The following is a 231,230-nucleotide window of genomic DNA, read 5'->3' as shown; positions in this document are numbered from 1 at the left end:
CGAAGGTGGTGTTTCTGGGAGGAGGTGGAGCAGGAGCCGTTGGCAGAGGGGGTTGTGGAATGCTCAGAGGAGGTGTGGCTGGAAAACATGGGGATGGTGTTTCGGGGAGGATTCCGGTCGGCACATGAGTGTCTTGTGGTGGAGCTGAATGGGAGCTGCACGATTTCGCGGGGAGTGTTTTCATCAGAGGGAGAGGGATTGTGGTGGAGCACACGCTGGTGAGGGTGGTGTCGGGGAGGTTTGAGATGAGGGAGTCGCGGGTGGAGGGGATATGTGGGAGAAAGGCACTGATGCGGTTTGAGGAGAGCAGTGTTGTGGGAGTTGTTGGGTTTGAGGCGAGGGAGCTGGATGTGGGAGAGTCGGTGATGTGGATCGGCACAGGGGCAAAGGTCACAGTGAAAGAAATGGAGTGTTGGGATGTTGTGTGTGGAGGCTGCTCTGTTGTGAGTGTTGGAGATGGCGATGATGGTGAAGATGATGAGGGAAGGGGAAGGGGAGTGAAGGAAGGAGGATCTGTGAAGGTGGCACACTCTTTGTGAGGAACATCAGGCGAAGCACAGAGGGGGCATGTGCTGTTGAGGCGAGATTGGAGGATGTGGAGATGGTGGTTGCAAACTGTTCGTTTGGCAACAACACAACGCCTGGAAGGAAGGGGCAGATCATGAGTGTTGAGGGGAGTGGGGAGCTGGTGGTGGAGGGATCGTTGTTTGAGGGGAAAGTGGGAAAGGACAAAGAGAGTCTGGGAAATGCACAGGGGGATGAGATGTGCAGATGGAATGGATCGCTGGTGGAGCTGGTGGAGAGCAAGGGGGTGGTGAGAGACACGACAGTGAGGGATGGGGCAGAGGGAGGGATGGGAGTGGTTGGGGGAGTGTTGTTGTGGAGAAGGGGGTGTTTGAGGGGAACAGGCCAAGGGATGGAGAAGTATCCGTCGTATCGGAGGAACATTTTGTGCAGCGGGATGGGAGAAGTGGACGTGGTGAGTGTGAAGGGCGGAGACGGGATGGGGGCGAGGAGCTCGATGTGGATGCTGAACGAAGGGTGCAATGTGAAGGGGATCACAGAAGACAGAGGCTCTTCGTTCTTCATCCCCACGCTGAGAGAGGTGAGAGTGGAAGAATCATCAGAAGCAGAAAATGTGTCAGAGGCGAGAGTGAGATTTGTGGGGTCACTCCTTATTCCGTGCAACCTGTCGTTCAGGGTTGTGGTTGTTGTTGAAGATGTTGAGCAGATTGAGTGTTTCGAATTTGAGGAGGCGGGGCATGTGAGCGAGGATGAAGCTGTGGGGAAGATTCCGTTGTCTGTTGTTTCGGGAGCATCAGCGCAGACAGAAGTGAAAGTGTGCATCCTCTTTGGAAATGCAGAGTCTCCTTCATCGACAGAGTCGTTCATCATCAAAAATAAAAGTGAGCCCAAGGTTGATGGAGAAGATAGAATTGCTGAAGGTGGGAAAGGAGGAAAATTTTCATGGGTGTTGATTGTGTGTGTTGTAATTGTAGTAATACTTTTGATTGCATTGATCATATCTATTATTCGATGGAGAAAAGCTAAAAATGAGAATAAAGATCTGAGAGAGATTGTTGATGATAACATCAGAAAAGATCCGAAGGCTTTTGAGATGGTGACGATGGAGATGTCGCCTGAAGAGCAGTGGAGGAGAGCAGAGAGAGAGGCAGAGAAGAAGAATGAAGAGAGGATCAAGAAGAGAATGAATGGAAAGGAGATGGTGCATTCGGAGTCTGAAGAGTATCTTTTGAGCGAGAGTGGTTCAACTGAATACATCTTGGGAAAGGACTCAGACAAGATCCCAGATTGGGCATTGGAAAAGGTTGAAGAAGAGGAAATTAGAAAACAGACTCCATCACCATCCACCTCAACCACTTCAACAACTGATTCAGATTCCACATTTGTTCGAGGGGAGGATCTGTGCCCAACCACTTCATCTATGTCTAATCTGGTGGATGCAATGGCCTGTTCGTCTCCTCATGAGAAATTGATTGTGGATCTGAGGGATTCGCTGTTCATGCTGCTTCATGGGAGGAATGAGAAGAAAGAGATGGCGATTGGAAGTCTTCAACAAAGAGAGCAGACAGCTGCCCAGATCCTGTTCTGGGTGGCCAATCTTGCACTTCACTCCTTTGATGAGATGGAAAACGGATTATCTTCACTGGCCAATCTGAGTCCTCACATTGTTCTTTTCTCAGAACACATGGTGATCTGCATTGCCCTCCACTCCGACTGCTCATCAGACTCAGACACTTCATCATCGATCTCATCAACAACAGTTGTGACATCTGCAAGTGATGATGATGATGACTCTCTGCCTTCATCAGCTTTTGAGGATGAGGATGATTCCAGGAAGGAGTGCTTGAGGTGGAAGGCGCCAGAGTTGTTGATCAACAAAAACATGGGAGCAACGAAGGAGTCGGTGGCATTCTCGATTGGGATGATGCTGTGGGAGTGCTTGACGCTGGAGATCCCGTTTGGGGAGTATGAGGCAGAGGTGGCGGGGCAGAAGATTGTGAATGGGGAGAGACCGAGGAAGGATGTGAAGAGCACGGGAAGTCTGAGCACAGTGGTTGGCCAGTGCCTTTCAGCAGTTCCGGAACAACGGCCCACGCTGGCTGGGCTGAAGCGAGAGTTTATCCAGCGGTTTCCGGCAGGAGGTTTAGTCATGACTGTGTCGGATGCTGTGGATGTTGAGGAAGACACAAACGGAACAAACAATGGGAGTGGGAATGGGAGTTGGAGCTTGATGAGCGAGAGATGAAAAGTGTTTGAGGGGTTGGTGTTTGTGTTTGTGGAGCTTGTGAAGATACCATTTGGGATTGGATGGGAAGAGAAGAAAACAGAAGCATTTGAGCTTTGAATGTTTTTTGTTTGTTTTTGTGGGGTATTGGCTCTTTCATTGAGAGAGTCAGATGCCTTTCACCTGTTTTTGGTTGTTGGGTGTGTTGCAATGGGTAAAGATGGAAAGCTTCTGTTTTCCCTTCTGTTTTCTTTTTATCTTTTATTTCACTTTTTGTTTTTTGTTTTGAAAGGAGTTGTCATTTCAAACAGTTTCAACAATTTGGAGATGTGGGGAGTAAGGCATTGAATTTGTTCGTTTGGGCCACAGCTAGTACACAACAACATTCCGATAAAAGCATTGGCATCTTTTCACAATTCTGAACAATCAAAACAAAAACGAAAGAGTTTTGATGAAACAATGATTTCAAAGAACTTTATTTTTCCCATGCCTTCTTGTCTGCTTTTTGTGCTCATGGTTATTCTCCACATTTGACGTGAGAATGAAAATTGAAGCGACAGGAGAGGTTGAACAGACAAAGGTTAAGAAAAGAGAGGAGGTCTGTTCCCATCTGCAAATAATTTTTGGTGAACCTTTTGGTCATTTTCTCAATAAATGCACAGAGAAGTGGGCCAATCATCTACCACCACCAATAATAAGAGAATGAGAAAGAAAAGAAAGTGAATGTTTGCTAAATAGAGTGTACAGCGTGTTGTGGGTGCAGCCAATGCCCATTCAGTAGAGCATCGCAGAGCAGAAGTGAAAGCAAAGGCAAAGGCAAACATAAAAAACAAAACGAGAAAAGGAAGACAAAGATAAAGAAGATAATAATTATTATGATTACGTTAATGACTATGATTGATAATTGATGAATAAAAAAAAATTAAATAAATAAATAAAGAAATAAAAGTACTGAGAGAAACAACAGAGCAACGAATGAATGCAGAAACATGAATATTCGAAGCAATTATGGCCAGTCATGCCCCTTCGTCAGCCAACAACTCTCAAACTCTCAAAAGGACATCTGCTGCCTTTCCTCCTTCATTTTTCCCCTCTTTTGTGCTGCAATCACAGATCCAGCTGCACAAACCCATGCTTCTCGAAGTACCCCACCACCGGCTGCCACGATCGCAGCAACACACACTTCAGCTGCACTGTCCAGTTCGGCAGCGGCTTCCCTTCCCTCCTGCTTCACCCCTGCCTTCCCTTTCCCCACCTCCACCACCAAAGGCGCTGCCTTGTCCTTCTTCTTTGCTCCACCTGCCGCTCCTGCTGGTGCTGGAGAAGTTGATGAGGATGACGAGGATGACGAGGATGAGGGTGATGACGAAGCAGCTGGCTCAGTTGCTGCATTGGCTGCATCCACAACTGCCTTCAGCCCTTCCATCGTGATCTCCTCTGATTCCAATTCCGATGATGATGAGGGAGGAGGATGAGGATGTTGCGGGAGGCACCCAGCCGAGGATCCCATACACATATGTCGGCCCCACAAACACAACCCCCCACTTCCCATTCGGACTTCCAATGAATGCCTCGCTGCTCTCTGCCCCTTTCTCCCCTTTTTCTTTCTCTGCCTTCTCTGCCTGCTCCTGCGCTGCCCGGATCGCTCGCTTCGCTGCCACTGGCGCACGCGCAATGCACCACGTCAGGTTCGAGAAGTCTGCCGTCGCCACCAGCGTCAGCGCCGCATTCGACCGAGTAAACGCCCGCTTCACAATCTCGTTCTGGTACTTCGGCAGCAGCGTCAGCGACAGCTTGTACGCATCAAAGAACTTCACCGCACACGAGTAGAACTCCGCCGGCGTCGTCGCCCACGCCTTGCAGATCTGGCTGTCCCGCTCGTCCAGCTCCTCGTAGCTCTCCCGCGCCCGCGGCCCCGCCACAAACTCCAGCCGCACCGCCCCGTCTCCTTCCCGCGTCGCCCCCACAACCCGGATCAGCAGCACCTCCTGCGTGTTGTTCAGGTGCGACCCGCAGCACGCCTCCACGTCTGCATCCCCCATGCTCACCACTCGCACATTCAGCCCCGGCACCACCCCGCCCTGGTACAGCGAGAACCCGTGCTCCCGCTCTGCATCCTCCTTCTTCATGTGCCGCTTCGTGATCGGCAGCCGCGCCATCACCAGCGCGTTCGCCCGGTCCTGGATCGCCCGCACCTCCTCCCGCGTCAGCGCTGCAAAGTGCGTGATGTCCAGGTGCGCCCCGCTCACCGTCTTCTTCGCCGACGCCTGCCACACATGCGGCCCCAGCACATGCTGCGCTGCTGCATGCACCAGATGCGTCGCGGTGTGGTGGCACGCCAGCTGGTACCGCCGCGCCCGGTCAACCTCTCCATACGCCTTCACCGCCCCTGCTCCAGCCCCACTCTCCCACCCCTTCGCAATCGCCGACGCCTCTGCCTCTGTCAGCGCTGGCACCACCCGGTGCGCCACACAGTGCCCACACTTCACCACATCCACCACTGCAAACTCTTTCCCCTTCCTCTTCCCGCACTTGCACTTGCACTTGCATTTCTCATCGCTCGATGAACTCGATGAACTCGACGAGCATTCTTCCTCCCCTTCTCCTCCCCCAAACTCGATCCACAGCTTCCCTGTGTCGTTCTCCTGCCCGCCCGACGTCGGATAGAACAGCGTCTCGTCCAGCACCACCAGGTCCCTCTCCCGCGTCTCGTTGTTCACAAACACCCGGATGCACCTCCCCTCAAACCCCAGGTCCTCCAGATCCATCGGCTTCTCCACCGCCGGATCCGACTCCTCCCGCCGCGCATACAGCAGCTCCTTCGTCTCCGGCACCCCTTTCATCTGCTCCGCATACGCGTTCACCCCCGTCGACAGCTGCCGCGTCGTCTTCTCCTTCATCTCCGCCAGCTCCGAGTAGTAGTTCTGCGGGATCTGCTGCCCCGTCACTTTCGCTATCTGGTCTGGCATCACCCCGTATGTCGTCGACAGCTTGATCCAGTCCTCCACCGTCAGCTCCACATCCTTCACCGCCTTCCCGTCTTTTCCTCCTTTCCCCCCGCCTTTCTTCCCCTTCCCTCCAGCCGGAGCTGAAGAAGATGATGATGAAGCAGATGAAGAGGCAGAAGACGAGCTGCTGCCCTTCGCTGCCCCTTCCCTCCGCTCAATCTCCTTCGCTCGCTCGTTCTGCACTGCAATAATCCGCCCCACTGCATCGTTGTCTGTGTCCCGCCACTTCTCATACTCCTTCCGCACAATTTTCTCCAGCGACGGGTTCTCTGTGAATGTCCCGTACAGCCCCCGCAGCGTCTCCCGGTGGATCGCCATCAGCTCGCAAAGCCCTTCCACCCCGCCGATCTTCTCCCACCACCCCCGATTCCCCAGCACCGCAAACACCCGCCGCAGCAGGCTCCGCAGATTCGACCCTCCTCCCGTCGACGACGGCAGCGACCCGTCCTCAATCGCCACCAGAAACGTCCGCGTGTGGTCCGCAACCACAATCAGATCCCGTCCCAGCTCCACTCCCTCCCGCAGCGTCTTCACTTCCATCCCCAGCCGCTCCGCAATCTCTGCCCACGTCTTGTCGATGTCCTCGCACTCGTCAATGTTCAGCAGGCAGCTGTACGGCCCAAACTTCCGCCACACACTCGCATCCACCTCCGCCCCCGTCTTCTCCTTCAGAAACGCCAGCGCCTCCGGAAACACATCCGTGTACGACGTGTTCGACCCGTTCACCAGAAACGGGATACGCTCCAGCCCAATCCCCACATCCATCACCCGCAGCGGTAGCGGCGCCCACGTCTTCTTCACCATGTCCGCCTTGAACTCCATAAACACCATGTTCCCCACCTCAATCCCTTTCACAAAGAACTCCACACACGGCCCCAGATTCCCGCCCCCAGCCCACACATCCTCGATAAACGTGATGTCCCCTTCGGGATCCCCAGCGTCTCCGTCAGCCATCGCAGGTTGTTTTCAATCAGCCGCGTCCGCGGGTACTCCGTGTCTTCCTGCGGATAGAACGACTGGATTCCAATCATCACAAACCCGCTGTAGTGCCGCCCCGAAATCCCGATCGAGTCCAGGTCGTTGAACCGCAGGCAGAACTGCGGGCAGATCAGCGGGTTTGCCGGCGGCTTCAGCTCCCCGCTCACGCAGTACGGCTGGAACGCATAGATCCCTGCTGCCACATAGTCCACATCATCTCGCCACCGCGCCACCACCGGATACCGCTTGATCGCTGTATGCGGCGGCGTCGTCGTCTCAAACGAGCTGCATCACCCACACCCCGCCAAAGCAGAAACACACAAGTCGCAAGTTGCAAGTCAAAAGTCAAAAGCCACAGCCAAATCAAAATGAAATGAAATGAGATGAGATGAAATTAATTAAAAAAAAATAAAACGCTGCCCAGCTGCAGCCCTGCACACCTCTTAAACCCTTCCCACGCTTCCTTATACGTGATCTTGTGGCCCTGCGCCCCGATCCCGCACCCCACCCCGATGTGCCCGTACTTCCCTTCGCAGTTGCTGTCGCCGCATGTCTGCACACATTCACAAAACACACAAACACAAAAATCACACAAATCACACGGCCCCCGCAAAAACACCCCAAAAACAGTCTTCAACACAAAAACACTAACAGCAGCAACGCATAACTGTTCGCTCCGGCGACGCGCGCCAATAGTTGTGCCCGCACTTGCACGTCACCCGCTCGAACCCGTAGTCCTTCAGCACCACGGTGGGGTAGTACTTCTCCCACTCCCGCGCAAATATCGGTCTTGCATACGCTTTCAGCTCTTTCGATGAGCACGGATGCGCTTCTTCTTCTGCTGCCATCACAAACAATGGAATCCTTCCCAAAACAAAAATATTCTATTTTCTATTTTAAAATTATTTTGATTTATGGATCTTTAAGAGCTATTTATGAAATTATTTTGTGATGATATTTATTGTATTTGGAGAAATATTGCATATATTTTTGTAAATATTTGCATTTTATGCAAATGTTTTGTTGAAAATGGTACAACTGATAATGATTTTATATCCGAAAATGCTTTATGCAAAGGAGCAATATCTGCTATGAATATGATTGGCAATAATTATCAAATGGAAAGAAACGAAAAAATTACAGATAATAATTCAAAATTTTGCAATATTGATTTCCCGTCACCTTCATTTAAAGAAGCATTCTCTTATGGTGATAGAAATGTTCGTAATAACGCATCACAACCACTGGAAAGTGTTTATGTTGAAAATAATTCTTTAGATACAGATGAGTGTGGAAGCAAAGATAATCCGTGCAAAACTTTGACGTATGCAGTTGAACGTCTTAGTGGAAATGATCACAAAAGAATGATATACATAATGTCAGATATAGAAAACAATAAAATCGTAGATGTATGGAATACATACATAGCATCTATGAAAGAAAATAAGAAGGAATTGCACGATGTAGTTTTAAATTTTGAGCATGATTCAAATGAAGGCCCATTGCTTTATAATTCCAAAGTATTAGAAATTTGTTGTCTTAGGTTTTTGGACCCTGGCAACATGGAGACTGTTCATCAGGAAATAATACGAACGAGATGTGATCCATCAGACAACTGTGACTATGACACTCGTCTTGATTTGTTAGAATGTTCCTTCATAGGAAACAAATCAGTAAGAATGCATCGCTACTATTTGGTTACAGTGGAATCTGGTAGATTGCTTGTTAGACAATGCCTATTTTCGAATTGGACAGACTTATTTGGAACAATTCGTTCAAATCCTTCATGTTATTTGCAAATTTGGGACAGCATTTTTCAAATGTATGAGACATTACGTGACTTTTCCAGTGATCATGGAGTGTTGATTAACATTGAAGAATTGCATGATGCGAATGAAAATGCAAGTGTTAAGCTCATATTTTCAGTTCAGAACGAAATTGCTCTTGTATCAAATTATTCTCTGCTTGAAATGAAAGCAAATACTTTTAGTTCAATTCACAATCTAAATAATTATCCGACAATTCTGGAAATGCATTCGTGCAATGAACAGCAAATCATTATAACTGAATGCTCATTCAAAAACATTTCATTTAACTCTAAAAAAGGTGGTGCCTTTTTATTGGACATGCAACAAAACTCTGCACTATCATTCACTTTCAACACATTTATTGGAGAAAATGTTGTCGAAAATGCTCATAATGGAACTTTGCTGTATATTTATTGCGCAGATAATACTATTCAGTTGGAATTCACTGGAATCAATGTTATCAAGTGGAATATAACAGTTTCAGACCAATCGTTGAATGGAAAAACTCCTTGGTTCTATCTAATCTGTCCAGATCTCGAAAATAAAATAAAACCTTCATATTTTTGTTTTGATAGAACAGGAAATGAAGCTGTGTATGGAAGAGCTCAAATGAAAGGAGCAAACGATGAAATTGAAGAACCAGTAGATCTGATTAATAAATTCTTGAATATTTCACAAGATTACGTTGTAACTGTTTCTGAAAGAGGAATCGATGAGGAAAGATGTGGAACGAGCAATGATAATAATGCATGCTATTCGATTGAAGGAGGATTTGATCATCTGCTTCCTGAATTAAACTTTTCAAAGCGTACAATTATTGTAAAGGAAAAATCATTTATTCAGCAAGAACTCATAATATTTGATGTGTGCATCACTTCTCCGAATCAAAGCTTTTCCTCGTTTGATGCTGACAATGAAGTGAACGAACGGAGTCAAATTGTTGTACAGGAGCAGAATCCATCCACCATGTTTGATTTTATTAATTGTCATGGTACAATGGTCTTTTCACAGCTGAATCTTGTCATTCAAGAAACGAGCAAAAATCTCAATTCGATTATTTCCTCAACAGGATTCAATTTCAATATCTCTTATTGTACATTTAGTGTGAAGATCGAAAACTTTCCAACTGCACTCATTCACATTTATGAAGGTAGATTTTCTTGCAACGCTGTTACAGGAAAAGTTATCGTTTTCGGCCTCTGTCTTCTTTTTTGAAAACTCAGCAAATGTGAAAATAGAATCAACTAATGTTTCGTCAGTTTCTTTATCATCGGGATCACTGTTTGAATTCGCATCTTTATCAAATGATTTATCTTCATCCCATTCGCTGACATCAAGCTCATTGTTATCAGCATTTGACAATGAAGAAACCCTTCCTCATGTACTTTTTTCTGATTGCATGTTTGATGAAATTGATGTTACTGAGAGTGAATCTTCTAATGTCATAAAAGCAACTGATTGGTCATTAACACTTAACAGCATTTCAATAACAAATGAGTTTAATGAAGCAATGATCCAATCTCCAAATAAGATGTTCCTTAAGCCTTCAAATTCAATTTCATGTGATTGGACAGATGGATGCATATATCTTAAACGTTGCGAAGCAACTTTTAGTAATGATACCTTTTCTTCCTTAATATCTGGTGCATTATATGCAATTGACACAGTAAGCTCATTCGATAATTGCTTATTTGAAAACAATGGAATTGGAACAGAATTTCCGTCTTTAAGAAGAAACATCTATTACAAAAATGGAAATATTGATGTGAAGAATGTGCGAGGAGGCGATGGAACAGAAGAATCTCGATCGTTCTTTTTGCTATGCGATGGATGTACAGTCGAGGGGGATATTGCCAAATTCGAATCTCCATTTTTCATTCCTGTTCTGAAAAGTGTTAAGCTTAATAAAAGTTCAGATTCACAAACAGCAACATTGCTTTTTGAAGGGACATTGTTCATTCCTTGTTCACTTTCATTTGAAATTGTCTTTTTAAAGATGGGCAAGATTAATAAATGTAATCGTTTTAATTTCTCCTCAATTGACAGTGAGACTTCTGCTTCGGCAGAAATATCTTCTCGTGAGCTGACAAGCGAAAGGGGTGACGATTCTGATGAAATTTACACTCGCTTGGTTTATCTTCGCTCTTCAAATGATTTCGCCAATGGTGATTTATTGTATTTGTCAAAAGTTGTTAACTCAAACTCAAAGGGGGGAAATAAAATTGCGATGGTTGTGGGAGTTGCTGTAGGTGCTGCCGTTGTGATTGGAGCTTCGACATTTGTTGTGATATTTTGTATCGTCAGGAAAAAAAAGAAAAATACTCATCCTCTTAAATCAGGTGAATTCGAAGAACAATCAACTAATTTGCTAAACGTTGATATGCATCAAATGTCAATCCAGTATGGCAATGACTCAAAAATTTATGCAAAAAATATTGTTTTTGACGATAAAGCAAAATCGGAAAGTGCATCAAAAAATACCCCTCTTTTCCAATCATATCAAAATATTGGCTATTACCAAAATCCTAATTTCTTCAACATAAATTCCAACCAACTGTCCCCTTTTCCATCAGTTCCTTCAGACTATTGCGGAGTATTTCTTGAATAACTTTAAGAATATTGCATACAAATTTTCTTCTTCCTATTAAAATTATACATGTATAATTTACAAATATTGTTTAAATGAAAAGATTTTTTTTTCTTTTTCTTTTTCTTTTTTTTTTTAAAGCAAATTTTAATTCTTTTTTAAAATGATTAATCGTTTTTTTAATAATAATAAAACTTACTTTTATATTTTCACAAACAAAAATGCATCAAACAAAAAAGTTAAAAAAATAAAAATCAAGATGGACAAAAAAATTTTGTTTTGGGAAGGATTCCATTGTTTGTGATGGCAGCAGAAGAAGAAGCGCATCCGTGCTCATCGAAAGAGCTGAAAGCGTATGCAAGACCGATATTTGCGCGGGAGTGGGAGAAGTACTACCCCACCGTGGTGCTGAAGGACTACGGGTTCGAGCGGGTGACGTGCAAGTGCGGGCACAACTATTGGCGCGCGTCGCCGGAGCGAACAGTTATGCGTTGCTGCTGTTAGTGTTTTTGTGTTGAAGACTGTTTTTGGGGTGTTTTTGCGGGGGCCGTGTGATTTGTGTGATTTTTGTGTTTGTGTGTTTTGTGAATGTGTGCAGACATGCGGCGACAGCAACTGCGAAGGGAAGTACGGGCACATCGGGGTGGGGTGCGGGATCGGGGCGCAGGGCCACAAGATCACGTATAAGGAAGCGTGGGAAGGGTTTAAGAGGTGTGCAGGGCTGCAGCTGGGCAGCGTTTTATTTTTTTTTTAATTAATTTCATCTCATCTCATTTCATTTCATTTTGATTTGGCTGTGGCTTTTGACTTTTGACTTGCAACTTGCGACTTGTGTGTTTCTGCTTTGGCGGGGTGTGGGTGATGCAGCTCGTTTGAGACGACGACGCCGCCGCATACAGCGATCAAGCGGTATCCGGTGGTGGCGCGGTGGCGAGATGATGTGGACTATGTGGCAGCAGGGATCTATGCGTTCCAGCCGTACTGCGTGAGCGGGGAGCTGAAGCCGCCGGCAAACCCGCTGATCTGCCCGCAGTTCTGCCTGCGGTTCAACGACCTGGACTCGATCGGGATTTCGGGGCGGCACTACAGCGGGTTTGTGATGATTGGAATCCAGTCGTTCTATCCGCAGGAAGACACGGAGTACCCGCGGACGCGGCTGATTGAAAACAACCTGCGATGGCTGACGGAGACGCTGGGGATCCCGAAGGGGGACATCACGTTTATCGAGGATGTGTGGGCTGGGGGCGGGAATCTGGGGCCGTGTGTGGAGTTCTTTGTGAAAGGGATTGAGGTGGGGAACATGGTGTTTATGGAGTTCAAGGCGGACATGGTGAAGAAGACGTGGGCGCCGCTACCGCTGCGGGTGATGGATGTGGGGATTGGGCTGGAGCGTATCCCGTTTCTGGTGAACGGGTCGAACACGTCGTACACGGATGTGTTTCCGGAGGCGCTGGCGTTTCTGAAGGAGAAGACGGGGGCGGAGGTGGATGCGAGTGTGTGGCGGAAGTTTGGGCCGTACAGCTGCCTGCTGAACATTGACGAGTGCGAGGACATCGACAAGACGTGGGCAGAGATTGCGGAGCGGCTGGGGATGGAAGTGAAGACGCTGCGGGAGGGAGTGGAGCTGGGACGGGATCTGATTGTGGTTGCGGACCACACGCGGACGTTTCTGGTGGCGATTGAGGACGGGTCGCTGCCGTCGTCGACGGGAGGAGGGTCGAATCTGCGGAGCCTGCTGCGGCGGGTGTTTGCGGTGCTGGGGAATCGGGGGTGGTGGGAGAAGATCGGCGGGGTGGAAGGGCTTTGCGAGCTGATGGCGATCCACCGGGAGACGCTGCGGGGGCTGTACGGGACATTCACAGAGAACCCGTCGCTGGAGAAAATTGTGCGGAAGGAGTATGAGAAGTGGCGGGACACAGACAACGATGCAGTGGGGCGGATTATTGCAGTGCAGAACGAGCGAGCGAAGGAGATTGAGCGGAGGGAAGGGGCAGCGAAGGGCAGCAGCTCGTCTTCTGCCTCTTCATCTGCTTCATCATCATCTTCTTCAGCTCCGGCTGGAGGGAAGGGGAAGAAAGGCGGGGGAAAGGAGGAAAAGACGGGAAGGCGGTGAAGGATGTGGAGCTGACGGTGGAGGACTGGATCAAGCTGTCGACGACATACGGGGTGATGCCAGACCAGATAGCGAAAGTGACGGGGCAGCAGATCCCGCAGAACTACTACTCGGAGCTGGCGGAGATGAAGGAGAAGACGACGCGGCAGCTGTCGACGGGGGTGAACGCGTATGCGGAGCAGATGAAAGGGGTGCCGGAGACGAAGGAGCTGCTGTATGCGCGGCGGGAGGAGTCGGATCCGGCGGTGGAGAAGCCGATGGATCTGGAGGACCTGGGGTTTGAGGGGAGGTGCATCCGGGTGTTTGTGAACAACGAGACGCGGGAGAGGGACCTGGTGGTGCTGGACGAGACGCTGTTCTATCCGACGTCGGGCGGGCAGGAGAACGACACAGGGAAGCTGTGGATCGAGTTTGGGGGAGGAGAAGGGGAGGAAGAATGCTCGTCGAGTTCATCGAGTTCATCGAGCGATGAGAAATGCAAGTGCAAGTGCAAGTGCGGGAAGAGGAAGGGGAAAGAGTTTGCAGTGGTGGATGTGGTGAAGTGTGGGCACTGTGTGGCGCACCGGGTGGTGCCAGCGCTGACAGAGGCAGAGGCGTCGGCGATTGCGAAGGGGTGGGAGAGTGGGGCTGGAGCAGGGGCGGTGAAGGCGTATGGAGAGGTTGACCGGGCGCGGCGGTACCAGCTGGCGTGCCACCACACCGCGACGCATCTGGTGCATGCAGCAGCGCAGCATGTGCTGGGGCCGCATGTGTGGCAGGCGTCGGCGAAGAAGACGGTGAGCGGGGCGCACCTGGACATCACGCACTTTGCAGCGCTGACGCGGGAGGAGGTGCGGGCGATCCAGGACCGGGCGAACGCGCTGGTGATGGCGCGGCTGCCGATCACGAAGCGGCACATGAAGAAGGAGGATGCAGAGCGGGAGCACGGGTTCTCGCTGTACCAGGGCGGGGTGGTGCCGGGGCTGAATGTGCGAGTGGTGAGCATGGGGGATGCAGACGTGGAGGCGTGCTGCGGGTCGCACCTGAACAACACGCAGGAGGTGCTGCTGATCCGGGTTGTGGGGGCGACGCGGGAAGGAGACGGGGCGGTGCGGCTGGAGTTTGTGGCGGGGCCGCGGGCGCGGGAGAGCTACGAGGAGCTGGACGAGCGGGACAGCCAGATCTGCAAGGCGTGGGCGACGACGCCGGCGGAGTTCTACTCGTGTGCGGTGAAGTTCTTTGATGCGTACAAGCTGTCGCTGACGCTGCTGCCGAAGTACCAGAACGAGATTGTGAAGCGGGCGTTTACTCGGTCGAATGCGGCGCTGACGCTGGTGGCGACGGCAGACTTCTCGAACCTGACGTGGTGCATTGCGCGTGCGCCAGTGGCAGCGAAGCGAGCGATCCGGGCAGCGCAGGAGCAGGCAGAGAAGGCAGAGAAAGAAAAAAGGGGAGAAAGGGGCAGAGAGCAGCGAGGCATTCATTGGAAGTCCGAATGGGAAGTGGGGGGTTGTGTTTGTGGGGCCGACATATGTGTATGGGATCCTCGGCTGGGTGCCTCCCGCAACATCCTCATCCTCCTCCTCATCATCATCGGAATTGGAATCAGAGGAGATCACGATGGAAGGGCTGAAGGCAGTTGTGGATGCAGCCAATGCAGCAACTGAGCCAGCTGCTTCGTCATCACCCTCATCCTCGTCATCCTCGTCATCCTCATCAACTTCTCCAGCACCAGCAGGAGCGGCAGGTGGAGCAAAGAAGAAGGACAAGGCAGCGCCTTTGGTGGTGGAGGTGGGGAAAGGGAAGGCAGGGGTGAAGCAGGAGGAAGGGAAGCCGCTGCCGAACTGGACAGTGCAGCTGAAGTGTGTGTCGCTGCGATCGTGGCAGCCGGTGGTGGGGTACTTCGAGAAGCATGGGTTTGTGCAGCTGGATCTGTGATTGCAGCACAAAAGAGGGGAAAAATGAAGGAGGAAAGGCAGCAGATGTCCTTTTGAGAGTTTGAGAGTTGTTGGCTGACGAAGGGGCATGACTGGCCATAATTGCTTCGAATATTCATGTTTCTGCATTCATTCGTTGCTCTGTTGTTTCTCTCAGTACTTTTATTTCTTTATTTATTTATTTAATTTTTTTTTTTATTCATCAATTATCAATCATAGTCATTAACGTAATCATAATAATTATTATCTTCTTTATCTTTGTCTTCCTTTTCTCGTTTTGTTTTTTATGTTTGCCTTTGCCTTTGCTTTCACTTCTGCTCTGCGATGCTCTACTGAATGGGCATTGGCTGCACCCACAACACGCTGTACACTCTATTTAGCAAACATTCACTTTCTTTTCTTTCTCATTCTCTTATTATTGGTGGTGGTAGATGATTGGCCCACTTCTCTGTGCATTTATTGAGAAAATGACCAAAAGGTTCACCAAAAATTATTTGCAGATGGGAACAGACCTCCTCTCTTTTCTTAACCTTTGTCTGTTCAACCTCTCCTGTCGCTTCAATTTTCATTCTCACGTCAAATGTGGAGAATAACCATGAGCACAAAAAGCAGACAAGAAGGCATGGGAAAAAATAAAGTTCTTTGAAATCATTGTTTCATCAAAACTCTTTCGTTTTTTGTTTTGATTGTTCAGAATTGTGAAAAGATGCCAATGCTTTTATCGGAATGTTGTTGTGTACTAGCTGTGGCCCAAACGAACAAATTCAATGCCTTACTCCCCACATCTCCAAATTGTTGAAACTGTTTGAAATGACAACTCCTTTCAAAACAAAAAACAAAAAGTGAAATAAAAAGATAAAAAGAAAACAGAAGGGAAAACAGAAGCTTTCCATCTTTACCCATTGCAACACACCCAACAACCAAAAACAGGTGAAAGGCATCTGACTCTCTCAATGAAAGAGCCAATACCCCACAAAAACAAACAAAAAACATTCAAAGCTCAAATGCTTCTGTTTTCTTCTCTTCCCATCCAATCCCAAATGGTATCTTCACAAGCTCCACAAACACAAACACCAACCCCTCAAACACTTTTCATCTCTCGCTCATCAAGCTCCAACTCCCATTCCCACTCCCATTGTTTGTTCCGTTTGTGTCTTCCTCAACATCCACAGCATCCGACACAGTCATGACTAAACCTCCTGCCGGAAACCGCTGGATAAACTCTCGCTTCAGCCCAGCCAGCGTGGGCCGTTGTTCCGGAACTGCTGAAAGGCACTGGCCAACCACTGTGCTCAGACTTCCCGTGCTCTTCACATCCTTCCTCGGTCTCTCCCCATTCACAATCTTCTGCCCCGCCACCTCTGCCTCATACTCCCCAAACGGGATCTCCAGCGTCAAGCACTCCCACAGCATCATCCCAATCGAGAATGCCACCGACTCCTTCGTTGCTCCCATGTTTTTGTTGATCAACAACTCTGGCGCCTTCCACCTCAAGCACTCCTTCCTGGAATCATCCTCATCCTCAAAAGCTGATGAAGGCAGAGAGTCATCATCATCATCACTTGCAGATGTCACAACTGTTGTTGATGAGATCGATGATGAAGTGTCTGAGTCTGATGAGCAGTCGGAGTGGAGGGCAATGCAGATCACCATGTGTTCTGAGAAAAGAACAATGTGAGGACTCAGATTGGCCAGTGAAGATAATCCGTTTTCCATCTCATCAAAGGAGTGAAGTGCAAGATTGGCCACCCAGAACAGGATCTGGGCAGCTGTCTGCTCTCTTTGTTGAAGACTTCCAATCGCCATCTCTTTCTTCTCATTCCTCCCATGAAGCAGCATGAACAGCGAATCCCTCAGATCCACAATCAATTTCTCATGAGGAGACGAACAGGCCATTGCATCCACCAGATTAGACATAGATGAAGTGGTTGGGCACAGATCCTCCCCTCGAACAAATGTGGAATCTGAATCAGTTGTTGAAGTGGTTGAGGTGGATGGTGATGGAGTCTGTTTTCTAATTTCCTCTTCTTCAACCTTTTCCAATGCCCAATCTGGGATCTTGTCTGAGTCCTTTCCCAAGATGTATTCAGTTGAACCACTCTCGCTCAAAAGATACTCTTCAGACTCCGAATGCACCATCTCCTTTCCATTCATTCTCTTCTTGATCCTCTCTTCATTCTTCTTCTCTGCCTCTCTCTCTGCTCTCCTCCACTGCTCTTCAGGCGACATCTCCATCGTCACCATCTCAAAAGCCTTCGGATCTTTTCTGATGTTATCATCAACAATCTCTCTCAGATCTTTATTCTCATTTTTAGCTTTTCTCCATCGAATAATAGATATGATCAATGCAATCAAAAGTATTACTACAATTACAACACACACAATCAACACCCATGAAAATTTTCCTCCTTTCCCACCTTCAGCAATTCTATCTTCTCCATCAACCTTGGGCTCACTTTTATTTTTGATGATGAACGACTCTGTCGATGAAGGAGACTCTGCATTTCCAAAGAGGATGCACACTTTCACTTCTGTCTGCGCTGATGCTCCCGAAACAACAGACAACGGAATCTTCCCCACAGCTTCATCCTCGCTCACATGCCCCGCCTCCTCAAATTCGAAACACTCAATCTGCTCAACATCTTCAACAACAACCACAACCCTGAACGACAGGTTGCACGGAATAAGGAGTGACCCCACAAATCTCACTCTCGCCTCTGACACATTTTCTGCTTCTGATGATTCTTCCACTCTCACCTCTCTCAGCGTGGGGATGAAGAACGAAGAGCCTCTGTCTTCTGTGATCCCCTTCACATTGCACCCTTCGTTCAGCATCCACATCGAGCTCCTCGCCCCCATCCCGTCTCCGCCCTTCACACTCACCACGTCCACTTCTCCCATCCCGCTGCACAAAATGTTCCTCCGATACGACGGATACTTCTCCATCCCTGCCAATGGCCTGTTCCCCTCAAACACCCCCTTCTCCACAACAACACTCCCCCAACCACTCCCATCCCTCCCTCTGCCCCATCCCTCACTGTCGTGTCTCTCACCACCCCTTGCTCTCCACCAGCTCCACCAGCGATCCATTCCATCTGCACATCTCATCCCCCTGTGCATTTCCCAGACTCTCTTTGTCCTTTCCCACTTTCCCCTCAAACAACGATCCCTCCACCACCAGCTCCCCACTCCCCTCAACACTCATGATCTGCCCCTTCCTTCCAGGCGTTGTGTTGTTGCCAAACGAACAGTTTGCAACCACCATCTCCACATCCTCCAATCTCGCCTCAACAGCACATGCCCCCTCTGTGCTTCGCCTGATGTTCCTCACAAAAGAGTGTGCCACCTTCACAGATCCTCCTTCCTTCACTCCCCTTCCCCTTCCCTCATCATCTTCACCATCATCGCCATCTCCAACACTCACAACAGAGCAGCCTCCACACACAACATCCCAACACTCCATTTCTTTCACTGTGACCTTTGCCCCTGTGCCGATCCACATCACCGACTCTCCCACATCCAGCTCCCTCGCCTCAAACCCAACAACTCCCACAACACTGCTCTCCTCAAACCGCATCAGTGCCTTTCTCCCACATATCCCCTCCACCCGCGACTCCCTCATCTCAAACCTCCCCGACACCACCCTCACCAGCGTGTGCTCCACCACAATCCCCTCTCCCTCTGATGAAAACACTCCCCGCGAAATCGTGCAGCTCCCATTCAGCTCCACCACAAGACACTCATGTGCCGACCGGAATCCTCCCCGAAACACCATCCCCATGTTTTCCAGCCACACCTCCTCTGAGCATTCCACAACCCCCTCTGCCAACGGCTCCTGCTCCACCTCCTCCCGAAACACCACCTTCGCTCCTTCTGACCCATGCAGACTCTTCACTGCCACCGAGCATATCTGGCAGTCCTTCCTCAGCCCTGATTCTCTGTCGATCAGCACCTGGCTGTACGACGATGCCAGCACATGCGACAGCCCATAGTCCAGCGATCGGCATGGCAGTGTCGAGTTCCCACACGGCTTCGAGTCACTCCCTTCCCCATCTGCCCCGCACACGAAGATCAGCTCGCTCCGATACACAACAATCAGCGGAATCAGATCCTCCTCTTTTTCCCCCTCTCCTCCCCAGATCGCATTCTCCCTGTCATATCGCGGCTCTCGCAGATCCAGCACAAACTGCCTCTCGCTGATCTGAGACTCAATTTCCCAGCACCGCACATACACATCTCTCCCCACAAGCGCCTTGTTCTTCCCAAACTCCACATTCCCCAGCACAAACCCCAGCGCTTCCCTCTCTTCCACCGTGCTCCTCAGATACACCCCTCCTCCTTTCCCCTCCACTGCCTCGCACCCCTCCACCACTGTGTCGTTCATCTCAAACCTCCCATCCACCGCAACTGCCACACACACCCCTCCCCCACAGCTCTTGCTCCCTCCCGAGCACAGCTCAATCGTCGAGTTCCCAATCCCCACAAACACCCCCTCCGATACTGACGATGACGCCACACTCGCCTCATCCTTCCTGTTCCTCACATTCCTCACTCTGCATCCCTCCAGCTCCATCCTCCTCCCATTCCTCTCCTTCTCGCTCTCCTCAAACACAAACAACGCACTTTCAGTCACAACATCACACACCTCGCACTTCACAATCCCCACATCTCCATCTTCCCCAGCCACCAAGTGGAATCCCACCACACAATCCTTCTTCCCGCTGAACACACACTCCCTCACCTCCACCCACGCCCCTTCACCACACACACCTATCAGCGCCCTCTGCCCATTCGCAAGCCTTCCAGGAAGTGAGAAATTCACTCTCAAAAACGATGCTCCCTCTGCCGCAAACACCATCCCCTTCTCCTTCTCCACCACTTCCTCCACTTCCATCACACTCATCTTATCCTCCCGATCCGACTCCACCCCAACCATCTTCAGAGTCGTTTCCCTCTCTGTCCAGCACATCTCTCCAACCACAATCCTCCTCATCCCCTCTCCCCTCACTCGCTCCACCCCATACTCAAACGTCGAGCACCGAAATATCTCCTTCCCACACCCAATGTTGTTCACCCCCTCCTTCCCATCCACATATACCACCTCCCCATAATACCCAGTGATGAACACAAACAGATCTTCCCCATCTCCAAAGTGCACCCCATCCACCCCAACAAGCGAATTCTTCCGCTCATCTTCTCCAATCTCCTTCGCAAACCCAAACGATGTCTCATTCACCACCTCTGTCAGATCCGCACACTTCACAAACATGTCTCGCCCAACCCAGGCATCATTCCCTTCAAACTCCATCTCTTCAAACAACACTCCACTCCCTTCCCCTTGCAACTCAACACACACAAACCCTCCTTTACCTCTCTCCACTGCTTCGCACGCACATCCCTTCGCTTTTGTCTCCACTCCCACCACTTCAAGCATCCCTCCCTCCCCCAGCACCATCCCAATCGCGCCTCCCTCTGAGCTCAACTCCGACCTCACCCCTTCAAACAGACATCCATCAGCAACAACCACAACATTCAATCCCACCCTCGAAGACACAATGCATGCCTCATTTGTGTCTTCAAGCACAACCCCCCTGAATTGGGTGCCATTCATCTTCACAACAGTCCCAGCCGAATTTCCTCTCCCATTCTCATCACCTCCCTCTTCTGCTTCCAATCCAAACAGAGCATGCCCTTTCAGCTCCGCATTCACAAACTCGTCTTCCAAAAGCCTTATTTCACTGCTCCCACAAAACTCAAATGGCTGCCTCTCAAATCGCATGTCAGTGATCATGCACTCTTCCATCTCCATCATTCCTCCCCCAACCACAACCAGGGCATATGTCAGTCCACCTCCACCAACACACCCAAAGCTGCAATCTGCCAGCGTCAACATCCCACCCTCTGATCCAGAGGATTCAATCGCACACCTCACAGGAACAGAAAAGGATGGTGGCATCCGAAACTCCATCCTCGAAAACCCTGCCTCTCCATTGTTCCACACAATGCTCTTGATTCCTTCTCCAATTGTCATTTCCCTGCTCAGTGTGATCTCCGATCTTCCTTCCTCCTTCACTCCCTCAACTGTGAATCCTGACATATCATACCAATCGCATATCCTTGCCTTGTCTCGGATCTTCAGCCCTTTCCTCTCTCCCCCTCTCTTCACATTCTCATATCCTCTCCAGAACGATTCGCACGGATACACTCCATCCCCACACCCAACAACATCCACCCCATCCTCCGATATCTCAATCACCTCCGAATACCGCTGCTCAAGGAAATACCCCAGATCCACAGCATTCTCAGAAAACAGCCCACTGTCAGTCCCTGCCAGGTCAACACCCAAACCCTCAGCATTCTCAATCTCAAATACCCGCTCACTCGAAACAGACACATTCAGGTCTCCGCACAGAACAAACACATCTCTTCCCCATCTCGCCTGGTTTCCTCCGACTGTCACATTCCCCACACTGAAGTTGTTCGTGCTGCTTTCATCCACCCCAATAAACACCCCTCCTCCCCTCCCGCCTGTCTCCTCCACCAAGCATCCCTTCACCTCTGAACTCTTGATCTGAAATGACCCTCTTCCTGCAATCTCAGCAAGCACTCCACCTCCTCTCCCCTCTGCACTCCCGCAACTGCATCCCTCCACTGTGCAGTTCTCAAACACAACACTCCTCCCTTCACCCACCCTGCTCCCAACAACTGTCCCATGCCCCACTGCTCGGGTCACAGATGAGTATGTTGTGTTCACTGATTCAAATGTGCTCCCTGCCTCCACAAACGAGGCATCCCCCATCCCAAACCCGCTGACATCACACATCTGAAGTGTGATCCCTCCTCCAATGGCACACAGACGCGTCTTCGAGAATGGCTCCAGCCCCTGACTGTCTTTTTCCAGCAAGGATGCACCCGCTCAGCTCAAGCGAGCTCCCCCCATCACTCACAAGAAACAGGCATCCTACCCGGTTGCGCTCCCTCAGCCCATCATCCACAATCTTCATATCCATCAGCTTCGCCTCACCCCCACTGATCACAACAAGCGCACTTTCTGCCTCTCCAAGCTCTGCTCGTATCACTGTCGCCTCTTTCCCTTCTCCTCTCCCTGTGACATTTCCTCCTCTGACTTCAACCTCCCCTGACACAAACTCCCCTTCCTTGATCCTCATTTCCATCGACTCCTCTGCTGCTCGTTTCACCCCTTGCTTCACGGTCAGGCAGTTGAACGAGTCTTGCTCGCTCTTCCCACACCCATCCCAATCAAACCCATTCACTGCCACAACTATCACAGAAAGTGTGCTCAGAGGGTCTTTCAGATATTCCTTTGTTTCATCTGGATTCGCCCATTCAAACACTGTTCGTGGCTGTTCGCTCAAAGAATAACACTCACTCATCGTCAATGTTAGCTTTCCATTCCAGCTACCATTCACATATATGTCGTTTCCTTGTGTTCCTGCACTGTTATTAAAAAACACGCAATAAAGTATCGTTGATGTTAATGTTTCTTCTTGAGACCGATCAAAACGAATTGCTCCACCATTTGTCTTTGCTCTATTCGATAAAAAGTGGCATGACAAAAGTGAAAAATCATTTGTCATACGATAAATATTTAAAGCTCCTGAGTAATGATTTGTTGCCTGATTGTTTAAAAAATCACATTCAGATATTTCACATCTAATGTGATTATATAACTCTCCAGCTCCATGCCCTCTTGATTCGCATTCAACGAATTTGCACTTTTCCATTATTAGGCTATTTGTCCCTCTCGAATCGAATGCTCCTGATGCCTCGTATGCGCTGCATAAATGGAATGTCGTGTTTTCGGATGTCCAAGTACCGGTTCCCTCATTTCGCACTGCAGCTGCTCTTGAAGAAGATCCCGTTAATCGACAACTCTCAAACAGGCAGTTCTTCAATGTTAGCGTTGCGTTTCCTGAAAGTAATATTGCTCCCCCTGAAATTTCGCTCGAGCTTTGATATGAGAATGTTGTATCCTCAAACAGCTTTTCTTCTGTATCGAATGTGTGCCTCTCTGATTCCGCAGAGCACTCCATGAATGAGGAGTTGAAACAGAACAGCGGACAGGAAGCACCGTCAACAACACATCCCATGAAAGGATTCTGCACCTGTCTGCAGTTTATCGAATCCATTATGCAGTTCTTGTCTGGTGCACCAGCTGTTCCACTCTCCACTAGTCTGAAAGGTTCGTGCATCTGAGTCATGTTGACGAATTCGCATTGGCGCACAGCAACTGAAGTGGAAGGCGACGAAGGCAAAAACGAACCGTGACATTGCACCAAGTCCCTGAAATCGCTTGAAGAAACACTCACTCTGCCTGGTTTTGACAGAATGTGTTTCGACTCTGACAGGCTCACAAGGTTCGCCATCCTTCCACTTCCCAAAGGCAATTGGAGCGAAATGTTGAAAAGCACACTCTCTCCGCTTTCCATCCTAAACGGACTCTCTGCCCCCTCCTGTGCAATCTCCACTCTGCAGCTCCACAACTTCAGGGCTGAGCTGCTCTGGATGTCAATCAAGCTCTTTCCACGTGTTTGTTGAAGAACAGCTTTTTGAATCGTCATCGATGTGTTGGATATCGAAGCCCAAGTGGAAATCCAGCTCTCTTCGTTGGACCTTTGCTTTTCACTGTTCTCGCTTTTTGCTCTGCTTCTGCGGCCTTCCAAGCTGTTTCTTGAGACTGCAATTCCTGATGTTTCTTCTCTGCCATTTCTTTTTTCACTGCCAATGTCTGTCTCAGCAAAGCTCTTCCAGGGTTGGCTTGTTGCACCTGATCCCAAACAAACGAACACCAGCAGCAAAACTCTCATGAGATGCTGAACGTTGCAACGGGAAATGGCAGAACTCATCAGAATGCAACCATTATTTACTCTTTCAGATCAACAAAATTATCTCAACTTTTTCGTTTGAAATGTTGCTTTGATCTCGATTTTCTTTTTCTTTCTTTTTTTTTTTCAATTTTGCATTTCGTCAGTTATATTTTTATTTTTGGAATTTGTGATGCTCTTCTTGCTCGGTTTGTTCTTTTTGCCTGGAAATACCATTCTCACTTTTTCATTCATTCTTTCTTTCTTTGGCGTTAAATTCAAAGATAAAATTTCAATTCAATCATCCAACAAGATAATTGTCAGCATATTGCATAGAAACCTGTTCACCACTCATGGAAGCCTCATGCTTGAAAGCAGCCCTGATTTTGAGAAATTTAACAAATATTGTATTTTGGCCAAGCTTATTCCTCGTTCTCATCTTCCTGTGCTGTCAAAAGTTGTTCATACGATGAATCAATGTGGTAATGATTATTCCAAAAAGTTGTGGAAATTTTCAAGGAGAAGCGAATCATTCTGTTGGTTTCAGTGGGTATTTTGAGTTCAAATCACAAAATCATCTTTTCTCGGCCAACCAGCCCTGCAAGCAGCAAAATCACCTCGACAACTCTCATGCACGGTGATGCAAAACAAAAAGCGGATGTGTTGTGCGCTTTGTTAGAAACATCAAAACCGAGCGAAGAAATGAAAAAAGCGATGATCGGACCTGCCATATTTATCAGCTCGAAAACGTGTATTTTTGTTTTTCTGATGCGTTGAGCAGAGACAGCATGGAGGGCAATCGCACACATGATGAGGTATGGCAGGCACTCTGTTGTTGTGGATTTCTTGTTTTCTGCTGTGCGGTGGACATTGCTATATTTTTATTTGCAGATCTTATTGGCGCAGCGTTTCGACGAGCGGGATGAGTTGCAGGGCAGGAACAGTTTGAGCATCAGCACCGCAAATCCGAAAAAAAGCGATGTGTCTGAGGCTGTTCATGGCTCGTTGCTTGGAGGAGCGTCTTCGCAGTTTGCTTTGTCTTTGCCAATCTTTGCAGCGGAATCGGGGGCTTCATCGTCGCTTGCAATGAGTGCAGCGCAAATGCTGCATCTGAGGAGCGGGCAGATGAAAAGTGTGCTGGAGCAGCCGACTTCATCTTTTCGTTCGTCCAACTGGTTTTCGTTTGTGGAAAGTGCCCCGAGCTCTTCAGAGCCACATTTTGTTTCATCGTCTGTGGGCACTCAGCTGCCTGTGTGTCTCGATCTGGGACATTCTTCAAAGGCGCAGAAGGAGGAACCCCCGTCTGACAATTCGGAGCCCAAAGAAGAGCAAGAGAGAGATTCGTGGATGCCTGCAGATGGGCTGGGGCCAGAGGGGCTGGCAAGACCCCTGGCAAAGATACTCGGGTGGGGCGACAGCTTCGTGAAGAACAAGAGGGAGGTACTGGTGAGCCTTTGGCGGAGCTACGACAGCGAGGTGCAGCGGAGGGCAGGGAGCATTTCAGAGGTTGCGCTGTTGGCAGGGGTGAAAGGGGGCGCTGGCTCAGGCACAGAAGAGGCAGGGGTGGATGAGGCGCTGAGGGAGGAGGCAGAAAAGGCGCGGAGGCTGCGGGAGAAGACGATCCGGGTGGAGATCAAAGAGGCAAGGATCTTCCACAAGATGTTTGGGGTGTGGGTGGGGAAAGACTGGGTTGTGGACGAGGCAGAGCGGGTGATGTGGGAGGCGGCAGAAGAGGCAGCAGCGGGCAGGGCAGGCGATGGAGCTGTGAATGAGCCGGGATTGAGTGAGGGAATTGGTGCAGCAGCACAGGAATGCTGGGGAGGAGGCGAAGGCGGAGAAGGCTGGGGAAGGCAGGGGGAGCTGCAGGAGAAGGCGAACTTCTATGAGCTGTATCCGAAGGTGAAGAAGCAGATGAAGAAAATCAAGATGGAGATGCTGGACCAGCTGATGGAGCAGGTGGAGCTGTACCCTCGGCGCGGATGCCCAGCGCTGGCAGAATTGCATGTTCGCTCGAGACCGCATGGCGCAGGCAAGACAGCTGGCTGTGCTTCTGCAGGGGTTTGGAGGGAGCTTGAAGGGAAGTCTCGTGAAGGTGGAAGTGAGTGGTCAGGCTGTCTGTCTGGTGCAGAGGCAGACAAGGGAAAATTCAGCTTTGCAGACTTTGCTTGCACTGCGCAGGCTCAGCTGGGCTGCTGGGAAACGGAAGACAAACTGTGCACAGCCAGCCATCTCCAGCCGGCTCTTGCTGGGGAGGCACTTTTTGATGCAGCGTTTGCAGCACCACCAGAATGGGAGGGATGCTGGCGAGTTGTTCGAGAAAGTACCAATGCAGAAGTTGAGCTCAACGATTCTGCGATTCCCTGTAACGTTGTGCTGGATGAAAATAGAGCGAGCTTGCTGGTGCAGCAGGTCGTGCAGGTTGTTGTGCCTCTTGTTCCTGCAGGTCTGTTTGCAGGAGGGAAGCTGCCTTCTTCGCTGTCTGGCTCTGACACAGCAGCGCTTGTGCGCGAAAAGGGCAGAAGAGCCAAGCGTGAAACGCTGCGAGCACAGATGGGGAAGCGGAGGTGCTGGGTGTTCCGGCCGACACCGCTGCAGCAGAGGTACCTGTGGGTGTTCGACAGGATGCCGATCAACTTCAAGAAAAGGGTGAAGAACTGGATCCACGGGAAGGGGAACAGAGATGCAGACATCTCCCAGATGCCCCGCTATCTGAGGGTTGCGTGTGCTGAGGCGCTTCCTGCTCTGAAGCCCTGAGCAAAGCGCACATGCGTAATTTTCGACAAAAGAAAAAATGTTTTGAATGTTCTTTCTCTATTTCCCTTTTTTGAACAATTTGTTTTTTTATTTTATTTTATTTTATTTATTTTATTTGAAAGAAAATTTTAGTTTTAAAAAACTAAATTAAAAAATAAAAACAAATCTCTTTTTGAGAAAAAATACAAAAAAAATTAATCAATAAAATAAAACGTCTATCAAATTATAAATTTGTTTTGTGTTATTCTTCAGCAATATGAACCCAGAATGGATCCTTACCAAATATTCACACATAAATATCCAGCACCTGGATTATTATTATCTCCCAAATAAAGAGAATAATCAGCAAATGGGCACGGTGTTGAAGCCTGTTTGTATTTTATTGTGAATCCCACTGGTCCAACAGGAATTGAGGTTGAAACATTTGATTATTTATTTCACTGAAAACAATGGACTCTTTAAGTGCTTTTGTGACAAAACCAATTCATGATTGCACAAAAAGCTAGAAAATTCGTATGAAAAATGAAAAATCTTTTTTCTTTCTTCGGAAAAAGGTTGCTTGAGGAGTTCCCGCTTTTTTCTTAATGTTCATGGGTCATTCTTATTGAATCCAAATTATTTCTGTAAAATTTACTAATTTGTAAATTTGTTTCGAATGTTAATGAATGTGTGCTGAAAAGTGATAACCCAATTTTCAGATGAACAGTTTGTGCAAAAAATACCGGACATCGCAAAAAATACAGGACAAGATCGATATCTCAACAACCGCAAGAGGAAAAATTCTGAAAATTTTCCTCAATACACATCTCGTCGACACAAACTCATGTGTCATACCAGACTTTTAAAATCGCCTCATTCGTACTCAGAGAAAATTATTTTTAATATTTCGGAGAAACTTGAAATCCTATTTCTCCGAAATATTAAAAATAATTTTCTCTGAGTACGAATGAGGCGATTTTAAAAGTCTGGTATGACACATGAGTTTGTGTCGACGAGATGTGTATTGAGGAAAATTTTCAGAATTTTTCCTCTTGCGGTTGTTGAGATATCGATCTTGTCCTGTATTTTTTGCGATGTCCGGTATTTTTTGCACAAACTGTATTTGTCAGACATTCATATCAACCATTTTCTTAATGACAATTATAATCAAATTCAACATTTGTTTGGGGAAGAATAAAATTTTTATGTCATTTTTTTTACAAATTATCAATACCACCCAAAATTATTTCATTGAATGTGCATTAATCAGCACTTGTTCAAAACATAACACGCTTGACATTTTCTTTCGAAATTCTCATCCAGATTTATAAATGTGAAATCTTTTTGCATTTAAAGACAACCAACTGCTTTTGTTTTTTTGATATTTTGTTTTTTGATTGAAAAATTAAAAACAAAGTATTCCTGTAAAAAAAGATCAAAAAGAAAATCACTTTTTATTTTTGATATTTCAATCGTAATACCAAATATTGAACAAACATAGGCTACGATGGTGTCAAAAAAAAGGCTCTCACATTAATGAACGCAGATGAGTATTAAGTATTATAATGCCAAGACAAAGGGGTCTTCACAATTCAGTGTATTTCGGATATAATCACATCGGGTTTTTGCACGACTATTTGTGACTATATTCGATAGTGATTATATACGATGTGACATTTCACAGAAAAAAATTGAAAATTAATTTTGGAAATAATAAATTTTGGGTCATTTTTTTTATTTTTAAAAATTCGTCATCAAAACGCATTTTTCACTTGCGAAATGAATTTTTTTCATTAATACACATTATTTAAACTTTTTTGAGCACATATTTGAAAAATCAAAAAATAGAAATTTTTGATCAAAAAATCAATTTTTCGATGAAAAAAGCGCTCATTACAATACAAAATGTGATTAGGGTCATATTTTTATAAGTTCCCATTTTTTTATTAGTACCCAAATTTTTCGAAATGAAAAATTCTGAAAAAAATTAAAAAAAATACAAAACTCGAATCTAATTTGCGTTTGACTTTTCTTTTGCCCTTTCCTCTTTCAATTTCATCAGATGATTCTTTCTCAATGTCGTTCTCATCTTGAAGTATTTTGAATTTTCTTTTCAGCTTTTTTATGAAATTCATTGATTCATCATTTTCTTCATCCGAAATGTATTCTTTTTCATTTTCCATTTCGCTTTTCTTTTTCAAATAATCATCCCACTCACTTAAAAGCTATTCTTCTGTTATTTCTTTACCGTAGTAGTCAAATCGATTTTTATGAGAAGGAAGAGGACAAATTGATGATAGAGGAAGCATCATTAGAACTGGACCGGACGAGTCTTTCAGCACACCGCTGCATTTGAATGCTCAATTGATGACAGAAGGTGATAGCGCCGAATGAATTGATTGTTGTAGAGCTTCAGCAAGAGCTGTTCTTTTCGCTGCTGAAGACGACGATAAAATGTTTTGAACTGTGAACTCATCTTAGACTTCAGAACAGCAAATACGCCTCTGTCCAGTGGTTGGCAGATCTGTGCGCTGTGAGTTACGAATGTCACAACATCAACATTTTCTTTTTCGAACTCTCACAAGATTGTTGGATCTGTTTGAGAAATGTGGGAGTCGATTCGAAGCAAGCAGTGCAATTCGTCGAGTGACATGAGTTGTCTTCTTTCTTTGATCGAAGGAAGAAGAATTGCTAGTGCATATTTTCTGAACTTTGAAGATTCCATCCATCCGCATCTATACTGCAAAATCTCAAGATTTATAGACTGAAGAGGCTTCAAGTCATCAGAGAGTTTGAGACTCGTCCACAGAATCGCTGAAGGAAGTGATTGACCGTCAGCTGCGAACGCAGCAATCAGTGTAGAATTCGCCATCTGTTCCGCAGATTTAGCGAAAACGGGTTTTGCATTTGTCGGATGAACAACATTCCGATTGGAGCTGTCGGGAACCCTGAGCGAAGAATCGTCCACGTTGAAAATCGGTGCGTTGTTGCAATTATTTTTACGATGCAATCCATTGAGCATATCATACCAGAGCTTTAGAACTTGTTGGCATGATACCGCAAGCCTGTTTGCATCAACAATTTTCGGCTTTGATGTCTTCAGCTCTGCATGTCGTTTGATGAAATCGTAGGCAACTGACGTAGAGACTTTAACGTCTGGCGTGTTTTCTGGTTTCAAATCATTAACAACATTTTCAATCTAATTAATATTAATTAATTCATTTCAAAGAATATAAATACAAACCATTTCACGAATTTTCTTGATGGCTAAGCTTGTAACAGTTGGCGATTCTATTTTTATTTCGTTCAGCCCATTATGCTCTTTTTCGCCAATGACCACAGCAGGTCTTCCAATTTAAGAAACAAATCTGCCTTGCCAAACAGCCTTCACCACACGCTTGATTCGAAAAATAAAAATTATTTGTCAGTTGTTTGCATCCACCATACGCACAGCTCCATCGTTTTCTATGTACGCCATTCGCTCCAGCGGATTCCGAAATTGTCTGTATTTGAATGATAACATCGCCTCTCGCAGCTTCAGCTGACCTGCAGAAGATTTCTTTGCAACTTCGTTTTTCATTTTTAATTTTTTTAAATAATAATCATTAAGCTAATTTATTTAATTTATTATTATATATTTCAATTTTCATCGAAATTTAAATTTTTTTTCATTAAAAGTTTTTTATTTTGTATTTTATTCCTAAGAACCAACACGTGGCTGATTGAATTTCAAAGGGAACCTTTTTTCCTCCCATTTTCTCCCCCATTTGAAACAGGTTGAACATTAAAATGTATTTATTCAGTTGCTAATATTTTTCATATTTGTGTAATTATTTTGGAAAAGTTGCAAATGTTTAATTTTCAAGTAATGTTTAATTTTCTTATTTTGTTCAAATTTTTGTTGACATATACCAAACTTCACTCATATGGAATATATCTCTTGACAATGCTATTTCAAACATTTTTGAAAAGATTCGTGAGTTGAAACAGAAATTTGAGTAAAATATGAAATTTTTGATTTATTCAAAAAATAAACAATTGTGACTTTTAAAAAAAAGAAAAAAACCAATATTTTCATGTACGATTGCAGGCATATTATATATAATTATAAAAAAACTTTAATATCCCACAAGTGCAAAAAATAAACACATTCATTTGCTTTTTTGATCATAAATAATAAATCATAAGTACATTATTTTTCAAAAAAAAAAAATCTGAAGTTCGAGAATTTTCACCTTATTTTCTTGACAAGAAAATTTGTTTCTGATTTTCTTCATTTCAATTTTTTCCCCTTTTCTTTTGGAAATTTAATTCATTTTCTAAAGATTAAATGTGCATGTTACTGTTATTTGTTGACACTGAATTTGATTTTGGTTGTGGGAGTTTTTTTTTATTTCTGACAAATGTTTTTTGTTGCAACTAGTTATTACTATTATTACTATTATTATTATTCATTATTATTATTCATTATTCATTATTATTATTATTGCACCAAAAATTATTCTAAATGAGAATTTTAGCAATCGAATTAATAAAAATTTCATTCATAATAATAATTTTTTATTCAAATTAATAATTTTTGCGTTCGAAATGAAAAAATTTCGAACGAAATAAATAATTTTGCATTCGAAAAGAAAATATTTTCTGTTTTCATAGGAATTAAACTAATTTCAAATTCTAAAAATTTTCTTTTTAAAATAAAAAATTTCAAAAAAATTTTCTTTCGTGCGAAATAATAATGACAACACAAAATTATTTATGATTCAAAAGTGGCAAACTGATTTTCACAAAATTTGGTGAGAGTGCGAATTAATTTTAGTTAGGTTTACAACAATAATTAATTCGAATGCAAAAATAATTATTTCGTTTGTAAATATTATTAATTCGTTTACAAAATTTCCATTTTGAACTCAAAAGTTCTCATTTTGTTTGCAATATTATTATTTTGAATGCAATTTTTATTTTTTTGAATACAAAAATTCTCATTTTAAATAATTTTTGGTGTATTATTTAAAAAGGAAAAACACATTTTAAAATAAATATTCTCAAATTTCGGTTTAGAGACTTAAAAATCAATAAGTGAAGGAATTAATCATATTTTCAAAATTCATTTCAATTGAAGTATTTGGACTAATTTATTTTGAATTATTAAATATTATTGAAAAAGAAAAAATATGTGCTTTTGATGTGTTGTGAGCGAGGATCCATAATAAAAAACGAACAATTCGATCAAATAAATGCCCCAACAACAAAGATACGATATTCATAATTATATATTAGACATATTTGTACCACTTCCAGGCACGCAATTATACACATATGAGTGCCGGAGATATAAAAAATTCATATGACCACATTAGGAAAGAATCTCCCCAACGATTTTCTTTAGCTTCTATAAACTCTATGTCACAGCCGTTACAAACAGGGTCATTTACTAATACATTAACTTCTAGAGAAAATTTAACTCCTGAAATTGATTCGACTAATGCACGTATTTTTCCGTTGAAATTATCCGAGAATTCAACTTCCCCAAAAAATGATAATGATATATTTTCTGAAACCACCTCAACGAAATTATCAAGTGAAGTTGGAAGTGTAAAAATAAAGCAACACATATCACTCTCCGAAGAGACGAGAGCTAATCAATTGGATACTAATTCTAATAGAATGCTGAAAACTGCCGATCCATTTGCTTCTAGCACCAATCAAGAATCAATAAATAAAATTCAGGGGAAGCGCATACATGATCCTCTTTCCTTTCCAGATGAATATTTTGGACCACTCCCAGATTTACCGGATAAAAGTAATGAAAAACCAAAAAATGAAAAACCTACAAAAATAAAAATAATAAAACGAAATTCTTCACGAGGACTTTCAAATAAGTCACGCAAAACTCATGAAGAAGTTTTTGATTCCGCACTCCAGCAAATTCAAACTAATCCTTCTTTGAATGCTGCTAATATGAAAGAATCTCAGTTCGCTTCAATGGAAAATTCTCAAATGCAAAAAAATTTACAGTCAGCATCACAAACCGCTCAGCAAAACTCTTTAAAAGACAGAGATAATATTCATCGACGCAGCAGCGATCAGGATAGTCTTTTTTCGTTGTCATCATTTTCTTCATTGACATCTACTTCCCCAGCACTTAGTAATTCATCGTCACTTGATGAACTTGTGAATGAATTTTTGAAGATGGAGAATGACAAAAAGAAGAAGAGAAAGAAGAAAGGAGCAGGAAAGAATAGCGGAACTGAAACGACACCTTCATCCAAACTTATTTCAGAATATGAACAAGAAATAGATACATTGGTTAATCTTGTTTTATCCTTGTTGAAAGAAAGAACTGAAATGAAAGAAAAAGAAAATAAAAGGCGACAGCGTAAAGAATTAAAAATGAAAATGCTTGCAGAATTAGCAATGGATTTAGGCGATACAGATGTAATTGAAAAGAAGAAGAAGAAAAAGAAAAAGAAAAAGAAGATAACTAATTCTAATGAAACTGGAACTAAAGAAGGGGAATTTCAAAACACTTGCGAGGTTCAACAAAAACCTGCTTCGAAATTAAAAGGAGCAGAACAAGAAAGTGACAATGAAAAGGAAAAAGAAAAAGAAAAGAAGAAGGATAAAGGAAAAGAAAAAAGTCATAAAAAATCTGAAAAAGAAGACAAATCAGAAGATGCGGAGAAAGAAGATCAAAATTTAAAGGAAAATATTGTTCACAAGCAAAATTCAAAGGAGTCAAAGCGAACTTCAGTGGAGAGGAAGCTATCGAATGAAAACACAGCAGGAGATAAATCTTCACCTTCAAATTTATCAAATCTTCGCCTTCCTCCGCTGCCTTTACCACCAACTGGACAGGCAGAGGCTTCAAATCAAATTGGCGAATTTTTGCAGATATCCCAACAGGCGAAAAATGAGAAAAATGGATCGTTGACAAACCCTCCACCGATTTCTCCTTCATTTTATATGACTGGCTCATCGTCGTATGAAAAAGAAACGGCACAAGACGATCAATCAGACTTGTCCGCAAAAAAAGGAAGAAATACAAGAGTGGCTGATTATTCGGACTCTGCTGATGGAAAAGCAATGGAGGATAGTGAAAACGCAACGCCTAAAACTGTTAATCCAAAATCATTTTCTATTCAGCCTCAATCAACACTGGATGGGGCACAAATGCCTGGGACATACAAATATCCCTTTATGTATCCACCAAGTCAGGTGCCATACTTTCAAGTTGCTGGAGTGAATTCATTTCAGACGTATTTCCCTTCTAACCCAGCTCCAATGTTTGTTCCTGGTCGGTTGGCTCAGCCGCAACTTCAGACAGTATCCAACAGCGGAATAAACGAATATGCACTCACCCAGCAACCTTCGTCAATGAAACAATTAGCCGGTCAAAAAGCAGATAATGAAAGAGTTTTTCAACCGTTGGTTTCAAAGCAAAGTAGTTCTAAAGGCAAGCTTGTTGTATCTTCCGATGCAAATGCACCGTTGCTTGCTCAACGTCCAGCATTGAAAGTTTCGATGCTGCCTTCAAATGACTCAGACACAGAAAGCGACAGCAGTCAAAGTTCTTTGGCTGATGAAACAAGGCAATTACAAAAAGCCAGCACGGCAGAATCGACTGTTGCAACGAGTTCTGGAAACATGGATGGATCACGAGAAGATTCTAGACATATTTCAGAAAGTACCACAAATGACAGCAACAAACGAAGTGTCAACACGACCAATAAAGATAGTTCATCAAAGAAGAATAAAGGAAGTGCTGCCAAGGCGAGGATGCTGTCGGAGAAATTGCGGAAGGTGAGTGAATTAATGACGAGCGAAAAAGCCAACGATGAAAAAAATGGTAGGAGTAGCATCCATTCTACGCCTTATGCAAGTGCATCTCCTGACACAATACATCCATCTAACACTTCTGCTTTCATGGAAGTTAAGTCTGATGAGCTTAGTGTGACTCAGAAGAATGTTCAACAAGAACTGCAGAAGAAGATGCAGGAGAAGATGCAAGAAAAGATGTTAAAGCAGATCACTAGCAAAGTTGCTGAGATCATTCTGGACACACAAAGGAAGCCTCAGTTTTCACCTGTTTCTGTCAGTCAAAAGCTTCGTGAGGAAACCAGAAGTGGCGCTGGTAGAAAGAGCAGGAGAGGAGAGTATAATAGTAAATCAAGCACGGGAAGTAACAGCAGAATCAAAAATGAATTCAAGGGGGCCAAGGGGATGCTGATGTATCGGCAGGATCTGTTTGAAGCTGATACAGACAGCATGTCACGAAGAGGGCAATTGACTGGGCATTTTCCATTTGGAAAGGAAAACGAGACTTCCACTTTTTTCCCTGTGTTTGATGCTGATTCTGATGATTTACCAGATCGGTATGGAAAGTTTGGGATGTCATCGCCTCCTCTTTTCTCGTTTCAGGCGCCTGATTCTAATAAGTTTAGCATAAATGGATTACCACGTGGATTTCAGAAGTCTCTGTCGATTTTGTCTGAAGAGGATAGCGATAAAGAGACGAAAACATCACCATCAAAGGTTTCAATTGGATCAATGAATTTATCGTCTAATGCGAGTGTGTTTGTTCCTCGCTATAAACTTCCGCTGATAAGCAATGCTTTGCCACAGAACGATGGCGCAGGGAAAGCTATCAACCTTTCCAATGCGCCCAGATTGGATGAATTAGCTGACACTGGGCGATATTTTGATAATGAAGATATTTCATCTTCCAACCCAACAACTCAGCCAAATAAGGATTCAAACGACAGTTCGTTTTCTTCGTCTCCGCTCTCTCCAGTTGACCAGAAAGGAGTGCAATCAGCATTTTCTTTCACAAATACAAAGGCTTCTTTACCTCATTCCTCATCTGAGAAATCTTTGTTCCAATCACCTCCACATATTAACCCTTCAAGTTTATCATCTTCTATTTTCACCAAAAATTCCGTTTTGGATCAAAACGCTATTGAAGAAAAAGAACATTCAACGAATGTCTCATTGTTTTCATTAAGCTTGCCTAAAGTGACATCGCCAAAAGCATCTGCGTCAACAACAACAACAACAACGAATGAACTATCTCCTTCATTAATGCCTAATTCTTTTGACACATCTGGTCTTTCGCCAACAACTGAGTCTCCGTCGCTGTTTTCTTCTGCCTCGTCTGATCCGTCTGAGCATGAAACCTCATCTCTATTTGACAACACTCCACAGAATAAGTCCACACTTCACCAGCAGCAGACGATGGCGGCAGATAGAATAGCAAATTCAGGTTCATTTCAGATGCAGCAGGCATCTCCGCACTATCCATCAGACGACTTTCTGAGGTCGATACTTGACAGAGAGAATGCGTTGAGCTGCAGCAGCGAGGAGAACAGTGTTGGCTTTGGGTCTTATTCGAGTTTCCTATTTGATGATATTGAAAACGGGGAAATTTCTGGATTGGGCAAAATTCTTAATTCTTTTCCATTTACAGAAGATGAAGCGCTGCTGGGTTCTTCAACAGAGGGGCTATCTTCTTCTTTGGCTGCTGTGCCATTTACAAGTCTTTCACACACCCAACTTGCATCTAATGATTTGTGCTTTACTGAAAATAGCATTAACTCTGAAGCAAATGAATCTTCTTTGAAACAGCAGGATTCGCACGAGGTGTCTGAGCAGTTTTCTCTTCCTGATGTTTTTGTTGTCTGTGAGCATTGTGATGCGACTGACCATCCTTCATACCTTTGCGAAAAGGCTGATAACTTACCGCATTCATTGCTGTCTGATGAGACGAAGGACAAAGGAAGTGATGCCCCACTCCAGAAGGAAGAGGGAGAGGCTCAAAAATTGTTGAATAATGAAATTGGCATCGTTGTTGACGAAAGCAGTTGTGAAACTGAGAGTACTGAGAATACTGATAATATTGAGAGTACTGGGAATGATGGTAAAATTGGAAATGCTGGAAGGAATGAGACAACTGGAAATACTGGACTCGATAAAAGCGATAAAAGCGATGAAAGCAATGGAAATGATGGAATTGATGGAAACAGCGAAAGTGTTGATGTTTCATTTGGCGACATTGATGATCACTTCACCGAGCTGAATGGAAGCATCTCTGAAGAGAAGAATCCTGCAGAATCCGATGATATATAACAAGCAAAGCAGGAAATTTCTTTCTTTATTTCTTTCACAAAAAATGTATACAGTACGAACATTTATTGAGTTCATGATGCACTATAGAGTGTAGATGAACGAAATAAAATAAATGATGTTAATGTGAATGAAATAACGAATGAATCATGCCATCAAAAGAGAATGAAAAGATGGATTGATTAATCACTCTTTTTCACCAAATATTCAATCCAGCTTTCATTGATGAAAGCATGATGCAAAAGTCTTCTGTGATGATGATTAATTGCTGTTGATGAATTGAAGTCATGACATTATGGCGTGGAGGGGTTAGTGATACCCTTCCGTCATGTTTTTGCTTTTATTTAAATTTAGAGGTTTTTTGTATATCCTTTCATTATTAGATTTTTAATATTTACGCTGTTCATTCTGCTTTAACAACAAATTGTTGAGAATGGCGACAAATCAATTTGCGTGGTGTTAGAAATTTTTGACTTTAATTTTCTTTAAGCCACAACAGAATAAATTTAAATTCACTTCTGTTTTTTTCTTTTTTAAAATGGTACATTTTTAATCAAAGTTTTAATTATCTAGGGCGGTTTTTTTATCCGGACAAAAATTTAAAATTAAAATATCTCAATAAATATTCAATATTAAATTTCAGAAATTTGCATAGTTGTATATTAGTATATATGACATCTATTCATATCCAAATTTTTATTTGTTGTGCTGTATTTATGAAGAAATAAATTAATTTTATTTCAGAAAATCTGCCTTTTGATGAATTTTTCTATTTCAATAACACGATTCAATTCATCTTTTAAACACACAACTTATTTTTTCATGATATAAACAATTTTGGCTATTTTTTATTTTCGGCAATTTGCTCGTTTGGACTGAATAAAAATTTGTCATTTCAAAAAAGCATTGTCAATGGGACAACTTAAAAAATATTTTTCATAAAATGCAGGAGCATCTAACTGAAATCAACACTTGCATTAATTAATATATTAGTTATATAAACTTACCACAATGTAATAATAATAATGGTTCAGTGAAGATTTCATAAAATCAATATTATTCTAATTTTAATAAAATGTATTCGAAAATCATCAATTAAAAAAACAAATTGCATTTACAAAATCTTCACTGAATCATTTTAAATTTCATCAATAAAGAAATTTTATATAACTAATATATTAATTAATGCAAGTGTTGATTTCAGTTAGATGCTCCTGCATTTTATGAAAAATATTTTTTAAGTTGTCCCATTGACAATGCTTTTTTGAAATGACAAATTTTTATTCAGTCCAAACGAGCAAATTGCCGAAAATAAAAAATAGCCAAAATTGTTTATATCATGAAAAAATAAGTTGTGTGTTTAAAAGATGAATTGAATCGTGTTATTGAAATAGAAAAATTCATCAAAAGGCAGATTTTCTGAAATAAAATTAATTTATTTCTTCATAAATACAGCACAACAAATAAAAATTTGGATATGAATAGATGTCATATATACTAATATACAACTATGCAAATTTCTGAAATTTAATATTGAATATTTATTGAGATATTTTAATTTTAAATTTTTGTCCGGATAAAAAAACCGCCCTAGATAATTAAAAAACAAAATAAAGCTCTATTCGTACTTTGACGAAGTGATAAAACAACAAAAGGAATGCTAGAATATAATGTATATCAAATTTGATTTCTTGCGATAGTAAGAACTACATTTATGAAACCATTTTTATTGTCAAATCTTTTATTTTGGTTATTCAGATCAGAGTTATGCGTGCAACTTGCTCTTATGTGTCTTCAGGAATATTATTCCTGTTATTTCTAGCTTCATTAGCGTTTTCCATTTATCAAGAGTATTGGCCAGCTTCGCAAACAGCAACTTTTGTGGGAATGTTCGCGGCTTTTCCAAGAAATCTCAGCTTTGTTGCGAGCTCAATATTCCTCGCTGCAAGTGCTTTGCTTTTCACGTGCACGTATGCATTTGAAAAATTTTAGAAAATGTTGATGTTTATATTTTTGCTATTATTTTACTTCATAGACAAATCAAAGAAGATAAATAACTGTTATCAATAATTCATATCATTCCTTTTACGTTTTCACCATCTTAGGTGACACAAAATTTGTATCATTTGTAGCTCATAAGTTATTAATTCTTATGCTACAAATTTAATTTTTATTTGTGTATTATTTCTTTAAGTTTTTGTATTTTCCACAAAAAATGTCAATAAATATTAACTTGAACGCCATTGTTTAATCTACTCGAATATATCTATTTTCAGGGATAGATTATTTGTATTGATGGAGATGATTTTTAAAACTCAACGTTTTCAATTATCTGAAAATTATTATATCGATAGATTAAAAATTGCAAGCGTTAACAACAAATAGCAGCCGCATTCTTACATATAATGAATCACTTCAAAAAAGATACCAGAAAAGCATCAAAAAAATTTTAATTATTACGTTCAAAGTCGATAATAAGGAATAGAAAGGAGGATTGATTATTGAAACAATTATTTAGAAATGTGAATGGATGATGTGCAGCTTTGGTGGAATGGGTCAAATGATGTAGTGACATTGATATGAATGAGTTCGTGATTGATGGTGTGGGTGTATGAATGATGATCCCACAAGCAAAGAATATTTTTTACGTAAGAGCAGAATCTTTTCCAATCTTGTCAGTAAAAAATACTCTTGTGCTTATATTTCCGGAAGAGTGAGATTTTTTACGCAGACTTCGAAGGAAGGTCAGGACGTGTGAAATCATATGTCATGTCTGTGTTGTAGCGCACATTTAAGGTTGTACTTTGAGTTGAGTAAACAACCTTTAATAGGCAACAATTCGAGTAAATTTCTCTTCCATCAAGTGCATCTTTTGCTGTGCGTGCTTCTTCTGGTGTGGCAAATTCCGCAAGAAATTGAATTCCGTGAGTGTGGAAAATAACAATTCGAAGAACATTAAATGGCTTCAAAATAGCTGTCACAATATCCATTGTAATCGGGTAAAGAGGATTATGCACTGTTGCAAGAAGGATCTTTTCTCCATGGTGTTCAACAAGTGCTGATGAAATATTTTTTCAAATTTTGATATTCAATAAAAAAACTTTAAAAATAGCAAACTTCTCCTGTATGAAGGCTCTCTGTTTATACTTTGACTTTTAGAAAAGTGCAAGAAATAAAGTTGTCCTTGAACTTCGATTTGAGAAGATGTGGCATATGAAACAGCCTTCTGTGCTGATTCCAGTGTATCCATTTCAACGAGCGCTTGTTGAAGTTTCGGCATGGTAACAACATAAATCACCGTTCCAAAATTAGAAAGAAACGGAAGGATAACTGTCAGATCAACTTCATTGGGCTCTGGTGAGCCATTTCGAATATGAAGAACTTTTGATGGTGGTATTGTTGGTTGTCGTGTAGCCATCTAAATTTTAAAAAATGAAAATGTGTAAATAAAAAATAACTCTCAACGGAAACAAACTTTTCAAAATATTATAAATTCAGTTTATGAATTCTAAAGTTATGGAAAAAAACCCTTAAACAATTTAACAGAATGAAGAAAATTAAGGATTTGAATGTTGTTGGAATATTTTTATATATAAAATTACAACCTTTCAGAATTAAACTACAAACCTGTTGCAAAAAATTTCATGAATGAATGCACGTAACGATGGGCAGGATCAATCATTCAAAAATTAAAAAACATTTTTGTTGCATGAGGGCGGATAGAGAGGAGGAGCAAATAAGACTGTTACATGAAAAATATCCTAGCTCTCTTGCTTATACAGATTGGAACAATAAGGCATTGTCTCTGAGCCAGCGAGAGCTCGAATTTAAACTGGAAACTTTGGCAAACAATTGCAAGACGTTGCTTAAAGATCGAGATGATCAACGTGGAAAATTGAAAAACGCATCCGCCAGACCTCCAATAGTACTTCCAGAGTTGAAGCGTTTTCGTAGTGACCGTGAATATTGTTTAAGAGCTCTTTCTCAAGTCAAATTTCCAGAACCTCCTATAATCGAATCAGATTTATACGCAGAAGAAGTATGTCCTACAATTTTATAATTTATTTGTTTCATTCTATGATATTTCTCTTGAAATGGAAAAATATGTATTTTTCTTAGATTGAATCAGCGATTAAGCCACAAATATCTCTGAATACGATCTTTGAAATTTTGCTGCAGTATTACCAAAGCAGAAAGTTTGAAATTATTCAACAGAAATGCAATTATTTGGCGCGATGGACACGATTTTGCACGGCAAACTCAATGCATCAGCGTTCATTCCCTGCATTTGTTGCACGATTGGAAAGATTTGATATGGAATATGAAGATGCATTGATGAGATTGCGGAGATTAGAAGGATCCCTTTCAGCAAGATTTTATAGACCAATATCTTTGGCTGAGGGATCTGCCTCAAGTGATACAAGCAACCCAAAAGGATCAACACCAAAACTAACTCTCAAAACATCGTCTCGTCGAATGGGTCGTCAGATTGGAGGTGGTGGAGGATCTCAATCATCAGGCTCTTCTGGATCCTCGTCAGGGTCATCCAGCGGAAATACCACTTCATTCGGTAACTTGGATGATAACCTTCTTCAATACATTCATCCAGATGATCTTCGAATCATGCTTCGAGAAACTGTTTTTTCTGCGCGAACATCGAAGCGTTTAAATGCATTTCTGGCTGTTTTGCATTGGCTACCGTATACGCACAGATATGAGGTGGTTTCAAGGGCTCAACAGATTTTCAATCAGCCAAAAGGAACACGTCAGACAAGTCAAAACGAGACGACAGAACAAAGAAGCCAAAGTGGCATGCTTGATTATTTGTCTATTGTAGTGTTAATTTCTTTTTTCTGATCTTTTTATTTGAATGTTTTCAGATAGTGTTATCCGTCCGTATCGTTCAGAATCCGACTTCTACAACGCCCAAAAGAGAGCAAGTGAGAAGATGAAAGAAGAAACTGAGACTCCCATCCCAGTTCTCATCAGCGACACACTTTCACTCGATGCTGTGTTGTATCAACTGGGCCGTGCATTTGGCATCGCAGACACCCCACGCGATGTTTTGAGCGAAGGATTTTCATTTCGAGCAGCCAGATTATTTGCTGATCTTGTTACTGAGCAGAAGAGGTCTTCAACTTATCCATTGTATTCTCAATGTGAGTTGTTTGTGCCATTGTCACAGAGTGTTGAAAGCGCTACAGCTGACGCAGATGGCAGCTATGGAAGTGGCTGGAATGGAGGCAAGAGAAAGGGGAAGAGAACAGGCAAAGGACGAGGCAGAGAAGACGGAGATGAGAACGGTGAAGATGAAGGAGAAGTAGATGGAGATGGAAAAGTTAGAGGAGATGGATCGAAGGGAAATAGCTCGAATGTTCATGTGCGTTCAGACTCGTTTATGACGCGAAAAGGCAGAGCTCCAACTTCGTCAATGATTCCGCCAAGTGAGCAGCATGTGCAGTGCTATGGATTGCAGCACACTTTCATTAAGACTTCGCCATGGGTGCCATATGCCCCGCTGCCTCATATCTCGCAGAGGCAGGACTATCAACAGGGTATTTTGGCACGAGTCTCTATTGATGGACTTCTGCGTGTGGAAATGGAGTCGTTGAAGATCAATGATTTGGATGTGCTGCTTTCACGAGCCAAGTCTCTTGCAAACACACATGGTCAACGCATCACCACTGCCATCATGGCGCGACAGACCGCACTAGCTTCATTTCAGGCTTCTCTGTCACCCTCTCCACTTTCATCACCTTCACTGTCTACTTCAGTTTCCAACTCTCCACTGGTATCAGCACCTGGGTCGACAACAGCAAGCACTCGAGGTAGAAGCGCTCGAATGGCAGGAAGCGGAGCAACAACACCTGGTTCGTCCATGGCTGGATCGTCCATCTCGTTTGTGGGGAGAAATTTGGAAGAGAATTTAGCAATTGCAGAGAAGCAACGACTGTTCACTGACACTGCATCACAGGCAATTTCTCATTCAGTGATTGGAGGAGACTCTGGCATCAAAGGTGCTGAATCTGCTTCCGGAGAGGATGAAGAAGGAGAAGATGAAGAAGACGTTATCATCCAATTTGGTGTTGATGGAGGTGGAGGAAGGAGGAGTGGGAGATCCAGCGCCATAAGCTCAGTAGGTGGTTCTCGTCTAAGCGGAGGAGCTTTCAGAGCAGGTGCAACTGAAACAGCGACCGGTTCAGTGAAGAGGCTCAAAAAGAGGAAGTTGATTGCAATGTATCTTCTGCGCCATGCGCGGTGTGTGGAGATGAGAGAACGTCTGCTGAGTTTGATGAACTACTTCTCATCTATCCAAAGAAAGATCACACTGGATGCACTAGGATTTCCGTGGGAATGTGAAACAAAGCTGCCAGGTGAGTTTGATCCAAGCACCCATGGACAAAGAAAAGGAGGCGATGGCTCAGGGGATAGTGGAGATGAAGATGAGTTGTTGGATGAGAATAATAACAGTCGATTTATCGGTGGAAGAGGAGGAAACGCTAGTGGCTCGTCATCATCCAAAAAAATCTCCAATGATAGTGTTGATTTTCTGCTGCATGCGCCGCTTGATGTCAATATTGTTGAAGATCCAAACCTCAATCCAATGATTCAAACACCACAGCTTATGGCACGCGAGAACACAAAAGCTCTTCCTATTTCTTCCGCATTCACCTTATTTACAACACCAGAAACGACAACATTTGGATTCAATGAAGCAAAAAGCACAGGATGTGGTAGCGGTATGAGAACAAGAAGTGGAACACGTCGAAGCAACAGCAGCAGATCTTCTGCATCTGAAGGAACAACAATTCAGACAGTTCTCCCAGCAACATTTGAGACGTGTCCACAGTTGACTACTCTGCAGATGAGAGGATTGAAAGGGTTGATCCACAGAGACGACATATGCGAGCTGGGTGAGAAAGAGCGGATGATAGTGAGAGATTGCCATGGAGTGACTATTCTGTATGAGGAAGCAATAACAATGATGACACATTTGGAATCAGAACTTCTTCGCATTGTGTCACATTTCTTATCAGCGAAGATCTCAAAAGAAATGAATGATCTGTTTGACTCACTTCACATGACAACCACAAAAAGTGGGCCAGTTCTTCCTCAACGTTTGAAGGAGCAGCTGTTTGGAGAGACGTCATCGCTGTTCGATCGACAGGCTATGCTGTCTGATATTCTCGAATGTGAGGCGCTCTTCCAGCGTTCCAAGCGGAAGGTTGTTGATTTGTATGTCGAAGCGTACGAGTGCTGCTGCGATCCGAACGAGAGGAAGGCACTGGCTCGACTGATAATTGATCTGCTTGCACTCCGCCCACGAATTGACTTGTCAGCACAATCGTTTGTGGATTCATATGCGACAGAGATCATCTGTCTGGAGATGCAGTTCAACTTGCTTCATGCAGTGATGTCACGTATGATCAACGACGAGCGGCGCTTTTCTCGCGAAGTGTCTTCGACATTCTCACAGCTTTCAACAGATGCCACAATTGGCCTTCCACTTCCACCGCTGGATGTATATAAACTCACAGATATTACACTTATTCCTCGTGGCCATCCGTTTGCTCCCTTCGAGTTTCCACAGTCCATCGCACAGGTGAGACACATTCCGGCAGTGTTGGAAGAAGCATTTAACCAACTCGTGCAATTGCATCATCCAGCAACAATGTTAGCAACACTGTCACTCCATGCAGCACTTTTACAGCAGGCGATTGTCAGCTGGGTGCGGTTTGAAAAGGATGAAAGTGCTGTTACTGAGGCATCTCCATCAACGACTCTTGCGACTGCAGAGATGACAAGAAGGCCCAGCATTTCACAAGCAGCTGGAAGCGGTGTATCTCCTGCTACTACACCTTCACTGACTCCGGAAGGAATGGAGCCAAACGGAGGAGTTACTGAATATGTTGAGCTGGACCGTTCTGCTTTCGTTCACCCTTCTGTTCAAGCTGCTTCAAACGAAGATGTGATTGAAAATCCTGTTGGAATATGTGCTGCAGTTGATACTTTTGTTGCTTCATTGGATTCTGAGTTCACTCCTTTTGGATCAAAGGCAAATACTGCTCGGGACAGAATTATGTCTGTAGGAGAAGGAGGAAGTGTGAGTGGATTAAAAATAGAAGCTAACTCTGCGACACAGGATAATGGCATTGCGCAATCGGATTCAACGCACAAATTAAAAGAGGAAAGAGTTGATGAAACAGAAGCTGGAGGAGATGCAGCTGCAAACGCCGAACGGATTGCCTCTGGTTTTGTGCAAACTCCATCATCGTTATCTCTTGTTCAGAATGCTGACTCACCATCTGCTGCCCTTCATTCATTTAGTAGCACAAGCAGTTACGATGCAAACCGAATGCAATACACATTGAAGATTCTGAAGCTTAAGCTTTCTTCATTCTTTGATACAGCATCAGGGCAGTCCACGGCGAATGCATCGCTTGCATCGCTAACACAAATCAGCATGATTTCTGTTGTTGCACTGACACATGCTTTGGAAGCAGTGAGATTGAGACACGAATTGTTGTATGCACACAAAGTGACAGAGCTGCTCTTTGGAGTGTACAAACAGCAGGCAGAGTGCGTCGGGTTGCGTGTTCGACGATTCGAATTGGATCCAATCAACTTTGAAGAATGCAATGCATCCATCGCTGCTTCAGTTAACACTCAGGCAATGACGCCATCTCAATCAAGATCTAATTTGTCCAGAGAAAACAGTGCTGCAGCATTTATGCATCGAGAGCATGGAGATCCTGCAAAGGTTATTGTAAGTCTAGCATCAGTTGATGATGGTATTGAGAAGATTGAAGGTTTTGGCACATCTCCTCCAATATCTCCTGGCGAATCACCTCAACTTTTATCTTCAAATGCACCACAGCCACTGGGAACAGATGCATACTCTCCTCAAAGTAGTCCATCACCACAGTCACTTTCAACAAAAAGTCCTGTCGCTTCTCTGGTTCAGGGATTCACATCAACTGTGCATGTGAACTTTGCTATTTCAGAGTTCGATCCAGATTTGGCTGATTTCGATTTCTCCTCGTTTGTTGGATGTGCAAAGGTGTTTGGAGAGCAAGGACTGACCGATCTTCGCCATGCAGTTCAAGTGCAAGTGCTTCAGCGATGCATGTTGGAGATTGTTGTTCAATACAATCAGATTCCGTTGGATCAATTTTTCGTGTTTCTGAAAGAGAAAGAAGAGGAAGTTGGGTTGATACCAAAAGATGAGACATTCTTGACTTCTGTTGCAGCAACACAATCAGGTGTGGAAGATAATATTGCCAATGGAATTGAAGATGGGTCAGAAATGTTCTTAGCTTCGTCTGCATCTGCTGTGCAGCTGTCAACAGCCGAACAAATGAAAAAGCTAAATCGTTGGGAACGATTAGCTCTGCGAGAAGCATCATCCTTTTTCGTTCCGTTGAATTCGCGAAAATTGTCCGTACGAGAATTGAGACTGAAAGGATACAGTGAACGAGTCGCATCGATTATGAGAAGGGAACGAAGAGGTGAACTTTCAAAAAGGCTGAGACAGCTGAAGTTTGACATGATTCAAGGATATTGTTCAGACATGTGGAAGGATATGGCAATGTTTGCCCTTCGCGTACAGCATTCACAGATGCTGCGGGAGTTCCGAATGGAGTTAGCTCAATCTCCGAACATCTCTCCATTTGTGTGCGGCTCAATGACAGCTGACGATCTGATTGGAAGGACTGTAGATAATCATCGAGCAAATGTTTCAACGCCATTTGAGAACTTGCTTGTTGGAGACAACCTCACCAATGTATGGTACGTTCCACATGAGCGCGAAATTTTCCGGATTGGAGAAGATGCGATGACGCTGCACAATATGCGCGCTGCAGTCTTTCTCCTGTTTGCGTTAAGAGAGCTGCATATCTACTCAACAGCGCTGTATCTTGTTGCGAATCCAAGTGTAATTGATAAAATGAATTTGGATGATTTGGACAAGCAGGCAGCTGCTGCGAAGCTAAACCCCCTCAAAGCAGCAAACGGAATACAAACTTCGAAAAGCAGTCTTTCGTTGGGAGCACTTTCACTTGCTAATACTCGAAATATGAATAACTTTTCTTCTTCATCTTCGCTTTCAAGTTCATCATCATCAATATCTTCATCATCCACATCCACAACAGCAACAGGAATGAATGGAAATGTCCTATCATCAAGCAAGCTGCCTACAGAATTAGACTCCCTGAAAATTCAACTAGATCAGCTTCCGTTTGCCAGCGATCCATTTCTTGTTTGCGCTTTTCTGTTGGATGAGAGGACAAGATATGACCTGTTATTCGGACTCTTCTTTAGTCAACTAGAGGAGGCCTTTTTGTCAAGACAAAATAATTCATTGGCGTCTTTTCTTCGCCAGGAAAAGATGCGCATCCATCAGATTTTCTCTCCTCCATCAGTTTTTCAGTCAACCAACAACACAAACTTCTCTTCGATGGAAGGTACAGAACACTTTCTGTCGGCAGCCCAAGCGGTGATTGAAAGCGAAAGAGGGAAGATGGGTGCGGATGCATATCGTTCGGCTTCAGCAATGCAATCTCCGTTTGATGTGCCTCCGTTTCCGTTTGCCGGAACTGAAATATCTGGAATGGACATTCTTTCAGGGCCATTTGGCAGAGAGCTCATGGTGAGGCATCCTGAGTTGTTTCCAGCAGCTTCTTTTGTATCAGAAGGGCAGCAAGGAATGTCATCTGCAACAGGTTTGAAGAGAGTTGAATTTAACCTTTATGTTTTTATTTTAGTATTGAAATGTTTGATGATGTTACTGTTTTTGCATCAAAAAGCAAATTTTTGTTTGCTTCGAATGATCACTTTGAATTCTGTTTCAACTCGATTGATAATTACTGATTTTTCAATATTTCTGTTTTTGCAATCTTTGAATTGAAATAAATTGTTTGAAAATCAGAACTAACTGCAATACCTTCTCCATTAGGAATGCGCACAAACAGATCATTTGCACACCTTTCGCTTCTGACTCCAACGGGCTCCTCTTCCAGTCAGATGGCATCCACTCCATCAACACCATCAGGTTTTGCTTCGACCCGTCTTGCCGCACAGCGAATGGGGCGCAGCAACGCTGAGGCAGCATCAGCACAACTGGCACAGATATTGCGGAGAAGGGAGATCAACCAGCCAACAGATTTAGCTGTTTTGGGGGATGCTCCGTTTGCCCCTTCGCCATATCAGGATTCCCTATTGCGCATCAGAGCAGCTCGAAGAGCGGCTGGCGTGTCGTTCACTTCGATGAGTTCTGCTCAATCTTCTTCTGGAATATGTTTGCTTGTCATTTGTTTTTCTGTGAATTGATTATTTGTGATTCGATATCGTTGTTCTTTTCGTTGTTTGGTTTTTCTTTTTATATACAGCTGCTTCTTCACTTCCATATGGCGGAATGGGAAGCAATGCATCCTCCACATCCTCTATTGGTATGTTTCTTTCACTTAATTCATCCATTTTTCATTGTTGTTGTGAATTGCATACATCTTAAATTCAATATTTTGTTATTCTATTTCCGCACCATTGAATCTCGTATGCGAAAACATTTTTCATCCAAACATCTTCAACAGACATGGCAGATCCAGAAGCAGATTCTTCAGCACTCGGAATGACATTGAAAGACCTGATTGCTTCGCAGCAGAAGCAAATCCAGCATCTTCTACGCTCAGGTGCTGCATCCAATCCAAATGCCTCGCTGGCAATTTCTGCTGTCGGAAGTTCCACTGGAAGTGCATCTGCAGCAAGCAACAATGGTGTGCAAGAGACAAAGAAGAAAATAATCAGAATTTCCCTCTTAATTTTCATTGAATTTCTATATTTTTCGTTCTTATTAATAATTGTCTTTCTCTTTCTTTTTTATTTAGAGCATCAAGCTATTATTCAGAACTTATATCTCATGCGAAAATACCTTCCAGCTGCGATGTGTCCGCCTTCGCTCAGCTATGAATCTGCAGCACATTCGATGCAATGCCCTGGCTGGGGAGCACTGTGTGCAGAAGGCGGATGGATCAGCCACAGTAGCGGAAGTGGGACAAGCGGAGAGGGTCATGGAACTTACGGTGGTGGAAACACACTGACAGGTACTGAAGGAGGAAGCAGATGCAGTGGGAGCAGCGGAGCAGAGATGAACCCTCCTTGGCCAGGAAATGATGGGCCAGTGTCAGTTGGGAAAGGGTTGCTTGGAGGGAAAGGTGTTGGGCATGCAGGTTTGTCTGTGTGGGGATGGAATCCGTCTGTTGCTGAGATGGTGGGAGAAGGAGGAGGCGGTGTGTTTATTGATGATGAAGGCTCTGTCTGCATTGCCACTGGAACTAATTCGTTTGCTGTTTTGTCGGCAATTCGGACAGCAGCTGAGAATGGAGGAGGGGAATGGGAACATGCTGGAGTCAAGTTCACAGTTCAGCCAGTCGCACAAAAATCAAAGAATTTGAAATTAACTCGATCTTCATCTGCTTCAGGAAGTGGTGTCGCCCAAGCTTCGCTTTCGTATTATAACCCACCTTCAGCAGCATATAGCTCGCTTATCAATGACGTTGAAACACTTATATGGTATGGGCCATACGGACGATACAATGGTGGGCCGTTTTCTCTTCTCACATCCACACTACTCACAAATGTTAACAGTCCTATTTGCATTTCATCTCCTCATTGCCTGACTTCCCCACTTTATTCTCCAATTCATCCAAAATTATCTCCAGATTACACATTTCCACCTACACTTACTTTGCTTCCTTCATTTGTATCAGCATCGTCTTTGCCCAAGCGCAACGCAATCAGCGTTCCAGATGTTTTGGAGGCTCCTGCAGCACGAATGTTTGAAGACAACCGATTTCTTGAGAAGGTAAGACAGAGGATAAGTGCAATTAAAAGAGATGCAGAAGGACAAGGGAAAATGGATTATGAAATCGGAAAGACAGCGAAAAAAAGTGGCGAGGGCAGTTCTGCAGATAAAACGAAGCAAATATCAAACTTTGGAAGCAAAGATGGAGCTGATAAAACAGAAGAAGATAAAGATGAAGATGAGAAGTCGCCTGAAGAGCAAGCTGCTGCAAAGGCAGAAATGATCAAACAGCAGATAGCAGCAGGAGGAGCATTGGGACCAGCATACTACCGATTACTGATGTTGGTGAAACGGAAAGCGGCAGAAGGAAAAGGAGAGAAAGGGAAGCAGAACAGCACAAAGGGTAAAGGAAAAGCAAGCCAAGAAATCGACGATGACGACGAAACAGCATTTCTTGATGGGCTTCTGTGGACAGAAGAGGAAGAGATCATTCAAGGAGAGCTTGTGCATGCTTCTCCAGTTGCACATCCAGGTCAGATGCGCTCTGTTGCACAGATGACAGAGATGCAATTCCATCCGATGATGAGCGAAGCGCTGATTGATATCTCCCCAACTTCTGCTTCTTCTTCGCGTTCTTCTTACGATGCCTCTTCAAATCCTCAGTCACTCTCTTCATCAAATTCTGTAATGCTTCCATCTCAACTGTTGAATTCATCGCTGCCTTCAAACCCATTCTGGAACGTCTCCACTCCTTCGACTCTTTTACCGTCGCCTTCTCTTCCTCCATCTTCTGCAATCCCTTCATTCCTCGGAGCATCAACACACAATCCTTCACGTATTGAGGCTTTACGCTCACTGTTCACACACATTCCAGCGAATGAGCGTAGTGCAGTGTTGCAAGAGATGATGATTGTTGACATGGCTGTGAATAGCTGTCTGGATCAAGCTGCAGTTCATCGACATGGCAGTGCTGCTGGATTGGAGCAACTTCATGTGATTATTCAGTCCCTAGTTGATTCAATTGCACTCCAGCAAATGAAAAAGACTTATCTGACGCGTGTTCTTGGAGTAAGAGAGATTGCAACGAATGAGGATTATGCGCGTGCTTCAAAGATTTATATTGAAACAATACTTACTCCACTCGCATTGAAATGGCTCGATGAGCATAGAGAACGAAAGGAAGAAGAAAGCAATCAAAAAGACGCTCCGATGAGCCAAACGCAAACAGAATCGACTTCATCAAGAGGGGAAACAGCATCAAAGTCTGTGACAAATGCTGCATCGATGAAAACGAATTTTGCAGGAGAAATTGCTGAAACTTCCTCTGATAGTCCTCTTCGTGGAATGAATGGGAAACTTTTGAAAATTTCATCATCTGAAGATTTAAGGCCAGAAGGTGTTACAGAAAGAGAATGGACTTTACTACAGTTGGATGCGGTTAAAAGAGAACTGGACAAAATGCTAATTTTTGATGCAATGGTTCTTGTGGAGATGAATTGTGAGATTCTCTTTGCTCAGATTGTGGAAGAGCAAGCCAGGAAGGATGTTGAGCTTGGATCGGAGCTTACAGTAGCTGCAGCAGCTATAGTTCCAACAGCGACATTACCATCTGGCGCTTCATCTTCAATAGCATCTGCTTCTGGTGGATCAGGCATCGATGGTGAGAGAAACACTCTTTCAAATATCGCTTCGCTTATTCCTCGTCGCAAACGAGGAGCATCATCATTAGTTGCATCATATCTTCCCCTTGCAGTTCATTCGCCATCATCTTCAGCGAGTGGAAACTCAACGATTGTTCCGTTCTTTCCTTCGGGAACAGCTGTTATGCTACCTTCCGCAGCAGAGGATGCAGCATGGGAAGAGAAAGTGGGCATTGTGAGTGAAGCCGTGTCTTTGCTTCTGAGAAGAGGAATATCTGTAACTACAGATAACGATGACAGTGCAATACTATTCACTCGCTCTTTGTTTATGTCATCAATGGAAGATATACTTCAGGGACTATGCGTTTGGGGTGACGAACGGCAGAAGCAAGGGCAAATGTCAACCCAGCTGTTAGGCGAGGCGTTCTTGCAGCGTCTAAGCGATGCTGAACGCGAACTGACGGTGATGAAGAAAGAGGAAGCTGTAAGGGAGCAAATGATGAGAAGGAGAGTGCAAAGCGAGATAGCTGAGAGAGCAGTGAATTTTGTGTTTGAAATAGAAAGACTGAGAAATATGGTAACTAAACTTGAGAAAACATTGAGCTTACAAGATGAGGCAATACGGAAAGAGGTGAAAATGGAATATGATGATCTTATCTCTAAGTTGCAGGCAGAGCTGCTCGCTGCTGAAGGTAACTTCAGAAAGTACAAAGGAGAAATGCAAAACAGTGCCATTTTGACTCTGCATCAACTCACAATGGACTCTCTGAATAAGATAAGTGTCGCATCTACTGGAACTGGAGCAGCAGGAAGTGGAGTTGGCGGAAGTATGGCTGGATCTTCTAGTGCTGCAGGTACTGTTCCTTATGCTCCTGGCAGCGGATTCAGAGACGTTGCAAAAGGATTGAGAACAACATCGCCTGCTCCAGGAGCTGCACCTTCTATAACATCTGCGAATGCATCTGGCCACGGTCAGCAGCGATATGTAAATTCTGGCACCGGTGCTCTTAGTGGAACTTCGAGCGTGTTTGGGAATCGTGACGTTACACGTGAGTTGGTACAACTTAGGCAAAGTAATGCAGAACTCGAAAAACAAGTTGCCACATTGGAGAACGAATCGCGTGTTTCGCAGTTTGAGCTGAAGAAGCAAATGTCGCAGAAAACAGAAGAATTGGAAAAGGCAATAGAGTTCGAAAGAGAACAGAACTTTGAATCGATACAAGAACGAGATGCAAAGATTCGGATGCTTGAGCTGCAGTTGGAACAGAGCAATACTAAACTGAATGATGCTGTTTCAAAGCTGGAAACGGTGCAGTATGATTTGGATGTGCAGAGTCGAAACAAAACACAGTTGATGGAATGGAAAGCAACAAAGTCTCGTGTGCTGAAACAGCTTGAAGAACAGCTTGCAAAGTATCGTCGATGGAGCAATGTGGATATTGACAAGCTGTATTTGGAGTTGGAACGAAAAGAAAACGAACTGAAAATTGCAGAAGGATCAGAAGTGAAAGCGCAAAAGACAGCTTCACAAATTGAAGAGCATTTCGGGAAAGAAATACAACGCCTTCGGAAAATTATCACGCAAGAAAAAAGAGTGAAAGAAGATGCAATGAACAAGCTGGACGAGATTCGGGGTTGGCTTGAGTCAACAGGACTTAGTGGGATTGGTGGAGGAGCTGGAGGTGATGAAAGAGCTGAGGTAAGCATTGGAACTGGAAGGGGTGGAGGAGTGTTAGATGAGCTTTCTTCTCCTTTCCTCGATACACTCTCAGATCTTCCTGATCGTTCAGCAACTTCAAATGATGAGCAAAAGGGAAGTTCAATGCTTTTGGGTTCCTCCTCGCAATCAAGTTCACCAGCACGCACTCGAGCTTCTACTCCACATACAACACGATCTGCGACTTCAATGAGCGTGTACAGGACAAGAGGCACTGGAGGAGTAACTGATGCAAAAGATAGACCTTCTTCGTCGCTATCAATGCGTCTGGCAAGCAGTGGAAGTATGAGTCGAGAGAGTCAGATGGATGATTTGGTTATATGGAAGAGAAGGCATGATGGCTTGGCTGATAGACTACAGGCAGCACGGAGGGAAAATGATGACTTGCGGAAAAAATTAAGCGAAATGGAAGCAAGATTGACTCAGCAGCCAAGTGCAACAAAGTCAGGGTTGGAATATTTATCTGCAATTGGAGATGGAAGTGGTGCAGCATCTACTTTGCAAAGTGGAACAGTTTCTGGTGGAGCATCTAGTTCACCTCCAAAACGTGTAACACCAACTGTGATTGTTGGTGGGTTATTTAAGGAAAGTGGAAATTCTAGATTACCTCTACATTTGCGTGAGATGACTGAGCAGGAACAAAAGCAAGTCGCACAGGCAGAATCTTCTTCTTCTAATGATGATGGAAAATTGGATACAAAGTCCATGAATACAAAAGTCGCTGCATCATCATATCAACCTTCTCCAGCTTTGTCAGTCAATCGACTGCAGAGCAAAGCTGGGACTCATACGTTGTCTTCTCCATCAACATTAGATTCACAGCAAACAGGGGGATATCCTTGTTCACGTTCAACAACACCTTCGTCTTCATCTTCATTAACATCAACTATCACAACTAGACCAGGAGTTTTTGCGTCGATAGTTACCCAGCAAAAACAATCAACAGGGCAAAAAAGGGCAACAACCCCAACAGGTCGCTCTTCTTTGTTTGGAACACTCACTTCAAAAAAATAAAACTCAATCATTTCATCTATTTTTAATAAGATTGTCATTTCATTTTCCCCTTTTTGTTTTGTAAAATGTTTTGTATGCTTGTTTCTTTTGAATTAATAAATTATATTTTTGCCAAATATAGTTGTTCGAAAAATATTCAAAAAAACTGTTGGAAGACGATGGAATAATTTGTTTTATCTTTTCTTATAAAGCACAACTTGTTTTGAAAAATGGAGATATTTTCAAGAAAAAGCGATAAAGTTAAAATTTTTTCTTAAACACAAATACAGTCGGTGCCAAAGCCGATCCTTAGTGCGAAACCCGATCCTTGCATTCACATTGATCTTGTTCATTTCAGTAAAATTATCTCTATATTGAATTTTTTGTAAAATATTTCCAAGGCAGTTGCATGTGGAATAATCATAAATTAATAAAAAGAAACAACAAGTACACAATTCATTATTTTCGTTGATGTTTTTTGAAACCAATACATCTTTTATTTTTAGTGCTCGCAACAAAAAGAAATAAATCCAAATATTTTAATATGTTTTATTTTAAAATTAAAATATATTATTTACATATTACAATTAACAAATACATCTCTAATCAAAAGTTTAATTGATTATTCATCTGATCATACACCATATGTCATGAGTAACTCTACATATCTTTCTCCTCTTCAACTTCATCGCGAACTCGCATCCAACAAATAACGTTCCATTCCTTCAACAACAAAAAAGATATTTGATATACGCCGTGATTATTCACTGAAATGGCAAACCGTTGTTGGAGAAAATATTATTTCCAAAGGTGCTTGGTTCAGAGGTGTAAAAGCGGAGAAGGAAGGAAGAGATGTTGGAGTGGATGGGGATCCTCTAATAATTAACGCGCGCCAGCTCGAAATAATTGAAAATCAAGTCCTTGTAAAATTATCAGAAAAAGAAACAATTAAAGTGCACGATGTCCAGAACATGGTTTGATTTATTTTTGGTTTTTTTTTTCTTTTAAAAAATTATTTTCTTTGTGTGCGGATATTCTTGAAAAAGTGTGTGGAGAAAATAAAGAACCAAAAAAACTCAACGAAAAGAACGCATACAAGCTATTAAAAAGAAGCGAAATTATAAATGAAGCAGTCTTGAGACCTATTGAGTTATCAAAAAAGCAGCTCAATCGCCAGAGAATGTGAGACAATGGTTTGGAGAATTGTCTGAGGTTAGCAGCAGGAATAACATAAATTCAATGATAATATTTAATATTTATAAACCTTCGTTTTGTTAAAGTGAAAGAACAAACAAACTGGTTGTTTGTCCAAAAAAAAAAAACAAATTCCACCTGCTTCAACAGCTCATCCAAAAGTACCTAATTCAACTTTGTGTCTGTGTGTCTGTGCAGATGGTTCTTCACTTCAGCGATTTCTCCTTTGGCCCATGAAAAGTTTACCACAAGAATTTTCTTCACTTTCATCTTTCGATATTGAAGTTCTTCCTTCCTCATCGGGATGGATGACTTGAGAGATTTTTAGAAGTGTCATGATCAATTTCTGGATACCTGCGATTGTTTCTAAAGAAAAGCCAACGACGACACATAAAGCCCTGTTCCTTATGGATAATCATGTTACTTATTCAGACGATTCTGTTGCAAACGCAGCAGAGGAACACAATATTATTATGAAGTGTTTTCCACTAAAGTTGACCCATCTCTTGCAACTGTACGACTTGTGCATCTTTTCTCGTTTGAAACAACTCTACACAATAAATTTCACGTTCCTCTTCCGTTTTCGATGCATTCATACAGATCTTCCCTTGCCGACAAATTCCCTGAAGCAATTGCTGCTGCGACAATGCCTTCGACTATAAAAGCTGCGTTCATAAAAACAGGCGTATGGCCTGTTGCATCTGCCCCAGTTTTGGATCGCATATCTGGATCCCCCATCCAAAATCATAAATGCAATTCTAAAACTTCTGTTTCATCGCGAGATTGAAGAGAAGAGTTGTTTTGGAATTATTCTCCTCAAAGCGACAATCAATTACCTTCTTCACAACCTTCAAAATATTCATCTCTAAAAGATTCTGAAATATCAAAAGAACCTACAAAGTTGATCGTTAATCACAGAAGATTTTCAACCGACGAAAATTCTACTGAAGAAAAAACATCAAAAGAAGCAAATGAGATGGATAAATCTGAGCTATTGAAACAAATTGAATCAACAAAAGAGCATTTACATTTTTTTCAAAAATAGCTGATGGAAATTAGAAAACCAACATCATCTTCTTCTGAAAAGAAACGAAAGAAGAAACACAGTCGACAAGAACTAATTGATTTGATGAATAAAGAACCAGCAAAGGAAAAAAAGTTATCGAGAAAAAAAGTAAAGAGAGTAATCGAAATACTTAAAGACGATGAAAAAGAAGTGAAATCAACTTCAAAAAATGAAAACAGAGATTTCGATCACCCTCCCAGAGAAATTTCTCCTTTATTTAATTAGAAAGAGAAACGCATTAGAGAAACATACTACTCTAAATACAACTGCAGAATTTAACTTCAGTCTTCAGACCATTTTGACGAATATATTTCAAATTTTCTTTTAGAAAAATTGCTTCATATCAATTATTTTTTATATTATCAATAATAAAACAAACAAAATACATTTTCTTTGTTTATTATTTCATTGGTTAATTACTAAATATGTTGCCAAATACCTGGTTTCAACGAATAGTTGAATATATTCAGTTTTTCATTGAAGAAATATTAAACAACTTCGAAAAGATAATGAACGCATTCTCTCTCTCTCTCATTTGGTTCGGGTTTCGCACCAAGGATCGGCTTTGGCACCGACTGTATTAGAAATTTTCTTTATAATCATCAAGTTTTTATCAAATTAAAAATTTTATTGTTTTTTTTTCAAAATTTTTTGAATTTTTTTCGAATTTTTATAATTAATTGGGTGATTATTTTAAAAATCAAATAAAATCTCAGAGAGTTAATAATCTAATAGTTTTCCATCATTCACGGAAATTTTTTTGTTTAAATGAAAAAATCATTACACATTTGTGACAAAAAAATTAATATGAGACGAATAGGTGAAAAGTTATCCATTCATGACGTCAAAACTATTCACAGTTCAGACACAAACACTTAAATCAAAATTTCATACATGTGTGATTATTTTTGAAATCATGTTTGTTCTTTCAAAAATTTCGGTTCGAAAATTCTTATGGAATATGAACAAAAAACAATGAGAAGTGAATAAACATATTTAAAACCTCTTGATTTTTATTTCAGATCATGCACATGCTTTTGAAATAGTTCTGATTGTTTTTGCACTTGAATGAAAATTTTCTTCCCAAAGGAAAACAATCTTTGAAAAATCAATTCCCCGAAAAAAGATATGATTTTAGAAATAATGACCAACATATCATTTTGTTTTTAAAAATTTGATTTCAAAAATAATCAACCATTCACTTTGGCAACATACGATGAAAATACTTGATTATCAAACGATTTTCATTCATTGTTCCAATTCTGTGTTTCTGGAATTTTATCTGATGGTGAGGGAAAAAACCCACACAAGGGAAAAAACCTACACATATGACAAAATTTTCATATTTTTGAATAAATCATTTTTCGCAACTGCTTCAAAACATATTAATTTTGTGATAATAGAAAAGGACAACATTAAAGTTTAAAAGTTTATTAACAATAAAATACAAATACTTTTAGAACCAATATATTGCCAATGGTGCTTGTTTTCCTCATTAAAAAAAAAATCTTTAATGTGATTTTTATTTCCTTTTTTCGTTGATGATATCTCTCTTTTAATTCCACTGCAAATCATACTAAATGTCGAAAAACATGGGTGATATTATTTGAATTCATAACTTTTTTCGTGGTGTTCATTTTTCAAATGTTGTTTGTCATTTGGAAGAGATTTTGTGTTCAAATTATAGAATTATCACAACTTCTTCAAAAACGAATATTTTTGCACAAATGAAGATGAAGAGGTTACTAAAAGACCATTCCACTTTTCAATGTTCCTTAGTTGATATTCAAGGGAAATTTTTGGTTCGAAAATTTTGATTGTATAAATATATTTTCAAAAATTATCACCAACATTTTGGTTCATGAATTTTCATTGAAAAATATGCACTTTTCATTGACTTTCAAAGATCAAAAAACGCAATGAAAATGGGTCGATTTTGTGAAATTCGTGAAATGTTGAAAAACTTTATGTTTTGATTTGAACGATGCCTGTTTCAGGATATGAAAATCAAATTTATTTTGAAATCTGAGAAAGTGAAACCAATTTATAAGTGAAGCAATTTTTTGTGCTTTGTGCAAAAAAAGCTTGAAAGATCGTATTTTCCCTCAAATGATGTTTCTCATGAGAACCCTTGTCAAAAAAAATATGGCAAAAATTTTTTTGTAAACTTCCTTTTGTTTAATTTTCTAATAAACAAAAAATTTCTTATTTTCATCAAATTTCTGTTCACACTAATTAAACTTCATAAAAATAGAACTAGAACCTTAAGGATGTTATGATTTTCAATTCAGAAAAGTTTCGTAAGTGTGAACAGAAATTTGATGAAAATAAGAAATTTTTTGTTTATTAGAAAATTAAACAAAAGGAAGTTTACAAAAAAATTTTTGCCATATTTTTTTTGACAAGGGTTCTCATGAGAAACATCATTTGAGGGAAAATACGATCTTTCAAGCTTTTTTTGCACAAAGCACAAAAAATTGCTTCACTTATAAATTGGTTTCACTTTCTCAGATTTCAAAATAAATTTGATTTTCATATCCTGAAACAGGCATCGTTCAAATCAAAACATAAAGTTTTTCAACATTTCACGAATTTCACAAAATCGACCCATTTTCATTGCGTTTTTTGATCTTTGAAAGTCAATGAAAAGTGCATATTTTTCAATGAAAATTCATGAAGTGAAATATTTCACCCCATTTTTATTGTGAAAAATAGAAATTGCATTTTTCCAAAAATTTTTGATATTGTCGAATAATATAAAAGGCATCAAAAAGTGTTTGAAAAAGAAGAAAAATGAAACATTTCAACTGAAAAATATTTGTGAATTTTAAATTTATTTTTTCATTAAAATTGAAATTCTTTGTTGAGATAAACATAAATACTCATTATAAATTTTTTGATTCAAAAGAACAATAGTGAAATCACATATGATCGATTGGAAGATAATTATTGTGATCAAAATTTATGTTTTTTTTTCATAAAATGAAACTCTTTCTTATGTGAAAAACTCATAAAATCATTGTTGGAAAAATTAAATATATGAACTTGAATTCAATAACAGTAAAATAATATCAATAAAAAGAAAAAATATATAAAAAGCAAATTGAATGCCGTATTATAAAATTTTCTGACTAAAAATGTGAACAATCGTATACAATCATCGAAACAGAACATATTTATCACATCTTTTTTCTCCAAACAATCTATCTTCCTTTTTAACATTCTTTTTTGGAAAGGCTCCAACAAATTTATTTGATAATTGCTTGCTTGCTTTTTTTTTCATGCAAAATATGCAAATTTACATCGGAAGAGATAATTATATTTTGAAGAATTTTTTATTTAATGTAATGGGATAATTAATTCGATTTATATTTATTTTTGTAATTTAAAAGAATTAAATGGTAATAAAGCGAAATATATGAAACGCAACAAGTTTAATAAAATTTTATTAAAGATTAATGATAATGTTTTTAAATTTTATTTAGGCCTCTTCAAAACTGGGCAAAAAAGCGAATTTTGAAAGATTTGTCTGAATTTGAACAAGATAGAGTTGAAGATACTTCTAATCCAAGTTCAAACGAGCTCCAATCTCTTTTGCAATCGGAAAAGTCTTTTGATTTTGGGTTAAAATTGTCTGTTCCACAAAATCAATCTAACAAATCGACTTTTGGACTTTCCGAAGTTAATTCAAATAAAGATAATCATGATGGGGTTGCTGAAGCGCATGCCAACAAAAAAGATAGATTTCAATCTTCATTAGCTCACGAACTACCATTGTTTGAAGAATTTAAAACTCCTGAAATACCTCGTCTTGGATTAGCACTAATTAACCAAGATGGCCACTTTGAAAAGAAAGAACAAAATTTAAGCAAACCTTCAATTTTAAAGAAAGAATCCCTTCAATTTTTAAGTTCATTTTCAATTGAAAAGTCGAATAAACTTGTTAACTCTTCAATTTATGCTTCTCCAAAGAATTCGATCCAACAATTGAATAACCCTTTAAGTTTGACTCCAACACCATCTTTCGATTCATCATCGGAATTGAAGCAAAATGTTCAAGCAAGGAATTACTCATTAAACTCAACTTCTCAACAGTTATCGAAAGTTCAGCAATCATCTGTTTCATCAAAAATTTCAGAAGGAGTTAATTTTCCATACTTGTCTCAAAAACTACCAAAGGCAATACAACCATCTGCCAAACCACTTTCTTTTTTGAAATCTTCTTCTGAAGGACAACAACAACCTTATTCTACAAGTGATCCTGCACAAGATGCTTCAAAACGTTCTGATGCAATGTTATCTTTGCAAAGTCTAAATTCAACTGCAAACAGTCTCTCAACGTCTTCCATTCCTTCTTTTTCTAACCCTCAATTAGCGTCTGCTCTACCTTCGCCTCATATTTCTTCCTCTTATCCGGCACATCAATTGAAAACAAGCGCAAACATGGAATCTCAATTTCATGCAAAGCGTGACCTGCCATTTCAACCACTTCAAAGCACACTCCCTGAACCATCTCGCATTTCACTCAAACAAACACAGCCTGCTTCTTCCACTTCAAAAGCAGATGCAGCCTCTTCTATTCCATTTCCTGCTCGAAGCATTTCACATGATTCTTCTTCATCATCTTTACCTTCTCGCTCCTCTTATCCTTCTCTTTCTCACGCACCTTCATCATCATCATCATCATCATCATCATCATCATCTTCTTCTTCTTCTTCTTCTTCTTCTTCTTCTTCTTCTTCTTCTTCTTCTTCTTCTTCTTCTTCTTCTTCTTCTTCTTCTTCTTCTTCTTCTTCTTCTTCTTCTTCTTCGTCCTCTGCATCATCATCCTCGTCCTTGTCTCCATCGCTGTCTTCTTCTTCTTCCTCTTCATTAGATTTTCATTCCGGCTATCAAAAGCTCTCTTCTATGTCAAACATTTCATCTCGCAATGCTCCTTCCAACTCCTCTCCATCCACAGGACAACCAAACATTTCATCATTTCAGCACCCCACTTCAGATATTCCGCCATTTCCCCCGTCATCCTCTTCCCGCTCATCATTTGCTCCTTTGCCGCCGTCTGCTTCATCTTCATCGTCAGCTCCTTTCTTTCCCCCAATCTCGATGATGCTTCAACGGCAGGTTGCACAGAAACAACCAGAGGCACAAAGCAAAGAAAACAGAATTCTTGGCTCTTCTCCTTCACCTCCATCATCATCATCATATTCTTCTTCATCTTCACCTTCGTCTGCATTTGCTTCTTCTATTCCTGCGCCCTCACATTCCATATCACCATATTCCACTCCTTCATACTCAAAAATCGCAAAGCCGTCCATTCAGCCAATTCCGAAGCTTGTCCATTCGCACGATGAATCTCAATCAGCACAACCGTCTTTCTTTCACCAGCAGCTCCCACATAATCTCCCAGTACCTGTTCGTTCAAATGCTTTGCCTCCAACTCCTACGCCTCGTCCTTCACATTCATTGCACGGAGATTCTGGTTCTATCTTGCAGCCTCAATCAGCACAGCACCAGCAAAAACCGCAAGCTGCTCATCTTTCTGGGATACCTCTGAATCCTTTGCCTCCCTCATCCTCCTCCTCCTCCTCCTCTTCTTCTTACTCGCAATCGTCTTCCACACCGTCTTTGCCTTTACCTCCATCTTCATCTTCGTCTTCCTCTTCGTCATCATCATCTCCATCAACATCCTCTTCCTCATCTTCATCTTCACACCACACCTCCTCCAATATTTCAAACGCTGACTTGTTCACTTTGTTCGAAACATTCGTCCCAGAAGACTTTCAAATCATCGAAGAAATCGGAAAAGGCGGATCAGGCACAGTTAAAAGCGCCACACACATCAAAACAGGGAAAATTGTTGCGCTTAAAGAGCTTCATTTAGAAAAAGAGGTTTGTGTAAAGAATGACAATTTATTTGAAGAGACATTGGAATCCTCATTCATTTATATAAATTTTTTTATTTTTATATTTTTATACTTGCACTGTCATTTAACATTAATCTCTTTTTATTTCTAACATATGATCATATCACACAATTCCAGTCACTTGTCCGAATGGCTGAAGAAGAAGTGTCTCTTCTCCTTCGCCTGCGCAACCGGCAAGGAATCATCCAGCTGTTCAATACGCCCACGCTCCCATTCACAGTCAACAAGCCAGTCACGCTTGTCTTTGAGCGCGGCTCGCACGACCTGGCGAGAGAGCTGCGCTCGTACAAGCTGAACTTCCTGGCGAAGGTGAAGTCGAAAGGGCTGTCTGTGCCTGACTCCTGGATCGAAGGCTGCTCGCCAGAGCTTTCAGCGCTGCTGCCGGCGCTGCCCATCCGCCTTGTGAAGAAGATGTGGATAGGCATGCTGACAGCCGTCAAGAGCATACACTCCTTCGAACGGGGCATCGTTCATTCTGATCTGAAGCCTGCGAACTTTGTGTTTGTCGAAGGGCAGCTCAAGCTCATCGACTTCGGGATTGCTCAGGTGTGTAGGTAGAATGAGAGTTCACAATCGAATGATTCCTCTTTTTTTTTTTTTTTTTTTTTAATTTTGAGATTGAAAAAAGAAAATGTATATTTTTCATTGAACAACATTAACTTTTAATTCCAATAATTCACACTTTGAAATCATTATTATTTTGTACAATATTTTAACACTCATTTTTTCCCTGAATGTCCTCAGTCAATCAACCGCGAAGATGGGACTGTGAGCCACGGAACTGGTATTGGCACACCAAATTACATCTCTCCCGAAGCACTCGGAGCGAAAGGACATCACAGAGGTGATATTTGTTAATTTATTGATTTGTTATTTTTATTTATTTTCATAAATGAAAATTTGTTTCCCTTCTTTTTTGATGTAATGAACAGGTCATGTTTCTTTGACTCTTGCTTCAGATATTTGGTCTCTTGGAATGATTCTGTTTGAGTTGCTGTTCGGCTCAACTTATCTCAATCGAATGAACCCTGAAGAGAAAAATCTGTATGTACAATAAACCTTTCTGTAATGTACAGTTTATTTCTTTGAATGATTCTTTATTTATGTATTTTTCAGAGCGTTGCAAAGTGAGATTCGCTTTAAAATACCAAAAATGCCACCAGAATTAGAATATTTTCGAAGAGTGTTAAAAAAGTGCCTCAACAAAGACCCTTCAAAGTATTATCACTTTCATTTTTTTCTTATCAAGTATTTTTTTCAAATAAATTCTTTTTCTTTTTTGATTTGTGGGAATTTTAATGAAAAATTAACATTTATTTAATTTTTCTTAAGGCGTCCAACAATTGATTCTCTTCTGACAACTGATATGCCAATGATTCTAATTAACGAATCGTGTCTCAACGGACCACTTGCCCTGGCGGCAAACGCAGGTACACAACAGAACAGATGAAAAATTTAGCGGAATAATGTAGAGCTAGTTTTATATTGATTTTTATTCCCATCTATTTTTGTCAATCCTTTTCATTATATTTTTTGTTTGTACCAAAAAGGAAGTTCAAAAATAGAATTTCTAACATGATTATTTTAATTATTCAAAAAGAAAAAAAATTCAAAATTAAGAACTTTATAAGCAGATCTTTCATTTTTTATTTATTGACGAACAAAATCATTCTTTTGTTTTGATCCATCAGAACGATTTGAGATCTAATTGATCAAGAGAAGGAAAAATTAACATTTCTTATTTCCGAGCGTTCAACAAATTTTAATCGTTTGAATTTTTTGTCTTTATACTTGCAATTGTGAAATAAAAGGATGTACTCACAAACTTTAGAACCAATAGCTTCTGGAAAATGGCTTGAATTTCTCCGAGCTCATTATGTTGATAAAAGTGGTCATGAATACGGATGGGAGATGATAAGAAGAATTGGATGCAATGACTCAGTGCAATGTGTGGATGTTATTCCAATGTTGATGAAAAAAGACCAAAAACCTTCATTAATTCTTGTCAAACAATATCGAGCGCCTTGTTTGAATTTTTAACTTTCGTCTATGTGAATAAAATTTTTTTCTTGTCAAAGGCAATTGCATGACAATTGAATTTCCAGCAGGTTTCTTCTTCTTCTTTTCGTTTTGTTCATTTCCCTTCAGGATTGGTTGGCAAGAATGAAGAACCAGAAGAATGTGCAATTAGAGAGTTGTGGGTAAGTTTTTTCTTGAAAGATTTTTGAATATTTTCTTCCTTTTGAACTCATTTTTCATTTTTATTCAATTCATTAAAATAGGAAGAGACAGGATATGTTGCCTATTTTCCAAAGAAAAATGAAACAGACAAAGAACATTCTTTGCAACAGACATCTTGCAAAGATGAAACACACCAATTATCGTCTTCATCAACTCCATCATCTGACACTCATGAAGCACCATTTTTGAAGTTGTGTTCATTATCTCCTGCAATTGCTGCTAATCCAGCTGTTGCTCCAACACTAATCATGGATGTGAAGTTATTCATTGATGGTTTGATGATAATCCTTGAAAATCTTCACTGATTCATTGAGAAATTCCCCATTTTACCTTTATGATTCTTATTTTGAATAACCAGGAGATTCAACAGAAAATGCGCATCCAAAGACTCATTGCATGGTTGAAGAAGGAGAATCAACCGAAGTGATTTTGCTGCCATTGGATAGTTGCGCCATTCAAGATCTCAACAAAATTGCTGAAACTCAAAATTGCAAAGTCGAAGGAAAAGTTTATTCTTTTGTAGAAGGATACTGCGCAGCAATGCAAATGCAACAACTTCTGAAAGCTTCTGAAGAGATTGCTTGAGCCGAAATATTGTTTTATTAATAAATCTGCTTTTCATTGAATATTTCTTTTCAATTTGATAAGGTCATGTGAACCAACCTTTTTTTAAACAGCAATTTGTAAATGACAACAGTATGAATTACAAAATTATTTTTGAGCAAACATTCTTCTCAATTAAATACTTTCATAAACCCAACAACTTTTCATGGTGATAGCATTCTTGCTACACACGAAAAGACTTGAATGTAAAAATCAATAGATCAGAATAAATAAAACAAGTTTCATACATATCACAATGGATCCAAAAAGACCGAGAAATAAAGAAAAAAACAAAGAAAAGAAGATATACAAACAGAAAAACACTCAACTAAAAAGGGACAATTATAAAAAACTGAAAAGATACTCCAAATGAACAATTCCCTCTTATCATTTTATTCAGTTCATTACTGCACTTTCAACAAACACAAAACACAACACATTTTCACACAGCATCAGTTTCATCTGTCAATCAATTGTATCTCGCAAAACATGTTTCGATTATGAATTATCTTTTATTCATCCGCCTTCTTGTTTCCACAATAAGTCCTATATCATTAATTATCTCAAAACAACACACTTCTCAAATACCCTCCTTCACACATCAATTTCTTCAATCACCTCTCTTCACGTCATTTCGCTATCAGATAAATTCTTATCAGAAGCTCAAATGTCCGACGACAGGGACGATATTCCACTTCCTGAAGCAGCAGTTGTCGAAAAGAGTTTGTCTATTTGCTTTGCAAATTCTGCTGAAAGATCTGAAATGTTGTCTATTCTGTCTTTTCTATCGAAATATGATGAAGCCAAAGAAGAAGAAGAAGCTTGCGCCAAATTAATTGGGCTGCCAATTCTGATCGAAGAAGGAAGAGCATCTTCATCTTCATCATTATCATCATCCATCGAAACATCTGAAGGCTCGTCTGGACTTCTGCTTTCATCAGTCGAGGAAGTTTTCTCTGCTCTTCTCCAATTGAACAGCTTTGACCAAAACGAAAAGAGTCCAGATTTTGGCGACGAGGAAGGCTTTTGCTGATCGCTTGTCTGCTTCACAGCTGGTTGTGTCAGAATTCTCATTTCTTCGACTGATTTCTCTGCGATTGAAGTTGATTTGGCGTCTTTCGAGCTATTTGTTTGTTCATCTGCTGATGTATCAGATTTTTTCTCATTCAATTCTTTTAATTCCTTGTTTTTTCTTTTTTCCTCTTCTCTCTGTCGTTTTTCTTCATCTTTCTTTTGTTTGCGTTCTTCAAGTTTCTTTGCTTTTTCGGCCTGCTTCTTCTCTTTCTCTTTCAACTTTTCAATCTTCTTTTGAAGTTGCAAAGCTTTCTTGTCTTCTTTTGTTTCCTTTATCTTTGCTTTTGTTTCGAATGTTCTCTCATTAAACAAATCTTCGATAGAGAGAAATACATAACCTTTCTCTTCTTCTTCTTTTGTATCTGGTTCTTTGTCATGTGTCTCGTTTTCACTTTGCGAGTCATTCTGCAATTGATCGTTGTGTAGATGATATCCGCAATTCGGGCAATGGACAGTGTGTGAAAGAGAAGCTTGAATTGTATTTGAAGTGGGACAGATAGCAGAAGAAGAGGCAGAAGAATCTGCACCCAAACTTTCATTTGATTCATCTGCGGAAGACGAAGAAGCAGAAGCAGAAGAAGTTGAAATTTCTGATTCTTCATTTTGCTTCTTGGAACGTCGAATATCTCCCATCATATAAGGTGGTGGAATAGATGAAAATGACCACCCTGAGTTAAATGAAGCCAAATTTCTTTTCTCATTATTTGCTTCTTTCGATAAATGCTCAGATCCTGATTCAGAGAATTGTGAAGTTGATGACACCAATAACTTCTCACTCGTTTGATCGTTTTGTGCAATATTTAATTGTTGCTTCATTTCATCTTTTTGCATTCTTTTCTTTGAAAGTTGCTTTGGCTGTTTCTAAAATTATATAATTATCAAATAAGCAAAATAATTATGATTTGAAAAGTTTAAAATTGTCATTACGATCAAACCAAATCCTTTCCAGAAATAGGTCCTGTTCTATGTCCTCCAGGCATGCATCCAGGTGGTAATATTGCTGGATGAGATTTCTTCTTCAACAGCCAATCTTGAAGAGCTTTGTCTTTCGAAGAATCAAAGCGTCGAACATTTGTTTCAAATGCTTTTCTCTTTAGGGAAAGAGATATGCTTTGATGATATTTGAGATGGCGCACAGCTTCATCTTGCTCCAGAAGCCTTGAAAAACCAAGATCATCGCATAAAGGACATACGAATGGTTCCACCGACGAATTACTGGACTTTAATTGAAAAAGACAAAAATTAACACAATGATTTATAAGATCTTTTGCTTGAAAAACTTCATGGCACAGTGGACAACGAATCTTGAAACATAAAAGAAAACAAGTATGAAATAAACACTTTTAAAAAATGAAGAATACATGTGATGAGTGACCAATCCTATTCATTTTTTGAAACCTAAATTGTTTCACTGCGTGGGTTTACGAAACTTTTCGCAGGAAACTAAATTTTCATTGAGTTCAATTCGCAATTCTGAAAATCATTTGTGTTGGGTATAAACCTTTATTAAAATAAATTAGGATAATAATTTATGGAGATTGAAATACTCTATGCAGACGCAGAATCTCTTGCAAATGAAGTGAAATATTTTATTAAAAAAATGAGCGATTGCGAATGCACAACCATCCAACAAGTTATTCAGATCGACAATGCAAATATACGCCGAATGGATTTATTGTCGAATGCCGCTGAACAGATCGAAATAAAAGCGTTAGAAATTGTTTCTGCAAAAGAAACAGAGATTTGGAAGCAGAAGTCACAGAATCTTAATAAGTTAATTCAAGAGTTTGGAAAAAAATATTGTGAATTTATTTAAACTTCAAATTTGTTTTATTTACAGGCTAAGATTAAATAACGAAAAGGCGAAAGCATTGCAAATCAAATTTATTGATCAAAAAGCTATTGAAGAGAGAGAACTTCTATTTGGAGGAGACGAAGAAGCGATTAAAAGAAGAAGAAACCAGTGTGAAATCAAAGTGTTGAATGGAAAAAAAATTTTTTTTTCAATTATATATATATTTGAAAATGCACAGGCTTCGCCAAAGAGATGTTCAAAAAGAGACAACAGAAACTCTTCGCGTTATCAAAAATGTTTGATGATATAAATTCAAATCAAATTTTTATTATTCTTTATCCGTTTAGACAATGGGAATGTCATTAGAAACAACTCGTCAAGCTCAAACTGTTTTGAAAGAATCTTCAGATACAATAAAAACATCAATGAAAAAATCTTCTCAATTCTCCGAATTCGTTGGAAAAGCTCGTGAAGCAATGTCAGGATGGTGGAAGTCATTGAGTCGAGAGGATCAATGGTACTATGGTTCATTGATTTTGTTTTTTGTTGTTGTCGGATTCATATGGATTCGTCGCATCCCTGTTCGTTCAATTTTTCATGTCATTTCATATCTTATCCAATTTTGCTACAATGGCATTATGAGGGGTTTTGGCTTCAAAGATAAAGAACAAAACATTACAGAAGACATCTCATCTGATCTGAAACGAATTATAAATGCGGACGAGAATATTGAACAAACGCCAAATTTGAATATCTTACCACACGAACAAGAAAACGTTATTGGGTGAAATACCTAAGAGCTAACCTTTCATTTCACAATTTTTTTCGATTTTCGTTCCAATTAATTGCGTTGTAAAAGTATTTTTTTTTTTTTTTTTTATTTGTTCAAGTAATTCACTCATCTTTATCCATGTTTTGCTTTATTTCCCCTTCGAAACTGCCATTTTTCATCGCAATTTCATTTCAACTCAAGATCGATAATTTGGCTTATATTTGTTGAGAAAGACTTTAACATTCTTATGATGAACAGTTGAGATTGCATTTACTCTCATTTGAAGAAAATTTGAAAATTCACACAAAATATTTGAAGATTGACAAATATTTCTTTACTGGAATTCATTCATAGAATCAATTTAACGATGAAAAAGATGTGATGGCTTATAACTTCAAATTTGAAAACAGGATTCAACATAACTCCTGTTGTAAAAAATAAAAATTTGATTGGGATCCCTAGGACATTATTTATCTCGGGATTAGTCGCAAAACAAAAATGCACAAATTAATAAGAATAAGAAGCATTGTGAAAAGGAGAATAAAAAAATGAACAAGAACAATCTAGACAGAATTAAACAGTGCTGATGAATTTTCATCAAGAAAAGCAAAACATCGTTGAATATTGGCACAGCAATACTGTTAAAAACATTGAAATAATATGCTCAGCGCTCATGACATCATGCAGAACGCGGATTTCATGAATCACAAGAGCAACCGCTTGATTGAAGTAATTAACAGTATGCCTTTGAGGTCATCAGCGATTGAACCTGCATGATCATCTCATTCCAACAACAACTTCTCATCCCTTTAAAGAAAATTGATAATACAGAGATCTCCAAAATATTCAAAATTAATAACAAAATGAAAATTAAAAAAAAAAAAAAAACAAAAGAAAAGTTAAATAAAACATAGAGTTTGAATGGCACATGAGTCAGTGAGATTCATTTCCCAGCACACAGCCTTTTGCATTTACATATTACGAGGATTATACGATGCTTCATGGAGAACCTCAGTTTTTCCTGGTTTTGAGTGAGACCAGAATGTGTGGGTGTGCTTTGTTCCCCACTTAAGTGACCATCCCTTGATTACTCTCGTCTGATACCATCCAACAAGGGAAGATTGATATGGTTCTTGTTCATGGACAAGACGTGCATTGAATGTGCAAGTCTGAATATCTGAATCAAACTGTGGCTTCCAATTGTCAACAATAGTTCCTTTCAACTCAATACCTGCACGAGCCAGACCAACTGAGGCTTCATGTGCTGCTTTTGCAGTATATGTGAATTTGGGATAATATGCGAACTTGGTTTTAACATTTGCCAAGCACAAATCATACTCCACGGTTGCAGAAGTCTTGACTGTGTAAACTTTTTGATATTTCAGCTGGAGAACAAAGATCCAAATCCAGCGATAGAAGCCAATTCCTTTTGTATACTCTTTAAGAGTAACAACATCCGTAGTCCCGCAGTTCTCTGGCATCAATCCATTGTACAACATTTCTCCGAAGAGGCTAATTTCCAAAGTTTGCTTGTATGGTCCTTTTCTATGCTGTCCATATTCAAAGTACATTTCGCTTGCATAAGTCTTTTCACCTTCTGACATAACATTCACTTCAATTCCCATTGATGTTCCAAATGGATATTTACGTTGAAGAACAGAGCATCCTTTCAACACTGCAATGAAAACACCATAGTCAACAACAAAACCGCAATCCTCGTCTCCAACAACCCATTTAACATTGAATGTCTTGCAGCAAGTTGTATCAGTTGGGCAATCTTCTGAATCATCCGGGCGCTTAACGTTTCTTTGAGTTCTTCCAGCGTAATCCCTTTTAATTTCACGTGAAGCATACTCTTCTGGAGATACAATGGTCATTGGCTTCAATGATGGATTGGCTGCCAAAAACGCTTCAACAGTTTCAAATGGAAAATCAACGTTTTCATCATTTCCTTGTTGGAATCCCGAAAGTGTTTGCTCTCCATTGGCTGAAATAATAGTATATCCTGCTCCTTCACCATTATCATTCTTTTTCATTGGGTTGAAAACAATTTTCATAACGCTTGTCGATTTGCTTAAATGTGTTCCATCCAGCTCACGAACATTTGATCCATCAACAACGATTTCTCGGCTTTGCATATTTTCATCAGCAAAGTGAAGAAAATCGTCTTCTGAGTAATATGACGAAACAATTGTGCGACCTCCATTAAATTCAGTTTTTGTGTATTCTGCATGTTGCCCAACTGTGTCGATAACAGTGTTCATCACATAATCTCCGTTTGATTGACTGTTGATGCTTGTACGAAGTCCAAACAAAATACCAACTTTCATTTTTGATGATTCTTCCGGATCATCCTCATTTGTTGTAACATCTGTAATTGAACCATCGACACAATGGGTAAAATAGACAGGATAAGAGAAATACTAAAAATAATAATTCAAAAACAAAATTTAACAACATTTATCCACATGAAATTACCAGAATCCAAAATAAAATTGAGATAACAAACTTCATCTGCTTCATTTCCTGTTGCGGCTTCGCTCGAGGAATCATCGGATCCAGTAACGGTTTTCACATTTTTAATGTTCATTTGCATATAAGCTCCTTTTGAAGTAACCAAAAGAACCTTGAACTGAACATTGCAAGATGTATCAAAGAAGATGTTGTTTTCACCATTTGAATTGCGAGAAGCAATAGTCTGAATGTTGGAATTATAAGAATAGCTAAAGGTTTCACCTTTTCTGTACGATAAAGATGATGTTAATGCGATTACAAGAATTGAGATAAAATATAACATCGCGAATTGATCAAACCATATCATGAATTTGATGTCAAAGAAAAAATTCCAGTTGAATAAAGGTTAAATGCGCTTTTCTTTGGAAAAGCCTTGACATACGAAGGTCAACTTGATTTCAGTATCAATACATTAAAGAAAAAGAAATTTTTATGAACTGTAATGAAAGTGTATAAAACAAAGTTTTAAAATATCAACATTAATTTTTCTTTTTCCATTTGAAAACATTCTAATTGACTGAGTTAAACATATATTTTATTACCGTCCACGCAAGATCCTGAAGAAGTGACTAAAAGCGAGGTGTAGCGAAAAAAGAAAGTATAAAAATATTGAAGATTGCCTTAACTTTGACAAATTTTTTGTTTCAAGAACCGAGCTGTGCATTATTGTTAATAGTGAAGTCAAATTTACTCATCCTTCTTCTTAATATCTCTTGCCTTTATTTTAGAGTCATCAGGAAGAGGACGTTGGATGTTTCCTTTCTTGAACCAATTTATGAAGCCACGAATGAGTGTGAGAGCAAGCACAACTGACATAACAATAAGGATGAAGATAATTGGCTTGTGAATGGAATAGATAAATGGAAGATTGAATTCAACAACAACGTTGCCAAAAGCAGGTGAATTCAAAACATTGCGACGATGAAGAACGAGTGTACGTCTTCCGAGATAGTCAAGATTGTGGTATGTAACCTCATCAGGTCGCATCTCCAGCTTGCACGCGTCTGCTCTGACAACAACAGACTTCGCACCTTCTGGCAATGCAATCTTTAACACAACATCTTCGCTGGCTCCATTTTCCAACGACGGGGCTAGTGGAACAGCAAACGAGTGCTCTCTTTTTGTAAGCATTTGTCCTTCTTTCATTTCATCAGAATCGTCAGAGTAGAAGAATCCTCCCTTGTGTGCACGACTTTCCTTCTGTGAAGCTGGCAGTTCACCTTTCTTCACTCCAAGCACAGCATTCTCGTCGCTGAGTGTTGACCATGGAAGATAATACTCGACATAGAAAGTGGTGTGCCATCCACCATAAATCGGGAAACGTGGCTGCAGGTCCAAGCGAGTAACAACTGGAGATGTATAAACAGAGGATGACGAAATGTTTCCAATATCATCACGATATGAGAACTCTTGTGCTGTCGGTGGAACATCTAAAATAAGATGGTTGACGGTTCCTGCTTGGTCGTTTTTCCGAACCTTATTTAAAAAAATCATAGAAAATGCATCAAATGAAAGAAAAATAGAAATATTAATGATTTTTAATAATAATACATGAATAAGTGCTGAATGAAATAATTGTTCAAACCATGTTTTTGAATGCATTCAATTCTCCTTTGAAGCTAGCTCCAGTATTCTTCACATCATAATGTTCCTGAATACGAGAAGGTGCAAGTTGGTTCACAATTATTTGTCTTGTGTATCCAATAGCTGTGAGATAGGATGTTGGGCATGTATAATGCACAAAGAACTGTTCCTCTTTATCGCTTGGCGCACTGTTGAAATGAGCCGAAAACAGTTCAGCTTCTTGATCAAAAGTCAAAGCTTGAGTGGCTGCAATATATCTATCAGTATGAACACGGATGTAAAAGTCTTCAGAGTTTGTCTGATACTGTGAAGGGAAATGAAGATTGCCATTCAATCGAGAGCATTGAATCTCATCTTGTGTTATTTCACGTGGCAAGGGATCAGCAATCTGGAACAACAAAATTTTTGCTGTAAGAGTTGCTTTATCGCCTGGTTCAATTGACTTTGGTAACGAAATAATCCATTCATGGTTTCTGATTGTGAAAATAGCAGATTATCAATTAAAACTCATAAAATTTGAATATGAGAAAAAATAAATCATACTCTTTGCTATATTCAAATTCAGCTTCTTTTGAGTTGATTGCAAAGGAAATAGTCGACAATTTTCTCATTTCAAACTCAAATGGGAAGCGATATTCGTTGTTGTTTTTGTCCGACGATTCGACAAAGAAAGAGACAGTATATCGAGCAAAAAATATATTGCCCTTCACATCAAAATCACGAACAACATTCTCATTCACAATGGAAAATGTCTGTCCCACTGCAAACAGAATTGCAACCACAGAAGCGATCATTTATTTCGAATCACAAATAAAGGTTTGTGATTGATCGGTGATAAATAATTATTCAAACTTCATCTTGGACATTGCAATGGAATTTTTCATTGATAACATTCATGACATAAATTCGGATTATGCATCGTTGCTGAAATATATCATTCCATTCTTGCCATGTCGATAAATAATAACGAAAGAATCTCCTATTTTGAGAAAATTTTTTAAAAGTGATCAGAAAACTAAAATATTGATAAGCATTTGTTCTAAAATGTGTAAGAAAAATTGTACAGCTGCTGAACGCGACCAAAAAAAAAAAAAAAAAAAAAACAAAAAGAAAGAAAAATAGATACAGATACAGAAATGACCAATAAAGATGGCTGCTTTTGGCTGGCGAGCAGATAAAGATGTGCCTGCTCAGCCAGCACAGATACAACATTTATGCATCAAAAAGACACGAAGAAGAAATGAACGTCTTTATGATCAACAAATAAAAGCAGCATGAAGGAGTTAAATAAATAATAACAATAATTAGAAAAAGATTATTTAAAAGAAAACATAATGAAAAATAATTAATATTTTAACATGTCGACGAAGAGGATTTGGGGGTAAAACTTATCAATGAAGAAAATGTGATGGAAATAATAAAAAAAGAAAAAGAAATTAAAATTATAAAAAAAGTTTTTTCCAATGCAAAATAATTAGTAAATGATAATAATCTTCAGAGAAAGCATTATCTTGCAACGGAATTTCATTATTCATCTGTCCAAATCCAACATTCATAAAACATAATAATTTTAATTTTAATTTTAATTTTATTTTATTTTTAATTACTCTCTTCTCTCCACTCTCCAATTCGCTGCCTTTGCCGACTTCAACAAGAACCTCGGAACCAAACCCTCAAAGTTCGCTGTGCCCATCCACTTCATATCCTCATACAGCTTCTCCAGGAAGATCAACCTCTTTTCGAGCGTCGGCCACTTCGCATCGTCGTCCCAGTCGCTCTGCAGCACCACCCGTGTGCACACATCCATCGTCTCCCACAGCAGCGCCTGGGCAGACCCAGGGATGTTGGTCAGCTGCTTCACAATGCTCTCATGTAATGTCCCTTCTTTCAGCCCTGCCTGTCTCACTGACGCTGGCACATGCTTCGCCTCGCTCAGGGCGTGTGCTGCATACACCATTCCCCGTGCTGCGCAGTGCATGTTGTTGTCGAATCCTCCAACCTGAGGCAGATAGATGCTCATCTGCCACACCGCCCCACTCGACAGACTCGACAGACATGCATACGGAAACAGTGGCCCGACATTCGACTGGTGGAACCCTTTCCCCTGTGGATTGTGCACATACGCAAAGAACGCACTCTCCCACGTCTCTGCCCCGCCTGTTCCGGCTGAAGGGAGAGCAGACAGTGCAGGTGCCTCGCCATCGCTGCTGGGGCGGGTGAGCGAGTAAATGCGACACACTTCGCTCAGGGTGCATCGAGGGTCGTACAGCTGCATGGCATTGGCGATGGTTCGCAGCGTTTCTGCAGTCAACGGCAGGCGCGTTGTGAAGATGGTGTGGACTGCCTCCTTCAGCACCTGGATCAGATGGCACGAGTTTCCAATGCCAATCAGCGGGAACAGGAATTCGCTCATTTCTTTCCCTCTGATCTGCTTCGTTATCTGCTCTGTGTTATCACCAAATGAGTCCACGTTCATTCGCTTCAGCAGCTCCAACGTCTGCTGGTTGCTGCGCAGGTAGATTGTGATCTGCAGCAGATGGCGCGGAAGGGCATAGCCTTCAATCATCTCACAAATTGCCTCCACTCCCAGTGGACCCACCAGCTCTGCCAGGCATCTAAGCTCAAATCCCGACACACGCTGCATAATCTGATCGTGGAATGTGGTGATGGTGCTTGCAGCTGATGCATCGCTGCTGGACGACGACGAAGCTGTTGATGAGGGAGGACGAATGAATCCGTTCTCCTGGAAGGAAAACACAGTCTGCACTGGTTCTTGGCTCGCCAGTATCGAGCAGAACATGTCGGCGTACCATCGCCCATAGAGCATCGCAATGTATCCTGTTGTCGGACCATCATTCTCCATTGTGATGTTTAGTGTTGAGGATGCAGTTGCAGTTGAGCTGAGCGGATCAGCTTCTGTGCCATCACACATCCAGCCAGTCTTTTCGCGGCCAAACAGCCGATAGAACCAGGCACCGACAGGCATGGTGCGGTCGAGGCACATTCCAGACGTGGTCATCGAAGGCACCACACACATGTTCAGCATCACTCTCTGTGCTATCTCATCCACCTGCAGCGAAGGGAAGGGCAGGTGAAGAGCGACTTTCGCAGCAGACACGATGCTCTTGATGGCAGCGATGGCAACAGACGGTGCAACAGGCCACTCATTCTCCTTCAACGCAACAGGAGCAGGGCAGTCTCCTTTGAGTGCAGCATTTGCTGTGATGGCTGGGCGGAGGGTGTCCAAAGAGAGAGCTGCTGGAGGATTCCACCAGACAGACGGAGGATCTGCCTCGTAGTCGAGGAAGGACAGAATAGACTTGTCCCGCAGATGTGCCGTGGCTGCTACGCCCGCTGAGATCAGCGAGGTTGACGAGGATGAGCTGGCCAAAGAGCTTCCGGTGCCTTCCTTACCTGATGACACCACAGCTGCTGGCCTGGCGATGTTAGACAGACCTACGCGGAGTCTGTTGCCGACTGCCAAAGCGAGGCGGAAGTCATACTCAGCACCAGCAGGCACAAACGGGAACACAGGTGGGTCAGACACGAAGTCTGCGATGAGCTGTGTGGTGGCGCTGACTGAAAATTGGGTGATGGGCAGCGAGCAGACGTGGGCGAACATGCTGCCGAGGAGGCGGCTGAGCATCACAGAGAGGATTCCTCCGAGGCAGATGTGGTCAGAGTTGAGATGGATGATCCCATCAGACTCTTCCAGTCCAGTCAGGGCATATGTGAACAGAGGAGGGAAGGTCGAGGCTACAGGGGCAGCTGATGAGGGCTGAGAAGGTGTAGACGAGGAGGAAGGAGCAGTAGCAGCAGCAGAGGAGGAGGAGGACAAACCAGAAGTCGAAGGTTTCCCAGTCATCGAATATAGTGCAGTCAGCATACAGACGAGCTTTGTCTGTGCAGCTGAAATGCGCGCAAGGTTGTCCCTCGTCGAAAAATGGGATTCTTTACCGGCAACCTCAGCGCTCTGATACGAGGCGCTGGAGGAGGCTGTTTCTGGTGTTCCGATGATGGCATCAGCCAGTTTTGTGATGGACGATGCGTTCTGCTGCATCCGCACATTCGTCACGATGATGCTCGTCAGACACTCTTCAATCTTCCGCACGACGAGATACACAAACGTCTTCGTCCACAGAAACGCTGCCTCTTCCTTCAGATAGCGCGAGGTGGCTGGGAACAGCGGGTTCGAGAGCTGCTTCAGCAGATACGGCGCGCGGATGAGTGTGGAGGTGATGTTGCACTTGGCGGAGCCAGAGTCCAAGTAGCCGTTGAGCACGTGCACCAGGCGCGTCATGTTCCCGACGAGGACGTGGGTGGCGCCGAGTGAGTCGACCGTCTCTGCAAACAGCTGCGGGTCAGCCAGCGTGATCATCCGCCCGATCTTCTGCAGGATCGGCCACAGCGTCTGGTGCGCCGACGACTGCCGCGACGTGTTGGTGGTCATGTCACACATCATCCGCAGGCACTCCAGCCGGCACAGCTGCAGCGCTGTCCACCCGAGATGCTCCTTCTCCAGCGGCACAATCGACTTCTCGCTCTGCCCCGCCGTCTTCAGCACCTCCAGCACCTTCCGCAGCACAGACGTCGCAGACGAGTCAAACCCCTTTCCGATGTCATCAAGTGCAAACTTCAGCGCCTTTGTTGACTTTCGCATGAGCACATTGCGGCACAGCACAGACACGTCTGCTGCCATCATCGACAGCGCATCCCTCATCCGCACCATCAGGTCAAACAGACGCGCTATCCCAATCCAGTCTTCGAAGTCGGTGTCCTTCACACCCAGCTTCTTCTTCGTCTGCGGCAGCGGGTGCTTCACATGTGCAAAGTACGAGCTGATCTCTGCTGCACACAACGCCACCACAGTCATCCCGTTCTCGCAGCAGACAGTCGCGTGCAGCTGCGGATCTTCCAACATGAACTGCAACAAACGCTGCCCCGTTGTCAACAGCAGCGTCCTTCTCACCGATGCCTTGTACGGAGCTGACTGCCACGCAGTTTCAAGCGCCTTTGATGGCATTGACTTGTCGATCTTCAGTGTCTTGCTCTTAAAGTTGTTGAACAGCGCCTCATAAGCAGCGTGCGGGTAGAACACCTCGTCTCCGTAGAGTGGCACAGACAGACAGTCTGACAGAATTCCTTCGATCTCTTCGAGCTGCTGCGTCTGACGGATAATCTCAGGACACATGAGAAATGCAAATATGTTGAAAAAGTGGGCTTCTCCAGTGATTTGCATGGAAATCTGCTGCTGCTCGTAAATTGGCTCTAGATCATTTCCGTTTTCTTCTTCTTTCTTTTCTGACTCCTCTTCCTCTTCTTCATCTTCTGAAGGTTGAAGATATGAAATAAGTTTATCACCTTCATACACTCCAAGTGGACCAAGCCATCCAAGAGTTTGAGGGTCCTTAGACCAACGTACAATGTCGCTTGTTGTAGGAACAGTTGCTTCAACTATCCGTGTCAGTCCTTCCAATTCCTGATGTAAAAATGTTATTGGTTCGTTGAAGTTGAATGCTTTGAGAAAAGAAGTAATTCTAGAAGCAAAATAACATTTATTTTCAATAAAAACGCAATCCTTTTAAATTCAACATACATTTGATGATCAGTGTAGTTTGTGTGCTTCACAGATTGATGAATAAACAAATATGAGCCCACAATTGACTTAAAAGATTTAAACGATGACAAAAGCATGTGCATCTTGATGTGACGGTTAAATGAAATGATAAATTGGTTTCGTAATTCATAATTCTGTTATTCACAAAAAAGATTCATTATCAAAAACAAAAAATTCATTTAATCCAAACTTTAAATTGATTGTAACTTGATCCAATTTCCGTCAAAATCTCAAAAGAAGCATTTCTTATTTCGACAAAATTTGAAGCAAGATGAGCAAATGGCTCCAACTCATTAAGAATCTGTTCTTTTTTGATGTTTGCTTTTTCACAATTATCCATCTAAATAAAACAAATAAGGTTTTTTAAATTGCAAATTTTAAAGCATATAACAATTGACATGTCAAATAATCTATCAGCAAACCTTACTTTGATCAGGATCAACTTCGTTGAATGATGTCAAAGGCCAACATTTTGCTTGTTGTAATTGTTGGATAACCGGAGGCTGGTACTGCGGGCAATCACAATACGCTTTAAAGTCAGATAGTCTGAGCAGCAAAGCGCTTGAATGCTCGTTCAGAACAACCAGACGATCAATTATGTTGACTTTATCCATTGCTTATGGTTAATGTTTGATCTTCGTCATAAAAATATTATTTGTTTAGTAATTAATTTATTTCGTGATATTTTCATTATAGTATTTTTGAACATTTCAATATAAAAATTTGAAAAAAAATATTATTATCTGTCATTTTTTTTGTGATTTTTTAATTTAATATTATTTATTTGCTTAGAAAGAAGGCGCTGTTGAATTCAGTTCCCATTTAATATAAGGATTCGATTTACAAATTCTTGTAAAGGAATATATTTTTCAAACTTATATTTTTGGATTTTCGATCACCTACGATAAGTTAAAAATGTGCATTTAGGATTATTGGCCACTAAAAGGAAAACAGATTCCGAGATTCAATTGTGCTGTTCTTCGAGCGGAGATAACAAAAAAAAGATTAAACAGAAATATGAAAAAGGCGAAAATATTTTTTTATAAATCTTTTTCAAATACATTTTATTAATTGAATGCTTTCATTTCCAATTTAAGGAAGATAACAAGATCATTGTCTGATTTTTGCTTTTTTGAGGAAGAGTTTCAATTTTATTTTTTTGAATTTGTGTAAATTTTTAGGTAATAAAGGATATTTAGCAAAAAAATAAATAAATACAAGGAGCCAAAACTTCATTCACAATAGTTTTTGCAGTTGTCTAAACAGAATTCGCACAAGAATTCCCGCTGTGGGTAATTATTTCTTATTCGTCTTGTTGGGAGATTCAAAGAAGCATTGGAGTGATACGATAAATCTGCATGCTGTACAATGACCAAGTTTATGACTCATCTTGTGAACCAACTTGATGCTTCTCCATTTCTTGAATTTGAAGTAATTCCACTCCTTATCCAAATCCAATTGATACCTTCATCAAAATAGGAACGGATTTTATGAAAGAACTTGGATTCTTCTCACTAAACTTGAGATAACTTCTGGAAATTAAAAATTTGATAATTTCAGAGAATTATTGTTCAAAGAAGAGATACAAAGAATTAAATATTGTGAATACTGGGTTCTAGTTTTTGATGATTACAATCTTTTGCAAACTGTAGACCGAATATACATTCAGAATTCGACTTCTTTCAACATTTTGAAATTATTTTTTTGATGGAATCAATAATTGAGATTTATTAATAGATATTAATTCACGCAGAAAATGCAACTACACAAAGACAGATACATTTCACTTGAACAGAAATTACTTCTTAACATGCAAAACACGAGCAAATAAAGCAACAGATTCTTGGTAATGATGAAACAGAATCCGTAAATGAGATAGACAAATACGATTAATGCAACAAAAAGATGAAGAAACAGAAGCAAATGAAGAAGAAGAAGAGAGAGAGAAGGAGGAAGCGAAGGAGATCAAAAAATCTTAACACATAAAAACTACCGGACTTGGTGATTTCAAGATGGTCACAGAAGTCAAAAATGTTGAAGAAGTAGAACAAAAGAAATGGAAATTCCACAAACAACTTCATCTTCGTCTCACGTTATCTATCAATGCAAACGAATGCACAAGAAACATAACCACGTTTGCTGTGGACGAAGGAATGGAGATAAAAGTGTTGCTGAACTCATTGAATGCTGCGCACAAGAAAGGTCGAACAACCCCCCTTTCCATCATATTGCACAAACACTTCACCTGCAAGTTGCAATGAACGAAGAAGTCTTTGACGAATGTTTTGTTATGAAGTTTTGGAACGCAGAGACAGATCAGCAAGGATAGATAGCATGGACAGGCACAAAGAAGATCCAGAAGATTGTAACGTTCTTTGGAAGTCGGTTTGCAAAGAATGCTTAACTACGGTCTGTGCTCTGATGTGGGTAACTGGGTGAGACAGACACTATACCATCCACAAGCGTATTCTCGAAAGAACAAGAACCACACAACGCTATTTGAAATGAGGTTGAACGTTCTGAGGAAGTAGTTTGACTGTAAAGATATGACATAGTTTTTCTTAGACATGCTTCCAATATACGATTCACTGTACGGGATGCTTTGTCATGTACTTCTTCGAGTCTGTTGTGATACAACAGCTGAATCGTAGACAGGAACACATCTTCGGGATGAAGCGCATTAATTGTTCGGAGAAAATACAAAAAGAGAAAAGGAAGTTAATAGCTGAGACAAGCATAGGGATAGAAGCAGCAATTGATGAAATAAAAGCATCAATTAAAAACACAAATTTCAAAAAAATGATTAAATCATACATATTTTTCCAATATTATATCATCCTCTTCAGGACTGTAAAATCCTTGTTCAATCATCTCGCTCAAAGATTCAATAAGCGAGCGTCCAATTGTTGATTGACGATATAAATAATCTGTGCTCATTTAATGTGGGTGGATCATTTTTCATTTTTTAATTCAATTCAAAAAACAATATTCCAAAGTGAGATATTATATGTTCATGACTATTTTTTTTTCATTCATCCTCATTTTCTTGTCCAATAAGATTTGAAAAATTATGCAGATCCCAAACCTTTATAAGTAAGTTAATGTGTTGATCAAAATGTTTTGTGCACAAAGTGATCTTTTCATACTCACCGTTATATATATAATCCAAATGATTTAATCAACATTCAATTTATTTGATATATCTTTATCAAACTAATAATAATTCAAAATGGTTAGAACAAAGCAAGTTTCTCGTAAACAAATTGGTGTTAAAGCTCCACGCAAACAACTCGCTTCAAAAGCAGCAAGAAAAACAGCAGCTGCAGCTGGTGGTGTGAAGAAGCCCCATCGTTTCCGTCCAGGTACCGTGGCACTTCGTGAAATCAGAAAGTATCAGAAGAGCACTGAACTTTTGATTAGAAAGCTTCCATTCCAACGTCTTGTTCGTGAAATTGCACAAGAATACAAAACTGATTTGAGATTCCAAAGCTCAGCAGTTGCAGCTCTTCAGGAAGCATGCGAAGCTTACCTCGTTGGATTGTTTGAAGATACCAACTTGTGCGCAATTCATGCAAAACGTGTTACAATCATGCCAAAAGATATGCAACTTGCAAGAAGAATCAGAGCTGAACGCGCGTAAATTGTATCAATGATTTTTAATGAAAAAATTTTCCGTTTTTCCATTTCATTTTATTTATTTGTGTTATTGAACACAAATGATAAAATAACTAAGAAATTTCAAGAACTTTATAATATTTTGTAATCTCAAAAATTTAACAGAGAATAAGAAATAAATTAACAAATATAAAAAAAAAAGTTAATTCAATAATAATAATTGAAGATAAATTGAAACTAATCTAAAAATTTAGCTAAAAAGTAATCAAAATGTTGAATTACAATTTTTACCAAAGCATTTCACAACATATTGTTGAGTCGGTAACTGAAACCATGAGATATCAATTGAACAATTTATGCGATTATTTGTTTGATGAAATCGTAGGGAATCTCCAAAATTTGAATAAAGAACTAGCTCCAAAGAATATTAAATAATGTATTTTGATCAATTTTTAAGTATTTTCACCAAAAGTCTTTGTAAAATTTACGAGATCTTAAGGGAAAAAAATTAGTTATTTTCAATTAACGGAGAAGAATGACAAAGAGGTGAATGAGCGTTGCTCCAAATTTCTCAAAGATAAAAATTTGGGCGACTTTTTAATTCTCTCGCTTTCCACTTCGGAGCGAGAAGTGAAGATTGGATGAAACATAATTTTATATGAAACAGATTGTGAAGAACAATGAGGGAGCATATGATGGAGGATTTTATGATTTTGCCTCAAATGAACCATTTTGGAAGAAGATCGGAGAAAATGTTATTTTATTGTGTTCACAATGAAATCGGAAAGAGAGAAAGAAAATGCAATTTACAAGCAGTGCATGAAGAATATTGAAAGGAAAATATAAAGAATAATGTTTTAATTTTTGAAAAATAGTGTTTTTCGTTATTCTTCATTCGTAACGAATGAATTCATTTCCAATTATTCATTCAAACATGTTTTACGCACAAAACCGAAATCCATTTTGAGTTTTCCGTTGAAAGATTCACAGAAATTTGAATTTTTTGAACAGATGAAGAGAATATTTGAAGATATATAGCAGATAATTGAAGAGAAAACGATATGCAATGAGAAAAAGAAACTTTTTTCTTTTTCTGATAAATTTTTTTCGCTTCTGAATTTTGAACGTTGGTGGAATCTTTACATTTTGACTACCATGCCTAATTGCTAAAAATTATTGAGACAAACGAACATGAATCTGCGGATGATGAATAAGTCAAAAAATGAGCTCGACAATTCAAATAATTTCTTCATCCGCTTAAAATAAATACAAAATATCCTTATTGCTCTATCGAATGCGTAAGATGTCTTTTGGCAAATGAAGAGAATAAAAAAGAAAGTTGTTCAGCATTAAACAAAATATTCAGGCAAATAATTTATCACAAAAAAATTTCCAGATACTTCTTTGACTTTGCAATGAAGTAATCCGACTAAAAAGTCTTTATATCCTTCATCCTCAAACTTGTCACATAACTTTCTTTTCATCTCTTTTCGCTTTGCATCCTTGCTTTCATTTTCCGTCTTTTTCTTCAATCTTTCATAAAGATCTTCAAAAAAAAAAAAAACAAATATCTCAAAATATATGGATTTATCAAATCCATCCGAACTATATCCTTCAATACAACATCAACTGCTCCACTTTTCAACAAACAACCAATTTTAACTGCTTTATTTTCCATTGCACTGTGAAATGATCTTATGATTTGGTCAGTTATCTCTCCGTGGCAACCCTTTGCTTTTCGAAATAACTGAGCAATGAAACAAACAAGGAAAGAAGAATCCTCTCTCATCTGCTTAAACGAGTAAAAGAAAGAATCAAGCGTTTCGAGCCATCTAATTAAAATTGTTTCTTCTTTTGTTACTTCGCTTTTCTTCTTTTTTTCTTCATTTTCCTTAGAATTCACATTCTTTGACGCAAGTTCCATTTCTCTTGTAACTTCGTCAACAAAATGCAGCTTGCTAATAATCGTTCGTTTTAATCTTCCTTCGTCATCAAATCTGGTAATCAATAACTCCCAAGCTGATTGATATGCCAATGGAGTAAGATTGTGGTGCTTTTGATGATATTCGATGATTTCTTGAATATCATACAAACTTAGATTTTCTTCAAGAATCTATAAATTTTAAGTTCGTAAATCATCAAAAAACATAAAAACTAATGCAAATTAAGAAAATGAATCAAGCCTCAAATTGTGCAATATTGCTCAAAGCAAGCAATACCATCTCTACATCTTTTTGCGCTTCCTCTTTTTCCTCTTTTCTCAAAGCATATTTTACAAGACAGCGAGTTCAAATCGAAAGAAATTCAGATGAGAAATGATGTCTAAGAAAAACATAACATTCACAAAGATCAACAAGAAACTTTTCGTTTTTTTCTTCGTTTTTCATATTTTCTTCAATAATCATCTTCTCAAATCTTTTATTCAATAAAGATTCTTCAAAGATATCAATCCATATATTTTTATTCTCTATCCAATATCCAAAGTGTTTCAGTAAAAAAATTGCATTTTCCAGCGAAATTTTCTCTTCTTCAATCATTTTTTCGATTGTATCGAACAGTTCTTTTGCTAAAATTGATCTAAATTCTTCATCATACATTTTGTCAATTATTTCATTCATTTCTTCAATTTTTTGTTTTCTTTCAATTTCGGTGCAGCTTTCGAGCTCAGAAAACAATTCTTCAAAAAAGAAATGGAAAAATCGTAATCATCATAAATTCGAATAAAATAAAACATGCATACCTGAAAACTTTTCTGTAATTGTCATCTTCTGAATATTACAATATTTTTGCATGAAGATTAAAATGGCAAATTGTCATATACACAAAAACAATCACAGAATAAAAAAAAATTAAATAAAAGAATAACACACAATACACACTTGAAAGCTAACTTCCATGCCAAAATTAATATGAAAGTATTTTTTGAAAGCTAAAAAAGATTAAAATAATGATTTATTCTTTTAAGGATTAGTTTATGGCAATTCTGATCATCTGAAAATTATTTACAGTTAATTTCGATATTTCTTTTCAAAATTTTATGAATAATATTTTATTGAGTGGCAAAACAATGAAAACAACACATTGAATACTGAATAATTACACTTTGTTTTATGATGAAAGTTTTGAGAAATCTCTTAAAATACATAAATTGTCATCGTCCTTTATGCCGACAATTCTCACTTTAATTGTTTTAAAGCATTTTAATTTTTATCAAATTAACACTATTTTGATATAGAGAATTAAAAGTTTTAAGATTATCTAACCTTAATATTTTCTTTTTGATATTTATGTTTTATGTCGATAGAAATAATTTCGGCTTTGCTTATTGTCTTTTTGTTTTTTCTGTTGATCGTGCTCATCTTTGGGGGGCTTCCAGTGTTCAGAGGAACTTTTGTTAACAAGCTCTATGCTCTCTGCCATCCTCAAAAGAAACAAGAACAAACATCAGATGGACGCTCTTATCGCCCACCAAACTGTTTTGAGGCTTGCTTCAATAAAATAATGTTTGAGAAGAATCCTTGCATGCAAGTGTGTTCTATCTTCTTTTGTTTCACCTCAATAATATTGCATCATATTCTTTTCATGAGATTTTTTACATGAGTCTTGCTATTGGGATGTATATTGCATGGTTCTTCGGAATTTTTTTGTATCTTGATGGCAAGCATATGTCCTCTCTTCACAAGTTTGCTTTTATTTGAATAAAGTCATTTTTTTAAAACAAAATCCTTTTTATTTAACCACGTTCCAAGCATTTTTATTTTTGCTGGAATAACGCTGTCAATTGTATCGTTTATTGTTGCATGCAAAGCAGATCCTGGTGTTGTTACAAAATTGAATTATCCAATTTTTGAAAAGGCATATCCATACGATGGGTATCTGCATTCAGAAGTTCGCTTCTGCAAACATTGCGGGATTATAAAGCTTGTGAAATAATTTGTTAGAAATATCTTTCGTTAATTATTTATGCATTCATTTGGTTCTATGATTACTATTAGACCACCTCGAACTCGTCATTGCTCAACTTGTGGATGTTGCATAGCTAGAAACGATCATCATTGCCCATGGTGTGTTAAAGTTGTTCATTTAAATGCTATCTTTAATGAGCTTTTTCGAAATATTATTTACAAATAGGATTAATAACTGGTTTGCGCTCTTTTGCAACATTTGACATAACAAATATTACATGAATCGCCAATATGTTATTTGAAAATATACTTCACATTTAACCAATAACTGTGCTGAAAAAAATTAAAAAATTAGTGTTGGTGCTGGAAATTATCGTTATTTTTTGCTATTTTTGCTGACGAACGGAGTGACGTGCGGGTACATTGGTCTGTTTTTTTCTCTTGTTTCATTTCCACTTTCTTAACCTATTGCTTCTGCTTATGTAGCATACGTGGCAATCAAGCTTCTGTATTATTTTGTGAATGCTGATGGCATGTTTGGAAAGCAAGTCAGATTGCGTAACGGGCAAGTCATTACAATTGGATGGAAAATTGCTCTGACTGTGTGATGTTCAAGTGATAATAAAGCATTTAATGAATTCTTTAACATTCCTTTTTTTTTTCAATGAATGCTTCTACAGGTGATACTGAACCATCGCATGTGGACTTCGATAGCTGTGATGTTCTCTGTCTGCTTGTGCATTGCATTGCTGAGCTTCTTTTTCTATCATGTTTATCTTTTCCTCACAAACACTTCGACACTTGAAACTTTAAAGGTGTGCTAAATGCAAGTGATTTGCTTATATGTGAAATGAGACTTAATATTTTAGCCTTCTTTAAAGTTTCATGTAATCTAAGTGAGTTGCATTTGTGTTTTTGCTTCAAATACATTCTTATTCACAACTGATCATGTTATCCAATAATTCTATATTTTCCCACCTTCTCTTGCAACATATTAAATTATTTAACATTTAATTCAACCATCTCATTTGCATTTTAGTGGAAGCGACTGAAGCAGAACAGGAAAGATGCGATGCAGATTGTGCAAGGAAAGTCCTTTATTCGCGATCTTCCGCCAACTTATGTGGATGATCTGAAGGACGATCTCAAAGAAAAGCATGTGAACAGATACAGCAAAGGTATCAGACTAAATAAATGAGTGGGAATGGTTAAGAGCTTTGAAATTAATAATTTGGAGATTGTATTTATGAATTTTCTGTCCTTTTTTTTACAAAATTATTTTTATTGCCTTTCTATTTACAATGTTTTATTTCCAATGCAGGGCTGATAAGCAATCTGATGGAAGTGATTATCCCACCACACACACGACAATGCAACATCAATCCGCTCACAACAGATTCATCATCAGCTCCAACTCAAACTCCACCTTCTTCTTCTTCTTCTTCACTCCAACAAGAGCAGCTATCCACATTTGCCCCAACCACCACATTTTCTTCTATTATTCCACACACTTTCCCAAACCGCCCTCGATTTCATTGGATGAATGAGCCAACAGGCGGAGAAATTGAGCGCCATCGCAAAGAAAGAAAAGCAAAAGACGAGAGGAGGAAGATGCTTCTGATGAAACAGATTTCAGAAGCTGAACAAAAGAAGGAAGAGGATGATGAAGATACAAGCAATCAAAGTAGTAAAGCCAAACATCACACAAATAGACATACTTTTACAAAGGAAGAGCTTGAGAATGTCGATGAGAAGTTGAATGCTGAAGAATGGAAAGAGCTTTTCCTCGGGTGCAAAGAAGAAATACTAAAGAGATATAATACATTCCCAGTGCAAAGAGTACAACAACAGAAAATGAGTCAGGCTTCGGAAAAGACAAAAGCGAAAGTTGGGAAAGAACCGAAAAAGAAACTTGAGAAAAAGGAAGCAGTGAAAGAAGGAAGTCATAACAAAGAAAAAATTAAAAAGAAATAATTATAAATTTTTATGTAGGATAATTTTTTTGAGAACTTTTTCGTTTTTAAAATTGTTATTCCGTTATTAGTAAAGTTATTAAACCGCATTCAAATGCTGTAAAATGTGCATAATTGAAATTACATATGATAACTTTGATTATTTATTATACGTTAAAAATTATTCAAGAGACGACAAATTTCGCTATTCGGAAAAATCATTTGTTTTTTTTGAAAAGAAAAATTACTTGATTATGGATATTGTCGATCAAGTGTTTTTATTCATCGAAATCTGCCAAATTCTCTGGTAATTCGGCATGACAACCATTGAAAGCAATGAAATCACTTTAAATAGACAAAATGAAACCATGCCAGAAGTTAAGCAGGAAACAGTTTTGTTTTCTTTTTCTTTGAGTTGATTGTTTTTTTTCACAGATCATTCAACAGACTTCACCTCACAAAGTTTCTTCTGATGCTTCTGCGGCTACAGAAAAGCCGTTGTCTCCACCACCTGTGGATTCGAATCAACATGCCTTTCAAGTTTCACCTCATACTCATGACCCAACAGCAACTCCTCTTCCTCCAGAAGGCCATTCTCATGAGCGTTCAGCTCAACCTGCGAATCAAGCAAAAGAACTAAATTCACATCCATCAACCACATTACAATCTCGCCAAACAATCAGGCGTCCAATTTCTGGCTCTGTTTCCGCCCGTCCGACTTCAAGCGCTAAATCTACATGTTTGATTTCAACTCATTCAATTAGACCGCAAACAGCATCAAAAGCTAGGTCCACATTCGGTTCTAGTAGCCGATTTGGATTTTCCTCTTCAACGCAAAGAGCGAATTCTTCTTCGACTCAAAGGATGGGAGTTCGAAGCTCATCATCTTCAGTAAGACCTCCAACTGCATCTAAAGCGGTTGCATCAACCACTACAACTAGGAGAGGTTTTGGTTCTTCCAGCACACGACCTACAAACGGAACTCACACAACGGGGATTCCAACAATCAAAGCCAGTGCCAAAACAGCATCAACAGTGACTCGTCCAATTTCTTCGGGACATCCGATACGTGATACAAAATCAACACCAACGACAAAAACACACACCCCATCCAGCTCTTCAAGCTCTCTTCCGCGTCCGTCACGATTTGGAACGGGAAATCGACCTGCAAGCGCGTCGCAGCAAAAGGAGCCTAGAACCAGCGCAATTTCATCGTCTTCATCATCACTTCGTTCTCTTGGCGGTACAACAAGAACAGTAAAATCTGTTTTATGGACGGAAAATACTGTTCGCCAAGAAGTCACCAAACATTTAGGATTTTTGAGTGAAGAAGAAAAAGCTGTTGTCACTGCGTCTGTTCTTTCTCAACTTGCAAAAGTTCAATCAACAAAGAACGACGAACATAAGGACCAACATGCACCTGGATCTGGTCTGTTATTATTTGTGTCAGCGCTATTTTTTTATCTTTTTAACTTTTCAATTCAAATTCAAAATTAATTTTGCTTTTTCACAGAATTACCTCCAAAACCCACAAGTACATCTTCTCTTCCGCGACATTCTGTTATGAACCGTCCATCGACTGCTTCTTCTTCTTCTTCTTCTTCAACGCCTTCTTCATCGCGTGCCTCATCGAGCTCATTGAGAGGACCACACTCACTGTCTCAGGCAGCTGTCACGTCACACGAATACGAGGAGCAGATGGACAGAATGTGGAAAGTCATTGCACAGCTCACTCTTCCTCCAAAACAGCCAGAGCAAACAAAAACAGACGAAGCAGCTGCAGAACAAAAGGAGACGACATCTGATAACGAAAAGGCAGTCACTGCAGATGAATCTTCAAGTTCTCCTGCTTCAGCTTCATCATCATCATCTTCTTCTTCTTCTTCCTCGTCTTCCTCGTCTCTGCTGTCAACATCTCTTGACACAACAGGACTGATGCAGGTGACTCAGCTGGAGCAGTCAGATCTTCTGACTGACATCTTCATCGGAAAAGACGGACAAAGCGACATTCACGTTGTTCCTACTGCTGCTTCTGCTTCTTCTGACAGTCAATTGGCATATCCAGCAGAAGCACCCTCCGAAGCAGCAAAGCAGCAATCATCGTCTTTGGCTATTTCCTCCACACAGCAAGACAGTGAACAATTGTCTGTGCCAGCAGAGATTGCTGTTGCAGTTGCTGTTGCTGCTGATGATAATAATAAACAAAAGACAGTTCAATCTTCGAGGTTAGCTCAAAAGCAGAAGGCTCTTCCGCGCAACTGGAGTGGAGTGGTGACTCTGCAGTCTTCCATTGGGAGTGCAGTGGACAGGAACAAGAAGTCGATGGAGGACGATGTGAATGGCTTCTCTTTCACAGGCACGTTTCCTGTGCGGAGCGGCATTTGTGTGTTTGACGGGCACTCGTTCGACGGCAAGCGGGGGAGAGAAGCAGCACACTTCGCCAAAATGCGCTTCTGCCCAATTTTTCTGGAGGAGTATGAGAAGCTGGCAGCAGCAGCGATGCTCGGCAGCCCGTCGTTGGAGGAGGTGCTGCGCAACACAATCAAGGCGATTGATGCAGAGATGGGAGAAGGAAAAGGAGGAATTGGGACAAACGGGATGGGAGGAGAAGAGGTGAACGGGAAGGAGTATTATACAATGGCAGGGGCAACTGCCACGGGTGTGGTGCTGAACACAGGGAATGAGCACTTTGATGGGAATGGGAAGTCGATTGTGGCACCGCTGAGCGAAAAAACGATGGCAAGGCAGTTGGAAGGGAAGCTGCGAAAAGTGACAGAGAAGGACATGAAGAAATGGATGAATGAAACATCTTCTGAGGATAATCAGAATGAGGAAAAAACAGAGAGCGAAGAAGGAGAGAAAGCAGAAGAGGCAGAACTGTGTCGTTTTGATTCATACACAGTTGGTGGGTCATATGAACTTGTGAGTGGGAATGTGGGAGATTCAGAGTGTTGGCTCTTTTCTTCATATCCTCCATCAACAAAGGAGAATTCTTCTTCTTATTCTTCTTCCTCCTCTTCTTCTTCTTCTCTTTCTTTCCCTGTTGAGATGACAGAGCGGCACGTCTCCACAAATCCTGCTGAAGTGGAGCGCTGCCGCAAAGAAGGGGCAGACGTGGTGGAGATGCCGAACCGCAAAAAGGGCGGCGAAGGCGAAGGAGAAGGGGAAGAAGGAGGCGATGCTGGCACCACTGTTCGTGTGAATGGCATGATGGTCACACGATCAATAGGAGATTTCCAGTCGCCCCAGACAATCGCATTGGCTGCTACGAAACTGGTGAAGTTGGAGCCTGCTGAAAAGCATGTGCGGTTCTGTGTGGATGAAGAAGCAGAAAGAGAAAATGAAAGGAAAGAAGGTGAAAGCTCTGTGAGTGTGGATGCTCCTCTGCCGCTGTGGTGTGTGGCAGCAAGTGACGGCTTCTGGGATGTGATCAAGCCATATGCATGTGCCAATCTTATTCCTCGGCTCATTCAGAACGAGGCAAAGAGATTAAAAGACGAAGCAAGTCAACAGTCGTCTGCTTCTTCTTCTTCTTCTTCTTCTCAATCTCCAGATGAATCATCTCCTTCTTCACACTCAGTCTTCTACAGCGATGCTGCCATCTCCTCTCTGTCTGCACAGAACATGGCGTCGCTGCTGGTGAAGGCAGCAGGCGACGTGTATGAAGCAAAAGGAGCTGTTCCTCTTGTGCCTGACGCGACTGCCCCAACACACAGAGACAACATCGGCCTCTGTGTGATGAAGCTGACATGGGTGCCTGTCAATTTGAAGGCAGACAACGAAAATGCTTCATCATCTTCTTCTTCTTCTTCTGCTGCTGCTTCTGCTGCTTCTTCATTGTTTTCGAGATTTATGACAAGTGAAAGCAAACAGAATGAAAGCAATTCATTGGATGCTTCTGTGCTGTCAGTAGAAGGTTCCTCTCAGAATGACAGCGGGGCTCTTCTGTTCGGAAAGAGAGGCGGAGGAAGAAGGAGAAACAAGCTGCTGGAAGAGTTTTTGGCATCGAAGCCGAGCGGAGAAGAGAATAAGGAAGGAGAAGGAGAAAGCAACGAAGAACCGAAAAAGAAGGTTAGTCTTCTGAGTCAGATGGAAGAGGCTGACAAGGCATTTGAAGCATCCCAAAAGAATGACAGTTTGAAAGAAGAAGAACAAAAAACAGAAGTTGAATCTGAAACTCAACAAACAACAGATGAAAAGAAAGAAAACGAAAATGTGGAAGAAAAGACTCCTGTGACTGAAAAAGCAAATGAAGAGATAAAAGATGAATCTAAGTGATTTTGTGAAAATAAAACATGAAAATTGCATTTGTTGTTTCACATTTACATGTTTATAACTTTGTTGTTGGTGATTGTTGTTTATTTTATAAAAAGGTCTAAACTTCATTACTTTATTTTTTGATTTGTATATCATTTTTGAGTCCATTTTAATTGTTGTTAAGTTAAATTGCATGTGAAAATTTCTTTCAATTAATTCATTAATTTGTAGCTATGTTATTTCAAATTGAAAAACATGCTTGCTTCAATAAGGGACGAAAATATTTTCTTTATGGAATTTGTTCCACCAATCATTTTTGAATCCATTTCGAAATTCAATTTTATTTCAATTTTATTTTTGATGAAAACGAAAATGGTTATCAAATCATTGTCTTTCAAAAAATAAACGTCCAAGTCGATTTATTGGACAAAGACAAAGGATTACAATTAGAAAATCACAAGTCATCCAATAATCTTAGAAATTTCGAGAGAAATGTGAACAATTGTTGAAATAGCCATATAATTTAATTTCACTTTTTTCTTATGAAATGCTTGACATGAATTTAATGTATTATGTTTTTGAATCATTCATTTTTGGATCAAATGTAACCCTTAATAATAATAAATCAAAAATCTAAAAAGAAAGTCAATTTTTCTCATCAAAATGAATCTATTGAAAGTTATTGTTGCAATTTTGTGGAAAATCATTCATGGGTATTGCTTGTGCGAGGATTCCACAAACGACAAAATTGGAATAATTCCTAATTCGAATATTTTGAAAATTATTCCTGCAAGTGGTTGGATGACTTCAATGGAGACTGAAAATAGTTCCAATGCAAAGAAAACTCACATTCAAGTACAATTCAACGAGAATAATTCTGAATACGATGGACTTGAGGGATGGAGTGGAAAATGGAAAATGAAACAAAACAACACCATTGAATCTTCAAACACAAACGCTAACAGGAATATCATCACAACTGATGGGGAAGCATCATATATTAGCATCCACAACGAAAAGAAGGCTTATAAAGGAATTGAAGAAAGCAAGATGAGAAGCCACATTATTCTGGATAGTTCATCTCTGTTGTGCATGAATATGGGGATAAAGGCAAATGGAAATACAAGTTCAATAACCTTAAGGACTGAAAGTATTGTGATGATTTCTGGATGCCGTTTTGAGGTCAGAAGTGAGATAAGTCCATTTGATTTGTGTGGGAGTCGAATATCTCTGTCAAACTTGACACTTCGATTTTGGAATGCACAACAAACTCAAATGCCTCCTCTTTTCTCCACGCAAATGAGTGGATCAAAAAGCCAGTCTTCCAGTTATGTCTCAATTTTCTCATCGGGCTTCTCTTCATTCCAGACTTCTTCACCTCCATTTCTGTCATCTTCCTTTGTTGGGAGCGTTTTACTCACAGATTTGATTTTCTCCAACATTTCAACGGTTCCTACACACAAAGGGATTCGTTTTGATTTGGGATGTGGGTGCTGCACTCTGATGAATGACTGTTCATTCTCATCAGTTTGCAATGCGTATGATGGCGGAATTGTTCCCTCCCTCAACAACCACTTGGCTTCCTTGACAGCCTCAAACACCTCGTTTGTTGGATGTTGCAGAACAAGAAACGCTGAATGCATCGGAACTGAAGAGAATAAGTTGACACCAGAAAGACAAAACGAAACAGAAAATGGAGCAAATTCATTCACTTGGTGTGAATGGAATGGATCGAGAACAACAGGAAAAAGTGACTCGTATACTGATGGAATATCAAGTGGAGGGGCGATTTTCATGTCCAATCAAACAAATGCCTCTGTATCTGTTTCTCATTGCTCTTTCAAAGATTGCAATTCTTTTTGGTGTGGAGGGGCAATCATGTGCTTTCACATAAAATCGGTTGAGATTGTGAACAACAACTTTGATTCTTGTACTGCATTAAATCGATATGGAGGAGGAGTGTTTGTTTTTCAGATTTTATCATGTGTTCGGATCAGCAGTTGCAAATTCCAGGGTTGCACTGCAAAAAGTAGCGCAGGAGGGCTTTATCTAGAAAGTTTTGATGTTTCAGGAACAGGGTGCATTGGAGATAAAAATGAAGGAGGGGAAAGTGCGTGTGTGTTCGACTGCAGTTTCACTTCATGTTCACTTACAAGCACAGGCGGTGGAGGTATGTATTGTTACAATATTCCAATCACGCAATTCAAAATGAGGAGCGTTCAATTTATTTCATGCTCAGCAGCGGCGTATGGAGGAGGGTTGGAGCTGTATCCATACAGACAAGCATCACAAAATGATGTGATTTATTGTTGTTTTTTGTTCTTTCATGAATGCAAATGCTCTGCAGATACTCCATATGGTCATGATATGGTATATTATGATCGATATAATGTTTTTAAGTCTTCAAACAATCCTTTCTATGAATGCGACACAACAAATACAGATGACAAGAGAGTGTGTTATGGATATGATTATACGGGAAGTAGTTGGTCTGTTCAACACACGGAAAAGAAGGATTGGCTGAAGAGGGGAATTCTCAATCGATTTGTGGCAGTGAGTGGTGGTGGTGAAGAAGAGTTATGTGGGGCTAATGAAGCAAATGCATGTGAATCCATTGGCATTGCAGTTTGTCATAGTTTAATGCAAGTGATCTTGTCAGTTATGCTGATGGAAGGAAATCATCAAAGCGAGACAATGACAATTGAGATTGAAGCAAAGATTTCTATTTTGGGAAAAGGAAGAGAGGAAAGTGTGATTGGAACAAAATCGCTTTCTTTATCTTCTACAACGCTGTTCAGTGTGAAGAGTGGGCAGCTGAATGTTCAACATTTGGGTTTCGATCACAATGCAACAAGAGATTCTTCCCCAAATGTGTTTGCAGTATCCGATGGGGGGGATTACTTTCATTGGAAGATGTGTTGATTTCATCCAGTATTGTTGAAACGAATGCTATATCGTCATTTGTATTTGTGGTTGCGCTGAATCAGCTGCAGATGATTGATGTGAAGATAGAAAATATGAAAATGAGTCAACTTCTGTTCGTGGAGCCATCAACAGAAGAATCTGTACAAGGAGAGAGCATGTTAGCGAATGTGACAATTCGGAATGTGAATCAGACAACAGAAGGAGATGGAGTGGTGATGGCAAAGAGCGTGAAGGAAGGAGAGATATTTGTGATGAGCAACACAACAATTGAGAATTGTGAGTGTGAGGAAGGAAATGGGGGAAGAATTTGTGTTTACTTGACAGGTGATGGGGAAGTTGTGGTGAATGGAAGGAGTGCGATTGATGGATGCAAGGCAGAGAATAATGGAGGGAGAGGAGGAAATGGAGGGAGAGGTGAAAGGATGTTTGTGGAGATGGAGAGAGGGGAATGTGGATTGACAATTGGGCAGAATGTTGAGTTTTCGAAAGTGAATGAGGATATGGCCTCATATGGGAAGGATGTGTTTGTTCATTGTGGGAATGGTGTGTTTTTGGAATCAAAAGTGAATACAGACACATTTGCCTTTTTTGACACAAGCACCATTCCATCAGATGTGTTGAAACTGAGTGGGAGTGAAAATGGGGAAGAAAGTGGAGTGATTCCACTGTTTGTGTATTTTCATTCGTTGGAAACGAAAATAATTGTTGATGGGAGTGGGGGAAATGGGATGGATCACAATCATTGTGGATTTGAAGGGTTTGGCTGTTTGACAGTTGATTATTGTGCAAACTCGAGAATAAGCAGCACTGAGAATGAAATGGAGATTATCTCAGCTTCTTCCATCAAGGATGAAATTGAATTTTCTTCATTTGATGTGAGTATTTCAGGCAGAACAACATCATCATCATCAGAGGAGATGATGCAAGTGAATGTGAGTGATGGAGCATCACACACACAAGATTATCTTGTTGGATGTTCGAGTTCACTGACAATGAGGAGACTTTCATTTGTTGTGAAAGGTCAGATGAAATCAAGGAGAAGTGCATTCATTCACTCAACATCAACACTCAACATATCGAACTGTTCAGTCTCATTTGAAAGTGGGGCATTGACCGATGGAAAGATAGGATGCAATGTGATAAATATTGAGGGAGGAGTGTTGATTGTTGATGGATTTGTGATGGAAAGTGGAGTAACACTGATAATGAATGGAAAATCACCAATATCAATGACAAATGGAGCTCAGTTGGAGATTTTGAACAGCAGAGTGAGTGGAGTGGAAGTGAATGTGGCAGGTGGAAGTGATAGGAGAAGATGGGGGATGTTTGAATGTTGGGATGAAGGAAGGAGGAAGTGTGAAAATTGATTTGAGCAATTTGTCCTCGATCCGCTCAGGTGGAAGTGAGATGAAAGGAGGAGGGATGATGATATCAGTTGGAAGTGGAGGAAGTTTGGAAATGAAAAATGTGAATTTGTCTGAATGTGAAGTGCCATCAGAGGATGTTGAGGATGGAGGAAAGGGAATTGGAGGAGGGGTATTCGCTGAACTGCCTGATCAAATGGGATCATTTGTGCTCGAAGGAATGATATTCAGTCAATGCAATGCTTGGAAAGGGAAGAACATGTTTGTTTCAGGATGGGTTCTGAGAGAGTGTGTGAACAAGGAGCACTTCAAATGGGAGATGAGTGAAGGGGAGTTGGGATCATTGAATGAGCTGTGTGGATGGGAGAGGAAGACGACAGGAGAAGAGGGATAGTGATTCCATTGGTTGCGTATTTGTGGAGTAATTGGAGTGGAGATGGGTTTGTTTCGAGAGAGAAAGGAAGAGACTTCCGTGGGTGTGGATATTCAGAAGCACCATGCTCATCAATTGATAAATTGATATCGCTGAGATATGAACCACTTGGAGAAGGCGAATCGCACATCAAGATTGTTGGATTAGGGTCTCTTCGAAAATCTATTTCATTTTTATCATCAACATTGTTATCAATAACTCCAGTTGTGTCAATTGATGGAGAGAGAGAAGGAACAGATATGAAAGTGAGTGAGGGTGGAAGAAACGAAGGCAAAGAAGAAGGAGGAGGAATGATTACGTCGAATGTTGTTGCTTCATTCACGAACCTATCATTTTCTCTGCCAAATGAATTGGGGAGTCATTCATCACTCATTCAATTGTTGTCATCCTCACCAACATCACTTTCAATCCTGAGGTGCTCATTTGTTTGTGAGGAATCAACAAAGGAAACGAAATATTGTCTGATAAAAGCAGATGGAGGGAGTGTGGTGATAGCGGATAGCACCCTTTCTCAATTCAATCTAGCAAAAGGGGTTTTAGAGTTTACACCAGACGTGGAAGTGATTGATGTGATGAACATATCGATATCGAACATAACGATATCTGAAAGCAGTCTGATGTCACTGAGTCAGTCATCCGCAACAAATATGCTGATCAACAATGCAATGGAGAACACAAAACAAACAGTGAAAGTGAACAGCTCCTCGTTCACGTACATCACATGTTTTGATAACAGGGCATGCGTGATGAGTGCAGGATCGTTCTCATGTGGAATGGAGTGTGTGATTGAAGGGTGTGTGCTGACGAAGTGCATGAGTGAAAGGAGCTTGGAAGGAGGAGGGATGAAGATGATGATGAAGAGAGGAGAGTCGGAGGTGAAGGTGAGTGGGTGTTTATTTGGGATGTGTGTGTGTTCAACAGGGAATGGAAGGGGAGGAGGGATGATGATTGATGCATTTGATCCGAATGTGAAACACGCTAATACAAAAATACCATCACTTGGGCTGAGATTGGAGAACATCCGATTCATGATGAATGATGCATTTGTAGGGAAGGATGTGTTTATACGATGTGATTCGATTGACTCGCAGCTGAATGAAAGACTGTTTGAACTGGACTTCAGCCAGGAAGCGTTGAAGGGGGAAAACTCGATGTGTGGGAGCGATGGAGAAGGGAAAGTTGATCTTGATCTGATTCCGTTGATCACATTCTATTATTCTGCACAGGTGTTTGTGTGTGTAAGTGGGAGTGACAACAGACAGTGTGGAGCACAGAATAATCCGTGTGAAACCATTGGAAATGCTGTGCAACATATTCAACGAACCATAGGGAATACAATATGGATTGATGAAGAAGGGATGATGGGAGAGGAATGCGTAATCGGAGATGTGAGGATGGTATCGATGAGAAGGGAAAAGGCAACAGTGCATTTTGAGAAGAAGATGGAGGAAAGAGGTGAGGAGCGGAGCATTATGGTGTTTGTGAATGAAAATGTGGTGGAGAGATGTTTGTTAGTGTTTGGAGAGATGTTTGAGAGCACACACAAATATGTTGTGAAAGTGAAGGAGTGGCGGATGGTGATGAATGAATGTTCATTTGAGAGTTTAGCCAGTGGGATGGGAAAGAGGTTGAAGAACACAGTTGTTGGGGTGGAGGGAGGAGAGATGGAGATGGTGAGATGCACAATCAGACGCATCCATCATTGTGGCAGATTAGTGGTGTTCTGTGGAGAATCACTTGTTGTGATGGATGAGACGAAGATTTGGGATGTGGAATCAGAGGGAGATGTGGTTATTGTGGAAAGGGATGCGAGAGTGGGTGTGAAAGAAGTGAGGATGGAGAATGTCACAATTATGGGGGAGTGGAGTGTGATGGCGATGAGAGAGTGCGGAGATGGGAATCTTTCAAACTACACGTTCAGTGGGTGTGAGAGTAGAAGAGAGAAGGGAGGAGTTGTTTTATTGAGCAGTTGTGAGGATGTGAGGATTGAAATGTGTGATGTGTGTGGAGGAGTGGACAGGACAGATGAAGAAAGAAAATTAATGGAGATGAATGAAATGAATGAGAAGGAGGAAAGAGAGGAAAGAGAAAGGACATGCAAGTGGAATGGATCGATGGTTAGGATTGAGAGGAGCAAGGTTGTGATGAAGGATACGAGGATTCGGGAAAGTGGGAAAGGGGGATTGTCAGTGAATGGAGGGAGTGTGACAATAATTGAAGGAAAGTTTGAGAACAACAACCCATTCATTGAAAAATATCCTTCTCTTCGGCAGAATATTATTTGTTCAGATTCTGCTTCACTGACCATTTCGAGCTTGAAAGGAGGAGATGGAGTGAAGGATGACTCATCAATGTGGGTTTTGAATGATGGATGCACACTCGGTGGAATTGCAGGTGAAAGATCATCGCCTTTGTTCATTCCCAGACTGGAAGAAGTTTCTGTGAATGAAAGTGGAAGCAACATTGAATTGAATTTCAAGAGATCACTTCTTCTTCCTTGTGACTTGTCATTCAGATTGATATTCAAAACAGGGGATGTGGAGTTGGTTGAGACATATCCTTTTGAGGAAGACAGTTTTGTATCAGAGACCGAAGTGATTTGAAGAGTTCCATCAGAAAATATTTCAACGATTGCAGACGAAACGGAGGTGTCAGTGATGATTTTGTTTGAAAAGCAATTGGCTGCAACTTCTCAGCAGATTCTGAAGAACAAAACAGAATCAAAGACTGGAAATGATAAAGTGGCGGAAAGAGGAAAAGAAGGAAAATCTTATTGGATGTTGATTGCGATTGTGCTTGTTGTGATTTTGTTGTTTGTTCTTGTTATTTCAATAATATTCATTGTTCAATGGAGAAAAGCTAAAAATGAGAATAAAGATCTGAGAGAGATTGTGAATGATAACATCAGAAAAGATCCAAAGGCATTTGAGATGGTGACGATGGAGATGTCGCCTGAGGAGCAGTGGAGGAGAGGAGAGGAGGTAGAGAAGAAGAATGAAGAGAGGATCAAGAAGAGAATGAATGGAAAGGAGATGGTGCATTCGGAGTCTGAAGAGTATCTTTTGAGCGAGAGTGGCTCCACAGAATACATCTTGGGAAAGGACTCAGACAAGATTCCTGATTGGGCATTAGAAAAGGTTGACGAAGAAGAGATAAGGAAGAGAACACCATCACCTTCCATCTCATCCACCTCAACCACTTCAACAACTGATTCAGATTCCACATTTGTTCGAGGGGAGGATCTGTGCCCAACCACTTCATCTATGTCTAATCTGGTGGATGCAATGGCCTGTTCGTCTCCTCATGAGAAGCTGATTGTGGATCTGAGGGATTCGCTGTTCATGCTGCTTCATGGGAGGAATGAGAAGAAAGAGATGGCGATTGGAAGTCTTCAACAAAGAGAGCAGACAGCTGCCCAAATCCTGTTCTGGGTGGCCAATCTTGCACTTCACTCCTTTGATGAGATGGAAAACGGATTATCTTCACTGGCCAATCTGAGTCCTCACATTGTTCTTTTCTCAGAACACATGGTGATCTGCATTGCCCTCCACTCCGACTGCTCATCAGACTCAGACACTTCATCATCGATCTCATCAACAACAGTTGTGACATCTGCAAGTGATGATGATGATGACTCCCTTCCCTCATCAGCTTTTGAGGATGAGGATGATTTCAGGAAGGAGTGCTTGAGGTGGAAGGCGCCAGAATTGTTGATCAACAAAAACATGGGAACAACGAAGGAGTCGGTGGCATTCTCGATTGGGATGATGCTGTGGGAGTGCTTGACGCTGGAGATCCCGTTTGGGGAGTATGAGGCAGAGGTGGCGGGGCAGAAGATTGTGAATGGGGAGAGACCGAGGAAGGATGTGAAGAGCACGGGAAGTCTGAGCACAGTGGTTGGCCAGTGCCTTTCAGCAGTTCCGGAACAACGGCCCACGCTGGCTGGGCTGAAGCGAGAGTTTATCCAGCGGTTTCCAGCGAATGCAGCAGTGGTGACAGCCTCAGATGCGATTGCATATGCTGAGAGCTCAGAAAGTGAAACAAATGATGAAAAGGAAGGGACAATCATCCAACAAGCAATAACAACAACAAACACAACCACCACGACTTCTTCAGCAACAGCTGCTTCAATGGCAACACCAAACACAGGAGAAAACAGAAAGAGTGGATGAATTGGTTGATTGATTGAATTTGGAAGAGAATAAAAAAATATTGTATTGTTTCGAATTGAGTATTCATTAAATTTTTTAAGTCTATTTTGTGTTTTTTTTTGTTTTTTGTTTTTATTAGTTTTGTTTATTCTCAGTTTCTTTCCTTCTTATTGTAATTCCAATCTATTTTGTGTGTCAGCACCTCTGTCTTGTTTTGTGCAAGAAAATATTTTTTTTTTCATTTGTATATAGTCAAGTTTTTATCAATATATGTGTGATAAAATATCTTTATTTGCAATAATTTTTGCAGCTGAATGTTATTTGTTGTATATGTATGTATTCAAGATCGTTTATTTGTTTTTATGTTTGCATTTATAAATGGTTTTTATTTCAAAAAATACAACACCAATACTTTATTATTTCAACTTCAATTTACCATTTGATAATTAATTTTGCTTGTTTGTTGGCTTCTGAATATCACGCAAACATTTTTTTAATGTTCTTTTAGGGGGGAGCCAAACTGAAGAAAGCATTACAAATAATGGATTGTTTCGATCAATATTGATTCGATTATTTTCTTATTTGTCAATGATATTGTTTTTGAAATTTTTTCTTTTTGTTGGAAAAGAAAAAATGATTATTCAGAAACTCTTTTTCATCCGAGTAGTTTCAATGTTTCCAAGTTAGAGATGATAATTGAAGAAGTGTGAAGAGATGCTTTTCAAGATGAATGTGCAAGAACATTTAAGTATCATCTGTGAAAATGTTTTCAATGAACTCTGCAAAACGATGAGAGAAAAGAACACATCAACAGAAAATGATGTTATGCTTCTGGGGCACATTTGTCATTACAAATCCCATTTAGAAACTTGGACCGAATGACTCAATAAACACCAGCAAGCAAATTCATCAAAAGAATGATTGCAGAAGAAGAGGAGGGAACAAAAGAAAGGAAGGAAAAATTGGCTACTGGCATTTGTGAGCGCTTTCTATTTCCATTATTATGGAGATGTTGCATACCAATGAAAGTTCTCTTCAAGCGCATAGCTCGCCTTCTGAAAGTTGCACAAAACAAAAAAGAAAGAACAAAAGGTCAGAAAGATGTTGAAATTTAAAATTCAATGTTTTAAAACTTTGCCTTTGATGAAATGTGGAAGAGTTCAATTATTTAAACAATATATATATTTACATATATGCATATTGAAATAATATCAAAAGAAATATGCGCTTATTTATATGTTCCTGAATGAGACAACAGAAGCTTTCAAACATCATCAGAAACACAAGTTCCTGACTAGCCTTGAGTATCAATCTGTTTGAAGGTCTTTTATTTGTTGATTGTTCAAAAATTTGCATAAAGTTAATGTTGGTGTAAGTGATCTCCATTTCTTTGAGGAATCAGCAGGAGTACAGGAAGAACAGAAAAAGAGAAAAGTGAAAAGTCAAGTGATAAACTGAATGATGAAGAATGATTAAAAGAAAAGATTGAAAAGAAGAAGTGCACGAGACTTGAGACATGTCATTGGCTTTTCCAGATGAACAGCAAAGAACGCACAAAGTCCGTTTCGTGCATTGTGAAGCTTTGCATAACAACGAGGAAGTGTGGAAGCAAAATATTCTTTGAATATGCTTATGCCATTTTGAGGGCGATTTGAATGAGAGTGTAGAAAGCAGAGGAATTTTTTTTGAAAAGAGTGTAATTGAATATGTTTTGGAGGAACAAATACAATTGCAACAGAAATAAGATATGGCCTCTCATTTTGTCAGAGAAGCAAAGAAGCTTTCTGCAAGTTTATCCTCATCAACGAGTACTCAAGACAATGAATGAATTAAAAAAAAGATTGAAGATTAACTGCAGAAAATCAAAAAGAGGAAGAGGAAGAAGACATGATTGTTTTTTTCCTTTAAAAAAACTTTCGTTCTTGCATATGAGTTTTTCCTTGAGTTTTCCTTCAATTGACGATGAAATATTGACAATTTTTGTTTTCATTTTTCCTAATTTCACAAAAACGTTTCTTTTCATTGACTTGTTTTATTTCTTTTTTCGATTTTGAAATTTGTTGTTAACAAGTGTGGGATTTGAAGTGAAATCTTTCAAATAATTTGTAAACTTTCCTGTGAATAATTTGGAAATGCAGGAAATATTTTTTAATTTGTAAATAATTGTTAGACGGTTTTTTTTTCTAAACCTCTGTAACATGACAAGTTATAAAATTATTTGTCTGTCACAGAAAAAAAAAATATTTTTTTCACAGAATTTTCAATTAAAAATAATATTAAAATAAACAACAACAAAATCTTCTCAACACTTTTTAAAAAGCTTTGGAAAATATTTGTTGACAAAATTTGAAATATCTGTCTTTTTCTCATTTGTCAGAGACAGTCAGTGATGATCAATGACAAATTGTGACAAAAATATTCCTCAACTGACATTTCCTGTCAAAAAAAAAAAAAAAAAAAAAAAAAAAAAAAAAAAAAAAAAAAAAAAAAACATGTTAGGAACATGATTATATGTCAAAATTTTTTTGAAAAGTTCCTTTAGTTTAATTTTCAAATAAAGAAAAAATTTTATATTTCGATCAAATTTCTGTTCCCACTTATGAAACTTCACTTAAAATAAAATTATAACATCGTCAAGATTTTGTTTTCATGACAGCAAAATTTGATGAGTGGGAACAGAAATTTGATCGAAATATAAAATTTTCATTTTATTTGAAAATTAAACAAAAGGAACTTTTCAAAAAAATTTTGACATATATTGATTCATTCGATAATGAGCAATCAAAATACTTGCAATTAAACATCAACATCAATTGTCAAAAAAGGAAAATGATATTTGTTTATATCCTTGAAATCGAAGTGAAAACTGAGAAAAATTCAACTTCATTAATATTCAATCTTTAAAAACATGGGTGATTATTTTTGAAATTATAACTTTTTCCGGGGTAATGCAATTTCAACAATTGTATGTCTTCATGAAGAATTTTTGTATTCAAATTGAAATTTTATCAATACTGTTTAAAAAACAAATGGTTTAGCTCATTTTAAAATGAAGATGTCTTTTTCAAGCTTTTTCATTTTTCGGTGTTTTTATATTGAAATTCAAGTGTATTTCTCCGTTCGAAATTTTTGATTGAAAATGTATGATTTCAAAAATAATTACCCGCACATAGAAATAATTATTGAAAAAAGAAGGAGTTGAAAACATACAATAAAAAGAAATGTTTAATCAGACAAATAACACTTTACATGAGAATTTTGATGGAAGGCAAGTAACGAGGCAATTTCTTATGAAACAACAAACCTATATATTTATTCCAATTTCAAAAATAAAAATCTTTATTTTTGATTATAAATTCATGGAAAAGTTCAAACATACGAAAAAGAAAAAGTGCAAAAAATTGAAGACGAATAAAACGGAAGAATTTAAAAATATGTTTAACAACGAAAAAAGTACAAAGGAAAAATCACTAGTAATTCTCATAAATTGATTCTGGAAAAAATACCATTTTTTCACAAAAGAATGCAGTGTTTTAATACATGTGAGATAAAGAAATTTGCTTCGTGAATTTTTTTCCATTCAAAAATTTCTGTAATTTTTCTAATTTATTTTTTTAAACATAAAAATGTCAACTTTTTTTACATAATTGCGGGAAAAGTTTGTGATAAATTGTGGTTTTATTATTTAAAGCATTCATTTTGCAACATTAAGAATAAAAAATTTACATAGTTAAGGGTCAGATCAGCTCACTCATTTTGACGCACTTTTTCGGGGCAATCAAGGTATTTCTGCGTTATTTCCAATATGATTTTAATAAAACGTTTCGCATTTACATATTTTAGAAAGTGGCAAGTGATGTCGAAGCGCACACAGTATCTTTTTAAAGTGCTTGTTGTTGGAGATTATGCTGTTGGGAAGACTTCTTTGATCAAAAGATATGGTTTGGATTCAGATTTTTAGTAGTGTTCTAACTATTTCGTAAGTGAGTAATGTGTTTAATACAAACTATAAGCTCACAAGTTTGATTCTTTAATATTTATTTCGTTGCAAAGTCCTTGATTATTATTGTTTATAACTGAATAGTTGGTGTTGACTATTGTGAAAAATCTATTGATTGGGGTGATGGTGTTACAATTTCATTGCAGGTTTGCTTATTTATTGTGATAAATGTTTCATTCTGAAATTTCCTTTTTTATTTTCTAAAAGTTGGTTTGTTCTTTTTATTGATAATACTAAATAGCATTTGTGATGCTTTTTATTTTCAAGTGGGATATTGCAGGACATGAACGGTTTTTTGCCTTTTTTTAAAAAGTATTTTAATTATCGGAACGATAATTTTAGATTTGGACATATGACCTCTGTCTATTATAAGCATGCAATAGCATCGCTGATAGTATTTGATTTAGCTCGACCAGAAACACTAGAAACTTCTTTGAAATGGAAAGAAGATATAAATTCAAGAATATCTCTTGCTGATGGCCGTTCTATCCCGTTCATGCTTCTTGCAAATAAGGTTTGGGATTGTGATAAATGTTTATTTTTTATTATTGCGATCGCAAAAATGTTGTTCGAATTTTGAAATATGCTGTTGTTTTGATTACAGTGTGATCTTCCAGAAGTATCAATAGATCGAGAATATTTAAATAGATTTGTTGAAGAAAATGGCTTTGTTGGGTGGATGGAGACATCAGCACGTACAAATAAAAATATTGGTTTGAAATATTATTGTTAAAAATTTAAAGTATTTATTAATGTTATTGTTAATTGTTGCTGTTTTTCGGAATTTTTTTTACATTGGAAAAATGTTCTTGTTTTGGCACAAATAGACGAAGCTGTCAGAACATTGGTGCGATCGATTTTATCATTAACAGGAATTGATGCAAAGGGAGCAGGAAGTGGAGGAACCGAAGAAGGAGACGCATTACGAGGAGATGATGAAGATGAAGAGGAGCATGTTCATCCCGCATACACTACACTTGAGGATGAAGAGAGGTCACGACCGAAAATAAAGAAAGTCGACACGTCAAAAAGGTTTCCGCAATTTCATTTCTTTTGTTTTATTACATAAACATTCTTTATATAACTTTGAATTATTTTTAAATATAAATGTGATAAATAATATTTTTTGTCTTATGTTTATTAGCACTGAAGAAGATGGAAAGTCCAAATGTCCTTGTTAGTTGAGTTAATTTCGGCAAACCTTCCTCTTTCAATCTGTTTCTCTAAATGATATTTTCACACCTCAGTATTCTTTTTTTTTAACTTTTTTTGGTATTTTTCGTTAAAAGAGAGATTATTTTTCCAAGAGATAAATGCCATGAGTGTCTTATTTATGCATGTTTTTTACGTGGATAAATAATCGCTAAGTTATTTTAATTCTTCTTTCGCGAAAAAAAAAAAAAAAAAAAAAAAAAAAAAAAAAAAAAAAAAAAAAAAAAAAAAAAAAAAAATAGATCATTTTTGACATATAATTTATCATTCGTCCATTTTGAAAACGGTTGAAGAGCCTAGATCTCCTCAGCATGGATCAAGAAGCTGTTTGCTTCTTAATTTTTTTCCTATTTTTTAGCTTTTTTGCATAATTGATGATGTTTATTTGAATGGTGAAATGTTGTTTATGATACTTTTTTATTGATTAAAAAAGAAAATTCATGCACTTATAACTGAGGCGATTCGAGAAAATTCTGTTGAAGGATGGACAATTTTAAGAGATGTATTATCAAAAATACCGGCTGGTTATTTTTCAGAAGGAATATCGATAGATGTTTGATTTTAGATGATTTATTTCGTATATTTCAATTTATTCATAATTTCGTTTTTTATTACAATATTTTAGATGCGTGAAACAGTGCAAAGAGCACATAATTTACTTTCAAAGAATCAAGCTACAAGGCATTTGAATCTTTCGTCAATTCTACAACGACTTTTCCCTGAAGTGGGCCCAGCTTCATCGTCAAATGGTCTTCCACCAATTAGACGTTCATCGCCTTCTTTTGGTCAGCAACGAGTTTCTTCGAACATTTCGCATGTTGGTCGTGCTCCTTCTCCTTCCAATCAGATGAGTTCATATCCTCAAAAAGGCTTGAGAGAAACGCGTCAACCACAAGTTCCATTCAGTAGAATGCCAATGGTACCACCTCCAGCTGCAGGAGCATCAAAGCCCAAAATTTTGAGTCCACTTCAAATAGCCAACTCAAAACCAGGTACTGCGATGAGTGATCGCATGAAAGCTACCTCATCTCCCTCTGCGCTTGTCGAATCTGTGACACCTTCATCTCCTTCCTCAAGTGCATCTTCACATCCCGCAACTTCATCTACCATTTCGCGTTCATTTCACCAGTCATCATCTCCTTCTTCGGGTGGAGGTTTTAATTTGAGCAAATTAGACAATAGTGTGCCTCAGCCAAGTGTTCCTAAGAGGTTGGGATCTGCTGGCTCAATGGGAATAGCATTTGGTGGGCGAGTAACCGTTCCATCAAGGCCTGGCGTAGGAGGTGTGAATGTGCATCTTTTGTAATTATTACTCATTTTATTGGAACTTTTATTTTGTTTGTCAATTTTTGATTGTGCGCTTTTACAGCTGACGGACGAACCCAAAGCACAGGAGCAGGAGCACCTTCAACGTGTGTTAAGTCGGAAGAGATCAAATCACTCATCTCATTTGACGAGACACAGCTCGATCCGTATGCGCTTCCAGTGAAGGCTGGAATGATAAAAGGTTCTGCAGGTGGAAAGTGGCAGAAGTCGCATCCAGAAGGATTGATGCACTTCTCACAGACGAGGCATCAGCAGCGTTCGGGAATGACTATTCTTGTCGACGACGATGAAGATGAGGAAAACGAGGGAGGAGAGTTCGGAGTGGGAGGCATTATCGAAGGAGAGGTTGTGGAGGGAGGAAGCCCAAGTGCATTAGGACTTGATGGCACAGTCGGACGTGCAGGATTGCAGCCGATTGTAGAGTTCGATCAAGGAGGAGAGAATTATGAGTCGAATAATGTCTCTGGGAGAACAGTGAGCAGAGGATTCGAAGGAGGCACATTGAACGAGCGCGGACGCTCGGCTGCTCAGCGAAAGAGACTTACACTTCCATCGCATCTCAACGTTCGACCTTCTGGATCTCGGCAGTCTGTTGTCAGACCAGGTGTCTTCACTCCCTCTCGCCCTTCAATGACAGCTGCTTCTTCTCAGCGCACTCACCGCTCATTGTCTCCTTCGTATACATCTGCGACATCTCAGCCAGCTGCAGCTGCAGCGCAAGGAGTGAAGCAATCTGGTGCTTCTCGTCTCCACTTGGAGCCCTTCACTACAACTGGTCTTGCTGAAAGGACAATTGCATCACTTCCTTCATTTCCACCTCCCGTCACCGTTCCTCCTTCCACTGCATCGTCTTCTCATCGGCGCATCAGAAGTTATAACAGCACTGGCGGAATGTCCAGTTTCTCACCAAACAGCGCCCGCTCCATTGGCACACCTAGCAGCACGATGAACAGGCCTCTTCAGTCTGCTTCTTCTGAGGCATCGCAGACTATGAACAGATCTAACTATGACTCGAAAAGAGGGAACGGAACAGCTGTGTCTGTCCGTGGAATGCCCAAAGATCAGTTCAGCCAGTCGTCGCAGCCACAGTATTCTCGCATAAATACAGCTGCCGCAGCTGGCAGGACTGCAACAGCAGGCAGCAGCTTTGCTGTTTCGTCTGTTGCTGCTTCGCTGGCACCTCGCACGGCATCAGTGCATCTTCAGCCTACTCCGGATGCCCAGGCAGCAAGCACACTTCGCACCGTTCAAGATGTGCTGACGTACTTTGCTGGGTCTGGAAAAGCGGATCCGCTGAAGTTTGTGTATATGAACATCAACAAGAGAGGAAAAAGCAGAGATGAAGACATCAACCCATATGATTTGATTGTGGTGCCACGAGAAGAAGTTGACCCTGAATACTACATCTTCTCTGTGTCGGGTGTTGTACATGTGATGCCGTCGAGGAAAGTTCGAATGCAGGTTGCGCAGCAAGAGGAGCAGCGAAGGCAGAGAGAAGAGGCGATGGCTGCTGCATCAGCAACAGTGGCAGCTGGAGGTGTGCTTGGCACAGTGCGTGACAAATCAGCCACCACAAGAGACGCAACTGTCAGACCAGGCACGGTGCGTGTGGCTCCAAACGGAGTGATTATTCGTGCTCCTGTGAGTGTTGGTGCAAACGGAGAAAAAACAACTTCTTCAAAGAGCGAAAAGGGAAGCTCAACTGATAGTTTGAATACAGATGATGGAGAAACGTGTGAAGCGATGACTATATCTCGCTTTGTGCAAGAATCCACTTTCTATTCAGCCATTCGAAAGCTCACTTTCTTCCGCAACTTCCGTCTGGTCAAGTCGTTCTTCACGTGGCGTCGCGAAGTACGCTACCAGATTTATTGTAATCATCGCGCAACAATTGAGTCTCAGCTGTTCTTTGCACACAACTGCTTCTGCTCTGCTCTGATGTCTCTTGGCGCGCTGTATCGCAAAGTTGTTGACACTCCGCCATTCAAACTCGACATTGAGAGAAAGCAGGCGTTTGACCCAGCAGAGTTCATATCCTACCAAGGACAGTGCAGAGCAGCCACAAAAGAGGCAACAACAGCAGCATCTGCAGGGATGGCACAGACAGTTGCGCATCTGGTGACTGACATCCTCCAACGAGCTTATGCGCCTGATCAAGGGCAGATGACTGAGGATGACATGGCAGACGCTGCGTTGGCAGGGATCATCCGCTCACAGGCGCTGGCGAAGTCAATGGCTGCAGAAAAGAGAGAAAAGATCGCAAAGCAGCAGGCCATACGACTAGCAAAGCAACAAGAACAGATGCTGGGACGGTTTATTGGGCTGCTGGACTATTTGTGTGTGGAAATGATGTTCAGAACGATGATTCAAAGCGGAAAGCTGATGCTGTCGGTTTGCCAAGCATTTCAAAAGTCAAAAGGATCAGTCTTTGTGATCACATTCCAGTTTGTGGAGAAAGAGAGAGATCCAGATGAAGAGGATGAGGAAGAAGAAGATGATGAAGACATGTATGATGGTGAGCTGGAATTAGATCCATTCGACATAGAAAATGACGAAGATGACGAGGATGGTGATGAAGACAGCAATGAAAGTGGATCTGCCGATGAAGGAGATGATGGTGATGAAGGTGATGAAGGCAACGAAGACAATGAAGATGACGAAGACAGCGAAGGTAGTGTCCAGGAGGCAATGTCATATTTTAACAACAAGACAGCTCCTATGAACAGCAATGAAGACGACGAAGGATTGAGTTCTGGTGATGCGACACGCCGCACTGCCAGCAGCGACAGAGAAACAAATGGAGATGATACCGATGACAGACAAGGGGACTCTGATGCTGCTCGTGGAAATGATACTTCAAGTGATCCCAGAGAAAGGAGGCTTTCTGTCACATCTTTGAATTCGCTGTCATCCAGAAGAGACCAAAGGAAGAAAAAGAGAGGGAAGGATAAAGGAAAGAAAGGAAAAGGCGGAAAGGGAAGAAAAGGGAAGAGGGGAAGAAAAGGGACAGCTGCTGGGCTTGGCGCAAATTCTTCAGCCAGTGCATCTTCATCGAGCAGCTCACTTGCAAACGCAACAACACATCAAATAAAACTAACCAGATGCGAAATGAAACTGTCTCCCACAAAAGAAGAAGTGCTCGAGTTGATCGACACAACCATCGACGAAGCCATCAATTTGATGTGTTCAGTCGATCGGCCACTGCACATCACACCACATCGCCCGCTGCTTCCGAAAAATGCTCCGTCTGGTTTGGATTTGCGCTCGATCATCAACTCGGACAAGCAGTTCAACGAAATCAGTCAGGAGCTGAAGCGGATTGTGGAGACCTCGTTTGCCCAGGCAGAGAAGTACTTGGAACGATTCATGCCTCTTGGAAGGATATTCGAGTATTCACTGAAGTGGGACTTCGACAACTATCAGAAGCGTGTGCGGGCTGTGAATGTTCTGCGCAATGATCTGAGAAGGATGTCGCAGTGGATGTCGGATGTGATGAGGATTAATATTTCAAGTGTCACTGGCATCCTCACATTGGATGCTCGGCCTCTGAAACAGCTCCTTGCTCCCATCCCTGCAAAATGCAGCGAGCAGATCAAGTCTCATCTGCATGCGCTGTTTGAAGAGATATCATCAAACACAACACGAGAATTCAAGGAATTGACAAGCAAAATGGCGAATCTACCACACAATCTGAGTGATTACACTGAATTTGTGGTGCTTTTGAGCACAATGGGCGACCATCATTCGCGCCTTCAGACAGAAGTCAATGCGCTTGATGAGATGAAAGTGCTTGCAGAAGAACAAGGAATCAAGCTTTCTCTCGAAGAGATCATGGCATTGTCTCAGACACACGATTCTCAGACTGAATTCCAGCAGACACTTGGAAAATCACAGGAATACAAAGAAGCACAGCACAACAGAATGGTTGGTGCATTGCATAAAGAAGCAGCGAAACTCGAATCAGACACAGTGCAGACATTCACTGATCTTGGGTCTGGTATCCTTGTGGATGAGACAGGAGATCCACAGGCAGCACTGCAGAGATTGGATGTTGTATCGAACATTGTGAATGGTTACAAAGAACGCCAGGAGACGTTGGAAAGCTATCGACTTATCATCAAACTTGATGAAATTCCCTATCCGAATGTGCAGCGGTGTGTGTCCCGCTTTGAGCACAGGCATGGCGTGTGGAGCCTGCTGCAGAACTTTTTGACTGAAAGTGCCAAATGGAGAGGAACCACGCTGACTGAGCTGGATGCAGAGAATGTGGAGCTGACTGTGCAGAGCGCAACAAGAGAGGTTGGGCTGATGGAGAAAACTGATCCAGAAGACAAAGTGGTGAAGCATCTCAGAGAGCTTATTGACGAGTTCAAACCATTTGTACCTATTCTGACTGCATTGTGTATTGAGGCAATGAAGCCAAGGCATTGGAAAAAGCTGTTCTCATTGATGGGCAAGCAATGGTCTCAAGGAATGACCTTGTCTCAGTTCCTTTCACTCAATGTGCTTCAATACAAGAATCAGATATTTGATATTTCTGCTACTGCCAATGGAGAGTATGCATTAGAATCGCAGCTTAAGAAGATTGTGACCATCTGGGATACAATGGCATTTGAGATCAAGAACCACAAATCAGGTTCAACTTACATATTGGGTCCAATAGACGAGATTACAGAGCAATTGGAAGATCATCAGGCGTTGTTGCAGACGATGCTCGCGTCTCGTTTTGTTGTTGGAATTCGAACAGAAATCGAAGGATGGGACAAGAAACTCCAGTCACTTCAAGAGTTGATGGATGAGTGGGTCAAGTGCCAAAGAGGGTGGATGTATTTAAGCGCTATCTTTTCACAGCCTGATATTGTACGCCAACTTCCTGCTGAAGCAGAAAAATTCGATGAAATTGACAAATCATGGAAAGATGTGATGAATCAGGCGCATGCCAATCCAAAGTGCACAGATTGCTTGGAAATTCCGAGTATCATTGAGATAATGCAAAAGAATAACAAGATGCTGGATGAAGTACAAAAGCGTCTGGAAGACTATCTCGAAACAAAGCGTGTCAAATTCCCGCGTTTCTATTTCTTGTCAAATGACGAGTTGCTGCAGATTCTTGCACAAACAGCAGATGCTCGTGCTGTTCAGCCATTTATGAGCAAATGCTTCGACTCTATCAACAGTCTGATGTTCATTTCAGAACAAGCTTTGAAAGAAGCAGCAGAAGGCAAAGAAAGTGAAAGCATATCGCCTTCTCCTTCCAGCACACCTGTTCCTGGGCAAAGTCAGTCTCCTCAAGGAGAACGCAACCGCCCTGATTTCGTAACAACGATGGTGTCTATTGAGAATGAAATGGTTGAGCTCACAGATCCTGTTTCTACGCGAATGCCTGTCGAAACATGGCTTCTCAACTTCGAGGCAGTGATGAGGACGACTGTCAAGGATCAGATCCGCCTTGCTCTCCAAGGATTCCACGAAATGGAGCGTACTGAGTGGGTCTTCAGATTCCCAGCGCAAGCTATTCTTGCTGTGGATCAAATTATGTGGACAGCAGGCGCAATGGAGGCGCTGGATCAGATAGCAACAGGAGCAAATCCGAATGCAATGGAAGAGTTTTTGGAGAAAAACAAGAAGGATTTATCGGACTCTGTGAATCTTGTGAGAGGAAATCTGGAGCCTCTTCAAAGAGCAACAGTTAACACTTTGATTGTGGTGGATGTACATGCACGTGATATTGTTGCTGAAATGGTGAAACAAAAGACAAGCTCTCCAGAAGAATTTGACTGGATCAAGAATCTTCGATATGAATGGGATACAGAACAGAATGAGTGCATTGTGAAGCAGACATCAACGTCATTCATTTATGGCTACGAGTATTTGGGCAACTCACCTCGTCTTGTAATCACACCTTTGACTGATCGATGCTACATAACTCTCACCCTTTCGCTGCATCTTCATCTTGGAGGCAATCCTGCTGGCCCTGCTGGAACAGGAAAGACGGAAACAACAAAAGATTTGGCAAAGGCATTGGCCAGACAATGTGTTGTATTCAATTGCTCAGATCAGCTTGATGTGGGGACAATGGGCAGATTCTTCTCGGGTCTTGTTCAAGCTGGTGCATGGGCTTGCTTTGATGAATTCAATCGAATTGATATTGAGGTGTTGTCTGTCATTGCACAGCAGCTGTTAACTATCTTGGATGCTGTGAGATCGCGTGTTTCATTCTTCGAGTTTGAAGGGAACAACATCAAACTCAATCCAAACTGTGGCTTCTTCATCACAATGAATCCTGGATATGCAGGAAGAACAGAGCTTCCTGATAACCTCAAAGCACTGTTCCGCCCTGTGGCTATGATGATCCCTGATTATGCGCTTATTGCTGAAATTATGCTTTTCTCTGAAGGATTCCAGACTGCCAAAGACTTGGCATCTAAAATGACACAACTGTACAAACTTTCTTCAGAGCAGCTGTCACAACAAGATCATTACGATTTTGGTATGAGAGCTGTGAAATCTGTTCTTGTGATGGCTGGTTCATTGAAGAGAAAGTACGACACATTGAGCGAAGATATTGTGCTTATTCGTGCGCTTCGAGACACGAACACACCAAAATTCCTTTCAGAGGATGTTCCTCTGTTTATGAATATCATTAAGGATCTGTTTCCGGGTGTTACAATTCCACCTATTGAGCATGCATCACTTCAGCAATCACTGAAAAATTCTCTTGTTGTTCAAGGATTGCAGCCAGCTCCTCAATTTATGCTGAAATCTATTCAACTCTACGAAACCATGGAGGTTCGGCATGGCGTGATGCTTGTTGGAGAAACAGGTGTTGGAAAGACGACATGCTTGCGAGCTTTGTGCAATGCTATGAGCGATCTTTACGACATGGCACAGAACGGGCAAATTCCTGTTGGCTTCGGACTGATAAAAACCACAACCTTGAATCCAAAGGCAGTTACAATGGGTGAGTTGTACGGGCAATTCAATGAAGTTACCAGAGAATGGTTCGATGGGTTGGTTCCGTATTATGTCAAAGAAATGATTGAGCGTTCAAAGAGCAGCATTGCCGAGCAGGCACAGGCACTTGCTGCGACTGGCCAGCCTCAGCCGCCTATTCCTCGTGAAATTCTGATATTTGATGGACCAGTCGATGCCATCTGGATTGAATCAATGAACTCTGTGCTTGATGATAACAAAATCCTGTGCTTGTCAAATGGAGATCGTATCAAGCTTACCAACAACATGACAATGCTGTTTGAAGTGGCTGATCTGCGTGTGGCATCACCTGCCACAGTTTCCAGATGTGGTATGATTTACTTGGAAAGACAGCAAATGGGCTGGAGGCAGATGGCAGAGTCGTGGGCACAGCAATTCACGCGGGCGTTTCCTCATCTTGAACAGTTCACTCAGAGTGCCATCACGTTCCTTATCGAGCCAACTTTGAAGTTCCTCAGAAAATCAGAATTCACAGCAGGCTCTTCATCTACTGCTGCTTCAGCCAGCGGAACTGGAGGACCAAGTCTGAGCGAGTTCATTCCAAACACTTCAGCCACACTTGTCTCATCTCTCCTCAATCTTTTCACTTCACTTGCTGAAATGTATGCAAATGCCCATCCTTCAAAGCAGGCTCCTGTTGGCTCGCAGGCTAACTTGGCCAGTGGAAGTGCTGGAGGAGGCGGAAGAAAACGCAAGAAAGTATCAAAGCAATCTCAGAGTGGTTCTGCGACTCCATCTGGAGCTGCACAGAACGCACAACATGACTTGAGAGATTCTATTCAAGGGCAAAATCAAGATGCATCAGGAAGTGGAGCGGGTCAACCGCAAGAACAACTTGTTGTCGGGAAGCCTCCACCAACTCACATGCTTTATCCGCCTGCACCTGGCTCAACGTTGTTTGATAAGAAGTTTTATGACGATCAATATCCATTCAACATGGCATGCAAGCAATTCGTATTTTGTTTAATTTGGACATTCGGATCTTCTCTTGATGACCAAAGCAAACCAAAGTTCAATGACTTTCTATTAGGATTAATCACATTGAACTTTGGAGGAAGTGATTCAGATGAAGAAGATGAAGGAAGAAGCTATGATGGGCTTGCTTATGAAAGTGGAGATTATTCTGAAGCTCCTGGATCTGCATCGTCAGCATCGACAGAACGTCGATCCAAGAGCAGGCAGAAGCAACGTGCAGCAGCTGAGTTCATGACGTCTGAACAGTTTATGGCGATTCTTGTTGGGATCACCTTCCCAAGAGGTGTCGGCGTATTTGATGTTGCAGTAAATGATTCAACGGGAACATGGGAAAAGTGGTCGCAGAGAGTTCCACAGTTTGTGTACAATCCAAATCAACCTTATGAAGAGATTGTTGTTCAGACAACAGATACAGTTGCAACAACAACACTGTTGGATCTGCTGGTTAAAGCAAAGATGAATGTTCTTGTAACAGGAGGAACAGGAACAGGAAAAACAATTGTTGTTAATGACTTTCTCCATTTGCCTGATATTCAAGAGAGATCATTGTCGTTCCAGGTTAACTTCAGCGCTCAAACAAAAGCCAAAGGAACACAAGAAGTGTTGGAAGGAAGACTGACCCATCGGCGTTCAAATCTCATTGGCCCCCCAGTCGGAAAGCAAGGTATCGTGTTTGTGGATGACTTGAACACTCCAACTCCCGAAGTGTACTTTGCCCAACCACCTATTGAACTTCTAAGACAGTGTATTGACCAAAACGGAATGTATGATCGAAAGAAGCTTACGTTCATTCATCTTGCAGATACGATGTTTATTGCTGCTTGTGGCCCACCAGGTGGAGGAAGGAATGAAATGACACAACGTCTCACTCGCAGGTTCCACACGATCGGAATGCCTCATGTCGGAAAGATTGCAATGACTTCCATCTTTTCAGCAATCACAAGTGGATTTCTGTCAAACCAGAAGCCAGCACTTTCACAAATTGTGCAGCAGCTTGCTTTACCACTTGTTGAAGCTACTGTTGCTCTTTATTCAAAGGTATCCTCAACATTCTTGCCTACCCCATCCAGAAGTCACTATACATTCAACCTTCGTGATGCTTCTTCTCTTGTGTCTGGTGTGTTGCATGCCTCTCCTGTGTGTTTTGCTTCCTCTGAGAGTCTTGTCAGATTGTGGGTGCATGAAGGCTGCAGAGTGTTCCGCGACCGTCTGATAGACAATACGGACAGAACTGCATTTGATGAAGTGATGAATGAAGTCGTGCTGAATCACTTCACAGAACCAGAACAGCCACTGGAGGAATGTGTGAGTGTTAGCAATCCATCTTCCATTGTGTTTACTGATTTCCCAGAACGGCCTGGCCAGCCGCGTATTTATCACGAGACAGAGCTCAATACAAAACTGTCTGGCATTCTCAATGATCATTTGGAAGATTACAACCTTTCAAATCTTCGCAGAATGAATTTGGTATTGTTCGATGATGCTGTGCGTCATCTTGCACGTATTTCTCGTATTATCAGAATGCCAAGAGGAAATGCACTTGTTGTTGGACTTGGAGGTTCAGGGCGTCAGTCTTTGATTCGCTTGGCAACGCACATTGCTGGCTGTAAGTTTGAGACTGTGGAGGTCAGTAAGAATTACGGGCAGGCTGAGTTTAGAGAGGATTTGAAGCGCTCATTGAGAATTTCAGGAGAAAAGGCTCAGCAATGTGTGCTTTATCTGTCAGATAATCAACTTGTTAAAGAGTCGTTTTTGGAGGACATCAACAACTTGCTGAATGTGGGAGATATACCAAATATCTGGGCACCAGATGAAATTGACCAGATAGTTGATAACCTTCGTCAATCTGCCAAAGAAGCAGGAAAAGGACAGGGAAGAGATGATGTTATGCAACATTTTACTTCGTTAATAAGATCAAACTTGCATGTTGTGCTGTGCATGTCTCCGTCTTCTCGTGAGTTTAGGTCTCGTCTGAGGCAGTTCCCATCACTTGTCAACTGTTGCACAATGGATTGGTACGACCCGTGGCCTGCACATGCACTTCTGCAGGTTGCACGTCGTCGCACAGTTAACTGGACTGTTGATTCTAAATATACAGAAGCAATGGCGCAAGCTTGTGTGTATATTCATGTTTCAGTGGAAAAGGCTTCAGATCGATATCTTAGAGAACTTAAACGACACAACTACACAACTCCAACAAGCTATCTTGAATTGCTGGAATCATATGAGGGTATTTTGAGAGAAATGGACCAATCAATTGCACAGCGTCATTCAAAATTGTCGAATGGTCTGAAGACTCTTGTTTCTACAAACGAAGAAGTCGCAGAAATGCAGCAGAAGCTTACCGCCATTCAACCGCAATTGGAGCAGAGCCAAAAGGATACTGTTGCATTGATGGGAGAGCTGACAGAACAGCAAAAAGAAGTGGAAGCTAAAAAGACTGTTGTTGAGGCTGAAGAGGCTGTCGTGTCGCAATCTGCAGCCGAAGCTGAGGCACTGGCACAAGATGCACAGAATGATCTTGATCGTGCTCTGCCCAAATATCGTGCAGCAATCAAAGCAGTGGAGTCTTTGGACAAAGCAGATATCACAGAAGTCAAGTCCTTTGTTCGTCCTCCAGACTTGGTTATGTTTGTGCTTCAGGCCGTGTGCCTTCTTTTCCACCAACCACAAACATGGGAAGCTGCGAAGAAGATGATGAATGCTGAATTCTTATCAAAGTTATCTGATTATGACAAAGATGGTTTGGACGATAAGCTCAAAGCCCAGTTGAAAAAGACGTACATCAGCTCACCAAAGTTTCAGCCTGAGGTTGTTGGTTCTGTATCAAAAGCAGCAAAGTCCTTGTGTGCATGGGTCTGTGCGCTTTATGACTACAGCGAAGTGGCTCGGGAAGTGGAACCAAAGAAAGTCAAAGTCAAGGAGTCGAAAGAAAAGCTGGCGATTATGCAGCAGAAGCTTGCAGAAAAGAAGGCGGAGCTGCAAGAAGTTGAAGATAAGATGGCAATGCTTAAGAACAGGTACGATGCATCTGTCAGAAAGAAGGCGACAATTGAAGAAGAAATTGAAGCAACGAAACTGAAACTGAATCGAGCAGAGAAGTTGGTTGGTGGGTTGAGCAATGAATACAAGCGATGGACAGAAACGGTGGCTGAACTGGAAGCTTCACGTGCAACTCTGTTTGGAGATGCTCTGATAGCCACTGGGTATGTTACATATTTGGGACCTTTCACTTCGGAGTATCGGAAGAGCTTAACAAAGCAATGGATTGCACACATTGCCAAACTGGGAATTCCTGTTCAGGAAGAGAAAGAATTCTCTCTGTCAGACGCACTTGGCAATCCAATACAGATCCGTTCGTGGAGATTGGCAGGACTTCCATCAGACTCGTTGTCTATTGCAAATGCCATCATTGCAACAAGATCTCGTCGATGGTGTTTGATGATCGATCCACAGAACCAAGCAAATAGGTGGATTAAGAACATTTGGAAGGAGAAAAAAATAAAAATTGTAAAGCCACATGATGCCACGCTTATGCGAACGATGGAAAACAGCGTCAGAGTTGGTGTGCCTGTGCTGCTGGAAAATGCAGGTGAGACATTCGATCCTGCATTAACACCTATCCTTGGCAAGAACATCACACGTGTGGGAACAAGAATAACTATTCGAATTGGAGATCAGGATGTGGATTATTCTGAAGACTTTTCGCTTCACGTAACAACTACACTGCCAAATCCACATTATTCGCCTGAGATTTCCATTGCAATGACTATCATTAACTTCACAGTGACTCCATCAGGTTTGGCAGAACAATTGCTGGGTGAGACTGTTCGAATTGAGCGACCTGATTTGGAATCTCAAAGAGATACACTCATATTGCAGGCAGCGAAAGATGCAGATGATATGAACAAAGTTGAAGACAACATTTTGACGTTGCTTTCTTCTGTAAGTGGATCTATTTTGGATAGCGAAGATGTTATTGAAGCACTCGACAAGTCGCGAGACATATCAGCTGAGATCAAAGTGCGTGCGCAGAAGACTTCAGAAACGACAGAACTTATCAACAGGGCCCGTGATGAATACAGAGCTGTTTCTCAGCGTGGCTCGCTTATCTACTTCGTTGTGGCCAGCATGGCAAATGCTGATCCTATGTATCAATTCTCTTTGTCATTCTTTACAAACCTCTTTTCGCGCTGTATTAAAGATGCTCAGTCTCAAAAGCCAGTATTGCCCGAAGGTCAACAGCCCACATCTGCAATGACACAGAAGCATGTAGCGCTTCTTGTGGATGTGATAACAAAAACCGTGTTCGCGAATGTGTGTCGTGGTCTGTTTGAAAGAGATAAGCAAATATTCTCTTTCTTGATTGCCTCTGAAATATGCCGTGAACGCGGTGTAATATCAATGTCAGAATGGCGTTTATTCTTATTAGGTAAAGCAGCAATTGTATCGACTCAGCCAAGTTCTACTGCAGGAAACACAAAAAGGAAGCACAAGCATAGTGACGGCGATAACAGCGATGACGAAAACGACAGTGCCACTGGTAGTGAAGATGAAGGTGAATATAACAATTTCGATTCAGACATGCACTTCTCAGAGTTCAGGCTTGAAAGACCCTCTTATTTGAAGGAGTCGCAATGGGAACTGATTCTGGCTCTTGAAAAAATCAAGGTTATGAAGCCAAAGTTGGTGTTTAACCAAACAGAACGCTCGCAAACAAGTTCATCTGCCTCGCCTTCTCCTGCCATAGAAATGGAGGAGACCAAACCTTTCGAAGGGATTTCGTACTCACTCTCAGATTCAGCTCGGGCAGAGTGGGAGCAGTGGATTGCCGAAGAGAAACCTGAGGAAGCGCGGATGCCTGAGCCCTGGTGCTCTTGTTTGAACATCTTCCAACGGCTTCTAATTGTCCGGTGTTTGAGAGAAGAAAGAGTCATCTTCGGAACTCAGATGATTGTGGAGGAATATCTCGGCTCGTTCTTCAGCGACCCACCACCGTTCGACATGAAGTCTGTCTTCGATGCCTCTTCACCTTCAACTCCAATTGTATTTATTCTCTCTCCTGGAACAGATCCTGCATCGATGCTGCGTCAGTTTGCAATGGACTCTGGGTGTGTTGAGCGCCTTGTTCTGAAATCATTGGGGCAAGGACAAGGTCCCTCAACCGAGGCACTTATCAGAAAAGGTACAGCAGAAGGGCTGTGGGTGTGTCTGCAGAACTGCCATCTGTGCACATCGTGGATGCCGTCTATGGAAGCAATTGTTGAAAAGTTCTCGACTCCTGATGCTGAACTTCACCCAGACTTCCGTCTCTTCCTGACTTCAATGCCATCAAAGGCTTTCCCAGTTCCTGTGCTGCAGACCTCAATCAAGATCACCAACGAACCACCTCGAGGACTTCGTGTAAATCTTCTCCGTTCTCTCTCTTCCTTTGAGGAGCACTTCGACTCGCATTGGCGCAAAGAAGAGTGGCACAGACTTCTCTTTGGGTTGGGCTTCTTCCACGCAGTGATACAAGAGAGAAGAAAGTTCGGTCCGCTTGGCTGGAATATTTTGTATGACTGGACAATGGCTGATCTGGATGTGAGTCGCGAGTTGCTGTATGAGTATCTGGGGAGTGGCGGTGAAGCTGACTCTGATGCAAATGAAATGGGCAATGAAGAGGACGAGGAAGACAATGAATTTGTTGATGAAGATGAGGAAGCTGTCAGCGGTGAAGAAACAAATAGAAGTGGAGATGGTGATGAATCACACAGACAACATAGACGCTCACGCGGAAGAAAAGGAAAGAATCTCAGACAATCCACAGCTGCCAGTTTGGTTCCGTTCAAAGCACTGGAATATATTGTTGGTGAGATATCTTATGGTGGGCGTGTTACTGATGTGTGGGATATGCGAACGCTCCAAGCCATATTCAAATTGTTCTTCTGCAAATCATTTTTGAATGAAGAAGTTAACATCACCCCAGATGGAATGTATAGTGCTCCTCCATTGGATATCACGTTTGCTGAAATGGAGCATTTTGTGAAGCAGCTTCCGCTGAGTGATAAACCTGAGGTGTTTGGTCTCCATCCAAATGCAAATATTACTTATCAGCAGAGAGAAACAGGATTCCTTCTTTCGACGATCATCAAGCTTCAGCCGAATGTGAGCGCACCAGAAACTACGCAAGAAGAAGATGAGGAAGAGGAAGAGGATGAAGATTTGGAGGAAGAAGAAGAAGAAGAAAGTGAAGAGAAAGAGGAAAACGAAACAAATGGAGAAAAAGAAAAGGATAATGAAGAGAAAGACGCTTCTGGAACAGAAGAAAAGAAAGAAGAGAAAGAAGGTGAAGAGAAATCGGATGAGAAAAATGAATCAGAAGAAAAAAAAGATGATCAAAATGGAGAGGCAGAAGAAGAAAAGAAAGAAAGTGGTGAAACTGAAGAAGAGAAAAAAGAAGAAACAGAAAAGCAAGGAAGCGTTAAAAGCGCGAAAGTTCATAAAGAAAAAGCCAAAAAGAAGAGCAAAGCAAAGCACCCATCAGTTCCGTCTTCAGATGACATTGTCACCGGAATGTGCAAGCGATATGCTTCACAGATTCCGAAGTCTTTGGACTATTCGCATGCTCATCCGTCTGTGATTGTGCGGATGGCGCCTGCCACTCCTGGGTCTGGCACTAACACACCTTCTTACATGCGGAGATCAGGCTCGACCAGCGGATACAACACGCCTTCTGGTGCTGTTAGTCGCAGAGAAAGCTTTGCAAACTTCGGAGGGTTATCGCAGACCCCGTCTGGCTTTGGGAGAAAAGAATTTCGCGAAGCTTTTGGAGGAGATGATACCTCGTCTGAAGTTATACTGGGAGAGATTGACAGGGGCGAGAGACTTACCAAAGATCTTGATACGCAAGGCGAGATTACTGCCAACCCGTTAAACATTGTGCTACAGCAAGAGGTCGAGCGGTTCAACAAACTGCTTCGAACAATCCATGCATCTCTTCGCGACTTACAAGCAGCGGTGAGTGGTCTTGTTGTTATGAGTGCATCTTTGGAAGGGATGTATTCTGCTTTTCTGATTGGCCAGGTACCAACTCTCTGGTCAGATGCTGCTTATCCTTCCTTAAAACCGCTAGCTTCGTGGGTGGTGGATCTCTGTGAACGTGTGGCTTTCGTGAACTCATGGATTGAAAATGGAGCGCCAACATCATTTTTGCTGCCGGGGTTCTTCTTCCCCCAGGGATTCTTGACAGGTGTTCTTCAGATGCATTCCAGACAAACCAAGATTCCTATTGACACACTCGTGTTCCGTTGCCACGTAGCCGACACTGTTCTCACTAAAAGAGAAGCACGTGAAGCAGAAGAGCAGAATTCTTCTTCTAATACTTCATCATCCTCATTCCTGAGTCGCTCAAAGCAACATTTCAGTCGTCTCGCACTCGATTCGGCAGGTGGAGCTTCGTCTTCTACTTCAAGCCGCATGAATGAAGACAACCACCCAGCCACTCCTGCTCCAAAAGGTGTATTTATTCATGGACTGTTCCTTGAAGGCGCCAGATGGGATTTACAGAGCCACAATCTTGTTGAGTCTCAGAGAGGTGTCTTATTTGACATGATGCCAACGCTGTGGTTGGAGCCTGTTGTTCGCGGCACTCCACCAGTCACTGAGACCGAAGAATCAGAAGCCATGACTGAGCAGGAAGCAATAGATAATATGCATCCTGCAACAGGATCAGGTAGACAAAGTCTTGCATCGTTTGAAGCTAGAGATATGGATGGTGAGCAAATTGGAGAAGTTCCCATGAGAAAAGATCAAGAACTGTCCGAAGAGATGAGTGAATCTAATGATCCTACAGCCAAAAATGCTCCAGTTAAAAAAGGCATATATGAATGTCCCGTTTACAAAACACAGGCAAGATACGGAGTATTAAGCACAACAGGACATTCTACAAACTTTATTTTCGCACTTGATCTTCCAACGATTGAGCCTCCTGAAAAATGGATACGAAGTGGTGTTGCTATGTTATGCACACTAAGTGAGTAATAAAATGAATTTAATAGTTGCAATACGAAATATGTACATCACTCTCTCCTTCTTTAAATATTTCTGCACATTTCACTTTTTCTCTTCTTCCATGCTTTTTTGCACTTCACACTTCCTTTTTTTGTTTTTGTCCAATTTGTTTCAATATCTCATTTCAATGAATTCTCATAAAAATTCAAACCCTTCCAAACGTTCGTTAATGTTTTTGACATTACAATTTTTCTAATAAAGTATTTCGTAGTTTTGTTTTCCAAAAATAAAAATTTTCTTCACCACTCAGAATCAGCTATGTTTTAAAAATAAGTTCTGAGCTCTGAAATGTAATAAAATAATAAGAAGAAGAAAAAGATTTTCTAATTTTTTCTAAAAATAAAAATATTCCTCTCGTTGTATCAACAGATTTAGCAGACAGCATCGGTATCAGCTAAAAAATATTTAATAAAAAATTATACATATATTGTATTCAAATAGAAATTAAATTTTGCAAACCAAATGCATTAAGAAGGCAAAATTCGTTGAAGCGATAGTATGTTATTTCACCAACTCCAGCTTCTTTTTCGCAGTTCAATCCAACGCTCGCCTAAAATATAATCATTGTTTAAATTTTGAGTAAATATGCAATTTTTTCGTAAATAATATAAAACATACAGAGCTCACTCTTCCGAGATCGCATTTGTCTCCATTGGCAAAGCTCACATAAGGATCGCTCTAAATAAAAACAAAAGATATATATTATAAAATATTTTATAAAACACACTCCGCCCATGATTTGTTGGCTTTTTCCAAGACTCAAGCATCTTCCATCGTCATACTTGTAAATTGCAAATGAGTTTTTCAATCTAAAACGAAAAAAATAAATGAAAAAATAAAAATATTCTTCAAACTTGTCGCATCCAATTTTTGATCCATTGATCGGCTTGCAAAATGAAACATATGCACTATTCAAACAAATTTTAAATTTTTATTTCTTCAAAAAAAGCAAATTATCACACTGTGTTCCATAGAGTTCCTTGTGGAATGCATATCCATCTTCAATTGTTTTTTGCATTGCTTTGGTAAAATCATAGGATTTTCCAGCGGAGCGGTCAGTTAAAATGCATTTTTCTTGTGCATAAACAGAGGCTAAAGCAATCAAAACAAAGTTGAACATCTCAACAATTATATTCTAACTATGGTAAGTTTACTGTGGACCATAATATATATTTTTGTAATAAATCAATAATATAATGGGTTACTGAAATTTTTTATGGATAATAAAACCGCAAATGAATATTAATAACTATTTAAAATCTTTTTATGATGGAACTGTTTATTTAACCGAATAATTATCTTTCTCAACATAATTATTTTTACAATTTTTTATATGTAACTTTCATTTTTGAATTAGATTCAAACCTAAAAAACCCTCAACAACTTTCCTTGTCGCAAAGGCCTAATAATAGAAAAAAAAGAAAAGGTTTTTAAAATGAAATTATTTGCTTAATTTTTCATTCATAATTTTTTTTTATTAAATGTATCAATAAAATGCAACACATGAACAAATGAAAATTTGATTTTTATTGCAATTTATTACAAAACAATGAAGAAATTCAGGTACTCTTATTTTCTGCATTTACCAAAAATTTTTAATAAACGAACAAATAAGAATATAATTGCATTTGCTCTACATATGTTGTTTCAAACCAAAAGACTTATCAAAAAGGGAAAATACTACATTGAACAATTCATGAAACATCATTTGAAACATTAATTTATTGCAGATGACAACTTGAAATTTTGGTTCAAAATAAATGATGATCATTAAGAAACCGAATTATTAAAATTTCATTTTAAATACAAAAAACTAATCTACTCAATCATCCCAATCACTTGGCTCCTTTGGTGTCGATTCAAAATCAACACGAGAATCATAAACAAATCCTGGATCACCAGGCTTTAATTGATTAGAATAAAATAATCCATCCATTTTTTGTTTTATTTGCTCAACTTTATCTGTTGGAAGTTTGTTAAGATCAATTGTTTTAAGTTCCTCATCTAGTTAAAATCAAAATATATTCATAAGAGAGACGAACATTTAACAAACCTAAGCTATTGCTTCCTTTTTTAGAATGTTCAAAATGCTCTTTGAGCTTTTGAACAAGAGAAACAATCTGAAAATTCAAATGAATTGTTGAAAATAACAATTCAAAACAAAAAATTCGAACCTGTTTTCGAGAATATTTTCCAGGCTGAAGTATATCTGAATTCTTTGCAATGATATCATCAGCTATAGACTCGCAATCTGTAATTTCATCAAAATGACGTGGACGAATCATTCTCCTTTTTAATTTTTGGTCTTTCACAGAGACAAAATCAATAACGAAAATTGCAGGATCAAAAACTAATGAAAAACGTTTTGGAATATTTTGTACATCTCCTGAATCGCTCATGCAAACAAATAAATAAATAAAGAATACAAAATTTGATCTTCAATTCAACTTTGAAAAAAAAACTACCAATTAATAAAAACTTAACTCTTTGTAAAGCAATCAAGTTAATAAAGTACAAAAATCCAATTGCAACTTTGACTTTATAAACAAAAATCAGAGTAGAACTTTGACGACTGATGATCCAAATTTGATTAAAATACAGCTACATATCAAACCAGAATTTTGGCATCCATCAAACTTAATAAAAAACTTACTAATGACAACATCAAATGAAAAATAATAGGCACACGTACGTGAATGCCTCAAATGAAACAAAAAGATGAAATAAATAAATTGAAAAAAAAAGAAGGTGGATATTCCACAGCAGATGAAACAACAAAAACTAATTTCTAAAAGAAACACATTATCTATAAAAGCATAAAAAATACATGAAAATGAATAAATATATTCTTCACTTACGATTTTTGAAGTACGTGCGAATTATATTGACCAGAAAGACGGGCAAGGGACGAGGAAAGCCGTCTGCCGTTTTTTGATACAGAAGCACTTGAAGCAAAAGAAGAAGGATGAAATGGGGCAGCCCTGACAGTTGTGTGGTGTGACGCAAGGCTGATCAAAGGGACCGATGCAGAAGTAGCAGGGTGGAGGGTCTGTGGAGAAACAGCAGAGAACAAAGAGGTTGGAGACGTGGACGACAGAGACGGCGAAGCAATCGAGCGCAAAAGCGAATGGCGGAGTGAATTCACCGGTAGCTGGTGTGGTTTGGGCAGCGATGCGACAGAACGGCTCAGAAAGTATTTACACGCAGCGTCTGTCTGCTGTGTGGATGGCCTGTCTGCACGTTTGGCATTGCTTTGCGTGGTGTGTGTGAGTGTTTGGTGTGTTTGGTGTGTCTGAGGCGAATGATGTGAATGACTGAGCAATGCTGCCGAAGCAAAAGAAGAGCAAAGAGAGGAACGAGATGTGGAAGCAGCTGTTTGCAGGGCAGAAGAGCGAAACGAGCCTTTTTTGGAGGCGAAGGGCTGAAATGTGACAGACGATGACTGATGAAGAGTGTGAGTCTCGACCGAAGTGATGTCTGTGGAAAATGAAGACAGGGAAGCAGTTCTGGATGAGCTGCCGTCAAATGAATGGGATGGAGCGATGTCTGAAGAGAAAGGAGGCGCAGGAGGAGGAGAAGACGACTGCTGAAGAGAAGCAGAAAATGCGAGAGACGAATTGGCAGAATTGAAGGAAACAGAAGGAGGAGACGCCGAATCAAGTGCCTGTGAAGTTTCTGAGCTCCTTCGTGAATGAGGCACAGATGAAAATGGTGAAGCAGTGCTATCTGTATCAAGATGAGTTTGCAGTGGTGTGGAATTCGAACACAAAGAGTCCAAAATGAGTGAAGGCGCGGAAGTGTCTGGCGGGGTGTATGTGTTGTGCTTTTGCAATGAGTGTGATGAAACGGTTGGTGTTTGAACTGAGCGGTGGGAGGAAGAGTGAGAAAGAGAAAGAGAACGGGAACTTGTTTGAAGGCTCCGTCTTGGAAAAGAGGTGGATGCGGATGTCATTGGGCGGTAGAAGGAAGTGGAAGGCGACAAAGCAAAATCAAACGATTTACTATCAGAAGATGCAGAAGAAGCAGCGGAAGAAGAAATGTCTTCCTTTTCATTCGAATCTCTTTCATCATTTTTGTGTTTTTGAATGTCAACAAAGTCTTTCTCCTTCTTTTTGTTTTGCGATTTTCTTTCAAAAGCTAAACTCGAATGAAGTTTCTCAAAACGCAGAGAAGGGCTTCTTTTGCCAAGAGCCACATATCCATTTGTTTTCATTCCTTCTGTCTGTTTATTATCTGCTGCTGCAGACACAACTGGAGGTGACATTGAAGAAGCACTTTTTTCGAGCTGATGTGTCGATGCAGACAAAGAAAGAGGCACAAACGAGATTGACGGAGTGGCTGGCTTTGAGAGAGAAGATCGATTCTTTGAGGCAGCAGACAATTGAGCAGATGCAGAAAGACGATCGTGTGATGAGCGAAGCGACTGATTGGCAGAAAAAGGAGGAGATGCCAAGTGTTGGAGAAGAAGCTGGGATATTTCTGTGGGTTTGTCCAAATATGAAACATTTGCATTGCTCTTAGAAGAATTCTTGCTTATTACGCTTATTGGTTCATGGTCCATTCCAGAAGTCTTCACATCCTTCTCGTCAATGATTTCTTCCATCACATATGATTCTTCTTTGCTCTTTGCCATTGTATTTTCATCGCTTCGAACTTGAACAGCACGTGGAATCATCACTTTTCCTGCGTCTCTGCTTGTGCTTGCACTGAAAGACGTCTTTATTGGCGCAGTTGAGCGGTCTGGCTGATTCTTCTCGTGGAACTTCTTCAGTGCAGACGACGAAGACAGCGACGAGACTGATTTCCTGATTGGACTCTTCGAAGGCGCCAGAAAATCAGCTGCGGAGCTGTTCTTTCCTTCAGCATCGATCATATCTGATTGCTGCTCAGCTGCAGCGAGGCAGGACACAGACTTCGATGAGCCAAGATGCGGAATCGAGTCATTTTGCTGCTGCTGCAGCAAATACGATGCCAGCGACTTCTCCTTCCACTTCAGCCATCTGCTCTGTGCTGCCTGTGGAATGTCTGCATGGGCACTAGATGTGAACGTGGTTGTCGTCGCCACAATGTTCGACTGGGAGCTTCTGCCCCAGCTGGCTCTGTGAGAAGAAGAAGAAGAAGAAGAAGAAGCTTTCAATGTTGGATATTGCGGATGAGATTGGGGTGTATCTGGAAGTGGAAACATGATGTCTGAAAAGGAAGGCTCAGCACCTTTAAGAGTTGAAACGTGCGTTGGAGACAGCGATGGAATTACGAAGATTGACTGGTCGCTGGCTGAATAAGCCTTTTGCTGCTGTTGCACAGACAGATCCGTCTGCTCCATAACATCATCGTTTGAGTATGCCTTCATCAGAGGAGAAGAGTTCGAGCCATTCGACGTGTCAGTCGACGCCGAGCGCAGCAGACTCCGCGTCGATGATGAGGCACTCAGCATTCCTGCAACTGGAGGATCGACCGGAGGCGGCTCGTACTTCGCATCAGCACTCCACAACTTCTGCGTGTCGTTCGAAGAAGACGGCGACGTCTCAGCCGAAGAGATCGGCTGAAGCCCACTTTCAGACTCGTCTGCGTGCAGCGTTGTCGTCGAGCCCTTTCCGCGCCCGCCTTTCCGCCAGTTGTTCGCAGAGCTGTCGTACTCTGCATCCAAATCAGCGTCCCAGTCGATCCCGTCGTCAAACCAGCCTTTTCCGTCGCTTGCAAATCCCGCAGGCGACACGGTGAGGTCAGAATACATTGGAGACTCAACCACGCCCTGTGCAGTCTGAGATGCTGATGTGTACAGGTTGTCTGTGCTGTCCTTCGCAATTTCTGATGAGAAGACTCCGAGCTGAGGCAGAGACGCAACCGCCTTCATGCGGAGGGGCGACTGGTTCGACGGAGACAGCGGCGTCTGGCTCTTCGGAAAGCGAGAGGAGTACGAAAGTGAGCGAGGCGGCTCGTAGCTCGGTGACGAAAGAGGAGAAGAGCCTTCGAAGCCGCCGTAGCCAACACGATCAGAGTCGAACGAGGTGGCCACAGAGATGCCAGACACCATTGTGGAGAGCGGGTTCTGGAAGAAAGCGTTGGAGGTGGGGGTGGAAGGCGCCATGATGGACTCTTCAGAAAGATCACTTGAGATGGTGGACATCGTCGAACACTGCGACAGCGGTGTTTGTGGCAGCTGGGAGAAGCTTGTCTTGTTCTTCAGAGAAGATGATGATGTCTTCTGAGAGAGCAAAGGGAGCTCCGGATACGAAGTGGAGTGGGAGTGCGTTCTGGCTTTTGTGGTGCTCCGGAGGTAGAACGTGGGGTCCTTCGCTGTCCCGTCGCAGAAGCCTCCGACTTCGCCTACGTCGCGCTGGCTGATCGGCAGCGGGTCGTCAATGGTCAGATTCTGCATGTGCTTCCGCTTCTGCTCCAAGCTCTCGCTCTGCTTCGGCTCTTCAGTGTTCCCCAGCTTCGAAAAGGGCTGTCTGCCTACGCTTGCAGAGCGCTTCTTCAACGCGGCATTTGTGTCGGGGCTGGCAGAGTTCCGCCGCTCGAGCAGTCGCTCTCTCAGCCCGCGGAGGTGGTGCTTCATCTTCATCTGGATGGAGACTATCTGCTTGAACGACAGCAGCGGAGTGACTGACGCATTGATCTCGTCTTCAGTGACAGTCACGCTGCACTGCGGGCCTGTTGGCTGTTCGAGTGGGAACTGGCCATTCTGTGTGATCCACTTGTGTGTCTGGTGAATGCGATTGAGAGGAATAAAACATTCAACAATGAGAAGAGTGATATTTGTGGATGAGAAAAAAATGAAGAAAGAATAAAAATGTAAAGAGATTGAAGAGGATTAAAAAAGAGATACATAACAAGTAATTCCACAATGGCAACAATGAAACACATTCACTTTTGAAAAGGCAACAAAAATAGTATTGTTTCAACACACCATAATGCCCTTGATAGTGATCCGTTTGTCTGGGTCCTTTTCAAGCAGCTTTCTCATCAAGTCTTTAACATCTGGGCTGAGTTCTTTGCCGCGCAGTCTTTCTTGCTGATGCAATTCACCATTCGAATCAGGGCTTCCACTTTCATTGGGATTTGGCGTGCTTCTTTTTCCTAATGCTTCCAGTTGTGACGAGTCAGTGCTATTTGCGTTGCTATCTCCTGACAAGTTGTTTGGTACCACTCCATTTTCATTCGAGTTATTGGCGGCCGATTCTGCAGCTTCCTTTTCTGCTGCATCTTCTGCATCTCCCTCATCGTCATATATTCCCACAGCATCTTCAGTTCGTATTGCCTGATAAGTCGAGCAAATAGTTTCCCTCAGAAACGGCGGATGACCAAAGAGAAGATGGTACAAAAGAACACCTAATGACCATATATCATGCTTAGATGCTACATATCCTTCAGGTGGAAGAGGAACTGGAAGCATCCACGTTAAACAATCACCAGAAACAGAAGAAACAGGAAATATGAAACGGAGGATAACATCAAAAATAATCGATGTCATCAGACGAATTAGCACGTGAACAAGTGTAAATGATGCAGAAAAATCGAATAAAATGAATGATACAAGCAATAGTTTTTCGAAAGAACTCAATATTAAATATAAACAATTCATCAATACCTTGAAGTGCTTCAGGTGGAATATACGCAGGAGTTCCACGGATTTCCCTGATTCGAGTATTTATTTCTGGATACAAAAGTGAGACTCCAAGATCACTATTTGAATTTCACACAAATGAATCAATAAAATTCCATTGAACAAAAAGCAATAAAGAAAAAACAAATTTCATACCAAATCTTACAATTATCATCTTTATCGAGCAATATATTTGCAACCTTAATATCGTGATGAACAATGTTATAGGTATGCACTTAAAAAAAAAAAATTAAATTTGTTATAATTGCTTAAATAAATCATCAAACAATAATCAATTCCAAGAATGATCTGCCGCATATATTTCCGTGCTAAATCTTCTGAGAGTGGAGGTTGTCCATCAACGTAGCAAGGCCCTCTAGGAAGATATTCAATAACTAAAAAACAAATTAATATTGTACATATTGCACATTCATCTTAATTTCAAACCCATGTACAACTTTCTCTGCTTCGCATCATCAATCACTTCTTTAAGTTTCATAATGTTTGGATGGTTTGTTTTTTTCATAATAGCTATTTCCTTGCTTGCGTCTGTAACTTTTCATAAAGAACGAAAATTTCATAAAAATGACAAACTTGTTTCATTTCCTCCTCGACGGGGAGGTCCAAGCATTTTCTTAGCGGCTTTCTTTACTACTTTTAAAGCATAAACAATTTCAGGTGCATTTTTTTCGTAGCAAAGCTTCACTTTTGCAAAAGAGCCAGATCCAATATTTTGTAAAATTACGTACTGATTTATGATCTTTCTTCCAGTTTGTTCGTCCCTATATGTGGACACAGAATCTGTTTCTTTGATGTCATTATCACCAAAAGAAATTAACGATTCTTGGCTTGGAGATGAATGTAGCATCTTTTGCTCTCCTTTATCAAGAATGCTTGTGGGCATGATCAATATTTTATTAAAAGAAAAATTATTTTTATTATTTCATTGAAATCATTATTCAAATGAAAGTGTTTTGATTAAAAAATCAAAAAAGTATAAAACTACATATCAAATTTGATAGAAATAATACACCACTCATTTGTAACAACAAAAAAATATTTTCTTTAAAAATTGAAAGTTCACAAAAAAATTCAGTAATATAAAACCCAAAAGTGTTTGAATTGAAGCTATTCTCTACGTCCAAGTTAATGAAGAGCATTAAAAAAACCCTTTACGCAACAAAACTATTATGTAAACAATTGTAAAAAATAGGAAAAAGTTATCTCTCATTCTTCAATATTTGGAGATTGTTCATCCTTTGGAATGACCAGCAACCCAGAAACAGAAGTGTTCGCATCCAAAGCAAAAACAGAAATATAATTTTGTGAAAACGAATCATATGTGTTACTGTTGATGGATAGTGGGACTTGTTCGTCAGGCAAAATCTGTTTCTTCTTCTTGCGTATGCGTTTGGTAATGATGGTAATCACAACTGAAGCAAAAACAATCACAAAAACAGCACTACAAACACCTCCAATAATGATCCACTTTTCATTGTTTGGTTCGTTTTCAGGCTTTGGCGCGATGTTTTCGTGTATAACATCGATCAGCTGAGTTGTTGGGGGAGTTGGAAGGCTTGGTCTTCCTGGATATTCAATTCGTATGGTAAAACTTGGATAATATAACATAGATGGAGTTGCAGGCACTGCCTTAACCTCTGGCCGTTTGACAAAATAAGACAAACAATGACACAATGAAGTGAAGAATGGCATGGTTACAGTGCTTGCAACTGTACATAAGCGATTCAAGAAGTGTTTAGTACATAAAGTGGAATGATTGTCTGAATTGAAGTGTGAAGATGGAACATATAATGATGACGAAGATGATTGAGAAAGTGATTGAGAGGAGAATAATGAACTGCCTGCAGAAGTTGACGTCTCATTCATTGTTTCTGAGATAAGGCTGGAAATAGATTGATCTCGCAGCAAATCGTCAATATCTTCTTTGGGCACAATAGCAACTGCAGCCTTCGTAGAATTGAAATACGTAAAACTGAATTTTTTTGTATTATTATTTTCCAATAACTTCAGTGACAAGAAGAAAAACAGCTGGCAAGGGCACAGATCTGTTCCGTTCACTGTGAATTCGTAGCTGCCATCGTTCAGCAAACGATACTTTGCAGAATGCACAACAGGCACAAATAACAGAGTCTCGTTGTGTGGCGAGTTGGATGGGATAGTCACATTGCAGTCGCCTTCGCTCATCCACAAAGAAGGGCTGCTGCTTGATCCATCGCCAGTCTCAGGCACAGACAGGCTAACCTCTGCCTTCCCTGTGCACAGGACATTCCTGTGAATCGATGCCCACTCGCTGCTCATGTCTGAATTGTTGAAGAAAATTACTCGTTCAAGTTTAATCGTCCCACCTTTGAACGATAAGGCGCCGTTTCTGCAATTTACAAATGTCACATTTATTGTTTGCACTTCGGATGAGGTGAAATCCATAAGAGAGCTTGCCCATTCACAAACGGTGCTGTCTTCACCTGAATACGGAGACGAATAAAAGCCAATGGATGAGTTGAAATGGCTGGAATTCTTTGATGTCAGCAAAAACTGGTTTCTTTGCTCGTCTGCTCCAATCTCTCCATTTGCCTTGTTGAAGGAGTATTTCAACGAATGCAGATTCGCAGATGGTTTCTCGTCAAATACACTGTTCATCAAAACAACCCTCACTTTATGAAACTTTCCGATACTTCCTTTATTTGTGTTTGTTGCACTTACACAGTCATAAAATGCTACAGAATCTATACGTGCAGATTCTGAGGCTTCAGCAGAAATGTCAAAGATTGATGGTCCTTCGGTATCCAACCTGGTAACACGCTGAAACATTGTTTCCTCCACATCTATTAAACAGTCGCTTCCTATTTCAATCATCCCAGACGAAACAGAGAAAAAAGTTGTGTTTATGTTTGTGATATCAGTGAATTCACACATTAAAATGATGAACGTGGTAGATGAGTAGCAAGCTATAGGCGATGCTGAGAATTGCATTGATCGAATTGCTGTATTTTCCAGTAAAAAGCGCCCCATTATCACTAGAAACAAGTGCATTCGTAAAGGTGTGCCCAGAGAAGCTGTGAACTTCGAGTCTCCGAAAGCAGAAACAGAGGAAGAAGAAGAAGAAATTGGACAAACATTGCATAATGATTCACCATCCATAGTAAAAATGCATGCTTTAAAGTTTAATTCACTGTTAGATGCATAAAACAACGAATCATGAACGAGCTGTTGGCTTGGCTTGATCAGAAAGGTAACACTTCTGCATTCTGCAAAACTGAAAGAAGAGAAAACAGCAAGTCCATTGCTTGTTTTAACATTTGCGATGGTAATTGTACTCTGCTGTACTTCTGCTATATCAGATGTGTCACAATTCCGCTTGCTGAATAGCGACGAGTTGAAACCATATTCGCTCTTAGCTGATGCGATAACAGTTCCTGTGTTTATTATTTCTTCATCTACAAGCACATTTCCAATGACATTAAGAGAAGTCTGCCGTGATGACGCCAGTTTTAAAGCAGCATTAAAAGAATTGCACGGAGAATCAATAGTTTTTCCACAAAGAAGAGATCCATTGGCATTTGGATGTGATGATGAAACAAAAAAGTTTTCATATCTTTGAACATCAATAAATGGTAGGATGTCTACAGATTTTGCATTTTCAGAGTCAGATTCGTTGCACCCTCTGAACAAGTAGTCATCTTCAAACGACTGATTAAATTCCATCCGGAAATGTTGTGGTTGAGCAACATCATCCAACATTGGTGCCTGGAGAAATATCGCGCTGCCTATGCAACTTGAAAGCTTGCTAAAAACGTTTGAGAAAAATAGAAACGATGATGCTCCCTGCTCACATGAAAGAAAGACACATCCACCTTTTGCATTAACATATTGTGAACCACAGTTAGAAAAGATTGCGTTACTTAAAACAAAAAAGCTGTCAATCTTTCTTGATAAATACCAACTGAAAATTCCGCCCTTCTTTGACTGTGAATGGCATTGATTGATGCTGATATTGTTGCAATTCAATGAGGTCACAAGTTGTCCAGCTAATTCCTTACTGACCTCGCAGATACACGAAGAATCGCTTCCTGTTTGCAAGTCAGTCACATTACTTTTAACAAAGAACAAGCTAACTTTGTAATCTTGCTCCTCTTTTGAATAATGACGGTAATCTCCTTCTGATGCAGTTACGTGATGATTTAAAGAAATGTTGATACTGTTGCGAGGATAGAGCTGTTCAGCATTTGCAGCGGAAATTGTAACAATTGATTTGGTTGATATTAAACCAGAAAATGAACATTCAGTGAAAATTATGAAGTTTTGAAGATATTGACCAGCGGACGAAGCATTCATCCTCGATTGCTTTGAATACTGAAAATAGAATAAGGGAAATCCATTCAGATTAATATTGGATACGCTCAATAGCTGGGATTGCCATATGGAGTCTGTGCAAGAAAAGAGCGGAGATGTCGCAGAAGCCCATGAATGCGAAAAGAATTGCTGTAAATGCACACGACCAGATTCTGATGTTAGAAATGAACAGCCCATTTTGACATTCGGTTCCGTAGATAAGGAACATGAAAATAAATTCAAATAGTTGGAAAGCGCATAAATCACAGTCTGAATATGAGAATCAATATCTTCAGTAAACCTGAAAGTAATGAAAGAAAAAGACAGATCTTTTTTTGTTTTGAAGAAGTATGGTTGAGCCTCTTCAGAGTCGCTTTTGTCACTATTCACAAAATTTATAAACGACTTGTTTAAGTTTTCTTCTCCATCGCAAATAGTCAAATCCTGTGAGATTTCAAATGGTTCGGAATGCTTTACACTTGAAAGAACCCTGATGAAGAACTTTCGTCTTTCAAACCTTTTGAACTTCTCTTTGATATAGTTTAAGCTTTCACACGGTTGCGTCTGATTTCCACAAGTAACCCAGTCAATGCTCCCAAATTGATCAGATATGAAAAATGGATAATAATACTTAACACAAATGATTTTCAAATAGTCAATCCCCATTGGCCATAAAAACTGGTCCTGAACAACAAACGAGTTCACATAGTCGTAGTTCGTAGGCGTTTTGCTAAATGTAAACTGGCTCATTTCTATGTATTGCAGTGAGTTTCCCACCAAGAACACATCCCTCCCTGATGCAGCCCTGCAATCTTTGAACATTGCATCTGAAAACTTAAAGCTAAATTCGCAGTTGCCATGAGTCCCATCCAAGAAAAACACACCTCCACAGCCAACGACAGGTTCTACGGCAAACGAGGAAAATTGAGAATATGGAATTTCTGGATGACAAGCACAATTCATAGGCACAGAACAAGACATTAACGAAGACTTTTCTATTTGACTCGTTGTTACGTTGATCTCAGACGCATAGCACTGATGAAACGAACTGTTCACAACATGCAGTAAATGCTTGGACATAAGACGGAACCACACAACGCCTCCAGAATAAGAATTTCTGTTTCCACACTTCTCAAAAGCACAGTCATCAAACGAAACTTCAGATTCCATTGTTTTAAAAAGGTCTTGCTCAGTCAATGAGGATGTGAGCTCAAGAAATGACGGATTGCCATTATTATGTTCTTGAGGCTTGTCATTATTTGCACGGAAATGAAACTCTTCTTCAGAATCTTCTCGAGTAATGTTAGAAAAGTTGGAATTTGTAAATGTAATTTGTGATGGATATGTTGTCTGAATAAAAGGAAAAAATGAGCAAAAATATAACTTTATAATTTAGAAAAAGACGCAAACGCTCAAAACAATGCTAACAAATGGATGCTCGAAAAGTTGAAAATCTTGGATAGAAATCTTCCAAGCTTCAACCTTTGAGTTTTCAACTATCAGAATGGGGAATGTGTACTGCAAATTGGTCCCAAGTTCATCGTTGACGATTCGAGTTTGTGACAGAGAAAGTGAAGATCCTTGCTGTACGCGAATGAGAACAGGATATCCGCTTGTGCGATGCGCAAAGCAAGTGCAACTGCATCTCATTTCTCCCTTTAAAATCGTGATAAACGACTTCACCTTCATATTAAACTGATCTGATGTGCGAATTATAGTTTCATCTGGAGACATTCCATTAATGACGATCATCAATTCGTTGACAGAAATTTTGTCTGGCTCAGTATATTTCCCATTCTTCATGTTAAAAGTCCATTTCAAAGGAACTCGAGGCAAAATATCTAACAATGATGACAAATACTTGCACGGTAGATATTTTCCTGACCCACAAAGAATTGACGAAACATCTCCTGTTTCAAAATCAAAGTCTTTTGTTGTGCTCCCAAAACTCAAGATATCATCATCCGGCTTGCACTCTTCATCCTCATTTTGCCAGTATTTTTCGTTGAATTTCGATGAATAATTGAAAAGTGAGTTGGAAAAAGAACGAAGTGAAGATGAATAACACACAGCAGTGGGCTGTTGCGTGGATAAAGTGAAGCATGAAGTCAGACTTTTGATTGTATCAATAATTGATACATGATACACAATATCACAGCATGTTCCATGCTGAAAAGTGTTAATGTGAAAAATACAAAAAAGTATTTTATAGCAATCATTGTGCTGTAAGTCTACTAGACTCAGAGAACCCTGATTCTCAGAAGTAGTCTTCTGGAACATACACTCCTTGAGATTACATTTTGTTGGAGTGGCATTATCAATGGCAACTGCTCCTCCTTCTCCATTTTGAGAATACGCTTTTGATATCTTCGTTCCAGAAAAACGTGATGGTGTATTCGAAGTTTTTTGATTCGTTGAGCACATGATAAAAATTGATCTATGCATAAGTGGTGAGTATTTCGCTTCTCCCAAATCAGAAGGCAAGTTCAATAAAAGTGCACCACCAGTAAAAGCAGTTGAACATCCCGAAAATGTGTTTTGATTCACAACTAACAATTCTCTTACAGATTCCAATGACAGACTTCCACCACATATCTCAGAACTTGACATGTCAAAGTTACATTCCAAAACATGAACTTGCCTAACGCATTTGGTAAGCACACTTCCACCATATCCACTTGCTGAACAATGATTGAAATCGCAATTTTTCAGTGATAAATTTGCTTCGAGACAGTTATAAATGCATATTGCACCTCCATGCGGAAGATCTTCGGGGAGCATTGCAACGCAATAAGCAAATGAATCTTCAAAAAAACTTATTGATTCTTGTGCAAATGTTTGGGTTCTGTGAATAACATTTGCTAATGAGTTACAGTGGATATATGTATTGTTTGAAGAGAAAGTGTGCTTACTAGACTCTAAACCCCTCACAAATCCGTTCGAAAGAGCATAATAAACTCCATAAAATTCGTTGTTCATTATTAAACAATTTGCAATGGCTTCTGTTAAATCTTCTATGAAGTGTGTGGTCTTTTTTGTTACAAAAGTAATGTTTGATATTACAGAATTTTGACAGCATTCGATTTCACCATTTCCACTGCTCAAAAACGAAGCGCACGGAGCCTTAAATGAACGCATCGAAGTTATATGTGAAGAGGATATAAAAACTTTGGCATTTGAAGATTTTAAATCGCATAAAACTGCATTCTTTGTGATTTTGTCAAAACGGGTGTATAAAGATATATTTATAAGCGCAAGTGAAGAATCCGAACTAAAAATCGGAAAGGAATACGATTCTTGAGGGAAAAACAAGCATGAATCAAAAATTACAGATGAAAATTGTTGAATTGAGCATGTGTAATTGTTTTGTAAAATATCCAGCAAATTTTCTCTGATGCAAACGCTAGAATTAGAGATGATAAATGGGCAATGATTATTTTCATTATTTAAATGAATGTGTGCTGATTTGTGCGCAGAAAGTGCTGGCAATAAAATTAAGATGAAAAGAATAAAACTATCAGTTATTAATGGCATTCATATAATTTTCTGATATCTTTCAATTAAATACGGAATGCTCCCACAAAAACTTGAGCCAATAACACGGAAAACAAATAGAAAGCAATAATTTATAATCTATTCTCTTTGAATCATTATTAAGGTTCACATATAATATATGAATTGAAAATGTTGGTGAATATTTAAGATGAAAAAAATAAATAGAAACAAAATCAATAAATGAATTTTTTTAGAAATATGTTATATAATAAAATATGCTTCAATTTATTTTCTTTTATGTTTTTTCTGTTATAATATGCATTATTGAAATTACACATTCTTTGTCATGCTTTACAAATACGATGCATAACGATTTTTTCAAGTTAAAAGAGAGTTACACTCTTCAATCGTTTTATTTTGACTCATTAATCAGTTCAAATAATTCAACAATTAACATAAATGAAATGACCTGTATATTAATAAAAAATCAAATACCATTTGTATTAGACGAACTTTCTCAATTAATATTAACTGCCACATCAGCATTCATAAAGGAAAATGCATCAAAATATATTTTTGAATCATCAGGTTCTATTTATCTAACGAACATAACAATTCTGCAAAATCTGAAAAACGATCTGAAATTAAATTCTATGATATTTCCCATGTTGGATTTAACAAAAAGAGGATCAGTTATTTATTCACAAACATCTTTTTGCTCTCTTTCAATTAGGCAAGATTTTCTTTCGCCATTTCTTTGTTCAAGTACCATTTCATCATTTACCATTTTCAATTGCAATTTTGCTAACATATCTTTTTGCTCAACTTCTCGAAATTATTGCAGGAATTTCAAAAGAATCACAAATAGTTTCTCCAAATCAAATGTTGAACAAACATCCTTCAGATCTGTAGATGATGCAATATATGAAACTCTATTTCTGGGCGTGAGAAAGGATTGTAATTATTATAATGAGCAAAGGACATTTTCTTTGAAAAACTGTACAGTTGCTTGCTGTCAACGAATTCAGAGTAATTTTTTTCAACCTTCAATCATTAATAATGAAAATCATCAAAGAATTATTGGCTTTCAACAAATTGCAAATTATTCATTTGTGGACTCCAGTTTTATTGAACTTCGAGCTAATGGCCAGTCGTTCTCTATTTCCCCTGAAACATGTGGTGGTGCTATCTTCATAAGCTTTCCTTCTGTCACTTTTTCGACAAAGTTAGCAACAAATTTTGAAGGATCCTTCATTTCAAATGCAATTACTAAAGAAAGTGTATCATCTACTGAAAACTTGCTTTCAAAATTGAAACAAGGAAATTCTTTGAGTATTTATCTTAAAAATTGTTCATTTATTGAATGTCATGCTTTTTTAAGTGGAGGAGCTGTTATAATAAATGGTCCCGGAGAGTGTTCAGTTCAAGGTTGTTTATTTGAAAATTGTTCAACAACAGGAAAGCAAGAAATAGTGAATACTGGTGCTATCTCATTCAATTTAGTGGATTCAATTGCTGCAAGCGGTTCTCAATTTTCTAATTGTGCTACTTATGGTCACTGCGGAGGATTATATGTAATGTTATTACATGTAATGGAAAATAGCAAATTTTGCGACGAACATATTCAAGTCAAAAAAAATTACGAAAAAGATAATATTCATACCCAATTATCATTTTCAACAAATTCATCTTTTCAGAATCTTTCTTCTGAAGATTCCCAAAATGAACATTTCATAGAAAATGAACAGCCTCATGTAGTTTTAAACAACCTTGAGTTTTTTCGGTGCAAATCTGAGAATGGCTGGGGAGGTGGGTGTATTGTCTGTTGCTTTAATAAAAATGACTGTACTGTTTTATCTGACTGCAGTTTTTCTTTTTGCTCTGGCCATGAAATAGTAGGGTGTCTTTCCTTATCATTCATTTCATCTATAGCTTGCAGTACAGTCAATTACTGCTTGTTCGCAAACAACACCTGCGAAGATGAGGATTTCAGCGATATAGTTGGATGCGATGCTATGGTTATTGATGGAGAAAAAGTGTTTGGAGGAAAGTCTATTTTCTCAGATTGCTTGAGCACTCGTAAATCCAAGCGGTGCGTTTTACGATACGGCATTTCATTATTCCTTCAACGAGACGAATGGATTCCTCGTGGAATGAAAACTGTTTATGTTCGAGAAAAAGAACGTTTAATGGAAGATAGAAGTATTAATTCATTCGATGAGGAAGCTTCAGTTGGCTGTGGAATCACAAAAGAATCCCCATGCAACCTTTTGAGTGAAGGAATCCAACAATGCGGCATTTCACTCCCTTGCACACTGATTGCACTTCAAGGTTCTATTCGTGGTGATGATTCATTGGGAGATTTATCCAATCAATTATCTATCATTGGAGCAGGCAAGGAGCTATCATCGATATACCCAAGATTGGCCAGGGGTGGCACATTTTTCATTCATATTGACTCTAATGCTGCATTGATCTCTGATATATCAATTGTTTATGATCCTTCAATGAATAGTAATGTTGATGGGTCTTTGTTTTTTATCAATTCTGTTGACACATATGATGAAAGTGTAGCAACTCATTTTTCGTCGCAATATTCTTCTGCTGATTCATCACAACTTCAAAGATCTTTCACATTTGTTAAACCACATTCTTCAAAAACCACAAGTGAATTAGCAAAATCAAGAATTCATACTTCTTTGGACAAATCATCATTCACTTCACCACAATTCAAAAGCGGGTGTAATGTCCCACTTCACTCCACTCCAAATAGACTTTCAACAGATAAATTTGCATTCATTCTATCGAATGTGAGCATTCTTACTCCGTCTGACATAAATGTGTCACTTCGCAATCCGCTTTTTCTTGTGATAAGTGGCTCTATTTCGGCAAATTGTCTAAAGTTATCTTCTTTCATATCTTCTGATTCTGCTCTTTTCTCAATGTCTCCACCACATTCAGAAATTGCAAACGCTTATAATATTCACTTTATTTTTGCCAATTCAGAAATTGAAGCTTATTCTGGTTCCACTAAACCTGTAATATCTTTAAAGGAAAGTGAAGATTTTTCAAACGATCCTCAAACTGAACTGGAGTTTATCAACTCCACCTTTTCTGATTGTCGTGCAGCACAATCTTCATTTGGTGGCATTTGCTGTGTTAGAATTTGTTCAAATGAAAAGCTAAGTGTGATCGATTGCCAGTGCCACAACTGTGTTTGCTCGGAGACGGTTGGAAAAGGAGGCTGTTTTTGTGTAATAACTCCTTCGCAAGGAGAGAACTTTGATTTGCTGCACATTTTTTTCAAAAGACTGTCTGTAAAAGGCAATGTTGCAAAGTATGGAAAGAACATATTTGTTCAATGCAATTCTTTAGAAAGGCAATTGACTGCTTCAATGTTCCGTATCAATTTTGATGGTGAGGAAGTTGATTGGAGTAATTCAATTGTAGGCAGCGATTCTACAAATGCATTTCTTGACATATATGAATTGCAAATAAAGAATTTTTATTCAGATACAAGTGTATGCGTTGATGGAAAACTGGGAAAGGAAGTTGCCAACTGTGGAACGGAGATTATTCCGTGCAAGACATTATCGAATGGCTTGACTCATCTTCAAATGAAAAATATAGTTTCGAATGATGAATCATTGTGCGCAAATTTAAAAAGTCCAGCTTGCTCGCCAGAACATTTCTCTTCAAGAGCTTCGGAAGCAGATATTTGTCATCTATCAATTATGAACTCTGTTTCAATAGGCTCAGAAATAACTATTTTGAATGCTGAACTTGAGGGTTCAGGTGCAAATCCAGAACTTCTGTTGGATGCAGTATGTGTATCGGAGAATGTGGATGATGGTGTTATTTGTTGCGGCGGAATAACAACTTTGAAGTCGTTCACTGTTCTGGAAAAAGAATCGTTTGAATCTGACAGAGATTCAATTTTTTCGGAATTTGACAGCACCCTCACGTTTTCTTCGATGAAAATTAACCTGTTTATCTCAAATAGATTGAGTCTCTTACTTAAAATGAATTCAGGGAAAGCGTTTTTAAACCAAGTATTTATAGAGACATTTTTCAAAATAGGTCCAGTTATTGATTGTTATGATATAAAAAACTTAGAAATTCATAATTGCACTTTTAATATGAAAGGAACCATGTTTCCAATTCTTCGTATAAAAAATAACGTCGAAGTGCCATTTCCTCAATTTCTAAATGTGACAAAAACAAATTTCGCTACTGGGTTGTCTTCCGCTTCTTTCTACACAAGTCATATCGTTGTCGAAGTAAAAGACACAGAAAAATATTATCGTTCAACAAGCAATCGAAAAATGAGTGTTTTGATTCAGCATTCAAACTTTTCGTCTCCAACATTAAAATCATGTGTTTCTCTTCAATGCTGCAATATTTCTATGAAGTCTGTAAATTTTTCGCATTCATTAAACGACAGTGCGGACATTTATAATGCAAATTTCATTGACGTAGCTGATATTTCTAACAGTCATATGCAAAAAACAATGATTGATTATCAATCTTGCATCAGTTCAATTAAAAGTTGTCAATGGACAGAGGCCTTCTTAATGTTGGAAAATTCTGAAGGTAAAATTGAAGAGATTTCGTTTTCCGGTGCAAACTTCACCCAAATTCAAGATTTGGGAGGAATATGCATAAAAGCTGGGGACATTGCTCTTAATTCTGTGAAGTTCATTTCTTTAAATTCAAGTCTTACCGAGTATCAGAGCATGCGACTGCACATGAGTTGCGGGAGTGCTGCAAAACTACAATTAACTGATATTCAAGCAGATATTCCTAGTTCACAGAATTGCTTGTGGATAAGCAATGTTGATTGCTCCATATCCGGTCCAGCTGTGACACCTGGAATTTCTGTGTTTTTTCTTCCAGTCATCAGCTCAGTGACTTTCGTTGCTTTAGAAAATAGGCTTCGCTTTACGGTGAATGGAGAGATGCTAATTCCATGTGGATTGTCCCTGGAGTTGCTTTTTGAAGCTGACAACATTTCAAAAATCGAATCTGTTGCGGATGTTACAACAGCTAATGATCATCAACTTATTTTTTACACAAACAACTCTATTTTCAATGATTCTCCACCAAATGAATCGATTTCTCTTCGAATGGCTGTTAAAACTGATATCATGAATGGAATATCTTATTCTTCACCGTTTGTGTTAAAAGAGAAAAAATATGATCCAAACAATCCAGTCAGTCCGCGGAATAGAAGAGATGGAATTATTGTGCTGTCAATTCTTTTACCTATATTTTTTTTGAAAATTTGTGCTTCATTGTTTTTATTCTTTGCTTACAGGAGGAGAAGAATCAAAAAAAGCAAAGAGATGTTTCAGAAAAAAGTTCAAGAAATATTTATTGCTCAACAAAATGCTGAGAATTACAGTTCCAATAAAAAGAAGCAAAAGGCATATGAAATTAGCTCCAATGATTCAGAATCAAATTCGTTTCTTTTACCAGCTGATGAACAGGAACCGTTTTTCGAAGATGATTGAGCGAATCCAATTTATTGAAAATGTGATTCGAAAATGTGTTTGTGCTATATTTTTCTTGCAATTGCGATGATTTTTAAGTATTATTTTTTATTTTGATTTTTGAGTATTTTAAGTATTTTTTTATAAAAAATATATATACCTTCGTTCTAAAACCCGGGAATTTTTCTAAAACCCGGACTTTTTCATAAAATTCATATTTTTCAACAACTTTCAAAAATAAAATTATGATAATTCACATAATTATTCATCGGTATATAACACATATAATCATGTACAAATTTTTATTTATTGTGCTGTATTTATGAAGAAATAAATAATTTTTATTTTTGATAATCTGACTTTTAATTATTTTTTCTGTTTCAACAAAACGATTCAGTTCATCTTTTATACATAAAACTAATTTTTTCTTTGTTGCAAACTGTTCTGGTTATTTTTCATTTTCGGCAATTTGCTCTTTCTAGCGGAATGAAAATCTATCATTTTTGAAATATCAGTATCAATGGGATAACTTAAAAAATATTTTTTGCAAAACACAAAAACATCCAAGTGAATTTAACACATGCGTTAATAAATATGATAGTTATATAAAATTTCTTTATTGATGAAATTTAAAATGATTCAGTAAGAATTTCATAAAATACAATTTGGTAGAAAATTCAATGAAAATGATCATTATTAATCATCAATTAAGAAAAAAATCTTGATTTATGAAATTCCTACTGAATCATTTTAAATTTCATCAATAAAGAAATTTTATATAACTATCATATTTATTAATGCATGTGTTAAATTCACTTGGATGTTTTTGTGTTTTGCAAAAAATATTTTTTAAGTTATCCCATTGATACTGATATTTCAAAAATGATAGATTTTCATTCCGCTAGAAAGAGCAAATTGCCGAAAATGAAAAATAACCAGAACAGTTTGCAACAAAGAAAAAATTAGTTTTATGTATAAAAGATGAACTGAATCGTTTTGTTGAAACAGAAAAAATAATTAAAAGTCAGATTATCAAAAATAAAAATTATTTATTTCTTCATAAATACAGCACAATAAATAAAAATTTGTACATGATTATATGTGTTATATACCGATGAATAATTATGTGAATTATCATAATTTTATTTTTGAAAGTTGTTGAAAAATATGAATTTTATGAAAAAGTCCGGGTTTTAGAAAAATTCCCGGGTTTTAGAACGATTGTATTTGAACGCATTTTACAATGATTTTATTGATTGTTTTTTGGTTTCAACTATAATGCTTAATGAGTTTAAATTCGTTTATGATTGAGCTTTTTACTTTCTTTCTGTATAGGGTCATCTTTTTATTGGCACTTTTTTCTTAATTGGCACCAAATTTTTTTGAAATGAAAAATAGTTAAAAACACATCAAAAAAATACAAAACTCGAATCAATTACTCTTCTAACTTTTCTTTTTCCATTTTCACGTTCAAATGTGTCAAATTCATCACTTGTTTCATTGTCATCATTCTTTATTTTTCTGAATTTCCTTTTCACTTTTTTCTCCAAAGGCAATTCTTCTTCTTCAATTTCCTTTTCTTTTTCTTCAATTTCTTCAATTTTCATCTTGTGTTTTTCATTTTAATCATCCCATTCATCAAGAAGCTTTTTTTTTTGTTATTTCTTTTCCGAAGAAGTCGAAACAATGTGAATGAGAAGGAATGGAGTTCTGAAAAAACTGAGGAAGCTCCATAAGAACCGATCCAGATCCATTGCTGAGGACTCCGCTGTTAATGAAGGCTTTTTTGATCACAGATGGTGTGAATGCTGTGTGAAGGGCTTGTGGCAACACATCTGCAACAGCTGTTCATTTTGAAAATGAGGAGGTGGATGATGGAGAGCTGTAATTGTTTGAAAGCTCTGACTTCAAAACTGCAAATACGCCTCTGTCCAGCGGCTGCGATATGTGCGTGGTGTGTGGAACGAAGGTGACAACGTCTATTTAGGCTTCCTTGAACTGTCTCCGTCCAGTGTGATCTGCCCGTGATGAGTGTGATTCAAGGAGAAGAATGAATAGATGAAATTTTTAATTTCTCGTTTTCTTCTGTCAATAATAGATGGAAGTAAGACTGTTAAGGCGTATTTTTTGAATTACATTTTGTCCATCCAGCCGTTTGTGTTTGGCCAAATGTCAAGCGACGGCGTTAACAGTGTTGTCAATTCTTTTGGAAGAGTCGCGCTCGGCCACAGCACAACAGACGGAAGAGAGAAACCATCAGCAGCGATTCCAGCAACGAGAGTGGCATTCTGCATCCTTTCGGCAGTCTTTTTGAATCCAGGTTGTTCATCTGCGGGATGAATAACAACGCCACGTGTAGAAGTTGGAATTCGAAGCGAAGATTCATCGATATTGAAGATTTATTCCTCTGGATATTTGTTTGCATCTTGAAATACTTGTAATTTGGATAACCACGGCTTTTGGACTTTCTGGCAAGATGCTGCTAGTCTGTTTATGTCAACTTGCTTTGGAAGCGATGACTTCAATTCCGGATGGCGCTTTATGAATGTGTGAACTGTCTTCAGAGTGACTGTCTTTTTCTTCTTCTCTTCTTTTTCTCCTTCTTCTTCACTATCGTTAATTAAATTTTCCATCTAAATACAAATTAATATACAATTCAAATATCAATTGCAAACCAGATCGCGCGCTTTTCGTAAAGAGAGGCTTGTCCCAGATCGAGATTCTATTGTGACTTCTTCCAAGAATTGTCTTTCTTTTTCGCCGCAAATAATAGGTGGGTACCCTTCTTTTGCAATCGGCCTGCCGTTTTTTTATAGCTTTAACAGCGTGCTCCAAAGATTTTTTGCTTATTCCACCGTATTCAACACCGTCGACCAGCCTGACAACATTGTCATTCACAATGTGTACAGTCCTTTCCAATCTTGTTTCATATTTTATGTAACGTAATGGAGACATTGCTTCCTTCAGCCGCTTCTGCGAAACTTCAACTTTCTTTTTCACTAGTAATTTCATTTATATATTATGGGTAATGATCATTAATATATTTTTTTATTTATTAATTCTCATTAAAGAATTTTAAATAAATATTTTAATTTTTGAATGAATTAGAAATATTTACAAACCTTTGTGCAGTCCAATTTCTCATGAAAGCTTAATGGAAGGACTTGGATCCTCCCATTTCCGCCCCATGAGAAATTGGATTTCTTTCAAAATTTTAATATGAGAATACTTCACATTTGTACATATACCAAAAATATATTTTAAAATATCATTTGTGGGTCAGATTAATTTTTATTAAAAAAAAAGTTCCATTAAAGAAAAAAGTGCCAATAAAAACAAGACCCTAAGCATGATTCTGTGCAGTCTTCATATTGGATTTAAAAGAAGGAATTTGTTCTTGAAAAAATATTGTTTCACTAAAAACCTTATTCTGATTTATTCAAAATGTTATTTCTGTTCATTTCAGATTATTGGATGTAGAAGAGGAAACGATAAATAATTATTTGCATTAAAATTAAAATTTGTTTGGGTACAAAAAGCCCATAAATGAAATGTCTGGCAGCAATAATTATTTAAAAAATATTGTTACATGTGATATTCACTCTGATTGTTTTCCAGTTTTTCATAATAAGCAGAATTTTTTTAAATTTTAGTGGATCAAATTCGCAAAATACGATTTTTAACAATTTTTTATCGAAAAACACAAAGTTTGAATGATTGGTTCACGCAATATTTCCCTCAACTAAAAAGCGAATGTCAATTGAATAAGGAGAAAAATTACAAAATAAAAAATGCGAAATACATAAATGTGGACAATGGTGAAAAATCTATAACCAAAAATTTAAAAACCCTTCTTCAAAAAAAGCGACGTGAATATGAAGCGTCTGTAAGATTGTTTATAACTCATCTGCTGCTTCGTCAGAATCCGAAGAATCCTCTTCAGCAGATCCAGCTTGACCTCCTTGTCCTCCTTGTTGTTGATAAACTTTTTCGATAATAGGTTCCGCTGTTTTTTGAAGAGATTTAAGCTGGGCTTCCAATTCGTCTAACTCTGCCGTTTGATTCGAGTCAAGCCAGTCCAAGGTTTCTTTTGTTGCACTTTGAATTGTTTGCTTTTCTTCATCAGAAAGTTTAGATCCCAATTTATCATCATCCTCAACTTGATCATTTAGATTGAGTGCGTATTGATAAATTTCGTTCTTCTTTGTAACCTTCTTGAAGTTTCGTTCATCTTCTTCTCGGAATTTCTCTGCGTCCTCTTTCATTTTTTCCATTTCTTCTTCTGTCAATCTTCCTTTTTCGTTTGTAATTGTAATTCCTTCTTTCTTTTTCGTTCCTTGATCAAGAGCAGTAACAGACATAATACCGTTTGAATCGATTTCAAAAGTAACCTCAATTTGAGGGACTCCTCTCTTTGCGGGTGGAATTCCTCCAAGGTTAAATTGACCTAACTCGTGGTTATCTTTTACCATTTTTCGTTCTCCTTCATAAACTTTAATCAGCACAGATTCTTGATTATCGGCATAGGTTGAAAATACTTTGCTCTTTTTGCACGGAATGATTGTATTTCGATCGACAAGTGGAGTCATAACTCCTCCAACTGTTTCGATTCCGAGTGTCAATGGAGTTCTATCAATGATCACCATTGATTCTTTATTCTCAGCATCTAAATCATCGGAAAACAATGACGCTTGCATTGCAGCTCCATACGCAACTGCTTCATCCGGATTGATTCCTCTTGCAAGTTCTTTGCCTCCGAAAAAGTCTTTAACTAATTGTTGAATTTTTGGAATACGTGAAGATCCACCAACCATCACAACTTCGTCGATCTCAGATTTCTTTAATCCTGCATCTTTCAAAACTTGTTCAACTGGTTTGAGTGTTGATCTGAATAAATCAGCATTTAATTCTTCGAAACGTGCGCGAGTCAAAGTTTCTCTGAAGTCAACTCCATCGAAGAAATTGTCAATTTCAATAATTGCCTGGAATGAGGTTGACAATGCACATTTTGCTTTTTCAACTTCGCGACGTAATTTTTGAAGGCATCGTTGATTGTTGGAAATATCATTTCCTGTCTTTTTCTGCCACAATTTCAATAAATGACGAATAACATTTTGATCAAAATCTTCTCCTCCTAAATGAGTATTTCCGTTTGTTGAAAGAACTTCAAAGAACTCTTTTTCAATTTGAAGAAGAGAAACATCGAAAGTCCCTCCACCAAGATCGTAAACAATAATGTTCTTTTCGTTTTTATACTTCTTATCAATTCCATATGCAACAGCGGCTGCCGTTGGTTCGTTAAGGACTCTTTCAACAGTCAATCCAGCAATTGTTCCTGCATCTTTTGTAGCTTGACGTTGAGCATCGTTGAAATAGGCTGGCACAGTAATCACAGCATGTGTAACTTCTTTGCCTAAATAATCTTTTGCAATTTGCTTCATTTTTCCGAGCACCATGGCAGAAATTTCTTCGGGAGCAAATCTTCTCTGCTCTCCTTTGACTGTAACTTCAACGATAGGCTTTCCGTCGGAATTAACAAGCTTGAATGGATATAACTTTGCATCTCTCTGAACTTCTGGATCATCCCATTTTCTTCCAATAAGTCTTTTCATGTCATAAATAGTGTTTGTTGGATTGATTGACACTTGAGATTTGGCTGCATCACCAATAAGCCTATCCATATCCGAAAAAGCAACCCATGAAGGAGTTGTGCGATGACCTAATTCATTAGCAATAATTTCAACTCTTCCATTTTGATATACACCAACGCAACTGTACGTTGTCCCTAAATCGATACCAATAACAGTTCCGCCTAGTTTTTTAAAAAGCAAAATACATTAATTTTCCGAAAAACAAATACCACAAATAATCATAAAAGCAAAGAATAATCAATGAGCATACGTTTAACTTTTTCCTTCTCTTTTCCGTTTTCTTTATCTTCTTTTGCTAATAAAGATAAAATTGCACAAATAACAAACAAAGACTTCATCCTTGTCGATCTCAAAATTATGATCTTTCCATAGTTTATAAATATATTTATACAAAATATTTAAGATCAACAGAGATTTAATTTTGAAAATCAAGCATCATTAAAAGTGTAAATTCATAAAACCAACTCCAATAATACAACATAATTAAAAGATCTATCGGTAATTTGTTTGTCAAGCAATCTATTCTTTTTTACAGTTACAATTTCACATATTGTTCTTTTTTCAAAAAATATATCAACATACATCACCTGCAATAAAATTGATAATTTTTTGACAATGTAATATTAATTTAAATGAAATATATATATATTTTGATAAAATAAAAATTAAATAAATTCAAAATCAAATTCGATGATGAAGAATGAAGTGGGGAGGAGCAAGGGAGGAAGGAGCAGAGAAGGAAGGAGGGGAAAGGAAGAAAGAGGGGCGGGGAAGCGGGGAAAGGGGCCAGAAGGAAGGAGGATGTGGGAAGAGGTGGTGGAGGCGGAAAGCGGAAGGAGCCGGCCGCTGAAGGAGTGGTGGAGGCAGGTGTGTGTGGAGATGGAAGGGGCGGGGGTGGGGTGGGAAAGAGAAGCAGAGGCAGAGCAAGAGCGGGAGAGGGCGAAAGAGCGGGAGAGGCAGAAGAAGAAGAATGAGAGGAAGAGGGATGGGAAAGGGCTGATGGAGCGGGACATGAGCTCGACGTCGGTGGTGATGCAGAACTCGCCGTTGCGAGAAGGGGGCGGGGGAGGGGCTGGGCAGCTGCAGTTGCTTGCGAGGTCGGCGAGGCTGGTGATTGGGAGCGAAAGGGGCGGGGCGGAGGAAGGCAGGGATGGGGAGAGGTCAGGGGAGTGTGGGTGGCCTTCGTTCTTCACAGCAGCATTTTCGCTGGCGGAGGCAGACGGGGAAGGAGCGGGCGAGCAGAGCGGGTTTGAGGCGATGCACGCGAGCACGACTGCAGAGCTAGTGTGTGGAGAGGCGAGTGGGCTGCTGTTTGGGGATGGGGAGTTTGTGCCATGCTTCTTGTTTGAGTTCTGCTTGCGGCGCGGGATGCTTTCTGTTGCAGCGGAGCTGGCGAGGCAATGCCCGGCAGTGGGGGAGGCAGTGGGGACGACGATGTGGATTGGGATGCGGCAGGCGTGCAGCAGCGAGGGGAGCGAGAGCAACCGGGCAGAGTATGTGCGGCGGATGCAGGGGATGGTAGATGTTGTTTCGAGCAACGGAGGAGGAAGATGGGAGTCGGAGCAAAGCGGAAGGAGGCGATGGCTGCGACGGTTTGCAGGGCGAGTGCTGCCGCCGCTTCGGTGCTTTTACAAAAGCAGAAATGGTCGAGGCATAAGCGTCGAATCAGAAGGAAGAGACAAAAGAAGCGAGGAAAATGTGCAGCTAACAAAAGTGATGGAAGTACTTCGCAGAAAGATAGATGAAGGCGGAGTGGAGGACATGACTGAAAGTTTTGTTATAAAGCTGGAAGCCGAAAAGGAGGTAATAGTTTGATTTTCTTTTGACAAATTTCTTCTTGGTGCTGCCTTTGCGGCGCCTCTTAACCCAAGAGACAGAGAGGCATTGGCTTTATGATTTTTGTACGTTTTTGTTTGTGGCCTTGCAATTGTTTTTCTGATGCTTTTGTTTGTCAAGATTTGCGTTTGATGTCAAATGATAAGTTTTAATTAGAAGTGGCTTTGTTTAATGAGATTTAATAATTAAATAAACGAGAAGTTTTTTCTTTCTTTTTTCTTTAGTTAATGTCAAGATCGGTTCAAGAACAAATTTGATATATTGTGTGATGTATGATAAATTATTGCTTGTATTCGTTAAACTATTATAATAATGTGAAGAAATATTTTTTAAAAAATTTTTAATATGAAATGAAAATTAAATGGCTTTAATTTTTATAGTTATTTTTTTCTTTTTGTATTTCACAAAAATTATTCAAAAATTAAATTGGATATAATTTATTAACAAGCAAAAAGTTGAGTTTTGTATTTGAAAAATACTTTAGAGGTTTTAATCTCTTTCTTTCTTTTTTTCTTTCTTTCTTTTTTGAAAGAAATTGTGTGTGTGTGATTATATTTGAAATTGTAACAATATTATGGATTCCGTTCATTCATTAAATCATTTGTGATTATTTGCATTAGTATGGCATAAATGTTTGATTTTGAATGTGATTTGACACACAATTAAAAATTAGGCCTGATTATTTTCTTTTAAATCAATCACCTTGATTTATTTTTTCCGATTCACAATCTAAAATAAATAAATAAATTTTCAAATACAAAAACAGTTTATAGTTAGTGTTAATAATGGTGGAGACTTTCAATAACTGTGGACATTTGCATTATCTCAATGACCATTGATAGTTGCATTAAGATTATTTAACAACTATTTTCTTCAATGAATACTGAATAAAAAGATTAGTTTCAATGGTTCATCCTTCGAGATGAACTTGTTTGATATAATTTTCTTTTTTCGGGGAAACCCGAAGAGTCTTTTTTCAACGGGTTTCTCTCAATTATTATGATGAATTTTTCTATATTTTTGAAAGAAAGAAGTTTCTTTTCTTTCCAACATAATTGTAAGAATACAAAAATAAAATAAACACTTTAATTGTCCAAATGTAACCATCAACGGTCGTTGAGATAATGCAAATGTCCACAGTTATTGAAAGTCTCCACCATTATTAACACTAACTATAAACTGTTTTTGTATTTGAAAATTTATTTATTTATTTTAGATTGTGAATCGGAAAAAATAAATCAAGGTGATTGATTTAAAAGAAAATAATCAGGCCTAATTTTTAATTGTGTGTCAAATCACATTCAAAATCAAACATTTATGCCATACTAATGCAAATAATCACAAATGATTTAATGAATGAACGGAATCCATAATATTGTTACAATTTCAAATATAATCACACACACACAATTTCTTTCAAAAAAGAAAGAAAGAAAAAAAGAAAGAAAGAGATTAAAACCTCTAAAGTATTTTTCAAATACAAAACTCAACTTTTTGCTTGTTAATAAATTATATCCAATTTAATTTTTGAATAATTTTTGTGAAATACAAAAAGAAAAAAATAACTATAAAAATTAAAGCCATTTAATTTTCATTTCATATTAAAAATTTTTTAAAAAATATTTCTTCACATTATTATAATAGTTTAACGAATACAAGCAATAATTTATCATACATCACACAATATATCAAATTTGTTCTTGAACCGATCTTGACATTAACTAAAGAAAAAAGAAAGAAAAAACTTCTCGTTTATTTAATTATTAAATCTCATTAAACAAAGCCACTTCTAATTAAAACTTATCATTTGACATCAAACGCAAATCTTGACAAACAAAAGCATCAGAAAAACAATTGCAAGGCCACAAACAAAAACGTACAAAAATCATAAAGCCAATGCCTCTCTGTCTCTTGGTTAAGAGGCGCCGCAAAGGCAGCACCAAGAAGAAATTTGTCAAAAGAAAATCAAACTATTACCTCCTTTTCGGCTTCCAGCTTTATAACAAAACTTTCAGTCATGTCCTCCACTCCGCCTTCATCTATCTTTCTGCGAAGTACTTCCATCACTTTTGTTAGCTGCACATTTTCCTCGCTTCTTTTGTCTCTTCCTTCTGATTCGACGCTTATGCCTCGACCATTTCTGCTTTTGTAAAAGCACCGAAGCGGCGGCAGCACTCGCCCTGCAAACCGTCGCAGCCATCGCCTCCTTCCGCTTTGCTCCGACTCCCATCTTCCTCCTCCGTTGCTCGAAACAACATCTACCATCCCCTGCATCCGCCGCACATACTCTGCCCGGTTGCTCTCGCTCCCCTCGCTGCTGCACGCCTGCCGCATCCCAATCCACATCGTCGTCCCCACTGCCTCCCCCACTGCCGGGCATTGCCTCGCCAGCTCCGCTGCAACAGAAAGCATCCCGCGCCGCAAGCAGAACTCAAACAAGAAGCATGGCACAAACTCCCCATCCCCAAACAGCAGCCCACTCGCCTCTCCACACACTAGCTCTGCAGTCGTGCTCGCGTGCATCGCCTCAAACCCGCTCTGCTCGCCCGCTCCTTCCCCGTCTGCCTCCGCCAGCGAAAATGCTGCTGTGAAGAACGAAGGCCACCCACACTCCCCTGACCTCTCCCCATCCCTGCCTTCCTCCGCCCCGCCCCTTTCGCTCCCAATCACCAGCCTCGCCGACCTCGCAAGCAACTGCAGCTGCCCAGCCCCTCCCCCGCCCCCTTCTCGCAACGGCGAGTTCTGCATCACCACCGACGTCGAGCTCATGTCCCGCTCCATCAGCCCTTTCCCATCCCTCTTCCTCTCATTCTTCTTCTTCTGCCTCTCCCGCTCTTTCGCCCTCTCCCGCTCTTGCTCTGCCTCTGCTTCTCTTTCCCACCCCACCCCCGCCCCTTCCATCTCCACACACACCTGCCTCCACCACTCCTTCAGCGGCCGGCTCCTTCCGCTTTCCGCCTCCACCACCTCTTCCCACATCCTCCTTCCTTCTGGCCCCTTTCCCCGCTTCCCCGCCCCTCTTTCTTCCTTTCCCCTCCTTCCTTCTCTGCTCCTTCCTCCCTTGCTCCTCCCCACTTCATTCTTCATCATCGAATTTGTTGAAGTATGTTGATTGTCTTCCTTTTTATTTTGTGAACTTGCATCTTTTAAAGCCTGATTTAAATCAAATGAAAGAATGTCTTGCAAATTGTGTAAAGAAGAAAGCATTTGAGCTGGAGGAAGATCAGCTTTGTTAGATTCAGGCGATTCATCGTTGTTTGCCCAGCAAATTTTTGGATATTTTATGAAAAACAAAGTTTGCTGAGCCAACTGGCGAGCAGTTGCACTGAGTGAAATCAGCCGAGAGTTAGAAAAATGAGAAGCAGCAGACAGAAAACATTCAGCGGCGGCAACTAAAAACGCCATGCGTCGGAAAATGTGAATTCGAGCTCCTGGGTCTTCTAAAAGATCACTTGAGGCAATCAGATTTGTATTGCTTTTTTTATGTTCGTTGAACACTTGCGAAGACTGCAACGATTCAAGCACGTTGGAAGAAGAAGATGCAGACAACAATTTTTCGGACAAATATGCACTTTCAAAAAGTTGCTTGTAAAGTGTTTCATGATCTTCCGTTTCGTTGCCCTCTCTACTCATATCATTCACACCATTTCTTTTGGAAAAAGCTGCATTCAAAGAATCTTTCTTCGCCTTTCCATCTTCATTGCACTGTGAATTGTTGAGCAATTCTTGAACTTGCTGGGAGTTCATTTCTTGCAAAAGAGAAGCAAGTCGCACAAACTGCGTATCGTGAGCAATTTGCACAAACTTCCACGCCCGGTGCATCTGCTGAAATGCATACTGAATTTGGCTTCCGCTCTTCATAAGTTTGTCAATCAATTGAATGGTTGGATTCATGTTTAAGAATTGTGATGGAAGATTCCGACTTGATGACAACGCCTTTAACGTTGTCTGTTGGCTCGCTGTGTTCTCTTTTCGTTCATTTGATGGAACATTTCTTTGAACTTTTACAGAATCAGTTGGAGTGGGTGTTTGAGATGTGTGTAAGGGAGTGTTGATGTCTTTTGGGGAAACATCCATATTTTCATTCAATTCGTGAAATTGGCAAGCTATTTTGTTGCGAAGTTGAAGTTGAAGTTTGCTTTTCTCTTTTGCAACAAACGCAAAGATTGAATCAATTACTGTGGTGTTAAGTGTTACAGTTGTAACATTCCTGTTGGAGCTATTAATCCAGAATTCATTATTCTCTTCATTGCCCATTTCATTTTTAATATTTGATAATTGTTCAATATTTAATTGCAATGTTTCAAGCAGCATCAGTTTATTCATCACATTTAGGCGCTGCAGCACAATCGTCGTCATCTCCTTCAAAATGGAAGAGGACATAACACAATCCCAAGGTGATTTAGAAATCCGAGCAGAGCATCGAATCAGCAGCGCTAAATGAAATACAAGCAGAGTTGCCTGGTTGCAAGCACAGCACTCATCGCATATACATCGGAAGAGAGAAAGGAACGAGCGAAGCAGGGAAAGCGAAGACGAAGGAAACGATGGTGTCACACATTTAAGTGCACTGGGAAGAATTCTTGAAGATAACAATAAGCAGTCATTTGATGCAGAAGGAGAAGAAGAAATATTGCTTTCTTCTTCTACACATCCATCAAATTTGATGTTTGGCAAGAACAATGAACTCGAGTCTGGTGACAGCAATTGCAGTTCCATTGAACGAATCATGCTGTGATGAAGCAGCAAGACATGCAGCGCAAAGCTGAGCAGCTCAAAGCGAAGGGAGATTGTTGACTGAGCATGTATTTCATTAGAGGACTGAGTAGGGACGACATACGAGATTGGGGCAGATAAGTTAGGTTCTTGTCTGTCTGATCCTGTTTGGCAGTAAAAAGAAGGAGGAGAAGTGGGAAAGAAGAAGGAAGAGATGAAAGAAGGGTCGTTGAAGCCAATCGGCTGAAATGGCATCCACGCTGTATCAAAAGACGGTGGAAGAGAAAAAAGTGAAGTTATGTTTGGCGAATAAGATTTCAGTGAAGATTGTGTCAGTGCTGCTGTCGAACGAAACGGCCGCCAGACGATCTCTGGAATGTCGAGATAGCCTGCAATGCCCAGCGAAGACTTCTGCAGCAGAGAAGGACACGAATCAAACGACTGGATCATTGCCTCGCTCCAAATGGGGGCATAAAGGAGAAGTGCTAGGGTGTGCAGCACACTAACACCGGGGGAGCGCAGATAGTGGTGGATCAGAGACAGCATTTTCTGCTGGTACTTCTCAAGCACCTTCTCGTTGCGGGCGTTGCTTTCCCTCCGCTGCCGTTCAAGCTCGTCTGTCTGCTCGCTCTCCTCGTCAATCACCGTAATGCGGTTCAGCCTGTTTTCAAACGAGAACGTGAACACCGCAGAATCTGCATGGACAACAGAAGAGTTGATCGACTTGAGCGAAGGCATAAACTGTTCAGAGAGCGACTGTGCAGAAGCGTTTCCGTTGTTCCCGCTGTTTCCGTGAAGAGGCACTCCGCGAGACGCAGCGCCAGACGAAGTCTGTATCAGAACAGGAGAAGCTTCAGATGCCTTGTGCTGGTGAGAGAAATAACTTGAATTGGGAGGAGATGCCAGCGAAGAGGAGTCAGGTGATGTGAGAGGCGACTGAGTTGGGGATGAGGTTGGGTCTGACTGCACTCGTGAGGCCAGTTCTGAAGTGAATCGGAGAGGAGACGAAGCGAACGAAGGATTGACAATTGAGTGAACACGCTGCCTGTCTCTGTGGCTTCGATAGCTTGCTCTGACAGGGTTTGGCTCGGGGGAGCGCATGAGAGAAGAATCATTTTGAGAAGAAGCAGATAATTTTGTGCTGTCTGATGCTATTTCTGCATCAGCATCGTCTGCGTCTTCGATGATGAATGAGTCGAAAGGAGAGCTGGAAGATAGGCGCGAAATGAAGATAGAGGCGAAGAGAGACCAAGCAGAGTTTGTGGGAGACAGGACAGCAGACAGAAATGCTGCTCTGTCTGCAGTGGGAGCAGACAGATTCTGTGAAAAGACGGAGGAAAGAAGAACGATGGACGAATAAGAGGAAAGGACGATGTTGTGGATGATGTGTGGAGCGTCGCAGAGTGAGATGAAAGAGGAGAGGAGCGAAGATGACAGCTTGTACGAGCGAAGAAGAAGAGACACGAGAGAGCACTCTGAAATTGAGAAGAGCGAAGGGAGAAGATGAGAGAACGAAATGAATGCGAGTGATGAGACAGAGCCAGCACTGTCCAGTGAATGATTCCATGGGGGAGACGAAGTGGCAGAAGTAGAGTGAAGTGAATTGCTGTCAGAAAAGGAAACAGGGAAAGAAGTGCCACGCGGTTGGATTGGCGTAGATAGGACATCTTGTTCCTGCGAAGCTGAAGAAACCAGCTTGGCAGTGCTGTTTTCTGATCTCGACTGATGCTGCAATGGTTGTGGAATGTTTTCTGTTGAATAAGACGAGTCCTTCAGTGAGTCATGCTCAAAAGACTGTTGATTTTTGCTAGATCCTCCGTCTGAGCTGGCTGCAGAGCGAGATTCCAGCTCTTTTCCTTCTTCCTCTTTCATCATCAGAACTTTGCTCCCAATCACAACACAATCCACAAGCACTTCTGCTACCTCCTCACGAGTCATAGGGCGAATGAGCAAGAGAAGAGAACTCAGCAAAATGACCACCTGGGCAGAATAGAGCAAAGAAGGCGTTAAATCAATCTCCTTTGAAGCATTTGCACTGCTATTGAATATTTGTGCATTTGTGCTTTGTTTGTTATCTCCAATTTCTGCTTTTGAAGATATCAAAGAAATATTGTTCACATTCACATGGCACAGAATTCTGTGAATAAGCAGCGAAGTTGGGGCAGTTGACACAACAGCCACCGGAAGTGACAGAAAATGTGACAGAATCATCAGCAAAAACTGCTGTGTGGGGAAAGGCAGATGCTGCAGATAGGAATTGGATAGCTTAGCTGATTGAGAAGTGTTAGTGTTGTCAGTCAAGCACTCAGAGATGTGTGATAAAGAGTGCAGAGACAGAAGACACATCAGCTGGCTCAATGAAAGCGTGTCTGTGGGTGAAAATCGTATCAGCTGATTGACTGACGAGGCAAAAGGAGGAAGAACAGATGACAGAAACACAGCAAATGATTGAGATTTCGACAGAATGGCGCTGAAATCTGTCTGTGCGACTGAAAAAGACGAGGACAATTTTTCGATTGCTTCTTGAGGAAGAGACAAAAACGAAGGAGTCTTTCCAAATTGGGAGAGCAGATGGTCAGATTCCTCGATTGATCTGTTCTGAGTCTTCGAGTCTTCTGCTTGGCCAAGCTTGTCCAAATAATCTCTAAGCTCCTTTTCTCTCTTTGTCTTCATCAGCACAAACTGTCTGATGTTCTTTGTGAGTGCCAGCATGTCCTTCTTCAGCTTCTTCTCCTTCTCTTCGTTGTCTTGAAGCACACTATTTCCTGGCCCGGCATACGAAATCAGTGCATCTCTGCTCGCGTCTGACTGTAGTGTGTTCCTTGGTGTTTCTGGAGTATCATTCACTTTGCCTTCCTCCTTCTTCTCTCCATTGCTCATCTGCGACACAAACAAAGAGTCTGCCTGTGTTTCCTTCAGAGCATTCTGCTCAGCCATCAGTCTCGACAGCACAATCACCAGCTTCGCCTCAGTTATCGACAAAAACACAACAGTCTGTTTTTTTGTTGCCACTTTCCAGCGCTTGATGATGTCTTCCGCAACTGAAAGAGCCTTCACAAAGAACGGAGGAACAAGCGGGGAGGAGGAGCTGGGCTGAGGCTCAGCTTTCCCAAAGAGCGTAGAGAGAAAAGAAGAAGGGTTTGAAAACAGCAGACTCGAATGCTTGAACATCTCTGCTAAGCCAAAGTCGAGTTCAGCATCGGAAGATGCATAGAACGCAGAAGGGTGCTGCAGCTGCTGCCCGTTCTGCCAAACAAACGAAGAACCAGAACCAGTCAAGGCAAGACATGTATCAGAAGAAGCAGATATCAAACTGCTTTTTGGTTTGAACAGGAATATTCTGGGAAAACATCTGGGCGGCAGCTGTATGTTGCACATGAGACACACACAGCGAATAAACAGGTCTCTTTCGACAGACAAAAGAAGTTTCTTTCTCCGCTCAGCAGAAGCAGACGAGGGCACCGCAGAAGAGTCTGCCTGAGGAGCCAAGCGAGACGGGGTCAGAGAAGAAGAAGAAAAAGAAGACGACAAAAAAGCAGAGTGCTCAGTGAATGTCTGGCAGTGATTGACAAACGAGGAAAACTGAGAAAACGATGCAGCAGGCGAGGCAGAGACAGGCGTGGATGGGATGGACTGTGCAAAAGAAGAGAAGACATAAGAAGATGCGAGTGTCGACGGGACGAAGGACGTGCTGGAGAAGCTCGTTGGACTGAACGCTGGTGGTGAAATAGAAAGCGAAGAAGATAAAAACGAGGAGGAAAAAGAAGGCGCAGGCGTAGCAAGGATCTCGTTTTCGCAAACATTGTTGCGTCGAGGAGTGCTTAGCCCATCTTTGTTCTCTGTTCCATTTTGACTTTGTATGTTTTTCTTTATTCTTTCGCTTCGCAGCGACATCATCTTTTTCTCGCCTTCGATCAGAATCAGCCACGCAAGCTGCACAATAAACACATTCATCTTGCTTCTGTAGAAAGGCGCCTGAGGCGATGCTGCGCTTATGCTTGTACCGCGGACGATCGGAATTGAGTCAGCGGTATGTTGAATATAAATTGGAGTGAACAGATTGTGCTGCTGTGTTGAGTCTTGTAATGAGGATTGGGTTACGTTTGTTGCTTCTTCAATCGAAAACGACTCTTCACTGAATGAATTCATCAGCAAGCAGCCAACAAGATGGTTTCGTGCTCTTTTTGATATGATGCTGGCGACGATGCACCACATCTCTCTTTCTTCCTGCTCAGTCTCCAAACACTCATCAGAATTTCTTGACGAAAGTGAACATTCTTTTTTATTTATATCTTTTTTGTTGTCATTATCTGAATTTTCTGACACTTCATTTTTTGCATCATTTTCGCAATTAACTTCTTCACTCAAATTATCACTGTGCTTCTTCATTCTCTCTCTCCACAGCTGAATAAGAGACAACAATTCACTTTGTAATGTTGCATCGTCCATTTGAACAGGCTCTTGACTGGAGCCATTCTGCTTTTGGGTATCATCCAATAATAGCTTTTTTATCGTCACGCCCAATTTTTCGTCAATTGTTGAAAACTCGTCGCTGTTTTCATCAGAAGCTTCTTTGCTTCCGCCTTCAACTGCATTTGTCGAATCTTCAATGTGATGCTTAAATACTCCTTCTTGTTCGCTTTCATCGTGCTGATTCAAAGGCAATGGGACTACTTCTTCAGTTGATGTAATATCAAGTATCGGTTGTTCTTCTTGTTCATCGCTTGCATTGTCCGATGCCATCATCCCGGCAACAAACTCTGAAAGAGGCTCAAAAATTCTTCGTTTGAAAGCAAAATGGTATGTTTGTTGTGAATCTGAAAATTTGCAGTTGCCAGAAGAAAGTAAAGTCGAAGTTTCAGAATGCTGAAGAGAAGCAGCAGGAGATGACAGCATCCGTAACACTTTCAGAAGTAACTGTGGATCTGCAGAAAGTAATTCTGAAGTTCTATTTGATGAAGCTCCAAACTGAGTATTATTTGGATCGTTGTTCCGAATAACAATGTCAAAGGAATGTTCAGACTGATCTGATCTTTCAACATCATGTTCTTTTTTAGCTTTCTCTTCGAATGATGAAAGCTTGTTACCATTTCCAATTTGACTGTCTGACTTATTTGTGAGTTCAGATTTAACAACAGTTGAATCCTCGCTTTTTGTTTCAGTTTCAGTTTCTTCATTTCCCGTTAACCCTTTTTGCATTTCAAGAGCGTATGAAATAATCTTTGCGCTTTTATCGATTTCCTCCGCAAACGATGCTGGAAGGAATGGGCACAAACCTCCACAAAATTGTAAAACTGGATCTTTATTTTCTGAATGGTTATCCATCCAGGTTTTCAAGCTGACACGACAACACCCACTTTTTTTGTTCTCTTTTCTCGCTATTTTTTCGTTTGTGTTCAGCAGCCTGTGTTCAATAAGTTTTGCTGCTTCCAAACAAATCGTGATTAGAGCGGCTTCTTTCATCCATTCATTTGCGTCTGTAAAAATGCTTTTTCCTTTTTGGCTCGCAATTTGATCTATTTCTGCTTTATCCTCTTCTGAAATGCATGACGGTCCGCTTGATGAACCAATACTTGGATAATAGATTGAGTCAGAAGATGCTGAATGAATATGCGACAATGATGCATTTTCTTTTGATTGCTGGTCTTCTCTTTGACTTTCTTCTTTTTCGCTTTTGAAATTGGATTCATCATCCTTACTCGTATTCTTCCTTTTTGTTTCATCTTCTTCTTCACCATTATCGCACTTTTCACTTTCATCTCCATTTTCGTCATCCTCCTCTTCTAAATTCTCTTCTTCATTTTCAATTTCCTCTTCATCCGCTTCTCCCTCTTCATCTTCTCCTCCTTCTTCCTCTTCCTCCTCTTCTTCGTCTCCTTCTTCTTCTTCCTCTTCCTCTTCCTCTTCATCAAATTCTTCTTTTTCATTTTTATTCATTATCGGATAATCCTCTTGATCATGATTCCAGTATTTTTCTCCAGTACTTAAAAAACAGATTAGGTTTTTGATTGAATCATTTTGATTTGATCGTTTCATTAAATGATGAAAGCGTATGAAACTGATAAACGGAGAAGACGAATGAAATAATTTAAAGCAGCGAACAAGAAGCGAATGACAACAATTCGAGAGGAGAAAAACAATTAGCGAAGAGAAGTGTTGATGTGAATGTTCAATACAATTGATGTCCGAAGCAACTTTTTGAAAGCTCGGCAAAACAGTGATAAAATTTGAGCTAGGCGATCGGATGGTCGATATCAACCAAGAGTACATCGCATCGACAGGCTCCATTGCTCTGTAATGTAAAAAAGCATTTTCAATTATTAAAGGAAGAGATCGATTCACCGCTTCCTTGAGTATTAAATTGATAGTCATTGTCTCTTTTTCATCTTTTGATTTTAAAAGTTCTGAAAGGTTACACCAGACCATTGAACAGAAATAAAATAAAAACAAAATTACAAATATTTATCTTCTTAAGGCTCCAAACCAAATCGTATGACATTATTTTTCTTGTTGCTTCCAATCATACTAATTTTGCTCCGAAGGCTAAATGTAAATAATTCTTTACTGCGACCTTATAACGTCAACAAACAACTAACAAAAAAATGTTATTCTGAATAAATTAATTATACATATAATTTGATCTTTGAAAAATGTTCGATAACAAAATCAGAAAATCCATTGATACAAATTCATCACAAACAAATAATAATTTCAAATATTTGAAGATTTTGCCCATTAAAAAATATATCATTCCGAAAAAGAGATTTGCGCAGTTTTTGAATGCAATCGTGCATATCATCTCCTTCTGTCATTCTTCTTCAAACAGAAATTAATGGACCCAAATTTGTAGGAAGGCTGAATGGCTTCAGGGGACTCGCTGATGTGGCGATTCAATCAAATAAGACAGATAAAGATTCCAAAATTGAAGCGTTATATAACTCTTGGATAATATCTTTAGTTAGCAAAGGCAATGATTCCATGTCTTCTAATTTAGTTCAATACGGTCACATCGTTTATCTCCAAAATTTTGTGAGCAAACTTTATTTATCAGCAAGTGCGGATGTATTTAACACGGAAAGCGGAGAACTTGTTCCGTTTCTATGCAAAAAAGTTAGTGATAATGAAAATGCATGTCGATGGATTGTGACAAAACCAAAGGATTCTGCTGATGAAAAATCTTCAAAGAGTGAATACCTCAGAAATTTCGATGCTTTGAATCTATTTCATCCAACAACAGGATTTACATTGAACCTTGCTCACTTCAATAAGCAGCATCAAGAAAGAATTCGAAAAAACGATCTTTGTTCATCTTTACCTCATACAATTTCTCCATCTGTTTCACTTCCTCCACAGAAATGGACAGTGATAATTGCACCTCAATCTGAATCAAATGGAATATCCTCTCTTTCCATAACATCTTCTGCGCCTTATTTAAAAGATAGAACAGTTGTTCGTCTTAGCTGTCGCCACGAAGCACATGACGTTGCTCCTATTGGTTTAATGCAGCAAAAAACACATCAAGCACCGTATTTACTAGAAGTGGCTGACATTCTAGCACGAGGGAGAGGAGAGCAAGCAAATATCCTCCAGCAATCTGCATCTCCGCAGCTTGCGGGGCTCAATGCCTCTATCGGTCCTCGAGTGCTGGATGCTGTGCAGCCAACAAAGTACGATTACATGACCTTTTGCACTCATTCACACGACTCAGTCACGCAAAATGAGCTTTTCCCATCTGCCGCATGCGCCTCCTCTCTTTTATCCTCGTACGGTGCCAGCATGGATTCAGCATGTGGCAAAGGTGCACTTGCTGTATCTCCTTCGACGATCGACTTGGAAGACGCATTCGAGATTGAGATTGTGTCGCCAAACGACCTGCAGCTTATGATGACTGACCCTGCATTATTGCCCCTCTCAAAGACTGAGCCTTGGAAGAAGCAAAAGAGGAAAATAGAAAACAGCAACAAAACTGCTAAGGAGGGACCTGCAGGCAAACAGGCACCTGCAGCGAAGCTCCCAACCATTTCGTATCCTTCAAAAGCAAAGCCGCTTTTGTGCAATGGAGATGTGGTTGTTCTGCGCCATCTTCTGAGCGGAGATTGTCTGTGCTGCACGGATGTCGATGCCCTCACTCCACTAATTGCCTTCAGTGTTAGCCAGCTCTGCCGAAAGACGCTGGAAGAAACACAACTTGCCGAGCGGATTGCGAAAGAGGCTGCGCTGAAGATTGGAAATGACGGGAAAAAGAAAGGCGACAAAAAGGACAAAAAAAGAGAAGGCGAATTGGCAATTACACAGAAACAGTCAAGTTCCAGTGAGTCAGCCTCCAACTCTGAGGAAGACCTTGTCAAAGTTCCGTTTTACATTCCTCCGCTGAAGTTTTCGTTTGCTTCGCCTTTTCTTCATCTCTCGCTTTCTTCGTCTGTCTGCAGCACGCTGCCTTTCTACATGAACTCTCCAGACAGAAAGACTCCAAAAGATGTTTCATCATCATCATCATCATCATCATCTTCTTCTTCCTCTTCTTCTTCATCCAGAAACGAACAATCGAATTCCTCTTCGTCAAAATCCCAGATGCGCAGCAACTCAACACTCAAGAGCAAGATTCTGACAGACATTCTTTCGCAGCGCTCATCCTCCACGCAAAGTGTTGTGGCGCTGGGCGACCCGCGGAAGCTGCAGCGTACGTTGTATTTCAACACGCTCTTCCGCGTCACCCTCCCACCGCCCTTTGCCCCCGGGATGCCTGTCCCGCAGTCAGTCATACTGACACTCACACATCTCTGCACAGACACCATGCTGTCTGTGGCAAACTTATCAACCCCGTTCTCTCTCTCTCGCTTTCTACACACAACACCTCGTGTCTGCTCGATGGAGCGCGAGTGGCGGGTGAGGAAGGGAGAGCCCTCGCTGTGGATTCGAAAGAGACTGCATTTGGAGAGGCCAATCGGCAGCATCACAATCAACACACCATCTGGCGGAGTGACAGCAGCAATGATGTCATCGATGTCTGATAACAAGTCATCATCATCATCTTCTTCATCTTCTCTGTCATCAGGAGCATCAGAGCTGCTTTCGAGGAAGCGCAGATTATCACCTTCTGCTTCAACAACAGCAGCAGCAGCATCAGCATCAGCCAATGATGTTGATGAAGGCAGGCAAAATGAACAGCAGGATTCTGTTCAGGATGATGTTCCAGAAAGACAGAAGATGCCTTTCAGCAATCTTCTTTCTGTGGAGCTGTTGAAACTGCCGTCGAATGCTTCTTTCTCAACAACTTCTTCTTCATCGCCTTCTGCTTCTTCAACTGCACAGCTAAACAACTCAACTTTGAATGGATACAATTCATCATCATCATCAGCACAACGTCAAACAACCCTTTCGAATCGTCTAAGTTCAAAAGGAAGAGAAGGAGGAGAATTCACCAGTGCTTCTCAAGGCGATGGAAATGGAAGCGACAAAGCAGTTATGACACTCCACTACAGCGACATCAGAGGTAAAAGCCATCTGTGTGTATCATTTGCAGATGTTACAAAGCTTTCTGAGGAAATCCTGCACCACTGCGAACGAGCAAGTGTGATGGGGACGATTCTGTCGGAGCCGAAGCTGAAGCATAAGCTGGCGCGACTGTTCAGGGGAGAGAAGAACAGCAAGGAAAGCGGCGACAGCAGCGACGATGAATTTGACTTGGACGAAGAATTCGACGATTTTGACGAGCTGCAAATCGAAGAAAAGCAGAAGAAGATAGTAGAGGAATCGTTGCATCCAGGCAGAGTGACTAAAGTAAGCACATTGACCACACCCCAGTCAACCATCTTCCAGGAGCTCTTTCCTTATCTCTTTGCATCTTCTGCTCGGAATGCTGCAGCTCTTTCTCTCCAATCGCTGCCTCCTTCACAACAGACAGCCACTTCATTGGAGTCATCTGTCAGAGAACTGACACAACTCTCTCTCTTTTTGTCTTCCTCTCCTCCTGTCTTCGACCCTCCCCCAATCACAAACGGGATGCTCTGCCTTTCAAATCAGAACGCTGCCTCGTTTTCTTCTTCTTCCTTTTCTTCTTCTTCTTCTTCTTCCTCTGCTGTTGCTGCTGTGTCCACTTACTGCCGTCTTCCCTCTCTTTCAGCCTCTTCTTCAGCATCGACGTTCTTCGAGGCGACGATTCTGACTGAAGAATACCTCTCTCTTCTCTACGAGACTCACTCCTCTGTCTCTTCCCTCGCTTCCCTTCACCGCAAAAACGCAGCCGTCGGTGCAGACGGAGGAGCTTTCCATTCTCTTTCCTCTTTCCCAAAGTTCTTCGAGTCGCTTTCGGTTCTGATGAAGTTTCTTGATGTTCAGACGGGAAACGAAGGGAAGATTACTTGTGCTGCACAGAAGATTATGCAGACGCGCACACAGCAGGCAGCAATGGTCACATCTGCTGCCATCACATTGGCAAAGAAGGAGGTCGCAAACACAGCATCAGTCTTGGCTGAGTCTGCTTCTTCTTCTAATTCCTCTTCCTCTTCTTCATCTTCTTCCTCCTCCTCTTCCTCTTTATCTCCATCTTCTTCTGCTTCCTCTTCTTCGTCTGTTCTGAACAAAGAAGAGGCAGCTGCGCTTGAAGACGTGACAGGCGAGAAAGAGAAAGTCGCCCAGACAACAGCGCGGCTGGACCAGAGCCTGTCGATGTGTCTGAGTGAGATCAATCGCTTTGAGCGGGAGAAGCACCAGAGGCTGATGGAGCAGTTCAGGAAGCAGCAGATGGCTGCTGAAGCATCCACAGCAAGAGTCGTGTCTGGAGTGGTGCAGTCACAGCGGATGCAGCTGAGGAAAGAGCAGAACGAGAGGAGCGGCATCGAAGACGGAGAAGTAGACAGCTTCGAGACAGACAGTGATGAATATGAATATGACGATGACGATGATGATAACAACACAGACGATGATTCTTTCTCTGGCATTTCGAGTGATGTGAAGACACGCACAAAACTCAGCGCTTCTCTTCGCTCTGCTCAACAGCCGATGCGAAGACCCATCTTCACCCCCATTCCCCTTCCATCAACCACACACGTCTTTTCCCATCAGATTTCACCTCATCCGCTGGCTGTGCTGCAGGAGACGCTCCTCTGCCAGCACACTCCACTTCACGTGCTGCTCTGCATCGACGATCTCTTTGCCCTTTTCTCCGCATTCTTCGCCTCTTCCTCCTCAACCACTGCTTCTTCTGCTGCTTCTGCTGTGGACTCTGTCTCAGCTGCCCAGCTGATGCCGTCTTTGTCCTCGTCTTCAGTCTCCGCCACGCTTTCCCCTCTTCTCCTCTCTTTCCCTTCTCTCTTCCCGTCTGCCTATCTCTCTTTCCTCCAGTCACTCCGCCTGCTCACCCGGCTGACCTTCGGCTCCCTCAAAGCATCTTCCACCCTCATCCCCTTCTCAATGTGGCTCTGGCGCTGCACCATCAAAGCAGAAGAGACGAAACTCCTCCTCATCCGCCAACTGTCGCAGATATCTGCCCACACGCCTTTGATTGCTGAGGCCAAGCGATATCTCCTCAACCTCCTTCCTTGTCTTCCCCCGCTGATGCCCACTGCCGTCGACTTGTTTATCTCTCTTCTCTCTTCTGCTCCTCCTTCACTCCGCTTTGCTGCTGTCCCCGTGTCTCTGATGTCTGCCTGGATGAAAATCGCGGAGTTTGACGTGAAAGCAGACGAGGTGGAGATGAAGCGGCTGGTTGAAGCACAGGCAGGCGCCTCTGCAGCAGCATCATCATCAGGCTCTTCTGCTGCCCTTCCTCCTCCTTCGTCTGCTGCCTCGCTGTATGATGGGGATTCATCAGGAATGAGCCGTATTGTCTCCACAAGCATCTCACGAAAGTTTCTGACGCTGTTCACTGCCATCTGCTCCTCCAAGCGGATCGTCCACAACCCTCTCTCATACAACGCTGTGCAGGCTGTTCTCGCTGCGCCTTCTTTTGCCTCGCCTGATGACATATCTGATTCCTCTTCTAATTCTTCCACGTCATTCGATTCTTCCCATCCACGCACAAACCCCTCTCATTCCTCAAGAACACCTTCCTGTCTGCTCCTTCCCCCCACCCTCTGCATTGTGCCATCCAACTTCGACTCCTTTGACGAGATGCATCTGCTCACAAATGCTGTCCCGCTCGTCTCCAGCAACCCAATCGAGTTCGGAAAGGACCCTTTCCTCTTCAACGACGCACCCACTCCGGCTGATGCAGACTCTCCTTTCTTAGCCACCGAAGAGAAAACAGGAAGAATATTGGCACTTTCGCCTGTTTCTTCTCCATCCGCGCTGTTTTGGCACTCCACACGGAATGGAAATGACCAAACGGCTGGATCGGCATTGACTAACACGAATTCCTCTGCTTCTTCAACATCTTCCTCTTCTTCCTCTTCTTCTACTTCATCGTCGTCTTCGTCATCATCATCAAGTTCTTCTTCTTCGAGTTCTTCCTCTTCAGGAAAGGAAAGCAAAGACTCATCATCTCGTTTATCAACATCCCTTTCGCACCCTATCGATGTATTCACTCAAACACTCCTGTCTTCTCCTTTCCTTCTTCCGCACTTCCAACTCCACACCGGAAAAGTCGAAGAGCTCCGATACGTCTTTGCCCCGCTGGCGCTGGTGAAGCAGCAGGCAGCCCTTTCCTCTTCCTCCACACGCGGTCAGTCGATGCGCGACGGCTCCTCTTCTTCTGAAGTGATCATCCCATCTGTCCCCGTCCACCGCGCAAAACAGTTCCACACGCTGACTCTCTCGTTCCTCTCGTTCTACATCGCCCTTGCTCATTCACAGAGGCCAGGCGTTCTTCATCTTCTGCGCTCTCTTTTCCCTCTCCCGCTCTTGCAGCACTGCATCTCAGTCACCTCTGCCTCTCTGAATGCATACACCCCTCTCCAACAGTCTTCTTCCTCATCCTCTTCTTCCTCTTCTTCCTCTTCCTCTCTTTCTCGTCTCCGCGCAACAGCTGGCGCTCCACTAGCCATCCGCACACGTCTGCTGATGCTCAGCCGTCTGTTGTATTTTTCGCCTGGCAGTTGGGGAGATCCGCTACGAACATCGTCTGCGTCGTCTGCAGCTGCAGCGCTTGCTGCGATGGCAGCAGCGATTGGAGCGCAGAACGGGGCGAAAGGGAAAGGAGACGGGAAAAGGAGCATTTGGAACATGGTGGATGAGAATGCAGTGGCTGAGAAGCCTGCCATGCAGGAGGCACAAGAGAACTCAGAGAGAAGATGGATGCTGCTTGTGAAGGGAAGAGAAAAGCGATCAGTGAAAGGGCAGCCGAACCATCTGCTTTTTGAGCCGAATGAAACATCGCTCATTGTGAAGTCGACGAGTCAGAGCCTTTCCTCTGCAATGGGATCGTCTTCGGCGTCTTTGTGGGGAAGCTCTGCATCTTTGTCTGCTTCTGCAATACACTCTTCATCTTCTTCCTCTTCTTCTTCCATATCTCAATCAGGTGTGAGTGCCACCTCCTCAAATCTTGAATGCTTTCCTTATTCCCTCATCTCCAACTACACTCCAGCCACTGCCATTCCGAAGTCAGCCTCATCTGCTGCGTCTGCTTTTGTGTCTGCGCTGTGTGAGTCAATTATGACAGTTTGCGAACACGCTGCCTCTTTCTCCCCTTCAGACTCAGCCACATCCACCCAAATCCCTTCAGACAACCTCTTCTTCCTCATCCAGGCAGCACTCTTCGTCGTCTATTTGCTCCGAACGAACCAGCTATGTCTGATGGACATCTCCTTTGAGACGCTGCGGGCAACACTTGTTGCTGTGAAGGAGTTTGCCTCAACACAGAGCTGGAAGTCTGCAACAGAGGGGAGAATTCTGAAGAGAGAGATGGAAAGAAAGATGCAGGAAGTGAAGATTATGAAGAAGACGAAGAAGACAGTTGAGAAGAAAGGGAAAGGGAAAGGCAAAGACAAATCGGAGCTTGGGAAATTCGACGGGAAAGAACAGGACAGCGACGAAAGCGACGAAGAAGAGGAAATGCTGACAGGAAAGCTATTTGACTATGAAGAAGAAGTCAGAAAACGCAAGCTGGCGATGGAGCCAGACAGTCAGCAGAGAGACCCCGAGTGGGAGATGGACTACGAGCCGTTCTTCTTCACAGACACACTCAACGACGACTTTAACGACAGCGATGCAGTTGCCACTGTTCGCAACGGCAACAATGACGAAGAGATGGCTGTTGTGCCTGCCTCTTTCAACCAGCTGCAAAGAGACTCTTTGAACAAACACGACCAGTCAAATTTCTCTGACGTGGCGTATGGTGATGGTTCTGTTTCTGTTTTGTGCAACCCGACACAAGAAAAATCAGTGCTTATTGCAACATTTGTAGAGACTTCTGTGCTTCCTGTTGCGCGTCCGTTCATCCAACGTTCATCCACTTTGTTTCTCCACCGCCTGCTGCTCCACACACAGCACATTCTGTTTTCATTGCTGGAGGCAGTTGACGATGAGCTACTGCACATGAGAGTGTCTGTGCTGCACAAGCTGTTTGTGGGCATCGACAGCGAGTGGCAGACGCAGAAGGACAAAGAAAAGGGGAAAACAAGAGGAGGGAGAAATGCAGGGAAAGAAAATGCACAGCAGGACCAGTCCTTATTGAATGGGACGGGGAATCCGGCTGAATGTGTGTACCAACAGAATCTGAAAGGAGGGATCATTCGAGCACTGGAAACTCTTTCACCGACAGTCATGTTTGGAGGCACAATGAAGCCAGCTAAAGAGCTTCTGTCTTCAAACGCCCACCCGCTCCTTCACACACACTCAGTTATGCTCCTGTCACGTGAGCATTCTTCTCTCTTCCGAACAGTCAGTGCAATGGCAGGCGTAGAATGGCACATGGCAGATCCGCTCATCATCGACGAAGCAGCAGCTGCCGCTGCAGCATCAGGCAGTGTTGGAGCATCGATGGCGAGTGGGATGTCTGTTGGCTCTGCCTCTTCTGCATCTGCCTCTGCTGCTTCACATGACAGCGGTGCCTCTTCAATCATGAGCCACTCGGCTGACGTACCGACAAGCATCAATCGCACACAGCAGCGCATAAAAACACTCGGAACGCTGCTTCTGTGGACAGCAGACGCCATCCACGCTGCGGAAGACGAGTGGGCATTCATTCGAAGGACATACAGTTCTCCTCTTCTTGTCAGTGCTTCGTCTCCTGTTAGCTCAAATGCGCAATTTCGCTCGTCGCAGTCTTCTCTTTCGTCTTCATCGAATATTCAATCGTCTGCACTGTCAACAGCAAGTTTGTCAACACTCCCGTCATGGGCACATTCTGTTTTCGAAGGCGGATTCAAAGTCGATGCACTGCGCTTGTCAGTCTGCTTGAACGACATCTTCCGTTTGCTTGCACTGATGCTCTTTGCCATCCACGATGCGCCTCTTCCGCCTGCAGTTGCTCAGCTTGCTGGGACTCTCTTCACTCGTTCTGAGATATCGCTTCATATGAGAATGCAGCAGCCGTATGAGATTGTGTCAACGCTCATCAACCAGATTGCACAGCTTGCGTCGTATCCTTGTCCCTTTGAAGACCTGCCCCATCCACAAACACCGCCCTGCCTGGCATTGCAGCACCTGTTCTTCTCTTTGGACGGTATTGCAATTGTGTCTTCTATCGTCCGCTTCTGCATCCCAGCTGAGCTGCTGCCTTTGCTCAGCATTTGGGATGCCCTCAAAGCAGACTCCAACAACAGCAGCAGCAGCCAGCAGAAGATCGCTGCAGCGCTTGCCACGTCTCAGTCGCTTATTTTGTACAGCGAAGTGGAAGAGCGAATTGAACAGGCACGAGATGCAGCTATTGCCTCAGCCATCTCTGCAACTGGCTCGAAGGATCGGCCTGCATTGGCGATGAGCAGCGCAGGCACTGTGGCTGAAACATCTCCAGTCAACTCTCTCCTCCGCCTGTGTGTCTCTCTCCTCCTTTCGGCTTCTGAGCCTCCGATGAATGCAATTGACTTGGCATCGACTATTCCCTTGCTGCTCGTGCTGTCTTTCCACAAAGTGCAGATTCCGAGGCTGATTCAGCTTATCCACCGAGCAATACAGGCAATTTCTAATTCAACTGGTGATGCATCGCAAACTTTTTCGTCTGGCTCAAAAACTGGAAAGAGCAACGAAAAACTGCTAACGGTCAAATTTGCCTGTTGTTTGCTGAAATTTGGCTTCGAACTGCAGCTTTCGCGAGAACACAGCAAGAGGAAACTGGACATTCAGAAAGCAAAACAGATGGAGAAAGAGTTCTATCAAAGACAAGAGCAGATCGATGACAGCACGACACAGTCCACTCCATCAAAATTGCCTCACAATCGTTCTTTGTCTCCGATGGGCAAGCCAAACAGCTCTGGTTCAATGAGCCCTTCCGCCCGATCAGCAGCATCACATTCTCAAAATCAGGCGCTTTCGTCTGCATCATTCACAAATGAGCATCCTGTCTGCATCGTCAGCGATGTTCTAGCGTCTCTCGCATACAACCGCAAAACACCTAATCTTGAAGCACAGCTTGTTCTTGTGGCGTTTCTGCGGTCTGAGGCTGGCCGGCCAATCATCGATGCATTTTCGTCGTCGTTCATATCCAGCGGTGTGGTGTCTGCCAAAAAGAGCAGAGAAGATCTGGCTGCTCAATTGTCAGCTGTCAGTGTGACTGACGTGAAAACAGCTGAATCGCCAGGAATGGGAAATGCGTCGATGAGAAGAGGATCAGTTTCAAGCTTGCCTCGTTCGGCTGTTTCAACTGACACAAAAGCACTTTCACAAAATCAGATGCCGAGATCGTCCACTCCAAGCAGACTTGATTTCACTCGGCAGAACCAGATGAATAACCAGCAAAAGAGACCTTTGCAGACACCTCTTTCATTTCTGTCTCCTTTCAAACAGCAAAACAACGTGGCACACTCACCTTCTCAGTCAACTCTGAGCACACACTCAATATCATCAAAGGCTTCCACGAGCAACTCTCTCTTCAGCCCAACATCTTTCCTCCGCTTTTTCACGCCTTCTCCCTCTTTCTTCTCGTCTCTTTCATTCCATCTTTCCATCTTGTCTCTTTTACGCTCTGCATGTGCCGGCGGTCTTTCTCGGTCGGCTCAGCAGTTCTGCAGACTATCTGTCCCGTTGGCAAAGGTTAGCTCAGTGCTGTCAGACACAACACTCAACAGTGTCATCAGGAAGGCTGTGGCAACAGACGAAGAAGTGGCAGAGAAGAGGAAGAATGCTGAAGAGAAGAAAAGAAAGATGCTGCAGAAGGAGCAGGAAAAACAGCGTCGCCGAAAGGAAAGAAGGATGCAGAAAAAGAAGGAGAAAGGGCTTCCTGTTATTCCATCAGTGAAAGGAAGACGTGCACAGCCGTTTGCGCTTTCAGATGGACAGCCAGAGAATGAGCTGAATGAAGGAGTGTTTGATGCACAATTGGGAGATGTTGCTGAGAATGAAGAAGAAGAAGAAGAAGAAGAAGAAGAGAAAGAGGAAACAGACAGCGAGGAAGAGTCGGACAATGAAACAGATGAAGATGAAAGTGATGAATCGCTTTCGATCGACAGAGAATCAGAGGATGACGCTGCTGGACGCGATGCTCATAGCAGCAAAGGACATTTGTCCCCTTCATCTTCATCTTCATCTTCATCTTCATCTTCATCTTCATCGTCCAGTTATCCTATTTATTCTTCAAGAACTCCTGCAATCGGCTCATCAAAGCCTCAAAATGTTCAATCAAATGACACAACGCTTCTGCAAAAGCTGACAAACAGAATAAAAGTTCTTTCTTCCTATCTTTCGTTCCTCGATGATGTGTATCTCACTCCATATTGTCCAACAAATACTCAAAGTCTTTCGAATGATTCTTCTTCTCGCTCTTCATTTACCGACACAGCGCCTTCAGAATCGCCTCTTGAAACTCTGTTCACCTCTCCTCCATCTCCCTATGCGTGTGCCATCACACTCGAATCAGACGAGATTGGAATTCTCCTCAACTTCTTCACAACAATCATTCCGCTCCTCAACTTCCTCGTCCGAATGAACATGGCGCTTAAATCTACTTCCAATGCTGCCTCTTCCTCTTCTCTGGCTCTGACAAATGCTGTGAATAACTCTGCTACCCATGCTTTTTCATCCAACTCGATCCTTCGTAGATTAGTGGCTGGTTCTCGAGCAAGTTCATCGACTGGCTCTGCTCCTGTTTCGATTAACCAGCAAATGATCGCCTTTCAGCTGATGCTGAACAACCTGACTTTTTCGCTGTTTTCTTCCCTCTCACATTACGTCAACACTTTCTTCAACACACACTTCATCCAATTCGTCGTGGATGTTTGCCCTTCTTCTTCTCCCCTGTACAGTTCAGCACTCGTTCAATACCACAACCAGGCGCTGTCTCACTCCCACACACAAGCACCTCCCCAACTCGTCCAAAAGTTGTGCTCTTCTGTTTCTCTCACGCCAGCCTCCGCAGCAGCCTCATCCAGCGCTGCAGCGGCGGCTGTTTCTGAGAGCATTCCATTCAGACTGAGCGACTCGCAGCTGAGAGAAGTGACAATCCTGTTGGAACATGCCACACCTGCTCTGATACACATCCAGCAGCAGCTCATTCGGTGTGTGAACTTTGCCCTGCATCCAAATGAGTGGCTGCAGCACATAGACTCTAAAGTCACTTCACCTCCAACACCAGAATCAGCTACCGGATCGTTCTCATCATCATCGTCGTCGTTTTCTTCTTCTTCTTCTTCTTCAGACTCAGAAAGCAAGCTGCAGCAAGCAAACAGCGTGCTAGAAGTCGCACCCATCTCTTCTCTTCTGTTTGTTGTGGTTCAGAGGTTCTGTTCCCACATGAACGGAATCAGCTCTTTTCTCGGGCTGAAACAGCATCAGCCTGTTGACGACACACCCTGGCTGGACACAACCATCTTTTCTCCTTCTGCCGAAAAACCACCTGCTTTCGTCTTGTTCTCGTCAATGCTCAAATCAAAGTGGAACTTGTTCTGTTCTGCTGTCGCGCGCTCGTTGACCTCTCGCATTCGCTTCCATTCTCTCTCCTTTTTCCAGTGCCTCTCATCTATTTCTTCTCAAAGCTCGCCGTCTGCCGTGCATCTCACAGGGCTTCTGCAGACAGCCACTTTTTCTGTGATACCTCGGACTGCCCCGTCGGTGGTGGTGGACTCGCTCGCTGTTGAAAGAGACTTCAACGCCAAGCAGCTGTGGGGCAGCGTCGTCCGCGGGCTGATTCTGAACTTTGTGTTTTTCTTCGTCCAGACACTGACGCCTGTGAGCGATCTGCTGCACAAGACGTGGGAGCAGCATCTTGAAGACAGTCTGGTGAAGGCACTGACACCGTCTGCCTCAGCTGCGTCTGCATATTCGTCCTCTATTGTTGAAAGCAGCCTTCCGTCTTCGTCACTTATTGTCGATTCAACGCTGAATACGATCGGCTTGGCTTCGCTTACAGACATCATCAAAAAGCAGCATGTTGCATTTGACTGGGGTGTCTGCACAGACACAATCGCAGTCTTGTTGGGAGACGAACGGAAGAGCAAAAATGGAACTGGTGGATTTGGCCTCTTTATGAACGGAATTGCTGGCCAAGGGTTGTCATCTTCATCTTTATCGACAGAAGCAGGTGGGGATTCAAAGAAGGCAGAAGGAGGTTGCTTTGTGGAAGAAGGTCCATTTGAAGGGCTGATCGATCATGGATCAGAAGAAAACATGCTTCGGGCTATTCGAATTCTGCTGTTTTTGGTTGTTGGTGGAAACGAGCTGGTGAGGAAGAAGCTGATTGATATGATGGCATCCAATGTTGGATTGCAGAAAGTGATGAGAAAGACGATTGGCACAACATTTGAAGGGATCATCAAACTAGCAACGTTGCGTGCACAAGCACATCCCTGGTGGAAAGAAGTGGAAGGACGCATGAACGAAGCAGTCGCTGCTGCCTCTTCGCCTATCGCTTCTGCGATGATTGCTCAGACTTCTCCTTATCTTTCAGGCACTGACTCATCTGAGGCGCTTAACGCGTCTTCATTCACGTGTTCTTTGTTCTCTGAGGCTTCACCTTCGTCGACTGCCCGTTTTCGGCTGATTGATTCAGTGCTTGTGCTGATTGGGCAGCTTTGCTATGGACACTTCAAAGCAGCACAGGACGTGCTGAGAGGCAACAGCGTCTACAACGTCGATGCAAAAGCAGCAATACGAGGCAACAATGACATCATCATGGCAATTGTTGAGTATCTGAGTGCACTGGTGCCTCCTTCACTTCCTGAGACTTCAAATCCTACTTTTCTGTCACTAAGTCAGACAAAGCAGCCTTCTTCTTCTTCTTCTTCCCCTTCTTCAACTCCATCGCAATCTCCTGTGCATTCACGCTCATCGTCTTTATCACCTGGATCTCCAAACTCGTCCTCTTTTGCTAATCTCGGACAAAAGAAAGAATTGAAATACTCTTCATCTTCTTTGCCTTCATTCAATCAGATTGTTTCAGTGGATGTTGGAATGACTCAGTTAATTGAAGACAAACTTCCGCTGTCTCTTTCTTCATCTGCATCTGATTCAATACATCCTCGGTCAGCCAAAAATACTTCAAAAGTATCTTGCTCACCTTCTCATCTGACCATTTCACAGACACTTGTTTCGTCTGCTTCCGAAATTAGTGCCACGACGCTTCAACACATCACAGTCACCATTCACACACTTGCTTCAACGCTCCGTGGGCCAAACGAAACAAATCAAGATATCATCGCACATTCAGCAGAAGGACTGGCTCTTATCAACTCACTGTTTTCTCTTGTGCTTCCGATGGACGAGAAAGGGCTTACGCTTCTTGCGCGCGAACGAGAAGAAAGAATTGACCACATTGACCATCTTTCTACCTTATCCAATTTCTGGGAGTATGTCACACAGCGCGCCTGGAAAGTGCGGAATCCGTATGCGCAAAAGACACAGTGCTATCCGAAGTCTTCCACAAGCGACTTTCTTGTGTCCGGGCAGGAGGTGCTGGGCAACTGGATTCCTTCTTTGGGAGAGCGGCAGTTATCTGCAGCAATGGTGACATTTGCGCGTGCTCTGGTCGAAGGGCCCAGCGGAGCAGCACGTGCGTTGCATTTGCTGCGGTCGACGGCGATGAGACGAGGGCTTATTCGACGGCTAACTGCGCTGACAGCCATTCTGCGGTCAGACATCATGGCGCTGTACAGCAGCGATGGAGAAAGAGAGCAGTTGAGAGACGAAGGAATCGAATGCTACATTCTGCTGAGAGAACTGAGTGACAGAGACCAGGAAGTGACACGAACAACACAAGGCTTCTTTTCAACTGGGAAACAAGGCGAGTGGGGAGTGATGGAAAAGATTGACTTGGGAGATCAGGAAATTATGAAAGAAATTGAAAGGAAGAAGAAAACTGACATGCCAAAAACAGAAATACAAGAAGCGAAAAAGGAGTTAAAGCCATTAGAAGATGACAGCCAATCCAAAAAAGAACAAGATAAAAGCAAAGAAAAGCAACAACCTTCATTGATTGTTGTTGTGCCAATGAACCCTGATTATTCAGGCAGCGAAAACGACGAAAGTGAAAGCGAAGATGAAGAGGAAATGGAAGAAAGAAATGAAAAAAAGAAGCCGGTGAACAAATCTGTAAGGTTCAAGTTGGATGAAAACTCTTCATCTTCTGCTTCTGGCACCACTCAATCAAAACGATCAGCCAAATCGCAAGAACGAAATCAACAAAAGAAGGAAACGAGCAAAACCAATACCAAAGGAACAGTTGAGAATAAGGATAAATCAAAGGAAAACAACCAGAATACAACAAAGAAAGAGAATAGCAGTGACAGTGGTTACAATGAAGGAGACGCAGAAGATGAAAGCGAAGATTCCGATGGATCAGAAGATGATGTGCTTGCCGCAGCTGGGCTGGAGGAGCACGCGCACAGCAGAGATGATGCTGTCTGGCTTGGGTGCAGCGGAGTGTATGAACCGTATTTTGCTCCTCGAATCACATCTGTGGAAGTTGTACGGGACAAGGTGATGCAGCAGTTCTTCTTCCCCATCCCGCTGCTCGCCAGGGAAATCACAGAGGACGACAAGAGGACTGTGATGGATGAGCTGGATCACTCGAACTTGCAAGGAAAGCTCAGTGAATTCACACAAAGATGCTCTGACATGTATGAAATCTCGCAAATAAAGCATGGGATGAAAGATTGGATGAAGCCGAAATGGCCAAAAGCGAAGAAGAAACAAAAAAATGCGAGTAAAGAAAATGAAAATGATAACAAAAAGGCAAATGCAAAGTCAACACAACACGGCACTTCATCTTCCACTTCAGCCACTTCAACTTCTCGTTCTTCCAGCTCTTCTTCACGTCACAACGAGTCATCATCATTATCTTCTTCCTCTTCCTCTTCTTCTTCTGTCACTTCTTCAACTCTGTCAAAAATGATGAATCCATTTGCGAATGCCATTGCCCCCAAGCCGGAGAAAGACATGATAGCAACATCTTCTCTAAAGCGTGCCCGTTACATTGTCACTCGTCCGTTCTTTCATGCTCTTTTGAGAATTGTCTTCAACATTATCTCGCTCATTCTCAACTTGGTTGTTATTCTGCAAAAGGAAAGTGATCTGTCTGGGGACAATGTTTCCAATCCTGCAACGAAGTCGTTCACAATGTTGTTCGCTTTCATTCTTATAATTCTATCAGGACTCATATTAATCAGTCGATTTATGCTAAACTTTCACATAAAAGCTGAGCGGTCGTTTTGGATGAAGCAAAGGGAGCAGATGAAAAAGAAGATGGAACGGGAAGGAGTCCTCGAAAAGGAGAATGAAAGCGCCTCTGGACAGAAAGGGGGAGGAGGAGGGAGTGGGAGTGGTGGAGATAGTAGCAGTAGCAGTGATGAAGACAGCCATGAAAGTAAAAATGCTCTTGCAGGCGCAGACAAAGAAGGCGATCAGTCCTCTGCCACGTTCAATCTTGTGTTGGAAGAGTCGGCAAAGACTCAATCTTCGTCTTCTTTCTTCTTCCACGCAAGATGCTATCTAATGTCAATTCTTTCAAACAGGGAAGTTTATTACTCTGTTCTCTTTGTCTTATCGTCTGTGCTTGGCATGATTGTCTCACCTGCCTTCTTTTTGATTCTTCTTTTTGATCTTCTTTCGCAGTCAAGAATGATCACTCTTATTTTCCGCTCAATCACTAAAAACATGTCTGAGATCTTGTTTACCACACTTCTATTTCTTGCCTTAGTGTATCTGTATGCCATCATTGGCCTTCGATTCTTCAGATCAAGCTTTCTTGTCTATTCTGACGATCCAGATGCTGGAATCGTGTGTGACAACATATTCGAGTGCTTCCTTACGCTTCTCGCTGCTGTACCAACGGGAGGGAAGTGGATGCAGGAGCGTTTCTTCTTCTTCCAATGGGACGGCTCGCACGAAAATGCGCTGAAGCCTTTGTTTGATCTGCTGTACTTGTTTATCTTCTATGTCCTTCTGAGTGTGGTGCTGCTGAACATCATCTCTGGTATCATGATTGACACCTTCGACGAGCTGAGCGACCGACGCGATGCAGAAAACATTGTTCGGAGTGAACGTTGCTTTTCGTGTGGCTTAAGTGCCAACCGTTTTGCGTCTCGCGGACTGGAGTTTTCGGTGCATCGCAAAGAAAACCATAATCCGTGGAGGTATTTTGCATGTTATGTGTACCTGCACGAGAAAGTATATGGAAAAAGAGGGAAAGCCAAACAACAGGAGGAAAAGAAGAAAAAATTGGGGCAGAGAATGAAAGGGAAAAAAGGATATGAAAGCAATGGAATGAGCATGGATAGTGTTGGTGCTGGAGGAGATTCCAGTAGTCTGGTTCTTCAGTCTTCGGGTGGAATTGACAGTGCAACAGCGGCTTCAGTAGACGCAGTGAGAGAGCGCCTGAACATCATTGGAGGGGATGAGCTGTGGCTGATTGGGAGAATCTTGTCGAATGATACCAGCTTTTATCCAGTCGGAAGGGTCATTGCAATCGAAGGAGAAGGTCATAAGAAGAGCTCGGAGAGTGATATTTCTTCGCCTTCTTCTGATATAAACTTGGATGGATCTGGAAAAACTAATACGAACACTGATACATCTTCTCAAAGTGCAACATCAAGCGATGACAGCGGAACATCAAAGGAACTTCAAATGGGAGATAAGTTTGATTCAACGCTCTATGCCAGCTCTTCGAAGTTGATAGATGGCATTAACCCATCAACGAATCAAAATGGAAAAGTCAGAAAAACTGTTTTATCTGGAAAAGAGCAAATGTTGTTTGAGACTGTTTTGAAAGAAGTAGAGATTCTTGGAAATCAGATAGATAGAATTAAAACTGTTCTTTCAGATTCCCAACAAAATTTTAACTATACGTAATTTATTCTAATTGTTTTTATCTTTTTTGTCTCTTTTTGTTTTGTTATTTTTGGATTTTTTTGGATTTCATAAAAGCTTATAAGTCTTAATTTTGTTTCATCTATGATTTTATGTTGAAACCGAGAGAGGTTTTCTTTTTTGAGCGTATTGAAATTTTTTTTCATTTTTATTTATCATTCTTATTTTTTATGTTTTTTTATGAAATTCCATTTTTATTTTTCCAAATCACCAAATAACTACATCTGATAAAACTCGTGCAAGAGGAATATCTTAAAATACAAAATATTTATTCAAAAAACGTAAATTGCTTGTTAATTTAACAAAAAGGAAAAAGATTGTCATGATAACATTTAAACTGCTTCACCTTCTCCTTCCATCTCTCCTTCACCTTCTTCTTCATCATCAGCTGTAGCATCCTGGTATTGTTGGTATTCAGATACAAGATCGCTCATGTTGGATTCAGCTTCTGTGAATTCCATTTCGTCCATACCTTCTCCTGTGTACCAGTGGAGGAAGGCCTTTCTTCTGAACATAGCTGTGAATTGTTCAGCAACACGTTTCCACAATTCCTGGATGGCTGTTGAGTTTCCAATGAATGAGACAGCCATTTTCAATCCCTTTGGTGGGATATCGCACACAGATGACTTGATGTTGTTGGGGATCCATTCAATGAAGTATGATGAGTTCTTGTTTTGAACATTGAGCATTTGTTCATCAACTTCTTTTGTTGACATTCTTCCTCTGAACAAAGCTGAGGCAGTCAAGTAGCGGCCGTGGCGGGGATCTGAAGCAGCCATCATGTTCTTTGCATCGAACATTTGCTGGGTCAGCTCTGGAACCGACAAGGCGCGGTATTGCTGTGATCCTCTGGAAGTCAAAGGAGCAAATCCAACCATGAAGAAGTGAAGTCTTGGGAATGGAACCAAGTTGACAGCCAACTTACGAAGATCAGAGTTCAACTGACCTGGGAAGCGGAGGCAGCATGTGATTCCTGACATAACAACAGATACAAGATGGTTCAAATCACCATATGTTGGTGTGGTCAATTTCAAGGTACGGAAGCAAATATCATAAAGAGCTTCATTATCAATGCAGAATGTTTCATCAGTGTTTTCAAGAAGCAGAGATGTTGACAATGTGCAGTTGTATGGTTCAACAACGGTATCTGACACTTTTGGTGATGGCACAACTGAGAATGTGCACATCATACGATCGGGGTATTCTTCACGAATCTTGGAGATCAGAAGAGTTCCCATTCCAGATCCAGTTCCTCCACCGAGAGAGTGGCACAATTGGAATCCCTGGAGGCAATCGCAACCCTCAGCTTCCTTACGGACAACATCCAAAACGGAGTCGATCAATTCAGCTCCCTCTGTGTAGTGTCCCTTTGCCCAGTTGTTACCTGCTCCTGTCTGTCCGAAGACAAAGTTGTCGGGGCGGAACAATTGTCCGAATGGTCCAGCACGAACGGAATCCATGGTTCCTGGTTCCAAGTCAACAAGGACTGCACGTGGAACATATTTTCCACCTGTTGCCTCATTGTAGTAAACGTTGATTCTTTCGAGTTGCAATTCAGATTCTCCGTGATATGCTCCTGTTGGGTCAATTCCGTGTTCATCGGAGATAACTTCCCAGAATTTAGCACCAATTTGGTTTCTGGAATTTGAATTATGAGCATTTTAAAAAATTCATCCGATTATTTTGATATTTTGTTATAAATACATGTTATAAACAGTTGAACAACATTAAAACACTTATTAAACCAAAACTCTTTGTTACAAACCCGCACTGACCTGCTTGGATATGAACGATTTCACGCATTTTTTGTTATCTTGTTCTGTTGAAACTTTAAATTTCTGGGTTTCCAACTTCCAAAATAATCTTTTCCCATATAATGATAAATATTCGAAAAAGTGAATTCTTAATACAAATGTGATTTCTATATGTTTGCAAAAGAAAATTGCGCAGAAAAGAAACAACTTAATGAATATATAGTCCCACATTATTTTATATTGAAATAATCTAAACGATAATTCCGAGTTTCTCGGCAATATATGAAAAATAAGAATTTTTCATTTGGCTTGAAAGATAACTGTATATTTATTTTTGAATTTATAATTTTTTTAATATCTTTTCTGTTTTTCTCAAACAATTTTTGTCATTTTTATTTTTTTAACTGAAAATGAATTATATATTTAGATAAAATTATTTCAACTCTTGGAACTGGTGGATTTTCTTGCGTATATGAAGTGGAGCATGTGGAAACATGTATGCATTTTGCTTTGAAGCAAATCAATAAAAGGCAAGAATTATTGCTAAATGATGCAAAAAGATGGAAAAAAGAAGTGGAACTATGTAAAAGAGTGAAGTCAAATCATGTCATTACTGTGAAAGACGCATTTGAAGATGAATCGAACTATTACATTGTGTTTGAACTTTGCCAAAATGGATCTTTATTTAAATATTTGGAACAGAACAAAAAGGAAAGGAAACAAATAACAGAAAATGTATGAAGCATTTAATTTTAAGTATTTGTTTAAAAAATTTATCTTCTAATAGTTTATTTTGCAATGTGCAGCAGAGGTTGGACAGGGGTTATACGATTTGTATATTTCAAAGATAATTCACAGGGACATAAAATTGGAAAATATTTTTTTAACCAATAATCTACACTTTAAAATTGGAGATTTAGGTCTCGGAAGGAATTGTCATAGTCGTCCTCGCAATATCCATATAAGTGGAACTCCGTATGTTGATAATAATTTTATTAAATGGCTTCAAAAACTTTCAACAACTATGTTTTCAATAAATATTACATATTCAATTCTGCGATGTTAAATTTGATTGTTCGTTACTATATGAAGAGCTTTCATAGCTCCAGAAGTGGTGTCGGGGCAACAGTTTGCTTAACTCAATTAATATTCTCGAATCTTATAGAAAAATAATTTTCTTTGTAAAATAAATGAATGAATGAAAATGTACCAAACACATTTAGGCCTACATATAAATCAGATGTCTGGGCATATGGGAAAATGCTGTTGCAAATGACATCATTTTTAAATTACTCCGATGAAGCTCCTCCGGCACCTCGCCAAATTGTGCTTCCTCCTCTTAATTCACTTTGTTCTCCATCAAATTCGACTTATTCGTCTCCTTCTGCATCAACTTCTTCTCTCCCACCTTTGTTGTCATCCCAGTCATTTTTAAAAGACATTTCACCATTTTTGAAGAATTTTATTTTCAGATGTTTAAATCAAGTATGTATTGAGTATTTTTAAATGCAATTTTCGAATTGAACCCAATGAAAATATTTTGTCTTTTGTTGTTGTTGTTTAATGATTGTTCATTCCCATTTAGGATCCAGAGAAACGACCATCTGCAGTCGAGATTGTTGCACTTCCAGAGTTTCATGAACGCATCACCACAGCCAAACAGCACATACAACTTCTATCTGAGCTGTCAAACTTAAAGAAAGGCTCCTTCTGCGAAATTACCAGCAGCGGTGAAAGTACGCTGCGACACTGTGAGAATGAAGAAAGCGAAGACGAGGTGGAGCAGTTGCGGCGGGAAAGAGATGAGTTCAAAAGACGAGCAGAACGAGCCGAGGTTCGAGAAAGAGAAGAGGCCAGAAAGCGTTTGGACTTGGAAAGAGGTGGACTGGTGGTTCGCGATGCAACGGAGGAACTCACAGCAGCAGAAGCGAAGACGAAGAAGCTGACGAGAAGTGGATCGTCGTTCTTTGGAAGCACGAAGCAGTTGAATGTGGACCCTGCTGTGCAAACGAGAGATTTACTAAGCATAACTGAAGATGTTGTTGGAATCATCCGTTCTCATCTTGATAATGCTGCAGCTCTGTCAAATATTCCTTTGAATCGAAATTCTTCAACGGCAGCTTCGGTGCCATCGTCGCCAGCAAGCTTTGTGACAAATTTATCTCCAATGCGCTCGTCTTCTTCGTTGTCAATGAACTTTTCTGTTTCATCCCCGGTACATAAGAAAGTTTATCATGATATGTCTCACTTTTCAATATCGTCCATTTGCTCTGTTTTTTCCGATTTCTCTCGATATCTGCGTTCGTGTTCAGCTGAAAAAAGAGCTGAAATTGTTGACAAACGTTTTTTCACCCTTATTGAAGAGCTTCTACTGAACAAGCCTCCTTCAAAACTTGTGGAGGAGATTTGTCGTATTATAAGTGTTGCGCTTCTTGGTAATGGAAAACATTCAGTTGATGTGTTTACGAAGCAACTTGCCCAACTGTTGATAGCTATAATCAGTGTTCGCAGCAAGTTTATATTGCCTCCTCATATTCTCGCATTCCAACGATTCACCACAAACCGCTCAATCAAAGTAGCCACAACTCTTGTTTCAGAGGGTTGCTTCAAGCCATTGCTGCATCTTTTGCACCACGACAATCCGTGTTGCAAACAAATTGCTGTGTCTTGTATTGCTAATATTTTGTTTCTGGGTTCTTTGTCAGTAGATAAAGAGGATATGAACCCATTTAGTGATGCCTTAGAAAAAAGGAAAGGAAGCGAGAGATTTTTATTGCTGCTTCAGGAAACTTCGACATCTTCTGATCCTTCTTCAGCAGATGATATGCCTCAAAGGATGGAATATGCCAGGTGCATCTGCATGCTTCATCAAGCACTTCCTTTACCGCAAAAGTTTGGATCGGTTGTTTCCTTCACCTGGCAAGCTGTCGAAAACAGTTTGATAAGAGTGAATTCCAGAGTTCGCTTGTTCAATGCATTATCTCTGTTAGCTGTAAATCAATGTATGTGCATGTGTATTTTGTTGTGAGTTTTTTGTGATAAAATTTTTTGTTATAAGATTTTTTGAAAAATGAATTGAATGAAAAATACAGGAAATGATTATTGATGATGCATATTGAGGAATATGTTTTTGGAAACTGTTTAATTTGCGATTTTATTTCTTCACCCACAATTTTCTAATGTTTCATTTTGTACGTTTAGCTAATCATGAGCTCCTTCTTGCAGAACATAGCATAGAAAAATGTGATTCATTGCTGTTGTCTGATGTTCATGAGTTCTATGATCCATGTCTTCGCTTTTTGTTCACATTTGCTTCAAAAGCTTCTACACAAGCCCAAAGCGTCATTGAAGATGTTCTTCATTGGAACAAAGTTTCTGAATTGGGTCAACTGGAGAATGAAAATATTCGACAACTAGCAATTCAGTTGCTGCAATATCAAAAGAAAGAGCAAAAAATTGAAGCAGACAATAAAAGTGAAAGTGGAACTTGAAATGATTTTCGACTGGTTGTTGATAATAATGGAAATAGATGAAGTGCATTTCAATTGATATTAGTTATTGCGGAATAAGGCAATTTGAAAAGAGCAAAGATTTTTGACTGAAAAGCGTAGATTGTGTTTGCATTTCATTGGATCTTGGGTACAATTTAATTAAGATGCATTCAAAAGCTCACACTTGTTTTATATTATTATTATCATTCTTCTTTTATTTGTTGAAAGGAATATTGTTATATTTTTAACTACGATTTGCGTGCGTTTTTTGTTATTATTCGTTTGAATAATAAGTTTGTTTTGTTTCTTATTTTTCAAAGAATTGTTTATTTTAATGTTTAATATCATGTTTTATATTACTGTCTAAAATACCATTTTGTTTTTCGTTTATCAACATTCTATTGTATTGTAGTTTCTGTGTTGTATATGTCAATTTTATTCTTTCATGTTCTATCTTCTATTGTTTTATGAATTCATCAATTTAAGTATGATTTATTTTTTGCTTTTTGAAAATAAATATTTTTTATGGAGCTTGTCTTTCAAAAAATGAATATTTTTATTAAAATAAATTATTAGAATATTTTCAATTGTTGCAAATAACTAATCATCATCTGAAATTCAAAAAAAAAAAAGAAATATTTTTGATTTCAATGAACGAAGGTGTTTTTTTCCACAAACATAAAACTTGATTTTTTTTTTTTTCCGAACATTGAAGTTTTTTTGGTTGAGTAAAATTATTATGAAACAATATATTTTTTGTATTTATCTGTAATTGAAACAAGAAAAGAAAGAAACTTAATAGTGAAAAATCTGAGTGATTATTTTTCTAATAATATTCTTTCAATCGTTGTTTTCTGTTTGAAAAAAATTTCTTTGTCAAAAAATGGACTGTCGCATATATTTGTACATTTTTTGATGAAAATTTTCCATTAAACAAGAAAATTTTCACCAAATTTAATTTTCAAAAAAAATCAAATATGACTGTACCCATATTCAGTGTCTCTGAAGGTTCCTTTCCAAAAGCAGAGATGGGTGATTTTTTTTGATATCATAAAAATTTACGAAGTTTGATCAAAATATTTTTTCATTAAGGGTGGGGTTAAAAAGAAAGTTTTAATTTGAAGTTACATGAAATAAAAATTGAATGCATCATAATTATTAATTATTTATTGATTTTAATTCGATTTTTATTGGTTTTATTACAAATTTTGAAAAAAACTTAAAAAAATTTTTCAAATAATTTCGAAAATTTGATTAACAGAAAAAAACAAAAGTTCTCTGGTTTGTAAAACATGATAATAATTATAACAATACGTAATTTATCAATTTCTTATAAAAAATTAGTTTTATGATGTTATTACAAAGAAAATTTCAAATTGATATTGAAGATCTTAAAATATTTGTTGAAAATGAACAATTTTCAAAAATTAACATCGAAAAATTCAATAGTTGAAAAAGATATTTATCGGATATACAACGGTTTGCTGTTTATTTTTGTTTAGAAACAAAAAATTCTTTAAATTAGTTATTCTTATAAATTGATCAAACAAAGAAATAGAAAAATAACAAAGAGAATAATAAAAATTGAATAGAAATTTGCAAATTTTTGTTTTTAACACTAAAAAGTTTTTGTCACACGAACATCTTCATTTTATTTTCCTCCCTTCGTTTCTCCGTTGATTCTCCATATTTCTTCCTCGTCTCTTATCCTTCATCCAGATATCCACACCTGATGCTCCTCTCCTTTTGTCCCTACGCTCCTTTTCCATACTGGCTTAACAAAAAAGCTTTGCGAATGCAATGGTTGATGTAGCAGAAGAGCGTACGTCTCTCGAAAACTACTCCCTCGCCTCTTCATCATTATCGCATCCTTTTCTGCATCCACATCAGCTAAACTTGAATTCCTCTCAGTCTCTGCCTCTTGGCTCCCAAGCAATTCCCTCGTGGCTATCTGCCCATCTGCTCTGGTTGGCTCCGCTTCTCTGGCTGGCTTGTCTGCCCCAGATAAAAGAACAATAATCGTTTTTCACTCCTCCAATAATACCAACATTGTGCACTAATCCAACTGAGCAGCTCTTGTGTTAATTTGGAAAGGTGATGTGCCTTTGACTGCGCTTCTGAGGCGTATGTGTTTACCAGTTATGTGAGCGAAGAGTCTTCCGAGGGCGGAGTTGCAATGGTGTTCCTCAACTGCGGGAAGTCGTAGCTGCGCTTGCCCGAATGCATCCTCATCTTCTGCTTCGTCTTGAATAATGTTTTCATGGGTAAGGACCTCTTTCTCCGATGCTCCTCCTTCCCCGCCCAAATCAACGAGTCCCTCTTTTCCTTCGGCTTCACTCAGCATTCTTTCGCTTGAATCACGTCAATCTGCGCGTTTGACTTCTCCCACACAGACCCCAACCCCGATCTCGACTTCAACAAAGTCACCTTCATCACATTCTATTGGGATAACCAGATATTTGTCAATTAAGACACCAGCTCCTCTGCGCACCATTGCTGCTCCCCGCTTGCGCCGTGGACCCCACCTCAGCAGATATCCTCCATATCAAAAGTTTATTTTGTATTTCCAACAATCGAATCATATCTGTCTCTGAAAGTCTTGTTACTGCTCATTTCGCCTTCGCCAACTCGCTGATGTTATATCTCACAAGCTGCATCCTCATTTGCCATCACATCTTTTCCCATTATTCATACTCCTTCACTCACTCTTCCCTCTTCTTCTTCCTCGTAGTATCTCTTGCTGTGTCCTATTCTCTCCTTTCTCCTTCCGACAAATATCTTCACCTCAACCACATACTTCTTTGTGCTTGAATAAATTATCTGAGCCTCTTCCAATCCGATCTTCGTGCTCTTCCCAATTCCTGCGTCTTTCTCCCCAACGTCAACATCTCTACACAAAATGCTGCTTCAATCGAATTCGCTTTTGATGGTGAATCCAATAGTTCAGCACAGCATCTTATCTCAACGTATATCGCAATTGAAAGCGGTATAATTGTTCTTATTTATCTTTTTGGAATAAAAATATCAGAAAGTCCCTTCAGCTTGATGCACTCCGTTTTAACTACCATCTTGATTGGAAACCTTATCAGCAACATATACGAATGAAACAGCAGCATGACTCCAGTGTATCTCAAACTGCACCATTCTCCAAAACGGAACTACTACATCCTTTGGGAGCGCAGTCGCGTTTATCCATTGATCTTTAGCTGTACTCGAGACATGCTCAATAAATGGATTCGCTCTGCAGCTGCCACAAGTATCAATTGGACACTGCATCTGATTCATAAGAAAGTGTCTGTGAATGAAGAGCCTTTCTGATTCATTACAAAAGAAGAACAGCCGAACATAGTCTCCGCAGAAACACGTGCTTGTATCAACTGCTGTAAGTTCACTAATAGCCCCGTCTTCCCTAATAATTAATCCGCTTGCTAAAACTTCTCCTCTTTCTCGCTGTTCTCTCATTATTGCCTTTCCCTGGAGAGGTGATGGCATGCTCTCCCACTCCTCCTCGTGGCTTCTCAACCGCAAATGTTCCCTCAACTGTATCATTTCTCTGCGCACTTCCACATTCTTCGTATCTGTGCTCCATAACGCTCATGAAAAAGAAGCAACAAATAGAATGATTCACTTATTCAACATATTCCTTCCTGCCACATTGTTTCCTGTTCCGGTTCATCATCTTCTTCTCCTCCAATTTCTCCCCATTTCCATTTAACTTCCTTATTTTTCAAAATCTCAGCAATTTTCACTTACCAATTTCCATTCATCATATCCTGTCTAAACGAATTCTTCTATCTCTTTATCTTTATTCTTTTCATTGACTTTTCAATCTTCTTCTCATTTTCAGCTGTTTTTTTTTCTTCAAAATTACCCTTCTTCTTTCTTTCTGTAATCATCCCATATAAAGATGAGGAAAAAAAAGAAGAAATCCAATCAAATGAAGTGAGAGATGATGATGAAAAAGTGGAGATATATGATGTTTATGCACACAAAGAAGATGAAATAGAACAAGAAGAAGAAGAAGAGGAAGAAGAAAATGATGAAGAAGAAGAATAAGAGGAAGATGAGGAAGATGAGGAAGATTGGTGGCAGTCAAAGGAGGGTTTGTAATGAAAGTGATCGAAGTTGCATTTGAACATGTTTCATCTGCTGCTTCTTTCTCCCCATCCGAAGAAGAGGTAGCAAAAGAGCAAGATATTTGGACATAGCAACATTCAGTTGTTTCACAATCAACTGGCCGTGATGACGATTAGAAGGAAGATGATACAAAAGAAGACACAAATTCTTGCTGCTCCGTTCTTTCAGCAGCCGCTCCTTCAAATTGTTCAGATTTGGACGAATAAATTTGGTCATCCAATGCTCCTTCTTAAGATTCTGAGGTTTTCGTGTTTGCGTATCCTTCTCAGCATCTTCTTCCTTCTCTTTCACTTTCGCTATCTTCTTTTTCGTTTCCTTTTCTGACTTTTTCAAGTTCTTTGTTATTTTCTTTTCTGAAATTCCTTTCATATCCTCCTTTCTTCTGCTTTGATGGCAATTCACCTCAATCTCCCTCATTTTCTCGACATCATTCATCTTCCAAATCATCATTTCACCTCTTCATTTTCTCCTCTTTCTATCCCTTTCGATCTGAGCGCTCAACAAAACGAATCAGAATTCTTGTGATTATTAAAAAATAAGGTTCATCTTTCCCTTTTGCTTCTGGCTCAACAGAACTCTTTATCTGATAGCCAGCCCTTCTTCTGTGTGGATGAAGACATGCAGAATAAGTACAAAGCAAACCAAGTGGAAAAGCAGAGGAAGGAGGAGAAGAAGAAGAATGGGTAGGTTGCTGTTTATTCTGTGCCTGTGAATGAATACGGAGTTACAGTGGCGAACAACAGAAGAGGGCAAATGAGTTTCTGGAAGCTGAGTAAAATCGAAGTTGGAAATTTGCACAAAGTTGCCTTCTTTGTCACTTTATGCATTAATCTAACGAAAATGTCTCCGTTACAGTCATTTGTTTCAGTCTTTCATTCTTCTCGCTTTATCTTCTTTTAAGCTGTTTTTCTTTCTGTTCTCAAAAAGAAATGAAATATTTTCCTTTATATTTTCTGCAGTTGCACCTATTTTCAGCTTGCAATAACTGTGTGGGCGGAAGAGCGAACGAATAATAAACAGCACTAGCAGATGCCAATAAAACTCGCGGTTGATAATAACTTCTGAAATTTTAATAGAAAATTGAACTGCCGTTTCAAAAATGCTGTTGTTGATGTTATTGATGCTTCTGCTTCTGCTGTTTCAATCGTGTTGGGAGTGATTTTTCTTGCTTGTTTGTTTTGTGTTCTCGTAATCATCGAAATCATCATATATATGGCGTTTCTTTCTTCTTCAATTTAATCATGCTTCATTTTCTCATCTTCTTCATTCATTTCTCCTTCTCTTTCAATTTCTCTTATTTTCTCGGAGTATTTTCTTGATCCTTCATCTTCATCTGTAAATTCAGCTGTTTTTCATTTGATCAATTAAACGGCAAATGGGAAGATCTGAACGAAAAATAACACATTGCTTCAAATTCAGTCGAAATTTACAATACAAATTGGATAATGCATCAGAGATGATGATATAATGGAATGGGATGTGGAAGAAGAAGAAGAAGAAGAAGAGGAAGAGAGAGGGAAATGGAACGAAGAAGAAACTGAAGCAGTTTCAGATAGGATAAAGTTATTTTCTATGTTTTTATGGTCATTGTCACATGGGTTGTGAGATACAACATGCAGGTGTGTGTTAATAGCACGCAGCATCTTCTCCAGCCCCAGTCTGACAGGCATCATCGATACTGCATTCTTCAGATATATGATGCGATATTGCACAGTGAAAGAATACTGTTTGTTTTCTGAGTCGTCTTTGATGGGTAATGGATGGAAGATATCAGAGATCGAGGGAAGAGTTAGGCAAGGAACAAAAAGAATAAAAACAGGATTGATTTGATGGAAGTTGGTGAACAAGTGGGTGAGCAGAAGAGCTTCAGGGTGGGCCAGAAAACGGGAATTTGAGATGTCTTGACTGATCAATGGCTGAAGCAATAAAATTTATGTAAGCATTGTTTTCATCATATTTGCTCTTTCTTCTTTTGAAGTTCTTTTGATTGAAAGGTATCTTCTGAAGAATATTCACTCGCCTGCCCGGTATTGGCTGAAAGTTGCTGAATTCTTCTGATAGAGTAGCTGAATCGATCTTGCTGTTATCAGAAGAAGAAGAAGAAGAAGAAGCAGTCGCAGAAGCAATTCCTTCTTCCTTTTTCATCTTCTCCTCTTTCTCTTCTTTCTCTTCTTCTTCTTCTTCTTCTTCTTCTTCTTCTTCTTCTGCATCTCCTTCTTCAAAGCGCGTTCTATTCCTCCACGCTGCATTCTCCTTCTCCTGCTTCACATCTGCCTGCTCAAAGTTATTCTCCGTATGTTCACATCTCACCAACTCTTTTCCTCAATGCAATGAACGTGTCACATCCTGCCACTCAGCCAGATGCAGCGTCCGCACACTCATCACATACGCAAGTCGGTTGATCAGACGAAGACAATGGTCAACATAATGAGGAGGAGAAGAAAGAGAAAGAGAGGAAGAAGAAGAAGAAGTGTGATTTTGAGATTTGTGTGAATGTTTTTTTGGGATTTTGAGATGATTCAAATTCTTTGTTCTCTTCTTCTTCAACGCTTTCATTTAATGAAGATACTTCAGAATCATCTTCCATCAATTGGTGATGTGTTCTCCTTATCGAAGTAACAGCTCCTCCCAAAATGTTTATGCTGTGATAGAATCGTTTGAAATGACTGCTGAATGAAGAGAGAAGAAGCGCCAAGTCATTTGTGGTGAAATATGTGTATGGAGAACAAGCTGTATAGATCACTTGGCTGGATGAAGAAGAAGAATACGAAGAAGAAGATTTTTTGCTTTCATTTGCGTCAGATTTATCGAAACTTGCAAGTGATGATGATGTTGACGTACATCTTTTGTTGTATAATTTGTGATAAAAAGGCACTCTCTGTTCTTTTTGCATTCTCATCCCTTGCATTCCCTTCGGATTTCGAAAAGTCAGTCCTTTTTCAGTTTTTCTTTTGCGTTCCTTCTTTTTCTCTTTTTTCTTTTCTCCTTCTCTTCATCCTTCTTCTCTTTCAGTCATTTCTCCTCCTTTTCCTTTTCCTTCTCCTTCTCTTCCTCTTCTTCCTCCTCTCTAAAAGACACATATCTAATTGACAGCGCACATACCACAAAATTGCCTACTGTGAACTCACTTTGCTGCACCATCAGCGAATGTCGCACTTGAATCGCTCTGAAGACGCAGGTTGAGCCAAAATCCATTCGAACATCTCGTTCTGCCGACTGACGCGCATGTGGAGGATAATCTGAGCCATCTGTAGTGTCGTTTGCTTCGTTGTTTTCTTCGTCTTTTTCATCTTCGCTCGCTTCGTAGAAGGAGTCCGAATAAGCAGATCGATGGTGAGAATAAATTTGTGGAGAAAAAGAAGAAGATAATGATGGTGTATTCCGATGATTTCTTGTATCTATGTCCAGCGCTCGTGACGAATTCTGTTTGTGTTCCTTTCACTTCACCTTCTTTTCGGTATTTTGTTCTCATTCATCATTAAGCCTGTCTTCAATTACGTCTATGATCACCTGCTCTCAAAAATTGTTCGATTTGCTCCAATCAAATTCTTCCTTTCGTAGTTTGCTCAGTTCATCATTCATTTCTTTCTATATCTTCCGTTTTGCACTTTCTTCGTATCTTCGCTTTTTGTGTTCTGCATCACTTTTTTCTTCTTCGTCCTCTTTATAATTTTCTCATCTTACTCTATCTTCCTCCTCTCCCTCTTCTCTTCTCTTCTCCTTTCTCGCTCTTTTCATCTGCTTTCCTGCCATTTCTCCTCGCTGCCGCTTGTTCTGAAAGATGCTGTGCTTTCTCGCTGCCACGTTGTCCTCAAACACGCAAACAACTGCACCGCTCACGAAACATTCGGTGAAAAAACGAAAAGTCGAATCGAAGCTCATCTCCAGTTCAGCCTTCATCTCAATCAGTGCCTCAGAAGATGTGTTTTCTCTGGTGACAGTGTTTGCTTTTGTTGAGAAAGAAGAGGAAGAGGTGGTTAAGGAAGAAGGAGAAGATCTGAGTTATGGCTTTGACTCATTTGAAGAAAAAGGAGAAGTGCATTTTTGAGGTTATTGAAGATCGAGAATTTTGAAGATGAATGCATATTAATATCAACTGAGAAATTCATTGAAATTCTCTTCTTCCCTTTCTTTAATGTTCTTCTGGTAAGCAGCATCCACTGAATCTTTCGCTCAATCAGTTAACATCTCTTTCTTTCAAACATAAAATTGAAAGAATTTGGCATTTTTTCATTTCTCCTTTCAAATTCCATCTCTTCCACATTCAATTCCCCTTCTTCACAAAAAAGCATCTTTCCTCAAAAATAATTCTTCGCCAAAGCCCAATGTCAGGTATCTTCGAAATATCTCGCATTTCATCTATCTGTATTTTTCTTCCTTGCTTTTCTTCATCTTCTTCAAAGCCATATAATCCTTCGCTTTTTCAACATCCTGAATGAAAAAATAATAATCACTTCAAAAAACAACAACGATGACAAACCTTCTAATCATTTTTATAGGCAATTTTCTATATTTTATTCCATTGACAAAGCTCATTTCCCTCCTTTAAAAATTCATTATTCCTTCCTTTTTCAAGTATTTCTTCATCTGATTCGCTAATCGTCCTTTCCAGAAGTCATTTTCTCATTAAGTGCATCGATTTCTGGTTCTTCTGAAAAATGTGAAACTTATGTATTTTCTTCAATTTCATCTTTCTCATTGAAAAATATCCTGTTTTTCGTCTGAAAATATCATCTCCAATTCCCTTCCCAATCTCTTCATCCTGGGCACTTTCCATATGAATTCGCTTTCCCAACTCGATAGTTACCCTGCACAATGAGATATCCCGCTTTCTTTCATTTTCATTCATTTCCACCTCCTGCCATGAAAGGAACACAAAAAACAGTCTACAGGTTAACATTCATATATAGAAAAATAAATAAAGAACAAACTGCCCTTCAACTGTTTTTTGCCAAACAGCTTCATTTCCACAGCCATCATACAAATATTTTCACTTAAAACAAAGAAAGAACACATGTTGATTGTCTAGAAGAAAGCTTTGTTTTAAAACATGTGTTTTTATCATAAAATAACAAAAAACAAACCTCGATACAACGTCAATGTGGAGAAAAATTGTTGAAAGAACATTTTGAAATAAAGTTATGGAATTTTTTCTCATTGAAAAGAGTTCAAAACACATATTTTTTAAACCAATTATAATGAATAATGTTGTTTTAATAATTATGAAGCGTATGAACACTAATAGAATATAAGCATTTTCTCGTTCTTGAAAGAACAAAAAAGCGAAAAATTTTCACAGATTTTTGATCTGAAAATTTGAGATACATTTTTCGAAAAAGAGGTCACACCTTGGTGCCCGCTTTTTTGACATGTTTCACGCACCTTCATAACAACAAATCGATTCGTGCAAAAAAAATGCCACCCAAGGTGTGACCATCGTGGGATACCTTAAAAATATTTTTTCCTAATGATCATATCCATAATTTTTTTATATTTTTATTTTCGAATTTTTTTTGTCATTTGTAATTTTTAGAAAAAACAATATTCGTTTGATTTTTAAATTATTACAAATTTATCATTTATTGAATGTCATTTTTGAATTTTGTTTATTTTTTGTGAATTACAAATTTGTTGTTTTGTTTTATCTTTCTTTGATATTATTTTGAGTTTGTTTTTTAAAAATCAATTATGAATTTCGTTGAATTGAAATTTTAACGTTATTGTTGTGTATTATTGTTGATCAATTTTTTTTTCAGTAATCAAACAAGTTCTCTTTGCACAATGTTGGATATGTTTCTAAATAAATGAATTGATTCTTTGAAACAACAACAAACAAACAAAAAAACTGAAACACTTGAAAAACAAAACAAAACAAATAAAATCAATTTCAAAAATCTTTTTGTAACATCAAACGATAAACAAAATGAACAATATTAACATCTTGTTCATTCAAGCTAACACAAACTTATTCATTTTCAATTTCATTCTCTCGAAATTCTCACTCATCATTATCAAATTACCAAAGATTCTGAACAATAAAAGATTCAACAAAAAGCAATACTATGTCAACAAATTCATGGTGTCATAATCAATACAAAACACAAAAGAGTACAAATATTTTAAGTTCAAAAACAAACTTGACTGTTTTTCTTTTGTTTTCCATCCACTCACCCCTTTCTGATATTTCTCTTTCTTTGACTCAAAAAGATCAAATCCAACATAGAAAAAAGACAGACACCGTGATAAAACAACATTTCACACTCTCAACAACTCTCTCTTCCAAAAACCTCACTCAAAGACAGTTAATTCCTTCACAACCCTTCATATTAATGAATCTCGATATATACAATAATTAAAGGGACAATAACAAATTCAATAATAGGGACAATATAGGGACAAAAACCGCAAGAAAACAATCGGATTCTAACTATTGTGCACCTGGGAGGCTGTTCGTCGTATCCAGGTCCGGATATTGCAGCCTTCGGGCTGCAATATCTAATACGAACAGTCATGTCAAGCACCCTTCCGATAGAGTGCCAGCTAAGCATGCACAACAACTAGTTTCTTAATTAGGGACACCAAAAGAACAATTTTGAGATTCATTAATAGATGAAGAGTCAAGAAGAAGCTCAAATCTCCTTGAAAGAAGATCTTGAGAAGATTGAGAAAGAAGAGAAGAGTTAGATGATGTGATATCAGAGTGAAATGACTTTCTTGAACGTTGAACTTTTTCTTTCATAGTCGAAGATTCGAGGGCAACCAGAGAGCGTTGAGGAAGATATCCAACAGCTGAAGCACAGACAAATGAGCCCTTGCGCTCAAAGTATAAGTAGTCCTTCATGTGAGGGACTGACAGTGATGGCCATGAAATTTGCTGAGATGGTACATACTCTTCAAAGTACCTCTCGTGCACAGAGTCATTGACAGATGATGTTGATGGAGAAGAATTAGTTGAGGATGATTCAAAAATGTCTTGTTGTGAAGTTGAAGAAGCAGATGCTGATATGTTCATATTGTTGTCGAAGAAGTTGATTAAGTCATGAAGTGTAGTGATGTGTTCAGTTGATAAGTTGTTGCTGATTGTATTCACAAGTGCACCAAATTCACTATCACAGATGTTCTTTCCATGGTGCTCAGCGAAGAAGTTGAGTTGAGTGTTTTTCTTTTTGAGAAGTTTGGATTGTTTTGAGAGGATGAAGTGAAGAAGGAAGCGATTTCGGTTGTGTGGTCCAGAATCGCAGAAGAACTTAAAAGTGTGAGTGTCTGAGAAGAAGTGTCTTTTGATCACAGATTCCAGACACTCAATAACAAATCTGTGATCATTTGAAAGGCAGTCGGAGAAGAAGTCGAATGTTCGTTTTATTTTTTGGTTTTTTATTTTTTGAAGAGAGATGATTGTGAATTGAGATACTTGTTGATAGTTGAAGAATTCTTGTTGAAGTTGGTTCTTTCTGATGGGAAGTTTCCATTTTTCTTTGAAGTCGAAGACGAAAACTGCTTCTCCTTCTTTCAGATTGTCGACTGTCGATTGATAATGTTTTCGTTGCATTTCTGCAACAACTCGATGTTGACGAAGAAGTTTGAGTGTGTGAAACTCGGCAGAAGAAAGTCCATTTTTGTTTTGAGAAGATTTAAGTTTGTTCTCGAGATAGTCCAACTTCTCACACATTCCGCAAAGGTCGGTTCGTCTTTTCGCTTTGGAGAAGTTGGCAGTGAGTTTGTAGAAATGTGAGAGAGAAACTTTGATTTTTGTTTCTTCTGAAAACTCTTTCCATAATTTTGTCTTGGGCTTGAAGATTAATCTCTTTTCATTGGGAGAAAAGATGCCCGTTTTCTTTCTTCTTTCTTTCAAAGCTTCTAATCCATAGTCAGTTGTTATTGATGAAGAAAGTTGTGGAATGGAAGCTGTTCGAGGAGGTGGTGTGATGAATGATGATGATGATGATGATGATGATGATGATGATGATGATGACGATATGTTATTTGAAGTGTTATTATTAGATGTTTTTGAAGAAGATGAAGAAGAGGAACCACCGAACTGAATTGTTGAAAAAGTTGGTTTGGTTTTTTCTTTGATATAGAATGAGAGTGACGGAGTGAAACCTTGAGCATAAAGATCCTTCCATTCCTTTGTCCAATTGTCGATGTTCAGTTCTGTAACATCAGCATCATTACAGATATTCCATCTGCAGTCGTTTTCACTCTTTTTTTTTATCACGGCGATGTAGTGTCCATTTTGGAGATCCAGACGCTTGAAAAGAATTTGCCCAATAAGATGATAAATCATGATTTCCTTATTGTTCTTTTGCAAATGGTGAACGTTTTTTGTTGAAAACCCTTTGATAAACGATCGCTGGTTAACACGATCAGTTTCAATCATAAGCGTTCTTGAAGGAGCAGAGCTAGCAGAATCGGTGCATTCGTGACAGAGGGCTAGCACCTCTGGAAATGCAGCCATTTCCTCCCATCGAGCAGTACAGCATTTATCCTTACAAAAATCGCAATAGACTCTATTCTTTCCATCCAAAATTTCTGTAGCAAAAAGTGAAGATAAACCTTTGTGAGGTGATGATGTATTGATGATAACATTGCAACAAGATTCATTAAAATGATTAGAAACTTTTTGACATTTTTGACATTTGAAATGTGTAATGAGCACTGGATTGAAGGTATCCTTTTCAAATATCTTATTATCTTGAAGAAGTTGATGAAGATTTTCAAATGCTTCTATCACATTCTGTTGCTGCCTGCTGCTGTATCCGCAAAAGTCTTCCCATTTGTTGATCAGTGATGGGACCCACGAACGCACAGTCGTTCCATCTTTTGCCAATTGTTGACAAACATTAATAACACACGAAGATGTGTTCTTCATTGCTGTTTGATTTTTGAATAAAGATGGTTTTTGTGACATTACAGAAGAGAAGCATTGAAGAAGAGAAGCAAAATAGCAGGTGTTTCCCAAATTCAGTAATCCTTTTGACAGTTCTGATAATGTTTTTGAAGAATAATAAGAATGAGAAGAAGACAGAGAGAGGGAAGGAGATTGAATTGCAGGAAGAACATCCATTGCGTTGCTGTTAGACATGATTTGAGGAGAATAATTATGAAGTGTTACATCTCTTTCATCTGTTAGTGTGTTATGTTGAGAAGATGAAGTATTACAATATTTTGAAAATGATGAAAGAAGATTTCGAAATGCTTGTGGTGGAATTAGAGTCGGTGAAGTGGCATAATCAATTAATTGATCGCTAACCCACACATCATCGTTGAAATAGGAAGTTGAAGATTCTTCAATGGAAGAAGAATGTGTATTTACTATTTGTTTCTTTTTGAAAGATGAGGAAGATGAGGAAGTGGATGACGATTGTTTTGTTTTGAAGAATTTGTGAATTGAAATGGGTGAAGGAGACGAGTGACGTTTATGACATGATTTGTTAATTTTTCTTTTTGTTGATCCCCTTTCTCTCCTTATTGGAGTGCTGATTGGAGCATCAACATGTTGAGAAGGTGAAGAATTTGTTAATGAAGAATTATTTTCTGAAACGACATTTAACTTTTTATTTTGTTGAGATGATGTTGAAGAAGAAGAAGATTGTTTTTTATTTGAAGAAGAGTTTTCTGTGATTATTTCTTCCTCCCAAGCTGCTTCATCAATAAATCTTGCATAATCCGGTTCTGCTCGCTGCTTTTTATTTGCCGATTGGAGAGAAGTTGAAGCTTCAGTTGAATGGGCTAACATCCAGTTGTTGCCCTTTTCCCAATCCTGTTCATTTAAGCCTAAAACAAACACAGAAAATTATTCAAAAAAAATTCAAATAAAAACAAACCACTTTTGCAAGACGGAAGTTGAGGTTTCTGAGGCGGGATGATAAATCCTTGGTTTTTCTTCAGCGTTTGCTTCGCATAAATAAATTTTCCCTCCGTAACATCATATCCATAGTCCTGTAAATCGGATAATGATGTGTTGCGGGACAGCGCTTGTAGCATTGTTGTCTGAGTGTGCAACGGAGCGTTGTTGTACACCACAGACAGGTCCTCCAGCAGCTTTATGTGATATTCTGTTAAAAAAATATAAATAATTAGTAAATAAATAAGAAAATGACAACAATGACAGTCCATAAATTTTTCTATATAAAACTTGAAAAAATAAAAATCAAACCGTTCAATGTCTTCAACAAATCGTTAATTACAGAAGATGATTGCCTGTAGTTGTAAAATAGATAGACAAGCAATGAATCCACATCATCTCCACCGATGCGTTCAATTTCTTTCCAAAGAATTTTTGATCGTGAATTAAGAGTTGATTGAGGTTTTGAAAAAGACATTTTTGTGAAATATTTAATTTATTATGGAATTTTTAATATGAAAAAATCCTTAAAATTCCGTCATCCTTCACTGTTTTTTTTATTTTCATTTTTATTTATTTCAATTTATTTTTTCTTTCTCACAATTTTATTTTCTCAAAAGATTCATAGTAATACAAAAAGCTCATAAATGAAATGACAAAATAAAAAAAAATAAATACAAAAAATTTGATTATCAACAAAATTTAATATTTAACTGATTTTCTTTTCTTTTTTTTAAATAAATATTGAGTTGTTTGATTTCAGCTAAAAATATGTTTTTTCAAGAAAAAATTTTATGAGAGATGAAAGTTTGGTAAAACTTTATGATTTTTTTCATTAATTCAATTGACAAAATTGCTAATATATATGTTTGGATGAGTTATAAAAATATTTGAAATTATGGAAAAAAATATTTTTTTCACAAAAACAGCCTTGAAGAAATTATATGTTTTTTCGATTTATTCGTTCAAAATTAAATGCGGTAATAATTCTATTTGAACTATAATGATGAAACATTTTTTCATCAATTAATAAACTTTTGGTAAACTATTAAAGATCATTCATACTTTATTCTTTATTTTTGTTTTTTTTAAATTTGAAGAATCTTAAAAGAGAAAAAGAAATTCATTGCAAAAACTTTCAACATCACAAATATAAAAATTTCATCTAATAAAAACGTAGAAACAACAAAATATCTCACAAAATTATGTCAGAATGTTAACATTTTGTGCAGACAATGGATGAAAAATTAATCGTCTCATAACACCAAAGTCAGACAATTGGATGTTAATTCAAAAAAATTATGGATATGATCATTAGGAAAAAATATTTTTAAGGTATCCCACGATGGTCACACCTTGGGTGGCATTTTTTTTGCACGAATCGATTTGTTGTTATGAAGGTGCGTGAAACATGTCAAAAAAGCGGGCACCAAGGTGTGACCTCTTTTTCGAAAAATGTATCTCAAATTTTCAGATCAAAAATCTGTGAAAATTTTTCGCTTTTTTGTTCTTTCAAGAACGAGAAAATGCTTATATTCTATTAGTGTTCATACGCTTCATAATTATTAAAACAACATTATTCATTATAATTGGTTTAAAAAATATGTGTTTTGAACTCTTTTCAATGAGAAAAAATTCCATAACTTTATTTCAAAATGTTCTTTCAACAATTTTTCTCCACATTGACGTTGTATCGAGGTTTGTTTTTTGTTATTTTATGATAAAAACACATGTTTTAAAACAAAGCTTTCTTCTAGACAATCAACATGTGTTCTTTCTTTGTTTTAAGTGAAAATATTTGTATGATGGCTGTGGAAATGAAGCTGTTTGGCAAAAAACAGTTGAAGGGCAGTTTGTTCTTTATTTATTTTTCTATATATGAATGTTAACCTGTAGACTGTTTTTTGTGTTCCTTTCATGGCAGGAGGTGGAAATGAATGAAAATGAAAGAAAGCGGGATATCTCATTGTGCAGGGTAACTATCGAGTTGGGAAAGCGAATTCATATGGAAAGTGCCCAGGATGAAGAGATTGGGAAGGGAATTGGAGATGATATTTTCAGACGAAAAACAGGATATTTTTCAATGAGAAAGATGAAATTGAAGAAAATACATAAGTTTCACATTTTTCAGAAGAACCAGAAATCGATGCACTTAATGAGAAAATGACTTCTGGAAAGGACGATTAGCGAATCAGATGAAGAAATACTTGAAAAAGGAAGGAATAATGAATTTTTAAAGGAGGGAAATGAGCTTTGTCAATGGAATAAAATATAGAAAATTGCCTATAAAAATGATTAGAAGGTTTGTCATCGTTGTTGTTTTTTGAAGTGATTATTATTTTTTCATTCAGGATGTTGAAAAAGCGAAGGATTATATGGCTTTGAAGAAGATGAAGAAAAGCAAGGAAGAAAAATACAGATAGATGAAATGCGAGATATTTCGAAGATACCTGACATTGGGCTTTGGCGAAGAATTATTTTTGAGGAAAGATGCTTTTTTGTGAAGAAGGGGAATTGAATGTGGAAGAGATGGAATTTGAAAGGAGAAATGAAAAAATGCCAAATTCTTTCAATTTTATGTTTGAAAGAAAGAGATGTTAACTGATTGAGCGAAAGATTCAGTGGATGCTGCTTACCAGAAGAACATTAAAGAAAGGGAAGAAGAGAATTTCAATGAATATCTCAGTTGATGTAAATTGACACTCATCTTCTTTATTTCCAACAATTAATCATTTCAAGACATTCATTCATCATCATCTTCTTCTTCTTAATCAAATATATCAACATCAAATCATACGATTTCTTTTTCTTTTTTTTCTCTTTCTCCACCTCATCCTTTTCATCCTCCTAATCCTTCTCTTTCATTCAATTCACCTTTCATTCACCGCCTTCTCTCAACCAACAGATCTTCCCTTGTTCCTTCTTCATTGGCTCTTCAATATTCTCCTCTTTCTCCTCTTTCCTCTTCTTTCCATTACCATTTCGCCACTCAACTCTTCTCGCCTTCTTCTGCCTCTATTCATCATCTGCATCCAACGGGCATTTACTCATTTAACACATCGTGCACTCCTTCTTCTTTTAATTTTTCTTATTCATGTTCTTATTCATTTCTCATTCTCGTCATCATCAACATCAGCATCTTAATCAACAACCACAACTTAGCTTCAAAACATCCCTCAAACCTTCTTCTTTCTCTTCTGTTATTCTTTCTCTATCAACTCCTTCCATCTCCACTTCTTCTTTATCGTCTTCCCTTTCTTCCCTTTCTCCTTCTTTCCCTTCTCTCTCTTCTCTCACACACATCCCTTCTCTCCCTCATTCTTTTCTCACTCAATAGCTTCTTTCTCATTCAACTTCACGTGATTTTCCTCCTCCGCCGCCGCCTCTTTTTGATGAAGACAACGAATTTTCAAACATTCACACAAGAAAACTTCAATTGAGACAGAACAGACTGAGATGGGGGCAGAAAAACAAGCAGATATTGAACAAAGAGCAGAGGATGCTGGCTATTTTTACTGGAATGAATGAGAATGGGAATAATTTGAAAGATGGAAAAGGAAAAAGAGGAAATGGAGTGAGAGGAATAACACGAATAACAGCAATGAGGGAGAGAGAGAAGGAGAAGTGGAAGGAGAAACTGAAAGAGAGAGAGAAAGAGAAAGAGAAAAGAGAGAAATTTCCTGATTTAAAACTATTAGGCGATTGGGTGGAGCTTCTTGACACAGACGAGGCAGTCGATGAACGTGGAGTCAATCCATTGACACTCGAAAACTACTCATCTTCCAACACGATCAACACATTTGGTTTTCCTGACTGTGCAACTTTTCTCGTTGACGATTTCCTCTTTGAGCAAGTGCTGAACAACGGAGATGGCATTCTGCGAAGAAGATTCGGTTCGCTTGCAAACAGCCTCATTCCGAGCAGAGAATTGTCCGTTTTTCAGTCAGATGCGATCTGAATCCATCTTATGTGCCTCGAAGACAAAGACAGAGAAAAAGCAATCAAAATTCAACATAAACCTTTTTTACTTATTCAATTGCTGGCGTTGGCACAGGAACAGGAACATCTCCTTCTTCAACGCAAAATGAATCTTTTCTTTCTCTTTGTCAGCTATCTCCATCTTTCTCTCCTTCATCTTCCTCTTCATCTTCTTCATCTTCTCCATCTTCTCCAGCTGTAACTGACCTCTCTCTTCACATCGAGCCACCTAATCGCTCTAAGATTGAAATGGCTCGCCGCAAAAGAGCAATGCATCCTCTCCTCCTCCGACGCTGTCTCAACCGCTGTGCACAAGTGGCTGGTGCTTCTGGTGCTTCACGTTCTTCTTCTTCTTCTTCTTCTTCTTTTTCTTTTCTTCTTCTTCTTCTTCGTTGCTGCGCTTTTCTAGAAACAGATTTCTGACAGGAGAAGAGCAGCAGATGAGGAGGATGCAGCAACAGTTCGGAAGAAGAAGGAAAAGATAATATTTTGTTCTCCCACCAGATGTGTTTGAGGCGCTTCCGCTGTTTGCAGAGTTTCGGATGGTGGAGCGGTATGCAGAGAATCTGGAGAAGAGGAAGAGAGAAAGAGAGAGCGAAGGAAAGAGAGAGAGAAGCAAGGAACAAGAAAAGAGAGGAAAAAAGAACAAGAGAACAAATTAAGTTGATAAAGGCATTAAAGCCTGTTGATGAAGGAGATAACAATGATGATGAAAATGAAAAAGAAGATAAAGCAAAAGCAGAAGAAAACGAAAGTTTATCATTGATGAGAAGAAATTCTTTGAAGGAATCGAAGAAAAAGGAAGAAAGTGAATGCCTTTGCGACAGCTCCACAGTCAGCGATAAAGAAGAGCGAAGAAAGATGGACACAAACAGAGAGAAAAACAGTGTTTGATTCAGCGGTATTTCCAAGTGCTTGAGCTTCAACGTGATTCTGTTGTGAGCAAAGTGCTTTTGATGGTCAGACCAAACCTGTTGCTTTCTCCAGCGCCGATTGACGAGTCGATAAAAAGACCAGAAATTAATGAAAATGCTACAAAAAGTGAAGGAGATGATAAAGAAGGTGAGAAGGAAGAAAAAGAAACAACAAATTCTGGAAATGGAAACGGAAACAGGGAAGAAGAAGAAGAAGATGATGATGATGATCCGAATAACGATGAAAACGAAGAAGTGATTTTGGAGGATTCAATGAACAACCCCAAAGAAGCTGCTTCAAAAGCAAAGAAAATAAAACGGAAGCAGAAAAGAAAACAAACATAAAAGAGTCTTTTACAAACAAAAAAGAAGAAACACATTCCGAAGAGCAAAAACCAGAGCCTCTTTCATCGCAATCACAACAAAAACAGCTGCAACAGAACATAACAACAATTAACTCTCCAACGTTATCACTTTCTCCGCAGCCTAAACAATATTCTTCAGGACGAGGCGCCTTTGGAACGACACACTATGCTCGAGGGAAGCGAATGGACGGCGATTGAAGAGAAGTCGGAGGGAGAGCGTTGATTGTGGACAGCCAAGAGATGGAGATGGGAAGATGGGCTGTTAGTGCGCCAACAACGCTACCATCACCTGCTGTTGGAGAGGAGGAATTGGAATAGGAGGAGCAGGTGGTGGTGGTGGGATGACGTTGGGTGAGAATGGGGATGAAGGATTTGAACAAAGAAGTGACAAGAGCGATTCCAGATGAGTTTCAGAATGAGAAAGGGAAAGTGGACGATGAAGAGGCGAAAATCACGTTCAATTCATTGGAATCAGATGATCAGAGAGAAAAACTGCTTCGGCTGATGAAGCTGCAGGAAATACAGAAGAAGAAGAAGGAGAAAGAAGAGAAAGAGAGGAGGCGAAAGAAGAAAGAAGAGCGAGAGCGCAGAAAAATGGAGAAAATGGCGAAGAAGATAGAGGAAAAAGATAAGAATCTGTTTAGCAGCATCCAAGGAATACTGCAACCACACATTGAGATAGGCACACTAACAAACCAGAAAGAGATCAAAATGGCAAGCGATGCGCAACAAGAGGCGAAAGAAAGCCAAACGCCAATTTTGACAAGGGAGCGGAAATTGGACTGCATGCTGAATGACCTTGCTAATTCTGACCTGGAAGATTTGAGCGATGAATTGGATGTGCCCCTCCGTTATGTTTGCATCAAAAGCGAGGAAAACGGGCAATTTGTGTGGAAGTTACAGGAAGTGTCTGCGTATGCAGCAGTCGAAGAGAGGCAAACGAGGGCTCGGTTGAATCTGATGAGTGCGCTGAAGAGCGGGCTAAAGCAAAGCTGTACAGAACTGCGAAGAGGAAACAGAAGAAACGCACAGAAAGGGATAGAAAGAAGCAGTGTAAGGATCGCCTCTGCTGTTTGAGAAGGAGAATGGGATAAGAATATTCAGTCAGAACAGCGTGCCTGGGAGAAGAGATGCGCTGTCAAAAGTCTTTTCGTAGCTGTCGTTTACAAAGTTGGCTTCTTTCTTCACATCGCACAATTCAATGGCAATGGATCTGATGCAGAAATACCCTGCCCTCAATTTGGTTGCGCCTTTCGATTCAGCTGCTGATTTTGCTGCAAATACAAATCTTTCTCTTCATCCTCTTTCTCATTGTACTTCATCACTTGTCAATTCGTCATTGTTTATGAACATCCAATAGCAATCTTCTCCTTTGCTCAGAATCTCTTCATCTCCCTTCCTTTTATCTCAAGCTGTTCATCCATCTACTTCCAATCCTGCTGCTTCTGGCTTACTTTCTCCACTTTCACTGACTGCTCTTTCTTCGTCTACTTCTTTTTCATTCAACTATAATCGAATTCAGCACTGGACATCATCTATCGTTGCTATTTAGAAAGATACACAGAAAATATTATTCAAAGAATGAATATCAGCTGATATTATATGTCAACGGAAACGATTCTATTTTTTGAATAGAAAAGCCGATCAGAAGGCATACAATCAGCAAGAAAATCGATTCTGATTTTTTCATTTCGAGGCTGAAGCATCTGAAGTGAAAAGAAAAATTATTGAAGCGATTTTTATTTGGAATGGATGGATTCCAAAAATAGCCTCCAACAGATTTCGCAGCTAAGAAATCACAACAAATAGTTAGAAATGAAACGATAAGGGAGAGCAATTTTGATGAAAAGGCTTATTTGAAGAGAAATTATATGGGATTCTGGTACTAATCGGATGCAAGCAAGTTGAAGTCGGAAAGGTGAAGAAAATGAAACTGAAGAAAATTGCTTGATATATATGAATATATTCTTTTTGAAAGATACGACAGCAATGAATCTTTTTTCATGAGCTTAATTTGTAGTTGATGGAGAAGAAAAATTAGATGAGGTAATGACGAAGAAATATTTTTGTCTTGTTGATGGTATGGATTTCTGTAAAAAATAATGATGATATATACTCCAATTGAAAAAGCTATGATAGCTTATGAATTTTTCTATGATATGGAAAATGAAAGAATTTATATGAGAACCTGAAAAAATTCATCATTGCCAAAGTGATTTTTGTGTCAACCACTTCGAAAGTTAGTGTTTGGATGGGAACAAATATTGAGGTGAGGAGGGTGAGAGAGGCATCTTGGAGGAGGGAAATGAAGCCGTTGAGGGCATACTCGATGGTGGCGCATGGGGTCTGTTGGGGCCTGCCACAGGCATCAGCATCAGTTCCTCTGTTAGAAACGATTTTATTCAAAGCGATGAAGATGATCCAGATATTGAACTTGACTTTATCCAATGTTCCACTATTTCGTTTAACGCTTGATGAATTCGATGAAACGAATAAAATGAATGGAAATTTGTGGCCTTATAAAGGAAAGGAAAAAAATAGAAAAATGACTATTATTGTTCAATTAGTTTCAATAATTTTGTTTTCCTATCATTTTTTCTGTTCTTCTTATAAACTTTCTCTTTGCAATGTGTATTTTGCCAATTATGAATTTGCAATTTTTTCTTTTGAAGTTTTATTTATTTATTTTTGGCTAATTTTTATTGAACTTGATCAAAAAAATCTTTTTGCACTGAAATTTCAAAAAGGTATGATTTTTTATATAAATAAATAAAACAAATATATATGACAGAAATAAAAGCTAAATACTTATGAAACATCAATTTAACTTATTGATCAATTAATACCACTATAGATTATATTTTTTCGATTTTTGATCTTTTTTTATGATATCAAAAAAAATCACCCAGATAATTGAATGACATTCATTTGAAAGCAGGCCGTTTATTTTAAACAAAGAAACAACAGTTGCTGGAAGCAATGCTGTCTGAAGGGATTGTGGAAGAACATAGGAAATGGCCTCACTTTTGAGAGAAATGGAAGAATCCGGATACAACGAGAACAGAGAGTTGATGCAATTTTTTAAAGACTACAAACACACCACGATCAAGAGGTTATGTGATGTGTGAACTGTGAGGATTAAAAGTGACGACGTCAATGTTGTTATCTACTAATTTCTGCCAGGCATCTGGCTGAGCCCGAGAAGAATGAGAATCCCAAAAAAGAAGATATCTTTCGTGGTTCTTCATTAAAATATCCCTTCTTTCGATGATTCCATTCAGCAAAACCTCTTCACCAAATCTTTCAAAAATGATTTGTGTGATTCATCCTTCGTTGCTGTCCTAATTATCTATCTGTGTTTTTAATAGAACTCTCTTTCCTAAGGTGATTTGTGGTATGATAATAATAAAACGCTTTTGAGAGACTGAGCATCTGCAGCAGCTGCGACAACCAAAGTGGAGTCAGGCATTTTTGAAGGCGCAGCATGAAAATTTGCTGGAACTCCTGAAGGTGTAATCACCAGTGCTTTGAAGGAATCAGATCGGCGGAGAGAAAATTCATTTGTGTGAAAAATAGAAAAAGTGAATAATGATGGGAATTGTGTAGAATTTGCAGAAACTCGTTGAAGAAAAGAAGAGCTTGCTGATTGGATGCTGAAAGACGTTGGATGTCCACATTTCTCGTCATAGGGGCTTTGAGCTTGGAATACCTTTTTATGGAATATGTAGTTAGTGCTTATTATGGTGGACACTTTCAATAACTGTGGACAGTGAAATTATCTCAACAATTAATCATTTATAATATTTCTAAAATTATTTCGTTTTCATGAATTTCTTTTTCAGCAGCAAATTTAATCGATTTTTCCCCCCAAAAACTATATAATTTGGTTTTCATATTTTATATTTTCACCCCCATGCTTTTCTCCAAAAATTATAAATATTCATTGTCAGATAGTTATCACTTTCTCAAGTTACATACAACCAAAAGGATAAAGTGCATTGGATGTCATGTGAGAGAGAAAAGAATCATTAATACTTATGGCGTTATCGAAAGTTTCAAAAAGATCAAAACAATGGAGCATCGAAAAAAGATTGCTTTCATGTTAACTTTTTGATAGTCAATTGCTTTCCTTTTATTCATTGATTCAAATCGAATGATTTTAATTTTAGCTTTGTAAGGAAAAAAAAGATTTTGTAATGTTTATATTCATAATTGTTCCTTATTAAATAATTATTAAAACTTAAAAGAAAAAATAAATATTCTCCACATTTGAAACTAAATAAAATCAAAGATGGAAATGTTGCGCAGTTTAATTTGGAGCAGCATAAACCGAATAAATGTCAAATACTTTTAAAGAACAGCAGCCATTTTATTAAAATTGCTTTTGCTGAATTTTGAACAAATCAAAATAACTTCAATGTTGAAAGATGAGAAAATGAAACGATTAGTATTCAAGCTTGAATTACGAGATTTACATCATTCCCAAATATGATAGCTCAACTTTAATTTGTTCAACAATGGAAGAGAGGCAGCTTGAGGGATTAGAGCTAGCAGATCGCAATGCATCAGAACCGTAATTGCGTAAGTCTGTCGAAAGAGATGGATCACGAGACATAACTTCAATCAACTTCTTTGACATCGGAGATGAAATGAAAGAGTCTTGCCGAGTCAGATCCTCGTCATCAGAAGCAGTTATCGAAGAATGCCCATATCCAGTTGAAATAACAGAAGCAGATGAAAGATCAAAGGGAGTCGACAAAGACGAAATTTTACGAAGAAGGCCAACAGCTTTTTGTACGAGAAGCACGCAAAGAGTGCTATTTGAGCTGACTTCAGGGTCTTTTATAAAAGAGAAGAGCAAATAGCAAGCAAGTCTCAGATGAGAATCGTCAAGAAGAGGAATGCAATTCATAATTGCTCTCACAAACAATTCCAGCGCGCCTGCAGAAAGCGATGGATTTCTTAAGCAGCAAACAGGGCGAGAGCGATGTGAACTGAAATTAGAAGAGAATATTGCTTGGTGATGCACATAGCACCTCATTAAGAACACCATCATTGCAGCATGTGTTGCCGATAGTTGCGACAAAGCTCCGGGCCCAGAGGATGGACAAGCACCTACCCACCCCCACTGCGTCAGGCAATCCACAAGAAGCGCATTGAAGGTTCCCAAAACTAGTTGAAGAGCATTTGGCTGCATTTGAAGCCATAATGAAAGCAAATCTATAAACATTCGAAAACATTTGAATATGTAAAAAATAATAGTCTTTTATAAAGAAAAAAGTATCTCGAAAAACTACAAACCAAAAATTGCAATCATATTTGCGGGAAAAGCGTATATTGTCTGAAGAGACACTGAATAATCCATAGGCACTCCGCCAGCAAGTGTCGGAGCCTGTGCATAATTTGGGGTTAGCACAATTGGTGAGACAGGGGTTGTCTGTGGAGGCAGTTCGCATCTCATAAGCTTTGCCCATTCACATTCCATTGATACAAGCGATGGGATGAGCGCACAATTGGCAAAACAGAGAGTGACTGCAAGAGAAGATGGAGAGTCCAGGAGCAAAGAACATCGAAGAATGGTTGCTAGAAGCGGAACTGAGTGCACGTCTTGAAGAGAAAGAGATGGAATTAACCGCAGTAATGCAGGATCCCACCGAGTATGATACATCGTGAGCAGCTGCTGAGCAGGAGATGTCAGAGCCGATTGTGGCAGTAAAGAGGCAGGATTTGCAGATGCAGAAGAAGCAGCTGAAAAGTCTTTGTGAGCTTCTGGTGCATCACTGTTATTGCTCCAATGTGTAACGCATTCTTTCCACAGCTGCACAGTCTCAGTAACCATATCTGTATGAGATGCACACAGCGATAACGAATGAGACAGAATAGAGAAAAAGAATGCTTCAAATTGCTCTCGAACTAGTCCATCAACTTTCACAAACATAGTTAGTATTTGTAAAAGTGAGCACAAGACGCCTACTGATGCTGTGATCTCTGTATTAGTCTCTGCCGATGCCAAACGGACACTGTGCCTTTTCCAGCTAGACTGGATGATTTCCACAAGCGGTCCAGCAATCGAATCGAGGATTCGGCCTTCACTTTGTGTGAGCGTATGCTCGTCTTTAACTCCACAGCAGCTTAATATTGTTTGAATCACATCTGCCACGCGACTTGTCATGAATGAAAGAATGTGCAAAGATGCATCACCATCAGCAGCACATCCATTTGCTTGTGATGAAAGTGCAGGAGAGCTGATGCTCTGCAATTGTTGTGTGCTTGTGCAGCCATCTTCAACAATCTTTACAGTCACACTTGACACCGAAGCCATCGACTGGGAAGATGAAGATGACGAAGAAACTTCCATTGTATTCATTCCCAAAGCTCGTGTACTTCCTTCTGAATTTGCAGTTGAGTCCAAAGCAAATAGCATATTCGCTGCTTTGGTCATTGTTGGAAGCAGCAGCGGCGCAACAGCAGGATCGTGTGCAAATGTCTCCTCATTGAAGAAATATGTTGTAGCAGTCAATGCTCCAAGCAGAACAAGTGGCTCTCTATCATCCAAAAGAGGGAAAATAATAGTGGAAAAAGTTGTTTTCAGTAACTCTGCATCTGCCATAATCTGTGCAAGTTGGGCACAAACGATGCTAACACGGTGGCGAAGGAAGGTGAGAAGCACACGAGACAACAAAGTAAGCTCTTCTGGCGGAGGAAGAATCGATGATGCAGCAAGAGCTTGTGCAGAAGCAGATGAAGATGCAGCCATTCTCTGTGTGAATGAATGGAACCATTGAACCAGAGTCGTCAGCATTGCCGGTTGAATGGCCAATTCCAGACGCAGAAATTGAGCAACAAAAGTCGGCACATCAAGCACATCACTCACGTCAAATGCACATTTCCCGATTGCCAAGTGGATAACCTCTCTCCGGACAATCAAGGAAGTCAAAGATGCAATGAACACTCTCAATGGCTGCGTGGGAAATGGAGGCGTTGGAACTGGAAGTGAATCTCCGCTTGCTGTATTTGTCGGAGTCGAAGTAATCGAAGAGATCTGTCTCACCCAGCTGAAAAGAGTCTTTATCTCTTCATTGGAAGAAGTAATCAAAGCCAGTAAATCTCCATCACACAGCTCCTCCCTCTTCAGCATAATCAACGAGAACAACAGATTTTCACATTCACTTCTCAGTGTATTTGCATTCAGAGCAGAAAACGAGTTTTCTAATGATCTAAATGTGAAAATATTTGCTTGAGACAGCTGTGTTGCTCCTGAAGAAGCAGAAGCAGAAGCTGAAGAAGACAAACTATTCAATGGAGAAGTTGAACCCACAGACGAAGAAGATGGAGCTATCCAATCGCTAATATCACCATCGATGTCATCCTTGTGAAATGAAAGAGGAGAAATGAGCGATTGGCGCAGTGAATCCTTTGAAATAAGCATTCCTTCCAAAACAATCCACCGCAGCAGCACAAAAGCTGTTTGCGGAGACGCAGGTTGAGGCACAGTCGACGAGGAAGCAGAAAGCGTAGCTGATGCTGGTGAAGATATTTTAAGTAAGCTTTGAAGAGATGCGGTTGGTATGGCCGATGAGAAAGGAGAAGTGAGAACGCCATTCAGAATCTGCCAGGAAGTGGCCTCAGGTGAACCAGGCTGTGCATTTGAATTGCGGTCGAATGCATCGACGATCTTGGCGATGAAATGAACAAGCTGCCAAGTGAGGCGAAGTGGAAGAGCGAAAGAAGAGCTGAACGGAGACAGCGATGATGATTGCATCGAACAGGAAGTCTGCTGCTGCACAATTGAAGTGAAGAAAGAAAGTGAACTTTCAGAAAAATCTGAGCAATGCAGAATGACAGCTGAAATGGCGAAGTGAAGTGCAGAAGAGAGAAATGGCAGTGTTGATAGCGGATCGTTCTCTGCGATGAAGTAGATGAGGCCAATGACTGACTTCAGGTATTTCAGTGCCGGATGCACAACAAGAAGAGAATGGAAAAGCGCCAAAGGTGATTGCGTCTCGAACAGAAACTGTCCACAAATTGAATTGTGATCGAATGATGAAGTGGATGAAGTGAAATTAGAATAAGGAGAAATCGATTGGGTTGAAGAAGATGATGAAATAGTACTAAGTTTGCCCAGATATTGCTGCATGAAAGGTGTATACAGTTCATTAAGCAGCTGGCACAACGTCACAGAAAATTGCAAAGCAGAAAACACAAAAAAGTTGTGCAGAAACTTTCTCAGTTCTTCAAAGCCTGCATGATTCGGATTTGCTTCATTTGAAAGTGCAGCGCTTGGAGTGAGAGGAAGTTGCGAAAAAAGAGAAAGAAGCTTTGTACAGACGAGACACAAACGCGAGTTTAACTCGTATTCTTCTAAAGTGCAGAAGGCAGGCAATGATTGCGATGGCTGCTGAGTTAAGGAATTCGTTGAATCTGGTTTAATACCAACAAATGCTCTTAAGTGATTTGTCCAGCGCTCAGAAGACATTTTCCATAATTCTGAGACCCTTTCCTTTCCAAACACTGCCATCTGTAATGCTAATGCTTTTCTATCGATCAGTGTGCCCGAGGCTTGTTCAGGAGAAACGTGCAATTTTGCTTGTTTATGCCTTAAAAGTTCCCTTATTAAAGTCAGAAAAACGAAAAGAGTACGCTCGCAGCGAATTAAAAAATTGGACAAAGTCTCACTATTTTCGCTTTGATTAAAAGGTTGTGGTAATAATGATGGAAGCAAATTAGGCCTGGGAATAATTAAAAAAAAATAGAAAATAGTTCATTCGATAATAATTATTTGTGAAATGAAAATCTGCTCATCAAACCATTGCCCTAAAGGCAGCTCTTTCACTGCAATAGCAGAAATTGCAACCGCTCTCATTGTTGCAATCTATTAACATTTGTCAATTTTTAAATTGTGAAAAAAATCAAACTTTATTATTTCGTTCAGTGGGAACAGAAGCAAGAAGATTTGCTTTCACTTGCTCCTTTTCTTCTTTTGAAAAAACCCTAATATGATCAATGACAAATAAAAAATAAATAAAAAACATGAGGAAACCTTGGAGGGACAGAATTTGTCCAAAAATCTGTAATATTGTTTTTCAGTGTAATCAGTGCTAATTGACGAACATTGTCTGGAATAGATACAGATGAAGGCCTAGAAATCATCTGATAAATTTATATATCGAGTTCAAGCACAATAATTATCATTTATATAAAAACCTCAAGTCCTGATAAAAATCCAGGTTTTTCAGCATAAGACTCAAAGGATTTCATATCCTGCATTATTTGTTCTTGATTAATAGGATTAAGGCTCCGAGTTAACAACTGTGACAGAGCAGACACATCCATTTTCTTTTTTAGATCAAAGCATAATATTTTAGATATTGCAATCACTCTTTCTATATGAACGCTAACAAAAGATAAACTAATATTTAATATATATATATATATTTTCAACAAAGAAAGCAAAAGAAAATCTATACGTATGATTGTTATTACTCTTGAAAATAAAAACAATGAATCATAAATGAAACAAAAGGATCATTAATTTCAACTAAAAATTAACGAAACATTGAACTAAAAAATACGCAAAGTATTTAAGTTATATGCAAAAATACAATAGCAAACAAAAAGTTTGAAATCTCAATTAAAAAAAAAATAATATCAAATATTATAATATAAACCACAATAATTCAAGAAAAAATCCATTTATGATTACCCGCAATAGTAACAATTACAATTGTATCACCCCTGAGTTTTGGGTGGAGTGATTGATATGCACCGGATATAAAATTTGCCTGCTGCTTATCTTGAACCCAGATATGAAGAAGTTGCCTTTCCCATTTATCCTCTTCTGCAACGCCAACAGTTGATACTTTGATACCGAAAAGCTTCTTTTTCAGCAAAGAAACAGCTTGATCTTCAGAAAAATCACCTGGACGGGGATATCCAACTGCTCGAGTGACAGACACGCCCACAACATGGTTCTTGATCTTCGCAACATAATCCGTTTTCTTCCAGTTTTTGTTGGCATATTTAATCTCCATCTCAGCCTTTAAAAGTTGTGCATTGAACACTCTGTGAAGGAAGTCAAATGAAAGTGCTTCTGAGTTATCACTATTGCCTCCGGCGTTTGGTAAAGATAACATCCGCAAAGCTCCTCTAAATTGAACAGAAAGCAAGCGTAATTATTATTTTTTTAAATGTGCAAATTTCTAAATAAGAATAACTTCATACGATGAGAAAGTGAATTGGTGGAATGGAATGTGTGCTTCAAATAGAGTCACCAGGTATTGCGAAGTGTTTGGCGTGTTCAAGCAAGAAGAAAACGATATAAGATCATTTGGCTTCAAAACGATTGCATAGTCTCTGAATGAAAACAGCAATAAAAAGTGATGATTCAAATTAATTTTCAAATAAAAATTTTTTTCAAACGGGTTCGAGATAATTGTGAAATCCCCAAGAATAATTTCCCCTTCATCTCTGCTATCTCTAGCCGAATCCTCAATATCTAGGATAGGCGCAGCAAGGGCTTTATATCCATCTTTACATTTTGATACTAAGTCCTTGCCAACGGCATCCCGTGGCTTCAGACTTATCGATTCCATCGTAACAGAAACTTTGTTGCTCAATTGGAAACTGGACAGCTCGTGAATCTTCGCGTCCGCGAAAACTGGAAGAGTCTTCGCGGTTTTGAAGGTGTTCGAAGAATTCTTCTGTACCAGGGCAGTAGAAGCATTTCTGCATAGGTTGCATCTTTGGACCTTCGTAGTGGCAAAATCTAAGAGATGGTATTTCCTTGCATGACAGAAGTGCAGAGGTGGTAAGGCTCTTTTCATCGGGCAAACGATCATCGCATTCGTCTGACGAATCTTTTTCTTTTTCTGTTTCGAAACTAAAAACACATTGGTTTGCAGTATTACAAAATCGCGTTTCAACTTCTGATAAAGACATTTTTTAGATGAATAAAGCGAATAACAATTAAAAAGTAGATCTGAATTCTATAATAAAATTATTTCAAAAGTAACCCATCATTTATTAAAAATGCTATTGGTTTTGGTTTTTGAAAAATGTGAATAAAACAGATAAAGCATTCGTACGCTTTTTGATCAAAATATTCTGTTTAAAAGAATATAAACTGAGATGATTGAAAGAATAAAACCTCATTTGATTGTGATATTTTCACTTGATATAAGAAAAATTTGCTAAGTTTGAGGATCCTGAGTGTTTCTGGCTGGCTGATCGATGGGGGTATCATACAGATCTATTTTCCTTCTTAGCAGTGTGGGTCCTCCACCATAAATAGAAAGAAACAGCCTCCAGACCTGCGGAGTGACGCCACGATAATCATACAGTTTGTGCATCCCCTTTCTTGGCTCATTTGTTACGGGGTCAATCAGCCTTGTGTTTGTGATAGGGCCAGGCGGCGGTCGTCTTGAGCCTCTCGCAACGAACTCTCTCCAGGACGACAGCCAGTGCTCGTCAATCAGACACCACTCGTCGCTGAAGATCGAGTCAGCTCCATAGAGCATGTCCCTCTCCTTCTCTCTTCTCTGCTCCATCTCCTGCTCTTCAGGGCTCAGCTGCTGCGCATTCATCGCCTTCTCCTGCGCCTCGTTGCGCTGCAGGATCTGGTGCAGGCGCTGCCTCTGCGCAGCCGTGGTCGACGACTGGCCGAGCGACACTTCGATCATCGTGCTGTTCTCGCCCAGCGCCTGCACCAGCGCCTCTCCGCCGGCTGTGGTGATCGTCTGGTCCCACAGGCGCAGCAGGCACAGCGTCTCGTTCACCCGCAGCGCATCTGCAATGGCTGCTGCACCGGCGTCTTCGATGTAGTTGTTGGCGACGTCCAGCGAGACGAGCGACACATTCGCCTTGAGCATCTCAGCCACTGCGCGTGCGCCTTCTGCCCTGATCTGATTGTACCCGACTGCCAGCTTCACGAGGCTCCTGTTCACACTCAGCGCATCTGCAATCGCTGCGATGCCGCCTGCGCCGAGGCCGTTGTGGCCGAGCTGGAGGATGGTGAGGGTGCTGTTGGACGCAAGAAAGGACGCGATGTGCAGCGCCCCTTCTTTCATGATGCGGTTGTTGCCGAGATTGAGACTGGGGAAATGAGTGAGAAGAGAGTTATTAGCATTTTAGAAAGAGAAAGACAGAAAGAAAGAGAGAGAGAGAGAGATGCAGAGAAAGAATGACAAATAAAATACAGATGCAATAATAAAAATGCCAAATGATGATTATTACAAACCGAGTGAGCCGCTTATGTTTTGGCATTGCTTCCATCAGAATGCGACATCCACGAGACGATATGCCAATCTAACACAAAATAACATCAAAATTATTCACAGAAAATAAGCACGCAGAGAAATAAATAGAGAGAGAGAAAGGGATAAAAAATCAATGAAAGTTAGAAAGAAAGAAAGAAGAAGAAGAAAAAAAGAAGAAGAAGAAGAATAATCAAACCCTAGAAATGTCCAGATGAATAAGATTTGGGAGTGCCCCGCTCAAAATAGTCACAATCAGCGACAAAGCAACAGAGGAATCGCCATTGCGGAGGATAAGGTCAGTCACCCACGGAGCACAAAAATGAAACAGAGCTAACAAAATAAATGAAAAAAAAAATCATTAAATGTTTTTTTTTTGTGGCAATAATAAAAATAAAAAATAAAAACAATAACAAAAATGTTGATTTTTTGATAAATCTTAAGCAAAGTCAAGCACACCAAACAACTCTGACAGCTGCTCCATTTCGGTCGACTTTCCAACTTGTGCCATTTTGTCTTGAAGAACACGCTGAAGAAAAAGCGTTCTCCAGAAAATAACTCTTTTATGCTCATGCTCTTTTGTTGGTGAATGAATGGAAGTGGATGAAGAGGAAGAAGAAGAGGAAGAAGAGGAGGAAGAAGGCGAAGCTGAGGAAGAAGAAGGAGAAGTGGAAGAAGATAACGAAGATGACGAAGATAAAGTCGACAACGAAGGAGAAGAAGAAAAAACATTCAAAGAACCTGAAATCGGAGCAGAAGCAAGGCGATTCGCAGAGAACGTGGCCAGAGAAGAAGGAGAACCAGAAAGCGGAGATTTCATTGACCGCGGAGGAGAAAGCAGCTGAGGGAGCGCAGATATTTGCTGGGGAGACATGAACGAGTGGGTGAGAAGAGGGGAGAGAGGAAAAGCAGCTGGCGTGATTTGAGCAGAGCCCGTTGCAGATAGCGAAGAGAAGTGTGGCGAAGAAGGTGTGCTGTGTTGCATATGACTCGAGTACGAAGGCCTGGCTGGTTGCTCTTTCGAAGGATCAAGATCACTCCACCTTCGAAGGCAGAACTGCTTCCACAAATTAGCTGTCATAAAAGTTGAGTGCAAAAGAGATTCGATCGGTGCATGAAAAAGAATCTCATTGAGAAGATGGCAAGGGATGTCACTCAAAACATAATCTTCTGGACAGTGATATGCAATGACCCCGATTAAAAATTCAACAAGCGGTTCTATTTCAAGATAATTTGCTGCCATCAGGAGCTCTACAGATCGAGACACATCAAAATAGACTTCTGACATGTGTGGATTTCTGTGATGTGCTTGATAAAAAAAACAGTATTTTATAACAAAGTCCAAGGCAGCTCCGGATATTGTTGGAAAAAAAACAGTTCTATTGACGATGCTGCTTTGCTTTCCTTTCACAACACACATGCTTTTTCTTCTTGCTGTAAAAAACAATAAATAATTAATCATAAAAAAGCGTCAAAATGAGACAAACGTGGCCTTTTCAATTGTATGCTTTCTGGATGAAATTCTGGAGCAGAAATGCCTTTCCCAGGAAATTCATCTATTTTTTCTTCAAAAGTATCCAAAGATACAAATCCTCTAAAAACTGTGCATTCCTAAAAAAGAGAAATCCATTTCAAAGCAATTTAAAATAAACAAATTAATTTTTTTAATAAATATTAGAGCATACATGTTGTGAAGGATGCGGAGGAGCGTCTTTGGATTGCATTGAGAATGTTTACCATTTTTATTCCTGCAACCCAAAATAGAATCAAAATATACGATATGTTCTTTTTATGCAATAAAAAGACATTTTGCGTTACATGGACTGTTAGGTTACGTTTTCTTCTGTGGCGTTTTTCGATTTTCACCATTAAAGAAATTGATTTTAAAATAAAGTCAATTTTCAAAAAAAATAAAATGAAAATAAAAAAAATAGAAGAACATAAATAGAACATAAATTGATGGATATAAAAACCTTGCTTGAAAAAGTTTCAATCCTTTCAAGTTTCGCTTTAAATCATTCAACAATCATTCAATTTCAAAAATTAAGGTTGAAAAAAATACTAGAATGGATGTTGCACATTTCTTTATGTTGTGAGTGCGAAAAAAAAATCGTTTCAAAAAATAATAAAAAAAAATATTAAAAAACGCAATTCAATTGAACAAAGATGCAATATATTACTTCAGTAATAATTATCAAAAATAAAACAATTCTTTCAAAATAAGAAATAATCAGAAAAGTGTATTAAATAAATAAATGAATAACATTTAACTTAACAAAACAGATTAATCTTTTACAAATATTACTACAAAAGATGGCTTTTTATAATTCAGGTGTAGATGGAGGTGACATCAAGTCGTCGAGAGAGACCGACGAAGGCGGAGAAAGATCTGGAGTGGATGGAGGCGACGCAAGGTCAGACAGCGAAAATTGAGACTCTGCGCCCTTTTCTTTGTCACTTTGCTTCTCTTTCGTCTTCCGTCTGCCAGACTCTTTTTTGCCTTTGGCTCTCTTTTCTCGCTCGGATTTGTGGCTTTTCTTCACTTTCTTTGAAACTCCCTTCGTCTTCACATGGTCTTTTCCTTTCTCTTTCTCTCTTTCCTTCTCCTTCTCCTTCTCCTTCTCCTTCTCCTTCTCCTTCTCCTTCTCCTTCTCCTTCTCCTTCTTCTCCTTCTTCTTTGGCTGCTCGGTTTCCTCATCTGCTTCTTCACTCTTTCGTTGTGATGACGAATATGTTGCTTGGAAGGTCGGCTGGCTCATTCTCGAACTTGAAGTGTAGAATGAGACGAAGCTGCCGTCGCTTTTGGCGTTGTGGGCATTCTTTGCAGCGCTTCCTTCCCTTTCGTCGTCGCTCTCTTCTTCATCACCTTCTCTGGCTGAGTCAGCTTTCATGTCACTTCTTTTCCCATCTTTCTGAGCAGAAGATGTTGAAGAAGAAGACGTAGACGAGTAAGAAGCAGCCGATGAATAGAACGATGATGAAAAAGTGTGCCCATCGTCTCTTTGTGGATGCTTCAGATAGTAGTCAGAAGAGGACGAGTAGTGATACCTCACTCCTTTCCCATGCTTGCTGATAACCTCATCTATTCTTCTATCTTCCTCGTCCTCCTCTTCCTCATACTCCTTCCTCTTCCTCTCTCTCTCCCTTTCTTCTTCTTCTTCTCTCTTCCTCTGCTCCTCCACCGCCGCCGACAGCAAGTACCTCGACACCGGCTGAGCAGCAGCAGGCACGATAGTCATCGGCTGACGGAGCGATTCCATCATCCTCGTCACTCGCATCACAATGTGCCTCGGCAGCGGCACCGCCCGCCGCGGACCGATCATCCGCGCCACAAGCCCTTCGAGCTCGCGCCGCATGCGCTCCTTCACCTCCCGCGGCGAGCAGTCAAACACCTTCTGCGCCACGTAGTTCCCGTACGCGTCGTACAGAAGCGCAATCATCGGGTGCAGAGCAGCGTAGTTTGTAGACTCTGCCCTCCCATCATCCCCAGGGACAGCATGTGCCAGCAGCTCCTCTGCAATCAGCGCACGCAGGCGGGGCGGCGAATACTCGACACACTTCTCAATCACATTCGACGAATATTTTTGAATGGCGAGGTCGTAGAACGACCCTTTCAGCCCCACCACCACCAGCGCCTTTGTGTCGTCTTCAGAAAAGAGCATCAGATGCGCCACAACATAATTCCCAAACTGGTTCTTCATCAGGCGCGTCATGAACGGCACCAGCGGCTCCACCAGCTTCACCCGCTCTGCCTCAGCCAGGTGCTCTGCGAGGCGCTGGTAGATGCGGCAGCCGAAGACGTGCATGGCCAGCTGCTCAGGGTGGTTGGCGTTGAGGATGCCCACCACGATCGACAGGTCCTCTGAGGTGACGCCGGGGCAGCAGATGCACCGCTGGATGACATGGTTCGCGTTCTGGTCGAAGATGCACGCGAGCGTCTGCGGGAAGATCTCCAGCGCCAGCAGCCGAGACACGTCCTGCCCCGTCAGCTGCGCATACTCTGCATCCACGCTGTCCTTCTGCTGCTTGAACCACGGCACCTCTGCTGGCGAGGCATATCCATCGATTGCCTCTTCGTCAAAGAAGCTGTCGTCTTCATCATCAACACCCACCGCATCATCATCGTCTTCGTCATTGTCGTCTTCATCGTTCTCAGATTCGGTTTCCTCATCTTCGCTTTTGTTTGAAGATCTCTTTCTCTTCTTCTTCTTCTTCTTCCTTTTTCTCTTCAAGCTTTCTTTTCTCTTCTTCTCTCTTTTAGCCTCCAGTTTCTCTCTCCTCTTTTTCTCTCTTTCTTCTTCTCTCTTCTTCTTCAAGTCAATCGGAGACACAGCAAACTTATCAAGCCCGTCAAGCGCAGACTGCACCACCCGGCAGCCCGTGGAGTGCCTTGCCAGATGGAGCAGCGAGCCGAACAAGCACCGCGCAATCGTCTTCATCTCAAACAGGCTCCCCTTCTCAAAGAACTTCGTCATCACATAGTTCGCATTGGGATCCTGCACAAGCGTCAGCACCAGTGCCGGTGAGCTCGCCACCTCTGCAAACACCGCTGCGATGTCACGTGGAGTCGCCTTGTCCATCGCCTCGAGCAGCACCTTCGACACCACCTCGTCTGTCGATGCTGCCACCACATGCCCCAGCATCTGCTCCAGCATCGGCGGCTGCGCTGGGTTCGCCCGCAGCGCCATCACAAGCGGATCCTGCAGCGCAGTCTGTTGGTTCACATTCGGCAGAACTGGAATGGCTGGCCCGGACACTTCTGCTGCTGCACTTTCTTTCGCACTTTCTCCTCTTCCTCTTCCTTTTCCCCCGCCTCTGCCTTCAAAGCCAGCCCCACCACCAGCACCTCCCCATCCATCCCCAAATCCTCCTCGCTCAATATCTCTTCCTCCGCCACCGCCAACTCCTCCTCCCCAGCCTCCTCTCCTTCCTCTCCAATTTCTTCTATCACCTCTGCCCCGCCCTCTTCCTTTCTCTTCGCGACTTTCTCCTTCCTCTCTAACTTTTTCTGCTCCGAATTCTTGCCCTGATAGTTGAGCTCTTCCATCAGCAGTGGGATAACTATATGAATAAGCACCTGGATATCCCGCTTGCGGTGGATAAAATGAAGGTTGCATGGGAGCTCCTGGTGGATAATTCATTTGTGGCATTGAAGGATAGTATTGAGGATATCCAGCCGAAGCTGCTGTTCTGTCACTTGGGCCCGCAGTCCCTGCCTTTGGAGCAAGTGTTCCTTTTTCGGACATTCTGGAAGAAGAGAACTTCTGCTGCTGTCCAGAATTCAGCGAACCCTCCGCAGGTGGTGGATATGGAGGATAATAACCAGGAGGATACTGGGCAGGATACCCTGGTTGTGGATATCCTCCGGGAAACATGGTCGAAGGAAATGGCTGCGTGGATGAGTATCCAGGTGGGGGATAGTATTGAGGAGGATATCCTCGTGGAGGATACGTCTGAGAAGACTGTTGAGGCCAAGTTGCAGCTGGCATTCCAGAACCAGATTTTGAAGCTGTTGACGGAAGTTGCCCGTGTGAAGACGATTGGGGGGTTGGAAAAAGTGCTCGAGAATCGGGAAAAGGAAGCATATTTGGAGGGAAAGTTCCAGGTAAAGGTGATGACATTCCACCCGCAGTTGGAACTGATGATCCAGAAAATTTACCTGGTGCACCAATCGAACTTAACACATTATAAAAAGGCAAATTCAGATTTGGAAATTCCAAAACGCAAATATTCAATGAAACATCAATAATCAATGAAAATATTGATAGTTTAACTTTGTACGAAAGACAATAAAACATACGTAGCTGTTGCAGTTTTGGTATCTCCACTTTGTACTGAAGATGCAGATTTGTAACTACTCATGTGATCTTGAAGAGATAGCCTTTTAGAAAAAAGAAAATAGCACTTTATAAATTAAGGTATTCTTTGATCTAAATTTTTTCTTTTTTATATTCTTATTCAACCAAAATAAGATAAATAATTGATGCATGCTCGTTAAGGAACGTTCAAAATAAATAGTTTCAACTTTCCTGAAAATAAAATCCTCTTTCTATGCTATCTTCATCTTCGATTTAAATTCTCTGTTGATTGCTTCCATATTTATGGATGTATTGGGTCGATAAGCAGACTTATCTCCTGAAGGACATCGTAAGCAACTATTGTTTCAATATTTTGAGATTGTTGTGAATATTTGTGAAGCATTCGTAATCCTTTCAAACTTCTTCCTTTTGTTCATTCTTTTTGCTACATTGTTCAAACAACACTTCAGGTGGAGCACATTTCTTATCCAATTCTTTCTTTTTCTCTGTCAATTGATAATGTTCTTGCTGAAGCTTTTGAATCATTCTTAATAAAAGTTCTCTTTTTAATGCCAGCTTTCTCAAACAGTCAGAATACAAAAAAAGCTGTTCCCATTGATAGTTCACAAGCTTTGTTCTCTGGATATCGTGCTTAATAATACCAAACTCATCAGCTGAAATCATTTCATGACTTTCAATGAGAGGCCCATCTGCGATGGAAGTTGTTGAGATGGAAAATGAGAACACAATCAGGATAGAATTAATCAGCTCACTGATTTTGGTAACTGTGATGTTTGGTTGGATATTAAGGAGTAATTCTGAAAAGGATATTAATAAAATCAGTGGAAATATATTAACTCGCATTTAAACAATTAGCATACGGACGACTGAATGAATTAAAACAAAAACAATGCGAGGAGGATATAAAAGAAAATGCTGCGTTAATGGAAGAATATTCATAATCACCCTAAATGATATTTGTTGTTCTGCAGATTTTTTATCAGATAAATTAGTCTCATCAATTGTGCGTTCTTCTATTTTCTTTCTTTTCTCTCCCTTTGGATAAATATCTGATGCATTCGAATCTTTTTCAAACTTGGACATTTTCATTTCTTCATTTAATTGTGTTACATTCTTTGACTGCCGAAAATATATATAATTTTGTTCAATAATTCTTTGTACTAATATTGCTGCGCAAATTGGTGCTGGAATGTTAAACTCCTTCGATAATGAAAAATAAATGTTACAGTCGGATTCATCAGTAATAATTTCATCAAGTCTCTATTCGTTATTTATGAAAATAGTCTAAATGAAAAGCAAAAAAATAAATAGTCACACTTTCTTTAAATTTAAATATATTTCTTTTGATTCAAGATGAATATTTGAAAATACTGTTGTGGAACAGATGGAACTATTTGTTGCTTTAATTGAACCATCAGATTCATCAGATATAGCATTCACTTCTTCAAAATTCTTTTTGCATCCAACAGATGAAATTTGCTGAATTTTAGGTTTTGAGTGTTTTGAACGAATTAACTCTTCTTCATCTGAAAGTGATGAGTTTATAATACCTTTTTCATCGAGAAAACGATGAATTCTATTCAAATACTTATAAAGATGCAACAGCATAAACAAATAAAACCTGTACACAGTGGTGAATGATTCTTTTGAAAGAGCACGACATGCGGAGCATGTCAAGAAAATTCTTGGATTCTTTTGATACGCATAAATCATTGAATTTCTTAAAGAAGAATATCTTTTAATTATCGAGCAAATAAATTAATGTATACAAAGAAAAATGTTCAAGTCTTCAAAAAACCTTTTGTCATAATTTTCAATAAATGAATCAATTTTTCCAAAAAAATGAGAAAAATGTTGTCTTTCTTTTTCTGAAACAAATTCAGAAGAGGGCCACTTTTCATATTCACCAATCATTTTAAAATTATTCTCTCTTTTTTTCCAATTTGCAAAGGCAAACTTTAAGAAATCAAATAAAAAATGATCACGCCTAATAATTTATTTCTTTCAGTTTTTGAACATCATTTTTCTCAAAAAAATTTTTTATGATAAAACATATCTCATGTTTCTTTTATTAAAATATCAAATATTTATTCTTCGACCATTCTTTATATTTTTAATTGTTAGACATTGATTTAAAATGGCAGAAGAGGAAGAACAAGAAGAAGTTAACCCTCAAAAAAAGTTAGGAATATATGAAGGTGGAAGAGACGAAAGCACAGGAGGTTTAACTTTTGAAAGTTTATTTATGGATGTGTATTTGCCTAAATATTATTTCTTTGTATTTTTGCATTTGCTTATGTTTCTTCAAAGAACGACAGGGATTTGGAATAAATAGATTTCCAAATGGAGATATATTTAAGGGTGAATATGTCAAGGGGAAGAGAGAAGGGCCAGGAAAGTATTTCTGGAAGGAACCAACTGCAAAATATGCTGGTACGTATGCTTCACACAAAAAAGAAGGATACGGAGTTATGAAATATCCAGATGGATCAATTTATGATGGTCTAAAATTTATTTATTGTGATGATTACATTGTGATTTTCATATCTGATAGGTTATTTTCATGAAGGAAAAAGGCATGGCCAAGGAAAATATACTTATCCCAATGGAGACTCTTATGAAGGTGAATGGGAAAATGGTAAGAAACATGGAAAGGGTGTTTTTACGATTAAATCTGAAAACAGCAAAGTTTGCCAGAATTTTATAATGTGCTTAATTTTTAACATCTTTTTGTAAATAATTAATTTAAAGTATATTGGGATTTGGAAAGTTGGACAAATAATACGAGGAATTTGGGAGATTAAGGATGGTTCATACTACTGTGGGAAATTTGAAAAGCAACGGCCGAACATTGAGGGGAAATATGTCATGGTTAACCAAAATGTTGTTTCAGGTTCATTCAAAGAAGAAACAAAAATCATAGAAGTCCCTGTTTGATATCATTTTCAACTTAACGTGTTTATATTTTGCATTTAAATGACTGTTGAATGATTATATTGATAATTAAAAAATTTTTTTAAGGTTGAAGAAGAGAAAAAGTTAACAGCTGAAGAAGGTGGTGAGGAAGAAGAAGAAGAAGAAAGAGAGCCGACAATGAAAAAGGTGGAAAAAATAACATTACGTCAGTTTATTCCTTCAGGTTTCTCAGTGGCCACACAAGATGTTTGCATATTCATTTAAATTATGCTTTTGAGAATTTTTATTTCCATTCAATGAATTTCTTTTAACTTTTTGTATGAAAAATAAAATATTTAATTACACTTTTTATGTCCATTTATGTGAAAAGTCAATTGCATCTGATCATGATATTGAGGTTCTTGAAGGAGAACTTTATGTTCCTCCGGAAGAAATAAAACCAGAAAAAGAAGGAGAAGAAGAGGAAGGCACAGAAGAGGAAGCAGAGTGAATAAAATTCTTCAAATTCAATAATTATTTTATGGTTTTTTTAATGTCACATCTTCATTTCCTCCTTTTGATTTCTATGAAACAACGCACTTCCATTTTTGTCTTTTAGATGTGGGACATTATTTATGGTTTTATGAAAAAAACAAAGATTTGTTCCAGACTTTTTCTTCAATCGTATGATAATTATTCTGACATTTTCTTGCAATATAAAATATAAAAATATAAAAAATCGAAAAAAATCTTTGAAAGCACTGTGTGGAACAAAATTCTGAAAGCGAAAAATTTCGTCCCATGTCTAAAATTTCATTGTTTGGATTATTGGTTAATGTTCGTCAATTGTTCGAAAGTTTTGGTGAGAATGGGCTCAATCTGTGCAATTCAAATTATTGGACTGCACATTCTTTTGTTTTATTGAAAAATATTTTGTTGAAAAACAACAACTGTTATTGTTGAGTTTGCGATAATAATGCATATTGTTGAAAAAGTCAAAGAAATATAAGTTTAAGAATTATTGAAAGAATTTGATGCTCCGCCAAAAGCGTGATTTTTTTAAAATCAAATCCTTTTCCGTGATTTCTGCAATTTCACTTTGGTTTTGTTGTTTGTAATATCAAAATAGATGAAAATAACTTGTGAATTGCTAAAATCCAGAAATCTTGCAAATTGATAATTGAAATTATCAAACAAATTTTTTTGTCGATCGATTTGCTAGATATTTAATCAACAAAAATCAAATATTTTCATTAAGATATAATTATTAGACATGATCACATATTTTGTGAAAAATGTTAAGTTTTTTGTTTTTGCTGTTAACTTCTATTTCTGGTATACATTATAACGAATGCGGAAGTGGAATGAACAAGCTTCGTCTCGTAAAAGTTACATCAAATCCATATCCTCCAAATTTTAACAACAAATATACAACGCTTAAAATAACCTTGAATGCAACTGCGACTATTCAAGACGGAACATTTGCATTTAAACAACTCAAAGATTCCGTTTTTTGCGGTTCTGGAGCAATGAAGGTGGACATGCTGAAGTATTCTGATGTAGCAAATGTTTCAACCCCAATTCCTGTTGGACCAGTGGAGTTCACAATAAAATACAAGCAGGCTTCAACCCCGTGTCCATTAGCCGATTATTCTCTTTATTTGGGAGATAATAATAATCCAGGTGCTGGAGATTTATGTGTGAATATTTGGTAAGGATCCATTCTGGGTTTATATTGCTGAAGAATAACACAGAACTAATTTATAATTTGATAGACATTTTATTTAATTGATTAATTTTTTTTGTATTTTTTCTCAAAAAGAGATTTGTTTTTATTTTTTAATTTAGTTTTTTAAAACTAAAATTTTCTTTCAAATAAAATAAATAAAATAAAATAAAATAAAAAACAAATTATTCAAAAATGGGAAATAGAGAAAGAACATTCAAAACATTCTTCCTTTTGTCGAAAATTACGCATGTGTGCTTTGCTCAGGGCTTCAGAGCAGGAAGCGCCTCAGCACGCGCAACCCTCAGATAGCGGGGCATCTGGGAGATGTCTGCATCTCTGTTCCCCTTCCCGTGGATCCAGTTCTTCACCCTTTTCTTGAAGTTGATCGGCATCCTGTCGAACACCCACAGGTACCTCTGCTGCAGCGGTGTCGGTCGGAACACCCAGCACCTCCGCTTCCCCATCTGTGCTCGCAGCGTTTCACGCTTGGCTCTTCTGCCCTTTTCGCACACAAGCGCTGCTGCCTCAGAGCCAGACAGCGAAGAAGGCAGCTTCCCTCCTGCAAACAGACCTGCAGGAACAAGAGGCACAACAACCTGCACGACCTGCTGCACCAGCAAGCTCGCTCTATTTTCATCCAGCACAACGTTACAGGGAATCGCAGAATCGTTGGGCTCAACTTCTGCATTGGTACTTTCTCGAACAACTCGCCAGCATCCCTCCCATTCTGGTGGTGCTGCAAACACTGCATCAAAAAGTGCCTCCCCAGCAAGAGCCGGCTGGAGATGGCTGGCTGTGCACAGTTTGTCTTCCATTTCCCAGCAGCCCAGCTGAGCCTGCGCAGTGCAAGCAAAGTCTGCAAAGCTGAACTTTCCCTTGTCTGCCTCTGCACCAGACAGACAGCCTGACCACTCACTTCCACCTTCACGAGACTTCCCTTCAAGCTCCCTCCAAACCCCTGCAGAAGCACAGCCAGCTGTCTTGCCTGCGCCATGCGGTCTCGAGCGAACATGCAATTCTGCCAGCGCTGGGCATCCGCGCCGAGGGTGCAGCTCCACCTGCTCCATCAGCTGGTCCAGCGTCTCCATCTTGATTTTCTTCATCTGCTTCTTCACCTTCGGATACAGCTCATAGAAGTTCGCCTTCTCCTGCAGCTCCCCCTGCCCTCCCCAGCCTTCTCCGCATTCGCCTCCTCCCCAGCATTCCTGTGCTGCTGCACCAATTCCCTCACTCAATCCCGGCCCATTCACAGCTCCATCGCCTGCCCTGCCCACTGCTGCCTCTTCTGCCGCCTCCCACATCACCCGCTCTGCCTCGTCCACAACCCAGTCTTTCCCCACCCACACCCCAAACATCTTGTGGAAGATCCTTGCCTCTTTGATCTCCACCCGGATCGTCTTCTCCCGCAGCCTCTGCGCCTTTTCTGCCTCCTCCCTCAGCGCCTCATCCACCCCTGCCTCTTCTGTGCCTGAGCCAGCGCCCCCTTTCACCCCTGCCAACAGCGCAACCTCTGAAATGCTCCCTGCCCTCCGCTGCACCTCGCTGTCGTAGCTCCGCCAAAGGCTCACCAGCACCTCCCTCTTGTTCTTCACGAAGCTGTCGCCCCACCCGAGTATCTTTGCCAGGGGTCTTGCCAGCCCCTCTGGCCCCAGCCCATCTGCAGGCATCCACGAATCTCTCTCTTGCTCTTCTTTGGGCTCCGCAGAGTCAGACGGGGGTTCCTCCTTCTGCGCCTTTGAAGAATGTCCCAGATCGAGACACACAGGCAGCTGTGTGCCCACAGACGATGAAACGAAATGTGGCTCTGAAGAGCTCGGGGCACTTTCCACAAACGAAAACCAGTTGGACGAACGAAAAGACGAAGTCGGCTGCTCCAGCACACTTTTCATCTGCCCGCTCCTCAGATGCAGCATTTGCGCTGCACTCATTGCAAGCGACGATGAAGCCCCCGATTCCGCTGCAAAGATTGGCAAAGACAAAGCAAACTGCGAAGACGCTCTGCCAAACAACGAGCCATGAACAGCCTCAGACACATCGCTTTTTTTCGGATTTGCGGTGCTGATGCTCAAACTGTTCCTGCCCTGCAACTCATCCCGCTCGTCGAAACGCTGCGCCAATAAGATCTGCAAATAAAAATATAGCAATGTCCACCGCACAGCAGAAAACAAGAAATCCACAACAACAGAGTGCCTGCCATACCTCATCATGTGTGCGATTGCCCTCCATGCTGTCTCTGCTCAACGCATCAGAAAAACAAAAATACACGTTTTCGAGCTGATAAATATGGCAGGTCCGATCATCGCTTTTTTCATTTCTTCGCTCGGTTTTGATGTTTCTAACAAAGCGCACAACACATCCGCTTTTTGTTTTGCATCACCGTGCATGAGAGTTGTCGAGGTGCTTTTGCTGCTTGCGGGGCTTGTTGGCCGAGAAAAGATGATTTTGTGATTTGAACTCAAAATACCCACTGAAACCAACAGAATGATTCGCTTCTCATTGAAAATTTCCACAACTTTTTGGAATAATCATTACCACATTGATTCATCGTATGAACAACTTTTGACAGCACAGGAAGATGAGAACGAGGAATAAGCTTGGTAAAAATACAATATTTGTTAAATTTCTCAAAATCAGGGCTGCTTTCAAGCATGAGGCTTCCATGAGTGGTGAACAGGTTTCTATGCAATATGCTGACAATTATCTTGTTGGACGATTGAATTGAAATTTTATTTTTGAATAAAACACCAAAGAAAGAATGAATGAATGAAAAAGTGAGAATGGTATTTCCAGACAAAAAGGACAAACCGAGCAAGAAGAGCATCACAAATACCAAAAATGAAAATAAACTGACGAAATGCAAAATTGAAAAAAAAAAAAAGAAAGAAAAAGAAAATCGAGATCAAAGCAACATTTCAAACGAAAAAGTTGAGATAATTTTGTTGATCTGAAAGAGTAAATAATGGTTGCATTGTGATGAGTTCT

The 231,230-nt window shown here is 40.2% G+C and overlaps 50 protein-coding genes across 50 annotated transcripts; 25 read left to right on the top strand and 25 right to left on the bottom strand.

Annotated features, from left to right (window-relative positions):
* Positions 1 to 87: 87 nt before the first annotated feature.
* MONOS_17085 (uncharacterized protein) lies at positions 88 to 539 on the top strand (the record flags this gene model as incomplete). The annotated part of the gene is made up of 2 exons (XM_067869970.1): positions 88 to 116; positions 188 to 539. 2 exons carry the CDS (start codon positions 88 to 90, stop codon positions 537 to 539), a joined length of 381 nt encoding a protein of 126 aa, XP_067734079.1.
* Positions 540 to 601: 62 nt separating this feature from the next.
* Positions 602 to 3,071, top strand: MONOS_17084 (uncharacterized protein; the record flags this gene model as incomplete). Its single annotated transcript, XM_067869969.1, has 1 exon — positions 602 to 3,071. The coding sequence occupies one exon, from the start codon at positions 602 to 604 to the stop codon at positions 2,768 to 2,770; it is 2,169 nt and encodes a 722-aa protein (XP_067734078.1). The 3' UTR covers positions 2,771 to 3,071.
* A 409-nt stretch (positions 3,072 to 3,480) lies between these two features.
* On the bottom strand, positions 3,481 to 7,583 carry MONOS_16439 (alanyl-tRNA synthetase, incomplete, only N-terminal part; the record flags this gene model as incomplete). Its single annotated transcript, XM_067869348.1, has 4 exons — positions 3,481 to 6,567; positions 6,627 to 7,020; positions 7,176 to 7,288; positions 7,404 to 7,583. The coding sequence occupies 4 exons, from the start codon at positions 7,581 to 7,583 to the stop codon at positions 4,129 to 4,131; spliced, it is 3,126 nt and encodes a 1,041-aa protein (XP_067734077.1). The 3' UTR covers positions 3,481 to 4,128.
* Positions 7,584 to 11,433: 3,850 nt separating this feature from the next.
* On the top strand, positions 11,434 to 14,889 carry MONOS_16362 (alanyl-tRNA synthetase, incomplete, only C-terminal part; the record flags this gene model as incomplete). Its single annotated transcript, XM_067869272.1, has 4 exons — positions 11,434 to 11,613; positions 11,729 to 11,841; positions 11,998 to 13,060; positions 13,237 to 14,889. 4 exons carry the CDS (start codon positions 11,434 to 11,436, stop codon positions 14,887 to 14,889), a joined length of 3,009 nt encoding a protein of 1,002 aa, XP_067734076.1.
* Positions 14,890 to 16,251: 1,362 nt separating this feature from the next.
* Positions 16,252 to 17,403, bottom strand: MONOS_16359c1 (uncharacterized protein; the record flags this gene model as incomplete). Its single annotated transcript, XM_067869269.1, has 1 exon — positions 16,252 to 17,403. The coding sequence occupies one exon, from the start codon at positions 17,401 to 17,403 to the stop codon at positions 16,252 to 16,254; it is 1,152 nt and encodes a 383-aa protein (XP_067734075.1).
* Positions 17,404 to 24,772: 7,369 nt separating this feature from the next.
* Positions 24,773 to 26,961, top strand: MONOS_17083 (uncharacterized protein; the record flags this gene model as incomplete). Its single annotated transcript, XM_067869968.1, has 2 exons — positions 24,773 to 24,799; positions 24,876 to 26,961. The coding sequence occupies 2 exons, from the start codon at positions 24,773 to 24,775 to the stop codon at positions 26,736 to 26,738; spliced, it is 1,890 nt and encodes a 629-aa protein (XP_067734074.1). The 3' UTR covers positions 26,739 to 26,961.
* Positions 26,962 to 29,295: 2,334 nt separating this feature from the next.
* Positions 29,296 to 30,297, bottom strand: MONOS_4355 (uncharacterized protein; the record flags this gene model as incomplete). The annotated part of the gene is made up of 3 exons (XM_067874420.1): positions 29,296 to 29,916; positions 29,962 to 30,008; positions 30,165 to 30,297. 3 exons carry the CDS (start codon positions 30,295 to 30,297, stop codon positions 29,296 to 29,298), a joined length of 801 nt encoding a protein of 266 aa, XP_067734073.1.
* A 1,676-nt stretch (positions 30,298 to 31,973) lies between these two features.
* MONOS_4354 (uncharacterized protein) lies at positions 31,974 to 37,405 on the top strand. Its single transcript, XM_067874419.1, has one exon. The coding sequence runs from the start codon at positions 32,037 to 32,039 to the stop codon at positions 36,840 to 36,842; it is 4,806 nt and encodes a 1,601-aa protein (XP_067734072.1). The 5' UTR covers positions 31,974 to 32,036; the 3' UTR covers positions 36,843 to 37,405.
* Positions 37,406 to 38,591: 1,186 nt separating this feature from the next.
* MONOS_4353 (uncharacterized protein) lies at positions 38,592 to 39,090 on the top strand. The gene is made up of 2 exons (XM_067874418.1): positions 38,592 to 38,809; positions 38,875 to 39,090. Exons 1-2 carry the CDS (start codon positions 38,607 to 38,609, stop codon positions 38,894 to 38,896), a joined length of 225 nt encoding a protein of 74 aa, XP_067734071.1. The 5' UTR covers positions 38,592 to 38,606; the 3' UTR covers positions 38,897 to 39,090.
* A 135-nt stretch (positions 39,091 to 39,225) lies between these two features.
* MONOS_4352 (heterogenous nuclear ribonucleoprotein L-like) lies at positions 39,226 to 40,334 on the bottom strand. Its single transcript, XM_067874417.1, has 3 exons — positions 40,315 to 40,334; positions 39,957 to 40,257; positions 39,226 to 39,897 (listed from the first exon to the last, which is right to left on the bottom strand). The coding sequence occupies exons 2-3, from the start codon at positions 40,255 to 40,257 to the stop codon at positions 39,563 to 39,565; spliced, it is 636 nt and encodes a 211-aa protein (XP_067734070.1). The 5' UTR covers positions 40,315 to 40,334; the 3' UTR covers positions 39,226 to 39,562.
* Positions 40,335 to 41,787: 1,453 nt separating this feature from the next.
* MONOS_4351 (uncharacterized protein) lies at positions 41,788 to 54,176 on the top strand (the record flags this gene model as incomplete). The annotated part of the gene is made up of 5 exons (XM_067874416.1): positions 41,788 to 47,560; positions 47,767 to 48,135; positions 48,227 to 48,286; positions 48,428 to 48,610; positions 48,722 to 54,176. 5 exons carry the CDS (start codon positions 41,788 to 41,790, stop codon positions 54,007 to 54,009), a joined length of 11,673 nt encoding a protein of 3,890 aa, XP_067734069.1. The 3' UTR covers positions 54,010 to 54,176.
* Positions 54,177 to 59,666: 5,490 nt separating this feature from the next.
* Positions 59,667 to 64,998, top strand: MONOS_4349 (putative TTK protein kinase; the record flags this gene model as incomplete). The annotated part of the gene is made up of 12 exons (XM_067874414.1): positions 59,667 to 59,680; positions 59,734 to 62,137; positions 62,290 to 62,718; positions 62,917 to 63,016; positions 63,105 to 63,216; positions 63,289 to 63,390; positions 63,505 to 63,602; positions 64,004 to 64,198; positions 64,251 to 64,280; positions 64,321 to 64,373; positions 64,455 to 64,686; positions 64,772 to 64,998. The coding sequence occupies 12 exons, from the start codon at positions 59,667 to 59,669 to the stop codon at positions 64,996 to 64,998; spliced, it is 3,996 nt and encodes a 1,331-aa protein (XP_067734068.1).
* Positions 64,999 to 65,124: 126 nt separating this feature from the next.
* Positions 65,125 to 67,478, bottom strand: MONOS_4348 (uncharacterized protein; the record flags this gene model as incomplete). Its single annotated transcript, XM_067874413.1, has 3 exons — positions 65,125 to 66,951; positions 67,026 to 67,394; positions 67,452 to 67,478. 3 exons carry the CDS (start codon positions 67,476 to 67,478, stop codon positions 65,680 to 65,682), a joined length of 1,668 nt encoding a protein of 555 aa, XP_067734067.1. The 3' UTR covers positions 65,125 to 65,679.
* Positions 67,479 to 67,599: 121 nt separating this feature from the next.
* MONOS_4347 (uncharacterized protein) lies at positions 67,600 to 68,908 on the top strand. Its single transcript, XM_067874412.1, has 4 exons — positions 67,600 to 67,875; positions 67,931 to 68,053; positions 68,124 to 68,181; positions 68,233 to 68,908. Exons 1-4 carry the CDS (start codon positions 67,622 to 67,624, stop codon positions 68,671 to 68,673), a joined length of 876 nt encoding a protein of 291 aa, XP_067734066.1. The 5' UTR covers positions 67,600 to 67,621; the 3' UTR covers positions 68,674 to 68,908.
* A 60-nt stretch (positions 68,909 to 68,968) lies between these two features.
* Positions 68,969 to 71,462, bottom strand: MONOS_4346 (uncharacterized protein). The gene is made up of 2 exons (XM_067874411.1): positions 71,167 to 71,462; positions 68,969 to 71,080 (listed from the first exon to the last, which is right to left on the bottom strand). Exons 1-2 carry the CDS (start codon positions 71,452 to 71,454, stop codon positions 69,629 to 69,631), a joined length of 1,740 nt encoding a protein of 579 aa, XP_067734065.1. The 5' UTR covers positions 71,455 to 71,462; the 3' UTR covers positions 68,969 to 69,628.
* Positions 71,463 to 71,684: 222 nt separating this feature from the next.
* Positions 71,685 to 73,807, bottom strand: MONOS_4345 (putative dolichyl-diphosphooligosaccharide-protein glycosyltransferase subunit 1 precursor). Its single transcript, XM_067874410.1, has 3 exons — positions 73,299 to 73,807; positions 72,757 to 73,228; positions 71,685 to 72,647 (listed from the first exon to the last, which is right to left on the bottom strand). Exons 1-3 carry the CDS (start codon positions 73,547 to 73,549, stop codon positions 71,859 to 71,861), a joined length of 1,512 nt encoding a protein of 503 aa, XP_067734064.1. The 5' UTR covers positions 73,550 to 73,807; the 3' UTR covers positions 71,685 to 71,858.
* MONOS_4344 (putative Membrane-associated apoptosis protein) lies at positions 73,772 to 78,993 on the bottom strand. The gene is made up of 4 exons (XM_067874409.1): positions 78,795 to 78,993; positions 78,563 to 78,712; positions 78,352 to 78,506; positions 73,772 to 78,292 (listed from the first exon to the last, which is right to left on the bottom strand). The coding sequence occupies exons 1-4, from the start codon at positions 78,984 to 78,986 to the stop codon at positions 74,359 to 74,361; spliced, it is 4,431 nt and encodes a 1,476-aa protein (XP_067734063.1). The 5' UTR covers positions 78,987 to 78,993; the 3' UTR covers positions 73,772 to 74,358.
* A 2,583-nt stretch (positions 78,994 to 81,576) lies between these two features.
* MONOS_4343 (histone H3) lies at positions 81,577 to 82,122 on the top strand. Its single transcript, XM_067874408.1, has one exon. The coding sequence runs from the start codon at positions 81,602 to 81,604 to the stop codon at positions 82,010 to 82,012; it is 411 nt and encodes a 136-aa protein (XP_067734062.1). The 5' UTR covers positions 81,577 to 81,601; the 3' UTR covers positions 82,013 to 82,122.
* A 1,393-nt stretch (positions 82,123 to 83,515) lies between these two features.
* On the bottom strand, positions 83,516 to 84,209 carry MONOS_4342 (uncharacterized protein; the record flags this gene model as incomplete). The annotated part of the gene is made up of 3 exons (XM_067874407.1): positions 83,516 to 83,533; positions 83,753 to 84,100; positions 84,171 to 84,209. The coding sequence occupies 3 exons, from the start codon at positions 84,207 to 84,209 to the stop codon at positions 83,516 to 83,518; spliced, it is 405 nt and encodes a 134-aa protein (XP_067734061.1).
* Positions 84,210 to 85,488: 1,279 nt separating this feature from the next.
* MONOS_17082 (putative palmitoyltransferase) lies at positions 85,489 to 88,055 on the top strand (the record flags this gene model as incomplete). The annotated part of the gene is made up of 9 exons (XM_067869967.1): positions 85,489 to 85,515; positions 85,575 to 85,669; positions 85,737 to 85,907; positions 85,983 to 86,051; positions 86,248 to 86,318; positions 86,379 to 86,494; positions 86,573 to 86,707; positions 86,932 to 87,070; positions 87,214 to 88,055. 9 exons carry the CDS (start codon positions 85,489 to 85,491, stop codon positions 87,864 to 87,866), a joined length of 1,476 nt encoding a protein of 491 aa, XP_067734060.1. The 3' UTR covers positions 87,867 to 88,055.
* A 49-nt stretch (positions 88,056 to 88,104) lies between these two features.
* MONOS_4341 (uncharacterized protein) lies at positions 88,105 to 92,745 on the top strand. The gene is made up of 3 exons (XM_067874406.1): positions 88,105 to 88,236; positions 88,292 to 89,273; positions 89,358 to 92,745. Exons 1-3 carry the CDS (start codon positions 88,162 to 88,164, stop codon positions 92,120 to 92,122), a joined length of 3,822 nt encoding a protein of 1,273 aa, XP_067734059.1. The 5' UTR covers positions 88,105 to 88,161; the 3' UTR covers positions 92,123 to 92,745.
* A 19-nt stretch (positions 92,746 to 92,764) lies between these two features.
* On the top strand, positions 92,765 to 99,426 carry MONOS_4340 (uncharacterized protein; the record flags this gene model as incomplete). The annotated part of the gene is made up of 4 exons (XM_067874405.1): positions 92,765 to 94,974; positions 95,034 to 96,358; positions 96,423 to 96,744; positions 96,921 to 99,426. 4 exons carry the CDS (start codon positions 92,765 to 92,767, stop codon positions 99,424 to 99,426), a joined length of 6,363 nt encoding a protein of 2,120 aa, XP_067734058.1.
* Positions 99,427 to 99,480: 54 nt separating this feature from the next.
* On the top strand, positions 99,481 to 100,995 carry MONOS_4339 (uncharacterized protein; the record flags this gene model as incomplete). The annotated part of the gene is made up of 1 exon (XM_067874403.1): positions 99,481 to 100,995. One exon carries the CDS (start codon positions 99,481 to 99,483, stop codon positions 100,993 to 100,995), a length of 1,515 nt encoding a protein of 504 aa, XP_067734057.1.
* A 3,718-nt stretch (positions 100,996 to 104,713) lies between these two features.
* Positions 104,714 to 106,302, top strand: MONOS_4338 (Rab32B1). The gene is made up of 10 exons (XM_067874402.1): positions 104,714 to 104,757; positions 104,818 to 104,915; positions 104,959 to 104,994; positions 105,059 to 105,120; positions 105,182 to 105,184; positions 105,242 to 105,264; positions 105,317 to 105,488; positions 105,579 to 105,687; positions 105,802 to 106,006; positions 106,119 to 106,302. Exons 2-10 carry the CDS (start codon positions 104,831 to 104,833, stop codon positions 106,153 to 106,155), a joined length of 732 nt encoding a protein of 243 aa, XP_067734056.1. The 5' UTR covers positions 104,714 to 104,757; positions 104,818 to 104,830; the 3' UTR covers positions 106,156 to 106,302.
* Positions 106,303 to 106,497: 195 nt separating this feature from the next.
* Positions 106,498 to 123,692, top strand: MONOS_4337 (dynein haevy chain 9, inner dynein arm 5; the record flags this gene model as incomplete). The annotated part of the gene is made up of 5 exons (XM_067874401.1): positions 106,498 to 106,512; positions 106,620 to 106,739; positions 106,812 to 107,469; positions 107,556 to 119,807; positions 119,913 to 123,692. The coding sequence occupies 5 exons, from the start codon at positions 106,498 to 106,500 to the stop codon at positions 123,500 to 123,502; spliced, it is 16,635 nt and encodes a 5,544-aa protein (XP_067734055.1). The 3' UTR covers positions 123,503 to 123,692.
* Positions 123,693 to 123,743: 51 nt separating this feature from the next.
* On the bottom strand, positions 123,744 to 124,689 carry MONOS_4336 (uncharacterized protein). Its single transcript, XM_067874400.1, has 6 exons — positions 124,495 to 124,689; positions 124,387 to 124,440; positions 124,260 to 124,341; positions 124,151 to 124,210; positions 123,992 to 124,082; positions 123,744 to 123,926 (listed from the first exon to the last, which is right to left on the bottom strand). Exons 1-6 carry the CDS (start codon positions 124,650 to 124,652, stop codon positions 123,904 to 123,906), a joined length of 468 nt encoding a protein of 155 aa, XP_067734054.1. The 5' UTR covers positions 124,653 to 124,689; the 3' UTR covers positions 123,744 to 123,903.
* A 271-nt stretch (positions 124,690 to 124,960) lies between these two features.
* Positions 124,961 to 125,993, bottom strand: MONOS_4335 (putative centrosomal protein CEP19). Its single transcript, XM_067874399.1, has 3 exons — positions 125,707 to 125,993; positions 125,586 to 125,652; positions 124,961 to 125,536 (listed from the first exon to the last, which is right to left on the bottom strand). Exons 1-3 carry the CDS (start codon positions 125,929 to 125,931, stop codon positions 125,355 to 125,357), a joined length of 474 nt encoding a protein of 157 aa, XP_067734053.1. The 5' UTR covers positions 125,932 to 125,993; the 3' UTR covers positions 124,961 to 125,354.
* A 393-nt stretch (positions 125,994 to 126,386) lies between these two features.
* On the bottom strand, positions 126,387 to 132,042 carry MONOS_4334 (putative Serine Threonine protein kinase; the record flags this gene model as incomplete). Its single annotated transcript, XM_067874398.1, has 7 exons — positions 126,387 to 130,238; positions 130,443 to 130,918; positions 131,124 to 131,218; positions 131,295 to 131,373; positions 131,426 to 131,533; positions 131,586 to 131,687; positions 131,733 to 132,042. The coding sequence occupies 7 exons, from the start codon at positions 132,040 to 132,042 to the stop codon at positions 126,387 to 126,389; spliced, it is 5,022 nt and encodes a 1,673-aa protein (XP_067734052.1).
* Positions 132,043 to 132,076: 34 nt separating this feature from the next.
* On the bottom strand, positions 132,077 to 138,269 carry MONOS_4333 (uncharacterized protein; the record flags this gene model as incomplete). Its single annotated transcript, XM_067874397.1, has 5 exons — positions 132,077 to 134,943; positions 135,097 to 136,838; positions 136,899 to 137,657; positions 137,724 to 138,169; positions 138,242 to 138,269. 5 exons carry the CDS (start codon positions 138,267 to 138,269, stop codon positions 132,366 to 132,368), a joined length of 5,553 nt encoding a protein of 1,850 aa, XP_067734051.1. The 3' UTR covers positions 132,077 to 132,365.
* Positions 138,270 to 140,560: 2,291 nt separating this feature from the next.
* MONOS_4332 (uncharacterized protein) lies at positions 140,561 to 143,004 on the top strand (the record flags this gene model as incomplete). The annotated part of the gene is made up of 2 exons (XM_067874396.1): positions 140,561 to 142,807; positions 142,987 to 143,004. 2 exons carry the CDS (start codon positions 140,561 to 140,563, stop codon positions 143,002 to 143,004), a joined length of 2,265 nt encoding a protein of 754 aa, XP_067734050.1.
* A 3,603-nt stretch (positions 143,005 to 146,607) lies between these two features.
* MONOS_4331 (putative DDE superfamily endoclease) lies at positions 146,608 to 147,487 on the bottom strand (the record flags this gene model as incomplete). The annotated part of the gene is made up of 3 exons (XM_067874395.1): positions 146,608 to 146,781; positions 146,911 to 147,108; positions 147,257 to 147,487. 3 exons carry the CDS (start codon positions 147,485 to 147,487, stop codon positions 146,608 to 146,610), a joined length of 603 nt encoding a protein of 200 aa, XP_067734049.1.
* Positions 147,488 to 148,183: 696 nt separating this feature from the next.
* MONOS_4330 (putative heat shock 70 protein, ER) lies at positions 148,184 to 150,489 on the bottom strand. Its single transcript, XM_067874394.1, has 2 exons — positions 150,377 to 150,489; positions 148,184 to 150,287 (listed from the first exon to the last, which is right to left on the bottom strand). The coding sequence occupies exons 1-2, from the start codon at positions 150,462 to 150,464 to the stop codon at positions 148,372 to 148,374; spliced, it is 2,004 nt and encodes a 667-aa protein (XP_067734048.1). The 5' UTR covers positions 150,465 to 150,489; the 3' UTR covers positions 148,184 to 148,371.
* A 327-nt stretch (positions 150,490 to 150,816) lies between these two features.
* Positions 150,817 to 152,376, top strand: MONOS_17081 (uncharacterized protein; the record flags this gene model as incomplete). Its single annotated transcript, XM_067869966.1, has 1 exon — positions 150,817 to 152,376. One exon carries the CDS (start codon positions 150,817 to 150,819, stop codon positions 151,939 to 151,941), a length of 1,125 nt encoding a protein of 374 aa, XP_067734047.1. The 3' UTR covers positions 151,942 to 152,376.
* Positions 152,377 to 153,557: 1,181 nt separating this feature from the next.
* MONOS_10991 (uncharacterized protein) lies at positions 153,558 to 163,104 on the bottom strand (the record flags this gene model as incomplete). Its single annotated transcript, XM_067863483.1, has 1 exon — positions 153,558 to 163,104. The coding sequence occupies one exon, from the start codon at positions 163,102 to 163,104 to the stop codon at positions 153,928 to 153,930; it is 9,177 nt and encodes a 3,058-aa protein (XP_067734046.1). The 3' UTR covers positions 153,558 to 153,927.
* A 354-nt stretch (positions 163,105 to 163,458) lies between these two features.
* MONOS_10992 (putative inositol 1,4,5-trisphosphate receptor-like protein) lies at positions 163,459 to 181,301 on the top strand (the record flags this gene model as incomplete). The annotated part of the gene is made up of 2 exons (XM_067863484.1): positions 163,459 to 170,274; positions 170,401 to 181,301. The coding sequence occupies 2 exons, from the start codon at positions 163,459 to 163,461 to the stop codon at positions 181,048 to 181,050; spliced, it is 17,466 nt and encodes a 5,821-aa protein (XP_067734045.1). The 3' UTR covers positions 181,051 to 181,301.
* Positions 181,242 to 182,918, bottom strand: MONOS_10993 (Tubulin beta chain). Its single transcript, XM_067863485.1, has 2 exons — positions 182,834 to 182,918; positions 181,242 to 182,706 (listed from the first exon to the last, which is right to left on the bottom strand). Exons 1-2 carry the CDS (start codon positions 182,869 to 182,871, stop codon positions 181,401 to 181,403), a joined length of 1,344 nt encoding a protein of 447 aa, XP_067734044.1. The 5' UTR covers positions 182,872 to 182,918; the 3' UTR covers positions 181,242 to 181,400.
* Positions 182,919 to 183,294: 376 nt separating this feature from the next.
* On the top strand, positions 183,295 to 186,313 carry MONOS_10994 (putative Protein kinase domain; the record flags this gene model as incomplete). Its single annotated transcript, XM_067863486.1, has 7 exons — positions 183,295 to 183,318; positions 183,525 to 183,557; positions 183,610 to 183,797; positions 183,915 to 183,950; positions 184,046 to 184,307; positions 184,408 to 185,824; positions 186,024 to 186,313. The coding sequence occupies 7 exons, from the start codon at positions 183,295 to 183,297 to the stop codon at positions 186,311 to 186,313; spliced, it is 2,250 nt and encodes a 749-aa protein (XP_067734043.1).
* A 2,056-nt stretch (positions 186,314 to 188,369) lies between these two features.
* On the bottom strand, positions 188,370 to 188,657 carry MONOS_10995 (uncharacterized protein; the record flags this gene model as incomplete). The annotated part of the gene is made up of 1 exon (XM_067863487.1): positions 188,370 to 188,657. The coding sequence occupies one exon, from the start codon at positions 188,655 to 188,657 to the stop codon at positions 188,370 to 188,372; it is 288 nt and encodes a 95-aa protein (XP_067734042.1).
* A 3,659-nt stretch (positions 188,658 to 192,316) lies between these two features.
* Positions 192,317 to 193,006, bottom strand: MONOS_10996 (uncharacterized protein; the record flags this gene model as incomplete). Its single annotated transcript, XM_067863488.1, has 2 exons — positions 192,317 to 192,765; positions 192,829 to 193,006. 2 exons carry the CDS (start codon positions 193,004 to 193,006, stop codon positions 192,317 to 192,319), a joined length of 627 nt encoding a protein of 208 aa, XP_067734041.1.
* Positions 193,007 to 197,015: 4,009 nt separating this feature from the next.
* On the bottom strand, positions 197,016 to 200,775 carry MONOS_10997 (uncharacterized protein; the record flags this gene model as incomplete). Its single annotated transcript, XM_067863489.1, has 3 exons — positions 197,016 to 200,227; positions 200,278 to 200,508; positions 200,610 to 200,775. 3 exons carry the CDS (start codon positions 200,773 to 200,775, stop codon positions 197,016 to 197,018), a joined length of 3,609 nt encoding a protein of 1,202 aa, XP_067734040.1.
* Positions 200,776 to 203,898: 3,123 nt separating this feature from the next.
* Positions 203,899 to 204,698, top strand: MONOS_13619 (uncharacterized protein; the record flags this gene model as incomplete). Its single annotated transcript, XM_067866336.1, has 2 exons — positions 203,899 to 204,190; positions 204,352 to 204,698. 2 exons carry the CDS (start codon positions 203,899 to 203,901, stop codon positions 204,696 to 204,698), a joined length of 639 nt encoding a protein of 212 aa, XP_067734039.1.
* Positions 204,699 to 205,231: 533 nt separating this feature from the next.
* MONOS_17080 (uncharacterized protein) lies at positions 205,232 to 205,534 on the top strand (the record flags this gene model as incomplete). Its single annotated transcript, XM_067869965.1, has 1 exon — positions 205,232 to 205,534. One exon carries the CDS (start codon positions 205,232 to 205,234, stop codon positions 205,532 to 205,534), a length of 303 nt encoding a protein of 100 aa, XP_067734038.1.
* Positions 205,535 to 205,911: 377 nt separating this feature from the next.
* On the top strand, positions 205,912 to 206,631 carry MONOS_13618 (uncharacterized protein; the record flags this gene model as incomplete). The annotated part of the gene is made up of 1 exon (XM_067866335.1): positions 205,912 to 206,631. The coding sequence occupies one exon, from the start codon at positions 205,912 to 205,914 to the stop codon at positions 206,629 to 206,631; it is 720 nt and encodes a 239-aa protein (XP_067734037.1).
* Positions 206,632 to 209,759: 3,128 nt separating this feature from the next.
* On the bottom strand, positions 209,760 to 214,887 carry MONOS_13617 (putative Signal transducing adapter molecule 2; the record flags this gene model as incomplete). The annotated part of the gene is made up of 7 exons (XM_067866334.1): positions 209,760 to 210,774; positions 210,856 to 214,163; positions 214,221 to 214,283; positions 214,362 to 214,426; positions 214,470 to 214,545; positions 214,595 to 214,704; positions 214,759 to 214,887. The coding sequence occupies 7 exons, from the start codon at positions 214,885 to 214,887 to the stop codon at positions 210,026 to 210,028; spliced, it is 4,500 nt and encodes a 1,499-aa protein (XP_067734036.1). The 3' UTR covers positions 209,760 to 210,025.
* An 82-nt stretch (positions 214,888 to 214,969) lies between these two features.
* MONOS_13616 (putative Signal transducing adapter molecule 2) lies at positions 214,970 to 216,534 on the bottom strand. The gene is made up of 3 exons (XM_067866333.1): positions 215,974 to 216,534; positions 215,776 to 215,907; positions 214,970 to 215,700 (listed from the first exon to the last, which is right to left on the bottom strand). Exons 1-3 carry the CDS (start codon positions 216,390 to 216,392, stop codon positions 215,232 to 215,234), a joined length of 1,020 nt encoding a protein of 339 aa, XP_067734035.1. The 5' UTR covers positions 216,393 to 216,534; the 3' UTR covers positions 214,970 to 215,231.
* Positions 216,535 to 216,624: 90 nt separating this feature from the next.
* On the bottom strand, positions 216,625 to 219,529 carry MONOS_13615 (putative Signal transducing adapter molecule 2; the record flags this gene model as incomplete). The annotated part of the gene is made up of 6 exons (XM_067866332.1): positions 216,625 to 217,644; positions 217,790 to 217,857; positions 218,005 to 218,138; positions 218,265 to 219,239; positions 219,293 to 219,416; positions 219,491 to 219,529. 6 exons carry the CDS (start codon positions 219,527 to 219,529, stop codon positions 216,744 to 216,746), a joined length of 2,241 nt encoding a protein of 746 aa, XP_067734034.1. The 3' UTR covers positions 216,625 to 216,743.
* Positions 219,530 to 219,872: 343 nt separating this feature from the next.
* Positions 219,873 to 223,667, bottom strand: MONOS_13614 (putative RNA binding protein; the record flags this gene model as incomplete). Its single annotated transcript, XM_067866331.1, has 2 exons — positions 219,873 to 223,481; positions 223,606 to 223,667. The coding sequence occupies 2 exons, from the start codon at positions 223,665 to 223,667 to the stop codon at positions 220,127 to 220,129; spliced, it is 3,417 nt and encodes a 1,138-aa protein (XP_067734033.1). The 3' UTR covers positions 219,873 to 220,126.
* Positions 223,668 to 225,728: 2,061 nt separating this feature from the next.
* Positions 225,729 to 227,137, top strand: MONOS_13613 (putative meichroacidin). The gene is made up of 6 exons (XM_067866330.1): positions 225,729 to 225,846; positions 225,935 to 226,126; positions 226,179 to 226,312; positions 226,376 to 226,555; positions 226,646 to 226,786; positions 226,911 to 227,137. Exons 1-6 carry the CDS (start codon positions 225,762 to 225,764, stop codon positions 227,028 to 227,030), a joined length of 852 nt encoding a protein of 283 aa, XP_067734032.1. The 5' UTR covers positions 225,729 to 225,761; the 3' UTR covers positions 227,031 to 227,137.
* Positions 227,138 to 227,792: 655 nt separating this feature from the next.
* MONOS_13612 (uncharacterized protein) lies at positions 227,793 to 228,430 on the top strand. The gene has a single exon (XM_067866329.1). The coding sequence runs from the start codon at positions 227,815 to 227,817 to the stop codon at positions 228,232 to 228,234; it is 420 nt and encodes a 139-aa protein (XP_067734031.1). The 5' UTR covers positions 227,793 to 227,814; the 3' UTR covers positions 228,235 to 228,430.
* MONOS_13611 (uncharacterized protein) lies at positions 228,345 to 229,063 on the bottom strand (the record flags this gene model as incomplete). The annotated part of the gene is made up of 1 exon (XM_067866328.1): positions 228,345 to 229,063. One exon carries the CDS (start codon positions 229,061 to 229,063, stop codon positions 228,509 to 228,511), a length of 555 nt encoding a protein of 184 aa, XP_067734030.1. The 3' UTR covers positions 228,345 to 228,508.
* Between the last annotated feature and the right edge of the window lie 2,167 nt (positions 229,064 to 231,230).

The sequence above is a fragment of the Monocercomonoides exilis genome, assembly GCF_001643675.1.
Source record: "Monocercomonoides exilis strain PA203 chromosome Unknown scaffold6-2077815, whole genome shotgun sequence".
In the NCBI taxonomy this organism is placed as follows: Eukaryota; Preaxostyla; order Oxymonadida; family Polymastigidae; genus Monocercomonoides; species Monocercomonoides exilis.
Note: the sequence above shows the minus strand (reverse complement) of the source record. Positions and strands in the feature narration are given on the sequence as shown.

Bases quoted from the DNA above. Each gene is read 5' to 3' on its own strand.
- MONOS_4354 (XM_067874419.1), top strand. From the start codon at position 32,037: ATGAGTGCCGGAGATATAAAAAATTCATATGACCACATTAGGAAAGAA.
- MONOS_4330 (XM_067874394.1), bottom strand. From the start codon at position 150,464: ATGAAGTCTTTGTTTGTTATTTGTGCAATTTTATCTTTATTAGCAAAA. The intron at 150,288-150,376 runs GTATGCTCATTG...TTAAAAAACTAG, and splicing joins AGAGAAGGAAAAAGTTAAAC to GCGGAACTGTTATTGGTATC.
- MONOS_10993 (XM_067863485.1), bottom strand. From the start codon at position 182,871: ATGCGTGAAATCGTTCATATCCAAGCAGGTCAGTGCGG. The intron at 182,707-182,833 runs GTTTGTAACAAA...TTCAAATTCCAG, and splicing joins ATCCAAGCAGGTCAGTGCGG to AAACCAAATTGGTGCTAAAT.
- MONOS_4335 (XM_067874399.1), bottom strand. From the start codon at position 125,931: ATGAGCGATTCAGGAGATGTACAAAATATTCCAAAACGTTTTTCATTA. The intron at 125,653-125,706 runs GTTCGAATTTTT...TTGAATTTTCAG, and splicing joins GAAAATATTCTCGAAAACAG to ATTGTTTCTCTTGTTCAAAA. The intron at 125,537-125,585 runs GTTTGTTAAATG...GATTTTAACTAG, and splicing joins AAAAGGAAGCAATAGCTTAG to ATGAGGAACTTAAAACAATT.
- MONOS_4336 (XM_067874400.1), bottom strand. From the start codon at position 124,652: ATGTTCAACTTTGTTTTGATTGCTTTAGCCTCTGTTTATGCACAAGAA. The intron at 124,342-124,386 runs GTTTGAAGAATA...TTTTCGTTTTAG, and splicing joins TCAAAAATTGGATGCGACAA to ATTGAAAAACTCATTTGCAA. The intron at 123,927-123,991 runs GTTTGCAAAATT...AATATTTTTTAG, and splicing joins TTGCCTTCTTAATGCATTTG to CTGATACCGATGCTGTCTGC.
- MONOS_4338 (XM_067874402.1), top strand. From the start codon at position 104,831: ATGTCGAAGCGCACACAGTATCTTTTTAAAGTGCTTGTTGTTGGAGAT. The intron at 104,995-105,058 runs GTTTGATTCTTT...ATAACTGAATAG, and splicing joins TACAAACTATAAGCTCACAA to TTGGTGTTGACTATTGTGAA. The intron at 105,489-105,578 runs GTTTGGGATTGT...TTTTGATTACAG, and splicing joins TCATGCTTCTTGCAAATAAG to TGTGATCTTCCAGAAGTATC.
- MONOS_4341 (XM_067874406.1), top strand. From the start codon at position 88,162: ATGACAACCATTGAAAGCAATGAAATCACTTTAAATAGACAAAATGAA. The intron at 88,237-88,291 runs GTTTTGTTTTCT...ATCATTCAACAG, and splicing joins CAGAAGTTAAGCAGGAAACA to ACTTCACCTCACAAAGTTTC. The intron at 89,274-89,357 runs GTCTGTTATTAT...GCTTTTTCACAG, and splicing joins CCAACATGCACCTGGATCTG to AATTACCTCCAAAACCCACA.
- MONOS_4343 (XM_067874408.1), top strand. From the start codon at position 81,602: ATGGTTAGAACAAAGCAAGTTTCTCGTAAACAAATTGGTGTTAAAGCT.
- MONOS_4347 (XM_067874412.1), top strand. From the start codon at position 67,622: ATGGAGATTGAAATACTCTATGCAGACGCAGAATCTCTTGCAAATGAA. The intron at 67,876-67,930 runs GTTTGGAAAAAA...TTTTATTTACAG, and splicing joins CTTAATAAGTTAATTCAAGA to GCTAAGATTAAATAACGAAA. The intron at 68,182-68,232 runs GTTTGATGATAT...TTATCCGTTTAG, and splicing joins CTCTTCGCGTTATCAAAAAT to ACAATGGGAATGTCATTAGA.
- MONOS_4345 (XM_067874410.1), bottom strand. From the start codon at position 73,549: ATGATCGCTTCTGTGGTTGCAATTCTGTTTGCAGTGGGACAGACATTT. The intron at 73,229-73,298 runs GTATGATTTATT...TTTCACAATCAG, and splicing joins GAATTTGAATATAGCAAAGA to AAACCATGAATGGATTATTT. The intron at 72,648-72,756 runs GTTTGAACAATT...TTTTTAAATAAG, and splicing joins TGAATGCATTCAAAAACATG to GTTCGGAAAAACGACCAAGC.
- MONOS_4353 (XM_067874418.1), top strand. From the start codon at position 38,607: ATGCGTGCAACTTGCTCTTATGTGTCTTCAGGAATATTATTCCTGTTA. The intron at 38,810-38,874 runs GTATGCATTTGA...TTTACTTCATAG, and splicing joins GCTTTGCTTTTCACGTGCAC to ACAAATCAAAGAAGATAAAT.
- MONOS_4344 (XM_067874409.1), bottom strand. From the start codon at position 78,986: ATGGATAAAGTCAACATAATTGATCGTCTGGTTGTTCTGAACGAGCAT. The intron at 78,713-78,794 runs GTTTGCTGATAG...TGTTTTATTTAG, and splicing joins TTGATCCTGATCAAAGTAAG to ATGGATAATTGTGAAAAAGC. The intron at 78,507-78,562 runs GTTTGGATTAAA...TGTGAATAACAG, and splicing joins CAAGTTACAATCAATTTAAA to AATTATGAATTACGAAACCA.
- MONOS_4346 (XM_067874411.1), bottom strand. From the start codon at position 71,454: ATGTTATATTTTATCTCAATTCTTGTAATCGCATTAACATCATCTTTA. The intron at 71,081-71,166 runs GTTTGTTATCTC...TATTATTTTTAG, and splicing joins CAGGAAATGAAGCAGATGAA to TATTTCTCTTATCCTGTCTA.
- MONOS_13612 (XM_067866329.1), top strand. From the start codon at position 227,815: ATGTTAAGTTTTTTGTTTTTGCTGTTAACTTCTATTTCTGGTATACAT.
- MONOS_13616 (XM_067866333.1), bottom strand. From the start codon at position 216,392: ATGATCGTTTGCCCGATGAAAAGAGCCTTACCACCTCTGCACTTCTGT. The intron at 215,908-215,973 runs GTTTGAAAAAAA...GTTTTCATTCAG, and splicing joins TTCACAATTATCTCGAACCC to AGACTATGCAATCGTTTTGA. The intron at 215,701-215,775 runs GTATGAAGTTAT...TGTTCAATTTAG, and splicing joins CACCAATTCACTTTCTCATC to AGGAGCTTTGCGGATGTTAT.
- MONOS_4352 (XM_067874417.1), bottom strand. From the start codon at position 40,257: ATGGCTACACGACAACCAACAATACCACCATCAAAAGTTCTTCATATT. The intron at 39,898-39,956 runs GTTTGCTATTTT...ATATTTCATCAG, and splicing joins AGAGCCTTCATACAGGAGAA to CACTTGTTGAACACCATGGA.
- MONOS_13613 (XM_067866330.1), top strand. From the start codon at position 225,762: ATGGCAGAAGAGGAAGAACAAGAAGAAGTTAACCCTCAAAAAAAGTTA. The intron at 225,847-225,934 runs GTTTAACTTTTG...GTTTCTTCAAAG, and splicing joins AAGAGACGAAAGCACAGGAG to AACGACAGGGATTTGGAATA. The intron at 226,787-226,910 runs GTTTGCATATTC...TTATGTGAAAAG, and splicing joins TCTCAGTGGCCACACAAGAT to TCAATTGCATCTGATCATGA.